Source organism: Hyla sarda, chromosome 9, assembly GCF_029499605.1.
Source record: "Hyla sarda isolate aHylSar1 chromosome 9, aHylSar1.hap1, whole genome shotgun sequence".
NCBI classification, from domain to species: domain Eukaryota; kingdom Metazoa; phylum Chordata; class Amphibia; order Anura; family Hylidae; genus Hyla; species Hyla sarda.
Window position 1 is genome coordinate 34,849,752 of NC_079197.1, and position 260,487 is coordinate 35,110,238.

Consider the following 260,487-nt stretch of genomic DNA (forward strand, 5'->3'; position numbering starts at 1 on the left):
ATATCTAGAAGCGTGAATTGTTCTCAAACGATATCTACATTTTATTCAGTGAATCGGTGCCAACAAGAACTGACAATGCCCAACATAAAATAAAAAAACTTAATAGTATTATTAAACTGCAACTGAAAAACTGTACAAAATAAGTAAATTTTCTGATTGTTTTAAGTGTCTCTTTGAGGGGCAGGTTTAGGTCACTGGTAATTCACTTCATCTTGGAGTCCACTGCCTCCTCTACGGATTCCATTGGAATTATTTCTTGGCTTTATAGGGAGCTTCTGCATTCCTACCATGAGAAATTTCGCTTGTTAGTTCATGGCAAGTGGGGGGCTGACTTGGGACCTCTGTCTGCCGAGGAATGGTCTGCTGCCTTGTCCTACACCCCATTTTTATCTTTGTATGAAGCAAATTGATTGTCACAGCTGTCCCTCCTTCATAGATTGTATAAAACTCTGGTACTCCTGCATAGGCTTGGCCTGAGACGATGTGGCCAATTATATGCTTGTTTATTTTAAATGGTGTTCGATTGTCCTCTACTGGTTCTATATTGAAGGGATGTCTGTCACTGAGCAGCCCCCTGAGGTGAAAATAGATATTCTTCGTGCCTTGTACCAGGCCAGGAAAATCATCTCCCAATATTGGATGAGAGCTAATCCTCCCACTGTGGACGTTCTGACTAAGAGGGTTTCCCTCATAGTTCATTTTGAGAGAGGTATGTTTAATACAAATGTAAGAATATGCGCAAATTTTACCTGATATGAGGGTCCTTTGAGTGCAGTCGTAGATTGGGCCTGGATAGACCCTAATATTTTTTGCTGCCTTTGATGGGGCTCTGTGGGGGGGGGGGGGGGGTGTCTTTCAGTCTATAGACATCTACTACTGATTGCATTGTTCTCTGTTTTTTTATGTGATTTGGGGGGCGGAGGGGGTTCTGTATTTCTGTGTGTTATACAAACTGTTTAAATGCTATGAAAACAATTGAAAAAAAAAGTGGAACCTATCACCATGCAAATACTGTCTACTTGACTGGTATCATGATATAGAGCCTGACGAGCTGAGCAGACTGATATAAAGTTTTATGTGATTGAATGAAATTTCATCTCCTCCTGAGCTTAGGACTCCAGTAGGGATGACCAGTGTTGTTAACTCAGTGACTGACTACCTGCATGCATGAAGAGATCATTGGTGCATCATTGGTTAAGAACACCCATTGGACTTCTTAGACCCTAAGGCTAGGTTCACACAGCGGAATCTCCGGCCAGAAAATTTCCACCCGGAGATTCCGAGTGTGGCCAGCGCTGAAGTCGACGCTAGGACCGTGCGGACACTGCAGTCTCCAATAGACTGCAATGTATTCTGCCAGTATTTCCGCCTGAAGAATGAGCAACGCCATTCTTCAGGTGGAAATTTCCAAGCGGATTTTCCGTTCACAAATGTGAATTTGTGAACGGAAAACCATTCCCTACACTATGCATTTTAGTAAGCGGAATTTCTGCCTGCAATTTCAAAGCGGAATTGCAGGCGGAAATTCCATAGTGTGAACCTAACCTACGTGTCCAAAGTGTGGCCTTAACCCCTTAAGGACCCAGCCCAAATATACCTTAAGGACCCAGCCATTTTTTGAACATCTGACCACTGTCACTTCAAGCATTAATAACTCTGGGATGCTTTTACCTTTCATTCTGATTCTGAGATTGTTTTTTCGTGACATATTCTACTTTATGTTAGTGGTAAAATTTTGTCGATACTTGCATCATTTCTTGGTGAAAAATTCCAAAATTTTATGAAAAAATTAAAAAAAATGTTTTACTTTGGAGCTCTCTGCTTATAAGGAAAATGGATATTACAAATAAATTATACATTGATTCACATTCACAATATGTCTACTTTATGTTTACATCATAAAGTTTACATGTTTTTACTTTTGGAAGACATCAGAGGGCTTCAAAGTTCAGCAGCAATTTTCAAATTTTTCACAAAATTTTCAAAATCGGAATTTTTCAGGGACCAGTTATGTTTTGAAGTGGATGTGAAGGGCCTTCATATTAGAAATACCCCACAAATGACCCCATTATAAAAACTCCACCCCTCAAAGTATTCAAAATGACATTCAGTAAGTGTGTTAACCCTTTAGGTGTTTCACAGGAATAGCAGCAAAATGAAGGAGAAAATTCAAAATCTTAATTTTTTACACTCGCATGTTCTTGTAGACCCAGTTTTTGAATTTTTACAAGTGGTAATAGGAGAAAAAGCCCCCAAAATTTGTAATCCAATTTCTCTCGAGTAAGGAAATACCTCATATGTGTATGTCAAGTGTTCGGCGGGCACAGTAGAGGGCACAGAAGGGAAGGAGCGACAATGGGATTTTGGAGAGGGAATTTTTCTGAAATGGTTTTTGGGGGGCATGTCACATTTAGAAAGCCCCTATTGTGCCAGAACAGCAGAAAACACCACATGGCATAACATTTTGGAAACTACACCCCTCAAGGCACGTAACAAGGGGTCCAGTTAGCCTTAACACCCCACAGGTGTTTGACGACTTTTCGTTAAAGTTGGATGTGTAAATGAAAACAAATTTTTTTTTTAACTAAAATGCTGTTTTTCCCCTAAATTTTACATTTTTACAAGGGGTAATAGGAGAAAATGACCCCCATAATTTGTAACCCCATTTCTTCTGAGTATGGAAATACCCCATGTTAGGACGTAAAATGCTCTGCTGGCGAACTACAATGCTCAGAAGAGGAGGAGTGCCATTGAGCTTTTGGAAAGAGAATTCGTTTGGAATGGTAGTCAGGGGCCATGTGCGTTTACAAAGCGCCCCGTGGTGCCAGAACAGTGGACCCACCCCACATGTGACCCCATTGGAAACTACACCCTTCACAGAATTTAATAAGGGGTGCAGTGAGTATTTACACCCCACAGATCTTTGGAACAGTGGGCTGTGCAAATGAAAAATTTAATTTTTCATTTTTACGGACCACTGTTCCAAAAATCTGTCAGACACCTGTAGGGCGTAAATTCTCAATGTACCCCTTATTACATTACGTGAGGGGTGTAGTTTCCAAATTGGGGTCACATGTGTCGGGGGTCCATTGTTCTGGCACTATGGGGGCTTTGTAAACACATGTGGCCTTCAATTCCGGACAAATTTTCTCTACAAAATCCCAATGGCGCTCCTTCTCTTCTGAGCATTGTAGTTCACCCACAGAGCACTTTAAATTCACATATGGGTTATGTTCTTACTCTGAAGAGATGGGGTTACAAATTTGGGGGGGCTTTTTTCCTATTTTCCCTTGTGAAAATGAAAAATTTTGGGTAACATCAGCATTTTTGTGAAAAAATATAATTTTTTCATTTTCCCATACAACTTTAATGAAAATTCGTCAAACACCTGTGGGGTTTTCAGGCTCACTATACCCCTTGTCACGTTCCGTGAGGGGTGTAGTTTCCAAAATGGGGTCACATGTGGGTATTTTTTTTTTTTGCGTTTGTCAGAACCGCTGTAAAATCAGCCACCCCTGTGCAAATCACCAATTTAGGCCTCAAATGTACATGGTGCGCTCTCATTCTTGAGCCTTGTTGTGCGTCCGCAGAGCATTTTACGCCCACATCTGGGGTATTTCCATACTCAGGAGAAATTGCGTTACAAATTTTGGGGGTCTTTTTTTCCTTTTACCGCTTGTGGAAATAAAAAGTATGGGGCAACACCAGCATGTTAGTGTAAACATTTTTATTTTTTTACACTAACAGGCTGGTCTAGCCCCCAACTTTTCCTTTTCACAAGCGGTAGAAAAGAACCATACAACTTTCTCTGTAGTATACAGCAGTTGATAAGTACTGGAAGGAATAAGATTTTTAAATAGAAGTAATTTACAAATCTTTTTTACATTTTTGCACCAGTTGATTTTATCATAATAGTTTTCACTGGGAGTACCCCTTTAACCACTTAAGGACCTAGGGCGTATGGATACGCCTTGACATCCTGGTACTTAAGTACCCAGGGCGTATCCGTATGGCGGGGGGGGGGGAATGGTCTGATGACCCCCCTGGGCATTTGCGCGGGGTGCCTGCTGATTGATATCAGCAGTCACACCGGCCCGGTCCCCGCCCGGCAGGGACCGAAATTCCCACGGGCGTACGGATACGCCCTGGGTACTTAAGTACCAGGACGTCAAGGCGTATCCATACGCCCTAGGTCCTTAAGTGGTTAAAGGGGTACTCCCAGTGAAAACTATTATGATAAAATCAACTGGTGCAAAAATGTAAAACAGATTTGTAAATTACTTCTATTTAAAAATCTTATTCCTTCCAGTACTTATCAACTGCTGTATACTACAGAGAAAAGTTGTATGGTTCTTTTCTGCCTGACCACAGTGCTCTCTGCTGGGAATGAGATGTCTTAGGGCTGGAGTACCCCTTTAAGTGCACTGTGCAACTGAATCCCATTGATAGCAATGGGATTCTGTTAGGCTAGGTTCAGACTACGGAATCTCCAGGCAGAAAATTTCCGCCCGGAGATTCAGAGTGTGGCCAGCGCCGGCTGAATCAGTCGGCACTAGGACCGCGCGGACACTGCAGTCTCCAATAGACTGCAATGTGATCCGCACGGATTTCCGCCTGAAGAAAGAGCACCGCCTTTCTTCAGGCGGAAATTTCTAAGCGGATTTTCTAAGCGGATTTTCCGCTTCACAAATTCACTACACTAGACATTTTAGCAAGCGCAATTTCGGACGGAAATTTTACGACTGAATTTCTGTCGGAAACTCCGTAGTCTGAACCTAGCCTTACACCAGAATTTCTGAGTGGAATTTCAGAACTAAATTCGGCTTGGAAATTCTGTAGTGTGAACCAGGCCTAACACAGCCCTATTCACTTGAATGTATTACAGTTCCTTGACAGCAAAGTGTCTTGAGGAATACATTTTTTTATCGGCAATTTTACATAAAAAGACAGCAGGGGAAGTAACAGCTGGTCCCAATATTTCAAGCAAAAATAAAGGAAAGGTTGTCAATAAATAGTGTGGTCGTTCAATCACTAGCTAAAATATTAAAATAGACTGGTGCTGTCACATTTAGGTAGATGGGAACAAGCCCCATAATCTCTTGGGTTTGCCCAAATGTGTTAAAGGGGTATTCCAGGATTTTTTTTTATTTGACTATGCTACAGGGGCTGTAAAGTTAGTGTAGTTCATAATATACTGTCTGTACCTGTGTTTGACGGTTTTCTCACAATTTTTCTGTGATTTTCACCCCACTATTTATTTTTAACAGAATACAAAATGACTGTTGTCTCAGATTTTTCCCAGCTTGCAATGCGGCCGAGACCTGACTCACTAGTCAGCTGATGACAGGGAGCCTGTCTGCTTCAAAGGGTGGAGGGATCAATCTGCAACTAATGCAACAGCTGTAGGCACCCTGATTGAAAACCACAGGTCTTTTGTTTCAATGGGTGGGGTGGCTGATGTGTGAGAGGGAGGAAAATGGCATTGTGGGATTTGTAGTCAAAAAAAACATAAGTCAAACAGGAAATACAAGTTCACAAAAAGCTAGCCACAGTGTTATGGTAATCTCACAACATAGCCATTTAGCCCCAAGACAAGTGCAGATCCTTCCTAAGCATGTCCATTACTGTCTACCAGGTACGTACTAAAATCACCTTTTGGTGGATAACCCCTTTAATCCTGTATGGCAAGTCTCTTAGTATTGTTAGAGGTAGTCAGGTGGTATTCATAGATTAAGTGAGAACATATGTACAGATTATATCTGTATATACAAACATTGATGGGTGACTGGCTCATAAAACTTTATGTACTCTTTTTTTTTTATAGCGATTGGCATAATCATGGTAAAATTGCCCAATTTTTACAGTGATTAAAAAAATAGCAGTAAAAACATGTCAGTACAGCGACACCACATGTCTCAACATGTTTTTTATTTATTAATATCTCTGCTTCTTATGGTCTAAGGCCTAGGTGTCCAGCCTGAAGCCCTCCAGCCTTTGCAAAACTACAGTTGTAGTTTTGCAACAGCTGGTAATTTAAAATCAACTAGTGCCAAAAGTTAAACAGATTTGTAAATTACTTCTATTTTAAAATCTTAAAGAGGCAGTCCGGTGGAAAACTTTTTTTTTTTTTTTTTTATCAATTGGTGGCAGAAAGTTAAACAGATTTGTAAATTACTTTAAAATATATAATATAAATATATAATATATTGTAAATACTATTTAAAAATATTAATTCTTCCAGTACTTATTAGCTGCTGAATACTACAGAGGAAATTCTTTTCTTTTTGGAACACAGAGCTCTCTGCTGACATCATGACCACAGTGCTCTCTGCTGACATCTCTGTCAATTTTAAGAACTGTCCACCGTATGAGAAAATCCCCATAGAAAATATATGCTACTCTGGGCAGTTCTTAAAATGGACAGAGATGTCAACAGAGAGCACTGTGGTCATGATGTCAGCAGAGAGCACTGTGTTCCAAAAATAAAATTATTTTCTCTGTAGTATTCAGCAGCTAATAAGTACTGGAAGGAGTAAGATTTTTTTTAATAGAAGTAATTTACAAATCTGTTTAACTTTTGCATCACCAATTGTACTTTGTAATGACTTAAGTTCAACGCAACTTTCGCTTTAGATGCTTTTTCTAAAATTGCGTAGCTATGTCATAGTCTGGTTATCCTTTTGCATTGGTCATGAATTTATCATGTTTTACTTGTTGCACAATTTGTTGCAAAGTCCTCAATCTACACGAGGTCTGGCTCACAAACCTGGCTGAGGACAGCATTTGTAAAAACTACTCCACAGCATGTAACACTTCATTATGAATAAATCATTACTGTAGGCCGTTTTCTGAGAATTTTGTGGTCCAAGAAATCAGACCAGCACCAACCATCACTTCTAATGATGGAAAATTCATCAGAAAAATCTGTGAAAGATGGAGAAAACTGTTGCTGTTCACTCTCGATAAACTTTCCTGCTGTATGTAAACCTGACTCTGTATCTAGAAGTCACATTCTTCCTAGCCTGTAGATTGTTACTTTACTCTGCACTTCTTTAATAAATAAAATTTTGAAGAAAAGCTAATTCTTTGAAAGTCACAAAAATAGTAAAATAAGCTTTGTAATGTATTTTCACCCTCTGTCTCAATTGGAAATACAGCTGAAAAGATAACATCCCAGTCATGTTACCTCTATGGATAAGGAGGCAATCTTTGTGGATAGGACGTCATCATGGCTAGGAAGAAATACAGGAGTGGTGGGATAAATGAAAGCCAGGGGCAAGGGACTGGAGCGGAATTTCTAGGGTGGGTTCATGCTACAGAATTCTGCCCAGAAAAATTGCAGACAGAGATTCCAAGTGTGCCCAGTGCTGACTAAATCACATAGGGCTAGGATAGCGCAGACATTGCCATCCCCATAGAAGGCAATGTCTGTGGAGCGGACTCTGCCTAAAGAATGGACAAGACCCTTTTTTGGTGGCACAATATCCCCAGCGAAAATCCCGCAGTGTGCATTGTGCGGAGGAATCCCATTGCATTAAATTTCAAAGCAGTAAATTTTATACTGTGAACCCATTCCTAACGGAGTACCCAGCGTAGTAAAGCCTATCCCCTATGTCTCTATGGGAGAGTTGGAGATATGTGTTCTAGTATCCCCGGCTCTCCTATAGAGATACATGAAAGGGGGTTGTTGCTGCCGCTTTGTGCGGGTGATCGACATGCTCCCTTCCTGGGGACTGCCAGGGCGCTGTACAGGAGATTGGGTTGGGGGGGGAGGGGGGTTGCATGGGGTCCTAGCAATCCTTTGGATAGGAGATAAGTATGCCACCCCCATCTGCAAATAGTTTATCAGGCGCCACAGGATCCCAATCCAATTGCAGTCTTCTACCATGTAACATGGCTCTCCAATAACAATGGCATTGTCCCACACGTAGGTAATGTCTACAGAACAGCTTTGTCCACAAAGCCAAACCACATTGCAAGTTCTAACAAACTAGTTTTTTGTGATTATACTGAATTTTTGCCAACAGTAGTGCTTCATAAAGATACCTGAAGGTGTTGTTGTTACAAATTATAGGGTTGTGATCTCAGATTCACTTAGTAATTTCATCTAAAGCAACCTGTTGTCACCAAAATTTTTTTTTCGAGATGATGATGTTTTCTGTTCAGATCTTCACAGACACTGATGTTGCAGGGTTTATTATATTTCAGAGCCCTGGCCTAGGAAAGGATCCCCCTGTTCACTATTAAAGGGGTACTCCGGCACTAAGACATCTTGTCCCCTATCCAAAGCTGTCACGCCCCCTCCCATAGGCTTGCATTGAGGGGGCGGAGCATGACATCACACGGGGGCAGGGACGTGACATCACAATGCTCCAGCCCCCGTGATCGCCAGTTATCAGACCCGGAGTGAACGTGCTCCGGGGACTGATTGTAACGGGGTGCTGCGTGCAAGATCACGGGGGTCCCTGGATAGGGGATGAGATGTCTTAGCGCCGGAGTACCCCTTTTAGCAAAGTATTATGCCTCCAAGGCAGTGTTTCCTAACCAGGGTGCCTCCAGCTTTTGCCCAGACACTTTCATGAGATAAAAGAAAAAAATAAAAACTTCAGGCTTACTCATTAATCCTGTCCATGTGATAGACAGGATAAAAATCCTTAAAGGGGTACTCTGGCGATAGGGGATAAGATGCCTGATCACTGGGGTCCCGCCACTGGGGACCCCCGTGATCTTGCACACCACACCCTGTTTATAATCTTCGTGTTCGCTCCAGGTCTGATTACTGCCGATCACGGGGCCGGAGCATTGTGACATCAAGGCTCCGCCCCATGTGACGTCATGCTCCACTCCCTCAATGCAAGCCTATGGGAGGGGGCGTGGCAGCTGTCATGCCCCCTCCCGTAGGCTTGCATTGAGGGGCGGAGCATGACATCACATGGGGGCGGAGGTGTGACGTCACACGCCGCCTGCCCCGTGGTCGCCAGTAATCAGACCCGGAGCAAACACGCTACGGGGACTGATGGTCGCGTGCAAGATCACGGGGGCTCCCCAGTGGCGGGACCCCTGCGATCAGGCATCTTATCCCCTATTCTTTGGATAGGGGATAAGATGTCTAAGCGCCGGAGCACCCCTTTAAATCCTGTTTTTCATCCTTTTATGGCTCCTAATTCCTTTGTTTATGTTGCATACTGCATGCAGATCACTGAGGAGGAGGGAGTGTTCCCATTCATTTTATGTGGGAGCTTTCTCACTTACTCCTCTGTGCACTGAGGCTTCATGACATACCTCCGGCTCACACACAACCCTGCACGTCTTGCCCAAAATTCCTGTATTTTGTCTTGGTACAGAGACACATAGGCAATAGCTACAGGGACAAGACACTGTACAGTGAAGGGACCCCTAGTAGTAAATCGTATAGAGCATTTTTTCACCCAACAAATACATACATTTTGTAACCAATGTATGTTACAAATAATGTTATTATCTACATTATATAAAACTTTTTTTTAAAGGGGTCAGGGTGGCTTAAGCTCTCGTCAGCCCTGAGTTAGCGCAGTTTTCAGCTACAATTTACACTATCTCTGTAGTGTAAATTGTAATAAATCAGCCGTAAGAGGAGGCGGAGGCCCATTTCACACACACTTTATGCCACCCTCTGGCCACCTCCATGAAAAATGTACACCTTTTCATAGTCTGCCCCTAGATGAACCACATATATTCTCCCCTGTATGTTAGCATTCACTGTGCTGGGTGCAAATCCTCCCAGTGAATGTTTGTAGCCACCTAGAAGTATGCATTAAGGCTGGATGTATCACCTGCACTCACAACATTCACTCTACACCTGCTGTAGCACATGTTGCCAGATCATCGAGGCATACAGTATATGCTTCATCACTCACTGTACAGGAGCAGGGACTCCTGCCTTTGACAAGAGTCTCTGCTCTTTCTGTGGCATCCTATGCAAATAGTATATGCATCATCACTTACAATTCATAGTACAATCGCTGAGCCAGGTGTTCAGCACCCAGCCCAGTAAATGTCTGCAGTAGAGATGAGCGAACTTACAGTAAATTCGATTTGTCACGAACTTCTCGGCTCGGCAGTTGATGACTTTTCCTGCATAAATTAGTTCAGCTTTCCGGTGCTCCGGTGGGCTGGAAAAGGTGGATACAGTCCTAGGAGACTCTTTCCTTAGAATGTATCCACCTTTTCCAGCCCACCGGAGCACCTGAAGGCTGAACTAATTTACGCAGGAAAAGTCATCAACTGCCGAGCCGAGAAGTTCGTGACGAATCGAATTTACTGTAAGTTTGCTCATCTCTAGTCTGCAGCCATTCAGTATAGAAGTTCCTGTACTGTCACCAGGGCCGGCCCTACAATGGGTCCATTGCCAGCCCCAGAAGATTTTTGACCCTTTCCTGACCCATGACGGACTTAGACCGTCATGGTGCCATTCAGAGTGTATGGAGTGGGCTCCTGACTCGAGCCCACTCCATTCCCGGTGACCCCCAGCTGATTTCAGTAGCTGGGGGGCGCCGCTAATCGCTATCGCAATCGCTGCAGCTGACTATTAATCCAGTGGTCTCCAACCTGCGGACCTCCAGATGTTGCAAAACTACAACTCCCAGCATACCCGGACAGCCGTTGGCTGTCCAGGCATGCTGGGAGTTGTAGTTTTGCAACATCTGGAGGTCCGCAGGTTGGAGATCACTGCTTTAAACCATTCCTGGTGGCCTAGTAAGGTGGATCACCCCCCCTGCAGCACGATAGTGAGTGAGATACTGTAGAGATAGCTGGATGGCTTATCTCTCTTCCTCTACTTCCATGGCTCTTCATTTGATAGAACCTGCACCAGGCTCTACCAAATGATCGCAGAGCACACAGATCAATGAAGTTCTATGGAACTTCTCTGCTCTGTATAAGAAGTCTACTGATTCCACCTTAAAGTCCCTTTAGGGGACCAATAAAGTTTAAAAAAAAAAGTTTAATGCAGGTTTAAAAAACAAAACAAAACAAAAAACCATGTTAACCCCTTCCATATTAAAAGTTTAAATCACCCCCTTTTTCTATTTTCCACATAAAGAACATAATAAAAATAAACATATTAGGTATCGCCGCTTGTGTAGTTGTCCAAACTATTAAAGTATGACATGCTTAATCCCGTATGGTAAATGGTGTAAAAGTATAAAAAATACAAAACCCCAGAATTGCGTTTTTTTTTATTATGTCCTCCTGATATGCAATGGCATAGTACTTTTTTTGGGGGGAAAGGGGGAACATTTCACTCCTGGAACCAGGCAGCACAATGTCTTGGGCCAGCCCTGACTGTCACATTCCAATGGAATTAAGAATTTGAACCAAATTCAAAGACTAATTTTAGCAAACCGAACCCAAAACAAATGTCGGGAGATTTGCTTAGCTCTAGTGATAAGTATACAAAGAATAGCTTATTCTCGCCAAACCAGAGTGGCTTAGGAAAATAAAGTGTACAATACAAAGCTCGATTTGATGATTCAGAAAATGGTGGCTTATTCGGATAGACGTGATTCAGACTCAATACAATACAAAGCAGCAAGTACACAATACTGTTTCATGGCCATGACAAGATAAAGATAGTTTAAAGTTCTTACCAGGATACAAAGTAGTCTAATAGAAAAATCTGTACTTTGTCTTCACACTTACAAGCTACATTCAAGTTCAGTCACAAACGACTACCAACCACTAATACTGTATACAATGTCCCTCTGTCGTATTTGTTTTACAAAGAATATGTTGTTCTAGTAAGTATTATATTGCATAATGCAGAGACCAATGAATGCTCTACATGAGGAGTTACCTTGAGTACAGAAGAAAAATCTATACAAATAGTTGCTATAGAAGAGAAAACAGTTTATGGTGGCCAGTATGGAGAACGCAGAATCTTTCTGCGCTATTTTCAGGAGCCTATATTGATATCAATATGCATTAAAAGACAAGCAATAATCATGGCTATTTGTATTATGGCTATTTTGGTTCATAAAGATTTTGCAAGCTTTAACCCCTTAAGGACCAAGCCCATTTTCACCTTAAGGACCAGGCCAATTTTATTTTTGCGTTTTCGTTTTTTTCTCCTCGCCTTCTAAAATCCATAACTCTTTTATATTTTCATCTACAGACCCATATAAGGGCTTGTTTTTTGCGTGACCAATTGTACTTTGCAATGAAACCTCTAATTTTACCATAAAATGTACGGCAAACCCCCAAAAATATTTTTTTTAGGGAGTAAATTTAAATGAAAACCACAATTTTGCACATTTTGGAGGGTTTCGTTTTCACACTGTACTATTTTTGGTAAAAGTCGAAAACGTTAAAAAAAATCTAAAACTTTTTGTACAAAATCAGTAATCTAAAATCACCCTAATTTGGCCACCTACAACTTTTTCATTTTTCCATATATAGGGCAGTATGAGGGCTCATTTTTTGCGCCGTCATCTGTACTTTTTGTCGATACCACATTTACATATATAAAACTTTTATATAATTTTTTTTAATAAAATGTGGCAAAAAAGTAGCATTTTTGGTCTTTTTAAAAATGTTTACGCTCACGCCGTTCACCGTATGGGATCATTAACATTATATTTTGATAGTTCAGACATTTACGCACACGGTGATACCAAATATGTTTATTTAAAAAATGTGTACGCTTTTTGGGGGTAAAATGGGAAAAACGGACAAGTTTCATTTTTATTGAGGGAGGGGATTTTTCACTTTTTATTTTTAAATTTTTCAACTTTTTTTTTTTTACACTTTTTATGTCATTTGATTGCTAATACTGTTCAGTGCTATGCATAGGACATAGCACTGATCAGTATTATCGGCTATCTCCTGCTCTGGTCTGCTCGATCTGAGACCAGAGCAGGAGACACTGGGAGATGGAGATTGATTTGTGGTTATGATAAGTATCCACTTCAGAATTGGGGGTTGCTGCAATGTTAGTTTGTATTGCCGACCATAGGGGTCTGATGAGCCTGCCCCTGACACTAGTCGGCCTCAGTTATTGCCAACAATACCTCCCTTTTGTGGTCTGTCCCTATGCGATTAAAATCTTACATGCGTAACCCCCCCCCCAACGTTTCTCTGGAAGGAGCCAGCCTTGTCAAGGGTCAGGGTAACCTGACAAAGCTGGTTCCTTCCAGCTAAACTTCGGGGGTATATACGCATGTGAGATTTTAATCACATAGGGATAGACCACAAAAGGGAGATATTGTTATCAATAACTGAGGATGACTAATGTGAGGGGCAGGCTCATCAGACCCCTATGGTTAGCAATACTAATGAGCGCTCAGCAAACTAACATTGCAACAATCCCGAATTCTGAAATGGATACTTATCATAACCATAAAACAAAGGTTTCGATCCCATATGTAGTTTTAATACTATATCATTGTGTATATGAGCACCTAGGGTAAAAGATTTTAAGAAGAAGAATTAATAAAAGTAAAATTTTAAGGGGGGATCCCTAGTATAGGGAACTAGTCCCATCTGTGCCTAGGCTCAGATTGGAATTTGAGACTAATATTCCAAACCCTGGGAAACCCTTGGGGAATTTTGTGAGATATGAATGTCCATATGGAAAACACATGTGGACATTCTGCACATTTGTTTGATCCGGCAGGCACTAGGCGGCAATGCATTTCTGAAAGACATCCGCAAAAAGAATAGACATGTCTATTCTTTTTGTGGACGCCAAAAACGGGATTTCCTCCGTGGGAATGGGACTGAAGTGAAATGTCTGTTCAAAATATTCCTACGGAATTCCGCAAGGACATTCCGCCATGTCAACGTACCCTTAAAGGGGTTGTCCAGGATTAGAAAGAGTTAATTTCTTTATAAAATAGTACCTCCCCTGTCCTCAGGTTGTGTTTGGTATTGCAGGACTGTTTTACTAAGCCACGTCAACTTGTATTACCACACAACCTAAAGTCAGGAGTGGTGCGGCTTTTGGAAGAAATTAGCTCTGTTTTTTTTAATTGCTTGACAACCACTTAAATGCCTGTGAGTCTAATTCCCACTTGACCAGTCTGTTTAGTTCTATATCTAATATTGATGTATTTTTACCTCTCTGCAAATCAATGTAAGCAATTGGAATGCAAATTATCAAGCACTCACCAACACATGTCCTTGACCTATTACCAGAAGGATCATAAACCCATATGGCATAACATGGCATGTATAAGTATGTGTTGCTGCCAGCCAAGTTCTGGCATGGAGCCAAAGTTAATTGGCCCAGATTTATCAAACTGTGTGAGAGAAAATTTTTAGCTGAGATGTGATTGGTCGCTGTGGGAAAATAACTAGGGATTGACCGATATCGTTTTATTAGGGCCGATACCGATAATCGGTGGAGGTTAGGGCCGCTAGCCGATAACTTATACCGATATTTCGGTATAAGTTATCGGCTATTTATCCCCCCGCGACACCGCTGCAGATCATTGATTTAAAGCGGGCGCTTTAAATCAATGCACTGCAGTGGCTTTTGTGGTGCCATAGGCCGCCGCCACCCGCTTCTCTCCCCCTGCCTGTCCGGGGGTCCTGAGTCCTATCACCGCGACCGACCCGACCCCCCCCCCCCCGACCCGCCGCACCGCAACCGCCCCCCCGACCCGCTCCACGACCGCCCCCCCCCGACCCGCTGCACCGTGACCGCCCCCCCCCCCCGTACCGCCCCGGCCTCATTGCCTCCCCCATCCCCAGTTTTATAATTACCTGTTCCCGGGGTCCACTCCACATCTGGCTCCGGTGGCGTCCTCCTGAGCTGTCACTGTGCGAACTGACTGTGACGTCACGTCGCGCACGTCACGTCACTCGTCATTGCGCACAGCGTAACGCAGGACGGAGCAGGAGCAAGAAGTAGCGTGGGCCCCGGGAACAGGTAATTATAAAACCGGGGATGGGGAGGCAATGGGGCCGGGGCGGTGCGACGAGGTGCGGCGGTCGCGGTGCAGTGGGTCGGGGTGGGGGATGGGGCATTATCGGCTTATCGGCAAGGTCATTTCCGATACCGATAATGGCCAAAATCGTGATTATCGACCGATAATATCGGCCATACCGATAATCGGTCGATCCCTAAAAATAACTAATTTTTTTTCTCTCACACAGTTTGATAAATCTGGGCCAATGATTGTCTTTATAATATTTTTTATTTAGATGCATTTATGTAATGTGATATGTAGGGCATGAAGTGGACATAGTCTTGTGTGTAACATTAAGTGTGCTATCTGTTTCATCATTTTGAAGGTATACGGTCAGGTTACTGTCCTGCAATGAACTCTGACTGTCAAGAGTGACTACAAGAGAAGAAACAGCAATATGAGAGTAGGCTCACAATGCTGCGAATTGGCAGAGGCAGGCTGACAAGAAGGCCCACAGCTGCCAAGGTTTGTAATACTAACTACTAGATATGGCTTCAAGATTTTCCATAAAATGAGGGTTCACAAATTTATCAGAGGTAATATAAAGTTTGCCATTTCAGATTGGGTATAAAAAAATATGGTGGTTCTTTATATCTGAGTTTTTAACCCTTTTTTAAATCAGAGAAGGTTAGGGTCAGTTGCAGGGGCGTAGCTATAGAGGTAGCAGTCGCATTGGGGCCTAAGGGGGCCCCAAAGCACATCTGCCCCATAAGAGAGCAGTACAATAATTGGCATATGGGGTCCTGTTGTAGATTTTGCATTGGGGTCCCGAAGCTACAAGCTACGCCTCTGGTCAATTGGTCTTGTACACACACACAGAACACGATACCTGTAGTCCAGCCAACCCTGACTTAGTTCATTGTATTGAACAGGGCAGAGACACTGGCAGCCACAATTATGTGCCATTAGGGATTTTAGAGAATAGGAATGTACATGAACTTGAGGTTCATGTGACCTCATGCACAGTCTGAAACAGGTTCCCCCACATTCAATGCAGTTTTAAGCACTAGTGTCCTTTTTTGACACAACCTTACCACAGTAACCTTACCACCTCATAAACTTGTACTTACAGATGGAACAATGGAGGGAGAACTGGTTGGCACACACTCAGGGTAATAGTTCCCATGTTGGTTAAAGTCAAGGTCACAAAGGTGACAATGGCTTGAAAGCTTCCACAGAAAATCCCACCAAGTCAGGCAGGCTTAGCTTTGAGTGGAGCAGGATCGCTAGAACAAGCTGGGGGAAGCACTCAGCTGATTCTTTCCTTGCCTCCTCTCGTTGCACTAAGAAGAGGAAGAGGAGATTCTGACATATAAGCTCTCTATTTGTGGCTATAGTGCGCTCATTATAGGTAGGGATTCCCCTAAACATGCTCATGAGTGAATGTGGTGTACCTGTTATTCAGAAGCAATTCCCCTTGGTCATTTTGTGAACAATTCACTCTGTTGTTACTTCTCTATGCCCAGAACCCAGGTTTAAAGTATCTGAAGGGGACTATTATGGGCATCACACTTTGTTCACATTGGAATGAATAAAAGACGCAAAGGCTGATCTAGATAGTAGTGTTTCAAATTGAGTCCTTGCTAAATTAAATCAATGTCCCAAATGAAAACCTGATTTATGAATATATAGCACAGTGATTAAGAACCTTATTAACGTGAGGGCATGAGTGTAACTGGCTGCCCCCAAATACCTGGCTGCCCCCAAATACCTGGCTGCCCCTACATGCCTGTCTGCCTAACTTGGCCCACATTCCTGGCTACCTAATTACCTACCTACATACCTGGCTACCTAACTACATACCTGTAAGCTTGAGAAGGGCTGCATTTGTGCAGCCGAAATGTTGCCTGCCTGTGATGGAATAAAGCTACATTATTTTTTTTACACTATCCGTGACTTGGGACTTGGACCCTCACCTGTGAGCACCAAACTCCTGGCTGGAGTGCTGCTTCTTCTATCTTTGTTTGGAGAACTACATATTTGGCTACCTAACTACCTACCTACATACCTGGCTACCTAACTACCTACCTAGCTACATAACTACCTACCTACATATCTAGCTACATAACTACCTAACCACCTACATACCTGGCTACCTAACAATATACTCTGCTACCTACCTACACACCTGGCTGACTAATTACCTACTTATATACCTGGCTACAGTATTACCTACTTACATACCTAGCGACCTAGCTGGCTAATTGGATACCTACATATCTGGATACCTAAATACCTAATTACATACCTACCTACATACCTGGCTTCCTAACTACCTACATGCCTGGCTACCAACTTACCTGGCTAGTTACCTACCTACATATCTGCCTACCTTACAACACAGTTAGCTACCTAGCTACCTACATACCTGCCCTTTTCTGTGCAGGACACCAAGGAGGGCATTATTACAATTCGGGGCCTATAGATTGGGAGATTGTGTAGAGGAGGGAAGGGCACTGGAAGAATGTAGAGTTTAACATGTTTGTCCTGCAGATGTTATTAGATGAGTTTTGGGTTGGAAGAAGTCGACATTGCGGTCTGATGGTGAAGGAGAAAAAAAAGGAAAGAAGACGCCGCTGATCAGAAAAGAATTGTTGGTCCCATATATAAACACTTATATGGTATACTGATCTTGAGTACAGCTGGTATCTACCACTATATGAGCACTGTTTGGGGGAATACTGGTATGTGTATAGAGGTTAATCAGTACAGTATGGCAGTATTATCCAGTTTTCTGTGTGGTGGTATATATTTCCTCCTTGTTTACAGGTATAATTGGTCATGGAAAATCATCTTACTGACATTATTGTGCTATATATATATATATATATATATATATATATATATATTTATAATTTTATTTTATAATGTGTGTAGGAGTGGGGCATGAGAAGGGATTTAGGTGGGATAGGGGCGTGATAGAGGTGTGGCCAGGGGCAAAGTTTTGCAGCGGGCCCTTGCTTTATTTGGTCCGGGGGCCCTGAGTGTTGTCAGTCCACCCCTGGCACCAAGACCACCGAGAGGTAGGGTGTATGCACTGTGTTTCCTGGTTGTATATATTGTCCACCCGGGACTTAGATGTGTGGTCTACCATGGTTTGGAATCCTGTATAAAAATTTTATTAATCAAAGAAATGGAGCATAGTCCCTTTAGGATAACCTTAAGAAGCTCCAATCTCATGAATTAGTGACTGAATACAGAGCCTACTCATGGCTCAAGCATTGGCCCAGCGTGCCACAGGAACGACTGCTAGATTGTTTGTGTGGCCCTTCACTTCAATATATCTGCTATTGGCCACACATCTTCTATTACATGGGGAAATGTGCGGCTGACTGATGATGATTTTTTGATGGGTCAAAATAATCTGGTCAGCCTATGAATAGTATTTGCTGATCGCTGGTCTCATTACACAGGGTGGTACGGACGGTAATCTCCAACTGTAATAGGACCCCAAGACTACACTTGGCCCATAAAAGTCAATGGGCTCAGAATTGGCAGAATAGGCCAATATCGCCCTGTGTAAAAGGGCCAGCGATCCCCCGCTTGTTCGTCAGCTGATCGAGTCTTTTTTAACTGTCACTAAATCAGCCGTCGGCTTCACATCTCCCTACATAAGGCCTCGTTCACATCACGACTTGTGCCTCTCAGGCACAGATTGGTCAGGAAAATGTCAAAATGACATGCCGACGTATCCTTGCTCAGAAATACACAGGCCCCATCCATTTCAATAGCCCGAGAGTAGTCAGGTAGTGACTACGTTCGGGTCATTTCCCAAGCTTATATAAGTTTTGTCTCTGACTAAGAAACGCGGCTTGCAGTCGTTTTCAGTCTAACAGGACAAAACTTGGATACCTTGGGGAAAAATCCCCTGAATCACTAGCTGACTACACTCGGGCCATTGGAAAGAATGGGGCCCGTGTCTGTCGGAGCACGGTCACGTCGGCATTTCATTTTGCTATTTCCCCAACATATTAATGCCTCGAAGGAACAAATCATGGTGTAAGCCTTGCCTAATAAGGGATGTGCAGCCAAAGGGTGATTGGAGCAAGGGCTGTACAAATGCTATAGCAAGCGTCTGTGTGGCCCTCTCCTTAAAAAGTACAGCATATGGGCTCCGTAAATGAGCACCCATCTACGATATAAGTACATAGAGCAGGGTTTCCCAACCAGGGTGCCTCCAGATGTTGCAAAACTACAAATCCCAGCATGCCTGGACAGCCAAAGGCTGTCCAGGCATGCTGGGATTTGTAGTTTTGCAACATCTGGAGGCACCCTGGTTGGGAAACACTGACATAGAGCTTGGGGGCTGCCTATTACTTGTTGTCTTCTGGGCCTGTTTATGTGTGCGTAATCTGATATATAAGTATCGGCATAGGCATACTTACCATACGGCTACTATGGGGCCCTTGGAGAGAGGGGGGCCCCGTCTTGGGTAGTCTTATTTTTTTCTTTTGATAAGAAACATTGCGGAACTCATCTCTACAGGGAACTGAATTGTCAGCAAATGAATGGAGAGGGATACAAAGGGGTCATGGAAAGAAAGGCAAAATAAACCCCCAGATCTTTTGGGGGTGAAAAATCCGCTGCTATAAGGGGGGCCCATTTTGATATATGCTATGGGGCCCGCTGTATTTTATGTATGTCATAGGGAGTTCACCTATGTTCATAGCAAACAATTATGTTCTACGACACTATATGCCAATGTTTCCTAACCAAGGTGCCCCCAGCTGTTGCAAAACTACAACTCCCTTGTAGTTTTGCAACAGCTGGAGACCACCTGGTTGGGAAACTCTACTATAGGTTCATTGTAAAATACAAAAAAAACTACACTTTCATCATACACCCATAACATGGTGTGAACTGAAGCTTATAACATTTCCCTTCCCTTATAATATTCTTTTTCACTCACATAATAATGGTTACCGCAGCCCCGGGGGTTACGAGCGGCAGTGCCCGGTGCTCCCTCAGGTGCAGCCCCCGTGCTCGTCCTCCCCAGCGCGCCCCCCGCTCAGGTGCCTGCCCCGTACGAGCGCTCACTGCGCGCCCCCCTCAGGTGCAGGAGGAGGGGGCGGGGCTGCGGGAGGCCCTCGGCCAATGGGAGCTGGCGGCGCGATCACGTGCTCGAGCGCTGGGCTCGCGCCCCTGCCTGCCTGGTGTATGTGTGTGTGTGAAGAGGATAAGGAGGAGGCGGCGACGGCGGCGGAGCATCACCGGGAGACCGGTAACTAGTGCTGCGGGTAGGGGGGCGGGAGAGAGAGTGTGAGCCTACGCTTGGGAGACGTGTGCCGGTGCGGATAGGGGGATAACGTATAAGAGAGAGTTGTCCCGAGTGCAGTCATCCGCCGCGGACCGGGCACCGTGTGAGGAGACGGGGGCAGGGGCGGGCGTCGTGTTCGACCTGTCAGTGTCCCCTCTGCGCCATCTATGATACATGTGCCCGTAGTAGTGATGCGCATGTAGGCTGCTTGTGCTCCTGCCGTGCAGCGCTGCAGTGTCGGTATCATGAGTTAGTCCTGTCCTTTGTGCTGATGTCCTGTGCGGGATGTGACCGGCTCCCTGCAGTACCGCAGGTCAGTGTGCACGGCTCCCGATCAGTGTATAGTGGGGGGGGTCCACTACCTCTCATGTCCCCTTAGCATCCTAAGGACCGGAGGATCTGCTGCCATTGTCCTGTCTGACCGCCCCGGCACCTGTATCTGTAATGCTGGACCAGGGTCACCTTTAGGGGTGAATTCACACGCAGCAGAAATCCATGTTCCTACCACAAAAACCTGATATTTACACAGCTACATCCTTTATAGAACAGTATGGACCTCCAGCTGTTGCAAAACTACAACTCCCAGCATGCCTGGACAGCCTTCGGCTATCTGAGAATTCTGGGAGTTGTAGTTTTGCAACAGCTGGAGGCACTTCGGTTGGGGAACTATGCTATAGGCTAATTGTAAATACAATAAAAAAAATATATTTTCGTCATACACCCAAAACAGCACACCTCCAGCTGTTGCATAACTACAACTCCCAGCATGCCCGGACAGCCTTCGGCTATCCTGGAATGCTGGGAGTTGTAGTTTTGCAACAGCTGGAGGCTCCCTGGTTGGGGAACTCTGCTATAGGCTAATTGTAAAAAAACAAAAACAAAAAACTAACTTTCGTCATACACCAAAACAGCACACCTCCAGCTGTTGCAAAACTACAACTCCCAGCATGCCCGGACAGCCTTCGGCTGTACGAGAATGCTGGGAGTGGTAGTTTTGCAACAGCTGGAGGCACCCCGGTTGGGGAACTCTGCTATAGACTAATTGTAAAAAAAATAAAAACTATACTTTCATCATACACCCAAAATAGCACACCTCCAGCTGTTGCAAAACTACAACTCCCAGCATGCCTGGACAGCCTTCGGCTATCCTAGAATGCTGGGAGTTGTAGTTTTGCAACAGCTGGAGGCACTCTGGTTGGGGAACTATGCTATAGGCTAATTGTAAATAAAATAAAATAAACTATACTTTCGTCATACACCCAAAACAGCACACCTCTAGCGGTTGCGAAACTACAACTCCCAGCATGCCCGGACAGCCGAAGGCTGTCCGGGCATGCTGGGAGTTGTAGTTTTGCAACAGCTGGAGGCACCTTGGTTGAGCAACTCTGTTAGAAATTGACTCTCTTAGCTGGAGGACATCAGTATCATCATCTCGCTCATTGTGGTGTAAGTGCCAGGGTGGTAGTGATCCGACCTGTATGGGACAAGTACCCTATTAGTTGGCACCCCAGACTTGGGTCGGAATAGATGGGTTCTTCACCCGTGTTTGGCGTAGGAACAGGGTCCTCAGCAATATGTGAGATGTGTATGTCACTATGATGGCGCATGAGAAGTCATGGATGACCCATAGATCTGGCTACAGCAGTGTTTTCCAACCAGTGTGCCTCCAGCTGTTTCAAGTAAGCTCCCAGCATGGCACCTTTGCCCGTCCAGGCTTGCTGAGAGTAGTAGCTTTGTAACATTTAGAGGCACACTAGTGTTTAGAAGGGTTCTCACAACCAGCAAGCCTCCAGCTGTTTCAAAACTACAACTCCCAGCATGTCCAGGCGGCATTTGGCTATAAGGACTTGCTGGGAGTAGGAGTTTGACAGCTGGAGGCAGCCTGTTTGGGAAACCCTGATCTACAGTATCTGTCTGTATGTTCATAGTATCCATCTACAGCCGTGTTCCCCCAAAATGGGGCTTTACAGCTGTTGCCAAACAACATCATGCCCCATTAACATAATGGAGGCAGAGCATGATGGGAATTGTAGTTTTGCAACATCTGGAGAGCCGCCTGTTGGGAAATGCTGCTGTAGATGGGGATAGATACTGTAGATAGGATGGCCTTCGGCTGTCAGTGCATGATGGTAGTTGTAGTTTTGCAACAGCTGGCGTGTCGCTTGTTGGGAACACTTCTGTAGATGGATACAATTATCTAGTTACAGTATCCATCTACTGCAGTGTTCCCCAACCACTGCCTCTCCAGCTGTTGCAAAACTACAACTCTCATTATGATGGGAGTTGTAGTTTTGCAACAGCTGGGGAACACTAAACTACAGTATCTATATTCATAGTATCTGTCTACAGCAGTGTTCCCCAACAAGTGGCTTTCCAGCTGTTGCAAAAGTACAACTCCCATCATACCCCGGAAACAATGCTGTCAGGGCAAGATGAAAGTTGTAGTTTTGCAACAGCTGGTGAGTGGCTTGTTGGGTAACACTGCTGTAGATGGATACTAATGTCTAGTTACAGTAGCCCATGTTTTGCAGTGATCCCAGCTAGTGGCTTTCCAGCTGTTGCAAAACTAATACTCCCATCATGTCTTGACAGCCAGAGATACTGATACAGTATCTCTTTTTTATCTGTATCTATATGTCTGTCTTTCTATCTACATTATCTGTTTAAAGTATTGATCTACAACAGTGTTCTCCAACTGGAATATGATGGGAGTTGTGGTTTTGCAACAGCTGGAAAGCTTTTGGGTAATAAACTATCTACCTATTTATCTATCTCATATCTATCTATCTCTCTCCTATCTCATCTATCTCATATCATATCTATCTCCTCTCATATCTATCTATCTCTCTCCTATCTATCTCCTATCTATATCTCATCTATCTATCTCATATCTATCTATCTATCTCATATCTATCTATCTATCTCATATCTATCTATCTATCTCATATCTATCTATCTATCTCATATCTATCTATCTATCTCATATCTATCTATCTATCTCATATCTATCTATCTATCTCATATCTATCTATCTATCTCATATCTATCTATCTATCTATCTCATATCTATCTATCTATCTATCTCATATCTATCTATCTATCTATCTCATATCTATCTATCTATCTATCTCATATCTATCTATCTATCTCATATCTATCTATCTATCTCATATCTATCTATCTCATATCTATCTATCTATCTCATATCTATCTATCTATCTCATATCTATCTATCTATCTATCTATCTCATATCTATCTATCTATCTCATATCTATCTATCTATCTCATATCTATCTATCTATCTCATATCTATCTATCTATCTCATATCTATCTATCTATCTCATATCTATCTATCTATCTCATATCTATCTATCTATCTCATATCTATCTATCTATCTCATATCTATCTATCTCATATCTATCTATCTCATATCTATCTATCTCATATCTATCTATCTCATATCTATCTATCTCATATCTATCTATCTCATATCTATCTATCTCATATCTATCTATCTCATATCTATCTATCTCATCTATTCTATCTATCTCATATCTATCTATCTCATATCTATCTATCTCATATCTATCTATCTCATATCTATCTATCTCATATCTATCTATCTCATATCTATCTCATATCTATCTATCTCATATCTATCTATCTCATATCTATCTATCTCATATCTATCTATCTCATATCTATCTATCTCATATCTATCTATCTCATATCTATCTATCTCATATCTATCTATCTCATATCTATCTATCTCATATCTATCTATCTCATATCTATCTATCTCATATCTATCTATCTATCTATCTCATATCTATCTATCTATCTATCTCATATCTATCTATCTATCTCATATCTATCTATTATCTATCTATCTATCTCATATCTATCTATCTATCTCATATCTATCTATCTATCTCATATCTATCTATCTATCTCATATCTATCTATCTATCTCATATCTATCTATCTATCTCATATCTATCTATCTATCTATCTATCTCATATCTATCTATCTATCTATCTATCTATCTATCTATCTATCTCATATCTATCTATCTATCTATCTATCTCATATCTATCTATCTATCTATCTATCTCATATCTATCTATCTATCTATCTATCTCATATCTATCTATCTATCTATCTATCTATCTCATATCTATCTATCTATCTATCTATCTATCTATCTCATATCTATCTATCTATCTATCTATCTATCTCATATCTATCTATCTATCTATCTATCTATCTCATATCTATCTATCTATCTCATATCTATCTATCTATCTCATATCTATCTATCTATCTCATATCTATCTATCTATCTCATATCTATCTATCTATCTCATATCTATCTATCTATCTCATATCTATCTATCTATCTATCTATCTCATATCTATCTATCTATCTATCTATCTCATATCTATCTATCTATCTATCTATCTATCTCATATCTATCTATCTATCTATCTATCTATCTCATATCTATCTATCTATCTCATATCTATCTATCTATCTCATATCTATCTATCTATCTCATATCTATCTATCTATCTCATATCTATCTATCTATCTCATATCTATCTATCTATCTCATATCTATCCATCTATCTCATATCTATCCATCTATCTCATATCTATCCATCTATCTCATATCTATCTATCTATCTCATATCTATCTATCTATCTCATATCTATCTATCTCATATCTATCTATCTATCTCATATCTATCTATCTATCTCATACCTATCTATCTATCTCATACCTATCCATCTATCTCATACCTATCCATCTATCTCATACCTATCCATCTATCTCATACCTATCCATCTATCTCATACCTATCCATCTATCTCATATCTATCTCATATCTATCTATCTCATATCTATCTCATATCAATCTATCAGTATAAGTAAGAGTTCTCCATGTTGTTTTCTATGGTGTGCGGTTTGTAGTGTTCGCACACTTTGCTTTCTAACAAGGCTTCTTGTTGTTGTCGGATAATGTTGCCATGGTTGCTGCTGATATACACTGAAATCCATTGCTTTGAGCCTTACATGAAGAGTTGACTGTAGACCATTGATGTGAATAGGGGGCAGGTTGTCTATGCAGCACTGACCCTCTGCTGTAACGTGGTTAAGCCCCCCCAGTGTCGTGTGAATAGCGGCTCTATTAAAATGTGCATTGTAGCGTGTGGTCAGCCCTCCATGGTCCAGACTTGTTTGCTTGGGCTCCTTCTTTTGAGCACCTCTCTATGAATAGTGATTTGTTCTTACTGCTGCACATGCGCGCTCGGCCCCCCCCCCCCCCCACCCCCCCCCAGCAGCTCTGCCAGATGGTGTCCCTCAGACTCCAGTCAGTTTCTCACGTTGCTGCTGCGGGACAGACTGTGCTGAGAGGAGCTTGTAGGATGAATGGAAAATGAAGCCCAGGTACATTGTGTGTGATGGGAAGCGATTGTTATGTATAGGGACATTAGATCAGCCAATGGTTACCTCCGCTGCATGTAAATAACCTATTCTAGCAATGGAGTATTTTCTGTTGACATTTTATTATCCATGGCGCCTGTGTTTTGTTATGCATTTCTGTGTTGATACTACAGTGTATAGTTGTCGTGTGTTATTTGTAAACGTTACATTTTACACATATCAGTGTTATGACTTTTGACCTGTAAGGTTACAATGCCGGACTAACCTGTTTCTTAGTATTGCCTTCTGCTCTGTGTATAATGCGCCTAATGTCGGAGCTCATTCAACTCCAACCTCTTTGAAGTTGTTCAAGCAACTTGATATCCTTATACAGCAGTGTTTCCCATCCAGGATGCCTCCAGCTGTTGCAAAACTACAACTCCCAGCATGCCCGGACAGCCGAAGGCTGTCCGGGCATGCTGGGAGTTGTAGTTTTGCAACAGCTGGAGGCCCCCTGGTTGGGAAACGCTGTTATACAGTGTATGTTTATATATACTATATACCAATAGTGGGTTTTATAAGAGGTTGGCTATAATGCTGAAGTGTTCAATCATCAGGGACTATTCACGCGGACAGTATTCTGCGCAGATTTTCTGCGCAGGATTTCAAGCTGTGTTCAGTTTACGTTGAAATCTGCAGCAGAAAATCCTGCGCATCAATTCTGCACAGAATACTGTACGTGTGAATAGATCCTTAATAGAGATGAGCGAACTTACAGTAAATTCGATTCGTCACGAACTTCTGGGCTCGACTTATCCTGCATAAATTAGTTCAGCTTTCCGGTGCTCCGGTGGGCTGGAAAAGGTGGATACAGTCCTAGAAAAGACTTTCCTAGGACTGTATCCACCTTTTCCAGCCCACCGGAGCACCTGAAAGCTGAACTCATTTATGCAGGATAAGTCAGCGACCGCCGAGCCGATAACTTCGTGACGAATCGAATTTACTGTAAGTTCGCTCATCTCTAATCCTTAAGAAGTCTTTCCCATTCTTTATGAATCAACTCAAAAAATTGCAAAAAAAAACCGGAGTGTGTTTCCAGCCTACAGGAGACGGACTGGTCCAGGCAGTTCTCCAAGTTTGCTTTGGGAATGAGCTGCATCTAGTGATGATGGTTTAGATATGCAATGAATTACATGAATTACTAACCTCTCTGCTATGATGATGGCCTTTTTTTTTTTACTTTGTGTTCCTTTTTTTGGTCTGGGTGACCTGTTTTTCCTCTGTCATCACCGGTTTGGTCAGAGGCTTTACCTTATCTCTGTGCAGAACTGGGCACTTGGGAGCTCAGTGCAGACTTGGTATCTTTGCCTGATATGCACCTATTGATGTCTGTGCCTGTTATTTACTTCTGCCACTGCTGACTCTCTAAAAAGACTTCCTTCTCCCCAGAGATGTTTAATTCTGTAGGAGCAGAGTACAACTCCTTCCACCGGAATACGTCTGGAGGGGGTCATTAATACAGATAACAATGTGAGGAGCCGCAGCCACACTGCCAGTTTTCTTATTAAGCAATGTAATGCAGCCATTGTAATGTTCATGGAGCCCGGAAAGTCTGTAATCATACTGTAAAGTCACAGAATGTGAGCCATGGGGAAGGGCACTATATGCCTGAATTATTATACCTTTTTTAGGAGCTTTGAGATTTTCGAGCTATTCATCATAATCCAATTAGGGATGAACGTATGTGAGGGCGGATGACCCATTGGAATGCCGGACAGCTCGTGTCTCCATCAGCCGCCGCTCTTTAGTCACAATGGGAAGGGACGGCACTTCAGATATGAGCTGTTTATTGTGCGTCCTGAACACATGGATTTCTAGTGTCATCTACAGGCACTTGGTTATGGAGAGGTGTGTGACAGATCCATATGCTAATGATGGGATGTTTGCATAATGGCCGTGTTAAGTCTTCTGCTTGGTGCTCATGTCTTATGCTAAGCTCACCTGATAGACCTGACTACATGGACAAACTTCACAAGGACATCCTGATGATGTTGTATATTTTGCTTAATCTAAGCAGCTTAAAGTGTACCCGTCATATCCAACAAAAAAAAACGTTTTTTTAATATATCACTCAGTACCTAATCCTGACCATGTACATCTAATTTTTATGTGTCTAGCACCTTTATTTATCTTTTTATTACACTTTTAATTTAGCTCACTAGTCTGAATTCCTCTCAAAGGGAGGGGGCGTGGCCTCACTGTGCAGGTCTCCGCCCCCTCCCTCAGTATGCTGTCTGCTCACATCTCCCCTAGCATTAGCAAAACTACAATGCCCAGCATGTCCTCACTGACAGTAGCGGGACACAAGCTGACAGTGGGAGGATTTTTCCTCCAGCTGTTAGGCTGCATTCACATCTCGTTTTTGCAATACGGTTGCCGTATCCCGTTTCTGTACAAAAAAACGTATGTCTCCAAATCGGAACGAAATGTATGCAACAGTATATGCCTCCTCACGTTTTTAAACCGTATACAGTTTGAAAACGGATGTCCGTTTGCATACGTTTTAATACGTTTTCCTTGAAAAAAAAACGGATACGGTTTTATGTTTGTCAACATTTTAAATAAAGTTCTTCTTTTTTTATAGAATTTTGCCAAAAAATTTAAAAAAAAAAGAAATTAAAACAATATTGTGCAAACCGGATGTAACCGTACGCACACGGTTCAATACGGTTACCATATAACTCCATTTTAAAATAACCCTATACAGGTTGGGTACGGTTTTTGACCGGAACACAAAACCGTAGTAGACTACGGTTTGGTGTACCGTTAAAAACCGTATAAACCCGTAAATGATGCAAAACGTACACAACCTGATGCTACGTTTGGCATACGGTTTACAATGAAATGTCTATATATACAGTTTGCAATACGGTTCGATACGTTTTTTTCAATGAAACCGGATACGGCAACCGCATTGCAAAAACGAGATGTGAATGCAGCCTTAGCCCTGCACTCACAGCTGTCAATCAAGGAAGTGTGTCCATGACATAGGTGATGATGAATGGACACAGCAGGACTAGTATGTGTCCAAGCAGGCAGGGGGTCAGTTGTTTGACTGGATTTTTCAGTGTGAAATACTGAAAATTTTCTAACGAAAGCAATTGCAAAACTTATTGGTCATGCATGCTTTACAACATATCACAAGTTTTTGTGTCTGACAGTGCCCATTTAAGATACAATGGATGACTGACACATTTACTGTAAGTGATCTGCAATTGAATCCAGTAAGTACATAGAGCTGTCCTGTGTGCATGGCTTTTCCTTGTGCAGCTGCCAACAGCAGGAGTTTTTATATACAAGCTGCTTCTTCTACCAAGTTGCTTCTGTGTAATTCTACATTTTTGGATGTTCCATTAGCGTCTATTAATTGCATGTTTATTTATTGATATCATTTCCGCAGTTTGCCAGATTTATACCTGTGTAGTATAACTGCATCTTGTTTTGGTCTTTTTATGCCTTTTAGTTTAACTCCTTTCAGGTGATGTTTATTTGCAGCTTGTCGTCTACTGTCTGTTAAATAAGTGCATACAATTAAAGGGCTATTTCAATCTGTAAAAGTTATCCCCTATACACAGGATAGGACAGTGTTTTTCCAATCAGAGTGCTTTCAGCTGTTGCAAAACTACAACTCCCAGCATGCCCGGACAGCCTCTGGCTGTCCGGGCATGCTGGGAGTTGTAGTTTTGCAAAAGCTGGAGGCACCCTGGTTAGGAAACACTGGGATAGGAGATAAATAGCTGATTGCTGGGGGTCTAAATGTTGGGACCCCACCGGCTTATAAGAGCGGAGAAAATTGTCCCCTTGAATGGATGAAGCGCACCACATGTGCATTGCCTGTGCTTTATTCCCTATAGGCCTTCAGAATGCACTCCATTCATTTGGGGGACAATTTTATTCTGTTTTCCAGATCAATGGGGGCTGCAGCAGTCAGATAACTTTTGGAGATGGAAATACCCCTTTAGGCTGCGTTCACGCGCACTTTGTTTTTGCGGGTTTTCCGCTGTGTATTTGAAAGAGTGCGGGCTCTACTCGGCTATCCGCAGCAGATTTTCCACGGAGGAATTTAGGCAGCGTAAATTCTAGGGATCGACCGATTATCGGTTTGGCCGATATTATTGGCCGATAATTGTGATTTTGGACATTATCGGTATCGGCAATTACCTTGCCGGTAATGCCCCGCCCATCGCCGCCGCTGCCCCCCCCCCCCCCCATTGCCTCCCCCCATCTCCCGTGTTATAATTACCTGTTCCCGGGGGTCCGCGATCCTTCTGGCTCCTGTGCTGTTGCCGTGCGCTGCGTAATTACGAGTGACGTCGCCAAAGCGATGTCACCGTCAGTACGCACAGTGACAGCGCAGGACGCTGACGGAGCTAGAATGATCGCGGACCCCCGGGAACAGGTAATTATAACAACGGGGATGGGGGGAGGTGATGGGGCAGCGGCTTATGTGGGCAGAGGATGGGGGGGGAGGCGATGGGGCGGCGGCGGCATGTGGGCAGAGGATGGGGGGGTGAGGCGATGGGGCAACTGGGGTGGTTAGACTCAGGACCGGCAGGGGGAGAGAAGCGGGTGGCGGCAGCGGTCTCTGACACCGCAAGAGCCACTGTAGTTCATTGATTTAAAGCGCCCGCTTTAAATCATTGATCTGCAACGGCTTCTGCCCCGCCGGGGGGTTGAAATAGCTGATAACTTATACCGGAATATCAGTATAAGTTATCGGCTGTCGGCCTGAAAGGTGACAGATTATCGGTATAAGCCCTAAAAAAACGATATTGGTCGATCCCTAATGAATACCACCGCGGACAATCTGCTATGAACAGCCGAGAAGAGCCGCCCCTTTCAAATACGCAGCGTAAAACCCGCAAAAAAGAGTGTGTGAACGCACCCTTAAGAGTGAAATGACATGCAACAGATTTGTTACAGAAATGTTTCCCACTAAAAAATCGCTTCTATTTATCAGTCAGGTTGTTTTGGTGGGATGCACATGGATTTCTGCACATTGATTTTCTTTGGGGTGAATTTATCTGCAACAAACCTTGTGCATTTATACATTTACCCCAAGGCGGATGTAAAATGTTCTATATATCCTAAAGGAAATCGGCAGTGTCAGAGATCACACATGCTGCTAATATGGATGTGATTGTGCTTTTATACCTTGTAGGACTGCCGTGTGACTTCTCTCTGGATCTTGCATGTAACAATTCCCCATTCTGATGCTGTTACTGGTGTTAAGTGATCTGTGAGCGGCATGCATGGCCGAACAGGATCTTCTCTGCTGTTATCACGTTGCTCTCATAGCTAGAGGGATTGATTCAGATTGTAACGTGATATTGCAGAATCACCATTTAAACCTTCAGAATATATTAGGTTATTGCTTAAAGTTAGCTGATACTTTAAGCCAAGCAGAAGGCCGCTGTGTAGAGCCGGATGCCAGCGGCCTCTTGCATCTAATGACAGAAGCGACTGAAAAGTTAGATCCCGTATAATGCCTGTTAGTGTTTCCAGTGTTAGACTTTAACTCACCTTCTATGTTGTTGCATTGTTTTCTGGTATAGCAGATGTTTGGATACGTATCGCATTCTATAACCTCTTTATGTAGTTGAGTCACATAACAATAGAAGAACTTGCATAGAGAATTGATGCCCACACCTGGAGATTGTTGCGTTGAGCTTACATAAGGGTTTCAGTGCTGTGCTGTTCTTTCTTATGGGCCAAGGGGTATCAGGTAAATAAATATTACTCATTGTGCAGGAAAAGTTAAAGGGGTACTCTGGTGGAAAACTTTTTTTTTTTTCTGGTGGCAGAAAGTTTGGGTGCGTTCACACTGCGGAATCTCTGTTCGCTGAACTCAGCGAGTGGAAATTCCGCCTGGCGGTCGCCGCTGAAAATACTTTGGCGCTAGGGCCGCGGGGGCACTGAGCTGTCACCATTGACAGCTTTGCTGTGCTCACAGCATCCGTGCAAAGAATGAACATGTTCTTTCTTTGCGCGGAACAATTTTCGGCGGCAGAAATTCCGCAGTGTGAACGGGTCTCACGGAGACCCATTCACACTAATGTTAAGTTCACACCACGGAATTCCGCTCGTGTAATCCCGCCCATGCAATTCTGTAGTGTGAACGTACCCTTAAACATATTTGTAAATTACTTCTATTTAAAAATATTAATCCTTTCAGTACTTATTAGCAGCTATATGCTACAGAGGAAATGCTATTTTTGAATTTCTTTTTTGTCTTGTCCACAGTGCTCTCTGCTGACACCTCTGTCCATGTCAGGAACTGCCCAGAGCAGCATAGGTTTGCTACGGCGGTTTTCTCCTGCTCTGTACAGTTCCTGATACGGGCATCAGGTGTCAGCAGAGAGCACTGTGGACAAGGCAATAAAGAAATAAAAAAAAATAGAATGTCCTCTGTAGCATACAGCTGCTAATAAGTACTGGAAGGGTAAAGATGTTTTAATAAAAGTCATTTTAAATGTGTTTAACTTTCTGGCACCATTTGATAAAAAAAAAAAAAAAAAAAAAAAGGTTCCCCCTTTAAGTAACTTTGTTTTAAATCTTCATAATTTTTATTACCCGTTTGCTGTGAACTGCCTCCTTTTTCTTCCCCATTATGCAGTTATTGTTGCGTTTTTTCCCTCGAATAGTGTGTTTTAGTATAGGTGTTTTGTCCACCCTGTGTCTTTCTTCTTACAAGTCATTTAATTCTTTAATCATGTGACTCAAGGATGTTTGTCTGATTTTTATATATTTTTTTTCCACCTGTAGAGTGAATTTTGAACAAGTACCACTGTAACAAAAAACTTTAAGAAAAGATGGGAAGAAGCCAACTTGGTTAAATTCATAAAAAAAATACCAGTACTTACCTCACTGATCTTCTGTTATTCTAAACAAAAAAATTATTAAAGAAATGTTTTGTAATTAAGATTTAATAGTTCACTCAGCTAGTGTGCATGAATAACTGTCTAAGACACCTTTAAGCCAAGGAAGCACGTTACTCCTCCATCCCTGTGATATTCACCTGTGTAAATGGAGGACACTGGTGTTTCCCGGATACAAAAAATCTCAACCCAAAGGCAGACAATAGAACACAAAAGGAAAAAAAGCAACCCCAGTGCTCAGAGGGTCAGGCTATGTTCACACGCCGGAATGTCTGCACCGAGAATCTCTGTGTGGACATTCCGGACAACGCAGGGCGCCGGCCTAATAGGCCGTTGCAAGGACCGCACAGAAAAGCGCTGCCTCGTAGATGGCTATGCATTCCGTACGGACTCCACACAAAGAATGAATGTGTTCATTTTTTGTGGGGACACGAAAAATGGAATTTCCATGCTAGAAACATCTGGCACAGAAATTCTATGATGTGCACAGCTCAGCAGAATGCAGTTGAATTCAATGGGACTCTGCTTCAGCGGAATCTCCGTGCTGGATTCCAATTCTGACATGGAAATTCCGACTTGTGAACATGGCCTTAATGACTCTCCAAAAAGTCAATCATTCCCAATATGTACAGTGACTGGGGGAACAGGCTATTATAACCAATTCCACCCTACAGATTGGCGTGTCCATTCTTCACTGATTTTACAGGTTTTGTAAGATTGTACCGGGTGAGTACAACCCATCGGAGCGGGCCCGGCCATCACTGACATTGAAGAATATGCATAACAAATAAATAGCAACTAACTAAAAGGAAGGGCGTATTAAAAAAGCTCAATAAAATGCACATTGATGTACAGATATGCAATCCACTTCAATAACCATACATATAGACTAATACTCATTACGATTATGCAGGAATAGCTTAATATTTTAAATTTTAGATAATAAAGTAGTTAAAGTTGATCTACAATATAAACCAATACTCACAGAAAACATCCAACAATAGGTGCATCTTGATACACGAACATGCCAAGATGTTAAGAAATAAATATGCCCTAATAAAAAAGATACATCTTCTCCATAATATTTACAAATAGCCTTATCATGAGCAAACTATTTTTAAGGAGATGCACCTGACCTGGTCCACCCACTATAGTGTAAGTCTTGGATATACTAGGAATTGTAAGCTTCTTGGAGAGTGATAAACCCTCTGAGCAGTGGTGGTGTTTTTAAAAAAAAAAATTGTGTGCGTTCTATTCTCTGCTTTTCTGACAGTGACCAGGTCCATGTTTAGCTCCGTATCAACACCAGGTAATGTTCGCTTAGCCAATTGCTGCCATAGCCGTGACCCACCCCAGCCAGTGACTGGCTGAGCAGGCATTTTTGTGTTTAGAGAGATTAGAGTGGACCTGTGCACTGTTGGAACCCAGTTGCCCACTAAACCTCCCCCTTAAAGGGGTTATCACAAGGTATCCCCTGTACTGCTAATTAATTTTAAAGAAAGAACACAGTCCAGTAAAGTAAGGCTTGAGATCAGTCTGGGAGGTGTTGTGTAGGGGAGCACTGGAAGAAGTTATACTTTTAAAGTAAAAGAGAAGCACAGAAGCATCCCAACATGATATATTCTGTAAATGTGGCCGAATGCATTGTACCGGTGATATAATTTGCTATGTAGCCAAGAACTAAATATGTAAGGTTGTAGATCTGGAATGTGTGCATTTTTAGTAAGTAATATACTTTTATATGTGCTTTTGAAATATACTTGATATGTGCTTCTTATCTTAGTTGGTGGGTGCTGCACTATGATACGGATGGAAGGTTTTACAGGAAAAAAATGAAACTGTAAACTCTTAAAAGTGTAGGACTGTGCCAGTGTTTGCTGCTTCCCAAAGTGATCCTCGGTACTCTACTGTTTCAAATTGTTCAAAAGATTTTAAAATGCAAAATAAAGTAAAAACATTAGGACAGCCAAAATGCATGGGCTGTTATTTTCAAATGGTTAGTTCAATACCAGACTTTTATCAAGCCATGTCAGTAGCAGGGCGTAGAAGTTTGCTTGGATGGTAATGGCAGGTGTTTCCTGTTTCAGCACCATAACTGATGGATGTCTGGATAAGTCAGTATGTGTGTGTGTGTGTGTGTGTATATATATATATGTGTGTGTGTGTGTGTGTGTGTGTGTATATATATATATGTGTGTGTGTGTGTGTGTATATATATATATATGTGTGTGTGTATATATATATATATATATAAATATATATAAATATATATATATATATATATATATATATATATATATATATACATATATATACATACATACACTGCTAAAAAATAAAGGGTAAACTAAGAAAACACATCCTAGGTCTGAATGGATGAACTAATCGTATGGAATACTTTCATCTTTATATAGTTGAATGTGCTGACAACAAAATCACACACAAATTATCAATGGAAAATGAATTTATTAACCCATGGATGTCTGGATATGGAGTCACACTCAAAATCAAAGTAGAAAACCACACTACAGCCTGATCCAACTTTGATGTAATGTCCTTAAAACAAGTCAAAATGAGGCTCAGTAGTGTGTGTGGCCTCCATGTATGACCTCCCAACAAGGCCTGGTCATGCTCCTGATGAGGTGGCGGATCGTCTCCTGAGGGATTTCCTCCCAGACCTGGACTAAAGCATATCCCAACTCCTGGACAGTCTGTGGTGCAACGTGGCGTTGCTGGATGGAGCGAGACATGATGTCCCAGATGTGTTCAATTGGATTCAGGTCTGGGGAATGGGCGGGCCAGTCCATAGCATCAATGCCTTCCTCTTACAGGAACTGCCAACATACTCCAGCCACATGAGGTCTAGCATTGTCTTGCATTAGGAGGAACGCAGGGCCAACCGCACCAGCATAGTGTCTCACAAGGGGTCTGAGGATCTCATCTCGGTACCTAATGGCAGTCAGGCTACCTCTGGCAAGCACATGGAGGGCTGTGCGGCCCACCAAAGAAATGCCAGCCCACACAATTACTGATTCACCACCAAATCGGTCATGCTGGAGTATGTTGCAGGCAGCAGAACGTTCTCCACGGCGTCCCCAGACGCTCAGAGCTCAGTGTTAACTGGCTTTCATCTGTGAAGAGCACAGGGAACCAGTGGCAAATTTGCCAATCTTTGTGTTCTCTGGCAAATGCCAAACGTCCTGCACGGTGTTGGGCTGTAAGCACAACGCCCACCTGTGGACGTCGGTCCCTCAAACCACCCTCTTGGAGCCTGTTTCTCACCTGTGAGTGGACACATGCACATTTGTGTCTTGCTGGAGGTCATTTTGCAGGGCTCTGGCAGTGCTCCTCCTTGCACAAAGGCGGAGGAAGCGGTCCTGCTGCTAGGTTATTGCCCTCCTACAGCCTCCTCCACATCTCCTGATGTACTGGCCTGTCTCCTGGTAGCGCCTCCATGTTCTGGACACTATGCTGACAGACACAGCAAACCTTCTTGCCACAGCTCGTATTGATGTGCCATCCTTGATGAGCTGCACTACCTGAGCCACTTGTGTGGGTTGTAGATTCTGTCTCATGCTACCACTAGAGTGAAACCCCTGCCAGCATTCAAAAGTGATCAGAACATCAGCCAGGAATCATAGGAACTGAGAAGTGGTCTGTGATCACCACCTGCAGAATCACTCCTTTATGGGGGTGTCTTGCTAATTGCATATAATTTCCACCCGTTGTCTGTTCCATTTGCACAACAGCATGTGAAATTGTCAATCAGTGTTGCTTCCTGAGTGGATAGTGGGATTTCACAGAAGTGGGATTGACTTGGGGTTACATTGTGGTGTTTAAGTGTTCCCTTTATTTTTTTGAACAGTGTATAAATAGAAGCAGCACATCCAAATAGAAACACTTGAGCGGGTGCAGGCATGTATAGAATAGGATCGTGGCGAGGCAATCCAGGCTGATATAATTGAGATAAATGCAGCACACCAAAGGAAATCCAATCAAAGTGTGGTTTATAGTGTTTAAGAGTACAACATTTCGGTAGCCTCACACTTGAAAAAAGGTAGCATGAGGCTACTGAAACGTTGTACTCTATTACACTATAGAATAAACCATATACCTATATTTTTTTCCTTGGCTCTTTTCCATGTCTCCTGTGGATACACAAAGCATGCTGCACTATTCTGTTCTCTTCTGTGCCATCAAAATAATGGGCACCACAATGGGACCCAACGGACACCATTATAAGTAACTGGAGCCTGTCGGACATTTGACTCCATTAAGCACACACCCTTTTCTAGACATTTTGAAAAGGTGTCTCTGAGGCATAATAAGCATCTAAAAGACATAATAAATGTGGCCCATGGCATGTACTAGGTTTTGGGTGGCATTTTGAGATGGAATTCTGCCACATTTGGATTATTAAATGTCCACATTGCTTTCTTCTATTTTCACTCATGGACTTCTGTGTTAAAAATAAATCCCAGGAGTCCATACGTCTCATGTGATGTGTTGGTGTAGCAGAGTCTCGTTGCTGTGATCGTGTGATAAAGGTGGATTAATGCTGAAAATCCTGCTTGATACCTAAAAACAAGCAACAACAACAGATGGTCTGCGAAACATGTGCCATCTTAGTACCCAGAGTGCAATGCCCCTGCCAGCAGCCAGGGAGTGCTCCTAAATAGTCATTCTTAAAGGAAAAAGACAACTGATGTTAAATTTATGCTGCTTGTTGGGGTTTAGCAGATTTGGAATGCATTTCTACTCTAAACTGGACATGTGAACATACTCTTTCATTGAATGACTGTGGGGCACAAGTTAGTCAACAATGGATTTCCTAATAGTCTATTCCAATGGTCCCTGACCTATCTCTCTCCATCTGTTGTAAACAACTTCAGGCTGTCCGGGCATGATGGGGGTTGTTGTTTGCAATGGCTGGGAAGCCACAGATAAAGACACGTATATATGTGTCCATGACACGCCGGTGTGAAGCTGACTTTAGATTTAGCGCCATTATAAATATTCCACATGGTGACCGTTCACTAAGGTGGAATATTCCAAGCTCTAGTGGGGGGGGGGGTGTTTGTTTGTTTTTTTTGGGTAGTTTTCTTATCTACTGAAAAGCTAATTAGAATTCACAGGAAATAAAGATGTCTCTTCCAGTGCTTGCCCCAGGGCCTTCATTGACATGTTCTTTCCAGAGCCTGGGTTAGTAAGGGTTAACAAGGTATTAGCTGACGGCACAGAATGGAGCTGCCATTTTAGAGCAGGCCTCCTGGGTGCTGTTTCAATTTACTAGTTTTTCAGCCGACCGATCCGGCGCATTAACAATAACTAATCTGCTCCCTTGTCCTGTTCTGACCTGCTTGTAATGGCAAGGACTGGAAAAGCTAATATTGCCTCAATTTTGCACGATGCAGATTTCATTTGTAGCCGTTATTTCTCCAGTTGCACAGGATTTTCTTGCGTGAAATTTTCATTAGATAGAATGTTTTCCTAGGTTAAAGAAAATGCATATTAGAAACAGGATGCACCACCATCAGACAGAATGCAATGTATAACTTGTGACCCCCTGAAAAGCCACTGAAGCCCTATCCACAGAACGGGAGCCAAAGTTGCCTGTGAGACAGTAGTGCCCCACCACTCCATTCATTCTCTATGGCTGAATAAAGCACTTGGTTATCTATGGTAACTTTTATAGAGAACGAATGGAGTGGTGGTGACGCATAAACTCCACAGCTCAATTTTGATTGGTCACTTGCTGGGGCTCCCAGAGGTTAGTTATCCACTATCCTGTGAATATAACTTCTAATGAAGGGACAGTTTTTTAAAGTATCAGACAAACTTGATTCTTCTCAAAGAAAGCACCGTGCCTGTTGTAAGGAAATGCAACTTAGTTGCATTAATTTTAATGGAGCTGAACTGCAATACCAGATATCACCCATAGGCAGGTGTGGTGCTATTGTTTTAAGAAAGTAGCCAGGTGTTTTCTAGTCCTTTAAAAAAAAAAACTTTAATGACAATCTTTATTTTTTTTCTCCTGGAAAAAATCCTTTAAGGGTTATCTTGTTAAATAGCCTATTCTCCAGATAGGCCATCAATATTAGATTGGTGGTGGTCTGAGTCCTGGCAACCCCCGTTGCTCAGCTGTTTGAAGGTGTTGCAGTACTTGTATGAGTGCGGCCTCTTCAAGTGTATCTGATAAGACACCAGTACTTTGCACGCTGCTACTAATAGGACCCCTTCAAACAGCAGATCGCTGGGGTTTTAGGTGTAGGATCTAGGGATTGACCGATATAGATTTTTTAGGGCCGATACTGATACTCTGTGGAGGTTAGGGACGATAGTCGATAACTTATACCGATATTCCGGTATAAATTATCGGCTATTTATCCAGCACCCAATATCCCCCCCTCACATCCCCATCCCCCCCCCCCCCCCCCGGCGACATCGCTGCAGATCATTGATTTAAAGCGGGCGCTTTAAATCAATGAACTGCTGTGGCTTTTGCAGTGCCAGAGACCGCCGCTGCCACCCGCTTCTCTCCCTCTGCCTGTCCTGGGGTCCTCCTGAGTCCTTTCACCGTGAATGCCCCCCCACCACCGTGCCGCACTGCCCCGGCCAGAGACCACCGCAGCCGCTGCCCCATTGCCTCCCCCATTCCCGGTTTTATAATTACCTGTTCCCCGGGTCCGCGCTACTTCTGGCTCTGGCGGATTCCTCCTGAGCTGTCACTGTGCGCACTGACGTTGACGTCGTGTTGAGGACGTAACTTGTCATTGCGCAGCGTAACACAGGACGCAGCAGGAGCCAGAAGTAGCCCGGGCCCCGGTAATCATAAAACCGGGAATGGGGGAGGCAATGCGGCGGCAGTGGTCTCTGGCCGGGGTGCTGTGGTGCGGGGGGGGGGGGGGGGGCGCAGGGCATTATCGGATTATCGGCAAGGTAATTGCTGATACCGATAACGTCCAAAACCGTGAATATCGGCCAAACCGATAATCGCTTGATCCCTAGTAGGATCCCTCTCGGTTATATTGATTGCTTATGAGGATAGACATTAGTTTTATAAGGCTGGATAACCTACAAGGGCAAAACCATTGCTTCATATACTGTATGAATGGGTGCACACTGACTAGATCTGAAACTAAAAAAAAATTGACAGTCCCCATGGCAGCTCAAGCGATGCCCATTTTCTCTTGTTACTTTTGTAAACCAACAGAAGAAAAAGCTATACCAAGTGGACAGAACAGCTTATAGACGTAATGTTACTGGGACCTTGCCTGTATTTTTCAATAGGATCTGATATTCTATTTGCTATAGTTAGCAGCATTCACACGGACTTGCTCTGTCATACCATATCCTGCTGCTGATACACAGTGACATAATGACAATAACATTTGTTACAGGACTTACAACAGACCATGTCTCTCACATTTTACCATCAATAAAGAAGCCTCAATGTGAGAAAAACATGTAAAGTATCTGGAGGTCTGCCTTCTGGGGCCCGCTTGCTCCTACACATAGTATCGCCTTGGCTCCTGTGTCGTTGTAATGAATGTCTGTTTAATCTTTATAGCCACACTTTCTAAAGTTATCCCGTCTGCTCTCTACAATTCAGCCCTAGTATGTTTTATAGAGCTCCTTAAATTCTTTCCTGGTAGACAAGAACTGAATTGTGTGCACAAGTTTGCTCGGTCTGCTCTGGCATCTTTGTACACTTTAGAAGAATTACCTAATAAATGATCGTTGCTGTCGGAGATAGAACCATATCCTACAAATTACGACTTATTTACTTATGTTTTGTAACCGACTCCTATAGTTTACTGCTCTGTAGTGTATCTTATCTTATATGGCACTGTACAGACAATGCATTCACTGCCATCAGTCTCACTAACCAAACTCCTCTCACACAGTCACTCCCTTCTCTAGATGTTATGGGTTTAGTTATTTTTCCAAATAATCTATATATAAAACTCAATGGGGAAGATTTATCAAAACCTGTCCAGAGGAAAAGTTTCCCATAGCAACCAATCAGATCGCTGCTTTGATTTTTAACAAGGCCTCTGCAAAATGAAAGAAGCAATTTGAAGATCTGATTGGTTGCTATGGGCAACTGGGCAACTTTTCTTCTGGACAGGTTTTGATAAATCTTCCCCATTGTGTGTATGTATGTATGTATGTATGTATGTTCCAGCATCACGTCCAAACAGCTAAAGATATTGACATGAAACTTGGCACACATGTTACTTATATGTCAACAACAAACAAACAGGATAGGATAGGTGATTTAACCCTTACCCACCCCATTTGCCAGGGTCGTTTTTTTTTGTTTAAAGTCCCATACAAGTCTATGGGAAATAGGTTACTGCATAACTTCCAAACAGCTGAAGATATTTAGATACTAATTGGTCACGTTACTTATATGCTCACTTAAAGAGGCACTGTCATTGTTAAAATCTTTTCATATATTGCAGGACTCATTATAATATGACATTTCACAATATACACCTGTTAACATTTTTTTTTAATTTTCTCCTGAAATTCAAGCTCAAAAGAGCCACCACTAGGGGTCGCCTGTCTTTTAGCCAGACAGACTAGTCTAGATTTTACAGCATACTGGATACCGGCTGTAAAGCATACCGGTATCCAGTATAGGAGATTTCTGTTGTGTATGCAAAACTACAGATAAAGGATGTGTGGACATGCTGGGAGCTGTAGTTTGTAAATAACTGTGTTAGAGCAGTGTTGCCTCCAGCTGTTTTAAAACATTTCAGCTTCAGTTGTTACTAAACTACAACTCCCAGCATGCTGAAATAGTCAAAGCTTTCTCAGACTCCTGAATGACAAAGAAGTTGATCAGACATTCAGGAGTCTGTGAAAGATGAATGACCTACAGTGACAGCTATGCTGATTAGCATCCAGCTTTACTAGGAGAAGATAAAACAGATAGAACATGTATTCATTAAAATGCTGTACTTTTATCTAAAAAATCTTTTTTTCTTTTTTTTTTTTTTGCACTATGACAGATACGCTTTAAAATATAGGATAGTTAATTTAACCCTGAACTACCCCCATTTGTGAGGGTCGAATTTTTTGGTTAAAGTCCCATACAAATCAATGGGAAATGTATGTTCCCACATAGCTCTCATACGGCTGGAGATATTTCAATAATACTTGGTCACATATTACTTATATGTCAAATAAAAATATGATAGTTAAATTAACCCTTACCTACACCCTTATATAAAAGATGGGTTTTTGTTTCAAGTTCCATGCAAGTATATGAGACCTTACTCCACAAGCTCTGCATCTCCTAGTGAATGTGTCAGTCCGGCTTGCAAGCCACACCCCATCTCACAAAGACACGCCCCTGTTTAAGCCCCAGCCCTTTTATTACCATACTCTTTTTGTGCCTCGTTCTGGCTTGTAAATCACTCCCAGTCCCACAAAGCCACGTCCCCTTCTATTTTCAGCTTACAATATCTTCATCACAAATCAGTCCCACCTGAGGACAGAATATGAGGATGGGACATAAGGACGGGACGGGATATTAGGACAGCATATGGGGACGGCTAGGAGGACGGGATATGGGGATTGGATATGAAGCCAAAAGCTTCCCCCTATGTTGATTTTTCCTTCCCAACAAGGATTAGGAAGGAAAAACCGGGCAACGTTGGGTACTCATCTAGTATCATATAAATGTTATATCCATGACCCCGGTTTTAAGCACATACTGTGCTCTGCCTTCAGTGCAGCCACAGGCTTTTTAGACCAAATGTAGTCTACTGCAATTTTCTGTCCATCAATAAAGCGTACTGTACGATCCCATGAAATCAAATGCCTCAAGTAGAATAAGTGTACTCTGTTAAAGACTGGCTGCACCATGAGCATGTCACAGTATAGTTTACCAGCGTTGGAGACAGAGAATTTCTAGTGAATGGGGCCATAGGTCAGTGGTCTCAAACTGTGGCACTCCAGATGTTTCAAAACCTCAACTCCGATCATGCCTGGACAGCCAACGGCTTTCTGGGCATGCTGGGAATTAAAGTTTTGCAACATCTGGAGGGCCACAGTTTGAGACCACTGCCGTAGGTGCTTATCACATGCCTGAGTTGCATCCTAGTCATTTTTTTTTTTGCCACAACTCATGCAAAAATGTCTCCTCCAGCTCACCGTAGACTACAGTTGAGTGCAGCACTGTGTTTGTCAAGGATCCAGATCTAGATACGCTGCCGTCAGCTTTATATATATATATATAATTTTTTTTAATTATTATTTTTATCCAACTCCTGGACCTGGCTGCTACAACAACTGATGCACTGCATACCAAAAACGGTCCCATAGAAAACAATGGGATCAGTTCTGGCATCAGTTTTCCTTTCATGTTTCAGTATCACGCTGGAGAGAAAAACAGCAGATGGCTGGACATATGTGAACGCATCCTTAAAGGGTTATGGGACTAATGATATATGGAATATTTTAGGAATTATTCTGCCTTCAAAGTGTGAGCAGTGGATGGCTGCAACCCCATCCTTGTTTTACCTATATGTGATGCTGAAGCTCAACCTTTTTAATCTGGATGAACTTCTTAAGCAGACAAGGGCCAGGGGGGAGAGATGATCCTTGTCCTCATTTCTTGCTGGGGTCAGAATTTGTTAAGTATTTTGGTCAGTTTTTTTTCCAGCCATACCAGAAGTGGAACAGACACAGAGAAATAGAAAGATTTTAACCTTTCATAGTTTTAGCTTAAAGGAGTTCTCTAAGCTAAAACTTTTAACCCCCGCTGTTCCCGGGCTGTAAAACTATACATTATAAACTTTCACTTACCTGCCTACGATCCCCCGTTGTTCCAACATCGACGTCCCGGTCTCTTCCACTTCCTGCGGGTTGGTGACTTCACTCTGCGCTCAGCCTATCAGCGGCCGCAGCAATGTCCCGTCGCGGCCGCTGATAGGCTGAGCGCAGAGTGAAGTCACCGACCCGCAGGAAGAGGAAGCTGACAGGGACCGGAGCACGGGCGTCTATATCGGAACAACGGGGGATCGTAGGCAGGTAAGTGAAAGTTTATTATGTATAGTTTTACAGCCCGGGCACAGCGGGGGATAAAAGATTTCAGTTGGAGAACTCCTTTAAAATGACCAAAATTGTATGAAGCCAACCTTAGTTCTTCAGTTCAGGACTATCAAATATTTAATGCAGTGACAACACATTGGCCCAGATTTACTAATACTATCTAAGGCCATGTTCACACACCAGAATTTCTGCAGGGAATTCCGCATAAAAATTCAGCATGAATACATAGCCAATACACTTCAATGGGATTCTACTATCCCATTCACACAGCAGAATTTTCACATCAGGAATTCCATTGAAGTGAATGGGCAATAAATTTCTTCGGAATTTACTGCAGAATTTCATGCAGAAATTCTGCCATGTGAACATAGCCTAACAGTTAATCAGTGCAAACTCGGACCACCCAGCCTAAGAGTGCCAGATTTAGATTTATATTAGTTGCTCAAGCTGTTTGATAAATTTACTTAGAGTACCTCTCATTAACTTGATAGATTTTATAATCCTCCCAGCTCACTGCCCCCATCATGATAAACCACCCCCTGCCTTTATTTTTATTATTTTTTTTAGTTTACTACCTTGATATTGCTCTGTATTTTCGGTTCAGGTTCACAAGCTGGGAAGGGGCATTACTCAGCAGCTGTGACATCATCTGAAGCCATACAGGGGAGAACTTCTTCCCTCACTCTACTACACACAGCAAACGGCAGTTAAGTGTGAGAGGAGCTATGATTGGCTAAGGCTGCACCCCCCCCCCCCTTAGCACTCCAGACTGCATTTCTTGTGTTTGGACTTCTGCCAGGCCAACAGGAGTCCAAAGTCTGTGCAAACCTTTTTTAAACAAAGTATATTACAAATATTTTTAGTTACCATAAGGAGTGCAATAGCAAAACATTTTTTTAATGAGTGTGTCCAGGAAAACGGTCACCCATTTACCCGCACTATAACCCGATACACCAGGTTATAGTGCGGGTGAACAGGAGACCGATGCGGAGTAGGCATTAGCGCTCACGTGACCAGCGCTTAGAAAGATTTAAATTCAGCCGATGGGCCCGCCTCCAGAGCGCAAGTCAGCGCTGAAAGAGGGGGACCTTTGGAGGATCGGGGTTCCGGACTGCAGGTAGGTATACCAGTCTGAGACCCCGCATAGGTCTCCTGTTCACCCGCACTATAACCCGGTGTATCGCGTTATAGTGCTGGTGAATGGGTGACCGTTTTCCTTTAACCCCTTAAGGACTCAGCCCATTTTGGCCTTAAGGACTCAGACAATTTAATTTTTACGTTTTTATTTTTTCCTCCTCGCCTTCTAAAAATCATAACTCTTTTATATTTTCATCCACAGACTAGTATGAGGGCTTGTTTTTTGCGCGACCAGTTGTCCTTTGTAATGACATCACTCATTATATCATAAAATGTATGGCGCAACCAAAAAACACTATTTTTGTGGGGAAATTAAAACGAAAAACGCAATTTTGCTAATTTTGGAAGGTTTTGTTTTCACGCCGTACAATTTCTGGTAAAAATGACATGTGTTCTTTATTCTGAGGGTCAATACGATTAAAATGATACCCATTATTATATACTTTTATATTATTGTTGCGCTTAAAAAAAATCACAAACTTTTTAACCAAATTAGTACGTTTATAATCCCTTTATTTTGATAACCTATAACTTTTTTATTTTTCCGTATAATATGGTATGGGGGCTCATTTTTTGCGCCATGATCTGTACTTTTTTTTGATACCACATTTGCATATAAAAAACTTTTAATACATTTTTTATAATTTTTTTTTTAATAAAATGTATTAAAAAAGTAGAAATTTTGGACTTTTTTAATTTTTTTTCGTTCACGCCGTTCACCGTACGGGATCATTAACATTTTATTTTAATAGTTCGGACATTTACGCACGCGGCGATACCAAATATGTCTATAAAAAATGTTTTTTACGCTTTTTGGGGGTAAAATAGGAAAAAACTGACGTTTTACTTTTTTATTGGGGGAGGGGATTTTTCACTTTTTTTTTACTTTTACTTTTACATTTTTTTACATTTTTTTTTACACTTGAATAGTCCCCATAGGGGACTATTCATAGCAATACCATGATTGCTAATACTGATCTGTTCTATGTATAGGACATAGAACAGATCAGTATTATCGGTCATCTCCTGCTCTGGTCTGCTCGATCACAGACCAGAGCAGGAGACGCCGGGAGCCGCACGGAGGAAGGAGAGGGGACCTCCGTGCGGCGTTATGAATGATCGGATCCCCGCAGCAGCGCTGCGGGCGATCCGATCGTTCATTTTAATCGCGAACTGCCGCAGATGCCGGGATCTGTATTGATCCCGGCACCTGAGGGGTTAATGGCGGACGCCCGCGAGATCGCGGGCGTCGGCCATTGCCGGCGGGTCCCTGGCTGCGATCAGCAGCAGGGATCAGCCGCGCATGACACGGGCATCGCTCCGATGCCCGCGGTTATGCTTAGGACGTAAATGTACGTCCTGGTGCGTTAAGTACCACCTCACCAGGACGTACATTTACGTCCTGCGTCCTTAAGGGGTTAATGTGTAGACAGTCTAGTGCAATGGACTTTCAAAACCAAAAATCCAGATTTTTATCCGATTAACTCTAGGGGTCCTGTTATGAATACTCTTCAGGATTTGGTTATGAAAGAGCTAATTGAGTTAAAACAGAATTATGTTAGTTCTAAAGTTGAAAATTTAACGAAATCTGAAAGAATAGCTCTGAAGGAATTGGGGATAAAGATAATTGGACCATACATGCTGCAGACAAGGGGGGGCGTTATCTGCATGGATACACAATTGTGTTGTACACTTAATAAAGCCATTTTGAGTGACAGCAAGACGTATACACCCATTGCTTATAATTCCACAGTTCTGTTTAGCAAAAAATTGGAATTACTCCTGAGGGAAGGTCTATCCCTCGGTGTTATTTCTCAGAAAGAGTATGATTGTGTTGGTTAAAAATCCCATAACTCCAATTTTTCACTCATTAACAAAAATACACAAGGACCGATTCCCGCCTCTTATGCGACCCATAGTTGCGGGAATCAGTTCCTTGAATGAACCTCTCTGTGAATGGGTTGATACCCTTCTCCAATCCCTTGTCGGCACATTTCCTAGCCATATCAAAGATTCGCAGCACCTATTGTCCATCATGGACAATATTAAATGGTGTCCATCATACTCTTGGCTACAATGGACATAGCATCCCTTTATTCCTCCCTACCCCATTCGTTATCCTTGAGAGCAGTTTCGGTATCGTGCACAATTTTTCAATCTATAGTCATGATTTATGTCAATTTATTTTGGATGCATTATCTTACATTTTATCACATAACTTTTTTTTTTTCGCTTTCAAGAACAATTTTATATTCAGAGTGCTGGTGCTTCAATGGGGGCCACGTCCTCTCCACCAGTGGCAAATATTTTTGTCCACTGTTGGGAAATGCAATATATCTGTAATGACGTCAATCTTTTTTCCTCCCATATCGTATGGTATGGAAGGTTTGTGGATAACGTGATCATAATTAGGTCGTCCTCTGAACATGAAGCGTCTTCTTTCATCGCATATGTTAACAATAATCCCCATAATTAATTTTTTGACATATTCCTGGCATCAATCTACCGCACCATTGTTTGGACATTTTATTACAAGCCAGTGAGGGACATGTTCACACCAGTACATTTAGAAACCCTACTGCAGGCAACACTATTCTCCAGGCGCAGTTGTGTCACCCCAAACACACGGTTTTAGCCGTTTCTGTTGGTGAGTTGACACGAGTCTGGAGAAACTGTTCATCCGAAGAGACCTAGCAAATTGAATTGAATACGGTATGTCACCGTTTGCGGGATAGGGGCCATCAGCCCTGGTCTCTTTATAGAGCCAAACGCAAGGTTCAGTTGAAATCTAGAAATGATCTTCTTAAAGTTAAATCATAACAACCTCTTTCGGAGACGTCTTTTACCACATATAGTTTGGGATTTAATACCATTAAGAATATTATAACTAGGTTCCTACCGGTCTTACAGCAGTATATGATCCCATCCTCACACAAGCCTACCACTTGTTCTTCTTGGTTAAATCTGAAAGGATTTTTTAAATGCGGACAGAATAGACGGTTAAAATCTCTACGATAGTTATGACCGACTGTAGATCTGTTGCTATTCAACAATTCATTAATTGTCAGTCTACATATGTTGTATATAGGATTTGCTGCAGGAGTTGCAGCATCTCCTATATTGGTAGTACAAAAAGACCTTTGAAGAAAAGGATTCAAGAACATTTGAGAGGTGTGAACAGTACGGCCTATGCAAATGCTTTGAATGTTTCAAAGCACTTTAGAACTGTACACTCAGGTGATATGTCTGATTTTCAGTTTTATGGTATCGAAGTTGTCCAACCACCAGAAAGGGGCGGTGATCATATTAAAATTCTGCACAATAGAGAAGTTTTTTTGGATCTATTCGCTACACACCTTCCAGCCATATGGTCTTAACTTAAGGTCTGATGTCATTTTGCATTATTAGATGTTCTTTGTACGTCATGTCATTATGCTTGTTTCTTTCATTATAAAACTTGTGGTGTTTGGTTCTGTTAAGGAACCTTCTATCATTATTATCATGATTTGTAGTGGAGAGGTGTTTAGGCTTTGGAATTTATAGGGTTAAACTCTTGAGTTGCTGATAGCACATTTGTTCCATTTGGCCCTATATAATCCCCTACCTTCCCACTACCCATCATGCAGCTTATGAAAGGTCACATGACCTGAAACGCATCATGCTGAACGTTTCCTGAGTTTTATTCCATTGTCACTGTTTTTGGGACTAATCCATGTCGATGTTTTAACTTGGACGAAATAAAGGTGAAGTTACTTTTAGGGTACATTCACACGTGCGGATTTTCACAGCGTATGTAGCTGCGGATCCGCTGGTGAAGGCCCCGCTCTAGTCTGGCTTTACATGTGCCTGCTGGTAGCGGCAATACGCCGCTGCAAGCAGACACACTGCAGTGATGTGCGGGGCGTACTCGCACATCGTGGCCGCTCTCCCTGCTCTGAGCTAGGCATAGAGCTCCCGTGATGTGCGAGTATACTGCGACTCGCACATCGCAGTGTGCCTAATGGTAGCGGCGTATTGCCACTACGAGCAGGCACATGTAAAGCCAGCATAGAGCCGGGCCTTCACCAGCGGATTTGCAAAGTAAAATACGCTGAAAATCCGCGCGTGTGAACGTACCCTTACTGCTGCTTCTGCATTTCTTGTCTCAGATTTGTAAATAACTTCTATTTAAAAATCTTAATCCTTCCAGTACTTACCAGCTGCTGTATGTTTTAGAGGAAGTTGAAAAGTTCTTTTCAGTCTGAGCACAGGGCTCTCTGCTGCCTCCCTTTGTCCGTGTCAGGATTTGTCCAGAGCAGGAGAGGTTTGCTATGGGGTTCTGCTTCTACTATGGACAGTTCCTGACACGGACAGAGGTGTCAGTAGAGAACACTGTGGTCAGACTTGGAAGAAATACACAACTTCCCCTGGAGCATACAGCAGCTGATAAGTACTGGAAGGATTAAGATTTGAAAATAAAAATAATTTACAAATCTGTTTAACTTTCTGGCACCAGTTGATTTGAAAAGCAACTGGTCAACTTTTCCTCTGCACAGATTGTGAGGAATTTCCCCGTCTCCAAACCTAAAAGTGCCATGATACCAGTGTCCTTGGACAACCCCATAATATGCCTCTTTGTTCTCGCTGTTGCAGGGGTACGCTGCCTTCATAAGCAGATCTGTTGGACAATGGCTATTGAAAAGGACATTTGTTATGGAAAAAGTTTTACATCCAGTATGGTTAAAAAAACAACAACAAAAAAAACTATACATTGTTTCCCATGTACACTGATGGCATGTCATGTCTGGTGGATAATCCATCAATGGTTATGCAACTACTAAGAACCCCACCAGTCATGAATGGGAAGAGGCTATAAGGCTCACAGGACACCTTGCTTATGGGTCCCCACACTGGCCTATTATGGCCACAAGTCTTGACCTGAACCTCATCAGACCTGTGGTCAGGCCGGCACATGTGCCTGTAATATTCCTGCTTGTGGGACCCCATATATGTATTTCCAGCTATGCTGATGGCAAACCCCTGCCCCCTAGGTATCCAGCTCAGTGAAGAGCCATTGTCGTGCAGCTGTAGAGCCTTTGACCTTGGCTGCTCTTGGAGGAATGAGATTACTCCATATAACCACATTACACTAACACAGAATAAAAGCGGCTCGTGCTGATCTGATTAATTGGTTGTTGCGAGATAAATTACTGGAACTATTTGAGCGCAAAAAGAAAAGCAGATGAGCCTGACATCATTTCATTTTACCGGCTCTGATGTTCCCATGTTAAGCCTCCTATACAGCTGTCAGCTTCCCTTCACTGAGGCGCCATCAGGTCATTTTGTCTGTTTTGTTATATCTGTATTCCTTTTCTTGTACATCCTTTGCTTGTAAATTCACCTTCATCCTTATCAATTGTTTGGAAGCTTCCATAATATAAAACTATATTTTAATTACCAAAACTTCCCAGTTGTAAGACCAGTGCAGCAATGCTTCCCTGATGCCTATAGACAGTCTATTGCTGTAAATGTTTCTTCTTTTAGGGCATTATTTTACTATATGAGGCTCTCCAGCTGTTGCAGAACTACAACTCTCATCATGCGTTATGCCACAACACCCTTTGGCTTCATGCTATACAAATAACTCTTCTCCACATTGAAGTTAAGAGTAAATAGTCGCCAACTTAAGATCTATCACGCTTGTGATCCCTACGTTTCAAAAGGTCTCCAGACTCATTTAGGAGGAGCCGCTGATGTGCAGCAATCTAAGTTACGGACTACAGACATTGTGTCAGCATCAGCTCCGAGATCTCTGGAAATGAGATTGTCAAGCCAAGCTGAAAGGTGCAGGTGGTGATCAGAGCCGCTTCAAGCGAACAGATCACATTGGTGACAATCTTAGAAATTTTTTCTATGGAAATGTCATTTATTCTCTAAAAGCAGAGATACTTTAAAGGGGTACTCCGTCCTGAGACATCTTATCCCCTATTCAAAGGATAGGGGATAAGATGTCTGATCGTGGGGGTCCCGCAGCTGGGAGCACCATAATCTCAGTGCAGCAACCAGCGTTCGTTTACAACGCTGGGGTTGTGACCTCTTGACCACGCCCCTTGTGACATCACACCACACCCCCTCAATGCAAGTCTATGGGAGGGGGCGTGGCGGTGCCACACCCCCTCCCATAGACTTGCATTGAGGGGGCGTGGTCGTGACATCTCGACCCCCGCCGCCCGCTACAAGTGTTCAGAACAAAATGTTCCGAACGATGGGGCAGCGGAGTAACCTGTGCAAAATAAGTTCTACAGTTTTCCGGAATAATTTACTTCACAGTTTCTCGTGATTTTCCAGATCTCCGCTTTGTCAGCAAATGGAATTGTAGTCATTAGCATGTGAGGGCTTGTTACATTGTATCAGTTATACAACCATGTTGCTTTATTTACATAAAACTGGAAGGATGTTTAGATACGTTGTGGATCTTGTGTATTAATCAAAGTTTAAACACATAAAAACAGCTTTTTTACAAACAAACAAAACACACTTTCATGTGGTGTGTAAGGAACGGTCTGGGGGCGCTATTCCAGACCGCTGTTTTTCTTTTAATTTGTCACCATGTCAGTGTGTGCGGTCTCCACAGCAGCCATGTATATTATAGCTCTGTGTCCAGATTGGAAATAATGCACTGCTCTCAGCTTTCACAGCAAGAAGTCCCAGCGATAACTCAAGCACTGGTTAGCAGCTGTGTCACATCTGCAAGCGAACTCCTATGATACTAGGAAACTACTGCATGGTGGGTCAACATGGATACGTTCTGGCGATCTTATGAATATGGCAGACGCGATTAGGAAATGGTCAAAATAACATTGAAGTGTACCTGTGTATATTTTTGTCCCCAGAGCTATTGTTTGTGTGTCTCTCTATGAGCAGTCCAAGTACAAGATGTGTGTGTAGACAGGCAGGGCTCTGTGCGCCGAGGACAAGCGGGGCTCTGTGCGCCGAGGACAAGCGGGGCTCTGTGCGCCGAGGACAAGCGGGGCTCTGTGCGCCGAGGACAAGCGGGGCTCTGTGCGCCGAGGACAAGCGGGGCTCTGTGCGCCGAGGACAAGCGGGGCTCTGTGCGCCGAGGACAAGCGGGGCTCTGTGCGCCGAGGACAAGCGGGGCTCTGTGCGCCGAGGACAAGCGGGGCTCTGTGCGCCGAGGACAAGCGGGGCTCTGTGCGCCGAGGACAAGCGGGGCTCTGTGCGCCGAGGACAAGCGGGGCTCTGTGCGCCGAGGACAAGCGGGGCTCTGTGCGCCGAGGACAAGCGGGGCTCTGTGCGCCGAGGACAAGCGGGGCTCTGTGCGCCGAGGACAAGCGGGGCTCTGTGCCCCGAGGACAAGCGGGGCTCTGTGCCCCGAGGACAAGCGGGGCTCTGTGCCCCGAGGACAAGCGGGGCTCTGTGCCCCGAGGACAAGCGGGGCTCTGTGCGCCGAGGACAAGCGGGGCTCTATAACATGTTCCCACCTCACACAGCAGGATGATTGACAAGCCAGGAGCCTGCACAGAGCCCTGCTTCTCCTGCCCTCACTTCCTTTATTTGGACTCCTCATAGACACACACAGGCAATAGCTTCTGGGACAGCATTTTTTTCACCCAAAAATATACACATTTTTTAACCAATGTATATTACAAATATACATCTAATGGTATTTTCTACATTATATCAAAAGTTTTTGTTGGTGACAGGTACACTTTAACATAACAATAGAGGTCGGTCTTTTCGAGATGTCCATCCCTTTTGTCCTGTTGTTCTTCAGTGTCATTAGTTCTTGGATTGAACATTTATCTCCATCCTGAAATACCCGGAGAGCACAAGGTCTACTAGTCTAATCTCCATCACTTGTGTTTTTGTGGAATAAAACTACTTCTGGCTATTCAGACCTTATGCAGACAGTGGACCAGCCATTTTAATCTTAGCTCTGTTTTTCTAGTACAGAAAACACCTCCTGCACTACTAGTGGTTAGACTAGTGTTTCCTAACCCGGGTGCCTCCAGCTGTTGCAAAACTACAACTCCCAGCATGCTCGGACAGCCGACGAGCATGCTGGGAGTTGTAGTTTTGCAACTGCTGGAGGCACCCTGGTTTGGAAACACTGGGTTAGACTAATCCAAACCCTAAGATGTAAAAAAAATAGAATCGGCATAAAAGGAAGAAGAAAATATTTGCCATGGAATATATTGTCCCTTGTTAGTGGAAGATAAGGTCAGTGGAGATGTGATGGTCTCTTTATAGTGTCAGTGTTGCAGGAAAAAAACCTTCATCACTTCATTGCAGAATTCTACCTTTATGAAAAGGTTGGTTTATGTGTGAAAGCCTGGCATTTTGCTATAAAAAATAATGGGGAGAGCCACCAGCAAATGCGGGTTGGTTGCAGTGACTTCAGTGTTTCAGTGCTGACCTCTTTCGGTGTGCCGTATTTGTCAGGTCTGTATTGTACAGTGAGTTCAGGTTGGATTCATAAAGAAGATGTAAAACCGTGGACTAATGCCATTCTGCACGGTGGAAATGCCAACATTATTCCAAATGCTCAGCTGTGTTATTAATGTCCGTGGATTGTCACTTTGGCTCCTTGGCCTGCTGCATGTGGCTCGCAAGCTGTCTGCAGCTGGAAATAATAGCGTGTGTTTGCTGCATTAGAAATGTCATAGTATTACTGAAACTTAGCACCAGGGTCAAAACCATGAGGCTGGCAATGTATACCAGAGAACCGTGTAGCTGGCATCTGCCTCAATCTCATATAACAGGCACTTGGCACACAAGCCAGTACTGTAGACTGGGGTTTGTACCAGCTCAGTATTACTGCCATCTAGCTCTTTTTTTTCTTTTTCTTTTAGTAGTTCATTAGAACAAAAAATGTATATATATTTTTTCTGCTATTTGATGGGGGACTCCAGTGGAAATTGTTGCTTATTTTTCTTTTTAATTTCTTCCAGTGGCTCAAAATGTGGCTTATCTTTTTCATGTGCATAAACATGAAAAAAAAAAACTTGGGAGCGGCTACAGTTCACATTCACATAAAACTTGAATCCTCAGAAAAAAACAAACAACATGCAGGCTTCCAAACTTACACTCTGTGGGGGAGATTTATCAAAACCTGTCAAGAGGAAAAGTTGCTGAGTTGCCCATAGAAACCAATCAGATCACTTCTTTCATTTTGCAGAGGCATTTTCAAAAATGAAAGAAGCGATCTGATTGGTTGCTATGGGCAACTCAGCAACTTTTCCTCTACACAGGTTTTGATAAATCTCCCCCTGTGAGTGGCCAAACAAAGACCACTCACAACTGTAACAGGCGTCTTGATAAAATGGAGAAATCTTCGGTTGCCGCTACACTCCCCTCTGGTGGAATATTTCCCACCCCAAAAACGAACAAAACTGTAAAAATTAGAGGAGCGGACACACCTATCTCCATTTTAGTTGATATACACAAAAAATTAGTAAGTCAGTGCACTTATTTCACCGAGGGGAGCCAAAGTCCATCTTGCTCCCCTCGTACCGGCAAGCTTATCTTTCCCACTTTCGTTCCTCGAGCTGTTCTTTTCAGCAGATACTTAGCAATTGATGTTCCACCTGGAAATCTCTTCTTTAAAACCATATATCAGTACGGACTTCACTTATATACAGTAATGACATTTATTGCACATATATAAAACAGTTAAAACATAACTGTTTTATATATGTGCAATAAATGTCATTACTTTATATAAGTGAAGTCCGTGCTGATATATGGTTTTAAAGAAGAGATTTCCAGGTGGAACATCAATTGTGGAGTATCTGCTGAAAAGAACAGCTGGAGGAACAAAAGTGGGATAGATAAGCTTGCCGGCACGAAGGGAGCAAGATGGACTTTGGCTCCGTTCGGTGAAGTAAGTGCACCGACTTACTAATTTTTTGTGGAGATAGGTGTGTCCGCTCCTCCAATTTTTTCTTTTTTTCCAGTTTCATGTGCATTAAAGGAATAGCTGAGCATCTGGTTGCCAGCTGTCAAGAGTTTATGGCCAGCTTGACACCCTATCTGGTCATATTGAATAGTTTATTGTTAGCCAAACCTGCCAATTTTGGCATGAGCAGCTTACAGTCAAATGTGTATGGAGTCCTTCTGACTTTTTCACCTTCGATGGCAGATGTCAGGAGGGAGAGAAGGATCTGGCATGCTGGATTACTCTGTCCTTTTTGTTTTTAGAAAAGATGAGCCACCTTAGGAGTGCCTGTCAGCAGCTTATCCATGTCCCCATGGAGAACACATACCTGCTAGTCTGTGACCAGCATGAAAGTATGCTTGGGGTGTTTTCCAAAAGAGATACCTGTTGGTCAAACGCTCATTCAGTTGATATCTGTAGGAACATTAGATGAACAGCACTTTTTAGGCTGGGTTCACACTTGCATTGGGTGCCTCAGTCACAAACATACTGTGCCATTTTTTTGCCCGGTTAAAAGCCAAACACAGGAAACCTGACTAAACACATTTTAGGCTGTATTCACACCTCGTTTTCAGCCTACGGTTGCCGGATCCGGCTGGGGGAGGGGAAAACCGGGCTCTCCCGTACCCCAGGGGGACCAGTTCTGAAATCCATTTACTTTAAGGAGCAGACCGGAGTCAGACGGTGACTCCGGTCAGCTCATTTTTGGCCCGCATCCAGTTTTGTGACTGACCTAAAACCGTAGTATACTACGGTTTTAGGTCCGGTCAGGAAACCAGATATGGGTCAAAAATGAGCTGACCGGAGTCACCGTCTGACTCCGGTCTGCTCCTTAAAGTAAATGGATTTCAGAACTGGTCGGGCTGGGGTACGGGAGAGCCCGGTTTTCCCCTCCCCCAGCCGGATCCGGCAACCGTAGGCTGAAAACGAGGTGTGAATGCAGCCTAAGGCTGGGTTCACACCACGTTTTTGCAATACAATTCCTGTATCAGGTTTTTGGATGAAAAACAGATTCCTCAAAACCGGACTAAACTGTATTAAAACGTGTACAAATTTTAACCCGTTTACGGTTGAAAACCGTATACAGTTTGAAAAATTATGTCTGGTTGCATCCATTTTTTAGGAAAAATACTGTATACATTTTTACCTTTTCACTCTGAAATTCCAAGAAAAAAACTGCGAAGTCAAACACCGTATAGTGCAAACCGGATGGAACTGTACGCACGTATGGTTCTGTATGGTTCCCATTGACTCCCATGTTTAAAAAAAAAAGTATACAGTTTTCATAAGTTTTTTTCACCCGGACCAAAAATTATGGTAGGCTGCAGTTTTGGGTATGGAAAAAAACCGGACAAAACCGTACAAGATGCAAAACGGACACAACCGGATGCATAGTTTGGCATACAGTTTTCAATGGAGAGTCAATGCATACAGTGTTTTAACACGGTTTTGTACGGTTTTCACATTGAAAACGTATATGGGAACTGTATTGCAAAAACGTGGTGTGAACCCGGGTCACTTAGGCACAAAAAAGTATCCAGTGTGCAACAGATCCGCTTGTGCCATTTGTTTTTGTTTTGCTTTATTGATGGAGCAAAACACAAAAAAGCTAATACAGGTTTTTGTTTGGATAGTTTAACGTTTCCACTTTGTAAGTATACATGTTGGGTATGATAACCCTTCAGTTAACCAGGTAAGTGGCTGTATCCTGTGAGGCTTTGTTGCTGTCTCTATTACGTATATGCAGGTCGGCTTTCCACATGCTCCTTTATTCTATGTACTGCACCTGGAGCTGATGGTTTGTTTCAGCGTTAGACGCGGCACCAACACATGGATACTCAGCAGACACCTTGTTTGCCGGCGCGCTGCCTCTTTTCTCTTGGGTTTGCACATAGATGATTATGTTCTCTTGCTCTGTGTAACCTGAGCTAGATTTACAAATCCATCCACGGGCACGCACAGCAGTCACAGAGATGCTTTTCATCTCTTCAGCAGTGCTACAAGAGATACATTATTCAAGGCCGAGAAGACTGAGATGTTATTGTCCGTGGAGGTGTTCTTATAAGTAACAGCATTGTGAAGGAATGGAGTGTTTGTTGAACGAAGCACAGACTGAGTACATGTATTACCAGAAGAAGGGTTAGGGGCCCATCTCGTCTTACACTTGACCTATAAGGACAGGAATATATAATGTTGGGCTTGTTTTCTGGGTCGGCGTTGTCATTTCAGCATTATCTGAAAGTATGTTGTAAGTGTATGTATCATTGCTGGTGACTAATGGAGGTCGACAGTTCAGAAGACTTTAAAGGGGTAATCCAGGAAAAAACATACACACATAAATTAGGGCTGCACAATATATCGCAAAAGCAATCGAATCGCGATTTTTGCGACATGGCCCCCCGGGAAAAATGCGATTATCTGCCTGGGCCAGCCAGAGCAGGTAAAAACGAATTTAAATACTAAAAGTCAGTGTTTCCCAACCAGGGGGCCTCCAGTTGTTGCAAAACTACAACTCTTAGCATGCCCGGACTGGCAAAGGCTGTCCGGGCATGCTGGAAGTAGTAGTTTCACAACAGCTGGAGGAACCCTGCTAGAAAAACACTGAGCTAAGGGCGCAGGGAGAAAAATAAAAAAAAACCTGCTCACCTAGTCCCGGTCCCTGCAGATTCGTCTCCGTGCGCTCCGGAGTTTACTCTCTTCTTAGTACAGGCAGTAGGACCTTTCCCTTTTCAGCCAATCACTGGCTGCAGTGGTGTCACGTGTCAAGCCAGTGATTGGCTGATGGGGAAAGGTCTTGTACTATGTTGTTTTTGGAGTCACCTTTTTACTGGGAATCCTAGGTCATGGTCTTCCTATATTGAAGGTACACAACCAGATGAAACAGATGACGAAGTTCCCACTTCAGGCTCTATACTTATGTATTGTAGGGTTAAAGCATGATGGAAGGATTGAACAGAAGCCTAAGACCCTGGCTAGACAGTACATCAATCTCTGGCTCCCATACACAACCCTACAGTCATATTATTAGTTACCTCTAAGCAGTAAAAGGGATTTTCCAGGCAAAACTTTGCTTACTGCCTCCCAGTGCATTAAAACCATTCATACTGACCTCTTTCGCTATCACTGTCAGATCTTCTGGTCCCGAGTGCACTCGCTTTCTGCTAGCTGATGACTTCATTGGAAGCTGTCAGAACATGAACACGGCTGGGATTAGACAGCGGGAGCACAGGGAGGCCGTAAGCAAAGTTTTCTATTTGCCTGGAAGACCCTTTTGAGGTGATTGTCTGCATCCCTGGTGGTCAAAGGCTTTCAATGGTTAATATTAGCATCCCTGGTGACCTATGATTATATAGGCATTAATGTTAGCAACAGGGTTGCTTCTGGTATCCAGGGTGGTCTAGGGAAGTTATGGGGTTAATGTAAGGATGTGTGTGGAGGGGTTTCAGCAATCAAATTATTAATTTTAAGATCCTGGTGGGGGGCATTGGAAGGGTTTTATCTGCAGTGTCCCAGTGGGGAATGCTCTTTCTGAATTGATTTTCCTACACTGATTATAGAGATGTATGCAGGGAGGGGATAGAGCGCACTGTTCTCTCTATGATCAGGCAGAGTGCTTTTGATTTACTCTGCCCAATCGTTAAAGGGAGAGCTTATGTTGTGTGGGCAGAAGCAGATGTCGCCAGAGCAGGAATAGCTTCTCATCTCGGTAACCGTGCAGGAAAGAGTCAGTTCCACAGAGGGATAAATGGGGATGTTCTTTGTTTTGCCCACAATATATCTATAGGACCCCACTACACTTCTGCCCCCTGCACAGTACAGTCCTTTTTATCTATTAGTGTTTGTTCACACCTTCAAAAACAGTCTCCAAAACAGCTTTCATGTCAGCGTGTTTTTTACCCATGGTTGTACAGGTGTTTTTTCTTTCTAAGCTCCCATTGATTTTCATTTGAGCTTCCAGGTGGAATCGCTCTGAAAAAGTCACTTCTCTTCTTTTCAGCGCTGTTTTCATGCTGTTTCGAGCATCTCCCCATGGAAGTCAGAGAGAGATGGAAACTGCATGTTTTTAAGGCATTTTGGGAGCTATTTTAGCCTGTGTGAACATTACTATGCATTATGCTGTGGCCTGTCTACAGTTTATGCTTTGTCTTTGTTTCAGAGAGAGATGAGAATAAGATTATGCCAAAGGTCAGAACACCTAATCTATAGAAACTTAGATTTATGATCTTTCTTTTCCTGTTTTATTACCTACTTAAAGTTACAGGTAAACTTTTATATATTCAGGGATTGCATATATTGAAGTGACATTTTGTGTTCTGCTAAATAATTTTGACTGCACAAGAATAAGCCTAAATTGCCTTTATCCCTGCAGAAGTATTATGGTTTACATGGGGGCAGTAGTGTAATGCACGGGCAGCATGTCTACAACAGGATTAGTGTAAATCTGCCGTGTAATCGCTTCTTGGACCAATACACATAGATTGCAGTTTCAAAACCCTATCTAAATGTTATGAATAGAGATGAGCGAACTTACAGTAAATTTGATTCGTCACAAACTTCTCAGCTCGGCAGTTGATGACTTTTCCTGCGTAAATTAGTTCAGCCTTCAGGTGCTCCAGTGGGCTGGAAAAGGTGGATACAGTCCTAGGAAAGAGTCTCCTAGGACTGTATCCACCTTTTCCAGCCCACCGGAGCACCTGAAAGCTGAACTAATTTATGCAGGATTAGTCATTAACTGCCGAGCCGAGAAGTTCGTGACGAATCGAATTTACTGTAAGTTCGCTCATCTCTAGTTATGAACTGTAATTCACAGCGGATTGTTCCATGCCCAAATTCACTCTAAGCGTATGTTTACACTACGGCATCTCCACTAGCAGAATTCTTCTCAGACACTCTGGTGACTGCCGCCAAAGTCCTTCTGCGGTAGGATCAAATCACCATTGACGGCAATGCGGTAATTCTGCCGAAAGAGTGAACATATTTAGCTGATCAATTTCAGTGGCAGAATTCTATGCCACTGAAATTCCTTAGTGTAAATCGGTCCGTGGAAGGCCCATTCACACAGTGGAATTCCTGAGCGCAATTCCTCACGTGGAAATTCCATTCTGTGAACATACCCTTAGGCTAAGTTTACAGGGCATAATTTCCGTGCAAAGATTCCGCAGAAGCAGAGTCTCATTGATTTCAGTGGGATTCTGCTAACCTGTTCACATAGCAGAATTTCCACACTGGAAACATCTGGCGTAGGAATTCAAATTCCGGTGTCCGCAGAAAGAATAGACCTTTCTATTCCTTTTGCGGACTTTGCATGGAATGCATTGCCATCTATGAGACAGCGCATTCCCCAAGTGCTCCTAGCACCAGCATGTTATGCTGACGCTCTGCACTCAGGGGCAATGTCCGCGCTGAGATTTATTCCGGCACTCTGCATTCAGGGGCAATGTCCGCGCTGAGATTTATTCCGGCACTCTGCATTCAGGGGCAATGTCCGCGCTGAGATTTATTCCGGCACTCTGCATTCAGGGCAATGTCCGTGCTGAGATTTATTCCGGCACTCTGCATTCAGGGCAATGTCCGTGCTGAGATTTTCCGTGCGGACATTGCCATGTAAACATAGCCTTAGGCTATTATGGTTTAGGTTATTATAGGCTTAGGTTAGTATTATGGACTATTTTATTTATAAAACATCCATTTTGTTTCAAAAAAGTCCCCAAATACAGTGTGGTTTCAATGTACATTTCCACTGAACTTAATGGAAAAAATTTCTGGTACCGTAATTGCCCTTCTAGTGAAATAGAAATTTTTAGCCTTTTAAAAAAAAAAAAAAAAAATTTAAATGTAAAACAGGCTTTTTGAGGCTAAAAAAGCAACTTGGATTTTTTTTTATTTTTTTACTCCTGCCATAGGTTACCATTGTCTAGTTATTCATCCCCAACCAGCAGGCTGTTCTTTCACTAATGTTGTATTGCAGGCAGCCACAGTCGGGCCTCCTTTGCCACTTAGATTATAGTTATAAAGAGAGAGAGAGAGCGCTGGTGAGAGTAAATGATAATTTGGAGAAACTCTTACCACAGGCGGTTGTGTGAGCTCACACACAACAATGGTCAGCGGGGGGATCTAAAGCCCGGTCTGCAGCCTCCCAACCAAACGAGCAGTAAAGGGTGAGGACTTCCAGGGAGCGATGGGTTACAGCGGCGCTGACCAGGTATATGCACGTCAGGTGAGTAGGAAAGAAGGATTTATTTAAAACAATGCAACGCATTTCACCGCGCTTGCACGGCTTCATCAGGCATGACAGTCAAGGTAAGGAGGGATCTTATATATGGAGCATTATTAACTCTTTCATAATCTGTATTGCATCTTTAACAATAGTTAAAATCAGGTTACTATTCAAACTTTATAACCAACATCTACAGAATAAAATATATATAGATTATAACCATACACCACATTTTTATATAGGATAGGTGTGTGAGAGACGCGCATACATATGCGCAACACAACCAACAGTTATCATAATTATCACTAATATCTCTTTTTCTTTATGTCCATTTACATTTTTATTTATATTTTCATAACTATTACAAACTCAATTAGATTGAATAGGTTCAAATATAGTACCTTTTTCCCCTCAAAATGAAAGCCTAGTTGCGCACTAGCATGCGTGCCCACTCACACACAATCCATATGTGAATAGGATTCGGACCATATAAAATAATATTAAAATTGAATATTATCCATATTACAAAGAGCCTAAGAGAAAAAAGAAAACAAATCTAGAAAGATTCAAAAACAAAAATTGATACTATAAGGAGTTAAAACTTATATGCGAAAACGCGGAATATGAACAGAGCATCAGGATCAAAATTACCGCACGTTATCGATTGTTTCATTTAATCCCTGAGGGATCAACGTGGCCAATTTATGTATCCAGAACGACTCCCAATTGATCAAGCATTGAAATCGATTGGAATAATCTTCTGGGATTTGTTTGAGTATGAATAATTGTAATGTACTCATGTCACCTTTATGTATAATAGAAAAATGTCGCGAAGCCTATCGACACAGAAGATCATCCCAATCTATTTCAATGTTTGATCAATCGGGAGTCGTTCTGGATACACAAACTGGCCACATTGATCCCTCAGGGATTAAATGAAACAATCAATAAAGTGCGGTAATTTTGATCCTGATGCTCTGTTCATATTCAGCGTTTTTGCATATAATTTTTAACTCCTTATAGTATCAATTTTTGTTTTTGAATCCTTCTAGATTTTTTTTCTTTTTCTCTTCATGGTTTCTCTTTTTTTCTCGTAGGCTCTTTGTAATATCGATAATATTCAATTTTAATATTATTTTATATGGTCCGAATCCTATTCACATATGGATTGTGTGTGAGTGGGCACGCATGCTAGTGCGCAACTAGGCTTTAATTTTGAGTGAAAGAAAGGTACTCTATTTGAACCTATTCAATCTTATTAAGTTTGTAATAGTAAAATATAAATAAACATTTAAATGGATATAAACAAAAAGAACTATTAATGATAATTATGACAACTGTTGGTTGTCTTGTGCATATGTATGCGCGTCTCTCACACACATATCCTATATAAAAATTTGGTGTATGGTCCTTAATCTATATCTATATCTATATATATATATATATATATATATATATATATATATATCTTATTCTGTAGATGTTGGTTATAAAGTTTGAATAGTAACCTGATTTTAACTATTGTTAAAGATGCAATACAGGTTATGAAAGAGTTAATATTAGGGATCGAGCGATATCGATTTTTTTTATGGCCGATACCGATAATCTGTGGAGGTTAAGGCCGATAATTTACACCGATATTCCGGTATAAGTTATCGGCTATTTCTCTCCCTGTTCCCGGGGTCCATGCTACTTCTGTCTCCGGCGGCGTCCTGAGCTGTCACTCTGTGCACTGACAGTGACGTCGCATTGAGGACGTCTCTCATCATTGCGCAGCGCACACTGTAATGCATGACGCCGCAGGAGCCAGAAGTAGCGTGGACCCCGGGCCCCGGGAACAGGTAATTATAAAACCGGGGATGGGGGAGGCAATGGGGCGGCGGCCGTCACTGGCCGGGGCGGTGCGGTGGAGGCGTTCATTTATCGGATTATCGGCAAGGTAATTGCCGATACCGATAACGTCCAAAATCTTGAATATCGGCCAAACCGATAATTGGTCGATCCCTAGTTAATATTGCTCCATATATAAGATCCCTCCTTATCTTGATTGTCATACCTGATGAAGCCGCACAAGCGTGGTGAAACGCGTTGCATTGTTTTAAATAAATCCTTCTTTTCTACTCACCTGACGTGCCCATCCCTGGTCAGTGCCGCTGTAACCCATCGCTCCCTGGAAGTCCCCACCCTTTACTTAGGTTACAGAGCTGTAGGTATGTTATTGAAGCAATCTTTGTGCAGATGTGCTGTGGAGAATCTGCCTGCTCCACCCTTCCTATTCATTGCACATTGCAGTGTGATTACACTTGCTGTAGATCCAGTCTGGTTACTTTATACCTGAATATTTTACAATAATTAACATCACTTTTTTTTTTGTTGTTGTTAGTTTCTCTGCTGTTTACCTGTTACCATAGACAATTCTTGTAGCTGCGTATGTTCTCCCAGCAGTTCTGTTTTTTTTTCTCGTCTGTGGACTTTACCCTGTTAGATATATGTATTGAATAAAAAATAATAAAAAAAAGCACACATTATCTAGAATCAATAACTTTTTTTTTTCATTGAAAATGTTCTAAAATACCCATAACTGATATACAGAACACACAACTGCTATGACATGGTGACTTCTGGTTCAACTGGAAGTTCAGTGTAATCGATAAAGAAATGAAGTACAAGCGTAAGAAACCACATGAAGGGCATAAAGCAAAAGAAACCACATAAGAGTGTACTGTCAGTCATGGGTGTGACAAATGTCAACACCAGCAGCTATAAACAAGCCCAACATGCACATTTTACCTGAAGTCATATTACAGGTTATGAAATCCTCTTTTATTCTAGTTTCCTGAATAAAAAGGTATTTGTGTGACAAAGGTAAAGCGGAGCTAATCTACTAAAATGGATGGAATAGTCCAGTGGTCTTCAACCGGCGGACCTCCAGATGTTGCAAAACTACAACTCCCAGCATGCCCGGACAGCCAACGGCTGTCCGGGCATGCTGGGAGTTGTAGTTTTTGCAACATCTGGAGGTCCGCTGGTTGAAGACCACTGGAATAGTCTATTAAATAAATAAAAAAAAAATGAATATGGGATGTGACAACCTTTCCTGTAAGAACGTGGTTCGCATAAGGAGTTGTCGATGAAGGGGTCAAGAACCAATAGCCTCAATAGAGCAGTGTGTTTGTTTCCGTGTTTGTGATGTATGGAATAACATAAGGAGTTTCCCGGGATTACTATTTCTTTTTTTTTTTTATGAGCCCTACATGCACATTTTACTTTAAATTATACATTTTTTTTAAAATTGATATTTCCTATATTTGTACATGCAGCTCAGTCCATACAGGGCTCAGGCTCTATGAAAAATAACTATAGTGCACTCTAAATTACTTTCATTTCAATGTGGCACCTAAATACCTTAAAGGGGTACTTCATTGGAAAAGAAACAAATTCCAAATCAACTGGTGCCAGAAAGATAAACAGATTTGTAAATTCCTTCTATTTAAAAATCTTAATCCTTCCAGTACTTATCAGCTGCTGTATGTTCCAGAGGAAGTTGTGTAGTTCCTTCCAGACTGACTACAGTGCTCTCTACTGCCACCTTTGTCTGTGTCAGAAACTGAAGCAAATCTCTGCTGCTCTGGACAGTCCCTGACACGGACAGAGGTTCCGTTGCAGCAGAGTCCCATTGTTTTCAGTGGGATTCTGCTGCACTGTGCACATGGCAGATATTTGCGCCACGGAATTTCCGATTTCCATGTCTGCCTTAAAGGGGTACTCCCGTGGAAACATTTTTTTTTTAATCAACTGGTGCCAGAAAGTTAAACAGATTTGTAAATCACTTCTATTAAAAAATCTAAATCCTTTCAGTACTTTATAGGGGCTGTATACTAAAGAGAAATCCAAAAAAGAAAGGCATTTCCTCTGATGTCATGACCACAGTGCTCTCTGCTGACCTCTGCTGTCCATTTTAGGAACTGTCCAGAGCTGGAGAAAATACCCATAGCAAACATATGCTGCTCTGGACAGTTCCTAAAATGGACAGCAGAGGTCAGCAGAGAGCACTGTGGTCATGACATCAGAGGAAATGCCTTTCTTTCTTTTTTGGATTTCTCTTTAGTATACAGCCCCTAAAAACTACTGAAAGGATTTAGATTTTTTTTTTATAGACGTAATTTACAAATCAGTTTAACTTTCTGGCACCAGTTGATTTAAAAAAATTTTTTTTCCACGGGAGTACCCGTTTAAGATTAAACACAAAACGTTCTTTTGGCAGAATCTGCTCAGAACTACATTGCCATCTACAGTCCTAGCGCCAGCACGTTCCAGCAGACGCCCTCTATTTGCGTAATGTCCACACTTGTTTTTCGGACGCATATTCTGCACATTTTTCCGCCGTGTGAACATAGCGTTAGGCACCATCTGAACCACAGCTTCATTTCGTACTGCAGAAGATTTATTTTTCTTTGGTTTAGCTTTTAACAATTTTCCTACCTAAAACCGCTTCTAGGCACAAGTCACCTACAGTGTGACTATGAAATTGACTGAACAAATCCCGCTGCTCTGACATAAGCTTTGTCGTTGTATTAGAAATCTTTGTAGAGAAAACGCCAATGCACGTAACATGCACGTAAAATGGATTTCTTTGCCCCCCCTAATGTAATACAAAATGCACATATAGGACAGGCAAAGTTTTAACCAATAAATGGCATTTATCTGGCCACTGCACTTGGCGTGGTCATTAAGGCCAAAACAGGCTGTATCTTATAGATTTTATTTTCTACTGATTAAGGAACTTGTTCCAACCAGGGAGCCTCCAGCTGTGGAAAAACTACAACTCCCAGCATGCCCGGACAGCCGGAGGCTGTCCGGGCATGCTGGGAGTTGTAGTTTTGCAACAATTTTACGCATACTGGTTGGGAAACGTTGTATTAGGCCAGATACTGAAATATATTTTTTATTTTCTAATCTATTTCTGTTTACTAATATAGTATTTTTATGTCATTCTTTGTACATTCTTATTTTGCCTGATATGTCGTTAATTGTATTTAGGCTAAGTTTCCACTTGTTTTTTTTTTCTGGCAGTTTTTGGAAGTTTTTGAGCCAAAGTCAGAAGTGGATTCATAAGGGAGGAGAAGTTTTAGTTCTTCCTTTCATATGTCCTATTCCTTTTGAATACACTTCTGGTTTTGGCTCAAAAACTGCAGTGGCAGATATCCAAAAACTGCCAGAAAAAAAACCAAGTGGAAACTTAGCCTTAGGCTGGGTTCACACCACGTTTTGTTAAATACGGCTCCCGTATACGGCTGGGAGGAGGGGGGGGGGGGCTTAATCGCGGCGCCCGCACTCAGCCGTATTTGGGAACCGTATTTAATGTATGTCTATGAGCCGACCGGAGTGAACCGCATTTTCGGCTGTATGCGGTTTCCTGACCGCAGGCAAAAACGTGGTAGACCACGTTTTTGCCTGCGGTCGGGAAACCGCATACGGCCGAAAATTAAGCCGACCGGAGGCTGCGGTTCACTCCGGTCGGCTCATAGACATACATTAAATACGGTTCCCGAATACGGCTGAGTGTGGGCGCCGCGATTAAGCCCCGCCCCCTCCTCCCAGCCGTATACGGGAGCCGTATTTAACAAAACGTGGTGTGAACCCAGCCTTAGAGAGATTCTTTACGGCAAAACCCATGGACACAGGCAAAAATTGACTGAAGCTAAAATGAATGGTAAAGGTATCTGTGTGTGCTCTATGACCTATGCAGAGGTCATTCTACAGGAAAGGGGAGCCTGATCTGTGCACAACAGCTATTGCGTGTACCTTTATTATCTATACACTGGTGTCACCTTTTATTGTAATCCTGTCCGTGATGGTAAAAAGGGTACTGCTGGGAAATTATCTGTAAAAAAACAGGAAATGTCAGGTTTTTAGGCTTTGGGCTAGTGGCCAGAACAGAAACTTCAAGAATTCATGATTATTTTAAAATATAGAAAGTAATTTAGAAAATTACAAAAAAAAACTCTCCAAAAGAATTCTTAAAATAAAATGTATAAACTTGTTTTTAACGATAGATCATTCTCTAATACATTCCCTAAATGTACACCAACGTTTTGTGCCGAACAACAATGCCCGTTCACCACAAAATCTCAAATCCTCATAAAATGTGGAAAATCTATGGCTTTATATAGGCCAATGTCACCTGTTAATGCGTTTCTATCTTAGGCTGCTTTCACTCTATAAAGTTGCTCCATTTTAAAGACCCGTTATAATGTCATGTTAGGAAAACCCTTAAAAACGGCCATTGCAAAATCCCATTCAAGTCTATGGGATTTTGTGATTAGCCTTTATCACCCGTTATAGTCCATTATGAATAACTGACGTTATTTGTAACGGGAGAACAATTTGTGCGTGTAACGTTTTTTTTTTTACTCCCGTCACAAATTACGTCCGTTATTCATAACCGGCTATAACAGGTGATAACGGCGAACCACAAAATTTCATAGACTTGAATGGGATTTTGTAATGGCTGTTTAATTGCCATTTTTAAGGGTTTTCCTAACGGAACTTTAAAACGGAGCAACTTTATAGAGTGAAAGCAGCCTTACGGTAATAGACCAGTCAGTTGCATTAACTGTTTCTTTTCTACGTGGTATTCTTTGTTTGGAAAGTGGTGAAACCCCAGTGCCAGAATCGCAGGGCGTACACTGAGATGGTGCTAGGGGTACATTAGATGTGGATCATGATGGTGCATCTCTAACGTAAAGTGTTTTAGTTCGCCTATCTGTGAATGGTTTCTATAATGGCGGCTTAAAGGTTGCATGTAATTGTAGTGTGCTACTAGCAGTGGAAATGAACAGACAGTAATTCCCATTAATCTAACCTAGTACTGGAGGTTTGTGATGGTATACAGCAGTGATATCCAACCTTAGTCTATGGTCAAATGACGAAATTTCGGGAAGAATTCTACCGAAATGTACAGCCCATTGACTTCAATGGGATTCCGCTGTCCTGTTCACACAGTAAAATTTCCGCGACTGCAATTTCGCATTCTGCTAAATTTACAGACTTGTCTTTAATTTTGTGGAATTCTGCTGCGGGATCTAATTGAAGTCAATAGGGCTTTGACTTTCAGCAGGATTCTGTGTTTTGATAACACAGAAATTCTGCCATAATTCTGCAAGAATTCCGCTGAAAGTTTTGAGAAATGGAATTTGAGCAAAATTGTGGAATTTCGGCTTGTGAACATAGCCTGAGGCTCTCCAGATTTTCCAAAACTACCTTTCGCAGTGTGTTCTGACAGCCTGTGACTGCTGGGAGTTCAAATTTAGCCACATTTTGGAGGCTGTGAAGGAGATTTATCAAAACCTGTCCAGAGGAAAAGTTGCTGAGTTGCCCATAGCAACCAATCAGATTGCTTCTTTCATTTTTAAAAAGGCCTGTGAAAAATGAAAGAATCAATCTTATTGGTTGCTATGGGCAACTCGGCAACTTTTCCTCTGGACAGGTTTTGATAAATCTCCCCCTGAATTCCTATTCTGCAGCCGCCTCTGTACCTTACACCTGTCTGATGCAGGAAAGGTGTAGGTCGGACATTCTGTTGTGTGAACCCAGTTTTATTGTACAAAAAGTGCATGGATTCCAGTGCACTTAAGTTAGTATATTCACACAGGCAGAGGGGTCATGCAATGTGTTCATCTCTGCTAAATTTCTGTGAACTCTTTTAGAGGATGTTCACACAATACAGAAAATGTGCAGATCAGCTTCGGATCATCTATAGAAAATGTGCAGTGTTTCTGCCCCAAAACCACAAGTGCACCAATGTGTTTAAAAAACTGTGGATGAGTTGCAGAAATGCTGCAGATTTTATCTGCTCTGTGTGAGCTTACCCATACCTCATTTTCTTTTGTGTTCCACAACAGATATACCTGCAGACGTAACCTTTTAACCAATGGCGAACATAAAAATCACATAACAAAAGTCAGAATTGGGCCCTCCCCTTCTTACCTCTCCTCTCTGTGCTGCGGGCAGTCTACCTTCCTTCCTGTGCGCTTACCACGGCTGTAGACTAAGCTAAACTTCACACTGCTCTTTTTCTGCATAATAATAATGGGAGATATCAGACTTTTTATCACCATCATGTAACTAATCATGTAAAACATGTAATAATAGTAATAGATTTTTATAAGTTAATTTAATATTTTTATTTCTAACAACTTTGACTCCCCTGCTCAACTCTACAGGCCAGGCGCTTGCTTACCTTTGTTTACCTGAACTATAAGTTGTAGACATAAAGTCAGTGGCAGTCATCAAAGGGATGAAGGAGAACTTGTGTGGCTGGCTGGCAATAATCAGATGTTTTCTGCTTTTTGGTCAGCAGTTGGCACCATTAAACACGTCAGCAGGTTTGCACAGCAGTATTACATTGCCAATCAGCAGGACAGGAGCCCTCAAGCCCATGGGCCCCACAACAGTTTTATGGTCTGCCTTTATTGGTTAGGCCCCTTTCACACTACCATTATCCTCCTGTAAAAACCTCTGTCATGAACTCCCGTCAGAAAGTCCATAAAACGGCCGTCAAAAAATCCCATTCATGTCAATGGGATTTTTTGACCATCCTTTAGCATCAGTTATGTCCCGTTGTGACTAATGTCCGTTATTTTTGACAGGACAAGTAATGGTGCATGCAGTAACTTTTGTCCCGTCAAAAATAACAGTGGAATATTGTCCGTTAAAATTTTAACATTGACGACTATGGGTATCGGATGTTCATAAATGACATCCCTTATTGTCTGTTATTTTTATGTTCCGTTATGATCCATTATTGCTACTGAGCTCTGTTTCAGAGCTCTGTGTTAGCAGTAGGGTCCTCCTGCCATAGCGTTTCATTTCATGTAAATGTCGATGGTTAGTTTGCACTGACACTGATGCTCCCTGAGCCTGCAGGACAGCTTGAATATCTTTGGAACTTGTTTGGGGCTGCTTATCCGCCATCCGGACTATCCTGTGTCGACACCTTTCATCAATTTTTCTCTTCAGTCCATGCCCAGGGAGATTAGCTACAGTGTCATGGGTTGCAAACGTCTTGATAATGTTGCACACTGTGGACAAAGGCAAATCTAGATCTCTTGAGATGGACATGTAACCTTGAGATTGTTGATACTTTTCCCCAATTTTGGTTCTCAAGTCCTCAGACAGTTCTCTTCTCCTTTTTCTGTTGTCCATACTTAGTGTGGCACACACAGACACACAATGCAAAGACTAAGTGAACTTCTCTCCTTTTTATCTGCTTTCAGGTGTGATTTTTATATGGCCTATGCCTGTTACTTGCCCCAGGAGTTTAAAGGAGCATCAAATGCTTGAAACAATCTTATTTTTCCACAATTTTGAAAGGGCACCAATAATTTTGGAGTTTGGTGTGACATTATGTCCAATTTTCTTTTTTTCTGCCCTTTTTTGGTTTAGTTCCAATACACATAAAGGGAATAAACATGTGTATAGCAAAACATGTGTTACTGCAATCCTTTTCTATGAGAAATATTTCAATTTCTTGAAAAATTTCAGGGGTGCCAACATTTACAGCCATGACTGTATATGTCAGCCTTTAATCTAAAAATACTATTGTTTTTCTTTTCTGTATATGCTTAAGGTGATAGATTTCCACCCCATTTTGGTAAAGCATTCCTTATATGAAAGAAAACATTTTCTTTATATGGATATTAAAGAGTACCTGTTACCAAACTAAACTTTTAATATATTCTTCCTTATGTAATTATAAGACACTTTGCTATTTACTTGCTGTTAAAATTACCAACCTTTATATGTTTTTAATGTGATTGAAAAAGCATCCACTAGGTGGCTCTGTTCTGTTCCCTGCGCAAGTCAAACAGTTAGTTGGTCTCCTCCCAGCCTGGCAGGAGACCAAACTCAGGAAGTGCGTGCGGGACAATGCGAGGCACAGCTCTCACAGGCTTCTGTGACATTGCACCTGCTGGGGAACGTTCACTTTCTCCTCCCGGGAGCTCAAACAATGTGAGCAAGGGGAAAGGTATGCTACACAGCTTTTTAAAGCTCGGGAAATATTTTCAAGGGCAGGAGGGGTGTTAGGAGTAGTTAGGAAATATAATCTGAGTTAGTTTAGAAAATATGGTTTGATGACAGGTACTCTTTAAAGGGGTACTCCAGCGCTTAGACATCTTATCCCCTATCCAAAGGATAGGGGATAAGATGCCTGATCGCTGGGGACCCCCGTGATCTTGCACGCAGCACCCCAGTTAAAATCAGTCCCCAGAGCATGTTCGCTCCGGGTCTGATTACCGGCGACCACGGGGCAGGCGGCGTTTGACGTCACGCCTCCGCCCCCGTGTGACATCACGCTCCGCCCCTCAATGCAAGCCTATGGGAGGGGGCGTGACGTCACACGCTGCCTGCCCCGTGGTCGCCGGTAATCAGACCCGGAGCGAACATGCTCCGGGGACTGATTTTAACTGGGGTGCTGCGTGCAAGATCACGGGGGTCCCCAGCGGCAGGACCCCCGCGATCAGGCATCTTATCCCCTATCCTTTGGATAGGGGATAAGATGTCTAAGCACCAGAGTACCCCTTTAATGGAAGCAGCGGGGGCAGAGTGGTACAGGCTTGGTTGGCATAAGGTCCTGTCAGCAGATTACAGGCTCTTAAGATATGGGAAACACGGGTGAGAGTCTCCTAAAACAACCTGTAGTCTGTGCATGAGGTAACAGGGAAGCAGCTGAGCAAATCTGCAAAGAACCATATTACAGAATATATATGAAGTTGAGAAAAATCTGTAGTTAACAGAGAATTCTTCAAGCTGTAGGGTAAGGCTATGTTCATATTTGTTCATAGTTTTTAAATTTTTTTGTTTTTTTAATCGTAATAGTTTTACAATCATTTTATGTGTTTTGCATGTGTTGTGTGCAAACATGTAAAAATACCTTAACATTTTCAAATAAAGCTAACCTGATTTGCATAAAACTGCAAAACACCTGTAAATTAGCATACAATGTGCTGAAAAGTGACTGTAAAACAATACTCTGTAAAACAATACTCCAAAAGACAATGAAAATAGTTTATTAAAAATTTACCGTAAGCTTTGTTTGGCTTAAAACATGTGTTTTTGAGGCCCAGAATACTCTGTGTGAACATAGCCTTACAGAGGCTGCAGGAGATGATTCCTTCTATTAGTTAAGCTCCATTAAGGAAGAGAAGAAATCAGAAAAGAAAAACTGAGTTTTAAATTATTTTTTTTTCACCATATTTCTATGTTTTGGGCCATTACGTTCCTCCCTTTTACAGACTGGTGTTGGCCAGTATCAGGTACTTATTACATGAAGATGTTCATTACCAAATGTCATCTCCATTCCCTCCGATTAATGAGACGTCTTATCCCGTGGCTTGTAATAATCCCGAGCTACCAATAAGCAAGTATAAAGGCTCAAAGCAAGTGCTAAGGCCATTCACACTAAAAATAGCTTTAATGCATTTAAAGTAATTTGCGTGTGTCACAGTGTGTTAGCGTACACAGCTATTATTGTCTGAGCGGCAGCTTCCTCCCTAATCTGAACTGAGAACGAGTGATTTTTATTGCTGACCCTTCCCAGTGCACTTTGGACATTGTTTTGACAGCTTAGAACGGTGTGAAAACCATATTTCCTACCGTAGACACACCTTGCACGTTTCTTACCCTTTCCGTTCCGGTTACTTACACCTTTCTTTGCGGAGGAAATGTGTTTATCTGAATGAAAAATCCCAACTGCTGCCTCTTTATACAGATATTTTGTTATATGGGAAGTGTAGCCTACCATATATGTTTATTGGTGTACAAAGGACATGGCTACTTGGCTGCAAGCAACACAATTTAATGGAAAAATCCAGCATTAAGTGCAAATCCATACTAGACAGACTTGCTGCAGGTTTTTCTACAGATTTTTGCTGAAATAATGAGCAGTAAAATAAATCACCAGGCAAGTGGATGAGCAGAAGTCTTGGGTGCAGGTTTTTGAAGGGATATTCTGGGGAAAATTATTTTTCACCTCATGGCATTACCGTTGTGCAGCTAAATAGCAGCATGTGTGCTTTGTTAGGGCTCTAGTACAGGGAACGATTATCGGCTAAGCGAGCAGCTTGTGCGTTGGCTACTCAGGTCCTTTTTGAGCAGCTAAAAATGATCAGTCGTTGGCGACACGTGTAATATGGGATGTGCGGCCGGTGGCTGATTGCAGCAATGGGGAGGCATGAACCATTCAGTGATCGCACTACGCTCGGGCTGTCTGTATGGCCTATAATTGAGCCTCTCATGAACTTACTAAGAGAAAGGGACTTTGGGTCCCAATCGCTGTGTGTATCAGGCTGTCTCACTGGAGTGCATTGGAGACCAAAGCAGGGGTGGGATTTTAGGATAAAAGCAATACAGTAAGAGAGCGAGCAGGGCATCTGTTTAGAGGGACAAAAAGATATAGTTGTCGGACACACATTATGTGTATTGAATGCTTAAGGCTAGGTTTCCACACAGGTTTTTTCTGGCATTTTTTGGAAAATGACCATTGCAGTTTTAGAGCCATAGTCAGAAGTGGATCCAGTAGGAAGGAGAAGTATACGTACTTCCATTATATTTCCCATTCTTTTTAACTACACTTCTGACTTTGGCTTAAAAACCGAAGTAGCAGTTTTCCAAAACAATGCCAGAAAAACCTGTGTGGAAACCTAACCTAAGAGAAGTGCACCTATCTCACCGTGAGACACGCTGTCGTCCATACAGATCCTATTTTAGGCATAGGCAACCTTCAGCACTGCAGATATTTTGGACTACATCTCCCATTAATCTTTGGCAGTATTTTGACTGTAAGCGCATCATGAGAGATGTAGTCAAAACAACTGCAATGAGAAGGTTGCCTATGCCTGTTCTATATTGTACCATTGGGCCTGTAGACAAGGCTAGTATAAAAGGAAAATACTCTGTGCGATAACGGAGAAGCTGAACTGGAAACTGGGCTCCCTCTCTAAGGCTGGGTTCAATCCTGCACAAGAGGCTCTGTCACAGATTCCATCAAAAATATTAGACAAAATAGTGCAGCTGTTTTTTCCAGTAAAATGCCGGACACCATGTCCGAAACCCCAGGAATCTGATAGTCGCTGGGGTTCGTCAGGGTTTTTTGGTGTCTGGTGTGCAATAGGTCCGTCAGTGCTGTTTTTTCCATTCTACTACAGTGATGGAGCAGAACAATGGAAAAACAATTTACGTGGGAATTTAGCCTAATATTTTTTCCTTTAAAGTTCGCCCCCCCATGGTAAGCCCAAAAAGTTACTGTGGTGTTCCATGCATGTCTAATGCTCATGCTGACCTTGGGTTTCCTATGGCAGAGATTGAAGTAAAAGTAGAATATTAGAGGCCTTGCTTCCCACTTTCTCTGACAGTCCTCCAGTTTTGGAAAGGCTCTTTAATTCATGCATAGCACATTGACGTTTATTACGAAGTGTAAACAATGCCTTAAAGAATAGGTTTATAAAGTCTGTAAGCGGCAGCTTTATTAATGTTAATACCAATTATTTCCTACTTTGTATTGTGCCGAAGATGTTTCCACAAATAACTGTCTGCACAGTCTTGGCAGAGGTTTGGCTCCTGGGCTGATCCTGTAATGAGGTTTATTTTACGTCTCCAGGAATGTAACCTCTAGTCGTTTTGTCATTGGACTGTGTTCTGTCTTAGATCTTTCTTTTGTTTTACATGTGGAGCTGTTCTCAGGAAGCACTTAACGCTTGCACAAGAGCTCTTGCTCTTTCTGTGTTTACGTCGGTTTCTCACCTCGGTGGAAGACGCGCTCGTGTTGTCATTGGCCCTGAAGTATTTGTGGCCTGTGACAGGAAATTGGTTGTGTGATTCCAGAATGTGACGTTATGGTTTTTTTCTTTGCGAGAAATTGAGGCCATTGGTAATATGAACCAATCTATATTGTTTGTAGACGCGCAATAGTTTAGAAGTGGCTAAGTAAACACTGAGATTCTTCCCTGCAGCATTAAGTGTGATCTGTGACTTTCATCTCTTTTAATATACTTTTTCTTTTTTCTTTCCATTTTGCAGTGATTTATAATAATATCCTAAAAAAGCTATTGAATGGCCAACTGTCAGTAAAGCAAGCTGTCTGTTCTACCTGCTGCAGCGGATTCCACAGAAACCTTCATGCTGGTAAGTAGACAGATGATATGTACACACAATGAAAGGCCCCGGTGCTGTCAGATTTAAGATTTCTTCTTTTAGGTGCTGACAACTCAAACTCGGAAGTATTTGGTGTTGACTGCAATGTGTCTCCTTTTATACGTTGGAATTGCACCTCTAGTTACAGAACTCGTGTTCCGTGTGAGAGACATATTAGGGGTGTTTATCGATGTAATTTGCGCTCCACGACCCCTACCATTCATTAGAGCACATAGCAGTTTCAGTTAGCATCAGCCTCTCCCCTGGGAAATACAATGTAAGGAAGTCAGTGGGAGACTGATAACTTTTATATGGCTTAACAAACACCTTACCTTAGCCAATGGTACAGACTTTATATCGTAGAACTCCATCAATAAAATCTTCTAACATACATCAGCGATCTATCAGAGGTTTTCTAAAACTGCGCGCATGCATAAAGGGTTTAAAGGCAATGGACACCTTTTAAAAAGCAATATATATTTTTTCTATTCTTGCTTACTTATTGTGGTGCAAAAACATTTTGTCTTTAGGTCTTCATTAACAATTCTGCTTACTTTTGCTTGCACACCATGTTTATGGTGTATTCACATGTACAGTATTTTGCGCAGATTTGATGCGCAGATTTCAATGTAAACTAAATAACTGAATACAGCTTCTAATCCTGAGCATTAATAAGTTAATGTTTTCTCTACAGCAGACTGCTTTCCCCTCTCTTTCCAGCCTTTTCTCCTTTTATACTATCTTAACTGGTCTATAACCTCGCACTTGCTGTAATCTCTAGGGGCCCTTTTACACAGGCACATGGGCACAGGATAATGAGCGCTGATATTGCGGAATCGTGCAGACCATTAAATTCACCATAGTCAGTTGCACATCCCTTGTTTCCACAGGGCGGTGTACAACTCACAATGATAATTTAAATGGCCACGAAACAGATTCAATCAGCCAACAAAAGACCGTTTGCTCAGTTGTCAGCTGATCACTGACCCTTTTACACAGGCTGATTGTTGGTAAGGAACCTTATTAGGAACACTTATTTGGCCTATAATCAGCTCGTGTAAAAGGCCATTTGCGCTGAGAGAGCAGAAACTCTGTCAGAAGTCTGTCAGCTAAATGGTAGGAAATTTCAAATGAAGACTAGATGAAAAGTTCTTCACTTTGCGTTGAGGAACCAAATTATTGCAAAAAAGTATTGCAAAGGTGTCTACAGCCTTTAATGGCTATTCCAACTACCTGACAGATAAGGATCCAATAACCCTTGTTGTACAATAGCGGCTACCAAGTGGACAAAATAAAAGGAGAGACAAATAACCATGTGGTAGACTTCCAGTCTTACTGTACATTTACACTGGTTATTTCATCAGAACATTGTTAAAATCTGCAGGAAAGACCATACAGAATTATGTGGCTTTTAGGGCCTATTTTCCTGCGCAAACTGAAAAAAATAAACAAACAGCTTTTTAAAATCGCATTTTCAAATCTTCTGTTGATATGGAAATCTACAGCTAAACTGTAACACTACATTACTTGCAGATTTCATTGTGGATTTTTTTCCCCCATTGATATCCAGAGGGAAAAAAATCCACTAAGGCCCCTTTCACACTAATATATGTTCCGTTATGAAAACCCTGAAAATCGACCGTTACAAAATCCCATTATAGTCTATGGGATTTTTACATTATCCTTTTAACCCAGTCATAGCCCGTTATTAATAACGGACGTTATTTTGTGACGGGAGAAAGTAACGGGAGAAAAACGGCCAATTTTCAGGGTTTTCATAACGGAACATATAACGGGTCTTTAAAAATGGATGAATGTATAGTGTGAAAGGGGCCTAACAATCTATGACCTAATTGATGCGCTGCTTATTTTATCATCTGCACCCAGGTCCAGTTTTTTTGCAGGAAATTATTACTGCATGTTAAATGGGATTTTGTAAAAGTGGCATCTGCTTGCCTAAGGCTCTATTCCACCGCAGATATTGTCTGACCTAAGTATATATGTACACGATGCAGGTTTTGTTGAATGAATCTCTGCAACTGAAAATCACTTCTGCACGTCTGAATAGGGTTGTTTCCAGGAATAGAAAAACAGCACCATCCCTGTGCTCAGGTTATTTGTAATATTGCAAGAGGAAAAGAGTCTTTGGTCTTGGACACCTGTCATTCAGCAATGCAGATCTGCCGGTGTCGCCTCACTGTAATGTGTTTGCCTGCATTCATATTAATATCTCTTTTTGCCACGATGTGGGATCTAGAAGAGGTTAACATTTCCATACAAAATAGTGGATGTCATTTTTATGTGTTTTTGTTACAGTGATTTTCTTTTTATGTACTCACACATTTCCTCATTTTATCCACAAGGTTATCAGCCTAGCACCTTTTATTCTCACTCTTTGTTCACACTCCCCCTCAATATTTCTGTTACTGGATGACTATCTGTGTGTTTATCTCGGCTATCCAATTCTTACGTAACATTTGCCTTCACTCATCTGCAGTGAAAAATAATGGAGTACGGCGGCCTCAATTTATACTGACATTGTGTATGGTCTGTACAACCTGTTAGCCGCATTGTACTCCAGACTGATAAGGTGAAGGATTGAAATTTTGGGGACATGAGAAGGGAACCTGTCACGTTGGGCAAGCAGTCTGATCTACCAACATCATGTTACAGAGCAGAGGAAGGGAAACAAATCTATTTATAATTATGTGAAAAGATTCTGTATAACTTGTATTTTATTTATTAAAATGTATTTATTCTGGGCTTAGGAGTCAAGGGGGTTGTCCTACTCAGTGATTGACAGCCAACTATGTATGCACACTCAAACAAGGAAGGCTGCCAGTTAGTGAATCCGCCCACTGGACTCCTAGTCCCAGAATAAATAGGAATTCCAATAAAGTTACATATGTATCCAATTGGGGTCGCCTTCTATGATTTTCATTGTCCTAATAGGGTACATAGACATGGGCTTGCAATAAATGTTAGATCAGTGTTCTCAAACTGTGGCCCTCCAGATGTTGCAAAAACTTCAACTCCCAGCATGTCCGGACAGCCGTTGGCTGTCCGGACATGCGGGGAGTTGAAGTTTTGCAACATCTGGAGGGCCGCAGTTTGAGACCAATGCTTTAGATCCATGGCTGATCTTTGTCAGGGCATTCATCTAAGAGTATGTTCACAGTACGGATTGTGAACGGAATCTCCGCTTGCAGAATTCCGCGAGCAGAGATTCCATTCTGGCGGCTGTTAGGACCGCGCGGCACTGCGCCATCACGATTGACTTCCGCGCAAAGAATGAACATGTCCTTTCCTTGCGCGGAACAATTTCAGCAGAATTGTCCGCTGCTGAAATTCCGCAGTGTGAACGGGTCTCGCGGAAACCCATTCACACTGATGCTTATGTTCTCAGCGCGTAATTCCGTTCGTGGAATTCTGCAGGAATTACGTAGTGTGAACATACCCTAAGGGAGATTGGTTGGATTGCTGGACCCCCCCCCCCCCCCCCAATCAAGAGAATGGGGGTCCCATATTCCCTCGTGTGAATAGAGAGGTGATGCTGCCACTTCATTCTATTCTAAGGGACTGATGGAGGTAGTCTAGTATGTCTAGTATTGTACTCTGCTATATGCTGTTTTCGTATAGTTTTTGTTGCCTGAGTTAGGAGTAGTAGAGCAAATCTACAGTAAGATTTATGAACCTGCCATTAGTTCATTTAACCTCATGTCATTTTTAAGCGACTCTGTTGTTACTGTAGCTTCACTAGTCAGAAGTGGATTCAAGTCAAGTATATAATGACTGGATGCATAAAATATTACCATGAGCCATTGCTGGAGCTTTTTTTTCCCCTATAGCGAGTATAGTATATGTTACGATAGTATTTAAGTAGTGCTAGTTGGATGAATGTGCAGTGTGGACAAACCTAAATAGTACTATTTGTTCAAGAATGGTGACATTCCTTGCGTTCCTAACCTATATTTTGTGTTTTGCACATATATGTTTGAAAGATTTCCTGTGAACAGATGATAGCAGGTAGCACAGGCAATGAAAACCTGTCCAGGTTGTGTCCAGCTGATCCAAGTGCATAGTTCATTAAGGAAGAAGAATGCTTAAAGGAGTTCTCCAGTACAGGAAACTTATCCCCTATCATAAGAATAGGGGATACGTTTCAGATCGCGGGGGATCCGACTGCTGGGACCCCCCACGATCTCCCGCACGAAGCGGCGGCTGACACGCCCCCTCAATACAACTCTATGGTAGAGCTGGAGATTGCCTTCGACAATCTCCGGCTCTGCCGTAGCACTGTATTGAGTGGGCATGTTGGCCGCTGCTTTGTGCGGTGGTCGACACAAGCTATCTGGCCGGAGAGCCAGGGCCCTGTATGGGAGATCGTGGTGGGGTCCCAGCAGTTGTCCCCTCTCCTTTGCATAGGGGATAAGTTTTCCTGTACTGGACTACTCCTTTAAAGGGGTACACCGGTGGAAAATATATATTTTGTAAATCAACTGGTGCCAGAAAGTTAAACAGATTTGTAAATTACTTCTATTAAAAATCTTTACCCTTCCAGGACTTATTAGCAGCTGTATACTACAGAGGAAATTATTTTCTTTGTGAATTTCTTTTTTGCCTTGTCCACAGTGCTCTCTACTGACACCTGATGCCCGTATCAGAAACTGTCCAGAGCAGGAGAAAATCCTCATAGCAAACCTATGCTTCTCTGGACAGTTCCTGACACGGACAGAGGTGTCAACAGAGAGCACTGTGGACAAGACAAAAAAGAAATTCATAAAGCAAAGAATTTCCTCTGTAGCATAAAGCTGCTAATAAGTACGGGAAGGATAAAGATTTTTTAATAGAATTAATTTAAAATCTGTTTAACTTTCTGGCACCAGTTCATTTAAAAAAAAAAAGTACCCCTTTAACCACTTATGGACCTTGTTACGTGCCTTGAGGGTGTAGTTTTTTTTTTCTTTTTTTTTTTTTGCTACTCTCGCACCATTGGGGCTTCCTAAATGTGACATGCCCCCAAAAAAACATTTCAGTAAAATTCACTCTCCAAAATCCCATTGTTGCTCCTTCCCTTCTGAGCCCTCTACTATGCCCGCCGAACACTTGACATACACATATGAGATATTTCCTTACTCTAGAGAGATTGAGTTACAAATGTTGGGGGGCTTTTTCTCTTATTATCCCTTGTAAAAATTCTAAAACTGGGTCTACAAGAACATGCGAGTGTAAAAAATGAAGATTTTGAATTTTCTCCTTCACTTTGCTGCTATTCCCGTGAAACACCTAAAGGGTTAACAAACTTTCTGAATGTCATTTTGAATAAATTGAAAGGTGCAGTTTTTATAATTGGGTCATTTGTGGGGTATTTCTAATATGAAAACCATTCAAATCCAGTTCAAAACTGAACTGGTTCCTGAAAAATTCAGATTTAGAAAATTTTGTGAAAAATTAGAAAATTGCTGCTGAACTTTGAAGCCCTCTGATGTCTTCCAAAAGTAAAAAGATGTCAACTTTATGATGCAAACATAAAGTAGACATATTTTATATGTGAATCAATATATAATTTATATGGTATGTCTATTTTCCTTACAAGCAGAGATCTTCAATGTTAGAAAAGGCAACATTTTCAAATTTTTCATGAAATTTTTTTTATTTTTCACCAAGAAATCATGCAAGTATCGACGAAAATTTACCACTATGTTAAAGTAGAATATGTCATTAAAAAACATTCTCGGAATCAAATTCATAAGTAAAAGAATCCCAGAGTTATTAATGCTTAAAGTGATAGTGGTCAGATGTACAAAAAATGCACTTGTCCTTAACCTGTTAAGGCCATGGATGTCTATACTCGTCCATGTGCCGTTAATTGGGTATGATGCGGGCTCCCAACTCGACTTGAGCCCGCGTCATACTGGCCGGTCCCCAGCTGATTCCTGTAGCTGGGGGCCGGCGTTAATAGCCGACATGCGGCGATCACCGAGGCCGGCTATTAACCCTTTAGATAGCTGCGTCTAAAGTTGCCTTTATTCCGACCCTGGTGGTCCAGTGGGGCGGATCGCCCCCTCCCCCGATCGCTTTGGTCGGTGGGGTACTGGTCGATCCACTGCTGAGGTAGCCTGAGGGCTTACCTCTCCTGTAGTGCTGGCTTCTGCGCTCAGAATGATAAAGCCTGGCAGGACAAGGCTTTATCAATCGAGCGCAGAGCACACAGATCAATGTGGTTCTATGGAACCACATTGATCTGTATGAGGAATCAAATGATTCCTCCTAAAAGTCCCCTAAATGGACTAAAAGTGTAAAAAAAAAAAAAAAAGTTTAAAAACACACACATTAACCCCTTCCTTATTAAAAGTTTAAATCACCCTCCCTTTTCCCAAATTCCATATAAAAAATATATAAACATAATAAAAATTAACATATGTGGTATCGCCGCTCACGTAAATGTTCGATGGCATACGTATACGGTCAATGGCATCAGGGCAAAAAAATTCCAAAGTCCAAAATAGTGTATTTTTTGGTCACTTTTTATACCATAAATAAAATGAATAAAAAGCAATCAAAAAGTCTGATGAAAACATAAATGGTACCGATAAAAACTTCAGATTATAGCGCAAAAATTAAGCCCTCATACCGCCCTGTATGCGAAAAAATAAAAAAGTTATAGGGGTCAGAAGATGTCAATTTTAAATGTATAAATTTTTGTGCATGTAGTTATGATTTTTTCCAGAAGTACGACAAAATCAAACCTATATAAGTAGGCTATCAATTTATACGTATGGACCTACAGAATAAAAATTGTGTAATTTTTACCGAAAAGTGTACTGTGTAGAAACTGACCCCCCCCCCCCCAAAATTTACAAAATGGTTCTTTTCTTTTTCTTTTTTCTTTTTTTTTTTTTTTTTTTCCGTACAATATTTATTTATTTATTTTTTTTTTTTACTGTTTCGCCGTAGATTTTTGGGTAAAATGACTGACGTCATTACAAAGTAGAATTGGTGGCGCAAAAAAAGTTATGATTTTTAAAAGGTAAGGAGGAAAAAACGAAATTGCAAAAACAGAAAAACCCTTTAGATAGCTGCGTCTAAAGTTGCCTTTATTCCGACCCTGGTGGTCCAGTGGGGCGGATCGCCCCCTCCCCCGATCGCTTTGGTCGGTGGGGTACTGGTCGATCCACTGCTGAGGTAGCCTGAGGGCTTACCTCTCCTGTAGTGCTGGCTTCTGCGCTCAGAATGATAAAGCCTGGCAGGACAAGGCTTTATCAATCGAGCGCAGAGCACACAGATCAATGTGGTTCTATGGAACCACATTGATCTGTATGAGGAATCAAATGATTCCTCCTAAAAGTCCCCTAAATGGACTAAAAGTGTAAAAAAAAAAAAAAAAGTTTAAAAACACACACATTAACCCCTTCCTTATTAAAAGTTTAAATCACCCTCCCTTTTCCCAAATTCCATATAAAAAATATATAAACATAATAAAAATTAACATATGTGGTATCGCCGCTCACGTAAATGTTCGATGGCATACGTATACGGTCAATGGCATCAGGGCAAAAAAATTCCAAAGTCCAAAATAGTGTATTTTTTGGTCACTTTTTATACCATAAATAAAATGAATAAGAAGCAATCAAAAAGTCTGATCAAAACATAAATGGTACCGATAAAAACTTCAGATTATAGCGCAAAAATTAAGCCCTCATACCGCCCTGTATGCGAAAAAATAAAAAAGTTATAGGGGTCAGAAGATGTCAATTTTAAATGTATAAATTTTTGTGCATGTAGTTATGATTTTTTCCAGAAGTACGACAAAATCAAACCTATATAAGTAGGCTATCAATTTATACGTATGGACCTACAGAATAAAAATTGTGTAATTTTTACCGAAAAGTGTACTGTGTAGAAACTGACCCCCCCCCCCCCCCCCAAAATTTACAAAATGGTTCTTTTCTTTTTCTTTTTTCTTTTTTTTTTTTTTTTTCCGTACAATATTTATTTATTTTTTTTTTTTTTACTGTTTCGCCGTAGATTTTTGGGTAAAATGACTGACGTCATTACAAAGTAGAATTGGTGGCGCAAAAAAAGTTATGATTTTTAAAAGGTAAGGAGGAAAAAACGAAATTGCAAAAACAGAAAAACGCTTGGTCCTTAAGGGGTTAAGTCAAAAATGGGATTGGTCCTTAAGGAGTTAAAGTAAGTAAGAGTCCATGAAAAATATTGGTTTCTTTAACCACAGAAGAGGTGATGTATGCATGATCACTAGGGTTCTCCTGCTGGCACCACCAATAATTAGAACAGTGGATCTGTATGTGTGACCACTTTAAGCTCCTCCTTTATGTGGTCATACAATGACAAGGAACAGGGGGGCAGCTTGGGACATCCCCCCCCCTCCCTCCTGTGCTGTTGATTGGTAGGACCACCACGGATGATAAGTGATCAATTTATCAGATAGGGAGTTAATGTTTTTTTGTGGGATAACCCTGTTAATGGACTTGTGATCACGCTAGGATCTAAATCTGATCTTTTTTAAGGAATTTTTCAACCAGCAACACTCATCACTTATCTGGAGAACCGACTCTCCCGCCTTAGAAATCATGAAGTCTGAGTCCTTTGATCTTCTGGTTAAGTGGAGTGGCAGTCAGATACCGTATATACTCGAGTATAAGCCAATTTTTCGTGCTGAAAACGCCCCCCTCGGCTTATACTCGAGTGAACTCTCCGCCTGTCAATCCCTTCATCAGTGGTCTTCAACCTGCGGACCTCCACAGGTTGCAAAACTACAACTCCCAGCATAGTCGTTGCGGGCTGTCCATTTTCACCGTGGGGGGGGGGGGGCTCTTCTCCGCGCTTCGGGCCTGGTGTGTGACGTTGCCTTGACGACGACGCACAGGGACGTTCATGCGCAACGTCCCTGTGTTTCGTCGTCAAGGCAACATCACTAGTCCGGGGCCGGACCCGTAGCGTGGAGAAGAGCCCCCCCTGGTGAAAATGGACAGCCCGCAACAACTAATCCTCCCCACCGGACGGTCCCTGCAGCATAGATGGCCTGGACCAGCTCACCCTAACTTCCCGCCGAGGGGAGGTGAGTACAAAACTAAAGGGGGCAGTGGTCTTCAACCTGCGGACCTCCAGAGGTTTCAAAACTACAACACCCAGCGTGCCTGGACAGCCGATGGCTGTCCGGGCATGCTGGGAGTTGTAGTTTTGCAACATCTGGAGGTCCGCAGGTTGAAGACCACTGATGAAGGGATTGACAGGCGGTGATGATGAAGGGGGGGGGGTATGATGACGGGGGTCTGGATGATTACATGGAAGGGGGGTGATGTATTTCCAACCCTGGGCTTATAGTCGAGGCAATAACTTTTCCTGGGTTTTTGGGGTAAAATTTGGGGCCTCGGCTTATACTCAAGTATATACGGTATGTATGCTGCCACTCCATTTAGCTCTATAGGCATGACATATATAGTGCATATGGCTGACTGTAGTTTTAGTCAACCCGGGGTACACAAGACCCCCAATCTCCTCATCAGTGGGATACCCAGCAGTCCGACCTCCACTTAGCTGTTACTCTGCACTTATTTTGCCCTGTAAACTATTCACTGTAAACAGCTACTCTACATTGTGTTTCTGCCATTAGTGTACGCTCTGGTCATACTACGTTTGCAGTTTTAAACTTACATTTACATTTTTTCTTCAGACAGATGCAAAACTGAGCTAGAAAAACAATACCGTATGTTTGGTTCCATTTACCCGTCGGCTTCTAAGAAAAGACTCCGTTAGACATAGTTTGTGATTGTTATAAAAGCCTCCAACCCAATGGGGCAATTTATTAATTCTTAGTTCGTAACTATTTGCATCCCTTTTAACATTCGCTTGTTAATGTAGCAAATTGGTGAAGCAGGAAGAAGAGAGATTGTTGAAAAGGGATCCAAGTGCAGCAGCTTAATATTTAATACACTAAAAGCATAGATTTAGTCTACAGGCCAGCCTAGATTTGCAATATTTAATAGAGCTTGCTTTTATCAAATATTGTACAAGCTCTAAAGCCTTAAAAGGAAATTCATCAGGTACATCCCAAGATGTCGAAAAACACAAAGTTTCTTCTAAATGTAATTACATGTAGTAAGCAGCGGGTGTAAGCTGTTTGGGTTTAAGCTCCCCTTTCCAGGCTATGACATAATCTAGGATTAATTTACTTTTGTTTCAGTGGTTGGAATAAGATATCGCTTCAGTCACTTTAACCTTGGCAGTGCCAAGTGCACGTCTGCTAGCTGGACCAGTTACGGGCATTTTGCTCGCTTTCTTCCATAGTAACTTTTTTTTTGTATTTGTAAATTTTTACCCTGACAGATTATATTCTTGTTAATTTTACAGCAGTCTGCTTTCTGGCAGTGAACTTGCAAGCACAGAACAGCCGATACCAACCGATGATTTAAAGGGGTTATCCAAGAAAATACTTTTTTTTTATATATCAACTGGCTCCAGAAAGTTTAACAGATTTGTAATCCTTTCACTACTTATGAGTTGCTGAAGTTGAGTTGTTCTTTGCTGTCTAAGTGCTCTCTGATGACACGTGTCTCGGGAACCGCCCATTTTAGAAGCAAATCCCCATAGCAAATCTCTTCTACTCTGTGCAGTTCCCGAGACAAGCAGAGATGTCAGTAGAGAGCACTATTGCCAGAAAGAAAAGAACAACTCAACTTCAGCAGCTGATAATTATTGAAAGGATTAAGATTTTTTTAATAGAAGTAATTTACAAATCTGCTTAACGTTCTGGAGCCAGATGATATATAAAAAAAGTTTTTTCCTAGAATACCCCTTTAAGCTTTTTTGATCACATAGCACTACATATTTATGGAAGTTTTTCATTAAAGGGGTATTCCATATATATATATATATATATATATATATTCAACTGGCTCCAGAAAGTTAAACAAATTTGTGAATGACTTCTATTAAAAAATCTTAATCCTTTCAATAATTATCAGCTGCTGAAGTTGTGTTGTTGTTTTCTGTCTGGCAACAGTGCTCTCTGCTGACATCTCTGCTTGTCTCGGGAACTGCACAGAGTAGAAGAGGTTTGCTATGGGGATTTTCTTCCAAACTGGGTGGTTCCCGAGACACATGTCATCAGAGAGAACTTAGAAAAGAACAACTCAACTTCAGCAGCTCATCAGTACTGAAAGGATTAAGATTTTTTAATAGAAGTAATTTACAAATCTGTTTAACTTTCTGGAGCCAGTTGACATAAAAAAAAGTTTTTTCCTGGATAACCCATTTAATATGTCTAAATAATATTTATGTCAGCATTCTGATGCCAGAACCTGATGATCGCACAGAGATGAGTAGCATTATGTAGACGCAGCTTATGTCTCCCTGTAGTAGAAGTTGGCCACTGATAATTCTGCAGGAGGTTCTTCAGCAGCTAAAGCTCAGATGCTGCAAGGTTCTTTTTGAAAGGGACGAGGATGCTTCATATTAATTGATGAAGGACAGGAAGCTCCCAGTAATTTATTAAGAGTTTCTGCAGCAGCTTAGGTGTTTATTATATGCAATAAGTAATAAATGCAATAGAATTATAAGGAATAACATACTCATTATTATCGCAGTTTCCAACCTGTGTGCATGCTGGGAGTTGTAGTTTTGCAACAGCTGGAGAGCCACTCATTGAAGACCACTGGATTAAAGTACACCAAGAGTCCCTGTGGAGTTCCATGACCTATATGAAATCCTCTCCCATCTCAAGTCATGTACATTCCCCTTTAACATCTAGTAGTTATAACTTACAGAAAATGTGATACATATATGTTAGAGAATTGATCCAGGAACACGAATTTAAAGGGATATTACATTTTAAGCAAATAAAGGTTATATTTGTTTAATGAACAATTTAGCGACATTGTGTATAAATGCTTTTCAAGATCTCTGCTTTGGGGTATTCAGAAGGATCTTTTTTTGTCTTCAGAAGATAAAAATCTGTTCTAGTCATGTGATCAGACGGATGCCCAGATGATAACTGTACTGTAACATGGGAAGTGGACGATTTTCCAGTCGAATGACTTGCAGAGATCTTGAAAACTATGGGAAACTCTGACTCTAGGCCTGTTTTTTGCAAACATTGTGCCTCCAGCTTTTGCAAAACTACAACTCCCAGCATGCCCGGACAGCCTTTGGCTGTCCGGGCATGCTGGGAGTTGTAGTTTTGCAACAGGTGGAGAAACAGGTGGAGAAACCCTGCTCTAGGCCTATTGGGGATTTGTTGTTAGTCTGAAGCAGAGACTATATTTTAATATTTGGACTATTCTAATGGTTTGCGGATTCTTTACCCTTGAATGGGGTATTGCCATCTCCAACATTTTTGGTATATCCACAATGAGTGAGGCCCCATCTGGCCTGCAGGAGGTGGTTGGAAAGCCAAAAAACAGCCTAAGGGTGCGTTCACACGCTCTTTGTTTTTGCGGGTTTTCTGCTGCTTATTTGAAAGGGGCGGGCTCTTCTCGGCTATCCGCAGCAGATTTTCCACGGAGGAATTTACGCTGCGGAAAATCCGCCGCAAGTCCCATTGAAGTTAGTAGGGACTGCGGTGGATTTTCCGCAGCGTAATCTGCTATGGACAGCCGAGAAGAGCCCGCCCCTTTCAAATACGCAGCGGAAAACCCGCAAAAACAAAGAGCGTGTGAACGCACCCTAACAGTTTACGCTCTTTGCATAACTTCCATAGAGGTTAATGGGAGTTACATAAACCACACATCACTGAAGGCCCTTATTCTTTAGATGGAAGGCGGGACGCACATCCATTATACGTTTATAACATACCTTGTGGTGATGGGAACATACCTTTCACCCCTACAAGGTCAGTGACTTTCCATAAAGAATCCCCAGCTTGTATTCGCCACAGTAGTCTTGCAATGGCTGACTTAACTGACAGAAGAAGACCTTTACCCTCACGGTACCAAAGCAGCAGATGGAAATCGTAGTCATACAGCCCGAGGTCTAGGCCAGTAGGGTTCTTGTGCAACGGCAAACATGCAGAAGGTCAGGGAGGATACAAACATATGTGGTCTGGATACAAGGTGGATCACATTCAGGGGTCAAGTCCTGGGAAAAAAAAAGTGTGGGAACTCACTCAAGATTTCAACTCAAGGGCTGGTTCTGCTAATGGGAACGGTGTTCCTGCTGTGGAAAAAGTGCAGGAACTCGGTTCCCACGCATTCCTGCAGGACTTGAGCCCTGATCACATTATAGAGAGCAGGTGAGCTCCTTGGCACAGGGAAAGAACCTAGAGCACCTTATTGCTTAGACACAGAAAAGGGTTACTATAAAACACACCTCAGCAGTAGATTAGAAAAGATAACAATATTTTGCTTTATTGGCCCTTAAAGAGGCCAAACATTGCAGGTGCCATGTAAGCAACAGGAAAAGGAATGGATGAGAGTCCAGGGAAGGACAGGGAGCGGGAGGAGCAGCAGAACCAACACAGAACACGTGTAGTAACAGAGAGCAGCGATACAAATGAACTCGGAAAGTGCTTTGAAATATTGTACAGTGATCCCTCAACTTACAATGGCCTCAACATACAATAGTTTCAACATACAATGGTCTTTTCTGGACCATGGTAACTTGAAACCAGACTCAACATACAATGCTACAGACAGTCCAGATCTGTGAAAAGTGTCACAACTGGAGGAACTGACCAATCAGAATGGGCATTTTACTGGCAAATCACCTCTATTACTGAAGTACATGCACTGAATGGCTGTCTGGTAGCGCCCCCTACAGTACAGGGAGGTACCACATGTTCTGTACTCTTTACCTGTATTACTGAAGTGTATGCACTGACTGCTGTCTAGTAGCACCCCCTACAGTACAGGAAGGAACTACAAGTTCTGTACTACTCCTTACCTGTGCCAGGGTTAGCTGATCCTTTGGACACCAGGTAAGGGCGGCTCCATTTGGGACACTGTGTGTACTGTACAGGACCCTGAAGAAGTTCCTGTCCTCTACATAAACCATTGTTTCCCAACCAGGGTGCCTCCAGCTGTTGCAAAACTACAACTCCCAGCATGTCCGGACAGCCAACGGCTGTCCGGGCATGCTGGGAGTTGTAGTTTTGCAACAGCTGGAGGCACCCTGGTTGGGAAACACTGACATAGACCGTGATTTACAGCTCCCAGCAGCTCTTCCTTACTTTTATATGTAAGGACTTGCTTTATCTGTATTAGTTATCTACTTATTTTTCTTTAATCCTCACTTTTTCCTATTTTTGGATGACATTTTGGTGGCTTCAGAACCAATTACCAGGTTTCCATAGAGTTCTGGTCTCAACATACAATGGTTTCAACATACAATGGTCGTCCTGGAACCGATTAATATTGTAACTTGAGGGACCACTGTATTACATGCGCAGTAACTAACCGGTGTGCTAAAGCTGAAATAACCCTTGAATGTTTTTGATGACCCTTGACTTTTTGGGTCAGTTCACCGGTCCAACAGGTTTTTCAATAAGTTCAAGTCCAAAGTAGGTAAATTCGGGCAGGGGGTAGGACAGGTTTCTGTGGTGGCAGGTATGCACAGTGTTTTATAAGGTATGTACTGAATAATAAATCAGTGCTCGGCATTTAAAATTCGGAGTAAACCTTGTTGTGGTGAAATAGCATAATTTAGTGTTATTGCTGGAGGTGGTGCTCCCCGCATCTTTCCTGCAATGACATCTTAGTAACCTGTTTATTAGAAATATAGTGAGAACCAGCTTGTTCCCTGCAGAGTACTTATGGCTCTAGGCAGAAAGCTGTTTTTATAGAAAGGCCCTTGGGTACTTTTCTGTATTTTGGGCTTATTCCTCTTCAGAAAAGTGTTCCTGATGACCTGAATCCATACTCAATAGGATATAGTCATGAGGTATGTATTTCCATTGCGTATATGGAGTTTCTTTGAACAGTGCAGTTGCTTCATTGATCTAAATACACACTCATGGCTGTTCTGCTTTTTAATTGGATATTTTAGTTTCAGAAAATGTAACATTTTTTTTGAAAAATAAACTAGAATTTTTTTTAATCCAATACTTTTAAGTAGTTTTGACTGGTGATGATCCAAGTGCCTATACCCCACTGATCAGTAAAACAAAAGGGCAGAAGTGTTGTGCCACTTTTCTGATCAGCCCTTCTTAGAGAGCCAAGTGAGATATGTACGGACTTTATAGACTTTCTATTAAAGGGGTATTCCAGGAAAAAACTTTTTTTTTTATATATCAACTGGCTCCAGAAAGTTAAACAGATTTGTAAATTACTTCTATTAAAAAATCTTAATCCTTTCAGTACTTATGAGTTTCTGAAGTTAAGCTTGTTCTTTTCTGTCTAAGTGCTCTCTGATGACACGTGTCTCGGGAACCGCCCAGTTTAGAAGCAAATCCCCATAGCAAACCTCTTCAAAACTGGGCAGTTCCCGAGACGCGTGTCATCAGAGAGCACTTAGACAGAAAAGAACAACCTTAAATTCAGAAGCTCATAAGTACTGAAAGGATTAAGATTTTTTAATAGAAGTAATTTACAAATCTGTTAAACTTTCTGGAGCCAGTTGATATATAAAAAAAAGTTTTTTTTCCTGGATAACCCCTTTAAGTTTTATTGAAAAACGGATTTCTATTAAATTAAACTTCTGATGTCATAGGTAGAGGTCAGAATTTTTGATGAGTGGGGACAGGAGACCCCTACCGATCCCTGAATGAAGTGGCAAAAGCATTTTTTCCTCCTTTGGATCTACTTGTCCTTCCCTGGAGAGTGGAGCCCAATGTGTACAGGTTAAAGGGGTATTCCAGGAAAAAACTTTTTTTTATATATCAACTGGCTCCAGAAAGTTAAACAGATTTGTAAATTACTTCTATTTAAAAAACTTTATCCTTTCAGTACTTATGAGCTTTTGAAGTTAAGGTTGTTCTTTTCTGTCTAAGTCCTCTCTGATGACACGTTTCTCAGGAACCGCCCAGTTTAGAGGAGGTTTGCTATGGGGATTTGCTTCTAAACTGGGCGGTTCCCGAGACACGTGTCATCAGAGAGCACTTAGACAGAAAAGAACAACCTTAACTTCAGAAGCTCAGAAGTACTGAAAGGATTAAGATTTTTTAATAGAAGTAATTTACAAATCTGTTTAACTTTCTGGAACCAGTTGATATATATAAAAAAAAAGTTTTTTCCTGGATAACCCCTTTAACAAATATAGATCTCCACATTAAAGCACCCCCCTCCCACCTTTCCATGGTACAGAATAAAATATTTACATATATGACAATGTCCCTGGTACATACAGTACTGTGTTTATAAACAGAATGGAGGAGCTTTATCAAAACCTGTCCAGAGGAGAAGTTGCCCAGTTGCCCATAGCAACCAATCAGATCGCTTCTTTCATTTTTGAAAAGGACTCTGAAAAATGAAAGAAGCAATCCGATTGGTTGCTATGGGCAACTGGGTAATTTTCCTCTGCACTGGTTTTGATAAATCTCCCCCAATATCTATAAAAAAAAAAGCATCTTGTGTACAATGTATACAATAGAGGGAAAGGCGCATGTGAGAAGTATCCTGAAGTAAAGAAATTGACATCTCCATTTCTATAGGTAGATTATTCCTAAGAGAAAAACAAGGGCTTTCAGATGGGTGTTTTTGAAGGTTGTCTTGAATGCAACCCCACCCTTAATGTGTTCCCTTAATATATCATATCTACAGGCTGCAATATCAGTAGAAGAATGGATCAAACAGGCCAAGGGTTGAGAAACAACTGGTAAATATTGACTTCAGTAGACTGTCCTATTATAAAAGCCATTCTGGTCCCTATGAATAAGATGTGAGATGACACCTATTATTTATTCACTAGGACCTTGGCACGAAAAAAAAAAAAAAAGATAATAGAGGTTCTTTTTTTGAAGTCCCTATCATATCGGCCTCTGTCATTCATCCTGACAGGCTACAATTTTCCAAAGACATTTGCAGCACTTCTAGGGAAAAAATCCTCATATTTTTTAAAGAACTCAGTAGGCAATCCATCAACCCCATGCAACTTTTATCCGAATGATTTACAAGCCATCTCCTTCACCGTAAGGATGTGTTCACACATACAGTATCCTGCTCATATATAATGTGAAGGATTAGAAGCTGTGTTCAGTCATTTAGTTTACATTGAAATCTGCAGCTTCAAATCCTGCATGTCAAATATGCACATGATGCTGCACGTGCTATTAGACCATAGGGGTGTGTTCACACATTCAGGTGTTTAATTACAATTGTTGAATACAAACCAGGAATGGATCTGAAGAGGTCTCTGTCTCTACTTAATACGTGTCCTCCATTTATGATTGGTTCTCGGCTGAACGTGTGAACACATCCTTATGGTGAAGGAGACGAAGGAGGTTCCTAAACTATTTCCTGATGAAAGTTTCTTAGAGTTGATGGATTGTCCACTGAATACTTTAAATGGACTGATCTAGATAATTTCTCTGCTTTTCTTTCAGTCATGAAAGTCATGAAACCGTGGACACAAAATCTCACAAAGAAAGATCTCCATTGCTTTATTTATAGGTATTATGGAATGTGTGCATACTATTCAGTATATTGTGTTGCTTGCTACCAGGCAGTCCTCCGTAGTTTGAAGGGTTGCTCTTAATTAATGACCCTACAAATTATCTTTAGGGTGCGTTCACATGAGCAGATCCCCAGCGCGTATTACACTGCAGATCCTCCGCTGAAGGACCTCTGTATGCTTTCTTTACAGGTGCCTGCTCGGAGCGGCAATACACCACTACAAGCAGACACGCTGAAGCAATGTGTGAGTCGCTGCGCATGCGCGGTGTACTCGCACACATCGCGGCCACTCCCCCTGCTCTATGAGCTAGGCTGAGAGGTGACTCAATGTGTGTGTATGCTGCGCATGCGCACAGCAACTTGCACATCGCAGTGTGTCTGCTCATAGCGGCGATGTACGAGTATACTGTGCATGCACACGGCATCTCGCACATCGCAGTGTGTCTGCTCGTAGCGGCAATGTGCGAGTATACTGTTCATGCGCACGGCATCTCGCACATCGCAGTGTGTCTGCTCGTAGCGGCGATGTGCGAGTATACTGTGCATGCGCACGGCAACTCTCACATCGCAGTGTGTCTGTTCATAGCAGCGGATTGCCGCTCAGTGCAGGCACCTGTTAAGGCAGCATACAGCGGGCCTTCAGCGGCGGATCTGCAGCGTAATACACGCTGGGGATCCTCTCGTGTGAACGTACCCTTAAAGTGGATCTGTCCAGGGAGATTGTGTAAAGGTGTTTCAGTACAAAGATTTAGATTTATGTTTACTAATTCTCCCAATAATATAATAAAAGGGGTTTTCACATGACCTACTCTATTCACAAAACAAGTGATACGTGTCTGATCACTAGGGGCCCCACTTATCATGAGAATAGAAGGTCCTGTGTAAGTTTGAAAAAAAGCATTAGTGTGTGTGTGTGTGTATATATATATATATATATATATATATATCAGATTTTTTTTAATATGTTGGCGCTATATACATAATAATATCATTATTATTATTTTTATTATTAGCATAATTATTATTCTCATCATCACAGTGGATATATGAGAAATACTGTTTGCAGCACTTATTTTTTTTGTCAATAATGATAAAATCAACAATGGAGGATCCTAATGGAGTCTAAAAAATTTATTTTTTTTGTCCATATATATGCTGGGTGTGTTTATGAGTAGCCGACTGGCCAGGGTTTCGGGAATTACAGCCCCACCAATCTAATACAGCTTGCCGATTGGCTACAGCCAATATAGTGGCTATTTTGCCCTCAAGTAATAAAAAGGAAAATGTATAATTTTTTATTAAAATTTTTGTTCTTTCCCCCATATCTGCCTCTGGTCCGGACTCTGCGTACAACCATTGAGGAAGTTCTAGGCCGGAAACCAGTTGGGTTTTTTGCTGGATTGGAGCTTTCGCTATTGGTTAATACAGCGCCATGAATGAATGGTATCAGTGATCGGCTGCATCGTAAAATATAAATTGCTGAAAGCCGTGATTAATACTCATGCCAGGGGCCCTGAAAACCTTCTTGTCTTTTCTGACCTACTTATGCAGTTTCCTACAGTGGTAGAAGCTGTTAAGAGAGCGAATGCTGGCTGGCAGCCAGGCATAAAATTATACAGCGATAGAACTTTGCACATTTTATTTTTAATTCTTCAGCAGCAAATTGTCCTGTGAAATATTACCTGCGAAGGCTCGTGGTGCCAGCTATAAAGCATTGGCACAGACGAGGCTTCCAATTAGGGGTGGCATGCAAATATTTGACTCTAGAACGAGCTGCTTTCTAGAGGGTGCTATGTAGATAGAGCAAATAGTTTTCCAGCTGCGTGCGGGTCTGCACACACAATAGGTGGATTTCCTGACAGTACGACTGTGAACCATTTGTCTAAGTGGGCTGCACACATAAGAGGCTTATGTTTTTACTGATTGCTTTGAAGATTCGGGTTCCACTTATTAATTTTCCACTGTAAATTCAGAGCCGGCTGCCCGTTAATCTAGTCAGCGCGTCCCAAATGGTATGTTAAGACCACGGGTGGGCGAGGAATTAGGTGACAGTAAGTAGGACAGGGCTCGGGAATTATCTGACCAGAAACACGACAGTGTGAAATCTCGATGTCCAGCGGTTAGATCAGTGTTCTTGTCCAGGCATGCTGGGAGTTGTAGTTTTGCAACAGCTGGAGACCTATAGATTCTGCCCCTGGTTGTAGGAGTAGTGCATGTCTGTGGCATATTGTAGAGAATAGTCTAATTTTTGCCAATGTTTGTTGCATTAAAAAAATCATATACTGCACTACACACGCACTGTGGTGCAGTATGGTCCCATGTACAGAAAACTGTGTTAAGGTGCATTCAGGGTGCATGCACACCACGTTTTTGCTATACGGTTCCTGTATCAGGTTTTTGATGAAAAACGGATTCCTCAAAACCTGACTAAACTGTATCAAAAAGTGTGTACACATTTTAACCCGTATACGGTTTGAAAAATGATGTCCGGTTGCATCAGTTTTTTAAGAAAAAAAACGTATACGTTTTTAATTTTTCACTCCATTTTGAATAAAGTTTCACTTGTTTGATTGGAATTGAACTGTGCAAAGTCAAAAACCGTATGATGAAAACCGGATGGAACCGTACGCACATACAGTTCTGTACGGTTCCCATTGACTCCCATGTTAAAAAAAAACAAAACGTATACGGTTTAACAGTTTTTCACCCGGACCAAAAAACGTGGTAGACTACAGTTTTGGGTACGGGTAAAAAAGTGGACAAAACCGTATGAGCTGCAAAACGGACTAAACCGGATGATGCGTTTGACATACGGTCAATGCATACAGTCAGTGCATACAGTTTTCTATACAGTTCCGTACGGTTTTTAACTTGAAACCATATACGGGAACTGTATAGCAAAAATGTGGTGTGCATGCAGCCTTACACTGAGGGAGGAATGAAGGAGGAGGCTATTTAATCAACTTTTCTGAATTCCGCTCGAATTCCGCTTGAAAACGATGACGGACAGAATTTTTTTTAACCATTGACTTCTATTGGATTCTGCTCGAAGAAGGAACAGAGTAGGAATTCAGCGTAGGAATTCTGCTAGCAGAATTTCCGCAGTGTGAACAGGACAGCAGAAATAACATTAAAGTCAATGGGCAGAGGAGATGTGAATTAATTTGGAGAGGAGAATTCAAGAGGAATTACTTGAGTAAGTTCCTCTTGAATTTCTCAGTGTGAACGCACCCTTAGGCTGCATTCACACCACATTTTTGCAATACAGTTCCCGTATACGTTTTCAATTTAAAAACCGTACAGAACCGTATTGAAAACCGTGTGGCAAAAGATGAATCAGGATGTGTACTTTTTGAGTCTTGTACGGTTTTGTCAGTTTTTTTTTCTCGTACCCAAAACCGTTGCCTAAACGTAGCCAACCACATTTTTTTGTCCGGGTGAAAAACCGTATTGAAACCGTATACGATTCTCATTGACACCCATGTTAAAGGAACCGTAGAGAACCGAATGTGCGTACGGTTCCATCCGGTTTGCACAATATGGTTTTTGAGTTTGCACATGTGCAGTGCACATCCAATGGAATGAAAAACGACGTATACTTCTTTTTTTTTTTTTTTTTTTTTTAAACGAATACAACCAGACATAAGTTTTCAAACTTCATCCAGTTTTCAACCGTTTACGGGTTAATATTTGTACACACGTTTTGATACAGTTTAGTCCAGTTTTGTGGAATCTGTTTTTCATCAAAAACCTGATACGGGAACTGTATTGCAAAAACGTGGTGTGAATGCACCCTTACAACTTTGGATTATCCTCATGTGCTTGGCTTTGTCTATGAGCATTTAAAGGGATATTATGCTTTCAGCAGGCAAAGGTTATTCCCAAGCGGTGACGAATATTATCAAAAAAAATGCAAGCAAAGAACTTGATAAAAGGTTTCATTCCAATTCTTATTTGCTAAAAATTGTAATACCCGAAAAGGGGAAGGGGGGGGGGGGGGGGGGGGTCATGCTGCATTTTTATCTGCATTTCACCGTTTACTATAGGGTAGGGTCATGTGCCTAATTATTCTGTGTATTTGCTGCTGCATATTTTCCTATCCATTGAAGTCAATGGGTAGCAAAATCAGCTGCGTATTTTGCTATCCTTAAACTTTAATGGGTAGGAAAATACACAGCAGCAAAATACGGCACATGCAACCCTACCCTTACAGTACATTAATTTTACTGTATGCAAAAAGCTATTCAACTACGTTATTGTGTAAACATACACATACAAGGAAGTTCCCTGGACTCCCTGGCTATCTAACATGTATAATGATGTCCTTGTATGGAAGAATCTAAGGTATATACCCACTGTTATGCATGTAGACGAACTTTTAATGCATTTTTTAAACTTGTGTTCTACTTCTGGTAGAAAAAAAATTCCTATTGGTCTTAAGTAAACATTTTGCTCAGTTTCTATTCTACAGCCTCCTTGCTTTCACATATAGGACTGGCTCCTATGTCTTATTTAGTTTTAAAGCTGATTTCCCATCTTGATATTTATGGCAGATCCACAGGATATGCCTTAAATGTCTGATAGCTGAGGAACCTACACCAAACCTGCGGCCTGCTTGTGGCTGTAGGAGGCAGTTGGGAAGATAAACCAGCCAAATGGGCTGTTTTATACATTTTATGTAATTCCCATTGACTTTAATTGGGCTTGTATAAACAGTGTAACATCATTAGGTTGAGAGCGCCTGCTTTAGAGGGTATGCACTCCATTCATTTGTATGGGAGGGCCTGAGATTCACGAGCACAGTCTTTCCAGTGCTTACATACAAATGAATGGGGAGCCGGGGTCCCGTTTCGTAGATTGCAATGGTCCCAGCGATCAGATCCTTATGCCCTGTTCTGGATATGGGAAATAAGATACTTTGCACTGGACAACCCTTTTAATGTAGGGTAAAACTGACATGCTATCAGTATACTTCAGGTCAGTACGATTACAAAGATGCCCTATACAAAAATAGAAATCATGTGTTATACGACATATCACATAATGCTATACTGTTTACAGATCTCCAATCAAAGGCAATCAAACGTGTAAAACAGCCCATTCTGCTGTTTTTTGGGTCCTTGATCTCACGATTGGTGTGGATCGCAAAGGCAGTAGTAATCCTTTAAGGGTACGTTCACACGAGCGTATTTCGCTGTGGATCCGCTGGTAAAGACCCGCTCTATGCTGTCTTTACATGTGCCTGCTCGTAGTGGCAATACGCCGCAACAGGCAGACACACTGCGATGTGCGAGTCGCAGTATACTCGCACATCGCGGGAGCTCTCTGCCTAGCTCAGAGCAGCAAGAGCCGCCGCGATGTGCGAGTATACTGCGACTTGCACATCGCTGCAGTGTGTCTGCCTGTTGTGGCGTATTGCTGCTATGAGCAGGCACATGTAAAGACAGCAGAGAGCGGGCCTTCACCAGCGGATCTGCAGCGTAAAATCCGCTGTAAATCCTCTCATGTGAACGTACCCTAACACTTAGAGGATCTACCTTGATGGGTCTGTTTCCAACCCTATCTCTTCTCTCCTGAACAAAGTTCTAAGCTGATTTATGACCACATTAAAGGTCAACTTCTGTGGCTAGCTAGCCTTTGCTCCCTGTGCACCTATGGACCTGTCACTGGTTTGCCGTTGTCCTTCTTTGGATGAATTTTTGTTAGGTACTACTAACCATTACATACCAGAAATGCCCCACAAGACCTGCTGTTTTGGAGATGCTCTGACCCAGCCGCCTACCCATCACTCTTTGGCCTCATTCAAATCCTCCCGTATCCTTATGCTTGCACATTTTTCTTGCTTTATTTATTTTGAGCTTTAATAATGCTCCTCATTTTGACCTCACATGGAGTCAGTTATATATAGGTATAGAACTCTACGGAGGTGTCCATAAATAGCACATGTACTTAGAGATTAATACACAATTGTAATTAAAGCTTAGCAGGTGGACGCCCTTTGTTATTCGCTGTAAGAGTTGAAAGAAAGTGTGTTGCTGCACTCAGTGGCTGCTCATCGATCCACAGCTTGATCCCCGTCTTTGTATCCAAGGCTCTCCAAAGAAAAGTTTTCTGCTGTTATCAGCAGCTAAGTGTCGGCGCTCTCGCCTCCGAGCAGTTACTGATGGAAAGCAGGATCGCTGAGGTATTAGAAGTAGGCTGTGTGATCAATGTGCGCAATAACCTCGCCATCCGCCTTCAGTCCCTCAGAGTCAATAATAGGGAGGATGAAAGAAAATGAGAGCACAGTTAGGAGTCATTTAGTTAACTAGTATGTAATGTGGTCATGGAGGAGAACAAGGGTGAAAGAACATTTATTTCATCATTGCTTTTTGTTTAAATTATTTGGTCACACTTTTTTCATATTACTCGAAAACTTAATATTTCCTTTTATTACATCAGTATCATGTGTTCTTGAGTCCAGAGGCGTAACTCGAAGCTCCTGGGTCTCAATGAAAAATCTGTAACAGGGCCTCATATGGGGCAGAGGGACCACTTGAGTCATCTCAGGCTTCAGGGTCAGAAGCTCAGCCTCTGCACTAACAGGAGCTTATGCAGTAACTGATGCTGAAAGCTGGTTTGTTTTTTTGTTTTTAATAAAAAGGGTATTTCAAAAACATTTATCCTTTATCCCATGGATAGGTAATAAATGTTACATTTGGGATGCTTTGACCCACTCTATTCACACAGCCGTGACAAGGAAGGAGCACTCCGGGGAACTCCGGTGGTCAACTTTTTTGTTTCTGTTCTTTGCCATTACATGGACTACTTGTCCCAGTAGTCACTGCGGTAGATATTTTTGGCTTTCCTTCTGGCCACGATGTTCGTGAATGCCGCCCACTCTGTTTTTTCCTCCTCCGTGTTTCCTCCCTTTTTTTTTTTTTTTTTTGTTTTACTTACCATTCCCGCCCACCCTGTTTCCCTGTTCCGCCTACCATACTTGTTTGTCAGGCCCTTCTCTCAGCCTGCATCCGGCAGGGAGAAGAGGTATGTGAAACAAGCATGGGATACTTTAAACAGAAGTATATTACTGAATTACTTAGACTGACACAATGAAGCTAAATAAAAGGAGTTTTTGAGTACAGGAGTTCCCCTTTAAATGCAAAGGTCTATTGCAAATGTGTTTAATAGACAAAAAAATGTACAAAAAAAATTCCCCTTACAAAATGGTTTATTATAAAGAAAACAAGTTTAAAGATTCAAAGTACTTCCCTAAATCACTCCATTTAAAAAAAAACAAAAAACACTTTAATCCCCCCCCCCCAAAAAAAAGGGGGAGAGAAAGACTTTGTACCTGCATCTGTAAGTGTCCAGATGATCTACTCTGTCTGTACAAAGTAAATGAGGGCTTTCCTCTCATACCAACAGCAGTGCTTAAAGAAGTACTCCAGTGCGATCAGCTTTCCACCAGCCACAACAATGTCCCACTGCAGGCCTGTTCATTGCACTTTCACCACTGCTGTGTCATGGCATAACAAAGAGGAGAATGTGATATGTTGTGCTGTGCTGTAACTGGCTAGAGAAGTAAGGGAGGAAATAACTATATGTACTACTGGCAATCAGCCCAGCCCTCATCCTGCCCCATGAAATGGAGAGAATGATAAATAGCTGAGCACCATGAATGGGACTCTCGTGGACTCAATAACAGCAGTGAGAACACTAAAATAACTTTGTCAGCACTTTGAAGAGTTAATTTAATAAGAGTGCAGGTTTTTGAAACAATAGGTACGCTTTAAAGGAAAACTGTCAGATATTTTCTCCTGCACTATCCACAGTACTGATGGATAGTGCGGGAGACGCTGATTAAAACGAAGTCCTACCTTACCCGGATCCGCCCGTATGTGTATATCTTGCTGTAACTGGCATGGGCGGGGCTTCTTCAGCTAACTGGCACTGACATCAGCGCCGCTTATGAATATTCATCCCCCTCACTTCAGTTAGGAGCGGCGAAGAGAGGGAGAGCTGGAGGGAGGGGCGATGAATATTTATAAACAGCGCTGACATCAGTGCCAGTTAGCTGCAGAAGCCCCGCCCGTGCCAGTTACAGCAAGATATACACATAGAATAAAACTACAAATAAAGTTTTCCTTTAAATAGAGGAGCTGTCTGAGCCAAAATTGGATATTTGAAAATAGGTTTTAAAAAAAGACCAACTCTTTTTATATACTATCTACAAAGTGAAAAATCAGGGTCCCTGCGGATGTCCCAAGTGCTAGATAGCAAATGCTCACAAGAAGGCTATTTGGTTTTGTGTTGTGGTTGTGATAAACTGTGAAGAGGACCACCAGGGAGCCCCCTATTTAGAGAACAAGAAACAGGATGTTCAGGGAAAAAATGAATGACCCTGTACAATTCAAACAAAAAATAATACTTAAACTTACAAAAACTATAAATTTCCATCAGTATCTGCTGCTAACCTTACACATTCAGTGGTTGGTACCTGAACATTATGGAGAGTCTACCAATTCTATCAGATAGTTGGCTGTTTGCTTTAGTTTTCGTTTCCTTTCATATTATAAGGTGGAATAAGTATTATTGAGAATGATGACGAAATATTTTTCACTAACATTGTTTATTTATTTTTTATGTCTGTGCTGATAAAACTAAGATTGGATGATTTGTTTTCCTCATGGTTATTAATATCTTGTTTTTCCTGTTTAGGGGTTTATGGCATGCTGCAGACACATTGAACTAGCTGAATGAGCAGCTGATGTGTGAGGACCCGGAGACATATGTGGAGTTTGTGCCACACAGTAGCTTTCCTGTGGATACCTGCAGAGAGAGAAGCAGTGAAGCAACAGTGAAATCCATTCATCAGGATGGTGAGTAGTTATAGGGACCTCCGCTATACAAGGTAACACTGTTACAGCATTTATGGAAACGGTACTGCAAAAGGTACACTGGCAAGTGGGGCAATTTCTTTTTTTTTTTTTTTGCAGATAATTTTTTATAAAAGTAATAATAAACAGCCTTGCTTATATAACGAAGGCTTCTTTCACACTGCCGTTGGCACAAGGCATTGTTATGGCCATAGGGGGAATAGTGGGAGAAAAATGACTGCTTGTGCAGTCTTTTTCTCCCACTAGTAACGCTGCAAAATAACGGTGCCTGAAGGACCCCATTATAGCAAATATGATCCATTGGGACCCGTTATTGCCCGTTGTGCCCCGTTCCAATAACGGCCGTTAAAGGCTGAAAAAAATGTAATAAAAAAAGAGCCTAATGGCCATTTAAGGACGGGGCACGACGACAGTATGAAAGTAGCCTAACAACTAAATTGCACTTTATATTAATAAATTGGAAGATGATGAAAAAAGTGATTTTCAGATATACAATGTTTTATTTAAATGCAAGTGCTTGGTAATAAAATAGTAGTTTTATATGTAATTTTAGAGAAGAAAGGAAATCTACAGCATAATAGGCATGCTGTATATGAACAATCAGAGTATACGCTCTCATCTGAAGCCCCAGTATTGCACTGATCTTCTAAATCAGTGGTTCCAACCTTTTTTTTGCCCATTTACCCCTTGGCAGCCCATTTCCAAAAATTGTAAATTGTACCTCCCCATATAAGGAAAATCTATGTAATTATTATTGCTGCTGCTATTTCAAATTATATGCTTTTCTTTACGCCATATCCTTTTCCCAGGCCCCCTCCTCTTTCCCTATCTCTCCAGGCCTACTGACTCTTTTCCTCCTCTTCACTATCTGACCTAGACTGCCATTAAGATGCCTCCTAGCCAAGACTTATCTCCACAGAACCTACCAGATGAACTTTTTAGGTTCCTTTCCTCAGTACAATGCCCACTTCTCTATAATCTAAAATTATAATGTGTATTGCCGCACACAGTAATAGTGCTCCCTCTAAGCTCCCAAATAGAAGTAGGCGGCCCTTATACTGCTTCCATACAGAAGTAGGCCCCCTCTGTGCCCTAATATAGTTGTAGTCCTCCACACTTCCAGCATACAGTTGTAGGACCTCAAACTGCCTCCATATAGTTGTAGGCCGCCCACAATGCCCCCATATAGTTTCCTCTGCGCTCCCATATATTTGTAGGCCCCATACTTCCCCCATATAGTTGTATACTTCCCCGCTTTGGTTCTCCTCTGGTCCAGGGACCTACTTCTGAAGGAGCTTTGGAGAACTGAAGCTAACATTGTAGTTACCGTCCACAGCAGCCTGCTGTCTGCATTTTTCCTCTGCTGGCCCTCTGCTCCGCTCCTAAGGGGCAGCCACGTCAGCTATAATTAGCAGCCACTGCTGACCAGTAGCTGCGGCCGCCATTACAGATTTTTTTTCAAGTACCCGAGGAGAGCTGCTTAGTACCCTTTGTGTTACAAGTACCGCAGGTTGGGGACCACTGTTTTAATTTTATTTATAAAAAAAAAAACATTTCTTCAAAATGTATTTTCTTTGTCCAAAGGAACCTGACAAAACTTCTGTGACTAAACAAAAACCATCACTCATACATAGCCCTTTACTGTGGGAACAACATTGCAGCTGTTTATATACAAAGAAAGGTTTGTTGTTGGTAGAGATTTTGCTGCTTGAGGGTCTATTCACACGTCAGTATCCTGCGCATCTGATGCTTAGGATTTGAAGCTGCAGATCTGAGGCTGTGTTCCATTATTTAGTTTAGATCAAATATGCGCAGGATACGGTGCGTGTGAATACACCCTAAGGCTGAGGGTGCACATCACTTTTGGCCAAAACAGGGGATCTTGCAGGGAAAAATGCAGAGTGAAGTACACTGCTCAAGAAAATAAAGGGAACACTTAAACAACACAATGTGACTCCAAGTCAATCACACTGTCCACTCAGGAAGCAACACTGATTGACAATGCTGTCCCGACATGCTAGGAGTTGTAGCTTGGCCACAGCTGGAGGCACCCTGGTTGGGAAACAATGTTTTAGCCTTCTTTTTTTTTTAGGATCTTTGAGGATTGGTATGGGGGTCCCAGAGGCTGGGACTCCACTGATCATGAAGTAATGACCTATCCTAACAACATACCAGCACATTTCTGCTGCAGTATGTTGTGCATTGTTAGGCATCTTTCACACTATAAAGTTGCTCCGTTAAAATACCTTTTATAAACTTCCGTTAGAAAAGACTTAAAAACGGATGTTAAATGTCCGTTACAAAATCCCATTAAAGTCTATGGGATTTTTTGACTATCCATTATGACCCGTTATAACCCATCATGAATAACAGACATTATTTGTGACGGAAAAAAAATTACACATGCACTAATTTATCTTCCGTCACAAGAAAGGGTAAATCAACGGCCGTTATTTTTAACATTGAATTCTATGGCAAACGGATGAGCCTTTATGTCATCCGTTTGCACATGGTTTATAATATCCGTTATTACTTCTGAGCATGCTCTAGAGAGGTGACATCAGCAGACTCCTGCAGTGCTGAGGGACTACTACTACTCCTATCATGGAACAGACTTGTTTCCATGATGGGAGTAGTAATTCCCCGGCTGCGGGAGTCTGCCGGTGGCTGGGGAGGCTACATTAGTGTTTGTACTACAACTCCCATCATGGAACAGAATCTGTTCCATGATGGGGGTTATAGTACAGGGGCTGAGGGATTGATCGCATCGGCTCTCACTTCTGAGACCCGATGGGATTAGAAGTTGTTAAACAGGGAGCAGGCGGCATGCTCCTTTCCCCTGCAATGTACAATGTATTTTACTTACATTTTTAAATTTCCTGCCGGGAGCCCTGAATGACCGGTACTGAGGAGCCAATCAAGGCTCCTGGTGGGGTTTTCGAATTGAAGCGATGCAGTGGGGAAATATATATAGAATCTCTTGGGGGGTGGTGGTATATGTCTGGCCCCCGTAGCGCTTATATATATCTTGCCCCCCCCCCCCGCATTGCATTTATATAGGTATTGCCTCTGGCAGTGCTATGAATGAAAAGTATTCTATTAGAAGCGCATTGGGTTGGGAAGCCGGCTGGCCCGATGCGCTGCTGAAAGAATACTTGTCTTTCATAGCGCTGCGGCGGCATATGTACATAGAAGCACTGCGGGGGCCAGATAATGCTATATGTCTGGCCCCCACAGTGCTTCTATAATCATATGCCTCCGCAGCACTATGAATAAAAAGTATTCTAACAGCAGTGCATCGGGCCGGGAAGCTGGCTGGCCCGATGCGCTGCTGATGGATATAGCGTTATCTGTCCCCCACGGTGCGTCTATGTACATTTAAAAAATCACCACGCCCCCCTCCCATAGACTTGCATTGAGGGGGCGGGGCATAATGTCACAAGGGGCAGAGTTGTGATTTCACTATAATCCATCTCCATGGTCGGGAGGCAAAAGACTGAGAACCTCCAGCGCTTCCGGCAGTACTTAAAGGTGGGTGCTGCATGCTAGATTGTGGGGGTCCCCAGCGGCGGGACCCCCGCGATCAGACATCTTATCCCCTATCCTTTGGATAGGGGATAAGATGTCTTGGGGCCCGAGTACCCCTTTAAAGGGGCATTTCCTTTAACACTCTATATCCATAGGATAGCCCTTACTAAGAGAATGGGGTCAAAAGACCCCAGTTCTCCAGATTGATAGTGGGCCCACACCTGTCAGGTATAACAGTAACTCTCTGTGACGTCATCATGAGCGAGGGGGTCACTTTGTGTCCTATGATGGCTATGTCATACTAACTTAGGGGTACTGCCAGGGCACTTTCAAAATCAGGAGGAGTGTTGCTAATACCTGTAGCTGGACTCCTGCTGATAGCTCAAATTCTAGCAGTTTAACCCTTTAGATGCTGCTGTCAGTAGGTACTGGTATCCGGTAGATCTCGGTCAGTCCTTTGAACCACCAGGTACTTGTGGGGTGTTATGTCAGCGAGTGTCCTAATGAAGCCCCTTAGGTTTGCTATCATAGGGTATCTGTAAGGCCTAGCTGTGTGAAGGTTCTTTATAAAGCTGGGGGAGGGGTGTTGCTGGGATTCAGACTTCTTTCAATCTAATATTGGTGGTCTATTCTGAGGACAGGCCATCAATGTTTAATGCTTGGATAACCCATTTAAGTTGCTGAGCAGCCGACATGTGATTCTTTATCAGAACCTTCACCGCAGTGTCCAACATATGTCAAAAACAATAGTTCCTCTCACGTTTCCCCAGCCCACTAGGTTGCTGACCCTCAAGATCTTTGTGTAAGTATCCCAAATTATAGATAGAATTTCTCTCTGCAGCTGCAATTCCCCAGATCATTGGCCAGGAGCCAAACGTTGACATATAGTTTATTGTATAGCGTAAGTATCAGTGTTACATGTCTGCTGGTTTTTTACCGATACTAATCCTCCCTAGTGATCACATGTAAAATATGATGAAAAGCAAAAGGTAAGAAGACTGAAAACAAGAGCTTATTGAGCATGTAAGTAGCTAGCTTATCGCTTTTTGGCACACGTATCAGGAAGATTGTAGTCATTTTGCAGTTGCAGGAATTATGCAAAGTGTATGTAAATGGTACTGTCACTTCAAAAACACACTTTATAGAAGAACAAATATTTGCATGCATTATACTTTATGGCATTTTAAAATGTATACCGACTCATAACACATTCATCATGTATCCTCCAAATGGGAGTCCCACACCGATACATTGTGGGAAGTGAGAAACTGCATGTGGAATCCATCCTGAATACATAGTAGCACTTCAAACAACTGCAGTCTTTTCTGTGTGAACAGCACTGAACCTTTTTCAGACTCTCCAGCAGTTGCATCTGCTGAGTCTTTCTCCTGCTTTAACGATAAAACCAGAAGCCCTCCAAATACCAGCAGAGTAATGGAAGCGCTGAGACCAGGATAAAAGTAAGAATTCTTTATTCCCACAATGCAACGCGTTTCGCGGAAGTTCCGCTTCATCAGGCAACGCCTGATGAAGCGGAACTTCCGCGAAACGCGTTGCATTGTGGGAATAAAGAATTCTTACTTTTATCCTGGTCTCGGCGCTTCCATTACTCTGCTGGTGTTTGGAGGGCTTCTGGTTTTATCGTTATTCTTTGATGCAGAGCAGCTGCAGAGACCTTTTCCATTTCCTCTGTATGTTCATATCCATGGTTGTACTTGGACAGGAGTGCAACCTTATCCGGTAAGCGCAATTCACACTGTTACGTTTGTCCCGCTGACCTTAAAGGTGTACTCCGGTGAAAAACTTTTTTTTTTTTATTTAACTGGTGCCAGAAAGTTAAACAGATTTGTAAATTACTTCTATTAAAAAAATCTTAATCCTTCCAGCACTTATTAGCTGCTGAACACTACAGCGGAAATTCTTTTCTTTTTGAAACACAGAGCTGTCTGCTGACATCGTGAGCACAATGCTTTCTGCTGACATCTCTGTCCATTTTAGGAACTGTCCAGAACAGCATGGGGATTTCCTTCTACTCTGGACAGTTCCTAAAATGGACAGAGATGTCAGCAGAGAGCACTGTGCTCATGATGTCAGCAGACAGCTCTGTGTTTCAAACGGAAAATCATTTCCACTGTAGTATTAAGCAGCTAATAAGTAGAGGAAGGATTAAGATTTTTTTAATAGAAGTAATTTACAAATCTGTAAATCTGTAACTTTATGGCACCAGTTGATTTAAGAAAAGAAAAAGTTTTTCACCAGAGTACCCCTTTACGATCTCACACTACGGAGCGCATCCCTTTGTTTTTCTTTATATTTATATACTTTCTCCTGCTTTATCCAGCTTTAAATTAAATATAGGCGTCAGCGGCGAAACAGGAGAATATAAAGATTGTCTGTAATGTCATTGTTCTGACCCCTAGGTGAGATTTTTTTTTTTCATGGTACATCATGTGCAGAGAAGGGGATGTAGCTGGATGCAGTGCCATCTGTACCTAAAACCTAGGACAAGAATGGCAAAACGATACAATTTAGGAATAAAGCTTATCGGAAATGGAATAAAAAGAAGTTTCTTTAATATATTGTGAACTGAATGATGGTCACAATTATTATTCAATACTCTAAGGACACAGGAACGAGTCCCAAATGTTATTTTACAAGCCTGAATAGCTATGCCAACAGTGCAGTCATTGTGAACGTGAAGCTATCTGCGCTTCCCATTCATCCCTTTGTTCTGCAGCTTTGTACAATGCCTGTGCGGTGGCCTGCTGGAAGCTTAGTCTAGTTTATAGCCTGAGTGTTATGTTATTAAAGTGCGCTTCAGTGGAAGACACTGAGCACATCTATCTTATACTGAACAGCCAAAAAAGACTGGTTTCCACCATTTTACTAACTAAATCACATCTTGCAATACAGATTTATAGCAGGGTATTAAATATTTACCGTATTTTTTCGCCCTATAAGACGCACCGGCATATAAGACGCACCCAATTTTAAAGGTGCAAAATCTAGAAAATAAAGATTCTGAACCCAACAGTGATCTTCAAACTGCGGACCTCCAGATGTTGGAAAACTACAACTCCCAGCATGCCCGGACAGCCGTTGGCTGTCCGGGCATGCTGGGAGTTGTAGTTTTGCAGCATCTGGAGGTCCGCAGGTTGAAGACCACTGGTATAGGAGGTAATACTCACGTGTCCCCGCCGCTCCGGACCCGTCACTGCTGCCCTGGATGTCTCTCCATCGCTGTCATGGTGTCCCGGAAGTCTTCTTCCCCGGGATCCACGCTCTGCGTCACGTCGCCATCTTCACGTCGCTATGCACGCCACTCCTATTGGATGACGGGATGGCATGCGCGACGACGTGAAGACGTTGAAGGAGAGCGCCGCCATGCAGGGGATCCCGGCACGGAGCAGACACAGAGGAGGCAGGTAAGGTCCCTCCCAGTGTCCTGTAAGTTGTTCGGGACGCCGCAATTTCACCACGGCGGTCCCGAACAGCCCGACTGAGCAGCCGGGTTAGTGTCACTTTCGCTTCAGACGCGGCGGTCAGCTTTGATTGCCGCTTCTGAAGGGTTAATACAGGGCATGACCGCGATCGGTGATGTCCCGGCCGTTGATGGCCGCAGGAACTGCCTGGATAGATGTGTATTCACCGTATAAGACGCACCAACTTTTCCCCCCCCAGTTTTGGGGAAGAAAAAGTGCATCTTAGGCTGGGTTCACACTACGTTTTGTCCCATACGGGAGCGCATACGGCAGGGGGGAGCTAAAAGCTCGCGCTCCCGTATGTCACCGTATGCGCTCCCGTATGCCATTCATTTCAATGAGCCGACCGGAGTGAAACGTTCGGTCCGGTCGGCTCATTTTTGCGCCGTATGCGCTTTTACAACCGGACCTAAAACCGTGGTTGACCACAGTTTTAGGTCCGGTTGTAAAAGCGCATACGGCGCAAAAATGAGCCGACCGGACCGAACGTTTCACTCCGGTCGGCTTATTGAAATGAATGGCATACGGGAGCACATACGGTGACATACGGGAGCGCGAGCTTTTAGCTCCCCCCTGCCGTATGCGCTCCCGTATGGGAGAAAACGTGGTGTGAACCCAGCCTTATACGGCAATTCCCTAGTGGATGTATCTTATGGCATTGTATACATAATGTATCCTTTCATATGTGAGAGGGAGTATGGAGACTTCATTGAGGTGGGCAGCGCAAGTTTTGATTGAAGTGATTGTCAGGTATTAGAAATACGCTGCTCTTTTTTTTGGGCGGGGGTGGTAGGGTTAAAACAGCACCACTCTTATCCACAGGTTGTGTGAAGTTTTGCACCTCAGCTCCATAGAGGACTGATGATCTGCAATACTACTCAAACCTATGACTGAATAACTGGACAACTCCTTTTAACTGTCATGTTTTTTGAGCAAATTTTTGGGTGCAACCTGACATGAACACCTGATGTAACATAACCTAGTGTTAAAGGGGTACTCCACTGGAAAAAAAAATGTTAAATCAACTGGTGCCAGAAAGTTAAACAGATTTGTAAATTACTTCTATTTAAAAATCTTAAAGGGGTATTCCAGGCCAAAACTTATATATATATATATATATATATATATATATATAACTGGCTCCGGAAAGTTAAACAGATTTGTAAATTACTTCTATTAAAAAATCTTAATCCTTCCAATAGTTATTAGCTTCTGAAGTTGAGTTGCTGTTTTCTGTCTAACTGCTCTCTGATAACTCACATCCCAGGAGCTGTGCAGTTCCTATGGGGATATTCTCCCATCATGCACAGCTCACGGGACGTGACATCATCATTGAGCAGTTAGACAGAAAACTTCAGAAGCTAATAACTATTGGAAGGATTAAGATTTTTTAATAGAAGTCATTTACAAATCTGTTTAACTTTCCGGAGCCAGTTGATATATAAAAAAAAGTTTTTGCCTGGAATACCCCTTTAATCCTTCCAGTACTTATCAGCTGCTAAAAGCTCCGCAGGAAATTCTTTCCTTTCTGTCATACCACAGTGCTCTCTGCTGACACCTCTTTCCGTGTCAGAAACTGTCCAGAGCAGGAGAGGTTTGCTATGGGAATTTTCCCCTACTCTGGACAGTTCCTAAAATGGACAGAGGTCTCAGCAGAGAACACTGTGGTCAGACAGAAAGGAAATTCAAATAGAAAAGAACTTCCTGTGGAGCATTTAGCAGCTGATAATTACTGGAAGGATTAAGATTTTTAAATAGAAGTAATTTACAAATCTGTTTAACTTTCTGGCACCTGTTGATTTAAAAAAAAAAAAAATTCCAGCGGAGTACTCCTTTAAAGGAGATATGCAGTGGAAAACTTTTATGTCCCCCTGTGCCCGGAGCAACGGGGGAACTTAGGACGGTGAGTTAAAGTGTATTTTTTTTATTTTATTTTTTATTTATTTTGCATATCCCCTTTTAAAGCGTAACATGGTGTCCAGATAAGTCAAAAGTTCAGATCGCAGTCTCAGTCCTGAGACCTGCTGCAATCATGAATAATAGGCAGCAGCAGTGCACAGCTGTGCTCTTCACTCCCCAGTGCCCATTCATTTCATAGATTAATGCAGTGAAAGAATCAGATTTTATTGCCAGCTGGGGATTAAAGTGCGTGCTGCAGTTCACTTTACTCGGCCATTACTCACCATCACAGCTTGTCTCTGGACTGAGACCCTGTGCTATGTAAACTGGACAACATGTCAGAAGTTTTTACAAATGACTCTGGGGGAGATTTATAAAAACCTGTCCAGAGGAAAAGTTGCTGAGTTGCTCATAGCAACCAATCAGATCGCTTCTTTCATTTTTCAGAGGCCTTTTAAAAAATGAAAGAAGCAATCTGATTGGTTGCTGCTGGCAACTCAACAACTTTACTTCTGGACAAGTTTTGATAAATCTCCCCTACTATCTCTTTAAAGGGGTACTCCGGTGGAAAACTTTTTTTAAATCAACTGGTGCCAGTACTTATTAGCTGCTGAATACTACAGAGGAAGTTCATTTCTTTTTGAATATATTTTCTGTCTGACCACAGTGCTTTCTGCTGCCACCTCTGAGGAAATTATTTTCTTTTTGGAACACAGTGCTCTCTGCTGACATCACGAGCACAGTGCTCTCTGCTGACATCTCTGTCTATTTTAGGAACTGTCCAGAGCAGCATATGTTTTCTATGGGGATTTTCTCCTACTCTGGACAGTTCTTAAAATGGACAGAGATGTCAGCAGAGAGCACTGTGCTCGTGATATCAGCAGAGAGCTCTGTACTCGAAAAAAAAAAAAGAAAATAATTTCCTCTGTAGTATACAGCAGCTAATAAGTACTGGTAGGATTAAGATTTTTTAATAGAAGTAATTTACAAATCTGTTTAACTTTCTGGCACCAGATGATTAAAAAAAACAAGATCTCCTCGTATTTCTTCTTATGTCCTTTTCAAATGGATACAGACAGAGTATAGCCTTTTGTGACAGCGCCACTTTGAGTTAACCCCTTTGTTTTTTCTTTTATTTACATGAATTGTACATTATTGTTCATATGTTAAAACAGACGTGGACAGGAAGATTGAAACATTAAGAGAGAGGAAAAAAGAAAGAGGGAAATTGCGCCCCTAGTGAAGAACGTTTAAAAATTGAGTTTACACGTAGTCAAGGTTAAACTCACCGGAGGGCGTTGCGCTCAGGGCACAACTCCTAAAAAGTGTGGTATGGTAACAATTCCCAGGTCCGCAGCCTCAGTCCTCTGGTAGCAGGCACGCTGTCCCAGTGTAACGTAATAGCAGGTATTGGAAGAAAATGTGGACAAATTTTGGCGCTGGAACTCTGGATATTAAGAAAATCGGGAACACATCCGCATTCCTTTCAGAGGCTTTATTGTGAATACATAAGCTACGCGTTTCTGTTCCGAACCGGACCCTTCGTCAGGCAAGGTATATCTGGACAGGAAGATGGCTTGGTTGTTGGGGTCAAGAAGACATCTCCCTGTTGTCAGTTCTTTCATCTGCAGAAACGTAAGATTTCATACACTGTTAAAGGTTCATGAACCATAAATAGGACCCTTATTCCAAGAAACTAGACAAACAACCATGTACATCACAAAGCAATTTCTACAATCTTCAGAAAGCCTTGTGTGAGAAAACACTCCCCCCGCCAAAAGCCCACTTTACTTTCAGGAATAGATTACTGAAGGAAAAAAAACAATAGTCCCCCATGACTTCATATGATTATTGCTGATTTGTGACATAAGATCAATTACTAATGTTGATATGAACGGATAACTTTGCTTTCCATGGATGTATGCTGTTGTTTGCACTTTTAGGTCTTGAGACAGGATGTATCTGTTTCTATTGACTTCTAATGAAAGTTTTGTTTTTGTTTGTTTTTTTTTGTTTGTTTTTTAAGTTCTATTGATGATGATAATCCTTTTTTCTTTCTTGTTATATTTTAGAGATCCATTCGATCATTTGCTAATGATGATCGTCATGTCATGGCAAAGCACTCTACTATATACCCTTCTCCAGAAGAGTTGGAAGCAGTCCAGAACATGGTATCTACAGTAGAATGTGCCCTCAAACATGTCTCAGATTGGATGGATGAGCGCACTAAAAGTTCGACAGCAGAAAACAGCGACCTGCAGATCAAAACAGAGGAGAAGGAAGAAACCACCACGTGAGTAAAGTGATTGGACTCCTAATACAGAGTGGATGTGAATGATACTGAAGCGTAGAAACAATTGACAGTAGTGGAGGCCATTGTCAAACTGCTATGCAGTGAATACATTTATTATAAGTGTCTGATTAGTTCAGTTCCCCGGATAGCAATGTTTTTCAGATCACTAATATATATTCCAAACAAAAAAAATAAAACCTTGCAGTATTTATTTGAGCTTTCACACTAGACCAGTGTTTCCCAATCAATGACAGACGGCTCCCCGCCACTGCAGGTTAGCGCACTCGCGGAGAACCGAAACCAGAAGTGAGGCGGCAGGAGTGTATCCTGGAACAGATTGGGGACTGTTACCCTGAGGGATGTACCCATTTCCTGCAATGCTGCTGCACTGTCTATACACTGTGTATCGGGTGTCTTCCCCTCTACTATATACATTGTTCTTTGCTCACCAGTTTTTATATAAATATCATAGTGCAGTTTACCGCTTCTTTAGGGCTTAACTATAATAGCCCAATTTATTGAGATCTATTGCTTATTTATTACTCCCCTGATGACGCAATGATATTGTGGTAGAAACGCGTTGGGTATTTTTTGAATGGTTCAGCAATAGTCCGTGATGCTCTGTAATGAATGTGTGGTAACTTCAATTATTTGGTAGTTGTTATGATTTGGTGCTGGTAATTTAAAGCACAATCACAAGATTTGGTGTATTTTAATGTATATCTATTAAAAGTTATATTTTATGGCATTTCCCCTCCATATCAGCACAATAATTGGTTGTTGATCCTACTTCATATCTATGCCGGGAATAATGGGCCCCATGCAGGCTCTCCAATAGGTGTTTATATGTTCTAATACCAGTGTTTCCCATCCAAAGTGCCTCCAGCTGTTGCGAAACTACAACTCCCAGCATGCCCGGACAGCCAACTGCTGTCCGGGCATGCTGTGAGTTGTAGTTTCGCAACAGCTGGAGGCACCCCGGTTGGGAAACAATGCACTAGACTTACACTTTCTGTTCTCTGTTCTGTAGAGATCACTTCATAGCAGTCATCTCACCATCATAGGCAGAATTACAATAAATTGTGACACCTCTATATACATACATACATATATATATATATATATATATATATATATATATATATTATATAGCTGGATGGGAATAAAACCTGTCCATGGAACTCAAAGTGATACAATTCATTTAAAGCAAAACTACTTTTGAACTACTTTTTATTTAACAATAAAAGTTTTTTTTTTTTAATCTTAAAAGGTTACTCCGGTGGAAAACCTTATTTATTTATTTATTTTTTAAATCAACTGGTGGCAGAAAGTTAAACAGATTTGTAAATTAAAATTAGGTGCAGCTCACAACAGAAGGACCGAGGCAATCAAAGCTAAAGCCGGACCCCACCGGCAACAATAATAAATATCAATTGGAATTGGTGAGGTCCTAGAGGCATAAGCTATATATTCCAATAGATTTGTAAATTACTTCTATGACTTCTATCTTTACCCTTCCAGTACTTTTTAGCAGCTGTATGCTATGCTCTTTTCTTTTTGAATTTCTTTTTTGTCTTGTCCACAGTGCTCTCTGCTGATACCTCTGTCCGTGGAACTGTCCAGAGCAGGAGAAAATCCCCATTGCAAACCTATGCTGCTCTGGACAGTTCCTGACACGGACAGAGAGCACTGTGGACAAGACCAAAAAGAAATTCAAAAAGAAAAGAATTTCCTCTGTAGCATACAGCCGCTAAAAAGTACTGGAAGAGTAAAGATTTTTTAATAGAAGTCATTTACAAATCTGTTTAACATTTTGGCACCAGTTGATTTAAAAAAAAAAAAAGATATGTGGAGAGCCACTGTCTTAACTTGTGACACATACACAAGATGCTATGCTTGTTTTTTTTATATATATATATATATATATATATATATATATATATATATATATATTTTGTATTTCTACAATAAAGAAAAGCTGATTTTAAGGAATTTTCCCAGAAAATCTCCCCCTGTTCTGTCTAATCATTATGCAGTTGTAGAAGGTAAATTCTGCTTGACTGCCACTCCAGTAAAAGGTCGCCAGTGATTTGGCTATGGGGGCATGGTCCCAGTAGTCAGACTCCCACCAATCTAAGATCACCTATCCGATAGGTGACAGTTCATAGCGCACGTTTTGAATTTTGTTTTTCCATTTTGTTAGTTTACACATTGAAATTAGATGAAAGAGCTCTTTGTGTTATTGCTTTCTTACATGAGCCCGACCATGATTTGCATTTGGTTATGTTTGTTTTAAACTAAATTTTACTTTAGCTTTGCATGAATTCAGTTTTTTTTCTTTACATGTTCATATTTCTTCAGTTATATTAATTATTTTTTTTTTTGTAGAAATGTTGAAAGTAAATAATAAATTATACAATTCACTAATATATCACTCACTTGTTATATGATAGTCAAACCCACTATTACCGTGGTTTGTTTATTCCCTGTTACTTTTTTCCTAATTTCCCATAAGCCTGTGGTCTGTAGCCATGAGAGAACCAAATATATAGACATCTGACACTTGGTATGTCTGCTCATTACAAGCTATGTAGTGAACATTTACCTTGGGGAGAATTCCCTTATGGAGTTGATGAAATGGTTGCTTCTTAGCAACAGACCTTGCAGAGCTGCCTGGTCAGCATGAACAGTTTTACTACTGTGTATACAATCCCCATTGAACTCTATGAATCGGTGGTCAGGAGCGACCAGGCATTAAATATGTCCTTTAAGACTGCTGAGCCATGGAGATCACTTGTATTTAGAGTTACACAGCGCGCTCTACTGCCGTACCCTCTGAGGGGCGGGATACCAAGAGGAGACCGCGTGTCTTCTTAGAGGTGAGAAGATGGGTCAGCTCCAGACATCAGTTCCTGTGGTCCATGTAGCTGCTGTATGCAGAAAATACCCACCCATCTCTAAATATGCATATCCTTTTCAGAGTGGTCAAGTGGGATTAGACTCTGATGTCATTAGGACGTAATTGCTCTGAAGAGGATATACATATTCAGAGATGGGCGGGCATATGGCAGCGGAGGGGACAGAGGCAGGGAAGATTGGAGAGCCCACTCCTACCTCCATTGCACATAAGGAGCATATTAGCAGCAGATGCTCTAAACCTACAACAGGACCACAGTTCGGAGGGAGTAATACATCATTTTACTATTTCACCTTCAGTGTAACCCTGTGTGTTGGGCTTAGTGCGGGTGGACCCGGACAAATGATTGGGCACCTGTATCAACATCAAGACATGTTCTTATTTAGTTTTTGTAGTGGTTGGAACTCTCTATCGTACTGCATGGATATCAATGACAGATTCTTGAGAAGGACTACCAACAATTTTTGGATGAGAGCCACATACCAAATGCCACTTTGGATAAGTTGTTTGGGAACCTAAGGACTTGATAATCAATCCCCTAAGCTCTTCCCAGATCAAGTGAAAGGGACCTTTTGGAGTTTGTTGCTCAAAAGTAATATAAACTCTTAGGTGTCCTTATGCAGTGGAAAATTAAGGCCTATACCCCTTGTCTCACCATGTCAAAAATACATATGATAGCACTGCTATAATTATGTGTGTGTGTGTGTGTGTATGTATATATATATATATATATATATATATATATATATATATATATATACACACATACACACACACACACACACACACACACACAGTGCCTTGCAAAAGTATTCAACACCTTGCCTTTTTACGATTTTGGTGCCTCACTACCTGGAATTAACATGGATTGTTTGAGGATTTTGATAATTTAATTTACGGACTATACCCACAACTTTGAAGATGTTTTTTTTTTTTTTTTTTTTTATTGTAAAGCAGATACCAAATAGGACAATATAACAGAAAAAGTCAATGTGCATAACTATTCACCCCCTAAAGTCAATACTTTGTAGAGCCACCTTTTGCGGCAATCACAGCTCCAAGTGGCTTTGGATAAGTCTCTATGAGCTTACCACACCTTACCACGGGGATTTTTGCCAATTCCTCCTTTCAAAACTGCTCCAGCTCCTTCAAGTTATATGATTTGCGCTTGTCAACAGCAATCTTTAAGTCTGACCACTTATTTTCAATTGGATTGAGATCTCGGCTTTGACTAGGCCATTCCAACACATTTACATGTTTCCCCTTAAACCACTCAAGTGTTGCTTTAGCAGTGTGTTTGGGGTCATTGTCCTGCTGGAAGGTGAATCTCCATCTTAGCCTCAAATCGTGCACAGAGTGGTACAGGTTTTGCTCAAGAATATCACTGTATTTAGCACCATCCATCTTTCCCTAAACTCTGACCAGTTTCCCAGTCCCTGCTGCTAAAAAAACATAGTGTTCTTTGGGTGATGTGTTGGGTTGGGTTTGCGCGAGACATAGCGTTTTCTTTGATGGCCGAAAAGTTAAATTTTATTCTAATCCAGGGATGTGGAAATTGTATCACCAGACGCCCGGGACATGGAGTTCCGTGCGCCGGGCAGGTGAATTCTTTGGGCAAGCAGGGTTAAATGCCTGAGAAACTCGAATATAATGGGGCAATCATTCTCGCCCCATCACTAAACTCCTAGAGACTGCAGCTGCATGCTGAAGCCTATAGCGAGCTGCGCAGGAAATCGGCGTCCCGGCGTAGGCGCATGCATTGATGTCACTCATCACGCGCACCTCCTTCAGGACCGAGGATGCGGTCCAGCAACACAACCGCCAACCCCCTGAGCCTGCCGGAGTTGACATGGGGACGGAGGACAGGTAAAAGCAGGGGGAGGGGGTTTGGTGAATCAGTGAATGATGGGGCAAAGGAGGGGAGGGTGTAATATAATGGCACAGGGGGGGGGTCTGAAATATAATGGCACAGGGGGGGCTGAAATATAATGGCACGGGGGAGTGGAAATAAAATGGCACAGGAGCATCAGAGAAGGGGGAATATAACAGTACAGGGGAATGATATGGCACAGGGTGTGATAAAGGGGGGGGGTGAATGAACTGGCACAGGATGGTAGCAGCATTTCTAATGCTGATACTGGTACTACAGTGTGCATTGTCGATGCGCAACACGATGCATGCAATTGGCAGTATAGCAAGGAGTGTGTCATCAAACTATGTAAGGGTGTCACCATGAAAAGTTTGGAAAGCTCTGACTTAGGGAGTGTAATTGTTTAAATGGGAGCCCTACCTGATGGGGGTCATATCTATCTGGGGCCTGTCTACCTACTGGGGAAGCTCTACCTAATACGGGTCATATATATCTGGGGCTCTGTATTGGAGCCCTACCTTTTTACCAACTGGGGGGGACATATATATCTGGGGCCCTATTTACATACTAGGTGAGCCCTTCATGCCTGCCTACATGATGAGGGAACATACCTACCTGAAGGGGGGACTACCTATTTAATGGGGCAGACTTATCAGGGGCCCTATCCACCTAATGGGGTGACATATTGGTCTGCCTATTAAGTTTCTATTAATAAAGACCTATTTTGGTTGAAATTATTTTATGTACCAGGACAAGTGGATCGCCATGAGGGACAAGTAGATTGTGTTCTGTTTTAGTCCCTTAGATAAGTATATATATATATTTTTTTCCACATCCCTGCTCATCAGACCAGAGCACCTTCCTCCATACATTTTGGGAGTCTCCCACATGCCCTTTCGCAAACTCACAACGTGCCTTTTTGTTTTTAGCTGAAAGTAAATGCTTTCTTCTGGCTACTCTGCCATAAAGCCCAACTCTATGGAGTGTACGGCTTATTGTCTTCCTATGTACAGATACCCCCGGCTCTGCTGTGGAACTCTGCAGCTCCTCTAGGGTTACCTTACGTCTCTGTTCTGCCTCTCTGATTAATGCCCTCCTTGCCCGGTCCGTGAGTTTTGGTGGGTGCCCGTCTCTTCGCAGGTTTGCTGTTGTCATCTTCTTTGCATTTGGTTATGATAGATTTGATGCTCTTGGGGATCATCAAAGATTTGGATATTTTTTTATAACCTAACCCTGACTTTTGCTTCTCAACAACATTGTCCCTTACTTGTTTGGAGAGTTCCTTGGTCTTCATGGCAGTGTTTGGTTACTGATGCCTCTTGCTTAGGTGTTGCAGCCTCTGGGGCCTTTCAAAAAAGGTTTATATGTAATTACAGATCATGTGACATTGCACACAGGTGGACATCATTTTACTAATTATGTGACTTCTGAAGGTAATTGGTTGCCCCAGAGCTTTTTATGGGCTTCCTAACAAAGGGGATGAATACATAAGCACATGCCAATTTTCGGTTTTCGATTTCTAAACAATAGTTTTAATTATATATTTTTGTAATTTCACTTCACCAACTTAGACTATTGTGTTCTGATCCATGACATAAATCTCAGATTAATAAAACATTGATCTTAAGGCTGTAGTGTACCAAATTACAAAAAAAGTCAAGGTGGATGAATACTTTTGCAAGGCACTGTGTGTGTTTGTGTGTGTGTGTGTATAACCACACACACACACACAATATATAATATGTATGTGTAATATAATTTTTTACTATTACTACTATTTTACTGCTATATACATTCTTACTATTTTATTTTAAATGAGCGGACAACCTCTTGAGGCGGTTTCTGTGTATGACTATATAGCATTATGTTTCCTGCTTCAGAGGGTCAGGTTGTATGTATTTTTTCATGCTTAGTGTCCCATTGGAATCTCAGTATGTAAAGCGGAAACTGCGGAGATATTAGCTTTACTTTATATTCGTTTTTCAAGTTTCCAGGGTTTATACCTAGAGAGTAAATCTGGCCACATACATAAACACCTTCTCGATTGGTTATCATAAAGATACAGTTTAGGGCCTCACTCTTAAAAGATGCTGTAGAAACTCTTTGGGGATTTTTGGTGATTTCCAACTAAAATGACAGATCTGTTCTATCTTGACATGAACCTTTTAGCTCTTGTATTTTTCTACAAATTATTGCAGTTATTTTTAGTGTGTTATTCAATTCAGTTGTTTACATGTATTATTAGGACTGTGCTTACTGTATACCTCTTTTGATTGGCTGCTGATTGGGAATAATCTATGGCCAGACTCCTCTTGCAGTTACTTATCTACCTAACAAAAGGAGCAAGCGTATTAAAATCTGCCTACCTGCTCCATCTTTTCCCAAACATCTGCAGTAGGGATAGAGTTGGGAGGCTCCCATACATATTAAGTGATTGGCTAGCCGCAATGAGTCAGGTTCAGCTGACGTTATGCTGTTGTGTATGACCGTCTTACAGGGGTTATCCTATGAAACACATGCAGATAATTGTATGATCACTCCACATGGTGCTCTATGTAAAGCCTTTGGGACTGACAGGGCCAGGTGGGGGCCTCCAGCAATCATACATGGATAGGTGATAATTTTTTGTCATAGATAGGTGATAATTCATGGATAGGTGATAATTGTTTGTCATATGAGATGTAATCTGCATCTATGAGATAAAAACGCTTGTCAGTCAGTGTTTAAAATACTGGTGCACACCATTCAATGGGAATCTTAGCAGTTTAATGCTTATCTTTATTTTCAGGTAACTTTTCATGATAAGCTAACATGTGTACATAAAGGGGTAGTGCTGTAACTGGCCATTTTATCACTTTTTTTATACGCCATTTTCAACAGTTTTCCCTATCTCCAAGCTCTCTTTACACTTTTCCTTTACTATCATCTATTATTTCTCTCATACATGGTGCACATGCTGAGTAGATGATCCTGTTCCCCTATATCTCTCTAACACACCCTTAGAAGCAGAAGCTTGAAAGACATTATAGAGTAGTACTAATCAGTGAATGAAGACCTGAGGTAAGATCTAATTCTTACTATACGCTTCTGTAGTTTTTATATATATATATATATATATATATATATATATCTTCTTAGGAAAAGAAGCAGCACATCCACAGGGAGCAGCCAAAAAAGGAAGAGAGGTGCATGCCGTCACAGGGGCACGGGTTAAGAGTCCCAACTTAAGTAGTAGTGGAAAAAGACCGCAGCACACACGATGTGTTCCAATGTAAAAAAGTGAATTTATTCCATAAAAGCAGCAAGCTTGCTGCTTTTATGGAATAAATTCACTTTTTTACATTGGAACACATCGTGTGTGCTGCGGTCTTTTTCCACTACTATATATATATATATATATATATAATCTGGCTCCACTTCTCTCTGGCTCCACTTCTCTCCAGCCAGTCCCACTCTCCATAGACTTGTATGGGCAGCATGTAACTTGATCTCTTAATTAGTCAGTCTCCTCTCTTAAGACGGCTGAAGAGGTGTAAAGATGTGTATATCTTTTTTTAATACCTTTTGTCTCAACTAGACAACCCCTTTTTTGAAGGATGCCCCCTAGTGGTTAGATGATCACTGCCACTTTAGCTCCTGAAACACCCAGCAATCAGGTATTATCGCTAGGCCATGTAGACAAGAATGCAAACTAATAGGAGGAATACATCCATAAGCTGTTACAAAGACAACCCTTTACATTGCAATTCCCTGCACATTGAATCTGTGTCAGAATGCAAAAAGAACTTATTCTTGCATTAGAGTGGCCTCCAAATATTTGATATATTGTGTCCTACATATCTAGTCTTACTTTGAAATCCTGGTGCTGTTTTCATGTTACTTTCTGGCTGCTGATTGGCCTTGAGTTAATTTATGAAAGGGTTAAAAAGGTACCACATTGTAATTGCTGCCCTGTTGCTCTCCCAGGCAGGTTTTTTTTTGTGTGTTTATTTTGCATTGCTAAATAAATTTTAATATGCCTGGTTGCAAGTCCCACATCTCTGGACCTAAGTGAGAGGGACATTGCTGACACAGCAGCCGAGCGTCTTGTTTTAGTGTACTTAGAGGCATCCTCACGTACTGCTTCCTGCAGGCTAAGCACTCTCCACCTCTGCAAGTAGCCTATTATTCATAGCTCAGGTAGAATGATCTTCCCAGTGGGATTTAGTAACCCACTGCAATTTCTCAACTTGAAATAAATGGTAGTCTCACAGATGGCGTGATTCTGTTTACAGTTTTGCTTCTTACCGCTCCTTTTCCCCATATAATCCCTCAGAGTCAGCCTGCACTCGGCTTTTTGTAATGACTCTTCCCAGAATTGTGTATTTCTCCCAAAAGATGGGGACGTGTCTAAGCACTTGTTTGTTATCCTCCTTTATTTGGATGCTTCTCATTCTTAAATTCAGTAGAAAGCTTTTAATATGTAAAGAAAGGATGCCCATTAGGGACAAATACTGGTGAAATCTGCAGGATTGAAGTAGAGAGCACTAACTTGGGATTATCTTTAGGTCTTGACACACAAATGTATACGTGGACAAGTGCATATACTGCTTTATAAGGGAATCCACTAGACAGACCTGCACCAAACTGTACAACATTTTTTAGTGAATTATGCAAAAAAGAATCGGTGGTTAAGTCTGCAGTTGCAGATCCATAAGAATACATTTTATTACATATTCTTCCACATTAAACTTATATATGCAACAAATCCATGCTCATTCCTCAGCATGGATGAGATTTGTACAATCTTATCAATGTGTATACTACAAATCCTGCATGAACTTACGTTGTGGGTTACATATGCAAATAGGCAAAGCTCCAGTATATGTGCTACATAGGACTCCATTCACCAATGGAGGATTTTACATTCACGTTTCGGAAGACAGGAACTCCGGTGGATGTGGATCCGCTGGACCCTGTGTGGCTGATGACTCGGACCGTACCAGGGAGCGGAGCCTAAGGTGCCGCTGGTTTTCACCAGAGCCCGCCGCAAAGCGGGATGGACTTGCTGCGGCAGGCGGACTTGCTACCCCTGGTACAGCTCAACCACACAGGCGGATGAGGAGATGCGAGGCACAGGAGGGATAAGGCAGCTCATAATCAGGATAGCAGAACGTCAAGGCAGGTGGCACAGTAGCGTAGTCAGGACATAGCAGGAGGTCAGTAGGCAGGCAGCAGACGAGCAAGGTCAAGTCATAGAGCAAAGGAACAGATACACGGCAAGACAACTCTCAGGAATGCTTTCTCTCATGCACAAGGCAACAGAGATCCAGCAGGGAAGTGGGGAGGGTGGAGGAATTTATCAATGAGCCACAGATGAATCACACTAATGAGCGCACTGGCCCTTTAAATCTTAAAGCTCCCGCGTGAGCCCTAGGGGATGGGGACACGCAGAGGCTGGAGCAGGAGAAGCACCAGGTGAGTCACAGACTGGGGCTCGCATGTGGGCACGTCCCGCGATGCGAGTCCCAGCCCCACCAGCAGCAGCAGGTAACGGGACCATGCGCTCACGGCCAGCGTGTGCGGCTGGAGCGCATATAGTAACAGAGGATAACACCGTGTCTCTTTGTCCCCCCATTGGAGTGGTATATGTCAGCATTTTATTGTAATAAAGCAAAGATAACTTTGATCCTAGCTGTTTAGAAATCTATGCATGACACCCCCCCACCCCCCGCGCGAATGCTGTAACTTAGTGACGATGAGTTGTCATGCCAGCTGAAAGCCTAAGGAAGGCCCACAGACCTGTCATAAATATAAGCCTTTGACACGGTCTAATAGACTGCCTGTCTGTATTGCTTTGCTATGTAAAGTATGACAAAGTGATTGCATTCAAAAAACAAAACACATTTTTATTATTTTTTGTAAAAGAATCCATGGAAAGTGGTTTTAAAGAAAACAAAATACACGTATGTATCGCCACATTTGAAAATACCTTTACAATAAAGTAACTCATTGTCTAAACCACACAATGAACATAAAAAATAAAAAAGTATGTACCACAACAGTCCTATTAAAAATGGTTTACCATGCAAAAACAAAAAGCCATCATACCGCTGTATAAATGGAAACATAAAGAGGTTCAACCAATTTATTTGCAATTCTGTGTTGATGCAGACATACAGACAATTAGGCTGGACTCACATAATTTATTTTACACATGGTTTTTCTTCCTTAATCGGTGAAAATAGACACATTACAGATGAAAATCCATGCGTAAAATAAAATATGTTGGCAAATTGTGTGAACTCTGCCTAAATACTGGACAAGCAGGTGAGCTGAAAAGGACTATGCCTAAATGTATACGTATTCAGCTTTTCACTAGCAAAATCAGCCAACACCAGTAACTCGGACACTCCTAGGAGGTTTGGTAGCCACAATGAATATAGGAGCTTTGGTGGACCATGCCAACACTCTCCATTTTTATATCATTTTCTAGTATAGTGGTAGCATGCACTTTTAGGTCAAATTCTTTGGAGAACTTGCAGCTATGTACTGCAGACTGTATTGGATATGTGTATTAAAGTGTTGTATGATTATTTGTGTTTTCTTCTGTCACTATGGAGTGCTTTTATTGTCTCATCATGTGTTGCTTGTTTTTCAGGGATGAGAGTGGTCGGGTGCTATGTGGAGTCATGAGAATTGGCCTTGTTGCCAAAGGCTTACTCATTAAAGATGACATGGAGCTGGAGCTGGTTCTCTTGTGTAAGGAGAAACCAACAGAGAGCTTATTAGTAACAGTGAGAGAAAATCTTCCACTACAAATCCAGGTGAGACAGCAAATCCGCAGGGTAACTGTTAATATGTGACAAATTCTACAACCGAAATCTGCACTATATCCGAAAATCTTCCACAGAAATAAGTGGCATGTCACTTATTTCTGATTGAAATGGAGAAGGATATGCCCTCTTTTTTTAGTTCTATAACATACAGTTTACAGCTTAGTAATTATTATTATTTTGCTGGTGTTGCAATATTTGTGAGAGAAGTACCTAGGTGACTTGCATTGAGGGGGCGGGGCGGGGCGTGACATCACGGCTGTCATCAGGCACGGTGCAAACTTCACTCCGTGCAGCAGATGATACGGGGTGCTGCAGGAGAGATCGCGGGGGTTCCCAGCGGCGGGACGCCCGCGATCAGACATCTTATCCCCTATCCTTTGGAAGCTTCGAAGTGTCCCTTGTTTTGTGTACTTGGTGGTTTGTGACATCATTTTGTGCACCTTAAAGGACAAGTATCATGTAAAAAAAACTTATCCTTCAGATAGGGGATAAGTTTTAGATTTCGGGGGGTCAGAGCGCTGGGGCCCCCCGCAATCTCCTGTTTAGAGCCCCGGCTCTCCTATACAGCGGCACTTCACAACCCCTGCCCTAAGCGCTATGGGAGAGTGTTCGGCAATCTTTGCGCCGCTGTATAGGATAGCCGGGGCTCTAAACAGGAGATCGCGGGGGGCCCCAGCGCTCGGACCTCCCGCAATCTAAAACGTATCCCCTTATCCTTTGGATAGGAGGTAAGTTTTTTTTTTACATGATACTTGTCCTTTAAGTGTTTACCGTATTTTTCATCGTATAAGACACACTTTTTCTTCCCCAAAACTGGGGGGGGGGGGAGTTGGTGCACCTTATACGGCAAATACACACCTATCGGGTCGGTCCCTGCGGCCATCAACGGCCGGGACCCGCGGCTAATACAGGACATCACCGATCCCGGTGATGCCCTGTATTAACCCTTCAGACGTGGCGATCAAAGCTGACCGCCGCGTCTGAAGCGAAAGTGACACTAACCGGAGAAATCGCTGTGTCCCGAACCACTTACAGGACACCGGGAGGGACCTTACCTGCCTCCTCGGTGTCTTCGTGCCGGGATCCCCTGCATGGCGGCGCTCTCCTTCGACGTCATCGCGCACGCCGTCCTGTCATCAAATAGGAGCGGCGTGCGTAGCGACGTGATGACGGCGACGGAGAGCGTGGATCCCGGGGAAGAAGACGTCCGGAGCGGCGGGGACACGTGAGTATTACCTCCTATCCAGTGGTCTTCAACCTGCGGACCTCCAGATGTTGCAAAACTACAACTCCCAGCATGCCCGGACAGCCAACGGCTGTCTGGGCATGCTGGGAGTTGTAGTTTTGCAACATCTGAAGGTCCGCAGGTTGAAGATCACTGTTGGGTGCAGAACCTTTTTTTTTCTAGATTTTGCACCTTTAAAATTGGGTGCGTCTTATATGCCGGTGAGTCCTATAGAGCGAAAAAATACAGTATCTATGAGATTCTTTTAAAATTAGTATCATTAATAACTTTAATGTTTTATCTAAAAACTGGACCAGAGCCCAGTATTTACATTAGAGGCATTTACCCTATGATTGTCTTCATTTCTTTACAGCATTGCTGGTTTACATTGAATTGCATCTACTTTTGCTGCTCTGATCTTTATATTACAAGCGGATGTTGTTTTCCTTATTTAACCTCCTTCCTTTTTATTCAGAAACTCACAGAGGAGCCCTATCACATGGAACACTCCCTGGAAGATGCATCGATAATCATACATAATTCAAAGGAACCCAAGTTATCCCTTAAAGTTATCCTAACATCCCCATCGTTCCGGGAAGAAGAGGACCGAGCGGGTGGAGGTACTTGGTTTTTCTTGTGTCTGATGTTGTGAGGACCAGATTGTTTAGCAGTGTACACCAACCCTCTTCAACATTACCACCTAGAGATCTGTCTTATGCTTAGATGACTTGCTCGCTTCTCTCCCCCCCTCATCTGGTCGCTGGTACTGAAATGCACATTGAAAGATTGTATTGATCCCTTTTAGTTCGTTAATGTTAATACATATATTGTCTTACTTTGAAGTCTTTCATTTTGTGGTACTGAACAGATTCTGCTACACAACCTCAGTGCTGTTTTTTGCCCCTTAAATAACATGAACATTAGATAACTTCCCGAGCGCCAATGATATCATATATATATATATATATATATATATATATATATACCGTAAACCTCATGAACATACGACCCATGTCCTGCTGTAATATATAACCTTTTATTTATTGTTCCAACCAAACGAATTCAACCTTTTCATAATATGCTTGTAGCAGCTATGAGGTTGGGTAAGTCATAAGTAACATAGTACTAATGTGGTCATGATTTTCTTTATTTTTATTTCTCTTTTTTTTCCCCTCCCCTCTTCATTTATGGTCTGTAATATTTGCTTCAGCTTCCCAAGCCTGTCCCTACAAACTTACCAAGCAACACTGGACCTATGTCAGACCTTTGACCAACAGGCCACACTCTGTCATGTCAACTGAGGCAGCCAGCCCACCTGGGCAAGATGGACTCCCTGTCGCTCCTCCCATCTTTCTAGCCCCACCCTCTACTTTCTGTCCTTCCCACAAACATCAGCTATACAGTGTCAAATGTTGGTCAGTTAGAAATGTCAGTGGGGCCATCTGGGAAGAATCGTAGCCAATCAAAGAAGTTTTGTTTCCATTCGCTCATGCTTCAAATGTGTAATGTATTGAAGATGTCTTAGACATTACTAGGGGAATGCAGATACTTAACAAAAAACGGTTGCATTATTGGGCATATAGTGCTCACAGATCACCACACCCTGCACTCTAAGGATAATGTTTTCCGGGGTTAAATCTTTTTTTAAATTGCGTATATAAATGAGGTGCTTTTTGAAAATACTTGTGCAAGTGATGTCACTGCAATGGCTCTAGATGTATTGTCACTTCAAGGAGCACGTCACTGTCAACCTCATTGATTGCATGAACGGAGGGGTTGTTGCATAGATTTTTTTTATTAACAGTACTACTGGTAAGTGATATTTGTCAAAGACACCTTATTTATGTACGTGAAAAAGATCTGCTCTCGAAAAACACCTTTTAAGTCATTTGTGTGCTCCCCGACAGCTCAGTGCTGTCACTTTCTGCCTGACAGTGTCCTAGACAGGAAGTTGTATCGGGGCCATAGGTTACAGACTACTAGATCGTGGTTTCAATGCTGCTGCCCTTTGCTAAGTAGCATAATCCTTCATAGAAATAATGTACACACATACACATATCATATAGGATTTGCCCCTAAATACATTACAAAAAACAGGTAAATATTTTTCCTCGAGTCATCCTTTTCTGTCAAGATGTTAAAAAATTCCAGTTTCTAGGAAAGCTGAGTGACAGCTTCTTCGGAGCTGGTACCATATTGGATGGAGAACTGAGCTCAGGGATGTGCAACTGAGATGCCTAGACTTAGAACAGTGTTCCCCAACCAGTGTGCATCCAGCTGTTGCAAAACTACAACTCCCAGCATGCCCGGACAGCCAAAGGCTGTCCGGGCATGCTGGGAGTTGTAGTTTCGCAACAGCTGGAGGCACGCTGGTTGGAAAACACTGACTTAAAAAAAGCCTTTGAGTCCTGCTTCTCAAGCCCATACACAGTGATTGACAGCTCTTCCTGTATATGGGTGGTATGAAGAAAAAAAGAGGAAGAAAAAACAACGGGCGCTCCCTAGTGTAGTATTTCTAGGATGGAAGAAAAAAATGATGCAAATACCCACCACCAAACACCCAAGGTGAAGTACTGACCTTGAGTGGATGTATGAAGAGGTCAGTGGGGCCTCTGTTGTGTGGTTGAGGGTATGTAACAATGGGATTGTCACAGTCTGCTGCTCTCACCCCTATTTTCTGTGTTCCCGAGGGAGACGGACAACAAAGTGATGTGGAGGGTACAAAAATATATCTTTTTTTTTTTTCTTTTTTTGTTGAGAGCGCTACTGTATTAAGCCAGCACTTACGCATAACTTTTATTGGTAAAAGAAGTCAAAAGGTAAAAGAGTACAACACATTTCGGCGCACACTCGTGCCTTCCTCAGGCCTTCCTCAGGCCCACAAATATTACTGGCCGTACGTATAGCTCGTCATGATCACTCCCCGGATATGCACCACCGATGAACCCGAGTTCTGCTGTCAAAGTTCGTCTAGACGAGCTATCCTTACGGCCAGTTAGAGTTGTGGACCTGAGGAAGGCACGAGTGTGCGCCGAAATGCGTTGTCCTGTTTTACCTTTTGACTTCTTTTACCAATAAAAGTTAGTCCTGCGTAAGTGCTGGCTCGATCTCTGTTTCATTCTGACTCCCATCGAGATACAATAGCGTTCTCAAAAAGAAAAAACAAAACGATATATTTTTGTACCCTCCACATCACTGTATATGGGTGGGAAAGCAGGACTCACAGGCTTTCTCTTAGTCCTGGAAGCCTTTGAGTACCTGAATCTAATCATACACATCTATATATCCCTGAACTCAGTGTCTCCTGCTATTTTATGCTGCCCTTAGAAGACCTAAAGAGCCATTTAATTGTGCAGCGATATATATTTATCCTCTTATCGCTGCATATACATTGTTAGATTTGCCATGCCAGGACCTGGGTTACAATGATTTTTGAGAGTTTTAATGGCGGTCCTGCTGTTCTTCTCTTCCAGAAGTAGATATAACTAAGAGGCAGCGGGTTAGAATTTTTGACCACTTAACAGAAGAGAGCATCTTTGGGACTTATATTGGCATGTGAATTTTAAATTTTTAGGTGGAAATAAGTTTTAATGTGTTACAGAAAAGCTTGTACCTAGAGTTTTCTGTTTACAGAGACATCAAGCTCTTGTAATATTTTACACTTTTACATCATTTACAGATCCCAACCCCTCCCGTGATCAGGCACTGTATCTGTATTCCCTTATGTTATATAACTGCTCAATTCACACATCCATTATAATATGGGTATAACTGACCAATATTTCCCGAGGTATGGTTTTTGACTATGCTAATCTATATCCTAACACCGAGCAGCGTAGGTGCAGTGGACCTGTCCTGTGTGTATTTCATGCAGTCAGAATGATGCTTGTGTCTTCATGGGCTGACCTCATTTTTATATCATTCTGCTGGTGTTTTGCTCTATTATGTAATGGGACCTTACTGCACATCTTCTGTTGTTCTTGGGACATGGTATATCTGATCACTTGTACTTTATGCCACCTATAGGACAGGCACGAGATATGGTAGGGTCTGCCTATGGTTGCCGGATACGGCTGGAGGAGGGGAAAACCGGTCACTCCCGTACCCCAGCCAGACTGGCCCTGAAATCCATTCACTTTAATAAGCCGACCGGAGTCAAATAGTGACTCCGGTCGGCTCATTTCTGCCCACTATCCGGTTTTGTGACCGACCTAAAACCGTAGTATACTACGGTTTTAGGTCCGGTCACAAAACCGGATACGGGGCAGAAATGAGCCGAACGGAGTCACTGTTTGACTCCGGTCGGGCATAAGATGTCTGATCGCGGGGGGCCCGCTGCTGAGACACCTCGCGATCTCACTGCAGCACCTGCATTCTATGCGGGTGCTGAATCTCCAGTTTTGGAAACATCTAAGTTTCCGGGCCTGTGGACGTAACGTCACGCCCCTTCCATTCATGTCTATGGGAGGGGGCGTTAATGCCCGGAATACCCCTTTAAATGGCAAGCTCTTTACACATAGGAGTCAATGAGGATTAGCAAAGGTAGAGAGCACCACTCCCCTCTCCAATGAGGGATATAGCTGTACAATATACACTAGTCTGAAGTGCTGTTACCTGACTGTAGACTACATCAGGTTATTGGGGAAGATAATTATAACTTGTCTAATAGTAAAACTGACCTTGTTGCCCATAACAACCAATCAGTGCTGATTTTTCATTTTACCAGAACACATATGAAAGATAAGACCTGAGTGGTTGCTATAGGCAACAAAGAAAGTTTTTTTTACGATTATCTCTTCAATTGTCTTTTTTTTATTGCTTCTTGTTACATCAAGACTTCTATGACGTAATTCTGGTGTGCTACGTCTTATATGATCAAATTATGTATAGATGGTTCAGACTTTTTAGACTTCTTTTATCTCCACACATTTTTAAATATAAGTATATATAATTTATTTATTAATATACTTTTACAGTATGCAGAGCTGGTTGTCTGAGACAGAGCTCTAAATCCACTATCCACAAATAGGGAATGCCTAGCTGCTCATTTAGGATCAAACCACTTGGACACCCTTTGATTACAAGAGCACAGGTCAATTGTCCCCTGAGCAAATGGAGTGATGTCGTACATGCTGGCCTCCGATCCATTCTCTCTATGGGATTACCCAGTTCTGCATTTGTTTGTTTGGAAGTCACATGGACAGTGAATGGAGCAGTAGCCCAGCATGTTCTCTACTGCTCTATTATTAAAGGGACCTAGTGGTCATTACAGTGGTCAGAGCCCCTCTGATCAGTTAGGTATCCACTAACCTATGGATAGGGGATTACTTTTAATCTTGGAATAACCCCTTTAAAACATAACCGTGTAGGTTTAGTATTGCAAAAGCACATAATAAAGCTTTAGGAACTTCTGCATCTGACTTAAGAAGACTTATCTGGAAAGGGTATGGCTTAGCAGAAAAGTGACCAAGGCTTGTGAGTAACTCCATGTGCCACAATTTTGGCATAACGTAAGCCAACTAGTGTATAGTGTAAAGCTATACCAAATGTATCAGACAGCATGATATAAAACTGTAATAAATCTGACGCATTTTCACACTGCCTAGTCTTAGTTTGCACTTAGACAGTTTTTGTCTTAGACAGTTTTAGTAAATCTGCCCCACTATTGATGCCGCCTGCAGCAGCCACTAGAGGGAGCTTTGGAGTTTACTGGTTATATATTGAGTTCAAAATTAACACTGTAGTCACTAATCTCCTTCTAGTAAAGGGTAGAAGTAACATGTTTTAAAGGGGTACTCCGGTGGAAAACTTTTTTTATTTTTTTTTTTAATCAACTGGTGCCAGAAAGTTAAACAGATTTGTAAATTACTTCTATTAAAAAAATCTTAATCCTTCCAGTACTTATTAGCTGCTGAATACTACAGAGGAAATTATTTTCTTTTTGGAACACAGTGCTCTCTGCTGACATCATGACCACAGTGCTCTCTGCTGACAACTCTGTCCATTTTAGGAACTGTCCAGAGTAGGATAAAATCCAATCCCCATAGAAAACATATGCTGCTTTGGACAGTTCCTAAAATGGACAATAGAATGACTTTAATAGAAGTCATTTACAAATCTGTTTACTTTCTGGCACCAGTTGATAAAAAAAGTTTTCCACCGGAGTACCCCTTTAAGTCTCTATTAGGGATTTTGAGTGTTTTACTGCTATAAAGATATATTAAATTATCAGCACGTAATAATGAGCCTTAAAGGGGTACCCCACTGGCCAGCATTCAGAACATTTAGTTCAGACCACGCCCCCTCAATGCAAGTCTATGGGAGGGGGCCCCCTCCAATAGACTTGCATTGAGGGGGTGTGGCCGTCCCCCCGTAGCGCGCATACAGCGTTCGGAACTAAATGTCCTAAATGTCTGACTAGTGGAGTACCCCCTTTAAAACAACGTGATGTTAACAGACAGGGATTTACTTTTGACACAGTGAGGTTGATACATAGACTAACATTATGGAATGATCTATTTGTTATTAAAAGGCGTGAGAACATTATATTCTGCTTTAACACATTCAGGCTATGTGCAACTGGTCCCTGATCATAAGAGCTGATAATCAAAAATTGACGCCTCCGTCAACAAGTCTGGGCCTAGCTTCCTAGCAGAGCATGAAGACACTTCATTCTAATGATGTTAATGTACAAGACAGTCTGATGCAAGTTTGTTTTCTTCTTGCCCTCACCCCATGATCCTTTCATCTGTACTTTGGATAGGATTCTGCGCACAGGTGCTGACTGGCTGCACAAAAATGCTGTGCAAGAGGGTAATAAATAAAAGACATCTTACAATTAATGTCCCGCTGTGCACTGGGAGGTAGAGTGATAGTGTGCTATTGTACAAATTCTGTAGGGATGGTAGGACCATACCCAATAGAGCCAAGAAGACACACACAAACATCTTCAGCATTTATGGTGAGCGTATACTAGACTGCAGACACATCATACAACCCAATAAACCAGGTCGATGATCACTTTTACTAATCAATCTGTGCTTGTAAGTTTGAATATGTGTTCTGTTAGTCTCAAAGATTCCTTGTTACTGAGAGACAGATCTCTCCAAAGCCATGGGGCTTCGTAGTGCAAATACCCAGTGCTAAAGTTGTCAGATTGAACATGTCATCAAGCAGTAGAAGCTAAGCAGATCTGTTCATGGATGGAATACTGCTGGGTCTCTGCAGTTATAGCTGTTTGCCCCTGATCCAATCCCACTGTCACTATTTTGATCAGGGCACTGTCTGGTGTTGCCCACCCTCTCTTACTGGCTTTGCTGCACTTTTAGTGAGAAGAGGAGATATCATAAAGTACATCATTAAAGTGTACCTGTCATCAACAGAAACGTTTTGTATAACGTAGATAATAGCATTATATGTATATTTGTAATCTACATTGGTAAAAAAAAAATTTTTTTATATTTTTGTCCTTAAAGCTATTGTCTGTGTGTCTCTATGAAAAGTCCAAATACAGGAAGTGAGGGTGGACAAGCAGGGCTCTGTACACTGAGGACAAGCAGGGCTCTGTACACTGAGGACAAGCAGGGCTCTGTACACTGAGGACAAGCAGGGCTCTGTGCACTGAGGACAAGCAGGGCTCTGTGCACTGAGGACAAGCAGGGTTCTGTGCACTGAGGACAAGCAGGGTTCTGTGCACTGAGGACAAGTAGGGCTCTGTGCACTGAGGACAAGCAGGGCTCTGTATACTGAGGACAAGCAGGGCTCTGTACACTGAGGACAAGAAGGGCTCTGTACACTGAGGACAAGCAGGGCTCTGTACACTGAGGACAAGCAGGGCTCTGCGCATTGAGGACAAGCAGGGCTCTGCGCACTGAGGACAAGCAGGGCTCTGCGCACTGAGGACAAGCAGGGCTCTGTACACTGAGGACAAGCAGGGCTCTGTACACTGAGGCTCCGTGACATGCTATGGGCTCACACATGAGGATTGACAAGCCAAATACTTCCTGTATTTGGACTCCTCACAGACAATAGCTGCAGGGACAGCACTTGTTCACCCATAAATATACACATTTTTTTAACCAATGTATTTTACAAATATACATATAATTGTATTATCTACATTGTATAAAAAGTTTTTGTTGATGACAGGTACACTTTAAAGGGGTACTCCGCTGCCCCAGCGTTCAGAAAGCTGGGTGCCAGCTGGGGGGGTCGTGACATCACGCCATGCCCCCTCAATGCAAATCTATAGGAGGGGGCGAGCCGACCTCCACACCCCCTCCCATAGACTTGCATTGTGGGGGCGAGGCATGAAGTCATGAGGGGCTTGGCTGTGATGTCATAAACCCCTCAGCCCTCACTCGGAACAAAATATTCTAAATGCTGGGGGAGCGGAGTACCCCTTTAAGCTGTCTCCTCCTCTTCTCGCTACTGCTGCTTGCCCAGGTAGGGGAACTGGTATCTAAAAACATCACTTCTGCATCTCTTCTTGCAAATCTCTGCTTATTCTGGAAATAGGCACCAAATAGGCAGTCTTATTTACTAATTGAGAGCTCTTCTGTTAGAATGCTTATATAGGTTGCCAATCACAAACCCAAAACAAGCAGAGATTTAAAGGCAACCTGTCATTGTTTATGCTGTCTGAACCACAAGTGGCTTTTTCCTGAGCCATTGGCTTTATTGATAGATTTAACCTTATATCGAAAGAGAAAAAGATATATCAATCAGGGCTGGGGGGGGGTATGTAGGTTGAAAGTGGGAGGAGGGGCCACCCTGATGGCTTGTGGTTCGGGCAGCATAAAACTGATGACAGGTTCCTCTAAAATGAATACTTTACTAGTTTTGCTGAACATTTTCTCACAAATCTATATATCGATCTGCTCTGCTCCTCCTGCTCTGTAACATGCCGCCTGCAGCTCAGATGGCTTGTTCAAAATGACTGGTTACCTTTAATTATTGGGGGTTGTTAACCCTTTATACCTCCCATGATTGCAGAGGAGAGAGGTGGGTGGTCTATCAGGCCTACTCTCCCAATATAGTATTTACCTGAATATTTTATTGTTGCAGGCCACAGCATAGACATAGTGGCGCAGAGGCTTGTCAGAAACTGTGCTTGTTCATTTCCAGAACCCCGGCACGTGTAATGGGCTTTTCTAATGAGTGTTAAACAGGCTTTAAATGCTTGAAATTAACATTTGCGTGCGCGAGGCTTAACTATAGCTTGCACAGACTGCCCAGAGATCACAGTAGTAATTCGTAATGAGTAATAATTAATGTGTTATCTGCCCTGCCAATGCCATTTAGGAAGAAGGGAACATATGCAAATCACCTGCTCATTATTTTCTAGATCTTTTTGCCTGCTAGGCTAGAAATTCACACACAATCTGTGTCTGAAAGTGCTCTCCGCCACCTCCTCGATGCCTGTGGTATTGTAAATTTTTATAATGTGTCTGCTATCTAGGCTAAGCCTGTATTTTCACACCTGCAATCTCCAATATAAGAAAGTATGTGCACAGTCCCAGCAATCTATTAGGAGGATTAGAGGAATATGTTAGCTCTGCATCTCCCAGTGCCTGTCAAGATCATTGTACCACTGACCGGTCTTAAAGTCTAAAAAGATGTTAATGCTTTACCCAAAAGTGATGATTTCTGGTTTTCTGGAGATTAGCACATTTTTGCAGCCTTTCAGTCTGTGATTTCAGTTCTTCATAACCACTCATTTACTGTAGTTTATTTCCAATTTATATGTGAACTTGGAGCAGATGTTCACATTGAAGTGAAATGGCTAAATCATGTGCTTTGCAAGCTATGCCTGGGGCGTCCAGTTTAAAGGTGCAGTCCTGCAGTCTGACATCTAGATTTTTTTTTTCAGGGCCAGTCTAGTCGGGTGGTCAGTGGGGGTCAGGCAGCTGGTCCACTGCTCAGTCTTGTCTGATTGACATGCTTTAATAGTCATTTTTGGCACAACTCTGATGCTAGACATAGCGTCAGCATTTTTCTGATAAGTAGTCTGACAGGAATCAAAATATATAAGATAGATACTGATATATACACACTTGGTGCATCAGGATTCCAACACCATCAGGCTCTGTTCACATCTGCATTGTGGTTTTACTTTACAAATTTATCTACAAGTTGATGCTACCACTGGCACTCAGCAGACCCCACTTGACCTATAATGGGGTCTGTTAAAGGGGTTATCCAGGAAAAAACTTTTTTTTTAGATATCAACTGGCTCCAGAAAGTTAAACAGATTTGTAAATTACTTCTATTAAAAAATCTTAATCCTTTCAGTACTTATGAGCTTCTTAAAGGAGTAGTCCAGTGGTGATTCAGTGGTGAGCAACTTATCCCCTATCCTAAGGATAGGGGATAAGTTGCAGATCGCGGGGGGTCCGACCCCTGGGGCCCCCCGCGATCTCCTGTACGGAGCCCCGACAGCCCGCTGGAAGGGGGCGTGTCGACCTCCGCACGAGGCGGCGGCCGACACGCCCCCTCAATACAAGTCTATGGCAGAGCCGAAGCGCTGCCTTCGGCAATCTCCGGCTCTGCCATAGAGATGTATTGAGGGGGCGTGTCGGCCGCCGCCTCGTGCGGGGGTCGACACCCGCTATCTCGGCGGAGAGCCGGGGCCCCGTACAGAGAGATCGCAGGGGGCCCCAGCGGTCGGACCCCCCGCGATCTCAAACTTATCCCCTATCCTTAGGATAGGGGATAAGTTTTTCACCACTGGACTACCCCTTTAAGTTAAGGTTGTTATTTTCTGTCTAAGTCCTCTCTGATGACACGTGTCTCGGGAAACGCCCAGTGTAGAAGCAAATCCCCATAGCAAACCTCTTCTAAACTGGGCGTTTCCCAAGACAGGTGTCATCAGAGAGGACGTAGACAGAAAAGAACAGCCTTAACTTCAGAAGCTCATAAGTACTGAAAGGATTAAGATTTTTTAATAGAAGTAATTCACAAATCTGTTTAACTTTCTGGAGCCAGTTGATATATAAAAAAAAAGTTTTTTCCTGGAATACCCCTTTAAATTCTTTCATTTTTTGTCATTTTGATTAGAAAAATAGAGCTATTCTTCCCATCAAATATGAATTATTAAACATATCCTTTGATGCAGATGGGGACAGCACCTTTGTAGTTGAGTCTAAGGGCTCTGTTCACATTAGTATTCTCATTGAATTTTGCAGTTTCAGTCTGATCTGTGTGTATTATATATAATAAATTTTTTTAATGCCCCAACAGTTCCCATTTAAAGGGGTTATCCAGGAAAAAAACTTTTTTTTTTTTTTTTTTTATATATCAACTGGCTCCAGAAAGTTAAACAGATTTCTAAATTACTGCTATTAAAAAAATCTTAATCCTTTCAGTACTTATGAGCTTCTGAAGTTAAGGTTGTTCTTTTCTGTCTAAGTGCTCTCTGATGACACCTGTCTCGGGAACCGCCCAGTTTAGAAGAGGTTTGCTATGGGGATTTGCTTCTAAACTGGGCGTTTCCCGAGACACGTGTCATCAAAGAGCACTTAGACAGAAAAGAACAACCTTAACTTCAGAAGCTCATAAGTACTGAAAGGATTAAGATTTTTTAATAGAAGTGATTTAGAAATCTGTGTAACTTTCTGGAGCCAGTTGAGATATATATATATATATATATATATATATAAGTTTTTTTCCTGGATAACCCCAAGTCAGTGGGGTCTTAGAGGATTCACAAATATCCTTTTAAAGGCAGACCTGACATGAGGCCATTATAAAGAGAGAAATTAGATTTTATACATATCATCTATAGCAGTGGTCTCCAACCTGCGGACCTCCAGATGTTGCAAAACTACAATTCCCAGCTTGCCCGGACAGCCAACGGCTGTCCGGGCATGCTGGGAGTTGTAGTTTTGCAACATCTGGAGGTCCGCAGGTTGAAGACCACTGATCTATAGCATTGCTTCCTCTCTAAGGTTCTGGATAAGATGATGACAGCTTGAATATTAAAACAACAAGGCTTTTAGATCTATGTCCGTTTTCTTTAGGATGTTAGATTCCTATAGCCTGTGACATGCTCCTCCACAGATCACCATTTTTGAACTGAGCGGCGTCTCTATGGTTCCTGACTTGCTGCACCTTCATGTGTTTTATTCATCGGACTGCACCTTTAAACCTTCGCCAATATCCCCTAAGGGGGACCCGGAGTATCTAATCTGAGCTCTGACGTTTGGAACATGTTCACAAGAAACAATGCAAACATCTGCTGTGGAGTTCGTCAGGACGGAAAATATGTATGTAGCACTTCTGACGCTGGGGAAAACATGAGCGGTAACACAGCGCCTGATCAAGAGTAACTGCAAGTCCCCCCCCATCCTCATAGCACATATTCAGCAAGGGCTATTTTGACGTTCTAAACAATGCAATATTAATGGATGGAATCCTATAGCGTTTGATCATTTTTAGAAGGCAGAATTTCATTTTGATGTCTTAGCTATCAACCTGTGAGCTTCATTAACTGGGGAGAAAATCAGAATCCACAGACGCCGCTAATCACGTCTCTAAAGATTAAACAATCTGACACCTTCCCTAGATAAAAAATAGAATGGAAAATAAATGCATCAAATCCCCAGTCTTCCTTCATGTCTGCGCATAGATGCATACTATCGCTGGTACAGATTTTTACAGTGCACTTATGCCACTTTACGACATGTGTCACATTGATCCATGAGCCCTATTTCTTGAAGCCACCTTTACTAGAAATGTATACCTGCTGTCAGAGCTGTTCTGCTTTTACAAATAAAAATACATTTCAGATTAGGAATATATGTTTTGGATCACCAAAATTCAGAATAAATAAAAAAGGATATCTTTTATGTATTGTATTTTTTGCTGCATTGACATAAAGGCTTACCACAAAGCATTGTAAATCCAAAACCTACTAGGATGCATTATACAGTTACCATGCCATAATCTCAGTGTAATAGGTTGAAGAACCTCCCCCATTTTAGGAGTTATTTGAGCAAAAGATATTCAAGAACAGGGAAATCACCAGCACATAATATTTTCTAGTGCTTTCCCTACCAGAGAGAAATTGTTATACTGATTCTATAGCTGGCCATGCACATTAGGCTAGTTACACACAGGTTAAAGGGGTATTCCAGGCAAAAACTTTTTTATATAGATCAACTGGCTCCAGAAAGTTAAACAGATTTGTAAATTATCAATACAGTGGAGAGTAAGAAAAACATCGGCACTCACCGGTCTTCTCTTAAAACCGCTTCTTTATTGGTGCATACTCACAACATGAAATGCAGTCAGGGAGAGGGATCTGTGCAGGGGGGGTAAGTAGTAGGCAACAGACTCTATTTCGCTCGTTACACGAGCTTCATCCGGCCAATGGTCTGTTGCCTACTACTTACCCCCCCCTGCACAGATCCCTCTCCCTGACTGCGTTTCATGTTGTGAGTATGCACCAATAAAGAAGCTGTTTTAAGAGAAGACCGGTGAGTGCCGATGTTTTTCTTACTCTCCACTGCATTGATAATTTACAAATCTGTTTAACTTTCTGGAGCCAGTTGATATATATAAAAAAGTTTTTGCCTGGAATACCCCTTTAATACGGCTCACCTCACATCTATCTGTTCACCTGAACTGGCGGCTGTCAAAACCGTGGTCAGACTGGGACTTGTGGTAATATGGCTGCAAAAATGCAGCTTTAGTACACCCGTGTGAAAAAGGCCTTGAGGGCAAACCTGTTGATTTTGGTGGGACTGGACAACCATCCTGTGTGTATGGTGTCCCATATTTTTCCTCAGTGACATGTGGGGTAAAGGAGGATCGGGCTGTTTGATTCTAATGGCCAATTATTTTGCTTTCAGGAGAGATACGATGCCACAAGAGGTGTCTGTCAGACTCTTTCTCCCCTCTCTCATTAAGAACCTCTGCACACTTGGCTGAACCAAACATGCATGGATTAGCTTCTGTACTTTAAATATTAAATGCTTTACTTTTTAGATTTTTCTGATGTCATGACCACAGTGCTCTCTGCTGACCTCTGCTGTCCATTTTAGGAACTGTCCTGAGCAGCATATGTTTGCTATGGGGATTTTCTACCTGTTCTGGACAGTTCCAAAAATGGACAGCAGAGAGCACTGTGGTCGTGACATCAGAGAAATCTAAACAGTGAAGCATTTCCTCTGTAGCATATAGCCCCTAAAAAGTACTGGTAGGATTAGGATTTTTTTTATAGAAGTAATTTACAAATCTGTTTAACTTTCTGGCACCAGTTGATAAAAAAAAAAAAAAAAAAATCCACAGGAGTACCCCTTTAAGTTTTAGTGAACAGAATTTTAACAAATCACATTTTTTACTGAATGTGTTTTCCCATGAAAATTTCAATTTATTTCAATTTTTGAAACTCACAGGAAATAGTCATCTTTGCAGTTAGTCTGCTGAATTTTTTTCAAGGGAGTATTTTGCCACATCTTGTATTTTACACACATTTTTTTATTTTTCTTCATTTTGCCAATGGCGCAGTGGTTGTGCTTTCTATTGCACCAATACTGATACTGGTGAACAAAGCCTTGGGGTAATTCTGCCAACCAGAAGATGATATTATTTAAAGTCTGACCATGTAGAGATGTTGGTGATTCTTCCTACCGGTTTCCTCTTCTGTATGAAGTCTACGTACCCGTAGTGGCATTATGAGATGCCTGTGTAATAGTATAAAACAATAACTTCTATATTTCATATATAGACAGATATAGCAGAGGAGACAGATTTAAATTGCTGCATGTAACGCTTGAGATATATATAGATATATTCTATTTTGACCAGGCATCTCATAATGTTTCCTATTTCATATAGCAGAGATAACAGGTAGGAAGAACCAACAACATCTCAACCAACAACATCTCTGCTTGGTCAGACTGCAAATAATGACATCTGCAGGTTGGAAGAAATGTAACTAAATTGTATGTATCTTTATAATATATATGTATACAACAAATAGAGAAGATACACTAGCACTCACCTATCCTGTGATTTTCAGTATTCCTCATTTTCCGTGATGCTAGGAGCGAAAACGGCTGTTAGCCTCTGAGCGCCCTCATCCATATTGCTCCCAGTATCACGGATAATCCGGAATACTGAAAATCACAGGATCGGTGAGTGCAAGTGTATCTTCTCTATTTGTTGCATACATATACTATAGGCTATACACACTTAGCACCCCGGCAGTGAAAAGTAGAAGAAAGCAGCTACGGCCATAATACCGCGCATTAAAATATTTGTCCTGCTAATCCTGAAAGACATCTAATATAGCTGTGCCCTCCAAACCCTATATATATATATATATATATATATATATATATATATATATATATATAAATATATATGTGTGTATGTATATATCTAAGCGCTGCGGAATCTGTAGGCACTATATAAATATAAATAAAAAATAAAAATATATATATATATTTACATATAATATTTGTATATTCATTAGTTTTTGCCCTTCCTGGAACTCCATAGATCCCTTATTAAATGTAGAACTGTTTACAGAGCCGACCTATTGCCGACATAACCTGCATTAAAGCTCACGTTATGATAGATAAAACATCTCAATGAAAACACTGCTCATGAAATATTGGTGGATGTAATGGCTTTAAGCCGGCAATCTTTACCATTCAGATTTATAGCTTTCATTTTAACCTTGCTGTGGGGAATCATAATGATATCCGTGCGCTCTGGCCGTATGTATGGTCTCCCATTAAAGGCTTCTCTCTGATATAGTCACCGTCTTCCCCTATTATATACAATCACAACACGTTTTTACCGTACCGGAATTCACTTATTCAGCTAATATTTTCACCGTCCCCTAAATAAACCTCCATATTGAACACGTGGGAAGAGGTTAGACATCAATTATGACAATGGCTGTCGCAGGGAGAGTCAAGAAGTGCTATTTGCCTATTTTCCCATCCTGAAACATGTTGTGCATTTTTAATAAGATCCCAGATGGTACATAGCTGTTATCGATTTGTAAACTGGAAGTGAATGCCTCCTTTGCTTTGTGTTGCACATTACTACTTGAATGGCCTTTGAATAATATAACCGCCGTGCACTTTGTGAACCATTCAGTTTCTCTGGGAGTCTTATTAGCTTGTTCAGATGCTGCCATACTCTTCCTGTGACAGAATCCCCTTGGTCAAATTGTATCTGTCTTTTTTTTTTATCCCATCTTATCAGTAGAAAATGTTGCGATGAAAGATCCTCCGGACTTATTGGACAGGCAGAAATGCCTGAACGCCTTGGCGTCTCTGCGACATGCCAAATGGTTTCAGGTTGGCTATTTGTTCTTACCTTATTGTTATTGTAGCCTTATGAGGTTTTCATTTAATTTCTTTACAACCTCATGAATTCATGCACTGTAATCCATTGTAATAGATCTGAGTAGTATATAATTCTATATTTATTTTCAAGTCATGCTTGCTAAGCAGCAGTGCCATCTATGCGGCCTACTGAAGATAAACGCTTACTGTGACCAGTTGTGCACTTCTCGTTCTTGTGACGACGTGCAACTGAAAACCTCCCTTATTGCTGCCCCCCATATGCATTGTGCTCATATGAATCTCACCAAGTGGCCTCCTGCCCAGCTCACGGGTGGCACTGTCGCTGTCCGGATGGGTTTAGATGCAGTAGTGCTAGTTGACACATCATTATCATGAGGCTACAAAAGCAATCTTTACATGAAGCTTTTCAGTTCTATTTAAAGCCTGACCTTTCTAAACATGGATGTTTTGTCATTCTGTAAATTTTCTTTGCATGAATTTAATCATTTACTACTCAGTAATCACATTAAAGAATCTGTCCGAGGCCTTTGTAGGTTAAGGTAAAGAGTGAACAACAGCAGCAGAACTGGAACCATTTTATCTATTCTAGGCAAGAGCAAATGGATTAAAATCTTGTGTAATTGTGCTCCGCATTCTGCGTGATTTGTGCAACAGAGTCCCCACCTGGGCGCGGCTGAAAGGATGGGTGAGTTTGGTTCTGGAGGTACAGGGGTGGGATCCAATAGGCTTTATTTGACGCCCTATTGTTAATAGCCGTATGCATTTTTATTTTCTGGAACTACGAATATTGCAGTTATTATGAAAAATATTATGCATGGTTTTATAGCTTTGCAGATCTGTGCTCAACTTTTCAACTATTTGTTTCTCTCAGCCACTAGAAATCATATGTGAAAAAGCAATAGGAACGTGTAACAGGCCCCTGGGTGCTGGAGAGGCATTGCGGAGAGTCATGGAATGCCTGGCATCTGGCATCATTTTGCCTGGTAAGATTATTTCAATGACACACTGATGAGGGTTCATTAGGATGTAATTTTACCACAACACATAAGTGTCTTTATTTTCTGCAAAGTGTTCTGGCTGTGGACTCTGTGAGACTTAAAATAGAAGCGTAACATAGTGTACAGCATTTAGAAGAAATGACAAAACTCGCAGCTTAAGGGGTTTAAGTAACGATTTTCTCTTAAAGGGAATGTATACCCTTATATACCATTTTGTTTTATTTGATCTTAATAGGTAAAAAATTCTTGTTGCTTAAAGTGAATGTGTCACCTAGATTTTTTTTTTACTGATTAGAGCTAGATACTGAAAGTGTAACTTCGATCAGACTGCGGCGACGGGATATAATCTGTTTAGATCTCGCGCCAACTTTGTAGCCCGAGACTAAAGCTATCAGGTTACCGATTTGCCAGCAAGTCTATGGGACTTCCGGCAAATCCAATCCTAATTGCTGTAGTCTCAGGCAAGTCTCAAGCTGAGAGTTCTTGGGAGATTTAAACATATATCCTACCGCCTGAGCATGATCAGAGATTTGCTTTAAACTTTTTTTTTTACTTATTCTAATGTTTCTGTTTCATGATTGTATTTTTTTAATTAAATGTTTGTTATTTTTTTTATTTTTTTTATTGGGGCAGACATATTACTAGAGCTTCTGCTATGTTCTGTTAATAGCATTTAGAGAGATTCTTTACTGCAAACACATGGACCACAGGAAACAATAATCTGGAGCCGACTCATTGGCTTCTATGGGACAGCGTTCAGCCCTGTGACCTGTGCAGAGGTCATTGTGCAGGGAGGGGGAGGGGTTGATATGTGATCATCGTCTAGGTTGATCCTGTTTTATCTATATAAGCCTTACATTGTAATCCTGACTGTGATATTGGTGAGGGGACTGTTGAAAAAGTTTTCTTTACACTACAGGAAGTGTCAGCTCAATATTAGGCCTAGTATTGGAGGTGAAAAGTGCAGAATTTCAGGCTTTTAATATAGATAGTGAAATGGGAAACTTAGGAAAGACACCACCAAAAATTCTTAAAAATATATTTAACATAAAAACTTGGTTTGAACCATAGGTCACTTTTTTAGAACACGTTCCCTTTAATTTTGTAATGTATATAGCTTTAAAGCGTACCTGTCAGTGCAAAAAAATGTTACTCAGTACCTAATCCTGAGCCTGTACATATTATTTTTATGTGTCTAGGACATAATATATCCCTAACAAATAGCATTTATATGTAACTCACTTGCTTTTTGTTCTTGCCTTATGGAGGGGGAGTGTCCGTCTCTCTCCCTCACTGTGGATGACTTATCTGCCCTGAGTCTGGGAGCAGTCTGCAAATCCCTGTACAGTAGTTTTTATGCATACATGTTCTATCTGTTCCTAGTAAAGCTGGATGCTAATCAACATAGCTGTCACTATGTGTGTCATTCAGCTTTCACAGACTCATGAATGTCTGATCAGCTTCTTTGTCATTCAGGAGTCAGGAAGCTTTGGCTGTTCAAGCATGCTGGGAGTTGTAGTTTTGCAACAGCTGGAGCTGCAGTGTTTGTAAAGCACTGTGTTAGAGCAGTGTTGTGTTTGTAAAGCACTGTGTTAGAGCAGTGTTGCCCAAAACTACAACTCCCAGCATGCCCACACATCCTTTGTCTGTAGTTTTAAATTTATATTTAAAAAAAACATCTTATCAGTAGTACTAGAAAATATGAAAAAAATGTTTTATAATGGCAGTGCCTCTTTAAGTAATATATCATCTTTTTGCATCCACAAGGATGTTGTCACACTGCGTTTGTGCTATATATATTCAGCCTGTGTCTTTTTGGCTGTAAACATCAGCATACTGCATAAAAAGAGTAGACTTCACTTATGTTCCATTTAATAAGATCCTTCAGTGAAGTAACTTTCTACGTTGGCCACTATCACTGTAGCAATGGACCTCCTTCCTTTCCTTGTGAGTTGCCTGCAGAGAGGTGATACTGGTGACAGACACGTATTTTGCATTCCAATGTGAAAGGTGGTTGTCAGCAATAAAGCCTGTCTGCGGGAGAAGGCTCTCAATAGAACTGAGGTACCAGGCTTTCTTTAAGAAACTCATATGATGTAACTATGTATATATGTAGAGTCAAGTTGTCAGCTTTTCCCCAGGGCTTCCTTCTGAGAGGCAACATCGTATCCCTTGGTATTCATATACAGTGGTATATATTCTGAGGTATATGTTGGGAGTCCTTCTAATTTATACATGAAGCAAAAGGCCTTTACACAGAGTGATCCCAACCTAGGCAAAATGACTGGCTGCTATTAAGAATGCAATAAACTGAATTTTAGACCTAAAAACAACATGACAGAGATTCTTTTTAAAGGGGTACTCCGGTGAAAACCTTTTTTCTTTTAAATCAACTGGTGGCAGAAAGTTAAACATATTTGTAAATTACTTCTATTAAAAAATCTTAATCCTTCCAGTACTTATTAGCTGCTGAATGCTACAGAGGAAATTCCTTTCTTTTTGGAACACTGATGACATCACGAGCACAGTGCTCTCTGCTGACATCTCTGTCCATTTTTGTAACCATGCATAGCAGATGTATTCTAAGGGCAGCATGGTGGCTCAGTGGTTAGCACTGCTGCCTTGCAGTGCTGAGGACTTGGGTTCAAATCCCACTAAGGACAACAATAAATAAAGCATTATTATAATAACATCAGCAGAGAGAACTGTGCTCGTGATGTCATCAGAGAGCATTCCAAAAAGAAAAGAATTTCCTCTGTAGTATTCAGCAGCTAATAAGTACAGGAAGGATTAAGATTTTTTAATAGAAGTAATTTACAAATATGTTTGACTTTCTGCCACCAGTTGATTTAAAAGAAAAAAGGTTTTCACTGGAGTACCCCTTTAAAGGAGTTTCTGCTATTAAATATGTTGTAACCATTACAGGAGATAGGCCATAAAACTGTTACTGGTCAGAATGCTTGAGCCACCACCAATACAAGGCACAAGGTCTCCTCTCCTGTTCCCATATCTTCCTTTTACTTCAAAGGAGAGTGACCTGGGACCCCTTGTTCTCATGATTTGATGTTTCCCAGCAGTCGGACCCTGACCGCTGACAGCTTTATGGCCTATTTGATGTGGCATGAAATATATTTTATAGAAAACCCTTTAACTGAGCATGAAATAGATTTGGTGTCAAGCAGCGGTCTCATGGGCTGTTACTTTGTGGACGGGCTGAGTTTGTTTACTCATAGGAGTTAATGCAGACAAATTGCTTAGTTAGAAATCAGTTTATGCACCACTTCAATATACACTTTCCTACTCAAGACGTAAGCCTGAGGACTGTAAGTGTACACGTTAGACTTAACATTTAGAACCTCATTGAAATACAGAAAGCTCATTTTAGTTATTTTGTAGCATTAAAGGGAACCAATCACCAGATTTTACTCTATATAATGCTTAACGTTATATAGGGTAAAATCTTTATCTTCACTATCCCCAGGGGACGCTCCTGCCCCCAGGGATGGTGAGGATATGAACTTATAAGATGCTCCCGTAAGTAGTCCCCTGGGCGGGGAGCTCCTCTCACCTAGTCCCGTGTCTAAGGACGGCAGCACCCCCTCTGCTTGATTGACAGGCCGCATCATCGCTCTCCTTACTGAACAGACGGAACAGAGCGATGATGCGGCCGTCACTCAAGTCGAGGGGATGTCGCTGCCGGGACTAGGTGAGAGGAGCTCCCTGCCCAGAGGACTACTTACAGGGCCGGCGGGGAGCATCTTATAAGTTCATATCCTCACCATCCCTGGGGGCAGGAGCGTCCCCCAGGGATGGTGAAGATAAAGATTTCACCCTATATAACGCTTTGCCAAGCATTATATAGGGTAAAATCTGATGATTGGTTCCCTTTAACATCTTCTATGTTAAGGGTCTTTTTGTTTAGAAAATTTTTTTTTTAATACTTTTTAAGGGAATTGTGACTTAAAAACTCTCATCTAGTAAGGGAAGCCCCCCCAAATGGATTGCAGCTGATCACTGAGATTTAAGTGATCGGCTTATTATTGCAGGTTCCCTCTAACGAAAAACATTTTTGAAAAGTTAATTATCCATTTAAAGCGTTATTGTCACTTATATACATGTCGACTAGACATGCCGAAAGTTTACACTGAACCGGTTCTCGGTCCTGAGACCTGCTGCAATCTGTAGTTATAACCAGTGGTAGTGCGCTTCACTCCATAGCCGGCCACCAGATACAACTAATGCGCTCCATTACAGTCTATGGCAGTGTTTCCCAGCCAGGGTGCCTCCAGGTATTGCAAAACTATAACTCCCAGAATGCCTGAACAGCCAAAGGCTGTCCAGGCATGCTGGGAGTTGTTGTTTTGCAACATCTGGAGGCACACTGGCTGGGAAACGCTGGTCTATGGAGTGCATCAATCTGATTGGGTAACAAGCCGTGGAGCTACAGCGCACTTCAGGCTTGTGTTCACAATAGATGACATGTCAAAGGTTTATATAAGTGGCAATAACATTTTAAGCCTAATTTATTCCATAGCTAAAATTCTTTAGTGTGCAATTGCCTTAAAAAATTTTTTTATTAAACTGTTTACATTTTGTTGAATGTGCACATTTCTGTTTGATAGAAACCATACAGGGAAAATGCTTCCAGGTTAATTGTAGTAAATAATAGTAAAAACTTTTAAGACACCGCTCTCCATAATCGGATTGTATGTCTGTAACACAGGAGGGCCAGGTTTACATGATCCATGTGAAAGAGAACCCACAGATGCCTTGGCCTATATGACCGTGAAAGAGAGAGAAGAGATCACACAGAGTGCACAGGTAATGCATATGACACCTTTATTTATTTATGTTTTTCTGACATTTCTATAGCACCAACATAGTCTGGAGTGCTGTGTAAACATCATTATCATCCACTCCCTTTCTCCACTGGCTCACACTTTAGTTTTCCTGCCGCAGAAGTTTGGGTGTCTTCTTTCTTTTTTTTTTTTCTTTTTCTGTTTTAAACCTGTCAAGTCTCGTGATTTTTTTTGTTACTTGTCCATTAAAATATAAGCTTGATTTGATTACAGGCTTCTAGCTATCCTATAAACATTTTTAATAAGAGCCTATGATACGCATATACTCGAGTATAAGCCGTCACGAATATAAGCCGAGGCCCTTAATTCCACCCCAAAAACCCAGGAAAAGTTATTGACTCGACTATAAGCCTAGGGCTTATATAAGACTAGTGATGTTGCTTTAACGACGACACGCAGTGACGTCCCTGCGCATGAACGTCCCTGCCAAGGCAACGTCACTAGTTCGGGGCCAGCCCGGAGCGGAGAAGAGGGTCTCCTGGTGAAGATGGACAGCCCAGAACGACTAACCCTCCCCACCGGACAGTCCCTGCAGCATAGATGGTCGAATATGGACGTCCCGGACCAGCTCACCCTTCCTTCCCACCGAAGGGAGGTGAGTAGAAAACAAAAGGGGGGTCTGGATGATGACGAAGGCCCGGCAGTGGTCTTCAACCTGCGGACCTCCAGATGTTTCAAAACTACAACTCCCAGCATGCGCGGACAGCCGATGGCTGTCCGGGCATGCTGGGAGTTGTAGTTGTGCAACATCTGGAGGTCCGCAGGTTGAAGACCACTGAGAAGAGATTGACAGGCGGAGATGGACGGCCGGGACAGCTCACAGCTAAAGCCAGAAACATTTTTTATGTTCACTCGAGTATAAGCAGAGGGGGGCGTTTTCAGCATGAAAAATCGTGCTGAAAAACTCTGCTTATACTCGAGTATATACGGTAATAAGAATAATATTAACATGCTATTATTCATTTCTAATAAATAAGCAGAGGTATAGTTCACCGACCATTTCTTGATTAAAATTCTTTAAGAATATTGCTAGGTAGGACTTCTCACCTATTACAAAAATGAAGTGGCCATTCAGCATTGTATCTGCATTATTCAAATAACAGCATTTAAACACTGTACAAGTGAATGGAACTGGATTGCAGCATCTTCACATTACCAGGATGACCAACTGTGCAAGAAAAAATTCACAGAGCACCTTCATTCGTTAGGTGTCTTCAGTGATCAGCTTCTCATGGCAAACCCTAGCAATACTTGCCCTAAATAGAAATTCCTTTTTTTTTTTAAAAAACTTTAAAAAATGGGGTTAAATGATGTTGTGCATACAATATTTCACTGTACCGAAAAGCACAAAAGAGAGCTTAGATTAAAGGGAACCTGTCACATTGAAGCTGAGCAGATTGATACCTAGTTTTGTGGGAAAATTTACAGGATAACTTGCCATTTATTCATGCAAATATCTTGCTGATTCAGGGCTATTCATGCCTACAGTCTGGGCTGCCTTTTAAATATGACCGGTGAGCATCTATGGGCTTAGGAACTCCACATATTCCTAAAGTAAAAGGCCTGTTGCTATGTATAAAGTGCACCTATACACCACTGAATTGGATTTTTACTATCTGAAAATTGGTTTGGACATCCACAGGGCACCATTACTTTCTTTTTGTAATTGGTGAATGACCTTGTGACAATGTCATCATCCGAGGATGAATTTAGGTGCAATACAAAAGCATTATAGATCATCCAGGCTAAAATGTTTACCATTCACTTGGAAGAGCTGACTTCTGTGAAGTTTTGCTTTTATTCCTGGTTTTCAGGGTCACCGTTTTATTCCAACACCAAAATGCTGCGTCAGCATTCCTCCCGAGCAGAAAATAATTTGTGGGTGTTAAGAGGAAGTTGCTGTCTAGTAGATATCATGTCATAAACTATTACTGGAACCTTTGCCCTGCCCTGACCAATCTTTCATTTGTGCATCTGCGAAACCAAATGAGCCAGATCTAGTGTCATTCTCATCTTCTCAGAATCGTGTCGCGGGGGCGTCTGGACAGCGATTAAAGAAACGTCTGCAAGATTCCGGTTGGGATCCAGCGATACAAAATACTTGAAACCATTTGCTGCCCTATCATGTCGGCAAGGAATTTAGTAGCTAAGATTTTCCATTAAACTTCTGCTTAAGAAACAATTCACTTTACAAGAGAGAGACCATGTGCAGTTGAGGGTATGAATGACTGACACATCACAGGACAACTCAGGGGTGCAGCTTAAATTGTACCAGAGCAGAGAAAGCAAATGTCAGTCAAGTCTTGGGTGAGATCTTTGGCTTCATTTCAGTGTCATTGGAAACGAGCCAAGGAGTCAGAGGAGGACAACTATTTATGGGACAAGGATGTCAGTGCTGCCATCTATTGCATAATAATTCGTACATGAAAATGTTCCTGCTTGTAACATGACGGAGACTAGATGTAGAACACATTGATTCTCTTTAATTGTATTTCCAATGGCTACTCCATGTACTTCATGTTAAAAGAAGAATTTATACAGTAAGATGTTAAGCTGTTAAAGTATGAGCTTGCAGACAAAATAGAACATTTGTAAGAAAAGGAAGTAGTAGAGTATTCATCAGGTCTGCCAAGATGTTCAGGATTTCATATTGTGTCCAGGGTCTGTCTGAGTCTTAGAGCTTTACAGGTCTTTAAACTATACAGACTTTGATTGATACATTAAAGGGGATGTCTGGTGTATTAGGAAATTCAGATTTTTTTTAGACAGGGATTTTTTTTTTAATCTAAGAGCCAAGGAACGTGCTTTCGAATCACCCAAAGTGCAAGAAAAAGTGCAAACATGTTACACTAAAAAACATGCACAAAGGATGTGGTCTATCGCAAGCCATTCTCCTATAGGAGAGGCCCCCCAACAAACCTTACCCTTCGCCTCCGGACTAAAAGGTACCTGCGAGGTTCCAGGTTCTATTTCCCTTTTCCCCGAAGCTACTAAGGGATCACAAATGCTCCCGTCATCCCCCCTGGTGTTAGCCAAGGTATCTGCCCTCAGAGCCGAAAACGGTTGGTACCCTGCCCATGCAGGAGTACCTGGGGTTTTTGCAGGGAGGTGCGGAACCTAATGGCCACACACACACCTCCACTAGACCGCTAGGAGGGACACCCAGAAGGGCTACCGCATCCTAACAATCTTGTGGACACACAACACGCAAAACGTAACACAGTGACAAAAAGGAAATAAATAAGTGAATGTGCGCAAATATACTGCCCGGACATCCAGCTGGATCTATAAAGATTGCCACAAGGTGAAGAGTTCATGGTGCCAGTGAGCCAATACTCCCAGTGAGTTTCGGCACCTTGGGGTCACCACTCCCGAGGCACTAAAGTACCTTGGCTCTAGACCCTCTCAGCCTCATGACGAGACCCAGAGGAAACAGGTCACATCGGGGCAGCCGTCGAGCTGATTACTCAGAACCAGCCCTGGTACACCTGCCCCCTACCATGCAGCACTCATCCCCACCACCTACACACCGATGCTCTGGACCACCGGCATGAAACTGATAAGAACAGATACTACACTCGATCTTAGCCAAAAGGCAGAGAAGTGATTTTTTTTTTCTTTTAGATAGGGATTCCCTGTTCATGATCCTATTGGTTACCCAGTGCAGAGAGCAGCTAGAAAACTGCTTATCTTACTCAGGTCTGAGGAGGTAATGAGTCACATTTAGGAGACCTCCAAGTTGCAATGCTCCCTGGGAAAGAATATACAACATAGCTGTCCTTCTGAAGCAAACGAGCAATCTCTCTAATGCCACCTATTGAAGGTAGCTTCTCTGTAAATCAATTCCTAACCCCTTCAAGAGCTTGGCTTTAATTAAGGAGATACACAAATCAACGGCCTCACTGTCTGCCAGCACCCTGCTCTTTACTGATAAAGGGCAAAAACTCAGCAACATCTGTTTATAGAAGAGAAGTTCTTTTTGGTGAAGATTTTGGTTTGGCTGATCATGTTTCAAGGCCTTTTAGGGAAGTTACATCCAATAGTTGGTATTCGAGAACCAGCTCATTTACTAATTTGCATTTATTATCCTGGAGGAACTGGCATTAAATGGGCAACCGTGTAACACTTTTAGTGGTACTTATGGGGAATCGAACGGTTATTGCCGGGTTCACTTACAGATTACTGGTATTTCGATACCCATCTAACAGAACACAATTATCCATAGCACACAGCTCATTGAAATATTTTGGAATTATTGTTTGTGATGTTGCATAATATTGTATGTCACATGAAGATAGTCCATTCTGAAGTTGACCAAACAATCCACTTTTATCACCAGAACAAAAAGTATTTCATGCTGGTGTCTCTCTCTGTTCTGGCTGATAAGGTGGGATACCCCCTACTATGATGTCCACATTTCCGAATAGGCCTTTAGAAAGGGTTTTTTTATTTTTTTTATTTAAAAAAAGTTATCAAAAAGCATCAATATGTTATTGTGTACAGATACATGTATTGTTTAACCATTTGCAAAGTTCCTATAGGCATTAAAGGGGTATTCCGCCACCTAGACATCTTATCCCCTATCCAAAGGACAGAGGATAAAAGGTCTGATCGCGAGGGTCCTTGCGCTGTGGACCCCCGCGATCTCCCTGCTGCACCTGGCATATGTTTAGAGCGTCAGATGCAGTGCCGGAGGCTGGTGACGTCACCGCCACGTCCCCATCAATGCACATCTATGGGAGGGGGCGTCGCCGTGACGTCACCAGCCTCTGCCCCACATCGCCAGTCACCCAGCACGGAGCAAAGTAGGCTCCGTGCATTGGATGCCTAGGGTGCCACAGTCAAGATCGGGACCAGCCTTGGGCCCCCCACGATCAGACATCTTATCCCCTATCTTTTGGATAGGGTATAAGATGTCTATGGGCAGAGTACCCCTTTAAATGTCCAGTGGATTCTCAAATTATTCTGCAAGGATGTTACTAAATGTCCCTGCAAAGTCTGCAGTGGCACGAACATTGTGTCAATGCAAGAGAAGAGATCTAGAGAGAGGCAGAACAGGGAAGACTGATTAAAGTGCTTCCCTATCAGGGTATACACAGCTCTTAATGCGCACTATATACACAGAACAGCAGGAGCCATAAGGCTTTCAGCTTCCCGTTCTGGTGATCATATGATTTGCCAGGTGGGGGCAGTGCTGGGTGCGGCTGTTGATATTCTCCATAGATGTCTTTTATGACCTCATGGGGGCTACAATATTTAAAATAGTTATATCATCTCTGCTCCCTATATATATATCCTCGTTTTGGAAACCATTGTAACTGAAAGGGGAGATAATGTAAAGAAGTAATTTAGTGTCCGTATGTAGTAAAAAAAGAAAAAAAAATCCAAAAGATTCTTTTTTTTTTTCCTTCCCTGCATATTATTTCAAATAAAAATGTCATTTAAAAAATGGCCAAATAAGAAGAAACATATCTTTTAAATCTGCATGAATTGTGTTCGGTCATAAAGAAGGTAAAATGGCCTGGTCTGGAAGTGGTTAAAGGTACCTGAGTTTTCATTAAACTTTGACCTGTCCTAGGACAGTGTTTCCCAACCAGGGTGCCTTCAGCTGATTCAAAGCTACAACTCCCAACATGCCCGGACAGCCAAAGGCTGTCCGGGCATGTTGGGAGTTGTAGTTTTGCAACAGCTGAAGGCACCCTGGTTGGGAAACACTGTCCTAGGGACATGTCAAAGGTTTGGAACGGTCAGGGTCTCTGTTTTTAGACCCCCACCAACTGCTAGAACTAGCGGTAAGAAGCACACAGTGAATCTTAGATATGGTACCCATAGAGGTCTTGTCCCATACTGTACCTCTCTGTATATGTCTACGGTCATATGGCTATATAAGAAAAACTGTTCCCCATATCATCCAGCATTGTAGAGGTATCCCTAGAGACATTGCTCTTTGGGAAATTATGATTCCACGTGTTGACCTTTACGTGATAACTTTGCAGCTTTTTAATGAAGTATATTTTGTGTTGGCGCTTACTGCAGTGTTTTGCTGTTTGACTGAAGGGAAACCGCTAGCTGCCATGTTTACATCTTTCTTAGATATTTCCAGTCCAGACAGCCCTCAGCAACATTCACACAGCCATTTGTAATTCATATTTGCAGTTTTTATTTTGTCATGTTTTTATAAACTTTGTTCATGATGTATTGTGACCAGATAAACCAGTAGAGAATCTACATGTAATTTATAATACCTTAATCCATGTTGCTAATAACTAACTTTTCCTGTCTATTTGCTGTGTCTCCTCTCATACAGCATGCGCTACGTTTATTAGCTTTTGGACAAATATACAAAGTCTTGCAGATGGACCCTCTACCCTCTAATAAGCCCTTTCAGAAATACTCTTGGTCAAGCACAGACAGGGAAGGTAAGGTGTCATAGAATTTCAGAAAGGTACGCCAAATTCTCTCAAAGCTATATTTATATCTGTAGAAGAAAAAAGATGGAAGTCCAGCGCGGTATATTCAGAGCAAGTAGTGCGATTTATTATAACAAGCACGCAGTACACGGTAAATGCATGATGGTGATGCGTTTCAGCCGGTGGCACCCGGCCTTACTAGGTATGAGTAAGGCCGGGTGCCAGCTGACGAAACGCGTCGCCATCATGCATTTATCGTGTACTGCGTGCTTGTTATAATAAATCGCACAACCTGCTCTGAATATACCACGTCGGACTTCCATTTCTTTTTTCTACTTTGTCTCCGGTGAGGTCCGCACCTGTCCGGGTCGCAGATGGTCGTCCTGGGTGAGCGGACTATCACTTTCCTTTCGTATATTTATATATGGAATATACTAAGAAGATAATTTTATAAGGGTTAACAAGTTTTTTTAAAATGACTGATCCCGATAGATCATCAATATTAGATGGGTGGTATTAGACTTACAACACCCCACCTGTCATATGTTTGGAGGGGCCACTGTGTCGCTGGGAGTCATCAATGTAATATTGATTGCCTATCCTGATAGGTGCTCACTTTTAAATAGTTGGATAACACATTTAAAAAAATAAATTAAATAAATAAATAAATATATAGTAGGAAGGTTAAAGGGGTTATCCAGGAAAAAAAACTTTTTTCTTATATATATCAACTGGCTCCAGAAAGTTAAACAGATTTGTAAATTACTTCTATTAAAAAATCTTAATCCTTTCAGTACTTATGAGCTTCTGAAGTTAAGGTTGTTCCTTTCTGTCTAAGTGCTCTCTGATGACACGTGTCTTGGGAAACGCCCAGTTTAGAAGAGGTTTGCTATGTGGATTTGCTTCTAAACTGGGCTGTTCCCGAGACACGTGTCATCAGAGAGGATTTAGACAGAAAGGACAACCTTAACTTCAGAAGCTCATAAGTACTGAAAGGATTAAGATTTTTTTAATAGAAGTAATTTACAAATCTGTTTAACTTTCTTGAGCCAGTTTATATATATATATAAAAAAATGTTTTTTTTCCTGGATAACCCCTTTAAAAGGGTACAGCCACCTCACAAGGCTGGGAAAAATTGACCCTTATTTTACACATTTTGATTATGGATAATTGATTGTAATATAACTTCCTAATGTATATGTATTGCTCCTTTGTGTTCTGCATGTAAACATTGCATCCATGACAAGAGGCCATACATCGACTACCCTTCCTCCCTCCATATGTGTATCCAGTAGACATAATGCAGTTTTTGTTCAGAGCCTGGTCTGTTACCATAACATGAGGTCACAAGCAGACTGTAAGGAGCTGTACTTTATACAGAATACAGCAGTGTTTCCCAACCAGGGTGCCTCCAGCTGTTGCAGAACTACAACTTCCAGCATGCCCGGACAGCCGAAGGCTGTCCGGGCGTGCTGGGAGTTGTAGTTTTGCAACAGCTGGAGGCACCCTGGTTGGGAAACACTGGAGTACAGAGAGGCAATGCATGGGCTGAGCTGCATTCAGCCCCGCTAGACATAAAAGAGCAATAATTATTGATATAACTAAATTAATAGGTTAATATATTCGTATTAACATGGTCACTGATGTACACTACTAGAACATTCTATAAGCTCCGACAAACCTTTGAAGATTTCCTTTGTCTCTGGATGCTTAAACAATGTGCATGAATCCATTAGGCGACTCTACAAAATGAATGACTTAAAATTAAAAAGATTAATGAAGCATTTGAAGAGATGAGAAAGAAATGGAAATGTGTCATGCCAGAGCTGTAGCAGCGTTGTGTAAAGAGATTGTCATATGCGACTACCATTTCTAGTGAAGGCTTTGATATTTCTCTCATTTACAGAAATCTACAGCCATACTCGGCTGGTTTCCAGGAACAGGCATTTTTATATGCACTGAGGGATAAAATTGTAGCAGACTGGTTTGAAGTTTTTGCCGGTGATAGTCTGAAGGATTATATTGAGTTACAAGCAACGTTCATTAGATATTCATTAGATAAATACTGGACACGAATATTAATAGGAAAGTTAAAAGCTGAAAAGTAATTATGTAATACATTTATGTATACATTGTCCCTGTCAATATGTGATATAGTTTTTATATTTTTTTCCAGAATCATAGATTCAAACTAAGTAATATTTCATAACGAATGACACTTCCATTTAATAATTGTTTCTTAAAATAAATGGCCACCCATTAACACAGGGCCACAGCTTTAAAATTATTGGATCTTCTGCATGGACATACAGTTAAAGCGTACCCGTCAGTTCAAAAAATATATATATATATCACTCAGTACCTAATCCTGACCATGTACATCTAATTTTTTATCTTTTTATTACACTTTTAATTTAGCTCACTAGTCTGAATTCCTCTCAAATGGAGCGGGCGTGGCCTCACTGTGCAGGTCTCCGCCCCATCCCTCAGTATGCTGTCTGCTCACATCTCCCCTAGCATTAGGTAAACTACAACTCCCAGCTTTTCCTCACTGACAGTAGCGGGACACAAGCTGACAGTGGGAGGATTTTTCCTCCAGCTGTGAGCCCTGCACTCACAGCTGTCAATCAAGGAAGTGTGTCCATGACATAGGTGATGACGCATGGACACAGCAGGACTAGTATGTGTCCAAGCAGGCAGGGGGGGCAGTTGTTTGACTGGCTTTTTCAGTATGAAATACTGAAAATTTTCTAATGAAAGCAATTGCAAAACATATTGGTTATACATGCTTTACAAAATATCAAAAGTTTTTGTATCTGACAGTGCCCATTTAAATGACACAATAGATGGATGAAGAGTGGAGTGGTTAGAGAAACTTAGGTTCCAGCAGCTTGTACTGAGTGTAATTTTTCATCTCAGTGTTGAACTCAGAACTACACGACTCCAGTATGGCTCTATTATGTCTTCTATGCTGCTGCTTCTGAAGGAGTGATATAAGGGAGCAGAATATGTTCTTATCTGTGTGCAGTCTATGGGAGACATCATATGCAGTCTATTGGAGACATCAAAAATGTCATGTACAAGTTATGTAATGGCCAGAAAGAGTCCACACACACACGACAGCTATGAAAAAGTTACCTAATGTGACAGGTGCACTTTAAATGAAAAAAATCTGGCTACCTTTAGCCACCATTAGGGGAACTTAAATCCTATTTCTACTTTTCACTACAAAATACTGTTAGTATATAAAAAAAAAAGGTATTACAAGATTTGTGCAGTATTCTATGATTTAGCATCTGCACTAAACTTTGTAGTACAACTGCAACTTCATAATACAACCACAGTAAACTTCTAGTAGTGACTGCAGACATCCAGCATTTTGTCATAATATAATAATAAACAAATGATTGCAGAATGTTGGACCTAAAAATAAGATCGTGTTAAACGGTGGACTTGCACTATAGCTCTGCTAGTGTGTACTGAGTTTTAGGTTTTTTTCCTCTCCCTCTTTATTTTTCAGGATTGAAGAGACCATATGATGATGGTTCTTGTGATGACAAAGATCCGAATAAGAAAATGAGACGCAACTTACGCAAAAGTAAGATCCTTTTAAAATGCCGCACACAGCAGAGGTTATTTCTGTAACAAGCCTTTAAAGGGGTACTCCGCCCCTAGACATCTTATCCCCTATCCAAAGGATAGGGAATAAGATCTCAGATCGCCGGGGTCCCGCTACTGGGGACCCCCGGGATCTCCGCTGCGGCACCCCGCTGTCATTACTGCACAGAGCACACTCGCTCTGTGTGTAATGACCGGCGATACAGGGGCCGGATCAGCATTGTCACGGCTCCGCCCCCTCGTGGGCCGTGACGTAACGCTGATCCGGCCCCTGTATTGCCCGTCATTACGCACAGAGCAAGTTTGCTCTGTGCAGTATTGATAGCGGGGTGCCACAGCGGAGATCCCAGGGTCCCCAGCAGCGGGACCCCGGCGATCTGACACCTTATCCCCTATCCTTTGGAAAAGGGATAAGATGCTAGGGGCGGAGTACCCCTTTAAGGCTGCCCACATAGAATAAACTGTTTCAGGGAAATAATGCCATAGCGCTATGAGTAATGCTTTTATGTGACTAGTGACATATGTGTGGATTAATAGTAGTAGCGCTGCGGAATCTGTAGGCGCTATATAAATAAAATTATTATTATTAGTAGTAGATGGTGAACTCCAATAATAAGAGTTTTTGTGTTGAGTAATAGTTTTATGGTATTCTGGAGACATGTTTAATAAAATTATCTTCAACTCAACAGTTTTGGACAGCAAAGCCATAGAATCAAACCAGCCAATGAATGCACTGATGCGACTGAACCAGATTAGGCCTGGCCTGCAGTACAAATTGTTATCTCAGTCAGGTCCAGTACATGCACCAGTCTTTACCATGTCTGTGGATGTGGACGGTACAACTCACGAGGCCTCTGGACCATCCAAGAAGACAGCGAAACTTCATGTCGCAGTAAAGGTGAGGGTTTTTTTCTGGTTCCATTGGTTTGAATACAAAAATAGTGATAGCTATTTTACACCTTTCTGCATTTACAAAAAAAAAAACTATCTGCAATACAAAATATCTGACAACAAAATTTTTCCAGAAATAGCTGTTGTCATAGATTGCTTAAAGGAGTTATCTTGGCTTAAAAAATGATGTCCTATCCTCATAGTAACATAGGTTGGGAAACGAAAAATGGCCATATAATTCAGCCTAAGCCCCTGCAGTGTTGATCCAAAGGAAGGCAAAAACAATTTGGTAAAATCCAATTATTCTCATTTTAGGGGAAATAATTCCTTCCCAACTCCAAATATGACCAGATCAGAATAAATCCCTGGATCAACAACCCTTCTCCAGAATCTAGTGACTATGGGGGTATTTATCAAAGGGTTTATGTGTTTTTTTCACGTAACTTTGGCGCAGTGTCTTTTTGCGCCAAAGTTTGGTGCATCTTCACCACTGTCATTTTTACAACTTTCTCAAAATCACACGGTCCTGTGCGTGATTTCAACTTTAGTCAGTAATTCATCATTTGCGCCAATCAATCTTTGGTGCAATTTTGGCGCAAATCCCCACCAAAAAATGTTGTACATGGAAAACACACTTACCAATGTCAGAAAATGTAAAGGCGTCAAAATACATTTAAAAATTTTTTTTGTGAAAGGAGCGACGCCTCCAGGGCTGCTCAATACTATCCTGCGACATAGTTGTCTCTGAGGAACCTTCACCCTCCGTTGAGCCAGCATTGGACATGGCCGCACAGGTTCAGGAAAGGTAAGCACTAAAGCAGTGGTCTCCAACCTGTGGACCTCCAGATGTTGCAAAACTACAACTCCCAGCATGCCCGGACAGCCAACGGCTGTCCGGGCATGCTGGGAATTGTAGTTTTGCAACATCTGGAGGTCCGCAGGTTGAAGACCACTGCACTAAAGTAACCAAAAAAAAAAAAACTACCCAACTTGAAAATAAAATCCATTTCACATGGTGGCTATAAACCCCACAAAAGAAAATAACTCATGTCGCTTGCTGATATACTGCAGGAGGGACTCCGAAATGGCTGCTCTACAGGGTAAAATACGCGTCCTCTGTGGCGGTAAATTCTGTGTAAAAGGCGCTGTGAACAGCTGATTTCAACATTTGAGCCAAATTTACTAACAACTTGCACCAAATGCTAAATTTGGTGCATGTCCACGAAAACCAAAGTGAAAAAAAAAGGGTAAAAAGAAACTGTCAACATGCAAACTTGATAAATACCCCCCTATGACCTGTAATATTTGTATACTTTATGGGGACGTTCACACGTACAGGATCCTGTGCAGATTTGATGCGCAGGATTTTCTGCTGCAGATTTCTTTGTAAACTAAATGACAGCACAGCTTCTAATCGGCAATTACAAATCCTGCCCAAGATCCTGTACATGTGAACGTACCCTAAAAATGTATCCAGGCGCCATTTGAACACTTTTAGTTAATTCACCAGTACAACTTCTTCTGGTACAGCGTTCCCTAGTCACAACGTTTGACCACTCGGACCTTAGCCTTTACACTCTTCTGCCTATATTAAGATAATTCTCGCCCAATGCAACTTGCATTGTTAACAAATAAGCTTTTTATCAGCTCACGTGTTTTACTTTGTGTGTATGCAACTTGTGTGCAAATATTTAGCTACCTAAGGATGAATCGTAAGACAGCCTTATAGAAATCATGTTTGTACATTAGTTGCTGTTCGTGTGCTGCTTTTGTTTAAGGCAACAATCTCATGATGGCTTTTTATTGCACACAGGTTTTACAGGCTATGGGTTATCCTACAGGTTTTGACACAGATATGGAATGTCTTAGTTCAGATGAGAAATCAGACAGCGAAGGAAAGAATGAGACAGTCTCCTCAAATTCAAGCAGTAACACAGGAAGTTCCAGCACAGATGGCTCCAACACTCTAGAGGTAAAAATACTAGGAGAACAAGGTTCTGTACAATCTGCGAAAAACTCCTTGGCTACTTTATCTGTTCTCAGTGCTCTGATATCTCTGGCATCTGCGGCAGTACGGTCACTAAAATGGATGATCAGATCGCCCGCAGCGCTGCCGTGGAGATCCGATCATCCATGATGGCAGACAGAGGTCCCCCTCACCTGCCTCCGTCCGCCTCCTGGGGTCTTCTGCTCTGGTCTAAGATCGAGCAGACCAGAGCAGAAGATCACCAATAATACTGATCGGTGCTATGCCCTATGCATAGCACTGAACAGTGTAAGAAATCAAATTGTTGCTATAAATAGTAACCTATGGGGACTATTAGAGTGTAAAAATAAAAGTAAATTTTTTTTTTTAAAGATGCCCTCCCCCAATAAAAATGTAAATTGTCCCTTTTTCCCCATTTTACCCCCAAGAAAGTGTAAAAAATAAAAATACTAAAATATTTCATAAACATATTTGGTATTGCCACTTGCCTAAATATCCGAACTATTAATGCCCGTACGGTGAACTACATGAAAAAAAAAGTCAAAAATTGCTGCTTTTTTAAAACATTTTATTTAAAATAATTGACAAAAAATGTATTAAAAGTTTTATATATGCAAATGTGGTATCAATAAAAAAAATACAGATCACCGCGCAAAAAATTAACCCTCACACCGCTTATACCAAAAAATTGGGGGGGGGGGGGGGGAACTTATGCACACTGGGGCCAATAAATTATTAAAAATATGCACGGGGGCATACATTTAGGGTTAACACAGTAGTAATTTAAAAACCCTGCCGGGAGCCCTGACTGGCTCCTCGGTGCCAGCCATTCAGGGCTCCCCTGGGGGATTTAAAAATGATGTTTAAACAGTATATACATCGCAGAGTAGCGCAGCATGCCGCTTGCTCCCCTGTTTTATAACTGCTGATCGCATCGGGTGTCAGAAGTGAGACCCGGTGCGATCAATCATTCATTAGTACAAACACTAATGTAGTCTCCCAGCCAACGGCAGACTCCAGCAGCCGGGGAACTATTACTCCCATTATGGAAACAGCCTGTCCCATGATGGGAATAGTAGTAGTCCCTCAGCACTGCCGGAGTCTGCTCAGAAGTAAGTCAGTTGCTAAGTAAGAAGATAGGTGCTGCGGAGTCCGTTCTGAACAGCTATTGGCTGATCATTAGCCAATGACTTCCACAACTGATGAATCAGTTTAAAAAAAAAAAAAAATGTTAGAATGTGATAACCATATTCATGAGGGGCAGGGCAGAGCGACAGATGGGAGGAGGTGCAGCAGAAAATGTCACAGCTGCGTAAGTGACGTGGCACTCACAACATGGCCGACAAGACTGAGTGAACATTGTGAGCGCCAGTCACAAGAAGCCAGTAACAAACAGTATCTTCCGGGAAGATTTTAAAATAACTACAAAAGAACACCAGACAAGGAAAAGAAACCAGGCACAGAACTGGTGAGCTAAATATAATGATTTGTACCTTATAACTATAAAAAGGAACCACCTGACAAACCCTTTTAATATGTCCAGTAGGTCCCGAGATATGTCCCCCAGAAGATCCTCTGCTAAATTCAGTGAATCACGAGCAGGAGGTGGGGCTCCACCCACTCAATTTACATTTCCATTGTCTGTGACTCCACATCCTAGTAAAGTGGAGTCACAGACAATCGAAATGTAAATTGAGTGGGTGGAGCCCCACCTCCTGCTCGCGATTCATTGAATTTAGCAAAGGATCTTCTGGGGGGACATATCTCAGGACCTACTGGACATATTTAAGTAAATGACCCCTCGTTGGACTCCTGTTCACCCACACTGCAACCCAGTGTATTGGGTTTAGTGTGGGTGAACCAGCTGACAGTTTTCCTTTGAAAGGGAATGTGTAATCAAGTTTTTATTTTTCAAGAATTTTTGGTGAGGTGTAATTTTTCATCTTACTACCTAACTTTTATGAATCTAAAATGTAAAAAAAAAATCTAAATAAATAAATGCAACATGTTAAAAGCTCAGCATTCCCCCTCTGTGGAATTACCTTTACAAAGGTCACAGAGTATGTCCAGTAATGTTACCAATTTATGTTAATGGGACAGCTCCTGACTATTGTTGCCTATGTCCTTGGGGCTTGCTGTAAAGCATAATTCTAAATGTGGTTAAAAACAACTCAGACAAGTTGTCTTCCCCATAATAATTTACAAAAAATAATAATAATTAAAAAAAAATTAAATCAGGAAATAGAAACCGATTAGAAAAAAAAACAAAACATGTTTCAGTATCTGGCCCTAATCATTAAAAATAAATCTAGGTAAGTTATCTAGAAAAGCTGGAAATTATTAATATGTGGGGAGGTACATAGAAGATAGGGGGCCCCATAGCCAGGATCTTAAGGTGTTCTTATTATGCTGTCAGTTTTGACACTATTATGATTTTCAACAAAGCAGTTCCACTGGAGAGGAGAGTCCTGCATATGCGTTTGCCATCCAGTAACAAAATGGATAGGACCAACCAGGACAGACCTTTTTTCTCTCCACAGGCCTACTTAGTCTTTATTATACCTTGCCAATATTGGCTCCATTACAGTTCTATATAGGGTTGATCCCCCAGGTTACACTCACTTGAGTTGGTAATATTCCTATCTTCTGCTTTCATGACAAGAATGATTTTCTGCTCCATATAATGGTGGCCAGATTGGCTTTAATCCAACATTTTTAGAAAGGGAATTAGGCAAAAATTGTTGATCTAGAATTCACAGTTTCACAGAATATAACTAATGTTTACAGGTAATCCGATCATACGAAGCCCAGTGTGGTTATAGAGGGTGTCGGATAACCCTTCTATGGTCACCAATCTGGGGCTTGTCTTTTACCATTACCTTGCTAGGATTTCTGAGTAAAGACCATTCAATGTTAGCTAAGTGCAGCCTTGTAAGGAGAGACCAGAATAACCGGCTTGTGCTGTAGAAACCGAACATATTTATCCCATCGTTAACCTTTGTCCTGGTACTTAATACGTGAAGCTTTCTACCTGATATCTCCCATGTGCAGCAGAGTTGTAATGTCTAGAAGGGATAGTTTATCTTCTGTGTATCCTACATATAGGGAGAAACATTTGAGTTAGGATACAGCAGATATTTTACATGACACATTTTTCAGGGCACCAATATTTTAAAATCTCATAGGACATATCACTGGTTATAACTTGTACAAAACAAAATCAAGAGGAGAATTACTGCTTTAATTTATAGGTTCAGAGCAGCATTAAAGAAAAAAAAGGTAAAGCTGTGCAGATTGTTCCATTACACACCTGACATCCATGGCACTTGCATATTTCCTGGGGGCGATAATATTCTGACCTGTTGAGGGACTTCACTGAATCAACCTTTGGGACCATTTTGATATTGAAGAAGTTGGTCCATGTTTGTCAATACTTCACCCATAAAATGATTACAGAATGTCCCGCTGGTAGGACCCTTTGCTGTAATCTGTGGAAGAACTCAGACTCAGGTATTCCTGTCACTTTAAAAAGAAAAGAGAAATAACTTGTGGTGGTGGAGCTGCCTCCCGGAGGTTGGTGCTTCGGGGACTCCGGACTGATGTATGCAATGCGGCAATGGAAGGAAAAACAGCCAGGTTCTAAAGGCGTGATCCACTCAAAAAAAACTTGCATTAAGGCTAGGTTCAGACTACGGAATTTCCGCCAGAATTTTCGCTTTTAAATTTCCGGCAGAAATTCCGCTTACTATAATGCATAGTGTAGTGAATGGTTTTCCGTTCACAAATTCACACTTCGGAATTTGTCAAGCGGAAAATCCGGATGAAAAATCCGCTAGAAAATTTCTGCCTGAAGAAAGGGGTTGCTCTTTCTTCAGGTGGAAATCCTAGCGGAACACATAGCAGTCTATAGGAGACTGCAGTGTCCGTGCGGTCCTAGCGCCAACTAGTTCAGTCGGCGCAGGCGGAACTCGGAATCTCCAGGCGGAAATTTTCTGCCCGGAGATTCCGTAGTCTGACCCTAGCCTAAGCGTGCAGCGTGAATGTAAAACTTGTAGTTTATTTGCCAGACTACATACAAACGTGCCACGCTCACATTATAAAAGAGGTAGCTGTACCTCGAAACGCGTTTGTGTATAGTCTGGCAAATAAACTACACGTTTTACATTCACCCTTCACGCCTTTACAACCCAGTTCTGTTTTTCCTTCCATTGCCACATTGTCACTTTAAAAAGCTTTTGATGTGTCACACAGATAAGTCAAAAGTTTAGATCTGTCTGGGCATTCAGACCCCCACCAATCCTTAGAATGAGCCTAGAGAAGCACTAAATCTAAAATAAGTATTTATTTCCTACCCGTAGGATAGACCATTAATGTTAGATCATTGAGGATCCAACATCCCAACCTCTGATTGCAGGGCTGTGGCCTCTTCATGGGTTAATAGGGCAGAGCTTTGTATACTTTGTAGCTACTGTGCCTGGTATTGGAGCTCAGTCCTATTCATTTACCACTTTGCCTGGTAAAAGAGAACACAGCTCTCACTGGAGTGCCGTGGCCCCTTCAATCAGTGGGGGAGGTAATGGGAGTCTGATCCCCACCAATCTGATATAGATGGCCTAATCCAGCAATAGGCGATCAACATTACACTCCCGGAAAAACCCCTTTAATATGTAATTAAGTCATAAGATTAAAAAAAAACATTTAATAGGCATCATAGCAAGAAAAGCTTATCATCAGGCAGCGCTTATCATATTAGCCTTAAACCAATGCTTAATAAATATTATATGGCAGCAACTGAAATATTATATGGAAATATAGCTTTGCAGCCAGTGTTAATATGATATAGAAATACTGTGCAGAGTACAAATCAATAGCATTATCAGGAAGCAGGATACACAGGGACGGAGAGCAATACAGTCCTTTACTATGAACTAGTGCTGACATACAGACAATGGAGGGGAAGTTATATGTCAGTAACATTGCATGATGCCAGACATATAGCAGATCATTCTGTAGGAAAGGTGGAGCCGGCCATAACCTCCAAAATAGTGCACTCATTATTGTAACTTGTTATAGGCCTTTGGACAGATTGATGTAATTTTCCTTGGCAATTGGCTTCCTGTGAATTTGACTCCTTGTCTGTGAGAGTATTTGTCGGCAATGTTTAAAGAGGACTTGACATCACTCCTGACATGTCTTTTTTTTATTTTTTTTTTTTTAGCAAATATAGGTATTCCCCTTAAAACTGTTTTCCTAGACCCCCTTTGTTGTGTTGTTCTCCTTTAAATCTGTAAACAGACAGCTAAGTGTTCTTAATCCCCTTGTCGGTGCAGTTTTGGCTGACACTGTCTGCACATATACAGCACAAAAAGTTGCAGAATTGTTTACAGGGAATACAATTCTTTACTAAAACTGAGACGTCAAATAAATCAAGTTTTTATGATGAACATTTTTTTTTAGATGTTTTTTCACATTTTCTATTTTACTATCTATTTTATAAAATAATCCTGAAATCTTGTGGTACTAACTCTGACCTATAAGCTGCAACTTCCTGTTCTGTTTGTGATGATAAGAAGGAGGCTGTTGGAAAGTAATCTGTGCAGCATTAGAGTGACCGGTATATAGATAAGATAATAGGAGCTCAGCCTTCCCTCCCCCATTTAATGACCTCTGCACAGATCACAAAACATGCTTACAGACCTGCCCCATACAAAGAATAAAGTCTGAGGATCACTGTGTCAATATCTAAGGGGTTTGCTGTAAAGCATATTACTAAATGCTGTTAAAAAACGCTCAACAAAAATTACTGCCCGATAATACTGTACTAAAAATAAATGTAACCCCTTAAGGACCAGACCAATTTATTTTTGCATTTTATTTTTTTCCTCCTCGCCTTCTAAAAATCATAACACTCTCATATTTCCAACCACAGACCCATATGAGGGCTTGTTTTTTGCGTCACCAATTGTACTTTGTAATGACATCACTTATTTTACCATAAAATGTACGGCGCAACCAACAAATATTATTTATGTGGGAAAATTGAAAAGAAAACCGCAATTTAGCTAATTTTGGAAGTTTTTTTTTTTCACGCTGTACACTTATTGGTAAAAATGACTTGTTTTCTTTATTCTGTGGGTCAATCCGATTAAAGTGATACCCATGTTATATGCTTTTTTATAAAATTTACCGCTTAAAAAAAATCTCAAACCATTTTAACAAAATTAGTATGTTTGAAATTGCCCTATTTTGACCACCTATAACTTTCTAATTGTTCCGTATATGGGGCGGTATGAGGGCTCACTTTTTTTGCCATGATCTGGAGTTTTTATCAGTACCACTTTTGCTTAGGTTTTACTTTTTAATAAATTTTTTATTAATTTTTTTGGGAATAAAATGTGACAAAAAAACAGCAATTTTGGACTTTTTTAATTTTTTTTACGTTTACGCCATTCACCGTACGGGATAATTACCAATATATTTTAATAGTTCAGACTTTTACGCACGCGGCGATACCAAATATGTGTATAAATTTTTTTTTAACGCTTTTTTGGGGGTAAAATGGGAAAAACTGACATTTTACTTTTTATTGGGGGAGGGGATTTTTCACATTTTTTTACTTTTTTATTTTACATTTTCTAACTTTTTTTTAACACTTTTTATGTCCCCATAGGGGACTATTCATAGCAATCATTTGATTGCTAATACTCTTCAGTGCTATCTATAGGACACAGCACTGCTCAGTATTATCGGTGAGCTTCTGCTCTGGTCTGCTCAATCTTAGACCAGAGCAGAAAACCCCAGGAGACGCTGGACCCCGGGAGACCCCGGAGCCAGGTGAGGGGACCTCCGGCCGCCATGCTGGATGATCGGATCCCCGCGGCAGCCCTGCGGGCGATCCGATCATCCATTCAAAGTACCGCACTGCTGCAGATGCCGTGATCTGTATTGATCACGGCATCTGAGGGGTTAATGGCGGACATCCGCACGATCGCGGATGTCCACCATTACTGGCGGGTACCTGGCTCCTGATAGCAGCTGGGAACTGCCAGGCATGACGTGAGCACCTCTCCGGTCCTCGCGATAATGGCGGCACGTAAATGTATGTAATTGTGCGCTAAGTACCACGTCACCATGACGTACATTTACGTCCATTGTCATTAAGGGGTTAAAAAAATCACAATCAGAAAATGGAAACTGATTAGAAAAAAACAAACTTGTTTCTGTCTCGAATTAGTAAAAAAAATAAAAAAAATCTTGGTGACACATAATTTTTAAGTGACTAATGGGAAAACCTCCCTTTTACTTTTTCTTCCATAATCCTCTAAAGCTATTTGTACGCTGATAACATTCACATCTGTCCTCAGTGTGTAGTCCTAATAGACATGTAAATGATCTCAATCTCTAATTAACTGAACAAATAAGTAATTATATTACTTCACATAAACACAGAGGTCTCATCTATTGGTCTGTACACACAGTGGATTATTAGAGATCAGGTTTATTTATGTAAGATTAGTAAAATTCATAAAGTTGAAAAAAGGCCAAGTTCAACCTATATCCTTATTATGTCCCTGCTGTGTTGATCCAGAGAAAGGAAAGAAAAAAAACACCCTTAAGGCTGATGCCAATTGATCCATACTAGGAGAAAAATGAGATATGGCATTTAGAATAAATCCCCAATTCAACGTTCTGTCCCTATAAATCTAGTATCCATAACCTGTAATGTTATTACTCTCCAGAAATACATCCAGGCCCCTTTTGAACTTTTACAGAGTTCACCATGACCACCTCCTCCGGGAAAGAGTTCTATAGTCTCACTGCTCTTACAGTAAAGAACCCCCGTCTGTGCTGGTGTAGAAACCTTCTTTCCTCAATAACCCCCTTGTTATAGATACAGTCCTGGGTATAAATAGATAAAGGGAGAGATCTCTGTACTGCCCCCTGATATATTTCTACATAGTTTTTAGATCACCTCTTATCCGTCTTTTTTCTAAATTAAATAATTCTGATAATCCCCTAATGATAATTCCCTAATACTGATAATCTTTCTGGGTACTGTAGTCCTCCCATTCCCCGTATTACCCTGGTTGCCCGTCTTTGAACCCTCTCCAGCTCCACTATATCTTTCTTGTACACTGGTGCCCAGTACTGTACACAGTATTCTATGTGTGGTCTGACTAGTGATTTGTACAGTGGTAGAATTATTTCCTTGTCGTGTATACTTTATCTATATCTTGGTGTAGAATGCAATATGTGATTTGTCTCCACAGGTCAGGACGCAGGGCCCCATTCTTACAGCCAGTGGAAAAAATCCTGTCATGGAGCTAAATGAAAAGAGAAGAGGGTTGAAATATGAGTTAATATCAGAGAGCGGAGGAAGTCATGATAAGCGTTTTGTAATGGAGGTAAGTTAGTGTCTTAAAGGGGTTATCCAGGATTAGAAAAACAGAACCGATTTCTTCCAAAAACAGCACCACACCTGTCCTCAGGTTGAGTGAAGAATTGCAGCTCAGTTTCACTGAAATTAATGGGGCAAAGTTCTAAAACCACACACACTATTTTATAAACAGTGAAACAATGATAGATGAAATATTAAAATAGGAGTCAATAGACTAGGTAGTCTGATGAAACACCTACTTGGTGTGAAACAGCTGCTGTCACTACAACTCCGCTAGTGGTGTCCGCTGCATTTTACTGCACCAAGATCATTAAATCTACATTGAGCACATGATGCGGAGTGCCTCCTATGTTCATATTTCATCTATCATTGCTTTAACGATATACTTTGTTGAGGATTGAGCACCCCGTTTGTGCCTCCGGATGGTATCTCTGAAAATTAATGGTGCATGTATGTAAGGAGTCTACGTTCTGGTTGTGCCGACTGCTGCGACTATTGACTGTATTTTACAAACAGTGCCACCCTTGTCCATGGGCTTTGTGCGCTATTGCAGCTGATCCCCATTGAAATGAATGGGGTTAAGCTACAATACCACACATAAATGGTCTAAAACCAATATTAGGCAGATACTCTGTCAGTTGGGGTTGGCAGATTTTTGCACATGACTCTTTCTTTGATACCTTTACAACCTTACATTAAAGGAATTATCCGGGACTAGAAAAACAGAGCTAATTTCTTTCAAAAACAGCACCACACCTGTCCACAGGTTGTGTGTGGTATTACAACTTTGTTCTATTCACTTCTATGGAACGGAGCTGCAATACCACACATAACCTGAGGACAGGTGTGGTGCTGTTTTTTGAATAAACCTGCTCTGTTCTTCTATTCCTGGATAACCCCTTTAATGGAAGGTTGTAAAGGTATCAAAGAAAGAGTCATGTTTAAAAAATCTGCCAACCCCAACTGACTAATGTTGGTTTTGGACCATTTAAATGGAGATTAGCTGCAATACCACACACAGCCCATAGACAAGGGTGGTACTGCTTGTAAAAAAAAATAATGATGCAGCCCATAATGTTAATTTTATTGGCCACACAAAATATAAGATCAGTCGCTGGCCATTTTACACAGTACAGCTATTGGGACCAAGCATTCCTAGGAATGATCATGCACCCGATAATGAGAACCTGACTTAGGGTGCATTCACACCACGTTTTTGCAATACAGTTGAAAGACGGATTCCTCAAAACCTGACTAAACTGTATCAAAACGTGTGCACAAATTTCATCCCGTATACAGTTAAAAACCGTATAAGGTTTGAAAAATGATGTCTGGTTGCATCCGTTTTGTAAGAAAAAAACCGTATATGTTTTTAACTTTTCACTCCATTTTGAATAAAGTTTCACTTGTTTGATTGAAATTCCAAGAAAAAAAACAGTGCGAAGTCAAAAACAGTATGGTGAAAACCGGATGGAAGCGCACACACATACAGTTCTGTACGGTTCCCATTGACTCCCATCTTAAATGTATACGGTTTAATTCAGTTTTTCACCCGGACCAAAAAACGTAGTAGACTACAGTTTTGGGTAAGGGAAAAAAAACTGACAAAACCGTACAGATTGCAAAACGGACACAACCTGATGCATCTTTTGGCATACGGTTTTTAATGGAGAGTCAATGCATACGGTTTTCAATACAGTTCCGTACGGGTTTCACATTGAAAACGTATTCGGGAACTGTAATGCAAAAACGTGGTGTGCATGCAGCCTTACATGTATGTATTGGTGTATAAATAGGAATGATTGTTTTGTGTAAACAAGGAAAAGCCAACCCTGCATGTCACATGGGCATCCTAGGGAAGTGTAGAGCATTGACAAATGTTCAGGAGTGAGACGAAACTTGACGTAGTGACTTCTTGTAATGCTGCCTACGTACAAGTATAGTGACCTTTGCATTCATGTGGGTGACTGTCCATTTTTACACCTATAAAATGTCTATAAAATCTGATATTTTGCCACCTTTGCTGTCCTAGTGATGCTGATTTATTAGAATTTTGCTGTACACTTTTTTATAAATCTGTTATATCCTCTGTATTATAGGTTGAAGTGGACACACAGAAATTCAGAGGAGCCGGTCCAAATAAGAAGGTAGCAAAAGCCAGTGCAGCACTCGCTGCTCTCGAGAAACTATTCTCTGGGCCAAACGCAGCAAATAACAAGAAGAAGAAAATTATTCCACAGGTGAGATTTCCATGTCATGAAATAGGACAATGGTTTGATGGCATTGCTGTTAGTCTGGGAAAATGATTAATCACTTGCCGACCGCCAATAGATTATAACTGTCCGGGTGGTTGGCAGATAACTCTGCACAGTTGTTCTAAAACCGCCATGCAGTGTATCGCAGTAACATGGAAAACATGTCACTATTAGAGTGGAGAACTGGCTTTCATTGACAGCCAGGCTCTCCAAAGTGAAGGCAGGGATGGTGTGTAAACGTCCCTACCTTGTTGATCGCTATATACACAGCACTTAATGAGAGCTGTGCCTAAAGCTCAGCAGGAATCAGCTTTTCAGCCAGAGGATCAGGTGATTCTGGGTATATGCAGGAATGGCTGGGTAGACAATGTATTCCCATGTAACTGGGAAATCAGTAATAATAAATATGCAGTATAGTAAGAAAATGTCCCCCAAAGGTCTCGTATGACCTTATGTGGGTCACAAAATAAATGTGAAATAAAGTATAGAAAAAGGAAAAATAAATGTAATAAAAAAATGAAACAGTCCAAACTAGCCCCTAGCCCTGTCCCCTATATAGTAATGACAGTAACAAAAAGTGATGCAATTTAAAACATTATTTTAGTGTCAATTTGTGTCATTATAAACATTACATAAAGCTTGATGTATCTCGCAATGTCGCAAAAATTTTAATAACGGAATGAGGAGACATTTTATAACTCTCAAATCTGCATGTACTAAAAGATCGGAAAATGTGTCTGGTCAGGAAGGGGAGTTATGAGCCGTTCTGGAAGTGGCTAAGGGAATTTATGTTTTAGGGTCTATTCACACGACAGGATTTCCGCTCAAATTAAAGCCCATAGACTTCTATGGGATTCCGCACTCCAATTCACACTTCTGAAATTCCGCAAGCGTAAATAGGAGTGCGGAATCACATAGAAGTCTATGGGCTTTAATTTGAGGTGGAATTCTGCCACGTGAATAGACCCTCTAGACAGTGGGTCTTCTCCGTTCAAAATGGGTCTGGAAGCTGCACTTTTGTATGTTTCGGTCTACTGCAGACATAATATACGTCCCCGTGACAAATGGCACTTCTCTGGCAGATTGTGACAAAACATGTTCAATCCTCCTCCAAAATCCAAATCCTTGTGGGAAGCTTAGCTATAAAACTACTTCTGATGCATGAACAGCAGAATTCCTATTGAGATCAAAGGAAAGCTGCGAAAAGCGGAATCCATGCAGAATTTCCGTAGTGCGAACAGGGCCTAAGGTGTATCTATCTATCTATTTATCTACACACACACACATATATTTATATGTATGTATGTGTTTGTGTGTGTTTGTGATATTTGTATAAATTACATGTTTATCAGCTGGGAATGATTTATAAGGGACATGTTTAACTAGGCAGATTACAATGGGTAGAAAAATACATTTCTGTCTCATTAGCTGGCACTTTGATAATGTAGCTAGGCAATGATGCTAACAGGCTGCTTAATCCCAATATATTTGTTATTCTTAAAGTTAAAACTCATGCAATATTGCAATAGTAATAGTATGGCTTTCAAGGGCACAATGCAGTATAAGGCTCTGAGTGCTCAGTCTGCGGCCCCTCACACTCTTCTCCTGAATTCTAATCTAAAATGAAGTATAATAATATAAACAATTTAAGATTAGAGAGGGGGCTACAGCCTGAGCTGTCTTATAGAATGAAAAAAGAACGGTATTAAGCAGCTTCCTATATATTATAATGCACCGCAAGCTGCAGAAGCTTAGACAGTAAAAAATTGTTTGATATATACACTCATTGCAAATCTGTTTATTTCTAAATGCAAATAATACATATATATATATATTTTTATATATATATATATATATATATATATATATATATATATATATATATATTTTATATATACAGTGATCCCTCAACTTACAATGGCCTCAACATACAATAGTTTCAACATACAATGGTCTTTTCTGGACAATCGTAAGTTGAGACCAGACTCAACAAACAATGTACGGACAGTCCAGATCTGTGTCAATGGCTGGAAGAACCGATCAATCAAAATGGGCATTCACTGGTAAAAGCCCTGTATTACTGAAGTGTATGTACTGACTGGTGTCTGGTAGCGCCCCCTACAGTACAGGGAGGTATTACATGTTCTGTACACTTTACCTGTACCAGAGTTAGCTGCTCCTTTGGACACCAGGTGAGGGCGACTCCATTACTTTTTTTGGAGATTGCGTGTACTGTACAGGACCCTGAAGAAGCTCCTGTCCTCTACATAGACAGTGTTTCCCAAGAAGGGTGGCCCCAGATGTTGCAAAACTACAATTCACAGCATGCCCGGACAGCCTTTGGCTGTCCGGGCATGCTGTGAGTTGTAGTTTTGCAACAGCTGGAGGCTCCCTGCTTGGAAAACACTAACATAGACAGTGATTTACAGCTCCCAGCAGATCTTTATCACTTTTATATGTAAGGACTTGCTTTAGTTATCTACATTAGTTATCTACTTATTTTTCTTTAATTCTCACTTTTTCCTATTTTTGAATGACATTTTGGTGCCTTTAGAACCAATTACCAGGTTTCCACAGAGTTCTGGTCTCAACATACAATGGTTTCAACATACAATGGTCGTCCCAGAGCCAATTAATATTGTAACTTGAGGGACCACTGTATATATATATATTATTTTTTTATTATATGTTTATATCTAAATAATATGTTTTTGCGGTTAGACCCCATACTTGTGTATGTATCCTCCTCTTTGTACCTTATGTTGGAGTAGTAGAACTGAAATACAGCACTTGTCATGTGGAGAATTCCTAGTATGCTGTCATCCAAATAGACACAAATAAGCATGAAAAACATGAATATAAACCATTACAACAATTTCCTCAAGTGGATAATCGCATATGTTTCAAGGCAAGTGTTATGCGGGTAGTGGAGGGGGTCCGTCTAAGAACCCTCTGGTTCATAATAAAATAAAACTACTTATAAAGAGGTAGCATGCATAGACGGCATTTTAATATTGTAAGATTACGGATGCAAATTCTTCAGCTCCTTCTTTGATCCTTGACTGGAGAATTGTTGACGTTGCTGCTAAACTACTTGCCTGGGGGAATCCGCCTTGCAGAAGAGTTACCTGGGCATTTTCCATGTGTCTGCGTGCCAAAGTTGTGTGAGTGTATTTGTAGGACATTGTGCTTGTTCCCATTCTTGAATTACCTCAAATACTGCCAAGATCTGCATGAGTTTTGTGCTTTAAGGATCCTTACAGACTGTAGAGCTCAGTAATATATTGTATATATATCGGTAAGAGAGTATGGAGCGGCACCACTTAAACAGCACCGCCAGTGGAGTCCACATGGAGAAGGATAGCAGCAATACAGAAGGGACTATAACTGGGCTATACTAGCAGCAGTGCACTGAGCAAATGGACGACATTAAAAAATACAGCATAATAAGAGGATATGAAAGTCCGGCACTCACCGCAACGGTAAGCACTTCAAATGGTCATTGCAGCCAGACGGAGGATCGGGGAGACAGCGGACAGCACGGGGCGCTCTGAGCGCCCCGTGCTGTCCGCTGTCTCCCTGATCCTCCATCCGGCTGCAATAACCGTTTGAAGTGCTTACCTTTGTGGTGAGTGCCGGACTTTCATATCCTCTTTATTGTATATATTTATCTGGGCTCCATGATCCTTTGTATTATTTTGGTATGTGCCCTGAATAAATTGGCAGGGGGGGGGGGGGGGGGCGCCATGATGAGTTGCTCGCTCCCAGAATGGTCAGCTCTACTACATAGACAGGTGATGACCAAATGGATAGACTCTAACCACCTGCATTAAAGGGTTATCCAGGAAAAAACTTTTTATATATATATATATATATATATATATATCAACTGGCTCCAGAAAGTTAAACAGATTTGTAAATTACTTCTATTAAAAAATCTTAATCCTTTCAGTACTTATGAGCTTCTGAAGTTGATTTGTTCTTTTCTGTCTAAGTGCTCTCTGATGACACGTGTCTCGGGAACTGCCCAGTTTAGAAGCAAATCCCCATACTATACCTCTTCTCCTCTGTGCAGTTCCTGAGACAGACAGAGATGTCAGCAGAGAGCACCGTTGTCAGACAGAAAACAACAACTCAACTTCAGCAGCTGATAATTAATGAAAGCATTAAGATTTTTTAATAGAAGTAATTTACAAATCTGTTTAACTTTCTGGAGCCAGTTGATATAAAAAAAAAATAAAAATTCTGGAATACCCCTTTAATATTTCTACTAAAGGAGAAAATACTAATTTTTTATCCAGAGATTTCTTTACCTGCAGGATTTTCATACATCTTCTAAATGGAAGGTACACAGCAGGAAGCCTAAACCTTGTGATGTGTAAATGAGGCCAAAACGTGCCGGTCCTTCCCTAATGTTCCACCAGAGCTTTCAGCGCAGATACGTAGCATTAATTATGCAGCTAACAGTTCATTTTCATTATAAAGACGGAGCGTAGATTAATTCCGCCACTTTATCTCTCCCAGCTCTCCGCTTCCATTTGGACGTAGATGGTAATATGTTGCTGGAGTTCATTTTGCTGATGTGTGACTTATTCCCAGACTGAACAGGAAGCAGCAAAGCATGCATTCTCCCTATCCAGCTGTTAAAGCCACCAGTAGGAAACGCGGGTTATGTCTGCATTAGTATAGGAAGCGGGATACTGTACATACATCTGTTTTTCTTTGCACCAGGAATGATAGATGGATTCCTAAGTATGTAAAATGATTTCACAGATTAGGCTTTCGTAGTAAGCAGCGGTAATACAACTTATTATTAAACCAGCAGTGGTCCTTACTGTTCATTTCTGCAAATAATGATTTCATTTCTCTTTCCTTTTAATCGCAGACAAAAGGAGTGGTCAGCACAGCGGTAACGGCAGCTGTACAGGCAGCTCGAGGACGTGGACGAGTGGCATTAACACGGGGAGCATTTGTGGGGGCTGCAGCTGCTCCTGGTTACATAACTCAAGGTACATACATTGAGGTCATCATATTTGCAGCTTTTCAGTGTTTCTATTTAAAATGAATGATCTGTGTATGTGTATGTATATATATATATATATATATATATATATATATATATATGTATATACAGAATCCTCATCTGTTGTCCTTAGTTGGTCATGCACATTAACTCACGCCATTTTGGACAGGGTTAATCATAATGTCTATAGGGACCCTAATGACTTGTCAGACAAAGTAAGGGTCTATTCACATGGTGGAATTTCCAGCAGTGGAATTCCACCTGATATGAAAGCCCAATACACTTCTATGGGATTCCGTTTCCCCATTGACACTTCGGAAATCCCGCAAGCGGGATTTCCGAAGTGTCAACGGGAGTGCGGAATCCCATAGAAGTTTATAGGGCTTTCATTTCAGGCCGAATTCCGCCCATGTGAATAGATCTTAAGGTTTTGATCTGTTGGATTTTACCATGTCCAGTCATCTGTTCCTCTGACAGATAAGTGGTTGTCGCATATAACCTAATAACATATGGACCGAAATAATACAGTCTTTGCTGCTGTTCATTATTCAGTATTTATTTTTCTTTTTTTAATAATCTACATAAAAAGTTACTTTCTATATATATTTATGATGTTCCGGATTATAGTAAAGAGCTGAATTCATGGTTGTACAGATACAGTCATGGCCGTAAATGTTGGCACCCCTGAAATTTTTCAAGAAAATGGAAGTATTTCTCACAGAAAAGGATTGCAGTAACACACGTTTTGCTATATACATGTTTATTCCCTTTGTGTGTATTGGAATTAAACCAAAAGAGGGAGGGGGAAAAAAAGCAAATTGGACATAATGTCACCCCAAACTCTAAAAATGGTCTGGACAAAATGATTGGCACCCTTTCAAAATTGGGGAAAAATAAGATTTTTTTTCAAGCATGTGATGCTCCTTTAAACTCACCTGGGGCAAGTAACAGGTGTGGGCAATATAAAAATCACGCCTGAAAGCAGATTAAAAGGAGAGAAGTTCACTTAGTCTTTGCATTGTGTCTGTGTGTGCCACACTAAGTATGTACAACAGAAAGAGGAGAAGAGAACTGTCTGAGGACTTGAGAACCAAAATTGTGGAAAAATATCAACAATCTCAAGGTTACAAGTCCATCTCCAGAGATCTAGATTTGCCTTTGTCCACTGAGCGCAACATTATCAAGAAGTTTGCAACCCATGGCACTGTAGCTAATCTCCTGGGTGTGGACAGAAGAGAAAAATTGATGAAAGGTGTCAATGCAGGCTAGTCCGGATGGTGGATAAGCAGCCCCAAACAAGTTCCAAAAATATTCAAGCTGTCCTGCAGGCTCAGGAAGCATCAGTGTCAGCACTAACTATCCGTCCACATTTAAGTGAAATGAAACGCTGTGGCAGGAGACCCAGGAGGACCCCACTGCTGACACAGAGACATAAAAAGACTACATATTGCCAAAATGAACTTGAATAAGCCAAATTCCTTCTAGGAAAACGTCTTGTGGGCAGATGAGACCAAGATAGAGCTTTTTGGTAAAGCACATCATTCTACTGTTTACCGAAAACGGAATGAGGCCTACAAAGAAAAGAACACAGTTCCTACAGTGAAATATGGTGAAGGTTCAATTATGTTTTGGGGTTGTTTTGTTGCCTCTTGCACTGGGTGCCTTGATTGTGTGCAAGGCATCATGAAATCTGAGGATTACCAATGGATTTTGGGTCGCACTGTACAGCCCAGTGTCAGAAAGCTGGGTTTGCGTCCGAGATCTTGGGTCTTCCAGCAAGACATTGACCCCAAACATACGTCTAAAAGCCCCCAGAAATGGATGGCAACAAAGAGCTGGAGAGTTCTGAAGTGGCCAACAATGAGTCCAGATCTAATTCCTATTGATCACCTGTGGAGAAATCTTAAAATTGCTGTTGGGAAAAGGCGCCTTCCAATAAGAGAGACCTGGAGCAGTTTGCAATGGAAGAGTGGTCCAATATTCCGGCTGAGAGGTGTAAGGAGCTTAATAATGGTTATAGGAAGCCACTGATTTCAGTTATTTTTTCCAAAGGGTGTGCAACCAAATATTAAGTTAATGGTGCCAATAATTTTGTCCAGCCCATTTTTGGAGTTTGGTGTGACATTATGTCCAATTAGCTTTTTTTCCTCCCTTTTTTGGTTTAGTTCCAATACACACAAAGGGAATAAACATGTGTATAGCAAAACGTGTTACTGCAATCCTTTTCTGTGAGAAATACTTCATTTTCTTGAATAATTTCATAGGTGCCAACATTTACGGCCATGACTGTATCTGCACAACCATGAATTCAGCCCTTTACTATAATACGGAACGTCATAAATATATTTAGAAAGTAACTTTTTATGTAGATTATTAAAAAAAATAAAAAAAGTACTGAATAATAAACTGCAATCCTTTTCAGTGAGAAATACTTCATTTTCTTGCAAAATTTCTGGGGTGCCAACATTTACAGCCATGACTGTAACTGAAACAGTCTTCAACCTGTTGTAGTTCTACAACCAACACCTGGAGAGTCAAGTGTCTAGAGCTTGTCAGAAGATACAGATCATCTTAAAGTTTACATTTGCAGTAATGTGAAGGTATATGTTGGGAGTATTTTGCAATGTATACCCCTAAATGAATGCCACTATATAGGCATAGTAATCTATACAGCCCTGACATAGGACACTCTTTTGATGTCTGTTTAGTCAATGAGGGTAGAGGATACAGTTTACATAAAACATACACTGCAGTCACAGTGTGAACATGATCATCGCTGAGTCCCTGTTCTAAGCAAACAATGAGCAAACCAATAATACTGACATTATAAAGAGACTGCAGTATGCATTGAGCAATCACTTTTAACCAAAAATAACTTTTGATGCGTCATAAAGCCATATCAAAAGTTTTGATTGTTCAGAGTCTGGCCAATCACCAGAACGAGCCAGAAGAAGTGCACGGTTAGCGAGTTCTCTCCCACTTCCTTGTCACATGACCGAGACAGTCACACAAGTCTATAGGATAAGCTTAGTTATTTGCTGATATACATTTAAAGTGTAAACTCTTTAAACAGAATTAGACATTAAACAAATGTTTTTTTTTTTTTTTTTTGTCTCAACTCTAGGTTACGCAGCCCCGTATGGATACAGTGCTGCTGCACCCGCTTATGGTATGTACACACTTTAATAAATAAGTAATGTGATATTTACAATATGTTAAATGGAGACATCAGCCTTGATAAATAAATAAATATGTCCGATGTACTTTGGTGTTTGCTTTAAAGGGTTGCATAAGTTTTACAGTATATACAAACTACAACATGAAAGTCCGCTCCCGATTACTTTATTGACCAATCCCGCCCCCTCCCGCTAAAATGTTTGTCCAATCCCGCCTGCTTCCACTAACATAGGAATGTTCAGACACTAGGGTGCAATGCTCTGTAGTACACACACTACTATACATGTGGGGGTATGTGCCGAGCATTGCACGCCAGTGTATGTACAGATGTGAATAGCAGTGGCTGACCGATGCAATGCTCTGCACATACCTGGCCTACGGGGATGTATGAGGGCACATATTTTTTGCACCATGGTCTGTAGTTTTTATTGGTACCATTTTTGTTCATAAATGGGACCTCTCGATCGCTTTTTATTATAATTTTATGGCATATGAAGTGACCACAAATACACAATTTTTAACTTTAGTATTTTTTTTTATGTGTACGCCATTGACCATGCAATTTAATTAACATTATTTTTTAATAGTTCAGACAATACCACATACTTTTAGTTTTAGTTTTTTTAACATTATTTTTTTTACACTTTTTAACTTTTTGTTATAGCTCCTATAGGGTATGTGCAGACTGTAAAGCATTGCACCCTAGGGTCTGTAGAAGACCCTAAGGTGCAACGCTCTGCAGTCTGCACGAACCCCCATGTGTATAGCAGTGTGTGTGTGCGCGTATGTACATTCCTATACAGGTGGGGGTATGTGCAGAGCATTGCACCCGTGTCTGTATTACCCCCATACCCCCACCTGTATAGGAATTTACACACACTACTATACACATGGGAGGGTATGTGCAGACTGCAGAGCATTGCACCCTAAGGTCTGTAGAAGACACTAGGGTGCAGTGCTCTATCTGCCGTCTTCTCTGCACATCCCCCCCATGTGTAAAGCAGACTGCAGACACAGATGGAGGCCCTGGGAGGATTGCCGACCGCCAGGGCCACGGCACAGCACACAGTGAGTGTGCTGTGTATAGATTGCATTTTTACATACCGTAGGGGCCCAGGCAGGGGTGGAAGCAGCAAAAAATGAAGGTGGAGGACAGTGAAGGGTCACTTTAACTGAAAAATCCTCCAGGGCAGGCAGGCTGAGAGGGGGAAGGAATAGCGCCGGGCACAGATGATATAGCAGCAACTACTTTGTCGGCAGGGGAGAAGACAGGAGGAGCAGCAGCCCCTCCCTGGTGAGTGATTGGTGAATGTACTCAGGGGGTGGGGCAGCCTCTTGACCGCCCGCAGGTTTTGGGTTGGGTCCCGCGGGATCCCAATCCCTATGTAGGGCTCTACTGCAGGTTGCTGTTCATTGATGCCACTTGATGTATATTATCACCACAGCCTTTACTTCAGTACACATACAATTTACCATTAGTGGATTAAACAGTCCATGGAGGTAACCACTTTATATGTAATGTATTGAATGATTTTTTTGCACATATGAGCTGGAACATTGTGCTGTTCCTGTGGACACTTCTAAGCAGAACTTCATGCTGTGCCTTCGCCTTTCAGTACCAGCTTCTCTGTTATTTTTTATTTTTTTTGTATTTGTCTTGCTGTGTTGCACAAAATACTTGTTTTTGCTGTAGCGCAGGGGCTCCGGTAAACACTGCAGGAGACCGCACCCGCTGATTATCTTTTATTTCCACGTACAATAGGCCAGAACAATGTGGGCAATTTTCATAAAGTTTTATTGTGTATAGCTGTATCTAGGCACTAAGGTGGCGTAAACAGCCATGTTCTGCAAAAGCAGCGGCTCTTGTATATCTGCTGCCTCTATACAGGCAAAAGACTAGCTCTTCGAGGGAAGATATGCTATTACCGTCCAGTACTTAGACCACTATTTCCCAACTAGGGTGCCTCCAGCTGTTGCAAAACTACAACTCCCAGCATGCCTGGACAGCCTTTGGCTGTCCAGGCATGCTGAGAGTTGTAATTTTGCAACAGCTGGAGGCACCCTGGTCTGGAAATACTGATTTGGTGTGACCTTCCAAAAAAAAGTCCTGGATTTATCACAATTTGAAAGGCTTTATAATAGATGCACAGTCAAAAGTTACATCATCTACTAGTTGACTGACTTTATGCCAAAATTTTGTCTTCTTATGCTAGTTTTTGTCTTTTTATTTATTTTTGGCACTTTTGCAATACTAAGTCTACCCCAATGTGTTCAGAAACATCACATGACCTTGGCTATAGGGTATATAGTTGCACAATGGGTGAGTTATAGTAATACTGATGCTTTGCCTAAGTGGTGCACCAGTCTATTAGGCTGCAGTCACATCACGTTTTGTCACTACGGCTGCCGTAGTGTGAAATTTCAATGCCGGGTGCTCCCGTATCCCAGCCGGATCGGCGCCAAATCTCATTCACTTAAATAAGCCGACTGTAGTCAGATAGTGACTCTGGTCGGCTCATTTTTGCCCCGTATCCGGTTTTGTGACCGGACTTAAAACCGCAGCATATCACGGTTTTAAGTCCGGTCACAAAACCGGATACAGGGCAAAAATGAGTCACTATCTGACTCCAGTCGGCTCATTTAAGTGAATGAGATTTGGCGCCGGTCCGGCTGGGAAATGGGAGCACCCGGTATTGAAATTTCCCCATAGTGACAAAACCTGATGTGACTGCAGCCTTTCATAAGTATGTAGTGTGCACCACATTCCTGGGCGCATGCGTCTGCTTCTCCAATGCTAGAACTGGCCAAGTGGCAGAAGTGCTTCATACCATCTAAACACTATGACAGACTGATAAATCTGGACCAGACACAAAAAAAACTGGTCCACTTTTGTCCACACCAACCAATCACAGCTCAGCTTTCATATGTTATCGAGCTCTGGTAAAATGAGAGCTGAACTGTGATTGGTTGATAGGGCAGATCACTATATAATAGATAGATATAAAGCTGTATTATTGTACAAAAGAGGACCTGTTGGCTCTCCTAACATGTCTGTTTCAATAACTACTACGGAGGAACATTTTTCTGTGAAAGTCCTCTGTTATTCCTCCTGGAAATGTTTGATGAAATTGACAACTAATTGTTACCTGCCCTTGGTGATACATGTGGAGAGTCATTGTTTTTACACTACTATTATCTTGTTTTCAGGGATCCCCAAGAGGATGGTTCTATTACCAGTGATGAAATTTCCAGCATATCCAGTTCCCCACTACTCCTTTTTTTAACAAACACATTGGACCAGAAAGTCCAGAATGTCGGAGATGGAGCTTATTTTTCTTTGTAAAGACCCTTTTTTCCTACTTTTTTTATTTTAACAAAAAACAAACAAAAAAAAACTAAATTTAGTTCTTTAAAACTTGAAGAAAATTGTACTGTGAAATGTTACCTCATTTACAGATAACTTAACTCTTTTACTGCCAGTAGGCACAGCCATGTATAGAAAGTCTTATCTGGCAACAGAGGTAGGAAGCCTTCTGTCCTAGGGAAGATGTAGATGATAAAATACATAACTTTTAAATGAAGAAAGAGACTGTAAAATTAATATACATTTGTGAAGGATGTATGATATTAAACTGATAACAAAATTAAATGTTTTGTCCTACAGTTGGACAGCGTTGCCTGTTTCTCTTCCGAGGTCGTCTGGAAATAAGCAGGTCAGAACAGAAGAATAAAAGGGTTACTATCATTTAAAAAAAAAAAAAATCTGCTTTTGACATGTTGCCCAGACATGTCAAAAGTTTTGATCGCACCAGGTCTCACGTTTGAGACCCACTGCAATCGCTAGCTATAAGATAGGGAAGTTCACTGCATGGCTGGCAGATCCAACCTTTTCGCTTTAGCAGTCTATGTAGTGAAAAGGTCAGATTTGATTGACAGCCTGGAATGCTGCTGCGAATGTCACCGGCTTATAATAACTAGTGATCACAGCTAGTCTCAGGACTGAGACCCCGTGCAATCAAAACTTTTGACATGTCTGGGTAACATTCGCCCCCCCCCCCCCCCTAAAGATAGTAACCATTTAAAACAGTAAAATAAATAGTTTTCTCCTGGGTCCATGTGCCAAGAGATTATTCTAATATAAAAAGATGCTGGGCACATTCTTTCATTAGCCATTTTTTTTTCCCTGAAAGTATTTATTTATGGTATTTGTGAAAAACATACCACAATAATACTCCAGAGAGCACAACAAGCGTGTGCAAACTATGCAGGGTACAATCAGAACCCTACAGAGGTATGTAGAAGCAGGAGAACAATACAACAGCATAAAGGTAAATTCTCCATACAAAACAGTCACAGGAACCGGGCCAGTCACGTGCCAAGCCAAATGAATTAAAAACGTAAGTAGAATGTGTGTAAGGGACAGGCAGGAGGGTGAAAGCTGCAAGTGACATTAAGGGTGCGTTCACACATACAGGATCCTACGCAGATTTGATGCACAGGATTTGTAACTGCCAATTAGAAGCTGTGCTCCGTCACTTAATTTACATTGAAATCTGCAGCAGAAAATCCTGTGAACCGTAAAGGAGAAATGTGGCAGAAATCTTTTAAGTTCCCCTTTGCCCGGGCTGCGAAAACTAAAAAAACTAAACAAATTCTAACTTGTTGCTCTGGTATCGGCGCCTCGTTCCTCCGGTGCTGCTCGGCTCCGTGCTTCTTAGGCTCGAAACATGACACTGCGGTCAGCATATCGTCAACCGCAGCAATGTCCTGCCTCGGCTGGTGATAGGCTGAGCGCACTGTCATGTAAGGAGCTGTCATGTTATACTTGCATGAAGGTTCCATGAGTGTGAAGCGGTGGCATTTTCACAATATGCCTTTCTACTGTTAGACTATATGGGGCACATTTATTAAACTGTTTAGACGGTCTATATTTGTCTCTCAGAAAGTCTGTCTTTTTGGTTGAGACTTTTATGAGACTTTTGCTTTAGAGCCTTTCTCTCTCTACAGAAATAGTATAGTGGTCTACAATAGAGGATAAAATGCAGAGGTCAGGAATTTATCAGCTGTGACTTTTATTGGAAAGTCTCAAATAAGTTGCATCAACAGAAAATACGCTGAAATGTCAGACCCGGCAGAAATTCAATCTAAATAGCAGGAAGCCTTTTATCAATTTTTGGGGGACGTACCATGCCACACAGTGCTGTTTAAGTTTCAAATGACATTTAAGCTTGAATCTTGGTGGAATTTTTTTTTAGTGTAGTGTTTTTAGGATACAGTCACACGGGCGGGGGTTCACAGTAGTTTCTCGCTGGCAGTTTGAGCTGCGGCAGAAAATTTGCCGCAGCTCAAACTTGCAACCGATACTTACTGTAAACCTCCGCCCATGTGAGTGTACCCTGTACATTCACAATGGGGAGAACATCCAGCTGTTGCAAAACTGCAACTCCCAGCATGTGCTGACAGACTGTACATGCTGAGAGTTTGTTTTGCAACAGCTGTAGGCACACTGGTTATGTATCACTGAGTTTGTGACCTAACTCAGTGTTTCACAACCAGTGTGCCTCCAGCTGTTGCAAAACTACAACTCCCAGCATGCACGGTGCATGCTGGGAGTTGTAGTTTGCAACAGCTGGAGGCACACCGGTCGTGAAACACTGAGTTAGGTTAAAAAAAAACTCTTGAGTTTCACAACCAGTGTGCCTTCAGCTGTTGCAAAACTACAACTCTCATCAGTCACCGACAGCCAACGGGCATGCTGGGAGTTGTAGTTATGCAACCAGCAGATGCATCACTACAACTCCCAGCATGCACTTTAGCTGTTTGTGCAAGCTGGGAGTTGTAGTTATACAACAGCTGAAGGTACACTTTTCCATAGGAAAAATGTGCCTCCAGCTGTTGCAAAACTATAAGTCCCAGCATGCCCATAAGGGAATGCTGGGAGTTGTGGTGGTCTGCCTCCTGCTGTTGCATAACTACAGATCCCAGCATGCCCTTTTTGCATGCTGGGAGCTGTTGCTAAGCAACAGCAGGAGGCTCTCACTCACCTCCTACTGTTGATCCACACTGCCGCTGCAGGTCAGTCCCTCGCCGCCGCCGCTCCTGGGGCCCCGATCCCAACAGGGACGCCGGGGATCGGGGTCCACTTCCCGTACCCGATCACGTCCTCCGGAAGAGGGGCGGAGCGGGTTGCGGGAGTGAGACCCGCAGCAGGTGCGCTGATTGGTCGGCCGGTAAACCGGCAGACTAATCAGGGCGATCGTGAGGTGGCACCAGTGCCACCTCACCCCTGCTGGCTATGGCTGTTCGGGGCCGTCAGAGACGGCCCCGAACAGCCTGTAATTCCGGGTCACTGGAGACCCGATTGACCCGGAATCCGCCGCAGATCGCTGGGCTGAATTGTCCAGCGATCTGTGGTCATCGCCGACATGGGGGGGGTCATCATGACCCCCCTTGGCGATATGCCGCGATGCCTGCTGAACGATTTCAGCTGGCATCCGGCTCCGGTCCCCAACCGGCTAGCGGTGGGGACCGGAATTCCCACGGGCGTATGGATACGTCGTGCGTCCTTAAGGACTCTGAATGCAGGGCGTATCCATATGCCCTGCGTCCTGAAGAGGTTAAAGGGTACTCTGGTGGAAAACTTTTTTTTTTTATCAATTGGTGCCAGAAAGTTAAACAGATTTGTAAATCACTTCTATTAAAATGTTTTAATCCTTCCAGTACTTATTAGCGGTTGTATACTACAGAGGAAATTCTTTTCTTGTGCGATTTCTTTTCTGTCTGTCCACAGTGCTCTCTGCTGACACCTCTGTCCGTGTCAGGAACTGTCCAGAGCAGCATATGTTTGCTATGGGGATTTTCTCCTGCTCTGGACAGTTCCTGACATGGACAGAGGTCCATAGAGCACTGTGGTCATGACAGAAAAGAAATCCAAAAAGAAAAGAATTTCCTCTGTAGCATACAGCCGCTAATGTACTGGAAGGATTAAGATTTTTTAATAGAAGTAATTAACAAATCTGTTTAACTTTCTGGCATCAGTTGATAAAAAAAAAAAAAGTTTTCCACTGGAGTACCCCTTTAAGACCCATGGTGGGTAATAGACTTATTTCACATTAACAGATGCTAATTGAAATATTATCACATTTAATGGAAACCACAAAGGTCAACTGAATATTAAAAAGGTCAAATGAATAGAAGACAATCTAAATTGGATTAGAATTTAAAAAACCAAGGTCAGTAAATCACAGAAGAATGATTGTATGGCAGGTAATGATATGTTATGAAAGGGAATGGTAGTGAATAAAGGACTATGATGAGATTAGTGTCCCCATGTAAAAAAATTAAAAAAGTTTTTTTTTTCCTACCATTTCTTTTAGACATTTACATGGTTCTATTTGTTCTAAATGATCAATTAGAGCTGTAATTTAATTCAAACTTCCAAGTTGGAGACAGTGCTGGAACAATAAATTTAGGGACACCCCTGCGAAACCTACAGAGGGAGACCCTAAGCTCCTCCCTCACAAGGTGTACAACACCAATATACCCCCCCCCCCCCCCCCATACAACCTTGATATATATTTATTGTATAAATTAGCAGCTGGCAGTGTGATATGATAAATGGGCAGTAGGTAGTGTGATATATATGATAGATTAGTAGTAGGCGCCAGAGAGAAGAGTACAGGATATAAATCGAGATTTTCCTAGCTAACGTGACGGAAAATATAAGTTATATGAAGACAGGAGGCTCATATCTTGCATTAAACCTTTCTTTTTAATGCCCATAGCAGAAAATTACAGAGAATTTACTTCATAACATTAGAAAAATTTATTAAAACTACAACTCCCAGCAGCCCCTGGAATCCCCTCCCCTGGGGCGGAGACCCTATATAAGGGGCTGGCTGGATCTCCTCTTCCTCTTTCTTTCGTGCGAACTTCGGAACAGCGCACGACATCTTGATACCCCGGATACACTCCGACGGCAAACGAATTCCATCTCCGGAACTAGACGACAGGGCCAACTGGGCCCCCAGCAACTGTGTTTCAACTGGAACCTGGTCGTCAGGGCCAACTGGGCCTCCGTGAACTGTGTTCGAACTGGAACAGAAAAGCATAACCACTGTAACTCAGGGTCTCCTCAGATTCTTCTGTGTAGAAGGAAGTCCCGTTCTTCAATATCCTGAAACGAGAAAGGAACACCATGACAGGGTGGGGTCGGGAGGGAAGATACTCGCCTCCTGTCTTCATATAACTTATATTTTCCGTCACGTTAGCTAGGAAAATCTCGATTTATATATCAGACAGGAGGCTCATATCTTGCAATTTTAAAGCTAAAGACAGAAGAACAGACATGTCAAAGTACAGATGCAGAAACGTGTTCTTGTGGCCTAAAATAAAACTGCCGAAAAGTCGTCTCGGACGACCAATCGGCGGCCAACAAAAGGTCCGAAAGCGAACCTCCTGAAGTAATCACTTTGGTGGCCATAGCTCCTCTAGAAGAGTGGGCACCAAAGAGAGAAATGTCAATCCCAGCCATTTCCATGACTGATCTGACCCACCTGGCCAAGGTAGCCGAGGATACCGGAAGATGAGGCTTGACATACGATAACAATAATTGATTGTGAGACTCGGATCGCAGAGGCGTGGTCCGCACCTCATATGTTTGTAGACAGCGTACTACGCACAGGCGCGGGTGATCCGGAAAAAAGGGATAGAAGACGGAGTGAAGTCCTGTCTTGGTTCTGCGAACCACAGAAAAGCGTACTCCTTCCGGCGAAAACTGTCGCCTGGAGATATCCAACGCTTTAACATCCGACACCCGTTTAATAGACACTAAACATAAAAGGGTAGTAATTTTTAGGGATAAAAATTTTAGGGTGAGAGCATCATTATCCGCCCAGGAGGAAAAGAGTTCTAACACCCGGGAGACATCCCAAGTAGACTGGTATCTAGGACGGGGAGGACGCTTATATTTTACTCCCCTTAAGAGCCTACATACCAAAGGATGTTTGCCAACTGGCAATGCGTCCACCGGGCAATGGTATGCCGATATGGCGGATCTGTACACGTTGAGTGAACTATACGATTTCCCAGACTCAAAAGAGTCCGCAAGGTAGTTCACTATCACTGAAACAGGTGCTTGAACGGCATCAACTTGCCGTTGATCACACCAACGAACCCACAAAGCCCAGGCCGATCGATATGCCGATCTAGTCCCTGGGGCCCAGGCCAAGGCAAGGAGGTCTCTAGCCGCCTGTGAAAGGTCACCACCGTTGTCCGGGATCCCGAAACCAACCACGCAAGGAGTGGAAGGTTGCCCTCCAAAATCAACGGATGAGGACCCATGATAGGGTTCATGAGAAGGTGAGGTGACTGGGGAATCAGTCGAGGAAAGTCGATTGTCATCCCTAGGAGAAGGGGAAACCACGGTTGTGTCGGCCACCAAGGGGTGATCAACACCACCGTCGCCTTCTGATTCAGTACTTGGAGAAGGAATCTGGAGATCGTATTGAATGGGGGGAACGCATAGTGTGTACCCCGTGACCAGATCTGGCGGAATGCGTCCACTGCGGATGCTTCCGGGTCCGGCCTCCAGCTGTAAAAGCGAGGCAGTTGTCGATTGAGGCGAGATGCGAAGAGGTCCGTGTGTAAGGGACCCCAAAGATTCCACAAAGCCCGAAAAGTAGAACGGTCTAATGTCCAATCGCTGGAATCCCTCAAATAACGAGAATTCCAGTCTGCCACTGTGTTGGACACACCAGGAAGATATTCCGCAATAGGAATGATGTCCCGGGACAAGCAGAAGTGCCAGAATTCGGATGCGATGTCTGCCAGTACCCTGGACCTCGTCCCCCCAAGGCGGTTGACATATTGAACCGCAGCCACATTGTCCATGCGTAAAAGAACGCAACAATTGGTATTGTGAGGGAGAAAACTCTTGATAGCAAAGAACGCTGCCAAAAGTTCCAGGGCATTGATGTGGAGGAGAGACTCCTCTGCGGACCATCTCCCTCCTGTGGTATTGTGCCCGCAACGAGCCCCCCAGTCTTGGCGGCTCGCATCGGACTCTATTATGATGTCCGGGCAGGAATTGAATATAGTCTTGCCGTTCCATTCGACGGCATGGCGTAGCCACCAGTGTAATTCCTCCACTGCCTCCGGGCAAAGGGCAACTTCGTCTGCATAGCGGAGACCCTGGCGTATGTGAAGATTCTTGAGTCGTTGAAGGGCCCGATAATGAAGTGGGGCCGGGAAGATGGCTTGAATCGAGGCTGATAATAGGCCGACTATGCGTGCAATCATCCTCAGGGACACTCGACCCCTGCGCAAAGTCGTTCTGATTTCCTTCCGAATCAGAGCTAATTTGGAGGTTGGTAGCATCAGAACGGCACGTTTGGTATCCACTAGGAAACCTAGGAATTCTAGTTCTTATGAGGGAGTCAGCACAGATTTCTTGTGGTTGATGAGGAATCCTAAGTCCTCCATCAGAGAAACCGCCCATTGTTTGTGTAACAGGGCCTGCGTTCTGGAACGTGCCATGATCAGCAGATCGTCCAGGTAGATGATAAGCCGTACCCCCCTGCTCCGGAGCGCGGCTACCACCGGTTTCAGTAACTTGGTGAAACACCAAGGGGCTGATGATAATCCGAATGGCAGGCAGGTGAATTGCCACATTCGTTCCCTCCATAGAAACCGAAGAAACGGTTGGGACGAGTGGTGAATAGGAACGGTAAGATATGCATCCTTTAAGTCGATCTTCACCAACCAGTCTCCTGGCCAGAGAAGGTCGCGTAATAGATGGATACCCTCCATCTTGAAGTGTCGATATATCACGTGTTGGTTTAAATCTCTTAGATTTATCACCGGGCGATAACCGCCATCCTTCTTCTTTACCAAGAAGAGGTTGCTTACAAAACCGGGGGACAAGGGGTTTACCTCTATCACCGCCTGTTTGGACAGGAGCTCTCGGAGCTCGTTGTCTATGAGTACTATGTTTTGAGCGGAAAACTGAATGGGTGGAGGAATAGAATTCAGTACGGGGAGAGATTGGAACTCTATCTGGTAGCCTGCTACCGTATTGAGGATCCACACGTCTGCCGTAATCATGGACCAGACGTGGGAAAAATACATCAGTCTGCCCCCCACCGTTGTGTGTGGAATGGAAATTGTGTGTGTACTCACCGGTCGGTGGACGAGACCTAGGATATCCGCGGCCTCCACGTCCTCTCCAGGGGCGTCCTCGAGGGGGAAAGAAAGGGGCCGGCTGGGCCACAGGCATCGTGTACTGTTGTTGAGCGGGAGCAAACTGTTGGTGCGCAGCTCTAACATAGGGCCTATAGGGGATTGAGCGACCGGCAGATCGGCCTCTGCCTCTACCGGCCTTGCCAAAAACCTTGGTAGTTTGGCCCGTTTTCTTTAGTGAGGTCTGCGCCTTATCTAGACTGGAAAATAGGCTGACCACCTTATTAATGTTCTTAATGAGATCTTCTCCAAAGAGGAGACCTTCAGCGGAGGGTCCGGGCTCATTCTCCGCTAAATGACTGAGCTGGGGTTCCAGCTTCATTAAAATCGAACGGCGACGTTCGGTAGAGCACGCCGTGTTTGTGCTGCCTAGCATGCATATCGCACGCTGGGCCCAACCTCTAAGTTGTGACAAGTCTACCGGTTGGTCAGCTGAGGCTGCTTGTTCAGATAAATTAAGAATCTTTGTGAGCGGTCCAAGCAGATCTAGTATGCGATCCTGTATTAATTTGAAGGACCGTTCAATGCCCTTCTTGGAATATTTGCCAGCCCGGGTCAGGTACTTAAGGAGGACCGGGTCTATCTCTGGGGTGACCGCCACCTTCTTGGCCACATAGGGCCTAGGGCATTCCGCCGTGAGTTTGTTCCTATTTGTGCGGTCTAGTGACCGTCTAGTCCAATGCTCTATGTACTGAGCTACGTGTGGTAGTGGTGCCCAGTCACCTGAGCGAGGATGTATGATCTCATCAGGATTGAAGAGTGGTTGTCCCTGAGCGTCTAAAATCGCCTCACTGGACACTTCAGGTTCGGCATCATGACAGTCAGCCTGAAACCCCGCATCTTCATTATCAGAGTCAGAGTCCGTGGCTTGAGCCGTGTCCGACTCGCCGGATGACTCGTCATTAGACGTGTTGTATGAGTCCGGTTTTATACGCCTGGCGGACTTCAGCCCTTTTTTAATATTCTCCTTGGGGCCCAAGGGTCGAGGGAGGTCACTGAGATGCGGGGTGCGGCAGGCCGGTTCGGGTCCTGCCTGGGGCACATTATAAACTTCCCCTGCCGGGGAGTCGTAGTGTACGTTCACATGTTTACGTTTTTGTGTCACTTTACCCTTAACTGGCTCAGTAGAGGTAGAGGGCAAAGAGGGGTCAGAACGTACATTAGCAGCCAGAGCTGCCTGAATGGACTTAGTAATCAAGTCCTGAATCTGGGAAGCGGACATTATTTGAGAGGCTTCAATATCAATAGCCTCATTAACATGGGTAGAAAATGGAGTAGAATTATCTCCAGCCATCTTATAGATGTCAGTATGAGTAAGGGGAAGCTACAAGTAGCTTAACTGACAGTAATAATTTAGCAATAAACTATCTTAGATAACTCACTGGGATCTATACCTAAATGCTGGCGCTCCTCTCACCGCTCGCACAACACTGGCGACGGTGAGAGGAGGAGGATCCCAGTAAGCAGAGCTCACAGCCGTAGTCTCGCGAGACTACGGCTAGAACTTCTGTGATAGGACGCGGGGACTCAGCGGAGGCGCGTCGCAAGGGACGCGTCACTCGGACACGCCCCCCGAACGTTGCAGAGCCCGCGAAAAGGACGAGAACGGCGAAATAAGCCGAAGAAGACGGCGCGAAAGTAGGGTAAAATGGCGCCTGACAGGAGAGAGGACCCGGAGTAACAGAACCGGGAACAGTGAAAACACAAAGGGAATGTAGAGACCGAAAAGGAAGATAATAATAACACTGAAATACAATTAATAGAAAATATAGGACAGTATATATAAATATGTAGAGTATATAGAAATATATATAGAATGAGTTGGAAAAACAAAACCAGGACAGCTGGAGAAATAGGGACACATGAAAGGGTCCCCACACCAGTAACCTGGTACAATGAAAGAACAATAAAGGAAATCTCTATATGAAAAAACAATGAAGATAAAAATTGTTATACTTAACTAGCTGCCCCTTATATAGGGTCTCCGCCCCAGGGGAGGGGATTCCAGGGGCTGCTGGGAGTTGTAGTTTTAATAAATTTTTCTAATGTTATGAAGTAAATTCTCTGTAATTTTCTGCTATGGACATTAAAAAGAAAGGTTTAATGCAAGATATGAGCCTCCTGTCTGATATATAACTCAGGATCAGTAATGTATATACACAATGGGGATATTTATCAAAACCTGCGCAGAGGAAATATTGCCCAGTTGCCCATAGCAACCATTCAGATCGCTGCTTTCATTTTTCTGAGGTCTCTAAAAATGAAAGAAGGGAGGTGATTGGTTGCTATGGGCAACTTTTCTCTGCAAAGGTTTTGATAATTTTCCCCCAGTGACCCTGATTTATGAAGGGTGGAGTGTAGTTTTCTTTGTAGGGTTTTTTTTCTATGTTATTTACTAATCTGGCGCTTTTCCTTGCGTTTTTATTTTTTAAACTGCACTGATCGGTCGGGTTTCTAGAGCTCAAATCCACAACATTCAATGTGAGAAGATTAGTAAATATGTTTTTCTAAAACTGTCAGACACTGTGGGAGAGTCGGCGCGGTGCACTCGGAAATCTCCGACTCTCCCATACAGCTGCATGGAGGGGGCATGTCGGCCACCACTTCGTGCGTTGGTTGACACACTCCATTTAGGAGAGCCGGGGCACCGTGCGGGGGGGGTCCCAGCAGTCGGATAGGGGATGACTTTTCCTATCTGAGTACTCCTTTAAGAAGGCGTAGCCTTGCGATGAATCGTCCAAATGCTACAGCTGCTAGAACACCAGCCCTACTAAATCGCCCCCTTTGGACATTTTTGATTTTGGCATCACTGGCACCACTTTTAACCCCTTAAGGACCGGGCGTTTTTCGATTTTTGCTCTTTTTCGTTTTTTCCTCCTTACCTTTAAAAAATCATAACTCTTAAAATTTTGCACCAAAAAATCTGTATTATGGCTTATTTTTTGCGCCACCAATTCTTCTTTGTAATGATATCAGTCATTTTACCCAAAAATCTATGGCGAAACGGGAAAAAAAATCATTGTGCGACAAAATTGAAAGAATACAGCCATTTTGTAACTTTTGGGGGCTTCCGTTTCTACGTAGTACATTTTTCTGTAAAAATGACACCTTATCTTTATTCTGTAGATCCCCTACTTATATAGGTTTGATTTTGTCATACTTCAGAAAAAAAATCATAACTACATGCAGGAAAATGTATACGTTTAAAATTGTCATCTTCTGACCCCTATAACTTTTTTATTTTTCCGTGTTCAGGGCGCTATGAGGGCTCATTTTTTGCGCCGTGATCTGCATTGATCTGACTTTTTGATCGCCTTTTATTCATCTTTTCATGATATAAAAAGTGACCAAAAATACGCTATTTTGGACTTTGGAATTTTTTCGTGCGCACGCCATTAACCGTGCGGTTTAATTAGCAGTATATTTTTTTTAAATCTGACATTTCTGCACGCGGCCATACCACATATGTTTATTTTTGTTTTTATTTACACAGTTTTTTTTTTTTATTATTGGAAATGCCGGGTGATTCAAACTTTTATTAGGGGAAGGGATAATTCAAAGGGTTAATTATTTTTTTACACTTTTCTTTTGGAATATTATAGCCCCATAGGAGGCTATAGCATTGCATTTACTGATCTTTAACACTGTTCAATGCATCTCCATAACATTGATCAGGGTTTTCGGCGATTGATTGCTCAAGCCTGGATATCAGGCTTGAAGCATTCAATCGGCGATCGGACTGAAGGAAGGTAAGAGACCTTCCTCCTGTAGTACAGCTGTTCGGGATACCGCGATTTCACCGTGGCGATCCCGAACAGCTCCCTGAGCTAACCGGCACTTTTTACTTTCACTTTTAGCCGCGTGGCTCAGCTTTGAGCGCGCGGCTAAAGGGTTAATAGCCCGTGGCACCACGATCAGTGCCGCACACTATTAGAGGCGGGTCCCGGCTTCACTATGATGTGGGGTCACTGTGGGACCCCACGTTATATCACGGGAGCATGATTAAGGGGTTAAAGAATTGGGCACCGTTTATTTTACCTGTAATCTGTTCCAGTTTATACCCGTTCATAGAATTGTATTTTTGGGCCCCTAACAACTAATAAAAGTGTATAATTTTTCTATGGAGGTTTAAGAATCTGTAAGCATGCCATGGTTGGTAAAGCATTAAAGGGGTACTCCACTGCACAGTGTTTGGAACAAACTGTTCTGAACGCTGGAGCTGGTGCCGGGAGCTTGTGACATCATAGCCCTGCCCCCTCGTGATGTCACACCCCGCCCCCTAAATGCAAGTCTATGGGAGGGGGCGTGACGGCCGTCACGCCCCCTCCCATAGACTTGCATTTAGGGGGCGGGGTGTGACATCACGAGGGGGCAGGGCTATGACGTCACAAGCTCCCGGCACCAGCTCCAGCATTCGGAACAGTTTGTTCCAAACCCTAAGCAGCGGAGTACCCCTATAAAGTAAATTTTTGTTGTTTTTTTTTTTTATGTTCTTTATTTTATTACAATTTAATATCACAATTCCTGTCCTCTGACCATGGACCCCACAGCGATAGGTGGATTGTCTTGCTATGTCCAATGGGTATAATGTGGCTGCTTTATAAGGTCTTTATGAGTAAAACACCTGGGCCCCATGTGATCCTAATAAATCGAACTTAGATAACCAAAGCTATAATGCAGACAGTTAAATACAGCTGTATTATGGAACATAGTTATCTGTGGATTTACATAGTGAAATTATCTTAACCAAGCATATAATCTCTACATCTGGAAATGCTATACCACAACAGTTTTATGTTCATATAGCATCATCACTACATGAGCCCTGTACATTCACCATAATAAACTTATGGAATCCATTGAAGTTTCCTTCATTTTCAATAAGCCTTATAGTTTTGTTTATTCCCAGTTGGTCATTGCACAGTTAGTTACTAGGAAATATATAGAGTTACAGGTTTAGCTTTGTACAGTAGACACTTCAGGGCATCAGAACATCTGGTAAAGCCCTCTCATAGCATCTGTGCCCTGCATTCTATTCATAGTATTAGAGTAATTACTGTATTCTAGTCATCAATACTACATAACGTGTGCATAAAATAGTCATTATGTAAGGCAGGAGTCTGCTGCGTGCCTGGTCTAGATTCCATAGTCTGAGCTTCTGTTTTGAAAGCTGGAAAAACCAAATCCTCCTCCCGTCTGGCTCGCTGACTCCATAATGTCTTAATTACACACAGTAGTCGCTCACCCATTGGCAAATTGCTTCACTAGAACAGCGGATTCTACTGCGCAGAAGGTATCTCCCTCTCCACAGGCTTTGTTAAACCTTGCATGGAGGAGGCTTCTTCCTTAATTTGTGGTTTCAACTGCATTCAGCTCGATTGTTTCTGTGTTACAGATACATAAGCTTTAGAGTAAAGAGAATAAAGAAAACATCACAACCCTAAAGGGGTACTCCAGTTGAAAACTATTTTGTTAAAATCAACTGGTACCAAAAAGTTAAACAGATTTGTAAATTACCTCTATTTAAAAATCTTAAATCTCAAAAGAAAAAATTTGATATGTTGTAGTACTCATGTACTACAACATATCTCTTATATAGATCTTTTTTTTTCTTTCTTTTTTTCATTAAATTAGTTTATTTTATATTTGAAAACCGGACACTAGGGGTCTCCCTCCTAGTGGCCAACTGCAGGCTGGTGTGACGTCACGCATGAATTCGGACCGATGCCACAGGGTGCCTCCAGCTGTTTCACCACTACACCTCCCAGCATGCCCTGACAGCCAATAGATGCTGGGAGTTGTAGTGCTGAAACAGCTGGAGGCACCCTGTGTAGATGAACTAAGGGCAGAAGTCGGCTCCCCCAGCAGGCATCAGCGACGTCTGCCTGGTAGTGAGCACACTACCAGGCAGACAAAAAGGCATTTTTTATATAGTAAAAAAAAAATGTAAGCAGGGAGGGGGTTAGGGAGAGATGGGCAATAGGCAGGGACAGAAAGAAAGAAAAAAAATGGATGGTGGGAGCTACCCTTTAATCCTTCCAGTACTTATCAGCTGCTGTATGCTCCAGAGGAAATTGTATAGTTCTTTTCTGCCTGACCACAGTGCTCTCTGCTGCCACCTCTGTCCGTGTCAGGAACTGTCCAGAGCAAGAGAGGTTTGCTATGGGGATTTGCTTCTACTCTAGACAATTACTGACATGGACAGAGGTGTCAGCAGAGAGCACTGTGGTCAGACAGAAAATAACTATACAACTTCCTGTGGAGCATACAGCAGACGATAAGTACTAGAACGATTAAGATTTTTTTTAATAGAAGTAATTTACAAATCTGTTTAACTTTTTGGCACCAGTTGATAAAAAAAAAAAAAATTCCACTGGAATACCCCTTTAATTATGTTGTATCTGCATTATTCCTGGTGCTTAAAGTGGTACTCCTCCCCTAGACATCTTATCCCCTATCCAAAGGATAGGGGATAAGATGTCTAATCGCTGGGGACCCCTGTGATCTCCCTGCTGCACCTGGCATTCGTTTAGAGTGTCATGTGCATAGACTTTCATTGAGGGGGCATGGCAGTGACATCACGAGCCTCTGCCCTACATCACCAGTCATCCGGCACGCAGCGAAGTTCACTCCATGCACCAGATGTCTGGGGTGCCGCATCCGAGATCACTGGGGTCCCGCCTCTGGGATAGGGGATAAGATGTCTAGGGGCGGATTACCCCTATAAATTTAGGAGAAGAGAGTGAGATGGAGAGTTCACTCTGTAGATCCTGATCTGTTTTCTAGGCTTTCTTTGCATGCATAGTGGACAAGCTTCAGAAAGGTAAACGCAGGATTTCCAGGCGCTTAACGGACCAACATAGGAGTAGGTAACAAAAGTAGTATTATAGACCATCGTGTTTTACAGCACAAACTCTATTTCCTCAGGCAGAGGCAGTTTTTTTTCTGGCATTTTTGGATATCTGCCACTGCAATTTTTGAGCCAAAGCCAGAAATGTATTCAAAAGGAACAGGAAATATAAAGGAAGAAATTATGCTTCTCCTTTCTCGTGCAGCCACTTCTGACTTTAGAAAACTACCACTGCAGCTTTTGAGCCAAATGACATCAGAGAAAACCTATGTGGAAACCTAGCCTTAGGGAGGAAGGTTGCCATAAATAGATGTACTTTGATACCACTTACCTTAACATTATAGGAGAGCAAGGTTTCCCAGCAGAACATCACATGCAACAGGGTGCTATCTTCCATAGAAAACAAAGTTCATTACACCAGGCAACATCTTCCATTGCTCTATCCTTCAGGTCTGATGCTCACATTCTAAGCACTTTGGGACGTGGACCAGGGGTCACCATGAGATTTACTATCATAGCCAATGTACATTTTGTTGAGCAATTTGTGCTACAGGAGCTTTTCTGTGAGATTAGGACAGATGGTCTAATCTTCACTGCCAATACACATCAATAAGCTTTGGCCATCCATGATGTTATATCCAGTCCACCAATTGTCTATTCTCTTTGGGTAGGCACTAACCACTGCATGCTGGGAACATCCAACCAGACCTCATGTTTCACAATTTGACCAACCCCTCCATTATAAAGGTCTGATATTATTGAATTGACTTACTCAGCTGTGGAAGTTGCTTTTAATGTGTGCACTTTCATCCATTACACTTGGCTATGGCAAATCCTAATCCCAGAAGTTGTCCATTTTCCAGCAGGTGCTTTTCCCAATAATAAGCTTACATCACCAAGAGATAGAGAGTAGGGTAATTACTCTCTCTCTCTCTCTGTGATGTAATCTTGTTATTGGGAAAAGCACTAATATCCATTGGCATTCCTAGAGTATCTATAGTTAGAAAAAGAAAAACCACACTTACTTTTTTTCAAAAGATTTTATTTTTTAAACCTACACAGTTTTGTTAGATTATCCCTTCAGAGTGGTGATAAAGTCAATTGTGGGCTCACTGTTGTTATTGAGTCCCTGAGAGTCCCCTCCTTAGTTAACAGATATTTCTTATTCAATCTATTTTATGGGGTGGTACCAGAGCTCATCTATTTGCTAGTAGTACACACACAAGGACTCATGTCCCTTACTTCTATAACCAATCACAGCATATGCTCCTCTCTGCTATGCCATGACATAGTGCTGTCACTACGCTACTACAGATGCATTGTGGAAAAATATAGGGGTCCTGATCTGGCTTTACAAGGTGGTATTTGAGCAGAAAGGAACAGCAGTACCACAGAAAGGAAGGGGTTACACTGAACTGGTTCTGATGCTGACAAGCTAAGGGGAGGTGGAGAGAACACTGTAGCACTGTTGATATACATTAGTAGGAGCCTGCCATATCTTTAAATGATAGGCAGGCACACAGCCCAGGTTTTCTCAGGCTCTCCCCCTCTCCTGCACAGAGCACATGCTAACTCCACCCTCACTGCCTTAGTTTTGTCCTGATCTAGCTGTTACCAGAGACAGAATTATCCTATAATTAGGTGGTGGACAGCAGATTAAAAAGGAGTGAGAAATCTAGTGGTCAAAACTTTAGAGCTGATTTTTCATTTTTTACATTAGTACGTTCATGGAGTGATGCTTGGTCTCTTTCAGTACTCTGATACATTTAAAATCTCTTCACTTCTACTTTTCCTGTTTCCCACAGCATAAAGATACAGGCCCTGATTTACTATTATAAACCCGATCTGTTTTGTCAGGTTGTGCGCCAGAATTTGTGCCGAAAAAATTTAAAAACCCGACTAACTCTCCATTTTACTAAGAAAACCCGAAAAAGGGGTGTGTCCACCTGGGAAAGGGGGCATGGTCCTGACAGTTTAAAAAAAAATCCCAATATATTTACTAACGTATCCAAAGAAAATTTAGTGGATTTGAGCTGAGAAAAACCCGACAGATCAGAGCATGTGTAAAAAAAATAGCAAAATTTAGGGAAAAGTGCAAAACGTAGGGAAACATTAGTAAATACTGTGGAAAAATACTTGGAGGGAATTAAAACCCACACAGAAAACGACTCCACTCTTAGTAAATCAGTCTCCTTTCCCCCTGCATTCTGCATCAAAGCTTCTATCAGGTGTCCTTAATAAACCGTCATACATATACATTTAACAGATGCCATTTTGCGGCACCTATTACCCATAGACTTATATGTTTAATCTATTCAGTACAATAATACAGTATATGAGTGCCTCTACATGAAATAAGTAGTAGAATTCGACTTCCAGGTGATGGTGGGTCTCCACGGCGCTGACCAGGACGGACACGTCAGGGAGGTAGAAAGGGATTTTATTAAAACAATGCAACACAATCCAGCAGGCCACAAATGTGCATGTGTCCACTCAAACGGTGATAAACAGACTCATTGAGGATGGTACGAGGGCCCGACGTCCACAGGTGGGGGTTGAGCTTACAGCCCAACACCATGCAGGACGTTTGAAGTTTGCCAGAGAACACAAAGATTGGCAAATTCGCCACTGGCACCCTGTGCTCTTCACAGATTAAAGAAGGTTCATACTGAGCACATGTGACAGAGTCTGGAGACGCCGTGTAGAACCTTCTGCTGCCTACAACATCCTCCAGCATGACTGGTTTGGCAGTGGGTCAGTAATGGTGTAGGGTGGCATTTCTTTTGGGGGGGGCGTACAGCCCTCCATGTGCTTGCCTGACTGCCATTAGGTACTGAGATGAGATCCTCAGACCCCTTGTGAGTCCATATGCTGGTGCGGTTGGTCCTGGGTTAATCCTAATGCAAGACAATGTTAGACCTCATGTGACTGGAGTGTGTCAGCAGTTCCTGCAAGAGGAAAGCATTGATGCTATGGACTGGCCCACCCGTTCCCAAGACCTGAATCTGATTGATCACATCTGGGACATCATGTCTCGCTCCATCCACCAATGCCACGTTGCACCACAGACTGTCTGGGAGTTGGCGGATGCTTTAGTCCAGGTCTGGGAGGACATCCCTCAGGACACCATCCGCCACCTCATCAGGAGCATGCTCAGGCGTTGTAGGGAGGTCATACGGGCACGTGGAGGCCACACACACTCCTGAGCCTCATTGTGACTTGTTCCACTTTGATTTTGAGTGTGACTCCATATCCAGACCTACATGGGTTGATAAATTTGATTTCCATTGATAATTTTTGTGTGATTTTGTTGTCACCACATTCAACTATGTAAAGACGAAAGTATTTCATATGATTAGTTCATTCAGATCTAGGATGTGTTATCTTAGTGTTCCCTTTACTTTTTTGAGCAGTGTATTAACCTGGCAGTTACCACATAATCCGCTCAATGCCAAAGGGGACTGGGCCAAACACATATCAGGAAATGTTCTCATGAACTCTTTGTATATGCTTTACCCTCTACATGAACCTCTAGTCCCTTATATAATATAATAGAGAACTGTGAGTTAAATTAAGCAGTTTTAGCATGTGAGGTGTAAAAATTCTAATTTTGTGCCTATTAGATTGCAATGCCTCAGGAAGTGTAAACTCTACAGCTCTTATTGTCATATTCGGGGGGAATAACTCCTAAACACATAGTAGTAGAACTTGCCTCAAGAGCCACATGCTGTATAGAAGGAAATGTCTACAAATGTAGATTATCTATACTATTAGATTGGTATGTTGATTAGAGATGAGCGAACGTACAGTAAATTTGATTCGTCACGAACTTCTTGGCTCGGCAGTTGATGACTTATCCTGCGTAAATTAGTTCAGCTTTCAGGTGTTCCGGTGGGCTGGAAAAGGTGGATTCATTCCTAGGAAAGTGTCTCCTAGGACTGTATCCACCTTTTCCAGCCCACCGGAACACCTGAAAGCTGAACTAATTTATGCAGGAAAAGTCATCAACTGCCGAGCCGAGAAGTTCGTGACGAATCAAATTTACGGTAAGTTCGCTCATCTCTAATGTTGATCCTTATAGTTACTGCAATGTAAACACTACTGTGCCTGGACTTTATTCTCTATTAAACTGCTTTGATCATTTTTTGTCTAAAAATACTGCCCCTCCCCCATCCTCAAAAATTTATTATTATTTGAATCTTTGGGGAAGATTTATCAAAACCTGTGCTGAGGAATAGTTGACCAGTTGCCCATAGCAACCAATCAGATCGCTTCTTTCATTTTTCAGAGGCATTTTCAAAAATTAAAGAAGCTGTTTAATTGGTTGCTATGAGCAACTGGGCAACTTTTCCTCTGCACAATTTTGATGAATCTCCCCCTTGTTGTTTTTACAAAATATGTTTATAAAGAAAAACTCCACTGGAACAAAAACAACATGCCTCATGTTTCAGCTTTGCTGTGTAGAATAAGACAAAATCAACAAGTAATCTCTTTATCTGTTGGGGGGCCATTTAATTACAGCTAGATGCTTAGGTAAGTCACCTTATACACAGGACACATCTGCCTTTATGTCCAAGTTTATAGGTGTTCTTTAAAAGGAGCCTATATATGGACTGATAATTGGGAGTGAACCTCACGAATGCCTGCTGCACCATTTGTGTGACCGTTCACTTTCACCATTGTCAGCAGCTGGTCTCATTTTTAAAGTTGGAGATGTGATGCCAATGAATGGTTTTTAGAGCCGCACGATCCCAATGACTGACTGCTCATTCTCCTGCTGTTTGCTGGGCCTTGTACACAGGGCAATAACTAGGCTGTTTGACCGGTAATCACCACAGAATAAGACAGGAAACTAACGCTATACACATAGATCTATACACATAGATAAGTCTCTATATGAGTCTTCCCTGTCACTCCCTGGTCTCTTTCGGAAGGGGTCTGCACTTAAACACTTTCTGGAGACTCGCCCCCTCCCATAGACTTGCATTTAGGGACATGGCTATGACGTCACAACCCCCAGCCAGCTTTCCGAACGCTGGGGGAGAGTACCCCTTTAAGAATAATGACCAGCAGTGGCTGCTGCTACTGTGGGATGGTCCCATGACACTCCTGGAGACCATCACAGACACACTAATGTGTTATGGCACACAGTTTAGAAAGCACTTGACTACACAGACAAACACAAGAAGAACTATAAAAAAAAATGTTCCTCATCCAATACAGGTATTTCCTTAAACAGTCAGGACAGCTGACAGATCCCCTTTAAACGTTCAGTGTGATGGATGTATGATATTCCACATAGTCACTGTATCCTAATTTAAAGTTGTAAACTACACCTGAGGCTATGTCTCCAGCCGTGCCCTATAGGCATTTGGTTTTATCCTCCTACTTGGACATATTCTAGCTGTGTAAATCACTTTCCCTAAGTGTGCTTCTCTCTCCGGTCATGCTCTGTTTGCTACATTAACAATATAGTCTTGTCAACATTCATAACACAGAGATATAAGTTTACTCTGTGATAGTGGAAGCAGCCAAGAGTTCACATAAATCTACATCATCAAACAAAGCTTTGTTGGGATTATAGGGATTAGTGGATATAAAGCCCGACATATTTACTTTCAATGTTTATTTTACTTCAGGATCTTTTCAAAAAAGAAAAATATTAACAAAATACTTAAAAAATGTAAATGACATACGCTAGTTTCCATCTTCCATCGTATCCCATTGCAGTAGTCTATGGCGCATTTCCAGGGTTTGTATGTTTGGAAATAGACTATTAACTGAACTTGGCTTGAATCTAAGGACAAAACCTTCAAAGAACTTTCACATTGAGGGCTGGATGATAGCGGAAGTGGCAAATGCCCCAGGGTCTCCATCATTTGACGACCTTTACCAATCTTTTCCTGTATGCATGGCCTGCTGTTGACTTCAACCCTGGTGGTATATGCTCTCTGGCACTGTATCGAGTCACTACATGGTAGTGTTAGGCAAAATATGGCAGTATTATTGCCCAGGCTCAGAGAAAGCGGGAAGACCAAGAAACAGATGTTGCCCTTTCTGCCAGTCAGCCAGCCTAGCGTTGACCATGGACTCTCCTTACAGCTCTCGGGCAGATGTATTTTTAAACATTTTAAAATAAAGCGGCGCGTTTTATCCTCATGGTGAGTGCAATCTACCTTTGCTTTCTTTTTTTTGTTTTTGTTTAAGACTATGCATAATGTGAGTGACAGGATGTCAGACCTGGGTCAGCTGACTTTCTGTGGACTACAGGATGACATAATCTACCAGACCCCTCCTCCTAGCTCGCAGTCCCTTCCAAGCTCCATCAGCTATCTGAAGATATTGTACTGCAATTTTGCAAAATAAGGTAAAAACTTGTAATTTCTTTCCACAATCTTAGAAAATCGATGCAAAAACAGCTAAAATGCAGTAAAATGTGGGGGGAAAATGCAATGTGTGAACACAGCCTAAAAACGTCAAATTTTCATAAGATACAGTTGTGATTATACAGTAGGTAAAAACACTTTGCCCTCATGGTTATATTTCTCAAAAAAAAAACTAGGTTAGATTGAGAAAACACATGAAAACTGCACAGTGAGAGCTGACACCAACCCATGTATGAGTCTACGGCTGGGTTCACACTTCAGCATTTCCCACTGGACAAAATCCAGGACCAAATCAGGACCGCTAAGACATTGCCGTCCCCATAGACGGCAATGTCTGTGGAGAGGATTCCACCCTAAAAATGAACTAGATTATTCCTTTGACAGAGGAATTTCAGCAGCCAACCTTCCGTAGTGTGCACTGTGCAGCGGAATCCCATTGACTGGAATTCTGGTCAGAAATTCCATAGTGTAAACCTAGCCTAATTCAACTGGAAATCTCTAGCACTAGCAGCCTAATGAGATGACCAGGAGCACCCCAGTTAAAGCAAGAGGATTTATGGGAAATATAGGCTGCATTACAGAATGCCCACATTACTGTGCATATGTAAACCACAATGGAGCCTATCCTATGCCTGCCACATCAGCAAAAGATGTAAGCAAAAAACATGTACAAGAAACTCTATATTATTATCTAATAATTGCCTATGCTGCACTATAGCAAAAAAAAAAGTCTTGGAATGCTTCCTTAAAAGCCAAGTCATCACTTCCTTTAATCCCACTGCTATTAGGGTTTATACTGTACAATTTGAAGGTAAGTGATCTGGGTCACAGTAAAAACCATATGAACGCCAGGACTGTAGATTACCCAGAGCATCACACTGCCGCCATCACCTCGTCTTCTTTCCATAGTGCTTCCTGTTGGAGAGCTAGACTGTGTACATAGTCCACCAGAGGGACTAGTGAAACAATGGAGATTACTAGATGATCTCCTTCATTAGTTTTCCACACATTTGTTTATTTTGAATGACCCGGTATGTAAATATGCTATTGATATCAGATCCATTTGGATTGTTATGCCCCATGTGTCCATTATTTCTGTGACACATTCACAATTTATATGCCTGATGAGGTGGTCAGACCAACCTGGAAACGCATTGTATAGTGCAATCAAAAAAGTGGGATTTTAACTACAACTGGCTCATACATTATGGCCTAGCAGCGCCTGATGGTAACCTATGTGGTGAAAGGTGTAGTGTGGAACCAAGAAATATGATCACATTTAACTCTAAGAACCATCTTAAAGGGGTACTCTGCTGCTCAGCGTTTGGAACAAATGCCGGTGCCGGGTGCTTGTGACGCCATAGCCCTGCCCCTTCATGAAGTCACGCCCCGCCCCCTCAATGCAAGTCTATGGGAGGGGGCGTGACAGCCGTCACGCCCCCTCCCACAGACTTGCATTGAGGGGGCGGGGCGTGACATCATGAGGGGGCAGGGCTATGGCGTCACGAGCTGCTGGCTCCAGAGTTCAGAACAGTTTGTTCCAAACACTGAGCAGCAGAGTACCCCTTTAAACATACTGGGAGACATCAGGGACAGTTAAAGAATTCTGGGAATTTAGAACTTTCCAGCTTAATCCTGATGACACCTTTTATAAGCTGACTCCCAGTACAGAGCACCGTTCTCACATCTATCCCACCCAATCATTTACACATCTACAGCTGCCTATGGAGAAAATTTGATTTTTGTTTATTTGTAAAGATAAGTGAACTTTAAAGTATATTTATATTTAAAGTGTTTACCTTGTATCTTGTGTCTCACATGCACTCTTCTGAGTAAACATCTGAACATTAGTGCCGGCTTAAAATAACTGTAATGCCTGCGGCCTCCTTTCCCACTGATCGTCCTTCGCTTTGTTCCGACTTTCTTCTGCTCCATTAACGCTTGGCCCGGCTTCTCTTTTAATCACGATGTCTTGTTCTCCACATGGGAATGAATAGAATTAAACAGGATTCTGAAATATAATTTGTATTTGGCAGTGATTAAAAACAATAAAAGGACTCATATTATCGGTCATTTTTGTTCCGGTCTTTACTTCCCTACTTATTCATGTTTTCTTTAATAAGGAGAAGCTGTTCCTAATCTACCATTTATGGGACCTTTTATCTTTCAACTTCAATGACAGTATTCAATCACATGTGCGGGTATAAAACACAGAGGTGTATCTACGGATGTAGGCAGGCCGCATTTACCATGAGGTGAGATCATTATCTTGCCTCAGGCGGCAGATTGCAGAGTCCCTGAGGGGCAGCATGTTCCATAGAGTGGCCATAAATCATACTGGTTAGCATCAATGCTACACACCAACAGCTCAATCTTCCTTATGACCCGCAAATGATGGCTGGATGCAGATGTGGAATGTTAAGACAGTCAGGACTAGGACTGCAGTAATTATATGATAACTTTACTGATATTATATAGAGGTATACAGTACACTTTGCAGAAAAACTGCACCGTATAACAGTACTGTACCAGCAAACAAACCTTTCTTACCTATACTTTTCAATGGGAATGAAATGCAACATTTCAGTTTTTGCTTAGGCAGAAGAAAACTAGTATCGGCCTTGGATGTAGCACACACCAGTAGTGTGGCAAAGCAACATAGAGGGAAACCAGCGTGTCATTGGCTGTACAGTGAGCAGCGATGCATTCTGCACTGTGTGCATCATCATTCACTCACTACATTCGATAAGCTGGGTGTCAGGTGAATGTGACTGTGAGTGAGTAGGAGAAGGGAGTCCGGCAATTCATGACATGCTGCCTTTATGACACTTCATCTGCTAATGAAAAAAACACCTTTATAACTTTACAAACAGCAGTCAGCTAAAATAAATGTATGGTTTATTTCATCCCCCTAGTGCCGATCAGCTGGGATCTGCAGCGCCATACCTGGGACATATTTCCTTTAAAGGGGTACTCGGCCCCTAGACATCTTATCCTCTATCCAAAAGGACCCTGGCGATCTTGACTGCAGCACCCCAGACATACGGTGCATGGAGCGAACTCTGTGGGGCGGAGGCTCGTCACATCACGACCACGCCCTGTTCGTGACATTACGGCCATGCCCCCTCAATGCAAGTCTATGGAAGGGGGCGTGACAGCTGTCACGCCCCCTCCCAATGACTTGTATTGAGGGGGCGTGACTGTGACATCACGAGTGGGACGCGGCCGTAATGTCACGAGCCTCCGGCACTGTACACGACGCTCTAATCGAATTCCGGGGGCAGCAGGGAGATCGCGGGGGTGCCCAGTGGCAGGACCCCTGCGATCAGACATCTTTTCCCCTATCCTTTGGATATGGGATAAGATGTCTAGGGGTGGAGTACCCCTTTTAATGACGTTCATCTAAATAAATGGCAACATTTTCTACAGGTCATGGCAAGCACGTTAATACCTATTAAGTATAGTTTTAACTATTTAATGATAAGTGCAGAGAGCCTTATAGCTTTTGGTATAATATAATATCCCCGACTCTTTATATCAAACATCAATGATCATTTGAAAAGACATTACACAAGTTTGCAACTACTTTTTTTATTGTTACAATGTAGCTATAAAATTAGAAACCAGATGGACACAAAAACTGCCGTGGGTTTACATATACAGTGACCCCCCCGACCTACAATGGCCCCGACATACCATCAATTCAACATACGATGGCCTCTCAGAGGCCATCGCATGTTGAAGGCAGCAACAACATACGATGCTTTTTTATGTCAGGGCCATCGCCACTCCGGACCGTCCTCTTCGGGATCCTCTGCATCGCTGGCACTCTCCATCATCGTCCTCACGTCATCGCGCACGCCATCCCGTCATCCAATAGGAGTGGCATGCGCAGCGACGTGATTTCGGCGATTAAGAGACGCAGCAGAGACGGTTCGGAGATGTGCCGACAGCGATGGAGGGCGACATCCAGGGCAGCGGTGAGCGGCGGGGACAGGGACCTCCTATACCAGTGGTCTTCAACCTGTGGACCTCCAGATGTTGCAATACTACAACTCCCAGCATGCCCGGACAGCCGTTGGTTGTCCGGGCATGCTGGGAGTTGTAGTTTTGCAACATCTGAAGGTCCGCAGGTTGGAGACCACTGTCCCATACTTTACATTGCACGGATCCCTCAACATACGATGGTTTCAACTAACGATCGTTGATTTGGAACGGATTACCATCGTATGTTGAGGGACCACTGTACTCCTCTTATGATTGTCGAATATGCAGAGAACCTCAGACAGACATCGACCTCCGCTTGTTCTCATATTCAAACGTGCTGGCACTTGACCAATTTTCATCCCCGGGACCTGATGTGGGTGAATTTGGCTGGTTAGATCCCACCACATACAAGAGCACAGCTGGCATTAAAAAACATCTGCACTGCAAGTCTGTAGTTGCCAAGAAGTTATTCTGCAGATGTGGATCTTATCTTTGTTCTTTGAAAAATAGCTATTTGTCTTTCACATGGACTGGGTGGAAAATTTTATTTGTAAGGAAGAAAAACTTTGACATTTCGAAAAGTTTAATTGGTATTCTACCTAGAAGAGTAAACCACTCAGAACAGGAAATAACCAATAATACTCCCATTTTATAGTCAGAGTTAAAGCGTACCCGTCAGATCCAACAAATATTTTGTTTTTAAATATATCACTCAGTACCTAATCCTGACCATGTACATCTAATTTTTATGTGTCTAGCACCTTTATTTTTTTTTTTATTACACTTTTAATTTAGCTCACTAGTATGAATTCCTATCAAGGGGAGGGGGCGTGGCCTCACTGTGCAGGTCTCCGCCCCCTCCCTCAGTATGCTGTCTGCTCACATCTCCCCTAGCATTAGCAAAACTACAACTCCCAGCTTGTCCTCACTGACAGTAGCGGGACACAAGCTGACAGTGGGAGGATTTTTTTCTCCAGCTGTGAGCCCTGTGCTCACAGCTGTCAATCAAGGTGATGATGCATGGACACAGCAGGACTAGTATGTGTCCAAGCAGGCAGGGGGGCAGTTGTTTGACTGGCTTTTTCGTATGAAATACTGAAAATTTTCTAATGAAAGAAATTGCAAAACCTATTGGTTATGCATGCTTTACAACATATCAAAGTTTTTGTATCTGACAGTGCCCATTTAAAGAGGACCCATGACCAACCCCACCCAAAATTAGATTGCATTACCCATAAATAGATTAGTGTTCCTTGATCACACACAGTTTTTTTTTCAGTTCCTTGATACATTCTGTCATTCCCAGTTATAAGAGTTAATAGTTTTTCTGACAATTCAGGGAATCAGTCAGATGGGCGTGAACTTAATTTTAGTCATGTGAGTGATGGGCTGGATTATACAGTCAGGGGGTGTAAATCAGGCATACACACCCCTCTATGTACAACGTTCACACCTCCTGACTGTATAAATCCATCTTTCATCTGATAGTCACTCCCATTTTTTTTTATTAAATTCACGACCATCTGACTGATTCCTGAATTGTCAGAAAAACTATAAACTCTCATATCTAAGGAACGAGAGGACATATTATGGAATTGTAAAAGGGTGGATGGTCAGGGCACCCTAAGCTATTTAATGAAAGCTATTTTAATTTTTGAGGGTTGGCCACAGGTCCTCTTTTACCTTTCCCCGCTGGATCTGCAAACCTTTTGCCGCCTTACATCTATCTCTCACAACTGGTTCCCCAGCTTCCCCTCTTTATTTTCCTTGGCTTACTTTTGCCATTCTGGGAGTTGTAGCTTTTCAACAGCTGGAGGCACACTGGTTGGGAAACACTGCTCTAGACCTATCCGAAATCACTTAACTCCTGCTTCCATCTTTGACCACACCCGGAATAACACTGACAAATATGACATATCAGATTTTGCTGTCATCATGTAACACAGTACAATAGTAATGGGCGCTGGAAAACATTTTGTAGAATCTGAGCTCATTCCTAGTCTGCCCTATGTTTTTGTAACTGGAACTAAACTTGGACACAAACCAATATGTCTGCTTGTTATAAGACGGAGGAACCAAACTGAAATTTCACTTTGACTTAACATGAAGGAAACGGACTTTCCAGATTCTTATTATTGTAGTCTGGTATTAGCGTTATGTGGAAGAACGTCATCCAGAGTGGGCCATATCCTGTAGATTGATTCAGAGCTGAGCCAGCTTTTCCAAAAAGTGAGTGGTAGTATCCTGTACATAGCCACAAGCTGAACCCCCTCACAAACCTGCAACCTCCAATATCATCTGTAGCTGGTAACTGGTCCTGACAGTTCATGCTTGAGAATTTAGGATGCCATAAAATTTTTTTAGAGATGTTTAAAGGGGTACTCCGTGCCTAGACATCTTATCCTCTATCCGTAGGATAGGGGATAAGATGTCTGATTGCAGGGGGTCCAACCACTGGGGACCCCTGCAATCTTGCCCATGGCACCCCAGACATCCGTTGCACAGAGCAAACTTAGCGCCGTGTCGGATGACTGGCGATGTCGGGCAGAGGCGCGGCCGTGACGTCGCGAGCCTCCGGGGCTGCACCCGACGTTCTAAACAAATGCCGGGTGCAGCAGGGAGATCGTGGGGGCTCCCAGTGGCAGGAGCGGGGCGGAGTACCCCTTTAAAAGTTTTGATAAGTCGGGGCCAGAGTGTTCAGACCCCAACTGTTCAGTAGAAGAAGCCAAGAGAAGTGTGCACTTAGTGTGTTCTCTCCTGGCTCTGTGTCACATGACCCAGACGGTCTCATAATGTTAGTCTCTGGGACCGTCTCTTAGTGCCCTTCTCTTCCTGCATGTTCTAGCTAACTTTTCACATGTCACTAGAGCGTCAAAAGTATTCGTTTTTTTTTACTTTTTTTTTTTTTTTTATAATGACACCAAGTAATATGTCACCCCAATATTGGCAAGCCCAAAATACTGTTAAGGAGTTAGAAGTGTAACACTCACGTTTCAGAAGACAGGAACCCCGGTGGATATGGATCCGCTGGACCTGTGTGGCAGATGACTCGGACCGTACCAGGGAGTTGAGTCTAAGGTATCGCTGGTTTTCACCAGAGCCCGCCGCAAAGCGGGATGGACTTGCTGTGGCAGGCAGCACCCAGGTCGCTACCCCTGGCACAGCTCGACCACACAGGCAGCTGAGGAGATGCGAGGCACAGGAGGGATAAGACAGCTCGTAGTCAGGATAACAGAAGGTCAGGGCAGGCGGCACAGTAGCGTAGTCAGGAACGTAGCAAATGGTCAGTAGGCAGGCAGCAAGGAGCAAGGTCATGGAGCAAAGGATCAGATACACAGCAAGGCAATAACAGGAATGCTTTATCTCAGGCTCAAGTAAACAAAGATCCAGCAGGGAAGTGAGGAGGGTGGAGGAATTTATTAATGAGCCACAGGTGAATTACACTATTGAGCGCACTGGCTCTAACATCATTATCTTTTACAATATAATGATATCCCGATAACCACATATAAGCATTCATGGCTTTAATTCTTGGTAATGTCAGCTGAAAATTGTATACCAATTCTCTGGGGTCAGAAAAAAACACTGCCACTGTCACTCAGGCTTTCTAAAGTTAATGACCTTATGTATCTGGAAAATGTAAGATCCGTTCGCTATGAAGCTAGTGTTAAGTTCCTAAGTACATGGGCAGATGGGCGACATTTTCAGAAAACACCAGAGTATGATGAACTATTAAGAAGACAGTTTGAGTAGAATGAAGAGAGAGGTAGGTCAAGCGGGGGCAACGAGGGAAAGATGAGATTTGGGGATGAGGGTGGGACAGAGGGGCGAGTATATAGAATAGTAAGGAAAGGATGGAATTTACGAGAGTAGGCCTCACCACCTGTTTGCTTTTAAACACAAGCTGGGGAACAAGCAAAAGATAAGGTTTTTTTTTTAAGTTTGATAATTTTTCATTAATTGTTTTATGTACTTTAGCTTTTTCAAGTAGTTTTCTCGATGATATTTCGTTGTAACCCTCCTAGCTTTTTCTTTTTTGGTTTTGACATGGCTTTGTTCTTTGTGGGAGAAAAATTAAAGAAAAAAAAAAACATATACAATTTTTTTATATTTTTTATATTAATGCCTCATGATTATTTCTCTCCTGGTTATGTAATGGAAACACAGATGGAGGCTTCACTGCAGTTACAGTACAGGCTAGGTTCACAAGGCCGTTTGCATCCGAACCATCAAGGGTCTGATTGGTTCAGATACTCTACATGTCCAATAGATATTATCCTCTATGGCTGCACAGCACCAATCCCGAATCTAGGACAAAAGGAGTCTCCATGGCATTTCATTGATCTTTCCCTGTCACAGTCCATGATACTCTTATCGACCCCCAAGCACGTTATATCTTTGCCAATTGTTCCGTAGCTGATCAGAAACTGACGATAGCAACAGTCTACGCACCAAATCACGACAAGGGGCCATTTCTCCTTACAACGCTAGACCTCTTGGCTTCTTTTGCCAGGGGACCAATACTTCTTTGCAGAGATTGGAATCAATCGATCTTCCCTCTTGTAGATACGTCTACTGGACGTTCATACTTGTCCTAATGTAAGTTGCGGGCTCTGAAGAGAAAATTGCACATGATGCAGCTTGGTGACATGTGGCGGGCCTTACACCCCAAGGGTTGCGACTTTACCTTCTACTCACACCCTCGACAGACTTCCAGAATTGACAATTTTTTCTGCTCACATCACCTTCTCCCTACAGTTTCTAAGGTGGACATAGGTGTCAAGACTCTGTCCGAAATGTGTCTTGCGGGGTGTCGTTGGGAAGCCTTGAAATGTGTCTTGCGGGGTTATCTCTTCCCTTCCTCCAGTTATCGCCTCCATAGCTCTAATGCGGATCACTTACTTTAGAAACTCACATTTCATCTCCTGATGACCTCATGACCCCGATCTTTGAAAATGTAGCCTTCCACCTTGCCTTTGCTGCCCCTAACTTTCTGGGAAGACATAGAGAGGATGGGACTACCTTCAAAGACTTCCTTGACACTGCTGCTTTGAAACCGCTCTCTACGATAATGGCTGACGGCTCCCCCTTGCTTTCTCTTGTCTTCCTGTATTCTCAATTACGCCACTTTTATAATGTATCACACTCTGACCTCCATCTTCACCGACCATTGACTCCCTTGGTGCATCTTTGTGCATCTGCTTCTCAGGTACACAGACCAATTAGTGCTCAATTAGTAATTTTTTTAAGATGCCTTCAGGAAGCGACCCCTCCCTTTCCCACTTAATTGGGAGAGAGCGATAGGTCGCTCTTTCACAGAGGAGGAATGGGAGACGGCTGTTGCCCTGTGCCATAAGACATCGGTTTCCTGCAAAACACAGAAAACAAACTGCAAACTATTTTCTAGATGGTACATGGTTCCGGCTCTTCTCTCACACCTCTATCTTTCATTGCCCGACGTGTGCTGGCGTTTCGGTACTCCTGGTGGCACAATTCAACACATCTGGCTGTCATGTCCCTTTCTCTCTACCTTTTGGTCTCAACTGTTAGACTTGATCCATCGCCTAACCTCTCTCCGCTTATCCTTAAATCCGCTCCCCCTTCTTTTTTCTGTGCTCCCTGTGACAGCGCCTAGAGGATCTAGGACTCTAGCTCGCTTTCTACTTATAGCTGCAAACGCTGTTATACCTCGCCTCTGGCGCTCTCCCAGTCCTTTGACTCCTTCTTCCTGGCTTCAGGAGGTTGCTCGCCTCTATAGAATGGAAGAACTGCTTGCAGACTTGCACCAACAGGTAGCCAAACATTTATCTATTTGAGCCCCATGGCTAAATTTTATCTCCTCACCAGAATTCAGAGATCTTCATACTTCTCCCCTTGTAACCCGAGAACACTGCCGTCCATTTGGTCTATGCCCTAACAGTTCTTTGTCTGTGCCCTTTGCCATTCAGTCCTGTATGACTCTGGGAGCTAGACATAGCTTGGATCCGCGACCGCTTCATGAGGTATGTTACTCTCTCTTTCCTACACTGCACCCTATTCCCCCTCCCCTTACTAAACCTCTCTCCCCTTTTCTCACTTCTTTCCCTCCCCTTTCCTTTTCTTTCTATAGGTTAGGTTAGTTTTACCCCAAGTTTTGAGGAGAGCCTACCTCTATGTATTTCATGTTTGATACGAACTGCCAATATAGGAGGATTTTGAATGTTTGACATGCTCTGTATTCGTCTTTCCTCTACCAGTGCCTGATATATCATGCCTTTTGTATGTTTATTTTGCTTTTGGGAAAACAAACTTTATTCTGGAAAAAAAAAATATATATATAGAACTTGCACCATTTTTTCTCCACTAAACTTGACGGAACTGCTGAAGGAGTTCCACCTAACGGAGCAGAGTGAACGAGGCTAAATATTAATTATAACAAGTTGTTCATCGGTTTGAACATCACATAGCTTGAACAGATTTTCATTCACTAGCTTCAAACAATGAAAGATTGCAATAAATGTAGCTATAGGGGGTACAGAGGTCAAAAGGCACAAGTTGAAGCTTTGAAGCCCCAATGTATACGGTCATAAAAATACCCCTATTGCTATGCCTTCAAAGCACAAAAGCCCTTGTCCCTTTTGATGAGCAGACACCGATCGCGGTGATTTCCGGTGTTTACCCCATAGACGCAGAGAAGTTGATCACCGCGTCTAAAATGAAAGAAAATGCTTCCCGGCAGCTCAGTCAGGCTGATCGGGATCACCGTGGTAAAACCGTGGTGTCCCGATCGGATGAGAGGAGAGTCCCTACCTTCCTCCTTGGTGTCCGATTGGCAATGTATTGCTCCATGCCTGAGATCCAGGCTGATAACACTGATCAATGCTATGCTATGGTACCCTATGGGGGCTGTAAATGTGTAAAACAAAAAAAAGTAAAAAAAATTTAAAAAAAAGTTAACAAATGTGATTTTAATCTTTTCCTAATAAAAGTTTGAATAACCCCCCCTTTTCTCAATAAAAAAAAAATGTAAAGAAAAATAAATATAAACATATGTGGTAACCCCGCATGCGTAAATGTCCAAACTATAAAAATATATTGTCAATTAAACCGCACGGTCAATGGCGTACATGTAAAAGAATTCCAAATTCCAAAATTGCATATTTTTGGTCACTTTATATACACTAATTTTTTTTTTTTAAATAGATCCAAAAGTCCCATCAAAACAAAAATGCTACCTTTAAAGACTTCAGATCACAGTGCAAAGAATTAGCCCTCATACCGCCCCTTATGCTGAAAAATAAAACAGTTATAGGGGTCAGAAGAGGAAATTTTTAAAAGTACTAATTTTCTTGCAAAAAGTTGTAGTTTTTTTAACAGTAGTAAAACAAAATCAAACCTATAAAAATTGTGTATCATTTTAAGTGGATGGACCTACAGAATTTAGATAAGGTGTCATTTTTACCGAAAAGTTCTCGTTCTCTTGCGTAGAATCAGAAGCCCCCAAAATTTACAAAATGGCGGGATATTTTTCAATTTTGTCCCACAAATAAATTTTTTTGTTTCGCCGTAGATTTTTTTGGTAAAATGACTGATGTCATTACAAAGTAAAATTGGCAGCGCATAAAACAAGCCCTCATATGGGTCTGTAGGTGGAAAACTGAAAGCATTATGATTTTTTAAAGGTGAGGAGGAAAAGACGATAGTGCAAAAACGGAAAAACCCTGAGTCCTAAAAGGGTTAAAGTCTTGGGGGTAGATTTCTCACAACCTGTGCAAAGGAAAAGTTGACCAGTTGTCCATATCAACCAATCAGATCGCTCCTTTTATTTTCAAAGAGGTCTCTAAAAAAATGAAAGAAACAATCTGGTTGCTATGGGAAATTTATAAATCTTTACACAAAAGGTGTACTCTTGACTGTAAGAGAGTAAAAAAAAAACTGAAAGGAATTGATACCTAAAATACACTGCAGAGTCTCATAACTAATCAGTATAAAATGAATAATCTTTATTTTCTGAAACTGAAAAACCTCTTAAAATAAAAAAAATTATATATATATATATATATATATATATATATATATATACCATTTCATTCCAAAGTTGCAAATGCTCAGTTTCTAAAATCCAGCTTAAGAAATCAACAATGTGAATTTTTTCAAAATATTTTTCCCCTCATCAGTTCCAGTCATGGTTTGTCATATTTTCCAATGTAGTCATTGTTATTGCCTTTGGTTCCACTGACGTAGTTATGTTTTTTGTTGTTTTTTTGAGTTTAGTAGGTAGATAGTACAGCTGTTTGCTATACAAAGGATGTTTTGGGAAAGCCAAATGGGACTAGAAAAAAAAGTTATTTCTAAACAGAAATCAGTTATGAAATCAGCTGTTCAGTTAATTTGTGTATGAAGGAAAAAAATTCCCATAAGTCATCCACATTCTGTTTGCATATGCCATATGGACTGAGTGGGTATCGGGACCCTTTGCATATGGCACTTGGAAGACCTTCAGTAAGACTGTCCAGAAATTTGGAAGGCTGATAAGTTGTTTTTATGCCTATTAATCAGTATTTCCATGTGACTCAATATCAGTAAAAGCTATTTTATTATATTGGTACGGCCCTCTATGGCTGTTTTGGCAGCAAGTCATGTAGCTGGAAGCTGGCCTGGAGTTATGAAAAGATCACATAAACTGGGGATTAAAGTAGTAGGGTAAGCTGGACTGGCAATCTGCTGTTTTTTTTTTTTTTTTTAATTCTTAAATTCAGCTAAATATCATTATCAGCAATAAAAAATTAACAATTTTCCAAATAGAGATAACACAGAAGGCAGGCCAAGCTAAGATGAACTGAAATAACCTCCACCCTATATAATGTAACACGGAGGCATATCACAATGGTTCCCCATCTGATCACGAATCCCATGTAACTAAAAGAGTATTTGTACCTATTCTTATTGTCATATTTAGAGATGAGCAAATTTTCCGAAAATATTAGGTTCGATACAAATTTTTTCGTGGTGAATCACTATTAAAAACAGCTATTTCTGGCCTACAGAGAGTCTCAATAGGGGTGTAGAACACTTTGCCTTGCTGTAGCAGAGCTTGCAGAGCCTGGAAATTGCATCAGTATGAGGAGACCATATAGTGGCTGAATGACACAGCATGCAGGTGGCAGCAGCATGAGGAAAACATATAGTGGCTGAATGATACAGAGTGGAGGAGGTGGCAACATTAGGAGAACATATAGTGGCGGAATGACACAGCCTGGAGTGGTCGGCAGCATGAGGAGACCACATAGTGGCTGAATGACACAGCCTGGAGTTTGCAGCAGCATGAGAAGAACATAAAGTGGCTGAATGACACAGCCTGGAGGTGGCGGAAGCATAAGGAGACCATATCGTGGCAGAATGACACAGCATGGAGGTGGCGGCAGCATGGGGAGACCATATAGTAATGACACAGCCTGGAGTCTGCAGCAGCATGAGGAGATCATATAGTAGCTGAATGACACAGCGTGGAGGTGGCAGCAGCATGAGGAGACCACATAGTGCCTGAATGATACAACATGGAGTTCGCGGCAGAATATAGTGGCTGAATAACACAGCCTGGAGTTTGCGGCAGCATGAGGAGAACATATAGTGGCTGAATGACACAGCCTGGAGTTGGCGGCAACATAAAGAGACCATATATTAGCTGAATGACACAGCGTGGAGGTATCAGCAGCATGAGGGGACCACATAGTGGCTGAATGACAAAGCCTGGAGTTGGCGGCAGCATATAGTGGCTGAATGACACAGCCTGGAGTTTGCGGCAGCATGAGGAGAACATATAGTGGCTGAATGACACACCCTGGAGGTGGTGGAAGCATGTAGAGACCACATAGTGGCTTAATGACACAGCCTGGAGTTGGTGGCAGCATGAGGAGACCATATAGTGGATAAATGGCACAGCGAGGAGGTGGCAGCAGCATGAGCAGACCATATAGTGTCTGAATGACACAGCGTGGAGTTTGCAGCAACATGAGGAGAACATATAGTGGCTGAATGACACAGCGTGGAGGTGGCGGCAGCATGAGGAGAACATATAGTGGCTGAATGACACAGCGTGGAGGTGGCGGCAGCATGAGGAGAACATATAGTGGCTGAATGACACAGCCTGGAGTTGGCGGCAGCATGAGGAGACCATATAGTGGCTGAATGACACAGCCTGGAGTTGGCGGCAGCATGAAAAGACCATATAATGGCTGAATGACACAGCATAGAGGTGGCGGCAGCATGAGGAGAACATATAGTGGCAGAATGAGACAGCCTGGAGTTGGCGGCAGCATTAAGAGACCACATAGTGGGTGAATGACACAGCCTTGAGTTGGCGGCAGCACATAGTGGCTAAATGACACAGCCTGGAGTTTGCGGCACCGTGAAAAGAACAGATAGTGGCTGAATGACACAGCCTGGAGGTGGCGGAAACATGAGGAGACCATATAGTGGCTGAATGGCACAGCCTGGAGTTGCTGACAGCATGAGGAGACCACATAGTACCTGAATGACACAACGTGGAGTTGACGGCAGCATATAGTGGCTGAATGACACAGCCCGGAGGTGGCAGAAGCATGAGGAGACCATATAGTGGCTGAATGACACAGCGTGTAGGTGGTGGCAGCATGAGGAGAACATATAGTGGCTAAATTACACAGCCTAGAGTTTGCAGCAGCATGAGGTGAACATATAGTGGCTGAATGACACAGCCTGGAGGTGGCATCAGCATGAGGAGAACATACAGTGGCAGATTGAGACAGCTTGGAGGTGGTAGCAGCAGCATCAGGAGTCCAGAAAGTGAGCCGTTGACAGAGTGGCATGGTGGGTGGTAATTCCAGTACCCGGTGATGAAGGTGGGTGAAAAAAGGAGAACTTGGAATCAGATGTGTGGCATCAGGCACGTGGCAGGTTCAGAATAGTAGCTGAGGCAGGTAGGCTGAAGAAAACGGTCTCTTTTGTAAATATGTTGGTATGCACTGAGGATATGCATTACGTAAAACTTAATTTTTAATAATATGCTTTGGATAAAATATATATATTTTTTTAAATCAAACAAAAGAAAAAGTGTGCAAAAAAAAAATAAAAAAAAAAACATATGCCACCTACACCACCAAGTATTGATGTGATGTAAAGACCTCTAAAAGGTGGAAGTGAACAACATATGGTCCATTGTAACCGGTGGGGTAAAAACTTCCCCTGTAAGGCCCTACTCTTGCATTATTAATTCCCTTCTTGGCAAGTGTTCCTTGCCCTAAAAAGGGCAGCCCCCCACAGGAACCTCTCCCTATTGCCACCTACAAAGCCATTTCCCAGGGTCTTTAGATGGAAATAGGGATTGGTTCCTTTGTGGGGCCACCCTTTTTAAGATGAGTAACACTTTCCTTGAAAAGGTGGAAGGGAACAACCTATTGTCCATTTTAACAGGTGGGGGTAAAAACTTCCCCTGTAAGGCCCTACTCTCCCCCTATTAATTCCCTTCTTGGCAAGTGGTACTCACCCTAAAAAGGGCGGCCCCACACAGTAACCTCTCCCTATTTCCACCTAAAAACCCTGGGAAATGGCAGTGTTTGTAGGGGTAAATAGGGAGAGGTTCCTGTGTGGGGCTGCCCTTTTCAGGGCGAGTAACACTTGTCAAGAAGGGAATTAATAATGCGAGAGTAAGACCTTACAGTGGCAGCTTTTACCCCCACCGGTTAGAATGGACCATACGTTGTACCCTTCCACCTTTTAGAGGTCTTTTGCATCACATCAATACTTGGTGGTGTACGTGGCACATGGTGTTTAGCACACCTTTCCTTTTGTTTTATCCTAAGAAAAGTTAAGTTTTAGCTAATGCATATCCTCAATACTTACTTGTGGTCTGATGTGGAGGAATGTCTGTAACTGGGGAGCAGAACCTTAAATATTTTAGCACTATATATAGTTGTGAAGTGTTGGTGTGTCACCATGGTCAATCTACTCTGATGCATCAGGCATTGGTGGGTGGAAATCCTGGCTGGACCACCACATCGGAAGCACGGTTCTCCCAGGCCCCATTTTGGTTACGCTGCATATGTTGACGCAGGGCCGTGGTGCCAACATTGAGACCCTGGACACGCTTCAACTTCTGCCGACACATCTTGCATATGGGCAGGTTAACATCGTCCGGATGCTTGATGAAAAGGTGACACCCTGCCGAATAGCTGATTTTCCCACCAACAGTCTGTACTGTACACAGTATTTTATGTGTGGTCTGACTAGTGATTTGTACAGCGGTAGAATTATTTCCTTGTCGCGGGCATCTTTGCCCCTATTGATGCACCCCATGATTTTCTTTGCCTTGGCAGCAACTGCCCGACACTGGTCACTACAGCTAAATTTACTGTTAACTAAGACTCCCAAGTCCTTTTCCATGTCAGTTGTCCCAAGTGTTCTCCCATTTAATACATAATTCCAGCCTGGATTTTTCTTCCCCATGTGCATAACCTTAAATTTATCAGTGATGAACCTCATCTGCCACTTCTCAGCCCAAACCTCCAACCTATCCAAATCCATTTGTAACCATGCACTGTCCTCTATTGTGTTTACCACTCTTCAAAGTTTAGTATCATCTGCAAAGATTGCTACTTTACTATTCAACCTCTTTTCAAGGCCATTAATGAATATATTAAATAGGACAGGACCCAAGACTGACCCCTGTGGTACCCCACTAGTAACAGTCACCCAATCAGAATAAGTACCATTAATAACCACCCCCTGTTTCCTATCACTGAGCCAGTTACTTACCAACTTACACACATTCTCCCCCAGCCCAATCCTTCTCATTTTATACACCAATCTTTTATGTGGCACCATATTAAATGCTTTGGGAAAATCCAGATATACAACATATAGAGATTCCCCCTGGTCCAGTCTGGAGCTCACCTCCCCATAAAAGCTGATCAGGTTAGTTTGACAGGACCGATCCCTCATAAAGGCATTTATAAATAGGGGTTTGTCTATTACATTACTTAATTCCTTTAGGATATGGGGGTAAAGGCCATCTGGACCTGGTGATTTGTCTATTTAGATTTTTTGTATGCGGCACTGTACTTCTTCCTGGGTTAGACAGGTGACCTGTACTGGGGAGTTTACCTTATCTCGCTGTATTTCACCTAGCATTTAATTTTCCTCGGTGAATACAGTGGAGAAGAATTTGCTTAATATATTTGCTTTTACCTGATCCCCGTTTATAATTTCTTCCTCATCATTTTTTTTAACCCCGTAAGGACTCAGCCCATTTTGGCCTTAAGGACTCAGACAATTTAATTTTTACGTTTTCATTTTTTCCTCCTCGCCTTCTAAAAATCATAACTCTTTTATATTTTCATCCACAGACTAGTATGAGGGCTTGTTTTTTGCGCGATCAGTTTTCCTTTGTAATGACATCACTCATTATATCATAAAATGTATGGCGCAACCAAAAAACACTATTTTTGTGGTGATCATTAACATTTTATTTTAATAGTTTGGACATTTACGCACGCGGCGATACCAAATATGTCTATAAAAAAAAAATTACGCTTTTTGGGGGTAAAATAGGAAAAAATGGACGTTTCACTTTTTTATTGGGGGAGGGGATTTTTCACTTTTTTTTTACTTTTACTTTTACATTTTTTTTTACACTTGAATAGTCCCCATAGGGGACTATTCATAGCAATACCATGATTGCTAATACTGATCTGTTCTATGTATAGGACATAGAACAGATCAGTGTTTTCGATCATCTTCTGCTCTGGTCTGCTCGATCACAGACCAGAGCAGGAGACGCCGGGAGCCGGACGGAGGAAGGAGAGGGGACCTCCGTGCGGCGTTATGAATGATCGGATCCCCGCAGCAGCGCTGCGGGCGATCCGATCATTCATTCAAATCGCGCACTGCCACAGATGCCGGGATCTGTATTGATCCCGGCACCTGAGGGGTTAATGGCGGACGCACGCGAGATCGCGGGCGTCGGCCATTGCCGGCGGGTCCCTGGCTGCGATCAGCAGCCGGGATCAGCTGCGCATGACACGAGCATTGCTCCGATGCCCGCGGTTATGCACAGGACGTAAATGTACGTCCTGGTGCGTTAAGTACCACCTCACCAGGACGTACATTTACGTCCTGTGTCCTTAAGGGGTTAAAGGGCCAACACTTTCATTTTTAACCTTTTTGCTTTTTATATAATTAAAGAACATTTTGGGGTTAGTTTTACTGTCTCGGGCAAAGAGTCTTTCTTTCTCTATTTTTGCAGCTTTTATCAGTTTTTTTTTACATATTTTACATTTTTTTCTATAGCTTTTTAATGCTTTTTCACTGCCTCCTGTTTTAGCAGTTTAAATGCTTTATTTTTGTTATTTATTGCCCCCTTAACATTTTTATTCATCCATATTGGTTTTCTTTTATTTGTGACGCATTAATTCCCATAAGGTATATACATCTCACACTGAGAATTTAAGATATTTTTAAAAGTCTCCCATTTAGTGTCAGTATTCTTGTTTTTGAGGACATTATCCCATTTTATATTGTTAAGGGCTTCTCTGAGTTGATCAAACTTTGCCTTCCTAAAGTTCATTGTTTTTGTGGCCCCTCGAGAGATTCCCTTAATAAAGAACAAGTTATAATGTATTATATTATGATCACTATTTCCTAGGTATCCTTCTACTTGCACATTAGTTATTCTTCAGGTCTGTTGGTTAATATTAAGTCTAGTAGGGCGCCCCCTCTGTTCGGGCCCTGCACCATTTGGAACAGATAATTGTCTTTAGCTATAGTCAGAAACCTGTTTTCTTTATGAGATTCACAGGACTCAGTCTCCCAGTTTATATCAGGATAGTTAAAGTCCCCCATTATGTACCATGACTGCTGGGTCCTCTCCAGCCCCACCCAGCAACCTGTCAACCCGATCCGCGATGTGCCTAACGCGAGCACCAGGAAGACAACATACTGTTCGGTGATCCCGGTCTTTGTGACAGATTATAAATGGTAAAGTTAAATAAAAAAAAAAAAAGAAAAGAAAAACCTACATCATTGTTAAGCCTCCAAGTTCCAAGGCACTTTTGTATAAAAAAAAAAAAGATGTTCATTTCCTCCAAATTCATCTTATTTTGGAAATGGTGTCAGGTATTGGGATTAGGGATGAGCAAATCGAACCTGAGAACCTGAGAAATCCAAATTCGTTACGAATTTCAGGATAAATTTGATTCGCAATTAATGCCAATATCGCCGTGATCCGATTGCGCAAATTGCTTCATTAAACTCCATTTAGTGAGGTCCAAGCTCCAGGGCATCTAAAATGGTGGATCCACATGTGAGGACATGGGGCAAGGAATCCTGGGAAGGTGGGATGACCCTGAATCACATGCAGCCTGTAAGCAGCCAGCCACCCCTGTGATGTCACAGCCCTCTATAATCGGCAGCCATCTTGCGGACAGTCACATCAACGTTCTATTACAGAGAGAGAGGGACAGACAGTGCTATGTGTTGCGCAGAAAAGCATTTTTACAGCAGTGATTCCCCTCCCAGTCACATCAGCGTTCTATTGTAGATAGAGAGGGACAGAAAGCAGTGTGTTGCACAGAAAAGCTTTTTACAGCAGCGATTCACCACAAGCGCAAATCCAGCCTAGAAGCACTGATCGGGAAGGGAGTGAGATTGAGAGAGAAAGTGCAATTTTGGGTGTAGTAATAAGCCCTATATAATCAGCAGCCATCTTGTGGCCAGTCACTTCATCCTTACACTGCAGAGAGATAGATAGGGACAGACAGCATTGTGTGTTGCACAGAAAAGTATTTTTCCAGCAGCGCTTCACCTCCCAGTCACATCAGCGTTCTGTTGCACAGAGAGAGGGACAGAGAGCAGTGTGTGTTGCACAGAAAAGCATTTTTACAGCAGTGATTCACCTCCAAGTCACATCAGCATTCTATTGCAGAGAGGGACAGAGAGCAGTGTGTTGCACAGAAAAGCTTTTTTACAGCAGCAATTCACCTCAAGCCCAAATCCAGCCTAGAAGCACTGATAGGGAAGGAAGTGAGATTGAGAGAGAAAAAGCAATTTTGAGTGTAGTACACTGTGTGCTACAGCACTGGTGTGCACTGCTGGTGTTGTACACAAATACTGTTTAAAGTGTACTAGAGCGTATTGTCCTCCCCTCATAAGTGCATACCACATACGTAAATCTAAGTGGTGTACTATTTTGTTCCTGTTAAAGTCTTAAGGGTCTAGTGAAAGGCCAGGCAAAAGTACACACCTGCTGGTGTTGTACACTAATACTGTGATAAGCATACTGGAGCATACTGTCCTCCCCTCATAAGTGCATACCACATACGTACATCTCAGTGATGTACTATTTTGTTACTGTTAAAGTCTTAAGGGCCTAGATACTGTGAAATGCCAGCCAAAAGTACACACCTGCTAGTGTTGTAGACAAATACTGTTTTAAGCGTAGTGGAGCGCATTGTCCTCGCCTCATAAGTGCATACCACATATGTACATCTAAGTGGTGTACTATTTTGTTCCTGTTAAACTCTCAAGGGCCAAGATACAGTGAAAGGCAAGCTAAAAGTACACACCTGCTGGTGTTTTAGACAAATACTGTTTTAAGCGTAGTGGAGCGCTTTGTCCTCCCCTCATATACGCACTAAGTATGTCAGTCAGAGAAGTGCCAGGGCATGCACAGAAGAGTGGCAGAGGCCTAAATTTATCAGGCAGAGGTCACAGCAGACTAGGGGCGAGTGGCAGCAGGAGTCGCAGCGAAAGGCCTAAGCTCCTGGTATCAGCTAGAGGTCGTGTCTTGACCAGCAACTCATCTACAGTCATCGATTGGTTAACACGATCCTCCACTTCATCACAAGTGACATCTGACACCGCCCAGTCAACAGTTGGTGGGTTCTTCAGACACAACCCTCAGTTAGCATGGCCCGGGAGCAGTCCCTTGCCTCCCATTGCCTCTCTCCTATGCTGTTCCCTCCCCAACAGAAGTTTCTTATGCTGTGGGTTCAGCTCCACTATTTAGTGAGGACGATCTACTAGAGGACAGTCAGCAGGTACTGCCCAGCCAAGAAGTGGAAGAGACATCCGCCGTTTCCTCCGCTAGGCGGGCAAGTAGTGATGAGGAGAGTGGCATGGGAGGTGGTGTTGCGAAAGTTAAGGCTCCTGAAGCAGAAACTGTTGAGGAACCTGAGGAGGACATCAGTGACATGCAGACACTACTCGATGATGATGAAGCCGATCATACTTGGGAGTTGGGTGCAGAAGGGGCTTCATTATCATCAGGAGAAGAGGGTTGCAGTTTGCCCATGATGAGGCAGCAGCTGAGCCAGCAAAGTGGTAGCATGGTTGGCAGTCAGCATAGTGGCAGAAGTGGAAAGTATGGAGCCAAACGGGCCTGGGGTAAACCACCTGCTTCGTGGCAGTCTACCTTTCTTGGAGGTGGTGGAACAGGGTTTCCTGGAGTCGGCAGCAGAAGCAGTCAATCAGTGCGGACTGTTGGTGGCTCCAACTGTAGGGTGCTGTGTGTCATACCCATCTTTTGTCGCTCCAGATGCCCCTTCTCCTCCTACTTCGAGTCAGTCCAGCAATCCATCAGCCAAGTCATGTCCAAAATACAACAGTATGCGCCCAAGCTGAATGTGAATGTACTCCTGTCCAAGTTGCTGGTGCTGCATTCCCTCCCTTTTCTAGTGGTGGGCTCTGCACCTTTCAGAGAACTAATAGCTTGTGACGAGATGAGGTAGAGAGTCCCAAGCTGTCATTTCTTTGCAAAAAAGGCAGTACCAGCCCTGCACAATTTTGTGGAACAGAAGGTTGGCTAGACCTTGAGCCTGTCAGTGTGTACCAAAGTGATGCCACCTCCAGGCTATGTCATTGTGCCGCTCTGCAACAGTGATTCTAATAGCCTCTGATCTGCATGTCATTTTGAATAACAGTATTATTTCACTACCCCAGCACACCCCCTATGCATGTTACAGCAGGCAAAGTGTTTTACACTGGGGAACGGGCGGGCCAGTCCATAGCATCAATGCCTTCCTCTTGCAGGAACTGCTGACACACTCCAGCCACATGAGGTCTAGCATTGTCTTGCATTAGGAAGAACCCAGGGCCAACCGCACCAGCATATGGTCTCACAAGGGGTCTGAGGATCTCATCTCGGTACCTAAGGGCAGTCAGGCTACCTCTGGCAAGCACATGGAGGACTGTGCGGCACCTCAAAAAAATGCCACCCCATACCATTACTGATCCACCACCAAACCGGTCATGCTGGAGGATGTTGCAGGCAGCAGAACGATCTCCTCGGCGTCTCCAGACTCCCGCCTGTCACATGTGCTCAGTGTGAACCTGCTTTCATCTGTGAAGAGCACAGGGCACCAGTGGCGAATTTGCCAATCTTGGAGTTCTCTGGCAAATGCCAAACGTCCTGCATGTTTTTGGGCTGTAAGCACAACCCCCACCTGTGGACGTCGGGCCCTTATACCACCCTCATGAAGTCTGTTTCTGACCGTTTAAGTGGACACCTGCTGGAGGTCATTTTGCAGGGCTCTGGCAGTCCTCCTCCTGCTCCTCCTTGCACAAAGGCGGAGGTAGCGGTCCTGCTGCTGGGTTGTTGCCCTCCTACGGCCTCCTCCATGTCTCCTGATATACTGGCCTGTCTCCTGGTAGCGCCTCCATACTCTGGTCACTACGCTGACAGACACAGCAAACTTTCTAGCCACAGCTTGCATTGATGTGCTATCCTGGATGAGCTGCACTACCCGAGCCACTTGTATGGGTTGTAGACTCCGTCTCATGCTACCATTAGAGTGATAGCAATGCCAGCATTCAAAAGTGACCAAAACATCAGCCAGGAAGCATAGGAACTAAGAAGTGGTTTGTGGTCACCACCTGCAGAACCACTCCTTTATTGGGGGTGTCTTGCTAATTGCCTATAATTTTCACCTGTTGTCTGTTCCATTTGCACAGCCGCATGTGAAATTGATTGTCAATCAGTGTTGCTTCTTGAGTGGACAGTGTGATTTCACAGAAGTGTCATTAACTTGGAGTTACATTGTGTTGTTTAAGTGTTCCCTTTTGAGCAGTGTATAATAGTGATAAAACTAGGCTGTGTCTGCTGAACCTCAGAATACCCTATAAATGTGTACATGTATGGTGGAAGTACATTGGGGAAGAATGAAGTAGGCTCAAGAGCTGATCTTGCTTTATACCCTACAGCTAATAGCAACATTCACTGACTGGCTTTGAAGTTAGCTCCAGTGCTAGTCAATTAAACCACTTGATTCTGCTGTCACTCGCGACCACAGGATCAGGTGGTTTGAAGCCATGTGCAAGAATCTGGTAGGATCTGATCAGCTCCCCTGCTCTGCAATTGGAGGATGATTACCACTTGTTATGACAGTCACAAGCCTTCTTCAAGGCTGTCATGGCTGCTGTCATAGGAATTATTCCCTAGGGGGGTCGAAAAATGTAATAAAAAATAGAATTTTTCGCTTTACAGACCCCTGCCGAATTCCCTATCAATAAAGGTTGTCCATATTTTCTATTTTCCTTGTGGCTGTTGTCCTTATTTTTTGTTGTTGTTGAGTTGTCTTACAGGAGAAGGTCGATATCAGGAGTTTTCTGTTAGGGAGGAGGGCAGGACTTTAGGGCAGGTTTTTATGTATAAACCACACATGTAAGTTTAAAGGCAAAAGTTATTGTATGATAGATTTTTTTTATCAAATAAAGAAAAAACAGCAATTCTTCTTATTAAAGGGGTACTCCAGCGCTAAGACATCTTATCCCCTATCCAAAGGATAGGGGATAAGATGCTTGATCGCGGGGGTCCTGCTGCTGAGGACCCCGTGATCTTCCACGCCACACCCAGTTACAATCAGTCCCTGATTACTGGCAATCACGGGGACGGAGCATAGTGACACGCCCCTCCAATAGACTTACATTGAGGGGGCGGAGCGTGACGTCACACGGGGGCGTTGCCGTGACGTCACTATGCCCCGTCCTCGTGGTCGAGTTGGACTCCAGCAGTTCCTGAGCCTGAGGACCTCCAGCAGTTCCGGAAGCTGCTAAAAGTGGGTGCTGCATGGTAGATCCCGGGGGTCCCCAGCAGGGGATAGGGGATAAGATGTCTTGGTGCCGGAGTACCCCTTTAACAGAGGCCAGCAAGCACAAGTATGAGATTAATATCTTAGACTATAGCCTGCAGCAGTTCACATCCCCTACTTCTCTTTTCACTCTTTTACTATCCATTTTATTTTACAAAAGCCAAGCTGTTTAATGTACAGTAGCCGGCCATTTATTGTGACTGTAGCCCTGGCATTTAATGTGCCAGGCTTCACAATAGAAAATCCATGTCCTGTCAGAACATCAAAGCTATTTATTATTTCAGCAGCACAACAGCTCAGCCAGAAGTCAGTGAAATCAATGGGCTCTTTAATGTAGCCATTTACAGTGATTTGAAAGTGTTATGGAACATTTTTAAATATAAATTCTAAGTTTGCCGCTTCTACTTTGATGGCTCCTGGGGCTTGAAGTAGCAGAAAAACGGGTTATTGAAAATGATTAAAAACTGAGCGTTTTTTGCCGTTTTATTTAGAATTAAAAGGCTGACACAAGGTTCCAAATGTGACAGAAGATATGTGATATGCAGACAAAGAGCAGAAAAGCAATGCACACTATAACTATAGTGCGCATATTGTTTATAACCAGGTTCCTAACAATCTTGGTCACATGGGGTGTGACCATGACTCCAGGGGACACACTTTCCCTGATCCCCAAGTAAGTGAAGCTTTTAAGACGTACACACAGTTAAACTTTGACATTGAACAGGGACTTTCTGTGCAGCGTCTTTGTCCCAAGCGGTTTGCAGCGGAAAGTCAGAGAAGAGGAAAAGATTGTTGGAGGAGCAGAGTGTCGGGAGGACGCAAAGGAGCTGTGGGGAAGTGGTGTGATAGGTGAGCATTGTTTGTTTTGTCACATATTGGGGCAGTATGGGGCCTAACTACTACACTGTTTGAAAAATAAAGGGAACACAAACAACACAATGTGACTCCAAGCCAATGACACTTCTGTAAAATCACACTGTCCACTCAGGAAGCAACACTGATTGACAATCAATTTCTCATGCTGTAGTGCAAATGGAACAAACAAGTGGAAATTATAGGCAATTAGCAAGACACCCCAATAAAGGAGTGGTTCTGCAGGTGGTGACCACAGACCCCTTCTCAGTTCCTATGCTTCCTGGCTGATGTTTTGGTCACTTTTGAATGCTGGCGGTGCTTGCACTCTAGAGGTAGCATGAGACGGAGTATACAACCAACCAAAGTGGCTCAGGTAGTGCAGCTCATCCAGGATGGCACATCAATGCGAGCTGTGGAAAGAAGGTTTGCTCTGTCTGTCAGCGTAGTGTCCAGATCATGGAGGCGCTACCAGGAGATAGGCCAGTACATCAGGAGACATGGAGGAGGTCGTAGGAGGGCAACAACCCAGCAGCAGGACAGCTACCTCGGCCTTTGTGCAAGGAGGAGCAGGAGGAGCACTGCCAGAGCCCTGCAAAATGACCTCCAGCAGGGTACAAATGTGCATGTGTCCACTCAAAAGGTCAGAAACAGACTCCATGAGGGTGGTATGAGGGCCCGACGTCCACAGGTGGGGGTTGTGCTTACAGCCCAACACCGTGCAGGACGTTTGGCATTTGCCAGAGAACACCAAGATTGGCAAATTTGCCACTGGCCCCCTGTGCTCTTCACATATGAAAGCAGGTTCACACTGAGCACATCTGACAGACGTGACTGAATCTGGCGACACCATGGAGAATGTTCTGACCTAGCTCTAAATTACTCCCTCAGCCACTGTCTAATCCATTCAATATTGGAGTCCAAGCTCAAAGACAGCAGTTTGATAAGTCTTCTATGTGGGACAGTGTCAAAAGCCTTACTAAAATCTAGATAAATGATTTTTACTGCACATCCGTCATCTATTATTTTAGTCACCCAATGAAAAATAATCAGTAAGATTAGTTTGACATGCTCTCCCTGAAGTAATTCCATGTTGTTTTTCATCTTGCAATCCATGGGATTTTAGACGTTCAGCAATCCCTAGTAGGGTTTCCATTAATCTCTCCATTATTGATGTCAGACCTACTGATTCTTCCCCACTACCTTTTTTGTGAATAGACACAACATTTGCTAATTTTTATTGGACATGTCAAAAAATTTTCAAGTGACAGTGCCCATTTAATGAATAGACCCATAATGGCCTTATGTTTTAAGGGGTAAGCAGCTGTTTTAGCTGCACAATCCTCATAAATCAAGTTGAAAACTGCATTACAGATTTTAGCTGCATCTCGTTTTCTGCAACCTGTTCCATGGGGCCTACAACAGGACTTTAATTAAACTTCATTTTGCTGCTTTGGAAACACAGGCAGTCAGTTCTCTTGTGAACACAGATGAGAAAAATTTATTTAATAACTCTGTCCTCTCAATGTCACAGCGACCAAATTACCTTTTATATCACAAAGGGATTAACATTTCAGAAGTAGCTTACTTACTATTAATAAACTTGAAAACATTTTAGGGATTTGTTTTAATCTCTTTGAAATTTGCTTCTCGTTTTGTACTTTAACCAATCTTATTGCCATCTTGTAATTTTTATTGCATACCTTGTAGCATGAGAACGTGGATTCTCTACCATTTACATTTTAAAAGGCAAAGCCTTTGTGGAAGATAAAGTGCTTGTTATTTGTGTAGTTATTTTTTTTTCTATATATAGCCACTTAAGTAAGATAAGGGGGGATTTAGGATAGGGGATAAGTGTCAGATCGCGGGGGGGTCTGAATGCTGCCCCGCCAGGTGCCCCGCTTTCATCATAAATGCATCTCTATGGGAGAGCCGGAGATACCCAAATGTTGTTTCTCTGGCTCTCACATAGTAATACATGGAGGAGGAGCATGAAGCCGTGGCCGACACGCCTCCATTCATGAGGAGAGGTGGGGTGCTGTACGAGAGATTGAAAGGGTTCCCAGTGGTTGGACCTCATGCGATCTGACACTTATCCCACACTGGGGACAGATAGGGAAAAAGGAAATCTGTGTAGATAGAGTCTTAGGGTGGGAGGGTCAGTTAGGCATTAGAGGATAGAGCTTTTGCCTTCAAACAGTACAAACATTCTTTAACCCCTTAAGGACCCGGGCTTTTTCCGTTTTTTCATTTTCAATTTTTCCTCCTTAACTTTAAAAAATCATAACTCTTAAAAATTTTCACCTAAAATGATATATAATGGCTTAATTTTTGTGTCACTAATTAATGACATTAGTCATTTTACCCAAAAATCTACGGTGAAACGGGAAAACAAATCAATGTGCGACAAAATTGATGAAAAAACACTATTTTGTAAGTTTTGGGGGCTTCTGTTTTTACGCAGTAAATTTTTTGTCAAAAATGATACCTTATCTTTATTCTGTAGGTCCATACGGTTAAAATGATACCCTACTTGTATAGGTTTGAATTTGTATCACTTCCGAAAAAAATCATGAATACATGCAGGAAAATTTATATGTTTAAAATGGTCATCTTTTGACCCCTATAACTTTTTTTATTTTTCTATGTTCAGGGCGCTTTGAGGACTCCTTTTTTGCGCCGTCATCTGAAGTTTTTAGCGGTACCATTTTTGGTTTTTGATCACTTTTTATTCACTTTTTTGTGGTATAAAAAGTGATCAAAAATGCACTATTTTGGACTTTGGAATTTTTTTGCGCGTACGCCATTGAACGAGCGGTTTAAAAAGTGGTATATTTTTATAATTTGGACATTTCCGCACGCGGCGATACCACATATGTTTATTTTTATTATTATTTACATAATGTTTTTTTTATTTTTGGAAATGCCGGGTGATTCAAACTTTTATTAGGGGAAGGGATAATTGAAAGGGTTAATGATTTTTTTTTACACTTTTCTTATGCAATATTATAGCTCCTATAGGGGGCTATAACATTGCATTAACTGATCTTTTACACTGATTGATCCATCTCCATAGGAATGGATCAATCAGTGTTTTCGGCGATTGAATGCTCAAGCCTGGATCTCAGGCTTGAAGCATTCATTCGGCGATCGGACAGCACAGGAGAAGGTAAGAAGACCTCCTCCTGTGCTACAGCTGTTTGGGATGCCGCGATTATACCGCGGCGATCCCGAACAGCTCCCTGAGCTAACCCGCACATTTTACTTTCGTTTTTAGCCGCGCGGCTCAGCTTTGAGCGTGCGGCTAAAGGGTTAATAGCACGCGGCACAGCGATCAGTGCCGCACGCTATTAGAGGCGGGTCCCGGCTTCACTATGACGCCGGGCCCGCCGCGATATGATGCGGGGTCACCGTGTGACCCCGCGTTATATCACAGGACCGGGACCCAGGACGTACCCATACGTCCTGGGTCCTTAAGAGGTTAAGGCTACTTCATGTGAAGACATACTTGGACTTTATTGGTATTTAATACTCGGTGAAGAATTACATGCATATTTAAAGATTTAGCAACCTTGCTAAGTGGATCTTTTTGGGCTTTAATGAGAGGTACACAAAGGTACTTTTTAAAATTACTGTCTGGCCTCAAGGTACGATCCCCCCCCCCCCAGTCTGTGCCCAGTTCTGGCTGAACAGTGCTTCCTCTGCTTACATTTTAACATTTAGGGAGCACCCACTCCTCCAATCACTGGTTAGACAACTCTTTTATTTAGTGGGTCATTTTGATTATATATATTTTTTTTGAATGCCATATTCTGAGAGGGATGTAACTTTATTTCATTCAGTCTTTCCTTTATACATGTTCTTAATTTATGATGTTTCTGGCTTTGTATTCAATAATTGCAATTAAAATCCTAAACACACTGAATGTGTGAACACAAATGGATTATAATCTTGTGGATTTGCTAGGTGTAATGTTAGATACAAGCATACAAGTCTTATAACACACAACAATACAATTACTAATAATATCATGCTAAAACTCATTACATTTTTTAGAATATAATACACTTACCTTTTTCACAATAATCCATGCTCTTCTCTTCCTCTAACAGGATTTACTGTAAATGGCAAATAATTGGCTGCATTATTTATGTCACAGATATCGGCCACAAATAAAATTAATTTGATAACAGCAAGGAAAAATTTTTTTTATTATAGGGATGAGCGAATCGAATCTAGCGAATCCAAATTCATTAAGAATTTCAGGAAGAATTAAATTCGTAACGAAGGCGAATATCGCTGTGATTCGATCACGCGAATCGCTTCATTAAAACTCCATTTAGAGCGGTCCAGACTCCAGGGCATCTAAAATGGCGGATCCACTTGTTAGGACATGGGGCAAGGAATCCTGGGAAGGTGGGAACAAGGGTCGGCGGAATGACCCTGAATCACATCCAGCATGCAGCCTATCAGCAGCCAGCCACCCCTGTGATGTCACAGCCCTATATAATCGGCAGCCATTTTGCAACCCAGTCACATCAGCGTTCTATACAGAGAGAGAGAGGGAAAGACAGCAGTGTGTGTTGCACAGAAAAGCATTTTTACAGCAGTGATTCACCTCCCAGTCACATCAGTGTTCTATTTCAGAGAGGGACAGAGAGCAGTGTGTTGCACAGAAAAGCTTATTTACAGTAGCAATTCACCTCAGGTCCAAATCAAACCTAGAAGCACTGATAGGGTAGGGAGTGAGATTGAGAGAGAAAGTGCAAATTCAGGTGTAGTACACAGCGACTGTGTGCAGCAGCACTGGTGTGTACAACAACAACAGCTAATAGTAGCCAGACAGTTAGGGTGAGCAGAGCACTAAAAGCATATTGTCCACTATTAGGGTATGTTCACACTTGGATTTTGAACGGAATCTCCGTTCGCAGAATTCCGCGGGCGGAGATTCCATTCTGGCGGCCGCCGGCAAAGTACTTCAGCGGTAGGACCACGCGGGACTGCGCCGTCACCTTTGACAGCTATGCAGTGTTCGCGGGCTTCCGTGCAAAGAATGAGCATGTTCTTTCTTTGCGCGTAACAATTTCAAATTCAAATTCCACAGTGTGAACGGGTCTCGTGGAAACCCATTAACACTGATGTTTATGTTCTCAGCACGTAATTCCCTTCACAGAATTCCGTGAGAATTATCTAGTGTGCACATACCCTAAAGTGTAACCTGTGCATACATCTAAGTGGTGTACCATTTTGTTCCTGTTAAAGCGCAACTGTCATGGAAATTATACCCCCCAGACTAATAACATGATAGTATAGATGATGATACGTGTAATGCAGCTGTACTTTTGGCTGCTGTTTGTCACTCTTTATCATCAGGAAAATAGTTTATTGTGCGGTCAGCAACAGTCGGATAGGCATGGCTGGGGATTGTAATGCCCCGCCTCAACCATGCCTATCCCCTGTAAGTGAGCGCTAGACCACTGTGTGATTGACACACAGGTCCCCACCCCCCGATGTCCGTGATGTGCAGGCTGGCGTGACTCCACTGAGCCTATACATATAATGTGCACCTTTAGGTTATATGAAATACAGTGCCTGTACTCCTCTTCTTTCTTCTCATGGTGCCGGAGATGCGCTGCTTCTGCTTTCACTATAGGCAGAGAGCTCGCTCCCTGCCTCTAGCACTGCGCAGGCGCACTGAGCTGGCGGCAGACAACGGGAGCGAGCTCACTGCAAGTAAACAAACTACCAATTCTTCTATCACCACTTCCATTACTTTAAATATAAATCAACAGACACCTAAATAATGATTTACCTGCTATTAATATGGTATGTCCATTACTTCCCCCTCTTATTATGAATAATACTATTTCCTTACCACTATCCACTAGAGACCCACAGGTACTTTTACAAACGTTGTTACCTGCATGTGAGCCATTACCTATTTCACACACCGATATCTGACAATTCTTTAGACTCTTCATTTCTCACCGTTCACGATATTTCTGTCACTTTAACAGATTCTACTCTATGTTCCACACCTCGTGAATTAGGAGCAACTTCTTCACCTTTTTTAGACCCAATTATCAATATTGCACCTACAGTAACAAATGCAAATGCCAGTCACCGTCTAATTACTTTCTACCCAGAATACTGACCTTATCCAAAAAATCTACAGAAAGAAAAGAAAACCCAGGGGCTGCAGAAGGGGGCATTCATCAAAGAAAACCGGCATACCCGCCAGCATAGTAAATACATTTAATCCAAATGAGAAAGATAAAATACCCCTTGATACAATAATTACATTAAATCAAGATGAAAAAGATAAAATAAAAATATTTAATTTATCAGACCATATTCTATCAGATAATGAAGCGAGTGTCTATTATCCAAAGGATTGTCATTTTGCCCTGTCACTCGCCCACATTCAGTTATTTCTGGATCTAAACCAATACATTAGGAAACTTACCTTATCCTGTCATTTTTCCATTTTAGAAAGACATAGGCATAATCAGCCTATCTCCCCTGATAATATTGACACTAATAATTATTCCTGATACCACCTCTGTGAGACACTTAGAAGTAAAACCCCTCCTCTTTCTATCCAACCCATCACCCTATCAGTCACTTAGTCACTTTTTATACAATGGTTATGAAAGATTTTAATACTTTATGTGAAAAATCTGTTATTTTCAAAAATACAGATAATTTAACTAAATCCGAAAGGCTAGCTATTAACCCCTTCAGGACGGAGCCCATTTTGGCCTTAAGGACCGGAGCGTTTTTTGCACATCTGACCACTGTCACTTTAAACATTAATAACTCTGGGATGCTTTTAGTTATCATTCTGATTCCGAGTTTGTTTTTTCGTGACATATTCTACTTTAACATAGTGGTAAATTTTTGTCGATACTTGCATCCTTTCTTGGTGAAAAATCCGTAAATTTAATGAAAAATTTAAAAATTTTGCATTTTTCTAACTTTGAAGCTTTCCGCTTGTAAGGAAAATGGATATTACGAATACATTTTTTTTGGTTAACATATACAATATGTCTACTTTATGTTTGCATCATAAAACTGACGTGTTTTTACTTTTGGAAGACACCAGAGGGCTTTAACGGTCAGCAGCAATTTTCCGATTTTTCACAAAATTTTCAAACTCAGTATTTTTCAGGGACCAGTTCAGGTTTGAAGTGGATTTGAAGGGTCTTCATATTAGAAATACCCCACAAATGACCCCATTATAAAAACTACACCCCCCAAAGTATTCAAAATGACATTCAGTAAGTGTTTTAACCCTTTAGGTGTTTCACACGAATAGCAGCAAAGTGAAGGAGAAAATTCACAATCTTCCTTTTTTACACTCACATGTTCTTGTAGACTCAATTTTTGAATTTTTACAAGGGGTAAAAGGACAAAATTTTTACTTGTATTTGTAGCCCAATTTCTCTTGAGTAAGCACATACCTCATATGTCTATGTAAAGTGTTCGGCGGGCGCAGTAGAGGGCTCAGAAGGGAAGGAGCGACAAGGGGATTTTGGAGAGTACGTTTTTCTGAAATGGTTTTTGGGGGTCATGTTACATTTAGGAAGCCCTTATGGTGCCAGAACAGCAAAAAAAACCACATGGCATACCATTTTGGAAACTAGACCCCTCGGGGAATGTAACATGGGATAAAGTGAACCTTAATACCCCACAGGTGTTTCACGACTTTTGCAAATGTAAAAATGACGTTTTTCATTTTTATTGGGAAGGGGAGGGGGGTTGTATAGGGGTATGTGTATACGTAGTGTTTTTTACTTTTTATTTAATTTTTTTGTGGTAGTGTAGTGTATTGTTTTTAGGGTACAGTCGCACGGGCGGGGGTTAACAGTAGTTTCTCGCTGGCAGTTTGAGCTGCAGCAGAAAGTTTGCGGCAGCTCAAACTTGCAGCCAGATACTTACTGTAATCCTCCCCCCATGTGAGTGTACCCTGTACGTTCAAATTGGGGGGGGGGGGGGGGGACATCCAGCTGTTGCATAACTACAACTCCCAGCATGCCCGTTGGCTGTCTGTGACTGCTGAGAGTTGTAGTTTTGCAACAACTGTAGGCACACTGGTTATGTATCACTGAGTTTGTGACCTAACTCAGTGTTTCACAACCAGTGTGCCTCCAGCTGTTGCAAAACTACAACTCCCAGCATGTACGGTGCATGGTGTACGGTGACTGCTGAGAGTTGTAGTTTGCAACAGCTGGAGGCACACCGGTCATGAAACACTGAGTTAGGTAAAAAAAAAACTCTAAGTTTCACAACCAGTGTGCCTTCAGCTGTTGCAAAACTACAACTCTCAGCAGTCATCGACAGCCAACGGGCATGCTGGGAGTTGTAGTTATGCAACCAGCAGATGCACCACTACAACTCCCAGCATGCACTTTAGCTGTTTGTGCAAGCTGGGAGTTGTAGTTATACAACAGCTGAAGGTACACTTTTCCATAGAAAAAATGTGCCTCCAGCTGTTGCAAAACCATAAGTCCCAGCATGCCCATAAGGGAATGCTGGGAGTTGTGGTGGTCTGCCTCCTGCTGTTGCATAACTACAGCTCCCAGCATGCCCTTTTTGCATGCTGGGAGCTGTTGCTAAGCAACAGCAGGAGGCTGTCACTCACCTCCAACGATCCAGCCGCATGAGGTCAGTCCCTCGTCGTCGCCGCCGCCGCCGCTGCTCCTGGGGCCCCGATCCCAACATTGACGCCGGGGATCGGGGTCCCCAGCACCCAGGGTGCACGTCCCGCACCCGCTCACGTTCTCCGGAAGAGGGGCGGAGCGGGTGCAGGAGTGACACCCGCAGCAGGCGCCCTGATTGGTCGGCCGGTAATCCGGCCGACGAATCAGGGCGATCGTGAGGTGGCACCAGTGCCACCTCACCCCTGCTGGCTATGGCTGTTCGGGGCCGTCAGAGACCAGTAATTCCGGGTCACCGGGTCACTGGAGACCCGATTGACCCAGAATCGCCGCAGATCGCTGGACTGAATTATGGGGGGGCATAATGACCCACCTGGGCGATATGCCGGGATGCCTGCTGAATGATTTCAGCAGGCATCCGGCTCCGGTCCTCAACCGGCTAGCGGTGGGGGCCGGAATTCCCACGGGCGTATGGATACTCCCTCGGTCCTTAAGGACTCGGGATGCAGGGCGTATCCATACGCCCTATGTCCTGAAGAGGTTAAAACCATTACAGTAGAACGCCTTCATCATTGTCCGACCCGAGGACAAAGGTGGAGGTGTTACAATATTGAACCGATCTGCAAACAAAGAAGAGGCATTAAATATCTTATCTGATGTAGAATATCATATGTTATTAGAGAATGACTCCTCGGAGGAATATTATGTGTTGTATTGTGACAATTAGATTGGCGCATGATGCAAAACTAATGGACAAGAGGGAGCACACATTTCTGGCTGTTAAAAGTTATTGTTTACCCCATTTTTATTATTTACCCAAATTACATAAGGATCCGTTAAACCCTCCCGGCTGTCCCATTATTTCCGGTGTAGCTTCTTTAACTGCTAATCTTTCTCATTGTATTGATCTTTTTCTCCAACCGTATGTATTAAAATTATCGTCATATTTACGAGACTCCACTCAACTTATACAAAAACCAAATATTTCTTTACCTTCATCTTTTTCTTTTTTGACGTTGGACGTGTGCTCCCTCTATTCCAATATCAGTTCTAATTTAGGTATTGGAGCTATCCATGAATTTTTTTTATCAGGATTCATCTCTAAGCACTAGTCAATCTACCTTTTTATTGCAATCTATACAGTTTATATTAGAGCATAATATCTTCTCTTTTCATAATGCCATTTATAGGCAGACAAGGGGCTGTGCCATGGGGACTTGTTTTGCCCCAAGTTATGCAAATTTGTTTATGGGGTGATTCGAGTCCCTTAACATGGCACAGCTCCCAGCATTTAGAAGTTTTGTCTGTTTTTTGCGATGTTTTATAGACGATTTGTTCTTTATTTGGTGTGGCACTCAAACACAGGCATAGGACTTTGTCCATGAGTTAAATCAAAACTCATGGGGCATTCAATTCACAATGCATGTTTTACCTAACTCTATTCAATTTCTCGATTTGGAAATTTTTAAATCTGCCACTTCACAAATAATGACAAAAACCTTTTTTTTTTTATAAAGGTGGATGTCAATACCTTTCTTAATTATAACAGTGCACATTATCCTAGCTGGATAAGGGGCGTCCCCTACGGACAGTACTGCTGTCCTGAGGGGCCGCTTCTTGGAAAAGGGATACCCCAAATCTATTTTACATGATACTTATAAAAAAGTAAAAAAAAAAATATAAAGAATCAGAATTGTTCATAGTGAAAAATAATAAATCAAAAAATGAGTTAAAAATTTAACACAACTTTAAATCTAATTTTATAACTAATTATAATTGTGAGGCGTCAAATATTAAGAAAATTCTAAAGAAAAATTGGCCCATTATTCTTAATGATCCCATTCAGAAGGATTTAGTACCCATAACCCCTAATGTTACTTTTAGACGTTCTAAAAACCTTCATAATTTAGTCGCTCCAGGTAGATTTAAAAAAACCTGTACATGACACTATTCAGTCTGGGTCTTGTTGTGCCCCGTGCGGTAAGAGCAGCTGTCTGTGTTGCACACTTATTAAAAATAAAACATATGATTTTACCTCCTTTCAAACTAAAAAAATATTAAAGATTAAAGGTAACGTTACTTGTGAAACGAAATATGCAATTTATCTCTTGTCTTGTGATTGCAACCCACAATACATGGGCCGCACTGTTTAGACAGTGCAGTACCGTATTAATAAACATAAGTGGAATACTAAACATGGTTTTTTGCTCCATAATGTATTGTGACATTTCACTACTGTACACCAGGGTTCACTAGATTCATTGAACCTAAAGATCATTGAGCTTATTCCTAGTGATTCACCCAACAGATATCAGCAATTTTATATTTCTTTTGTTTTTTGTAACATATATTGATCTATATTGATCTGAATATGTGTAATATATATATATATTATTTATTTACAAGTGATCTGATGTTGATAAGTAAGGGTTAACCCTGCGGTATATAACCCTATCATTGCTTGTACTTGCTATGCCTTACTTGCGCAGTGAAACGCGTTGCATCTTGGTTAAAAAATAATTTTATCTCAAGTCACCACACCTGCATTGTGTCTGTCCTGGTCAGCACAGCGCAAATTCCTGCTACCTCTGAAATTTTGCTCTACTTTTCAAGTTCTACCAGGAAGGCTGTAGATGGGAACTTTTTGATAATCACTACGTGCTGTCCATTGTTGTGTATGTTGGTACACAACCGGAGTTGGTAAACGACCACCTGTACCACCCATGACTTCCCTTCCACTCCAGCATGTGTGATACTCCACATGGAGCACCTTTGTTTCTTGTTTTAGATACTGAAAGGCCAGCCAAAAGTATACACCTGCTGGTGTTGTAGGCAAATACTGTTTTAAGCGTACTGGAGCACATTGTACTCCCCTCATAAGTGCATACCACAAACGTACATCTAAGTGGTGTACCATTTTATTCCTGTTAAAGTCTTAAGGGCCTAGATACTGTGAAAGGCCAGCCAAAATTACACACCTGCTGGTGTTGTAGACAAATACTGTTTTAAGGGTAGTGGAGCGTAATGTACTTCCCTCAAATACGCACTAAGGTTGTCAGGCAGAGAAGTCCCAGGACACGCACAGAGGAGTGGCAGAGGCCTAAATTCATCAGGCAAAGGTCACAGCAGACTAGGGGTGAGTGGCAGCAGGAGTCGCAGCGAGATGCCCGAGCTCCCGGTATCAGCTATTGGTCGTGTCTCGACCAGCAACCCATCTGCCATCATCGATTAACACGGTCATTCACTTCATCACAAGTAACATCTGACACCTCCAGTCAACAGTCGGTGGGTTCCTCAGACACAACCCTCAGTTGGCATGGCCCGGGAGCAGTCCCTGTCCTTCCATTGCCTCTGTCCTATGCTGTTCCAAATCTACTAGAGGACAGTCACCAGCTACTGACCAGCCAACAAGTGACATCCGCCGCTTCCTCAACTAGACGGGCAAGTAGTGATGAGGAGAGTGGCGTAGGAGGTGGTGTTGCAAGCATTCAGGCTCCTGAAGCAGACACTGTTGAGGAACCTGAGGAGGACATCAGTGACGTGCAGACACAACTCGATGATGATGAAGCCGATCGCACTTGGGAGCCGGGTGCAGAAGGGGCTTCATCATCATCAGGAGAAGAGGGTTGCCTGTGAGGCAGCAGCTGAGCCAGCAAGGTGGTAGCATGGTTGGCAGTCAGCATGGTGGCAGAAGTGGAAAGTCTGGAGCCAAATGTGCCCGGGGTAGACCACCTGCTTCGCGGCAGCCTACCTTCCTGGGAGGTAGTGGAACAGGGGTTCCTGGAGTCGGTGGCAGTAGCAGTCAATCAGTGAGGACTGTTGGTGGAAAAATCAGCTACTTGGTGGTGTGGCAGTTTTTCATCAAACACCCGGAGGATGTTAACCTGGCCACATGCAAGATGTGTCGGCAGTAGGTGAAGCGTGGCCAGGGTCTTAATGTTGTCACCATGGCCCTGCATCAACATATGCAGCGTCACCATGAAGTGGCCTGAGAGAACCGTGGCTCTGATGTTGTGTTCCAGCCTGCTGCATCACCCAGTGGTGCGCCGATCCGTTTCAGCCAGTCAAGGCTCCACCACCTCAGCCGAAGGGAGCTGTGTGTCTTACCCATCTTCTGTCGCTCCAGATGCTCCTGCTCCTCCTACTTCGAGTCAGTCATTCCGCCAGCAATCCATCGGTGAAGCCATGTCCAAGAGACAACAGTATGCGCCCACTCATTCAATTCAACTCATTCAAAATGCAGACCTGACGAAGAAGGGAGCCCCTACGAAACACGTTGTCCAACTGAGCAACGATACTTTTTATGACTGCTTAATAAAAAGTTATCATTTCCTCTCCGACTGCTGATTGACCCCGCCGGTGTAGCGCTTCAGCGCCGAAGTCGCCATCCACGGGAAGGTAATAGGAAACCTTTGCCGGGATTCCCACCTCCCACATCTGCAACACTATACTACCCACCGTCTCCAACGGGACTGACGGCCAGCTGCTCCCGGCGTACCTGCAAAAAGACACCTGCTCAAAGATTTCATCAGTGTTGCGCCTGAGACTAGCACAACACTTAAAGGTGAGCAGGCTCTTGTCTCTCTTTATTATACATCCGTTATCCACGGATAACCGGCACTATATTAGCGCCACATCTGTCTTTTTTTCTCCCCCTACATTTACCTCTCATTCAATGGCGCAGAAGCTGAATGTGCTCCTGTCCAAGTTGCTGGTGCTGCAGTTCCTCCCTTTTCAAGTGGTGGACTGTGCACCTTTCAGAGAACTGATGGCTTGTGCCGAGCCTGTCGGTGTATACCAAAGTGCACGGCATTGCCGACGTGTGGAGCTGTAACTATGGTCAGGGATAATACATGTCCTTTATGGCCCATTGGGTGAATGTGGTTCCTGCACAGCTACAACAGAAACTTGGCAGGTCACGCCGCTTCCGCCTCCACCCTCTCAGGCTGTTGGTCCTGTGACAGAGTGCGACTTTGCTTCCACATCCTCCATCGTGTCCTCAGCCTCCACGGACAAGTCTCATACCTCATACCGTGTATACCGGGCACGGCGATCTTACGCTGTTCTTCACATGGTTTGCCTTGATGAACGGAGTAACACGGGGATGGAACTGCTAAAAGTCATTCATCAAGAAATCAAATCATGACTTACTCCACGAAAACTGGAAACGGAAAACATGGTGACCGACAACGGGAAGAACATCTTGTCTGCGCTGCGACAAGGAAGCCTGAGACATGCGCCCTGCATGGCACGTGTTCAATTTGGTTGTCAAGCGATTCCTGAAGTGTTCCCTCCCATTTGCAAGACATCCTAACAATGGGAAGGAAACTTTGAATGCACTTCAGCCACTCGTACACCGTAAAGCACACCCTCCTTGAGCTACAGTGTCAGAACAATATCCCCCAACTTAGTCTGATTTGCAACGTTTCTACACGTTGGAATTCCACCCTCCATATGTTAATTCAACTGTACGAACAGAGAAAAGCCATCACCGATTTCTTAATTAGAAATGTGCAATTCGTTTCGTAACGAACGCGGAACGAAATGAATTTTCCTGTTTTCGGATGTTCATTACGAAAAGAATGCACGAAAAAAAATTACAAAATCCCAAAAAAGCATACGAATATACAGTTAACGAATGCATTCGTTAACTAACGCATAATGAATATGCATGTTAACGAACAACGAATGCATTCGTTATCAGTATACCGAATGTCGGGGCCATGCGTCAACTGCTATCCGGCAGCGCATAATGCTTAAGCTGCTGCCGGATAGCAGTTGAAGCAGCCCGGGCAGGTTCACTCACCTTTCCGTGCCGCGCCAGGCCTTCCTCCGGTGGGTCCTGGGCCTTCATACGGGTCTCCCTCTGACGTTATCATGACGCCGTCGCACACGCCGTCCCGTCATCCAATAGGAACGGCGTGCGGCAGCGACGTGATGATGTCACTACGGAGGCCCAGTAAGGCCTTGCGGCAGACAACGGAGGACCGGAGAAGACCAGGAGAGCCCAGCGGAGTACCGAAGAGGACTAGGAGAGCCCAGTGGAGGCCCGGGGACACCATGGGGAGCAGCGGAGACAAGTGAGTAGGACTTTGCTTTTTTACATTGTACGAATTCCTCAACATACGAATTACTATCGTATGTTGAGGGATCACTAGACATGTGCAGAACCAAAAATCAGAATTAACGAATGCATCCAAAAACGGAAAAAAAATTTGCGGATTCATCCGAAAACCGAATATGAAGAATGCACAGCATTCCGAATATTCACAGAACAGAAAATTAAAAAAAAACGAAAACGAACAAAACGGTTCTGCACATGTCTATTCTTAATGATCCATGCGGATAGGGGACTCCCCTCTGTAACTTCAATGTCAACCTGTGGCAGCTCATACGTGACACCAGCCATTTGTTCAGGCCCTTTGAGGAAGCCACATTATTAGTCGCCAGGATAATGGGATGAACTACGTCATTCCATTGCTTCATTTACTATAACACGTGTTGGGAATGATGGCTGGTTAGGGAACTCGAGACGTGGCAACTATATCTCACGGCCACATGAGCCCTGTGGGGGCTGAACTGGAGGAGGGGCACAGTGGAGCACAGTTTAGTTTTCGCAAGATGGGCGATTTTTCTAGGAGAAGAGGAGCAGGAGCAGCTAGACGGTTATGAGGATGGTGGGATAGTGGACCCAGACACATTGTGGCAGTATACAGTGAAGATGGAGGCAGGGAGTCCCTCCGAGTCACTTGCACAAATAGCATGATGCATGCTCACTTGCTTGCGCAGTGACCGCCGAATTGTCACCATTCGGCAGAGGGATTACTTCTGGCTCTCCACCTTATTGGACCCTTGCTACCGGTACTAAATGGGGTCCTTTTTTACACCCACTGAGAGGGAAGACAAACTCACCTACTACAGAGACATCCTACGTAGTCAGTTGGCCGATGCCTATCTGTGCCATCGTCCATCCTCTCGCAGGTCTGATTTCGGGAGCCCTCTGTGCTCACCTTCCACTGTCATGGCTGCTGGGGAGGGGTGGGGTGGCAGGAGCAGTACCAGCTCCATCAGCAGCAGCCTGAGTCTACAGTCGCTGATGAGTAGCTATCTTCATCTGCATAGTGAAGCAACTCATGAGCAGCAGGTAGACCTGGAGTAGGACCTGAACCAGCAGGTGGTGGCATACCTTGACATTACCATGCCAACACACCTTGAAGATCCGCTGGACTTCTGGGCAGCCGAACTTGATTTATGGCCGCAACTAGCAGAGTTTGTCCTGGAAAAGCTGTCCTACCCAGCCAGTAGTGTGCCATCAGAGCAGGAGTTTAGTGTGGCGGGGGCCATAGTCACCCCAAGGACAACTCGTCTGTCCATGACAAATGTGGAGAGACTGACCTTTGTGAAGATGAATCAGGCATGGATCAGCCAGGATTTCCACCCACCAATGCCTGATGCAGAGTAGATTGACCATGGTGCCACACCTACACTTCACAAATATGGATAGCTACTCCCCAGTTACAGACATTCCTCGGGATCAGATCACAAGTAAGTATTGAGGATATGCATTAGCTAAAACTTAACTTTTCTTAGGATAAAATATATGTACCCAAACATTTTTTGAAATCAAACAAAAGGAAAGGTGTGCAAAAAACGCCATGTGCCAACTACACCACCAAGTATATGTAATGCAAGGACCTCTAAAAGGTGGAAGGGAACAACATATGGTCCATTGTAACTGGTGGGGGTAAAAACTTCACCTCTAAGACCCTACTCTTGTATTATTAATTCCCTTCTTGGCAAGTGTTACTCGCCTTAAAAAGGGTGGCCCAACACAGGAACCTCTCCCTATTTCCACCTAAAAACCCTGGGAAATGGCAGTGTTTGGAGGTAGAAATAGGGAGAGGTTCCTGTGTGGGGCTGCCCTTTTTAGGGTGAGTAACACTTGCCAAGAAGGGAAATAATAATGCGAGAGTAGGGCCTTACAAGGGAAGTTTTTAGCCCCACCGGTTGCAATAAACCATACGTTGTTCCCTTCCACCTTTTAGAGGTCTTTGCATCACATCAATACTTGGTGGTGGGTGGTGTAGGTGGCACATGGTGTTTTTTGAAAACTTTTCCTTTTGTTTGACTTAGGAAAAATATATGTACCCTAAATTCTTTCAAAGTATATTATTAAAAGTTCCGTTTTACGTAATGCATATCATCAATACTTAATTTTGCACACTAACATTTTTACAGAAGAGACCGTTTTCTTCTGCCTACCTGCCTCAGCTACTATTCTGATCCTGCCACCCACCTGATGCCACACATCTGATGCAAAGTTCTCCTTTTTTCACCCACCTTCATCACCGGGTACTGGTATTGCCACCCACCGCCCTACTGTCACAGGTTCACTTTCAGGACTCCTGATGCTGCTGATGCCACCTCCAGGCTGTCTCATACTAACACCATATGTTCTTCTCATGCTGATGCCAGCTCCAGGCTGTCTCATTCTGCCACCATATGTTCTCCTCATGCTGCTGCCACCTCCAGGCTGTCTCATTCTGAAACTATATGGTCTCCTCATGCTTCTGCCACCTCCAGGCTGTGTCATTCAGTCACTACATGGTCTCCTCATGCTGCCGCCAACTCCAGGCTGTCATTCAGCCACTATATGGTCTCCTCATGCTTCCGCCACCTCCAGGCTGTGTCACGTTACCGCCATGTGGTCTCCTCAAGCTTCTGGCACATTAAATAAAACTTTTTAGGTTCTTCTATTTGAAATCTTCAATTTAAATATTAAAAAATATCTTTAATCTTGTCAATTGTGAGGCCCTATGGTCTCCTCATGCTGCCGCCACCTCCACGCGGTGTCATTCAGCCACTATATGGTCTCCATTTCCAGGTTCTGTCATTGTGCCGCTCTGCGGCAGTGATTCTAAAAGCGATGCCTGTAATCTGCATGTCATACTGAATAACAATATTATTTCACTAACCCAACACACACCCTATGAGTGTTACAGAACGGCAAAGTGTTCTACACCCCTATTAAGGCTCTCTGTAGGCCAGAAATAGCAGTTTTTAATACAGATTAGCTGCAAATAAATTTGGACCGAACCAAATTTCACCTACAGCCAAATCGAATTTTTGAAAACATTTGCTCATCTCTAATAAGTTATATTGGCGCACTTTAGAAGACACAGGTCCTATACCTGGCATGCCAAAAATAGAACATTATGGTGGTAGTGGGGATGCTTAACCTATGCTAAATGACCCTATTAGTGCAATCTGAGTTTTTAAAATGTGGTCCCTCATCCATTACTTTTATCAAGCAGCAGAGTGTCACTGCAAAGAATGTCTGACTGATGTCTCATCATAAAATCTATTGATTTCTTTAAGCACAATGTAATCCAGTATTTACCTTTGGGGAGGCTACAGGGGAACTGAATACATGCCACCAGGTTATAGCTGATCGCTGGGGATCCCCCTTATATCCTTAAGCTACTCCTTAAGATAATTTTAGGAACTGTCCAGAGCAGGATAGGTTTGCTATGGGAATTTGCTTGGAATCTAGACAGTTCCTAAAATGGATAGAGGTGTCAGCAGAGAGCACTGTGGTCAGATAGAAAGGAAATTCAAAAAGAAAAGAACTTCCTGTAAAGCATACAGCAGCTGACAAGTACTGGAAGGATTAGCATTTTTAAATGGAAGTAATTTACAAATCTGTTTAACTTCCTGGCACCACAAAAAAAATCTATCATTAAGGAGGCATACAGAGGGTTAAAGGGGGTCCTTAATGGTAGAGTACACCAAAGCTGCCTGCTACTGGTAACGACCAAGGATGTACACTTTAGTCCTGCAGTGTTTACTGTATGAAGTGATCACATGGAGCTAAACTTGCTTCACAGAATGTGAGTACTTACTGCTTTCAGCAGCCAGAACTTTCTAAAGGCAGACATCAGAGATCACGGTGATGTCCCTCTTTTATGCTTTTAATCATGGTATCTAAAGTCTAAAATTGAAGGTGGGTGTGCAGTATTCATCGGACCCCTCAAAGCGTGATTGTGGGGTCCAATACATTAAAATGGGAGCTGGAGGATATAGCAAAACCTCCAATGCAGAATTTATTTAAAGGAGTACTATTGCGCTTTTTTAAAATTAACCCTCCTTGCCCGGGCTGTAAAATGAAACAAAAACTTTAACTCACCTGCCTACGTTCCCCCGTTGCTCCGATGTTGGTGTCCTGTTCTCCGGTCCCTGTCTTCTTCCGTTTCCTGCGGGTCGGTGAGCCACCCTGCTCGCAGCGTATCACAAGCCGCAGCAGGACATTGCTGTGGCCGGTGATACCCTGAGAGCAGCGTGACTCACCGACCCGAAGGAAGCGGAAGAAGACAGGGGCCGGAGAACGGGACACAGACATCGGAGCAACGGGGGAATGTAGGCAGCTGAATTAAAAGTTTGTTTTGTTTCATTTTGCAGCCCGAGCACGGAGAGTCAATAAAAAAAAGCACCATAGTACTCCTTTAATTTCATGTTTTTGGCAGAATCCATCCAGAAAAACTCATTAATCAATGAAAAATAGTTACAATATAAAAATAGTAACAGCATCCACACAGTGTACAGTAAACCAAGTTATGGAGGTTTAAAGGAACACTCCAAACAAAACTGATGTATTGTTATGTCTTGTGCAATGGATAATTTCACAATGGTTTTGGTGCAGCTGCTTTGGGTGGACTTTAACTCCTTGGGGACAGAGCCCATTATGACCCTAAGGACGGAAAGTGACCTCTATCACTTTAAGCATTAATAGCTCTGGGATGCTTTTACTTATAAATTTGATTCAGTGAAATATTCTACTTTATGTTAGTGGTAAATTCTCGTCAATACTTGCATCATTTCTTGGTGAAAAATTCCAAAATTTCAGGGAAAATGTGAACATTTAGCATTTTTCTAACTTTGAAGCACTCTGTTTGTAAGGAAAAGGGACATCCCAAATAAATTATATATTGATTCACATATACAATATGTTAACATCATAAAGTTTGAAGACATCAGAGGGCTACAAAGTATGGCAGCCATTTTCCAATTTTTCATGAAAATTTCAATACAGTAACCCCCCGACATGCGATGGCCCCGACATATGATCAAATCGACATACAATGGCCTCTCAGAGGCCATCGCATGTTGATGTCAGCATCGACATACGATGCTTTTATATGTCGGGGCCATCGCATTAACTGCTATCTGACAGTGCAAAATGCTTAAGCTGCTGTTGGATAGCAGTTTAAGCATCCCAGACAGGTTCACTTACCTATCCACTTCGCAATCCTCCAGCGTTTTCTGCATCTTCTCCAGGGTCTGGGCCTCGCTTTCCGGCGTCGTTATTTCGTCGCTGCACACACCGTCCCGGCGCCGCAACGTAATAACGTCACCAGAAAGCGAGGCCCGGACACTGGAGAAGATGCAGAAAAAGCCGGAGGATCCCAAAGAAGACGCCGAAGCAGCGGGACAGCATCGGGAGCCCCCCAGGACAGCATCGGGAGTGGTGAGGACGCGGTCCGGAGCAGCGGGGACAGGCGAGTATAACTTCCTATACTTTACATTGCACGAATCCCTCAACATACGACGAATTCGACAAACGATGGGTCGTTTGGAACGAATTACCATCGTATGTTGAGGGACCACTGTATCAGAATTTTTCAGGGACTAGTTCAGTTTTTAAGTGAAATTGAGGGTCTTTATGTTGGAAATGCCCCTATAATGGACCCGATTATGAAAACTGCACCCCTCAAAGTATTCAAAATGACATTAAAAAAGTTTGTTAACCCTTTAGGTGTTTCACAGGAATAGCAGCAAAATGGAGGAGAAAAATTTAAATCTCAATTTTTTACACTAACATGTTATTGTAGCCCCATTTTTTTTATTTTTACAAGGGGTAAAAGGTAAAAAGGCCCCCCAAAACTTGTAATTCATTTTCTCTTGAGTGGATGTAAAGTGCTCTGTGGGTGCACTAGAGGGTTCAGAAGGGAAGGAGCGACAATGGGATTTTGGAGAGCGAATTTTGCTGAAATGGTTTTTGGGGGGCATGTCGCATTTAGGAAGCTCCGATGATGCCAGAACAGAAAAAAAAAAACACATGGCACACTATTTTGGAAACTAAACCCTCCAAGGAACGTAACAAGGGGTAAAGTGAGCCTTAACACCCCACAGGTGATTGACGAACTTCCGTTAAAGTGGGCCGTGAAAATAAAAAATTCGATTTTTAACACTAAAATGCTGGTGTTACCCCCAAACTTTTCATTTTCACCAGGAGTAATAGGAGAAAATGCCCCCCAAAATTTGTAACACCATTTCTCTCGAGTAAGGAAATACTTCATATGTGGATGTAAAGTGCTCTGTGGGTGCACTAGAGGGCTCAGAAGGGAAGGAGCGACATTGGGCTTTTAGAGAGCAAATTTTACTGAAATGGTTTTTGGGTGGCATGCCACATTTAGGAAGCCCCCATGATGCCAGAACAGTAAAAACCCCTCACATGGCATACTATTTTGGCTACACCCTTCAAGGAACGTAACAAGGGGTAAAGTGAGCCTTAACACCCCACAGTTCATTGACGAACTTACGTTAAAGTGGGGAGTAAAAAAAAAAAAAAAAAAATTTCCAATAAAATGATGTCGTTACCCCAAATTTTTCATTTTCACAAGGGGTAATAAGAAAAAAAGCCCCCAAAAATTTGTAAGCTCATTTCTTCTGAGTATGGAAATACCCCATATGTGGATGTAAAATGCTCTGCGGGCGAACTACAATGCTCAGAAGAGAAGGAGCGCCATTGGAGAGAGATTTTGGTTGGAATGGAAGTCATGTGCGTTTACAAAGCCCCATGGTGCTAGAACAGTGGACCCCCCCACATGTGACCCCATTTTGGAAACTACACCCCTCAAAGAATTTAGTAAGGGGTGCAGTGAGCATTTACACCCCCCTGGCGTTTGACAGATCTTTGGAATAGTGGGCTGTGCAAATGAAAAAATAAAATTTTTCATTTTTACGGATGACTGTTCAAAAAATCTGTCAGACACCTGTGGGGTGTAAATGCTCACTGTACCCCTTATATTCCGTGAGGGGTGTAGTTTCCAAAATGGGGTCAAATGTGGGTGGGGTACACTGTTCTGGCTCCATGGGGGCTTTGTAAACACATGTGGCCTTCAATTCCAGTGTAATTCTCTGTCCAAATGCCCAATGGCGCTCCTTCTATTCTGAGCATTGTAGTGCACCCGCAGAGCACTTTACATCCATATATAGGGTATTTATATACTGTTATATAATTTGGGGGGCTTTTTTCCTATTACCCCTTGTGAAAATAAAAAAATTGGGGTAACACCAGCATTTCATTTTTTTTATTTTCACATCCAACTTTAACGAAAAGTTGTCAAAGACCTGTAGAGTGTTAAGGCTCACTGTACCCCTTGTTACGTTCCTTGAGGGGTGTAGGTTCCAAAATGGGGTCACATGTGGGTGTTATTTCTTTTTGTGTTCATGTCAGAACTGCTGTAACCAGCAGCCACCCCTGTGCAAAACAGCAATTTAGGCCTCAAATATACATGGCGCTCTCTCACTCCTGAGCCCTGTTGTGTGTCCGCAGAGCACTTTACACCCACATATGGGGTATTTCCGTCCTCAGGCGAAATTGCGGTACAAATTTTGGGGGTCTTTTTTTCCCCCTTTTACCTCGTGAAAATGAAAAGTATCGGGCAACACCAGCATGTTAGTGTAAATTTTTTTTTTTTTTTTACACTAACATGCTAGTGTATCCCCTAACTTTTCCTTTTCATAAGGGGTAAAAAGCCCCCCAGAATTTGTAATGCAATTTCTCCCGAGTACGGGAATACCCCATATGTGGCCCTAAACTATTGCCTTGAAATACGACAGGGCTCCGAAGTGAGAGAGCGCCATGCGCATTTGAGGCCTAAATTAGGGATTAGGGGCGGACACAGATACAAGGATGGGGCTTGTCTCCACCAAAACCCTACGCCAGTGTTTCCCAAACAGGGTGCCTCCAGCTGTTGCACTACTTCCTGTTCAGGGTGTGGTTGTGTGATCGTCAGCTCCAGGAGAATCGGAGAACCAGAGAACCAGAGAGCAGCAGGATTTTCACCAGCCCTCCCCCCAGGTTTGTGGCAGCCTTCGGGGAAGGGCTTCCCTGCATGAACCCCAACGTCCCCACCTCCCGTTCCAGGCCGGCGGGAGGTGGAGGAGACATTGCAACGGCCAACTCCCAGGATGGGGTACAGAGATCCTCCAGGATCCGCAGAAATGCAGAACCAACTCCACCGTCCATGTCTGGAAGCCGCAAGGCTGCAAGGAAGGCTACAAGCAAGGCTGCAGGGAAAGGCCTGCATGAAGGTGAGGAGTTGAGGAGAAACATGGGGAGGCAAGGTACCTCTGAACCCCAGCAATTGGGTCCCAGGGAGTCTTTGGCCACTTTTGGGTCCCGACTCCAAGCAAAAATGGCGGAGTATGAGCGTCTTGGCAAAATGCATCGTGGGCTAAGAGAGGACTTAAAATTTGCCCGTTACCAGGCTGATTACGCCTCGAAAAATCCAAGGCCAGTGTATTCGGCTAAAGTACGCACCCTGAAAAAAGAGAAAGGGTGAGGATGGAGATCATGGAAGGGGCTAGTATCTTCAGAGAAAAACTCTGCAATGAAAATCGGTTCAGAGGCAAGCAGAACCCAGAAAGAGAGGAGGAGGTCAGTCACAGCGAAAGCAGTGCAGAGGAGGACGGTGTGGAGGAAGATGGTGGTAGAGAAAGAGGACGGTGTTGAGGTAGATGGTGTTGGAGAAAGAGAGGACAGTGCTGAGGAAGATGCTAAAGAGAAGCAAGATGGTGGTGCAGAGGAGAGTGAAATGGAGGAGGACACAACCCAGAGTACATACATAAATCCTGCTCAGGTAGCCCTGCCTGTAACATCAGATGACAGCAGTGACGACAGCAGCAGCAGCAATGGGTTAAGTGGTGGTGGATTGCTGAAGGCGATTGTGCTCCAAGAGTCACCTACACATTTTGAGAACTTCTCATTTGGAAATGACTTGGGCCCAGATACTGAGGTGAAGGGCAAGAGGAAGAGGATAAATAAAAGGAAAAAAGCAGTCTGGGCCATCTGAAAAGGTGGTTCAGGCTGGTGGGCCCCGCAGTCTGCCCGACCCCGCTTTTGCTGTAAAGCAGGGCCAGCATGGGGGGGGGGGTACATGGTGGATAAGGTTTCTAAGATGGCTGCAGACGCCAAGGAGCCCGCCTGTCCTGCTGGTAGGGAAGGGCAGGACAGGCTTAAGATGGGCGACTCCGGTGCTGCAGGCCCACCCCAGGTGGGCGGGGTGCGTGTCCTAGTGCCGGAGCTTGGTGATGTTGCTGTCTGCTCGGGGGGAGGTCCCTCGAGCGATCTGGGCGTAGCAGGGCACTCCTCTGTGAGGGGGGGGAAGTGTCCATGCGTCTGGATTGGCAGAAAAGCCTGGGTGAGGTGGCTCCTGAAGGTTGCACTGACGCTGTGGGGAATCCCTGCACGTCGGCTGCTGTAGGAGGGGTGGGGGTGTGTCCGGAGGGACAGCTCCCACCCAGTGTGAAGCAGTTCTTACTGGGAACATCATCGGCGTTGCCGGAAGTGACATCACTGGAACTGGAATTCACATCGCCAGAACCGAAAAAGCGGTCATCGGGGGCGGGACCAGCAGCACAAACCCCCGTGGCATACGCAAATAACCCGGCCAGCTCAGGAAAGTTTAGCCAGGATAATAGTGTGAAAGGGAAGAGTGTAAAAGAGAGTGAACATTTTGGTGATGGTATGTTGCATGAAAATGTTAGAAGTGTGCAAGAGTGGGGCATTAGAGGAGTACAAGAGAGGGGTGCTAGCGGTGTGCAAGAGAGGGGTGCTAGCGGTGTGCAAGAGAGGGGTGCTAGCGGTGTGCAAGAGAGGGGTGCTAGCGGTGTGCAAGAGAGGGGTGCTAGCGGTGTGCAAGAGAGGATGCTAGCGGTGTGCAAGAGAGGGGTACTAGCGGTGTGCAAGAGAGGGGTACTAGCGGTGTGCAAGAGAGGGGAGCTAGAGGTGTGCGAGAGAGGGGTGCTAGCGGTGTGCAAGAGAAGGATGCTAGCGGTGTGCAAGAGAAGAGTGCTGGAGGCGGGCAAAGGGATGTCACTGGATCAGTAAAGAGTACTGAGGAAGTAGGGGCTCGTTCGGCTGCCCCACCGGTGGTGACTGCTAGAAGAGGGTCCCCGTCTCCATCTGGTTCTGGGGGTCACTGCGTAAGGGTGATAGGTCAATTGAGGTAGAAGGGAGGGGTTCGGTTGACCTGTCTTTTTGGATAGAGAGGCATGGTCTGGGCGCCTTCCGAGAACAGAATGGGGAGGTGATGTGGTCCCTCCCAACACCCGGGCAGGATAGTAACCGTAGGAATGTGGCCCGTCTGATTTGGAGGGGTAAAGATGCGTGCCCGCCTCGGGCAAGGGTGGTTGAGCTCCTCCTTCAGATGGAGTTCAGGGTGAGTGACATCTTTGCCCTGATTCACCCCTATAGTTCTTCTGAGTTCGACATCAGCTTTGTTCGGCCAGAGGGTCTTGAACTTTTGTGGTCGAATTACGAGATGGTGAAGAACGAGCCCGGCTGGCGGGATTTCGCTGTAAAAGCGATATCCCGGCAGAACCAAACCAAGATAGTGACCGTTATGACCCGTAACGAGTCGCTCTCTTGCTACGACATCATGACCTGGCTTGGTCGTTATGAGGATGTGACGGACATGCCCAAGAAAAATCGATGAGCACGGGATCTGGTCTGGGGCCTGGACGTTTTCAGTCAAACTAAGCGTTCAGGGATCACAGTTGCCCACATCCCATCGGCAGCCTTCCTCGGACGTGACAGAATCCAAGTCTTCTACCAGGGGCAGCCTAAAGTCTGCCACAGGTGTGGTAGTCCTACCCATTTTAGTGCAGCCTGCATTGTGCAGGTTTGTGCTTTGTGTGGTGGGGCTGGTCATCTGGCTTCATCCTGTAGGCAGATCCGGTGTCATCTGTGTGGTGTTGCCCCAGCGCCTTTTCCCTTGTGGTGGCCGCTCCAGCTGGGGAGAGCTTTAGGGTTGCCCCGGGAGGGGCAGGGTACGGGCATGGGTAAAGGAGCAACAGGGTTAATGAAGAGCAAGAAGGCGCCTGCCAAACTAAGGCGAGAGGAAAACCGCAGAAGGAGCAGGGAGCTGGAGAGTTCTCAGGTGGCGGGGGTAGCTCCTGGCCCTGCTCCTGTCGCTAGCCCAGATGTTGCTGAGACCCTGGGGGATTATGTGTTGGATGAGGAGATTAGGAGTATTCGCGGAGAGGAAGGCAAAGAGGTTGATCTTTCTGATTCCTCCCACTATGAAAGTGTGGATGAGGAGGGGAGAGAAAGGCCGAAAAAAGAAAAGGGCAAAAAAGTTGTAATGGGGAAGTCTCAGTCCTCTATTTCAGGTACTAAAGGCGAGGTCCTAAAAGGAAGCTTACTTGCCCCCCCTCTGATTGACCTATCGAACAGGTACCTTGTCCTTGATACCATCTCCTCCCCCTCATTGGAGGGGGGTGGCGAGGATGGGGTGCCTGAGGGATTGGAGCCTCCGGGGGGGAACTGGATCCTGTCCTGTTGAGGCATTTTTCTCGGAGGGCAGGGCTAACTCAGGGCCAGATGGAGATGGGAACCAGATGGATAAGTCAAAAAAAGAGATCGAAAGAAAGTAATTATGCTCCTTCTTCTTCAGGGGATGAGGCGGTGAAGAAGAAGGGCAAGAAAAAATAATGGGTAAGGCCGTCTAACTCAATTACCCAGGATGGCGGCACTCACCCCACTGACACTGGCATCTATTAATTGTGCCAGTATAAAGTCTGATACGGCTAGATTCGCAGCCTTTGATTTTCTCGGCCATGTTGAAGCCGACATTTTCTTTTTACAGGAGACCAGGTTGTCAGATCTAGCCTCTCTGGTTAAAGCCAGAAGAGAATGGAGGCGCGGGCCCTCCCACTGGTCTCTTGCGGCTGAGCAGTATAGTGGGGTGGCGGTCCTTTTTACCGCTCTGGTCGAATGCAGACGGGTCATTGAGTTAGAAATGGGAAGGTGCCTGATCTTAGATGTCTTCATGAAGGGACAAGAGCTCCGGCTCATTAACATCTACGCCCCACAAACAAAGTGGGGCCGTAAGGATCTCTTTATGAAGATCAAGCCCTTTCTTTTTATGAGTCGGCAAGTGATCTTTGGAGGGGACTTCAATAATGTCACGAGGTCCCAAGATAGGAGAGGTTCCAATGATCGTCTGGCTTATGACTGTGTGGCCCTTGGTAATATAGTCAGGGAAGCTCGCCTAGAGGATGCCCACATCCGGAGCCCCTCAGGCCACGTGGGTTTCACCTTTCATCGAGGTAGCAGCAGGTCTAGGATAGACAGGTTTTATTTAAAGGAGGAAGCCGTCTCTTCCGCAGTGTCCATGGTTGAGGTGGAGTTCTCCGACCACTGTATGATTTTGTTTTCCCTGAATGTTTCAGAGACCCCCTGGATGGGTAAAGGTTATTGGAAGCTGAATTCGTCCCTCCTGGAGGAAGCAGAGATAAGACAGTCCTTTGAGGATTTTCTTCAGAGTCAGGTACCTTTACTGGACCTTTGTAGTAGTAAGTAAGAGTGGTGGGAGATATTCAAGAAGCGGGTTGCGGGGTTCTTCCGCCAGCTCTCGAGCCTCAGGTCCCTGAACAGGTATCGCTTGTATCAGGGTCTGAGGAGGAAACTCGAGCTCCTTGTCTCGACTGGAGGTAGCCGAGAGGATATCTCCACAGTGAAGTCCTTGCTGATGAAGTGTCAGTATGATAGGCACGCATCTTTGGTTTTTGAGAGGGATTACGGGAAGTACCGCTCGCCCGACCCTTACAGAAACTGCAAGATGTCAGTGAGTAGTAAAGTCATCTCAGGACTGATTGATAGTACAGGATCTCTGAATCGGTCCAGATCAGGGATTCTGGAGGTCGTCAGATCCTTCTACTCACACCTCTTGAGAAGGAAGGATATAGATCGAGACAAGAAGTTGGCTTTCCTGGCTGAAACCATTCCTGAGTCAGGGGTAGACCCCTCTCTTGGCATTTTGGCAGAAGAAATCAGGGAAGAGGAAATGAGACTGGCGATCGAGGGTCTCGCCCCCAAGAAGTCGCCAGGTCCGGATGGCTTGACATCCGAGGGGTACAGGACCTTTAAGGAGTCTTTAGCTCCCCTCTTGACTGTGGTATTCAATGAGTGTCTCTCCTCAGGCACTCTGCCAAGGTCAATGAGGAGTTCAGCCCTTATTCTTCTCTCAAAGGGTAAAGATCCTAGCCGGATTGAGAATTGGAGGCCCATAGCTCTTCTCAATACGGACAGGAAGCTTCTGGCCAAGATACTGTTTAATCGGCAGGTGAAGTTTGCACCACGTCTCCTTTCGGAGGCCCAGCACTGTACTGTTCCAGGCCGAAGCACCTTAAGTGCTGTCCTCAGTGTCAGGGAGGCAGTGGAGCGGAGTAGTGCGGGTCTCTGGAAGGGGTACTTACTGTCCTTGGATCAGGCCAAAGCATTTGATCGGGTGAACCACGAGTACCTCTGGTCGGTCCTCCTGAGATATGGCTTACCGAGTACTTTTGTTAATTGGCTTAAGATCTTGTATGCAGGGGCAGAGAGTTTCCCGCTGGTGAACGGGTGGTCTGGCCGCTCTTTTGAGGTGGGGTCCGGAGTCCGTCAGGGTTGTCCTTTGAGCCCGCTCTTATATGTGAGTTGCGGACCATTGGTGGGAGTCAGAATGATTCTGGCGGAGCCGGGTGTCCCCCAGAGTGTGGAGGCGTACGCTGATGAAGTCACCATTTTCGTCTCCGAGAGAGAGAGAGGAGGACGATCTGGTGAGGTCAGAAGTGGAACGCTACTCGGAGGCATCCAGGTCTAAGATCAACCGGTATAAGTGTGAGAGTCTCTGGCTGGGAGGGGGAGACCCCACGTTTGATCTCCCGGACACCCTTCCAGGGCCCCAAGAGTCAGCAAAAGTTTTGGGCATCACAATCGGCCAGGATGATTATCCCAAAAAAAACTGGGATGGTAAGCTCCAGGATGCCACTCAGAGGTTGGACCAGTGGAAGGGTTGGTCTATGACCCTCAGGGAAAGGGTACACCTGATCAAATCGTACCTGCTCCCCTTGTTTATCTATCTGGGCAGTGTATGTATCTTACCAGAGGCTTACTACACTAGGGTCTACAGCCTGTTTTTCCAACTGTTATGGGGGAACAGGTTGAACCTAGTCAAGAGGGAGGTTACGTACCGCACAAGGAGACTAGGGGGTTTATCTATGGTAAACCATGTGGTGTTCTTAACCAACACCTTCTTGAAAGCCAACATCGCAAACCTCTGGTCAGAGAGGGCTCCTCTGTGGGTACTCTCCTGCAGGGAATGGTTTCGGCCTTTCTTCCAGGAATGGGAGAGAGGAGGACAAGTGAAGGACCTCCGTACGCCCCATGGATATCTTCCGGCTTACGCTATCCCGACTCTGAAGGCGATACGTCGGTGGGGTCTGGGAGTGTGGGAGATCAGGACCCAGTCAAGGCAGTTCCTTGACAAACAGGTTCTGTTGACCCACTTCCAGAAGCCTCTGGCGCTCAGGGACTGCCCAGGTCGGGATCTGAGGGTGGGGCGTTATCTTTTAAACATGAAAAGGATCCCCCAAGTTTTGGGACTTGGCCTGGTGCTGTTTTCAGGGGAAGCTATATGTGAGGGACAACCTGAAGTACAGGAACTTTGATGACCGGGGATGTCACCGAGAAGAGTGCGGGGACACGCTGGAAAGCATGGACCACTTCCTCCTTCATTGTCCCTTTAATATAGGGGTTTACAACCGGGTGGGCACTTCCATCGGTTGGAGTCAACTTGCCGGCCTTTCCTATCCGGAGTGGGCTTATGGGGCATTCAGGAACCTGGGTGGCCGAGATCGGGGCACTTTATTCTTAGTTAGCTTAGTAGTTAGGCACTACACGTGGAATACATGGTGCTTAGTATCGACCCAACAGAAAGTCCTCTCCGAGGTGGAGGTGTGTAGGAACATCACTGGTGACCTCGGGAAGATCAGGTCTTTGGAGTATGGCAGTCTTGGTACCAGTAGGGCTTCTCTCCTATGGAGAGGTTTTTCTTTTGATGTACCTTAATTTTGGTTAGGGACAGTTTATAGATGTTAGGGTGATTATAGGGTCAGTTTTATGAAGGGATAGTGATAGGGTTAGAAGTAAGGTTGATAGGGTAAGCATTTTGAAACTTAGTTTTATCAGGATTGCCATCCTTCTTCCTGGTGGTGGGCTATGCATGTCACTCTAGCTTTTTGTTTTGTTTTCTGTAATTTGAATGTAAAGGGCTTGCAGGGAACCAATCTTGGGCCTGGTGGGGGTTTGTAGTACTGTATTACTTTGTTTTTCATATTATTTCTGTGGTTGTAGTGAGTTTGTACATTGTTGAGTTAGTTAATAATAGTGGGGGGGATTACTTTTAGGTTGGGTGAGGGTTGTTGGTGGGAGGGGTGATGTTTTGGGTCTGACTTGGGTCAGTTTATGGACAATGACTGTTTCAGTTAAAACTGTGATCTACGAACTCTGACCATGTCCAGTGGGGGTGGTGTGGGTGATGGGAGAGTTAATAATGTAGGTTCTTTTTCTTTAGGTTCATTATCTATTCTTGTTTATATGTATTTCATAAGTATAAATAGTTTTATGTATTTTTGTATAGTATTATACCTCATTGTAGGGTAAAGGCAGTCGGACCAGCTTTTAGTTGATATTATAGTGGATTATTTCCTTATGGTAATGTATCAATGTATGTGTGTGTTACTATAGTTTATATTATGAGTTTTTGCCTGGGGGTGGGGGAGGAAATAGGAAAAAGAAAAAAAAAGGAAAGGGGAGAAAGAAAAAAGCCGGCCATTCCCCCCCCCCCCCCCCCGCTCTGCCTGGACTTCGATTGGTGGGCAGAGCGAGGGAAATGAACCTTAACCCCCCCCCCCCCCGCCCCCAACTGCCATTGGTTGGTCAGTCCTGAGCGACCAATGGCAGGGGATATGAGGAGGTGGCACCCCTGCCACCTCACTCCTATCCTTTAGGATGGTCAGAGCTGTCAAAGACATCAAATCATTCTTATTTTCCGGGCAATCGGGTCACCAGAATCGCTGCAAATTGCCGGTCTGAAATGACCAGCGATTTGCGGTGATCACCGAAATGGGGGGAGGGGGGTGTTCATGGGATGCCTGCTGATATCAGCAGTCATCCCGGTCCGATTACCGTCCGGCGAGTGGTGGTGATCGGAGATACGGAGGGCGTACAGGTATGCCCTCCGTCCTTAAGTACCAGGACACGAGGGCGTACCTGTACGCCCTCCGTCCCGAACAATAAACAAATAAATAAAATAAAAAACAGCATTGTGAACCCAGTTCAAATATAAGGTATAAAAATATTCTTGTCTTAAATTTACATTTTTTCCCCCAAACTGATGAATTATGTAAATTCACAGCTTAAAATACATACAAACCCTTCACACGAGTGCCAGTAAAAATAACTTTATGTTAGTCATCATGTCCTAGTTATTAAATAGTAGCAGAGATAACCAGAGGTGGAGTCATCCCATTTATCAATATACAGTTAAAATCTAAAGCAGTGTTTCCCAACCAGGGAGTGTCTAGTTGTTGCAGCACAAGAGAAAAGACTAGGTGGGCTCCACCTCAGCTTTAACTGTCCGGGCATGCTGCGAGTTGTAGTTTTGCAACAGCTGGAGGCAACCTGGTTGTGAAACACTGATCTAAAGAATAAAAGGAGTATTCCAGTAATTTTTTTTATTTGACTATGCTACAGG

General features: G+C 42.6%; 1 protein-coding gene, 1 long non-coding RNA gene and 1 pseudogene across 7 annotated transcripts; 1 reads left to right on the plus strand and 2 right to left on the minus strand.

The window, feature by feature from the left end:
* Window positions 1–20,027: 20,027 nt before the first annotated feature.
* Window positions 20,028–183,216, plus strand: STRBP (spermatid perinuclear RNA binding protein). Of its 6 annotated transcripts, none has more exons than XM_056539275.1 (20): window positions 20,028–20,169; window positions 75,014–75,118; window positions 91,843–91,897; window positions 101,395–101,555; window positions 112,555–112,775; window positions 124,203–124,368; window positions 126,081–126,225; window positions 141,830–141,924; window positions 142,523–142,618; window positions 142,805–142,916; window positions 147,655–147,752; window positions 154,098–154,209; window positions 157,722–157,799; window positions 158,509–158,717; window positions 160,524–160,682; window positions 168,968–169,102; window positions 171,195–171,335; window positions 176,236–176,359; window positions 179,498–179,542; window positions 182,758–183,216. In XM_056539275.1, exons 4-20 carry the CDS (start codon window positions 101,553–101,555, stop codon window positions 182,832–182,834), a joined length of 2,016 nt encoding a protein of 671 aa, XP_056395250.1. In that variant the 5' UTR covers window positions 20,028–20,169; window positions 75,014–75,118; window positions 91,843–91,897; window positions 101,395–101,552; the 3' UTR covers window positions 182,835–183,216. The 6 variants fall into 6 exon arrangements, with proteins under 6 accessions (XP_056395250.1, XP_056395246.1, XP_056395251.1 ...); XM_056539274.1 differs by lacking the exon at window positions 20,028–20,169 and adding an exon at window positions 25,543–25,662; XM_056539271.1 differs by lacking the exon at window positions 91,843–91,897.
* On the minus strand, window positions 151,222–151,398 carry LOC130292122 (U2 spliceosomal RNA; annotated as a pseudogene).
* LOC130290986 (uncharacterized) lies at window positions 163,310–233,076 on the minus strand. Its single transcript, XR_008847760.1, has 3 exons — window positions 233,035–233,076; window positions 205,824–206,035; window positions 163,310–163,792 (listed from the first exon to the last, which is right to left on the minus strand). It is a non-coding gene; the product is annotated as an uncharacterized LOC130290986 (long non-coding RNA).
* Window positions 233,077–260,487: the final 27,411 nt, after the last annotated feature.

What these genes read in the sequence shown, in the direction of transcription:
- STRBP (XM_056539275.1), top strand. An exon ending in ATAAGCGTTTTGTAATGGAG is followed by an intron (nt 169,103 to 171,194) that starts GTAAGTTAGTGT and finishes TCTGTATTATAG; the next exon opens with GTTGAAGTGGACACACAGAA. An exon ending in AGAAGAAAATTATTCCACAG is followed by an intron (nt 171,336 to 176,235) that starts GTGAGATTTCCA and finishes TTTTAATCGCAG; the next exon opens with ACAAAAGGAGTGGTCAGCAC.